We start from the raw sequence: 232,143 nt of genomic DNA on the forward strand, positions 1-232,143 counted from the left end.
ACAGAGCCTTAAGGAAAACCTACAAAACAAATATCAAGCGTGTAATTTTCACGTCACCGTCGTTGTTGTAATTAAGTCTGACACTCGGGAACTGCTTGTTTTTATCCCCAAATCTTCCTTAGCAGCAATGTCTACAAATAAAAGGAGAAAGCTTCCGACGACCGCAATCACGCTCCAAAGCTCATTATATGGAATTCATGCTGTCATTTACACTCGGCGCCCATTCCACCTCTACAGTAACACCAACTCTCATTCTCTTCAAGCCGCAGCTTTGTTTTCTGACCCAGAAAATTTGTTTAATTACTCAGAGCTCCCGAGGGCTGAGCACGGTGACTAATTAACTATGAAATGCCGTTACTGTGCTCGTTGGCCTCCTCTTGCACGCTTACCGTTGTGCTAATTAGGCGTTCGCCTCCCTTTGTAAAGATGTTTTCTTTTTTAAACTGATACAGGGTGGTCTGTTCGTGAGAGCTCTCTGCTCATAAGAACATCGCAGAACATATCTGGTTTGGTAAAATACAAGTAACCACCTGCGCTGTATTGGAAAATAAATGCGTCCCTAGCAGAGTAGGATCACTGCGGCTGGAGCGGATGCTACTGCATCGCGATTGTAAATAATAATTAAAAAATATGTTGCTATTTCATTGCTTCAAAGGCACCACTAATTTGAAGAAAGGTGCGGCAGGTGGGTACCGTTTACATTAAGTGTGCGCTGAGTATATATTTTTGGGGGCATGCGGATTTCTTTATTAACTTTTTAAATATAGCGTGAAACGTTCAGGCGTCCATATGAAAGTTGTGGAGCTCCACAAATATTGCCCAAACCAGGCACTTCCAACAAGATAGACTTAGCGTGGCCGTTTTCATTCGGGAAGAACGAAAGCCCGCGGAGCTTAAAAAATACCACGTGACAGCGCGTTCTGTGCGCCCGAATGCGCCGCGATTACAGCGCTCTCAACCGTGCTTTGTAAAAAACGTCGCTCGCTTCGCGCCTTTCGCGCTGCCCACGACAGAGCGTCGCGTTGTGCTTGGTTCCGAGATAAACGCCAGGGGGTTCTGGTGGCAGTTGAAATACAGCGCGGCTCCCGTTTTTGTGGCGATAATTGCACTCTCACACTAGCAGAATGCATGCGGAAGAAAAATGACAAGCTCATAAGTTCGAATTCGGGAGCAAGACCCCAACAAGCAAACACGCATTATAACAAGCTTGATAACGTCGTGGGAATTACGCTGGTTGTCACAAAAGGAAGAATAGCAAACTGACACAAAAGGTTGTTTTTAGCTTTCTGTCCATTCCTTGTCGGCAGAGAATTTGTAATTTCATATTACTTACGTGCCTTTTCCACGCCGTACAAAAGCTTCACACAAATGGCTCTTTTCATGGATAACGTTTGTAGATATTTATTCGCTGTGATGTCTGTCTAAAGAATGTGTTCAAACAAGTCGCCCTCTGCCATAATGCAGTATGGGCACCTTTTCAGCACGTCCAATGTAGATTTTTGATGACGCAAGACGGTATCTCGCTGCAGGCCTCAGCATGAAATCTCTGCCTTTAGCGCTTCTGGCGTAGTTGTAGGTTTGCAGTACACTCAGTCTTTCACATGTACCCACAACAAGTCAAGAGGTATCAAGTCTGGTGACCTTGCCGGCCATGCCACTGTCCATGCCGCGCGAGCCACTGGCGTTTGAAGGCTTCGTCAAGCCAGCCTCGGGCAAGGCTGCTGCTATGAGCTGGTGCACCGTCGTGCTTATACCAAGTTCGCTTTAAAAACGCAAGAGGAAGATCACAAAGAAAATCTTCCACTGGGCCTTCCAAGATGTCGTTCACGTACCGCTGAGCAGTGAGCATGTGGTCAAAAAATATGGGGCCAATTATTCTTCCGTCAAAGATACCGCACCACACACTGAATGACCATTGGTATTTGTGTCTGGTCTGTGCCACCCAATGCGGGTTCGTATCGCTCCAGTTCTGCGCATTATGGATGTTGAGTTGAGAATTTCCGGAGAAGGTTGCCGCATCTGCCCACAGCAATTTGTCAACAAAATCCGGTACTTCGTCACTGTTCAAAAGGATACAATTTGAGAAATCCAGCCGCCATCGAAAGTCTCTTTCTTGCAGCTTTTGATGCAGTTGGAGGTGATACGGGTTAATTTCAGCCTTCCTAAGACCTCTTGACACTGGACTTTGAAATGCCGACCTCACCACTCACATCACGCACGCTGGAATGAGGGTTTGCAGTCATGAAAGCCAAAATGTCTCCTTCAGCCTTTTCAGTGATGGTCCCCTTTCTGTGCCGCGTCGTCTTGAAGCTACCCGTTTCTTTCAGCGTCAAGTAACTCCTCGTAATTGTGTTCGCGCTAGGTCTTCCCCCACATCGCCAATTTCGGTATACCTTGTAAGCTTTCCTCTTGTCGCCCCGTCCCGCTCCCATGGCTAAGACAATGGTCGCCTTCTGCTCGCTTGAGTACGGCATGCTTTACGCACTGCAAACAAATTCTTCGAAACGGTTGCGCGGCACGACAGTAATATACAGTCGAGCTCACATGCATCTAGCCACTAGCACAGCTTGGAAGAAAAGCGGCGTTGAAACAAATGATACTCTCTCTCGTACAGGTTCCAGATGTATGATGCATGTTTTGTGAGTATTTTTTCTATTCCGCATCAACTTGAACGCTAGAAAAAAAAAATGCTCTTCTCGTCATATTGGAATAAACGGCTGATGATAGCACGTTCCTCGGCGACAGGCGCGAGCGGCTGCTGACGAAGCGCTTTTTCGGAGCGCCGTCGCCAGCCGCTGCCGGTAATGTCAGAGTCGAGCACAGGTGGAAGCTCTTTCTCGTAAGTGAAGGGAAGGCCCGGCGCTGGCGATGTTTTTACAAATCACTCATGAGAGCGCTGTAATCGCGGCACATTCGGGCACACAGAGCGCGCTGTCACGTGGTATTTTTAAAACTTCGCGGGCTTTTGTTTTTCCCGAATAAAAACGGCCACGCTAAGTCAACCTCGTTGTAAGTACCTGTACTTGAAGTAGTAGCTTAGCGCGAATAAAGCCACGGAAACAAGAAAGACGGACAAGGACAAGCGCTCTCACGCTAGCACGCTTGTTTCCGTGGTTTTATTCGCACTAAGCTACTACTTCAAATATGGACGACCAACTAGCCCAACAGTCAACTCTTCTGGAAGTACCTGGCTTGGGCAATATTCGTGAAGCTCCACAACTTTCCTATTGACGCCTGAATGTTTCGAGCTATATTTAAAAAAAAATAATTTATTTATTTCGGCTAATTACTAAAAAAGACGAGCAAAAAAATGGTACTGTAAGTTTAGAGAAACGCTAACAACATCCACGCGATTTCTGTTCTGAAGAACGCATAGGTTTTTCCAAAATCTTGGTCCATGTTAGCTGGGACACCCAGTATATATAAACCATTTGCATACGACCATTTCGGCTGTCCAACATCTAATTCTGTTACGCAAAGTGTGACCTACTGCACCATGTCACCTGAAAATGCTGCTATAAAGGAAAAATTCTGAAAGTTGTTCTACTGTCTCACGGAATCGACAACTAGCTTTCCTAAATCCTCGACTACGCCATTAAATTTATTTCATAATTTCTTCTGTCCGATGTCTAGGTCGCTAGTGCTGAGTGGCATTGCCTCCTAAACGTACACTAGAGCTCTACAGGACGTCCTTAGATGAACAATCGTAGAAAAGAAATATTATTCAGAACATATTGAGGCGAGGGCTCGATTCGCAAGGACTGTATTGTTGCTGCTCGAGATGGTGTTTGGGTCAGGAATTCATCAAGCCCATGGACGAATACGTCCGGCACTAGGGAATGAAGGAAAAGGGGTTTGTTTTACATTAGTTACACCGGCTCCAGATACGGAAGCCCACTTCATGCAGGAGCATATTAAACGTCTGAGTTCACATCAGGACACATCAGCCCCTATCACTGCACGAGAGGTTTCCGCTTTTAATACCGTTGTCTTCCCTAGGCACCCAGACTAAGTAATCTGACGACTGTATCGCGGCCGTCACAATATCCCGCCCATGATATCGTACCGTTCCGCCGAACTCCACCTCCGATGTTGCTAAATATGCCCTCGCACATTTAGCAAGCGCGTAGCAATCTGGGAATCTGAAGTCGAAGTCGTTCCGACGGTAGCATTCAGCGTTGGCCCTTTTCATCATTAGTTCAGGTTGTTAGGTGCTGGCAGAGGGGCATTTTGTTGGCCCGTCAACCGTCGGTGTCAACGCTGCATTCACTTCTGGAAAGGCGCTGATGAATGGGTAGGTTTGCCTCGTGGTAAACGTCTAAGTAAGTACCTTGGTCGTGTTGAGACGTAACAATATGCTACAGTCAAAAGTTTGAAAATATCAACGCTATTGCCAATGCCATATACAAGTCAGGTAAACAATGAAACACATTTAAATAAAGTATAATTACCTCCAACATTAAGTGTACGAGGTGAGCTCAGCGAGACAAGAAGCGTTAGGACTTAAATGTCACCACGAGTCGACTAATATGCAAAAGAAAGTGATAAGCAAAAGGACGCTAGAGGATTGGTGAATACGCGTGATAAAACAGGTATTTCACGGCATGACGGCTCGAGTCGGTCGGTCGGTCGGTCGGTCGGTCGGTCGGTCGGTCGGTCGGTCGGTCGGTCGGTCGGTCGGTCTGTCTGTCTGTCTGTCTGTCTGTCTGTCTGTCTGTCTGTCTGTCTGTCTGTCTGTCTGTCTGTCCGTCCGTCCGTCCGTCCGTCCGTCCGCCCGTCCGTCTTCTAGCTGTCAATTCCTCCTCCTTTCCCACTACACTATTTTCTATTTATGTACCCTGCTAGTAACAGCGCAAAATATAGACAAGGGACGAGACAAGACAAGCCCAAGCTGCTATTCTAGCGAAATACATATCTATTTATGTAGATGCATTTTACTTTCCGGCTTGTGTAATATAATTGTTTAGTTCATGATGTAATTCGAGGTTAAAGAGAAGAATCATTTCGATGTGCTAATAAAGTAACCCTCTACAATACCAAAGAGCGCCACTCTTATTGTCACAATAGACTTGGTTATCCAGAAAGGACGCAAAAACGAAAGACTGATGGTCCGACGTCATCTTGAAGTTCCCGCACAGGCTTGTCGTGACGCCATGGATTTTGACGGCGTCTGCTCGGCACTGGTTCATTTTTTTAAAGGTAAAGGTTGACAGCATTGTATTCTGAAGAAGCAAAAGAATGAACTGTGGAAGTTTCAAGAATTTTTACTAAGCTACCACTGCCCAAATACGAAAAAATGCTTCGAAATTCACTGACGTACCGACACTGGGTCATCCGCGCCGAATGAAAAAAAAATCTAATTGGATTTTGACTTTCTCTTATAATAATGCGCCTATTCCGGCAGAATTAACAAAATGAGTTCTGATATTTTATCAGTCTAAATTGATTTCTTGTTTTGCTTTCGTGTCCCTTTAACTTGACGTTTCGAGTCAGCTGCAAAAGTGTCCAGCATCTGTGCGAACGAATGATAGTTCCTGTGCTGCCATCTGGGGTGCGATCGGAGATGGTTGTTCGGCGCGTTCGTTCGGTTACCGGCGCGCGCGATTGGCCTACTCCGCGCCGACGTCGCCAGCCGCGGGGCGCGGCCGCGTTTTTGGTGACGTCAAAATGACGACGCGCTCCTGTCAATCATCCTCCCACCGAGCTTTTCGTCTGCCATGCGCCGAACCCGACGGGAGCTGGGAAGTTCGGAGCGATCATGCGGCTTCGCATGGCGCGTCTGGTGGATTGGATTGGACCCAACCGGCGGCTGCGGCATGGCACGTTTGGATCCAATCCATAGTTTAATTCGAGAAAATGGCGCTTCCGTTGGGAACTTCGGTTGTTGCGCTGGCGTTTCTAGAGGAAGGAGAAGAGCGGGTGGCGGTGCGAAACGCGTTCGAAGAAATGGCAGAAAGTGAATTCCGGCGTCGTTTTTGTTTCTCGAAACAAATAATTCGTTGGTTGTACAGCGAAATCGACCCCAACATCGGTGCCAGCGAGCCACTGGAATGTTGTCGCTGCCTCTTGAAAAGTGCGCCACTCTTCCAGTCGTTTCTTTTTCTTTTTTCTTCTCGCTGTGCGCGACACCACCTAGGGACGACGCAAAGAAACTAATAGTTATAAACTGCAGCAGTCGCACTTACTTCTATTTCAAAACATGTTTGGGCTTGAGAAGAAAAAATACATTTTTTTAGTTAATGATTTCATTCATTTGGAAGACGAGAAACATATCGTTTTGTAGTATACTGTCTGCAAGCAGACGACAAATGACGGAAGTAAACTTCCGGGGAGGTCACCGCTTCCTGACTGGCTACTCCCTCCGCCCCGTTGTCACAAATTTTGCATACTGCCAATTTGTGACGTTGCAGCAACCGAACAGAACGTGTATCGAGCAAAATATCTCCTATCGCGCCCCCAATGTAACCGCTGCCGGGAAAAGGACTAACATAGTCTCCCGTGGGAAATATTGCGTCACGAGCCGTTTAGTATGCTGAACTGTCGCCGACAGATGTTGACTCGGGCGGACCGCGCATGAAGGGCACCACTGGCGGCAAGGACGTAGCCAGGGAGGAGGAGGAACGGGGGCCATGGCCTGACAGCGGCGCCCGGCGCGTTCTCGTCCCGGCTGCCAGGCTGACGCGTTCGAAATAGAAGGGGCGCAGTTGTCACCGCTCTGGAACTGAGTGGAGGGACGGCACGGAAAGTGGCGCCACTTAACGGCAACCGTCACGGAAATTGGCCGTCGCGTCACTACGCAACCAGTGAACCGCTAACCAGTTTCTTGTATGCTCACAGGAAACCAGAATAATGCTTTCCACACAAGCACGAACACACGCACTCACACGCACACGCAAACCCACACACACACACGCGCGCGCGCACACACACACACGGTTGTTGTGAAGCATCCTCGTTGTGTAGATGTGAATCTGCCGCGGTCATTAGCACTGTTCACTGGTCTCTGCTGTAGAATCGGCACTGAAAGCGGTCGGATCGAAAGCACTTTCGCAGACCTTTAGTATGAGCGTTTTTAGGGTACTTCACGCACTTTCCGGGGTCTGTCTATCTGTCTCTGACCGTTTTCCCGACAACCTGGGTCATTGGGTAGTCTATGCATAGTCCAATGAATAGTGCATCGGGTTGCTGTGCTGACGGAACAGGGCTCGCAACCAACCGTCGGAACAACTTGGGTAACCGGGTATGTGGCGCTGGATATGTGCCGCCGTTCAATGAACCTCTCTGATGCCAAATTGGCAACTGGCAACTATGTGCAACTGGGTAGGTTCGCCACTTCAATGAACTTCCTTGACGCCAACTTGGGGTGACTGGGTACGCGAGGATATCTTCTGTTAACCTCTCTGGTGCCCACTTGGGTCACTGGGCATGTCCCAATGGACATGTACCGTTCTTCAAGGACAAAAAAAAAACCTTCAAAATCCCGCGGTGTTGGACGCAACCGAACCCACGTAATATGTATTTAGACAATCCTCTCTGAATATGCAGTGTGTTTTACTTACACAATACAAGTTTTCTATTTAAAATGTAATGATGAAAGGATAGACAAAACCTGGGGCACTACGCCGACCAAAGTAATTTTAAAAGAAAAGACGATTCGGCTCCCACACGGGAGCCTTGTTCACGGGTAAAAGAAACAAATGTGTTCAAGCAGAAAGGAGTAAGCAAATATATATAGTTATAGTTCGCTTAATAGGCTTAATAGTTCGCTTAAGTATAGGCTTGAACACGTGACGCAGGCAGCGCGCGTGCACTGATGGCGAATTGCCATCACTCCTGTTCAGAGTGTGCGGCGTAGTCTGATTCACGAGCGGCTCAACATAAACGTGTCGAGATAGCCCTTTTTTTTCTGGCAACGACACGTGCCTTCCCCCAGTCGATTGTGTGGCCTCCTGAAGCGGCACGCTCAGCCAAAGCACTGTATTTCACATTTTTTCATTGCTAGCGTCCTAATTGTGCTGTTTAAGACGCCTTTCGAAGTCACCAGTTTCGACAATATGCGCGTAGTCACAATCCGCTCATGGGACAACGTACATGCGATGCGATAACTTTATTTGGAATCCGGCGATTGAGAGGCCCGGGCCTGGGGCCGCCTAGATGGCCACTGGGAGCTGCTGCTCCTGTGTGGCTTCCTTGGCTCGCTGGACGGCCCAAAGTTGGTCTTGGAGTTCTGAGCTGAGCAGCACGGCCGACCACCGCGCCCGTAGATTTTCTGGGGAGACTGCCATTTTATTTTGATATATAACACCTGGTAATTTCTCTTTTTGGTAATTTGTCATTAACACTGACGAGCGATTGTCGTAGTTTCTGGTTTGGAATGGTGTGCCACTTGAATATTGTAAAAACGCAGAGCACGGCTTAGAGCTTCACTTGTGGGCGGGATATATGGTATTCCGGCGCGCTCTTTGACCAGAGGCAGCGCAGGGTAATTGTGGACGTGCCATTTGTCATTGAACAGCACTCAAAAAAGAATTTGGATAACTACAGGCTGATAGTTCCCGCCGTACCACGCTTACGTTGGTTTTCTTCGCGATTTTCTCCGCGTGTCATTGAAGCGTGGACACTACTGCCCTTTTATGAGAAGCAGGTTGCATAGAGCCGAAATGCAAATAGCGTCCTGTGAGAATTAGCTTTCTGAAAACGCCGAATGACAAAGAAGACTCCTTCCTTTCAATCGGCATATCAAGGAACGGGAGCTTGCCGTCGACTTCCTCTTCCATCGCGAACTGGATCGCTGCTTCCATGCTGTTCAGGTGCGAAGTGAACAACTTAACTGCTCCTTTGTGAATGATGCAGAAATGCTGTCCACGTAACTAAAAAATGCCTTGGGAACAGGGCTACACGAAGGGAGCGCTCGACTTTCAAGTGCTTCCATTGTCAAATTAGCGGCGGTTACCGATATAGAAGCACCCACAGCCGGTCCGTGGACCTTTTTATAGAAATTCCTTTGGAACATAAAGTACGTCAATCTTATTTGCGCACCACTTGGAGCGAGGGCTGGAGAACGACAGGCACAAACCCAAACCAGTACCGTAAAGTACGTATTTGACAAACAGAACTGCAACAGCCGAGCTAGGTCCGGTGCATCGATAGGCGATCTTTTTCGTAGAGTTGCATCCGACTCCAGAGCAGTCTTGCATATATCTACGGCCAGTTCCGCTGGCGCACTAGCGAAAAAGCGATTTCGCGTCAAAAGAGACCAAAATGTCGTCGTAATCCAGTACGACGTCACGGACTTTGTTCATTAAGTCGTAGAAGTTGTGGATGTGGGTGGCATGTTGTCCGACAAGGGGCGAAATGACACGATGTAAAAATCCTGATAGCGTGTGGAGGGGAGAAGTGCGTAAAATCCCCAATTGGACGCATGGGGACGCCATGGTTTGTTATGCTTGGGAAGGCCATACAGAGCTGGTGCTGACACATTGTGACAAAGTAATGTAAAATACAGTGACTTGCGTTCAGGGGGACCACGCGCAAGACATCGGTCGAAAGCTTCCGGTAGTCTTTTTGTATCATGGGCGTTGGATCCCGGTCATGTTGAACGTACGTGTTCGTCTCTTCTAATAGGTTCAACATCTTTCGGGAGTAGCCGGCTCTCACCGCAAGCTTGAGGGCGCGCATCCTGAAAGCGGTGCCATCCTCAAAATTTGTTTCAAGTCGGTATCCCTTGAAAACTAAGCGGCTACAATTCGTAATTTGGAATATGTGCCGTTAAATAATTAGTAAAAACCTCAGTTAATAAAATAGCAGAGACAGCTTTCGTCCACTAATATCTCTCCATCTCCTCAAGCGACATCCAGACCAGCGTGTCGCAAGTAGAACGTTTCCGCACCGTGCTCGCGGTCGAGGCTTGCCCCGTCGAGCTAGAGCACTGCTAACCAAGCTGAGGGTTGGCTGCGTTCATGTGCGTGAACGTGTCTACGGTAAAGACGCGTGGACAGTCCGTCGTGTGTGCCTCGCGGTTGCTGTCAGACACTTCACCAAGAAATATTAGAAGTGTCCCGATTTCACTGTGCAGCACACGTCTCTACTGATGGGCCATCATGTCATTGGCCTGCGGAGTCCGACACTTGAAGATTGACTGTCTGTACCCCCGTGATTGTGCGTAGAGCTACTGTATAGGCTACCAAAGATAGCGTATGACTCCCTTTTGGAGCCATGTACAGTAACTCTAGTTGTGTGAAGCTCATCGGGCCCTCTTTTGTTTCAGAAAAAAACTGACTTGGCTTCCCATTTGTAGGTTCTTTTTTTAAATTTCTTCTACTTGTTTAACATTCCTTTAGTAGCACGACGTGTAGTGAGTGGCCGTTCTCTATTTTTTTGTAATTGTATTGCTTTATTCTTTGGAATTTGTTCTTTATTTCCTCTTTCTTTCTCTTCTTCCTATCTTTAATTTCAATGTTCCCATTCCCTCCTTTCTGAAGCGTAGGCAGGCGTTGTGGCCTCTTCCAGTGGCATTTTTCAGCCTGCTCCTTGCTTTCTCTTTCCTATCTTTCAATTGTATATATATAACCATCTAATATCCTAGTCACAAGGTCCATTTTCGATCGCGATCGAGCTTCATTGGGATAAAATTTCACTAACGCGATGGGCTCCCTCCCGTCGCTTGCGCGAAAGAGCCAGTCGCGATTGAGAAATTCGATCCCGATCGCGCGCGATCGCGATCGAAAGTGCACCGTCTGACACTCATATCAAACTCTGTTTTAAACTGCATGTACACGATCATGGATCGTGGACACTTCCGCAGCTCAACCGAGACGTGGTGAACAGTCGTCCATGAGACAATATATATATACAGTTCTCATTCGCTGAATCGACTAACTGAGCTGTGATGCTGGCATGGAAAATGAGTTCGGGAACCGCCTCGGCCTCTTTTTGCAAAATCCGTGTCCACATGCAACAGTATGCTCGTGCGGGCTTTCTCCCACGCTCGCTTCTGCGTAGCCCCACTGTAGAAAATCAAATCCTGGCTGTCCGGCGTGCCCGCGACCGGGCCGGTGGGCTAGACCTGCCGGTCCCGACGTGGGACTAGCCGGGTGCGCGACGAGTTCGCGTCCTCACCGAACCTGCAATAAAGTTATTCACTCACTTCTTCCACGAGGCTATGATGGCTTACGTGGTACACGTCCCGCCAGACATGCGCGTCGGCCTAGCCAAAGCTTGCTTGCTTGTTCCTCACTTGTGGCGCTTACCCACTACGGGGTATTGTCCAAGAAGCCGGCCGTCAAAGGTTTAAGTAAAGGGGAGAGAGAAAAATTTAAACGGAAAATCAAACCGGGATGAAGTATAACGTTTCATGTCAATTAAAAAATAGATTTGCGTGGCAGAGATAGAAATAAAATTTTTTTATTGTATATAAACAGCAAATTTTGTATTTGGGGGGGGGGGGGGGGGGGGTATTAGAATAAATTCGAAGACACAATCAGGGATTTAATGATCTATCCAATTATTGATTTCGAGAATTAATATGATAGCCTTCTTGTGTCACAGAGAGATAGTCGCAAATGGCCACGTAAATGTTCCTGTGGCTAAAGCTCAATGAAGAAGCCCCGAAGGAGAGAATATTTTGAGTAGTTAAAGAAATAGCCAATTTCCGGAATGAAAATTTTAATTTCTTCCTCTGATTTCTAAATCGATGGCATGCTATTAGAATGTGATGAATGTTTTCAGGTGCGTGGCAGGTTTGACACAGAGGGAACGGTGCCAGACCAGACCTGTATAGGAAAAAATTTAATGGTGGGATGCGGTATCATAATTTTGTTATGGAGGTTTCTCATTTTGGTGTGGGACACCATTTACTGTCCCATGGAAGAGACAAATGGTTAAATTCTGACATTTGGCACTAAAGCTGCAATTCTGATCCAGTGCACATTTTCTTCTTTCTCTGCATCATAACAATTAAACGTATGCACAGGTAGAGACCTACTGTTGGTGTTGTTGTTGCATGTCACGTTAGAGTCTTATGAGCGGAGTATGCATGTCGAGTAAAGTGAAAACGAATAAAGTTTGATTTCAAGCATCATTTAAGTCACCAAATCGTCTTCGTCTTCTTCTGCACTACTGAGATATCGGCATGCAACATCTTTTTTTTTTTAATCACGAACATCAATTTGACGGCATCCAATCTGCTGCTAGCTTACACTGTGCGATAGTCTCACTCGCACATGCTTATTTACACCCATACAACACAGCCCCTACCACTTTGACAATAGCAGTAGCAATAGCAGTCCTCCTCACCCCACCCCCTCCCTTCCGCAGAACATTTGCAATCGAATGGTACATGGCCGCCAGATCAGCGGTTCTGGAGCTTGCGTGGTGTATTTCTTTATGTAGTAGTTGTTTACACTTCCATGGCGGCGAATACGCTAATGGCACGAAGTTTGTGACGAAAGCTGAGGACACAGGAATTAAATTATGAGCCCGGTAAGTGATACTGCAGTTACAGCGTCTTCGCACTTCGCTAACTCGCCTGGATGTACTTGCAAGGAAACAGCAGGGAAGCACCGTTGTGTACTAGATTAATAGCGCCATGCGAGAGCTCATAGTCTTAATAACAACAAAAGTTTTTGCATACTTCATTAACATGTTTACATGATTTCACAAATACGCTTTGTTGATGGAGCAGAGTTGAACGTTTGACGATCAGCATTCAAGGCCGCAGGAGTTTCATGCAGCTTAGGGAGTTGAGCGGTTATCATCTGTGGGCGGGCAAATATAGTGATCTTATAGCCTGTATACTTATTGCTAGCTTCAGACTGCTGTTCACAGAAACTGAGATAAATAATTATAAACTTTTTGTTTGTTTATTTCTTTTTCTTCTCGTCATTAGAGCTGGTTAACGTGTTCTATTCCTTAGTACAAAAAAAAGCTGTCTACAGCTCTTCATCTTCTCTGACGAAACAGAAAGCTCTATAACGGTAACAATCGATGAAATATTACATTTTCATACAGAGGAAATAGAAACAAGAGTGTTTCAGATCTTAAGGCACAATAACATTTTTGGATGAATAGAAAAAACTGTGGTGCTCGATTTTCCGAACAATTATCAGAAGCTAACAAAGAAGAAGACTGCATAAGTTGACGCTTATCGACCATCGGTTCCATTTCTATGTGCGCAATATTCGCTCCTTATACGTACTTCCGACAACCATCAGTCCTCGTGCTCAGGTGTCCTTCACTGTTTTTTTTTCCTGCCTTGTCCTTCAGTGCATTTATTTTCATTTTCATTAAAAAATCTTTATATCTCATAGCGCCTTAGCATCTATAAAAGTAAAATGGAGAAGAAGGAAGCAAGTGCTTCGAAAATCTTCATTTGATGCTCCACTTAACCACATCTACTTTCAAACTTGCCGCAACTCTATACAGGCATATGTTCGTCCACCTTCTATGTCTCGATGCGCCCTATTTGTCACTAAATTAAATTAAATTATGAGGTTTTACGTGCAAAAACCCCAATCTGATTATGAAGCACGCCGTAGTGGGGGACTCCGGAAATTTGAATCACCTGCGGTTCTTTAACATGCACCTACACCGAAGTGCACCGGTGTTTTCTCATTTCGCCCCCATCGAAATGCGGCCGCCGTGGCCGGGATTCGATCCCGCGACCTCTTGCTTAGCAACCCAACGCCGTAGCTATTACTCAACCACGGCGGGTCCCCATTTGTCACGTGACTAATCAAAAATCCAATCATCATCAGCTTTCGGCACGGATCGCATGTCCTGCACACCAGCATGCCGACGACGGTGGCGACAACATGGTGAACCGCTACGTATTACATATTTTCAATCTTAATCGGTGCCGGGAGAATGCAAGTCGACGTTGGCCAGATGGCGAATTCGGATGAGCGGTCAGTCTCAAAATTGGAGGTCTCCATGTACGACGGCGACTGATTTTCTGCTTATTTATTTGAAGGTTTATTCACTTATTTACGATTATACTTACCGTTGCCATGGTAACGCTATTTCGCCACGCACGCTCAAGCGCTTCCATTAAACTACAGCTAGCACGTGCATGACGAAGACAGTTACAGAAGCGAGCTTTTCCCGACAAACACTCTTATTGCAAAGAAGTCAACTTTCACAAGCGCTTATGTCTTGACAAGCTGCTTCTTCACACGTGTTGACACATTCGAATCCCCGTCGCGGTTCTCGCGTGCAGGTCTACAAAAAAGAAAAAGAAAAAGAAAGGAAAAAGAAAACGAAATGCGGCTTTCAAACAAGAGGCACGGCGTAACCTCCAATGTAACCTACTACACGACACCCGTCCAAGATACAGCCGCTAGCTGTCAAGAGAACGAACGACCTTGCACAGTGGCATGTGGAGCATTTCTCGGGCCTTAACAACCTTTAGCATACCTCGTTTCTGCAACAGAGTGCACGTGAACACTAGCTCTCGGAAGGAGTCTTTCGAGTGGTATATTTGCGCTATCGCCTCTCGCTAGAACGCAAGCGAACAGGACCGAAGTGTCACCAGCTGACGTAGCCGAAAGGCAACAACGTCAAGTAATGCGCATGAAAGCGTCACGGTTAACAGGCCCTCCCGGTCTTTCGTACGTTTGTATACTTTGTTGCCACCCACCACGAACAACTATAGTAGCAGTAGGTCCTCCCGAGATCAAAGACTCGAAGCAGGGCACGAAGAAACTTGCAAGAGGCAGAGAGAGAAACAAAGAAAAGAAGCGCATTAAAATAATACACCAAAGTATTCTCTCGAGACGGCGAGGCCAGTCTAGACGTCACAGCAGGCAGCCTGTATGGGCGCGCTCTCGATAAACGGGTCCCTCAGCGAGAACGGACAGCGTGTTAGAAGGACGCCGCTCAGCCATTTTCTAATTTTAAACGGGACGTGCCCCTATGCCTGGCTCGGTGGTGCCTTCTTTTTTTCCTTTTTTTCCCTCCTAACCTTTATTTTTAAACACCGTCTTCCTCGTGCCTCTCTTCGCTCAGATGGTTTCTTTTTTTGTTGTGTGTGGTCGTGTAAATTGCTGTCTTCGAAGCCAGATTCGGGTTATGCAGCCATGTTGACAGCTCTCCAAGATTTCTGCCGTCCTGCGTTTTTTTCTACAGCATTTCTTTGTTTGTGTAATAATTCCTTGAGCTTCGTTGGTTTCCCTTATTTTTTTCTTTTTTTTCCCTTTGTTTATTCTTATTTTTGAAGTTCCACGGATCCAGCCATAGTTTCATGCTCAGATCAGCAAGTAGTAGTGACAGTGGGGATGACGGTGGTGGTGATCTCTAAGGCGTTAACTTTAGCATGTCGAATGCTAAAGTTTCGAGTTGCGCTATGATATGGGCACGCAAAGTTGCCAAAATGCTTCTCTTATTTTTCTTCTTCTACTTTTTTGTCGTGTCATATCTATATTTGACAGTGGTGATTTAGTATCTATTCTAGCTTGTCTTTGGCTTTAAGAGCAAGCTTTCAGTTTTTTTTTTTTTCGTGCTCTTTAATAATGTCGCCATCACGAGATTCACGAAGCGACTGTTCTGTTTCTCTTCCCTTTTTTTAGGCGCTGTTTCATAGCGCTGCCATCTCTCTGTCTTTATTACTCTCTTGAAAGTGGAAGGAACCTTCGCGACGTTATAAAATATTTTGCGAAGTGCGTCTTTTCCGCGTCTCTGCTCCCCCCCCCCTCCTTTTTTTTTTTTTTACTTTCAGCCGCGTCCTCCGTGACGCAGGTCACGTCATTATATGGGCTCTGTCTCCAAGAAAATAGAACACGTACACTGCTGGTTGCTTTCCAAGGCTGCTTATGCGAAACAAACGCAAAAAAAGTAAGTCAAGGGAAGAGAGAGAGGTAACCGACTAAATGACGAACAGGAAGGGACTCAAACAAGAGCGTTTCAAAATTAAGCTGCGGAAGGCATCCAACCGGCTTCTGAAGGGGAGTAGGTGTGGGAGAAGTGCCACGGGGCAAAACGCGGGGTTTTGAGAGGGAACGGAGGAGGTTGGAAGGTGGGCGGGGGGTGGAGGTGCCCGGAAAGTTCGTCGCTGAACAAGCCACCATGAGGACGAAAATCTGGCTACTGTACATCAGCCATGGAATCCTCGCGGACAGCCCAGGGTCAACCTCGGTGGAGGCTTGCTTTTAAAAAAAGGACCAGGCAGGACCTCCTCTCTCCCTTCCTTTCCATGTTTCTTTTCCATCGCCGCTTGTCGCGTGTGGGGAAATATTGACGGCAGTGGCCGCGCACAGCCAAGTAGCCTCGCGATCGCGCTAAAGCCGGCGCACGAGTGTTGAAGAGAGCCTTCGAAGAGTCTTTTTTTAAGAGCAGGCTGTTTCAAAAGCGGCAGACGGCGATAGGTTAGGCGAGAGAGAAAAAAAGAGAAGAACAGAGGGGTAAAACAGAAAGAGAAGAGGTACGTTGCTTGTGGGCTCAGTCGCGTCGCCGCTTTCTGGAAGTCCCTGGACATTCGTTCCGAGCCGAACTCCAGCGCGCTTGGAGAGCGGAGCGTTTCTTTCTGTGGACGGCGTCCCCGGAACAACACTAAGCTTCCCGACTACCGGCGCGAATTTCCGCGACTACGAACGACCGAGAGGAGATGGAGAAGCCCGACTGCCTCAAGGATGCCAGGGACTACAGGCGCTACACCGCGGCGCCCAAGAAGAAAACCAAAGACGTGAGCGAGGTGAGTGGACGCGGGCGTTTCTTGCGCCTGGCAGGGCGAGCAGGCTTTCCTTTTTCTTCGTTACTTGCTCGCGCGCGCGAATCAAATGTGGCGCGCTCGTGCGCAGAAAGCGGCGCAGGTGGCCTACGGCTTTCCCGAGGCGATTCGCCAAGAAAGTCTTTTGTTTCCTCCTCTTTCCCGAAACACAATTGAGTGACTTGCGCCACGAAGCGCGGTGGCGCTCTCGCCACGATCTCTATGGTGACTGAGTGCGCTCGCGGGGTAGTAAAAATAAACGGCGCATTTTCTGTTGACTTATCAGCAGAAATGGCGCTATTTTCGCTGCCACTAAAGGAAGGAACGAATTTTAAAGTTAGAAGAAGGAGGAATACATACTAGTCTGCGCGACCGCAGATTTTCGCATATTTTACTGGATCTGCATCTGCATGTTAACGTGGACCCGTATTCACAAAAGTACTTCTAACGCTATAACTGTTCCAAAGATGCCAGTCAATCGCAATGTCAGACATTGTATTATCGAAGGCGGCCAGACAATGGCAAACTCAACTCAGGGGAGAGTGGGTAGGAGTAGGAGGGCTGGAGGAGTGGGACAGGTAAAACATTTTTGACACCGCCAGAGCAACGCAGTTGAGGAAACGCGTTATAAATAGCACCTCTGTACATATAGTTTGGATCGTAATCTCTGGCCGCTTCATTGTGAAGAGCCGATAAAATGAAAACTGCCTTTACGACTGCCAAAAGTAATTAACTGTTTTTTTTATTGTTGTTGTTGTTAGCATTCCGAAGCCAAAACAGAAATATGTATGCACTGATGACAAACAAAAAATTATTCGAAAGGCATTTAAGGACTGGTACTGTGCTCCTAAGCCTCTATTGCATGTGACAAATAATATTGCTCTCTTTTGTGTCCTTGGGAGGAATGAGGTAGCACAATGGAGGAAGGAGTAGAACGCTGTTCCATCGTTTCATAACTGGTCTACATGCTTTTGTCGTTATTTTAATCGCATACCTAGTCTCTATAATTGATCATCTCATCGTGCAAGTTTATAAGTTTCTCCTGTATCATTTTTATAACGCAACTGCTACATGCATAGCACGTATACTGCGGGATCAGCGTACTGCTGAGTATTCGCGGCAATTATAGGTGTGCCAAAGAAGCCTAAATGCTCAAATGACAGCTAGCGCAACCAGTAACAAAACCATTTCCTCGCTCTGTCCTTGTTTGTGCGAGCTTGACCGTGATCTGCTATGCATAACAAACTAGCCCAAAAGTCGGTGCTCTTGGAAAAAGATCGAACTGGAAAGTGACTTAAGAGGAAGCCGCAGAGACTGCTAGCAATTGACTTTCGAGGGCCCTCACGGAGGCTAGAGCAACGGTAGTTTCTGTACGATTGTGCTTGTGCGCTTTCGCGGGAAAACATGTCTTTCTTTAAGGACGCGGTCAAGAGCGCTGATTGCAGCAATATAGTTAATTGTGAAGGTCAAGAAAGGGAGAGGAGAAATATGGACATTCTTTCTTTTCTGCCCATCTCGACTATATGCAATGTCGAGCAAAGACGTCCTAATAAAGCTACCAGAGACAAAAGAAGCGGGGATTAAAGAAAACTCAGTTTGTTGTTTGTATTAAATGACGACCTGCACCCGTGTTATATCCAGCTGACAAATTCTTAGGGTCATGTATATAATGTTGGTGTGACATATTAGGTTCCTTGTGATGATTGTTTGTCTGTCGATCTGTCTGTTTCTTGTTGCATCAAAGCTTCCTGGACGTCCTCGAAGGAAGAGCTCCTGTGTTAATGTAGAGGAATGTCTGACGTAAATTTAGAGTAACTCATGTTGTATGTGTGACAAATGAACTGAGCGATACATACAAAAGTGCAAGTTGCCCAGTTCATCTCACCTCTCCCCTACTAACGAAAATATTTGTGAATTTGGCCCGCGGTTCTTAAGGCACAAAGAAGTATACTTACGAAAAAATAATAAATAAAGGACTGGCGAGGCGCGCATCGTCTGTCCTTTCCAGCTGCTCCGCAAGTTAGACTTTATCACAGATGGGATTGTGTGTCGTACCTGCAAGATGCAGGCGTGAGGCGTGATCACTACAACGAGTACAGCACGTAGGGTCTAAACTCAAAATGAAGTAGGCCAAGTGGGTGCAGGTTCTGCGCGTGCGCAGTAGGCTAGCATTGCGTCCTGTACGGTGATTTCGCTAAAGGACGGGTGGAGACAAGCGCAGTTCACGTCTTAAGAGAATGTTGCCATTTGAATGGGGCTACTGTTGTTCAATCTCTCGAAAGAAAAAGGAATAAAATGAAGTGCGACAAAATACGCACTCCAGTGCAGATAGGTGGGCTTTATATCATGTTGATTTTTTTAATGAGCAGTTATAGCAACGAAACACCTAAGTTCGTCGAAAAATGTATAATAAATAATACAATGATGCGAAAAAAGGAAGAGCAAGGTACCCATGGTCGCAGTGAATAATATCCTGTTTATTCACTGTTTATTCACTGTTTAACAACAGACATCCTGGAGAATAATATGTAGGCCTGGAAAGCAGGACGTAAACTCGTCTCGCGGTGGATTTACTTGCTTCCAGCACCTGTCCTGCGGCGCCAACAGTGTGTGTATGGGTACTCATGTAGCTCTACTCAGGCTACTCAGGCATTATCCCTAAACGGAGAAGAGTAGAAGGAAGAACAGGGAAGAAAAGTGGTAAAGCAATTAGGGTTGAAACGGAATATAGGCAGGGTGGGCGCAAGTGGCTGAATTCCTTGTCCGGCAATGCTTTAAATAAGTGAGCGCTAACGGTCACTATTCTTCCCTGTTTATGCCGCGGCGCTTCATAACTTCGCGACATCGGCAAAAATAAAAATAAAGAAAATAAATAAATAATAAAGCAAGGCGGGTGCAGTGCTCTATCTGTATGCACGCAAACACGCAAATGCGCAGGGAGCTTGGGGAAAGGGTGGCTGTTGACGGGACCTCTCTGGCTGTAGCAATGGACGGTCATCTGAGATGGGGCCAGCAGCGTCTTTCTTTCTTTCTTTCTTTCTTTCTTTCTTTCTTTCTTTCTTTCTTTCTTTCTTTCTTTCTTTCTTTCTTTCTTTCTTTCTTTCTTTCTTTCTTTCTTTCTTTCTTTCCCCCCTCTCTCTGTCCTTCTCTCTTTCTACCTTTCTTTCTCTCTGCTTGTTCGCTCTTCTCTACCATTTCCGCAAACGCCAGGAATTCGTATTTTGGATTGTCGATCTGGCCGTGTCAGTGTCAGTGACCGCTTGTCATGGTTGTGCACCAATGCTCTTGCCAGCATTATTTGCGGATGCTGAATTTTTCCTGCCCATTAAGCACGATGGTTGCACAAAAAAACAAAATTCGTTGAACATCGAGCGCGCGTCTGCATACGTATGTGTGTGCGCGCGCGAATGTCGCGACAAATGTGCATTAAACAAATTAAATTATGGAGTTTTACGCGCCAAAGCCACGACGTGATTATGAGGTATACGCTGTAGGGTTTGGACTCCGGGTGAACATTGAAAACCTAGGTTCTTTAACGTGCACCTAAATCTGCGTACGCGAGTGTTTTTGCATTCTTCCTCCATCGGAATGCGGCCGCGATTGAACCGGCGACCTGCACAGTCACTGGCCTAACGCGACGGGTGCGATAAATAAGCAATAAGTGGCAAATAAATGGTAGCGCATCAGCAGCGATCGAACGTAGGCTGTCTTGAATATATAAAGTACAAGTGCTTAACTAACTGCATTGACCACCCTGGAGGACCTTAGGCATCATTATCCGTCATGGTGCCTTGGTGGTTATGGCACTGCGCAGCCAAGCGCGAGTTAGAGGGTTCGACTCCCGGCCGCGACAGCTGCATTTCCATGGGGTGAAATGAAAAAAAAAAAGCTAGTGTACCTTGCATTGGGTGCATTTTAAAGAACCCGAGGGGCTCAAATTAACCCGGTTTATCCCCCTCTACAGCGTGCCTCATAACTGGATCGTGTTTTTGGCACGTAAAAGCTCGCAATTTCAGTAACCTTAGGCATCGCCATACTGGGTGCTGTTGTGATCGGTCGTTCACCCCGCGACACTCCTCGGTCATGGCTCGCACGATTATGGGGAACGGGCCGACGGCCTGGTCAAAATAGTTCTCGACATGGATGAATTGAACCAGCGCGGGAGTACCTCGTTCCGGAGAGGTTTGACCAATTAGCAATGATACGGCTGTCACCTGTCAGCAGCACAAACTGGCGTGTCCAAGCCGGAGACTCGCTCAGTGCAATGATCAGGCCATCAACTATAAGAGTATTGATCGGAGTCGGCGAAAAGGGGCAACCTACCTCTGGATTGGTGGGACCTGATGTCATCGGCCTCCTGACACCGGATTGGGGGAAGTGACTAAACAATGATCGCGTAAGGCATAAAAGGAGCTACTGACGGCGGGAGTGATCGGAGACTACCACTTCATCATCAAGTTTTCCTGTATTACTTTGCATTTCTTGTACATATGTAAATATATACGTGTTTGTCAAACAATCTGCATGTCGGACCCGACCTCACGTTCACTCAATCCTCCCACGAGGAAAGAAGATCCCATGTCGTCGAACCCGAGTCGCAACAGTGCGTACTGCGTGCTGGACTCCGAAAATGACTGCAATGTGCAGTTAGCGGGGAAATCTTGTACGCTAATATTGTTTCACTTGCAGGTTACAGGGGAAAAAATTAATCGGGTGTTTTTCTCAATTCATAAAACACTTTGTGCAATTAATTAGCAAGACTGAAGCAACCTCAGTCAATAACCCATCCACCCCCCACCCCCCCCCCCCCCCCACCCCCCACTGCTATTTCTCAATCATAACCATGCGACATCCCCGCAAGACAGAGGTTTACGAGAAGATGGAGATTTGAAATGATGAATCGTTACGACAAATGTCTGAGTCAACATTTTGATCAGGGGACACTCAGGAAGACGAGTTCCCTGATAGGGAAACGTTGGCTTCATCCCTGTTTTCGAACACAGCTAATCATGTAACATAAATAGGGATACGCGACCCTACGCCCCATGTTGAAATTTGTCACACTTGGCAGCGTTAGGAAAACACGAGAACTACACTCATATGCACCCTTCATCCCCCCCCCCCCCACTCTTCCTTCTCCCTTAAAAAAATACATGAGTCAACGATGGCTGCTGGCGCTACCTTGAAATTTTAACGCTCGGAAGCCCTGCTGGGAGGCGCAAATAGAACACACGGAAAGGCGTCAAAAGAAAACGACAACAATGCGCTCGTCAGACGTCATAGCTGCACTTTCGAGCTGGCACGCGTGCTCCACGCCACAACAGCAAGTAACTATAATAAAAGCAATGACACGATGGTGAGAAATATATCAATATTTACCGACCAAAACACAATAAATCGAACTTGGAAAATGCGCCCTCGGGGGTAGAGGGGGTTGCAGGTTGAGTGCTGGTGGTTAAGTGGGGGTGTGGCAGTGCCGGTGAAGACGAAACAAAAGTGAAAGAAGCGAAATCAGTAGAAAAAATCGAGGAAAGAAAACGAGGGTCTCAGAGCGGTCTGGGCAGTAAGAGTCGCCAAGTTCAAGTCGCATAATGAAAGCTGGTTGGCAGAGCGCTGCTCTTGGTTTTCTAGCTGTTTGGTAATGCCAGGGAATAGATTTGAACCTGACCTTGGAGTGACGCAGCCTTTCTCCCGGTTGCGTTAAAACGCGCACCGTTTTGGCTTTCTACTCTACCGAATGCGCCCGAAAATTGTACGATGAAACCTCATGACACCTTAGTGAGGTTGAAAACGGGACACTAACTCACTCGGGCTACCAAAGGAATAGCGAATCACCAGTTCGCGTGAGCGGAACCCAGAACTAAACGCATAAGATCCCGGATGTATACTTTGCATGCAACGTACGGCAAAGCATAGCCCACTTACAATCTCTTCTTATTACATCCTGTTCACATTAGAAATCACCACCCGAATGTCCGCACTGGATATATATCAATGACTGTACCTTGCTTCTAGCTGCGACGTGTGTGCTTGGTCCACGGACAATCGCTGCCCGCGCGTCCCGCGCGTCCCACGCAACCAAATCACTTTTAACCGTGCTGACGGACATTGCTCTCAACGAAATACCTTAAGCAGTCTGTATGTCCCGCGTTGCGGTGTATTTTGCGTACGTCGTGTGCCTGTGACGTGCACACTGCGTGCCATCTCCTTTTGTCACCATTGCCATCTGGAACAGCATCCTATATATAGGCGTGCCGAAAGGCGGAGTTCTCCACAATTCAATAAAGAGTTTCTCTCTCTCTCTCTCTCTCTCTCTCTCTCTCTCTCTCTCTCTCTCTCTCTCTATCAATACGCCTACGTTATGATTTAAGCGTAGGCTTGGCGGAACCAACTGATCCCTAAAACAAAGAACACAAAATATGGCGTAGGTCTCCGGAGTTTACGGCGACAGGGAGCGCAGTGGCGTGTCAGTCGAAGCGAGAGCCGTTCGCACGTATTCGCGGTTGTTCTCGCACGGTGCATCACACTCGCGAGAAATCAATGGTATTAGCGAGCTCGCGCTCCCCTCTCTGCTTTCCCACACAGAACAAAACTGGAGAGACAACATACTTCTATTTCTAGCACCGAACGTCAATATTGGTTTTCTTCAAGCCTATAGGGGTGCGTCACCATGGCGATATGAGGACGAAACAAGCGGGAGATTCAGGCATGTCTAACAAATTTTTCGGTCTAGTTATAACGGAGAATGACGCCAGCGTATAAAAGCAGAGTGACGCAAAGATGCTCCAAAGACTGACTCTCTATTTCGAGCTGACCTATCACAAATATGTATATATATATATATATATATATATATATATATATATATATATATATATATATATATATATATATATATATATATATATATATATATATATATATATATATATATATACACACACGTCGTATCAAACACCACAGTCGTCAGACACACCTACATGCAAGATATTAAAAGTCCAAAACACAATACAATAGTAGCACTAGTATGCACGCCCAATGACGTCATAAAGTCCACGCAAACTTTCCGCAAAAACTCAGTGTAAGTAGCGTTCATGACAAACGCTATAAACGCCAATCAATGTAACTTATCAACAACCTGATACATTAAACAGCCGTTCAGTGAAATTTGGGTTTATTTAATAGGTTACGTGTGTTTAGAAATTTCAAAACATTTTGTTACGCGGATTTACTTATTTATTTTATGAATTTATTTTAATGCGGCTATCTCACTTGCCGGCAGTTGATGTCAATAACTTGGATCCACCCCGTGCATCGTACGCTGTGTCTGTCGGTGGAGTCAGTGAACTCTATTTCGCGGAAGTTTCATCGTATTTCGCGAATTCTGCGACATTGCTTACGACAGACAGGGACAATGTAGAACGAACTCAACGGCTGCCTTTTTGGTGCTGTCAAGAAGAAACAATGACCGAACAAGTTTTTCTTCTTGCTATTTCTTTCTTTCATTTAATTTTTTATCCGCGCATTGGGTATGTTAAAACACAAAGACTCACACAGTGATAAACGAGAAGAAAGAGGGTTAACCGAGGGGCCTGATTTTTTATTAGTCATATCATCAGAAGCCAACAAACACTGACACCAAGGACAACATAGGGAAAATTACTTGTGCTTAATAAATGAAATAAGGAAACGATAAATTAATGGGAAATGAAAGTGGATGAAAAAACAACTTGACACAGGTGAGGAATTATCCCACAACCTTCGCCTTTCGCGTGCGATGCTCTACCAATTGAGCTACCACGGCGCCGTTTCCCAATCCATGTTCATGGGTATTTATGTTTTCCTAGTAGAACCCTGGGAGTGTTAGCCAGCGCCATCACTCACAGACCTTGGCGGCGGGCATGGAACGTCCTTTCTGCCGCAGGCGTCACGAGAACGTAATCTTTTTGGGTCAAGGCAACCGGTGCATAAACCCACACATGCTACCTTAAGGCGTCAATGTTGCCGGATTCAAAAGCCTCGTTATGTAATAAACGAGAAGAAAGGCGGTGAACAACACATAAAGTGGATGAAAAAACAACTTGCCGCAGGTGGGGAACGATCCCACAACCTTCGCATAACAAGGGTCCTGAATCCGGCAACATTGGTGCCTTCAGGTAGCATGTGTGGGTTTATTGACCGGTTGCCTTCACCCAAAAAGATCAAGTTCTCGTGAAACCTGCGGCAGAAAGGATGTTCCACGTCCGCCGCTAAGGCCTGTGAGTGGTGGCGCTGGCTAACACTCCCAGGTTTCTACTAGCAAACATGAATATCCAAGAAAGTGGATGGGGGAAACGGCGCCGTGGTAGTTCTATTGGTAGAGCATCGCATGCGAAATACGAAGGTTGTGGGGTCGTTCCCCGCCTGCGGCAAGTTGTTTATTTTTTCATCCTCTTTCATTTCCATTAATTTGCCGTTTCTTTATTCCATACATTAAGCACAAGTAATTTCCCCTATGTTGTCCTTGGTGTCACTGTTTGTGGACTCCTTATGAAAGGACTCAGTGAGGCGCACAAACACACATACGGGAGCACTATTAGACGTCTGCCGATATTTCAGAAGTTCTACAAGACAAGTGATCGGGTATATCTGTTGTGGATGTGTTTGAAATGAACAGGGTTCGAATGATGTACAGCAGCAGCGTGAAGGTTCCAGTCCCTTGAAGTTTGCGCGAAAAACATAGAGAGACGGGCTGCGCTATGGGTGTGTGCGCACACGTTTTTTGCCTCAAATATGGACGTCGTCCTGGATTCACCGGTTGATGGAATTCCCACCGGTATACGCCACCCTGTCCCACGCAGGCGTGTCACCACCTCAAACTTATTGCGCTAACGTAAGAAACCAATTCAGACTAATACGAGCACGGAAGAATGAGACTGAACAGGTGAGGCGCAGCTGTGACCAACTAGCACGGTTTCAAGCATCGCTCTTCACTAGCACCGAGTTGCGCCATGAAAAGAGTGGCGGGGAGAGCTAGATATTTTACTGCCGAGCAGCCCATCATTACTTTATATCGATCACAGCGACCGCTCGTAAATGTTAATGTGTTGAGGAAAAAGCCAGCTAAGGCCCTAGGGAGACATAAAAGACCATGACTTTACCTGGGTATAGTTGAAAAAAATTGACAGTAACTTAAGTACCCTTACGTGATTTGAGTGCGAAAGCATGATGACTTGTATAATTAATTGGTTACGTCCATCATACCTGACGTCATACGTTGTCACGTGTCCTTCACAACTCTACCTTTACCCACCTTAATTCACCTTAATCAACTTTGCTCATAATTTGTATCAACTTTCATCAAACTTAATCCACCTTGCTCTAATTCTTACCACCCTTAATCCACCTTGCTATAATTTGTACCCACCTTAATTCAACTTCCTCTAATTTGTACCGGCCTTGATCCACCTTTCTCTATTTGTATCAAGCTTAATCCACTTTAATTCACCTTCCTTCACTTTACTTCACCTTAATGCACTTTACTCCACGTTACTCTAACCTGCCACCTTGTTCTAACTTGTTCTAACTTTATTTCCCTCGACTTCAATCGAATTCACCTTAATTCACTTCAATTCGCATTAATTATGCATAATTACTAAAAATAAACCTTGTTATACAATTTACTATGTTCTGTATTACTACCGACGTCATACAAGACGCTGATGACGTTACATTGATCTTTTGATACCACTCGTGCCTCACGGGACATATAATGCTTTCGCATTAATAAATCAGCTAGGTCATCAGTCACTGTTCCCCTGAAACAAAACACAGACAAAGCTCCACTGAGGCAAAATAATGCACTCATTTAGCAGTATACCTAATCCACTCATATGTGCGGCCTTGTGCCACTGAGAGAGCCGCCGGTAATTGCGGCCGATCTATTTCCATAGAACGATATATAGGCAGACTGCGGTGCAGTATCGACGTTTCCTGTCCCCAGTAAATGCAGTTAGATTTTCTTATGTCCTTCTTGTTCAGTGTGTATTAAATTCGGTCATGTGTAGCATGTCAGCGACGCAAGACATCTCCTCATACGCTAGCCCCACTGCAACCTTTACCGTGTCTTGCACGCCCTTTTGACCGGGTTGGCATTGACCTTTATGGGCCTCTTCCATGCATTGCTAACGGAAATCGTTGGATAATTGTCGCAGCAGACCATCTAACAAGATACGCCGAAACTGCTGCCCTTGCTTCGGCTGCTGCCTGCTCGCGACGCCACCGCATTCATCTTACGGCACGCCGCACCGCGAGAACTGCTCAGCGTCCGAGGCCGTGTCTTCTTGTCCGAAGTTATTATTAAGCTACGTTTGCGCCACGTGCCGCACTATTCACCGCACCACTACGGCGCATCACCCACAGACTAACGGTCTAACGGAACGATTTAACCGCATTCTTGCTGTCGTGCTCACAATGTACGTTGCGTCCGACCATTCCAATTGGGACGACGTCCTTTCTTTTCTCAGGTACGCATATAATACCACCATTCAGGCTACCACAGGCTTCTCTCCATTTTTTTCTTCTCGATAAACATGAACCATCCCCTATCCTCGACACCGCACTCGCGTATCGCTCGGAGGCCTCTGAATTCACCCCTATTTCAGAAGCTGCTCGCCGTGCTAAAGAGCGCTGGCTCGCTCATTCACGTCCAAGGCGTCCAAAACTATCGTCGCGACCACGATCAGCCTGCACCGCCTTTCGCCGTTGATTCTCACGTCTGGCTTCGGCTGTCATTTCACTCTCCAAGCCTTAGCCCAAAGCTTGCTCCAAAATAACAGCGTCTGTACGGATCGTCGAGTGCACATCGCCTTTGAATTATGTAGTAGAACCGGTGACGTCATCGTCGGACAAGCGCCACCGTGACCGCGAGACGGTTCACGTCAGCCGCCTAAAGCCGTGCTACGACCCCGGCCCTCGTCGTGTCGTCACCTTACGTCACCAGGATGGCGCATCTTTGCCACCGGAGCAATTGTATTGTAGTATGTAGCGCTGTAGGCACTGCCCTCGCTTTAGCACGAGACTCCAGCTTTCGTGTTGATGCCAAGAGATAGGACTGCTCCTACAGATTTTCTTTCGATCGCTTGGACGAGTTTTAATAAGTCACCCTTGCAACTAAAATATTGTTTTTCGTGGCTACCCGGCTCTGAAAACGACAAAAACGCGACAAGGCACTGCAGCTCCTAGCCTGGAACTATTCCGTTCCTATAGAGTTCTGTTGGCCAATATCTTGGGTGATAGCCGGCCCTTCCGGTCCACCAAACTTCCCATTCGCATCTAATAAAGACGGGCAGCAGGCGCGTGCAACACTGTTTAGCCCCCCACACTTGCGCAATCCTAATTCTAAATCTCTCTATTCGGTATTGAACTATGATCGAACAAACGGACAACTCTGAAGACAACTTTTCGCAAGCGAGACTTGTCTCCGTCAGCGTAGCAAGACAACTCCTCTCGTCGAAGTGTTGGCTCCAAAAACTACCACTGTTCAGCCCCTGCTGATAATTTCAAGTCTCCGGAGAGCTCTTCCTGCGTACCTGTGTCTATTCGGTATTACAGCTTGTGTTATGTTCCAAACAGAGCGGGGCGTCCTTAGTAATTTCCTCATTTCGGTAAAGAGCCTCTGCTGCAGCCGACACCGGAAAATTTAGATGACAAGCATCTGTAGATGTGATTCGCATCTAGCCTCAATCTAGCGGGTGCACTGAATTTATTCGCCTGTTTTCATGGCCTGTGCTAGCGGCCGGCCCTGACGCGATTCCAGCGTAAATTTATTTAGCCGCACGCAACCCTCCGCCTGTCACCATCATTTTTATCCAGCAGGAAAATGCATCACAAAGAAAGAGAGAGAGAGAGAGAGAGAGAGAGAGAGAGAGAGAGAAGGTAAAGAAAAAGAATAAGAAAAATCTGGGTTACGAGAAAAGTTTATCTTTTCCCAGGTCATCGTAGCAATTCAGGGAGCATGCGCCCGCTTTCCCCGGCACCGACCGAGAATTTAAGCGCAGGTTTTAGCGACTCTGCAAAAGCCCTATACTCACTTACAGCACGCAAGTCGCTGAACCTCCGCTGTGTTAAATAGAACTGTGACACACTTCCGGCGAGCGCTTTCTTTTGGTTCGTTCTCTGGAGCGCGGTCGCTGTTATTCCTGTGCTATAGCGAGCCAGTCTCGGCGGCGGTGTTGGTGCAGCCCAACGCGTGTCAAAGCTCCTTCCTCGCCTCTGAATCCTCGTAAAGCTGCCGGGCCAACCCTTTATTTCATCAACAGCAATTCTGTGCCACCATTTCACCTTTTCTTGCTGCCCAGTTTTTTTCTTTCTTTTTTTTTCTTTTTACTTTCTTCCCGCTTCCGTCATACCAAAATTTAACCGGTAACGTCGGAATATCATTCTGACGATCAAAGCAGGTTTGCTAGAATAAAACGGAAGCAGAAACCTAAAGCAAAGGAGGATGAATAGAGGTACGAGGTAAACGAAGAGTGCGCTGGGTCAATGTATACGGAGATATTTCTAGCACGTTTGTGTTTTGTATAAAAGTGATCGCAATATTGACTCGGTTCGTGCCGCTATATCGTATGTCGCTTGGCGATTGGATAACGCAAGCAAGAAAAGGAAAGGCAGCGCTTGATCTTCTCGGCGCCCGCTCATCTGCCATACTCGAGCACCAACTCTCCCGACATTTGTTTTTTATATCTTATTTCCGACATAAGCAAGGTCTGACATATTTTTGTTTATTTTTATCGTTACGTCTGTTTTTATGAAGCAGGAAGGTTAGGGGGAGTGGGGGTTGGGGGTGTTGGGGTGGAGTGGAAGTGTTTCAGGCATATCCGAAATGTTCCAGTTATCACTTATCAGCACTCCATTATACACATTCACTCTTTATATACACTGTAGAAAATTGAGCGACGACAAATGTTAACTGGATCACCAATGCAGCAAATTTGAAATTGTGTGGTATACCGTGTCGAAACAACACAGTTGGTTGGTTATGAGAGAAACCGTAATGGAGTGCTCAGGATAGGACGAATTTTGGCTACCTGATGTCCTCTTATGTGCACCCAAACCTCAGTAGACGAGCCTTTTTAAGGGGCATTTTCCCGCCCTCTGATGCCGCGACCGGTAATCGAACCGGCGACCTCGTGCTCAGCGACAGGACGCCATCACCGCTGAACCACTGCGGCCATAGGGGACGCATTTTTCAGAACGATAGTTGTAATTAAGCGCAGCATCTCTCCTAAACGGCTAATAAGTACTTCATTACAGTTCGGCTTTCGTTCCACAATTGGCACACCGGCTCCAAAGTCATCAATTACGTATGCAATAAGCAGAAAAAACAAATCTGTTAATTAGCTAACATCACTCGATCAGCAGTTTCTACTGCAAGTACATTCATCATCTTCGACAAATCTAGGTGATGCGGCAGAACTGCGATATCTACCACAGACGCTCTTTTATAACTCTTTTGAGAATTCCCTCTTCTCTCCCTTTCCCCAAGTGCGTGAGGTAACCAACTGGGGGCGACCATGGTGGACCTCCCTAACTTTTCTTATTTATGATTTATCTCTCTCTGCTTTCATTAAACTACGCAACCTCCCCGCGCATATATATATATATATATATATATATATATATATATATATATATATATATATATATATATATATATATATATATATATATATATATATATATATATATATATATATTACCTCTTCTCCGGTGGGATGAAGCCACAACCTCCGCATTACGGGTGCGTTGCAGTAACAATTGTGCCACGGCGACGGCTATCAATCCGTCCACTGTTTTCGGTATTTATGTGTACTAGGTCTATCCTTGGGAGTATTAGACAGCGCCACTTACGGCCATAGCGAGCGCATGCGGACCATCTGTGTTTGCCCGATGGCGTCACGTGTTACGTGACGCCATTGTATATATATATCTTCTCTGCCATTTTTTTTTTCCCTTGCCTCGACGTGGAACTGAGAGTGGAACCTCGGCGATGATCGCGAGACTGCAGACCTTGCGAACCAACGAAGGACAGCGAAAGACGAGTCTTGAACCTCGAAAGAGAGACAAGAGAGAGCGAACGAACGCTGAAACTGAGGCCAGCGGATATTTAAAGAAAGAAGCGCCTGTCGCTGCTGACGAAGCGGAGACTGTCGCGAATGGTTGCAGCATGTTGCCGCAATCGACTGTCGCGACCTGCGGGCTGCACTGACGCGTCTGCACGCTTCGCTTCTGGCACGCGCACACTTTTACTGCCTTTCTTCTTTTTTTTTTCTGGCTTCTTGTCCCACAGCATACGAGAATGTTCTCCGCTTTATTTATTTATTCACTTACATTGCGTATTGTTCGTTCGGCGCGAACAGGCTGGCGTGGTTTATTATTAAATGGGCGTAACAAACGCCTTTACGTGATGTACGCTTCAGAGGTTTGCGTCCAGAACGCGAAGGTTAGGGTGCTGCAACGTCAACTTTCGTAACTAAGTATAAAACGCGGCAGCTGAACAAATAAAGATGATTCCCAGTAGATAGTAGAATTCTTGCTCAGAATAACTGTGGCTAGTGGCCATCCGTAAATGGAAAAGAAAAGCAACGAATGAGACGTAGTTACTGCCACCATCACCTAACATCCACAAACAAGTGGGAAAATCCTTGTCATTTACGCAGTATGCGTTTACTATTTCTCCCCCTCCCCCCTATCCTCCATCGTAAATATTTCATAAACGCTTGGTTAAAATTGTATCGCGGGAGCTGCTTTTACATCCCTTGAAGTAATGTCATGCTGTTCGCAAAGGTGACCGCCGTTACCAATTAAGAGCAGAACCACCACCAAAGATTTGCTGGTCATTCATTTCTCCAGATGCTCGGCCGCTTTAGTGCAACCAAGCGCTCCGACACTTTGTAGCGAGCTTCAAAAATAGTGTGACATGCGAATACTAAATTATGATACGCCCGGAAATCGCGGCAGATTTGTTCGCCAAATGTGTGGTTAGATTATGCTTATTTGGGAAAACAAGTCGCGTAACGATATAGTTTACCGAACTAATTGCCACCAGTGCCACCTTGTGAATGTTAGCTTTTCACGTCCTTGATTATTACTGTGTGTGCGCGTGCGTGTTTGTGTGTGTGTGAATGCCACATCACTCAGTTTTCCACGTTACCATGGTCCGCAATGTGCTAAATACTTTAGGCCGCCGACACGTTCATTTCGCCACCGTTCTGCAACTCGATTCCTTTGTGAGTGGGCTGGAAGAGGGAAGCCACTTTTCTGGAGTATTTCGCAATTCTAGACGATGTTCTGCCAGAATGCCGATGCTATTTAAAAACAAGATGAAAAAAAAAGAAATAAGGAAGCAGTCTCTCCGTTTCCTCGCAATGTCAGTGCACGCAAAACGTCATTTTTTTTAATGGCACGACTATCGGCACAGTCACGCCAGCGTTGGCGTTTGCAAGCTGCTTCCCGTCAACTGCGTGGGGAAGGTCCGTCCTTGACCCACATGTTATGCCACCGATCTCCCTTGTCTTCTTCGCACGCGTGCGCTGCTCTCGCGGAAAGGATCTTCGGGCCACGACGGGCCGGCGTCCTCCTCCGCGCCGACGTAACGGACAACCCCCCGCTGCGGCCGGTTCCCTCGACTTCGAGGCGGTGTACTGACGGGGGATTGTTTGCTATCTCGGCGCCATTGGCGTTTCGGCCAGGGGGGGGGGGGGGGGGGGGGGGATCCGCGCTTTCCAACGGCCGGCGGCGCGGCGGCTATTCTGGGCGGCGCGCACGGCTGCCAGGCGTCGCCCCCACCGGCCGGATGCGAATCTTCTCGGGAGCTTCTGGAAAGAGGGAGAAGAAATGAGGAGGGAACAAATGGGAGGAAGGAAAGAGAAGGAGAGATAAAGCGGGCGTCCCAGTGCCGGCGAAGCAAAACACCAAGAATCCGGGGCCGCCGTGTTTTGGAGGCAGGCCCGATTGCTGAGACCGCACGAAGAGCGGGATGACGACCGCGGGGCGTCGCGTTACACAGACTCAACGCAGCACAACGGCAAAGCTGCGCGTGTGAAAACGTCGCGCACTGCAGTCGTAGGGGTTTGTATCGAGAAGATATAGTTAGACGTAACCTCGGCTATACAAGGCAACGAGTACCCTCCACGGTAATGTAATAGCTACGGCGCTACGCTGCTCAGCTCGAGGGCATGGGTTCGATCCCGGCCGCAGCGGCCGTATTTCGATGAGGGCAGAAATGCCGAAGCGCTCGTGTTTAGGTGCATGTTAAAGAACCACAGGTGGTCAACGTTCACCCGGAGCCCCCACTACGGCAAGACTTCATAATCAGATCGTGGTTTGGGCCCACGGAACCCCCAATTTTTCTTTATTTCTTTATGAGTAGTGCCGCTGCGTTCCAGTGGAAAAGAACCTTGCCATTAATACAGGCAACCATGATAGGTAGACGTAAGGGTTATAACAAGATGGGCGACCATGGCTGAAACAAACAAAAAAAAAGAACGCGCCATTGTAGCGGATGTCCAGCGCTGCATATTTGCTGCTGTCGCCGTTATGTAATCAGAAGGTCTTATTGTCGCATTTACTCTATATCCGCACGCGCCAACCAGCTTGTTATCCCAAAGAGTTTGTGTCGTGTTGTTGGAGCATCCTAAACACATTTATCGTCGCAGCCGTAAGCTCACAGGTGCGGGCGAGCGAAAGAAAAAAAGAAAGGAAAAAGATAAATAAACGAGGATTTCAGCTGGGTCGTTGCCTGCCGTCTCCATAGTGTTCCGCTGTCACAGTCACGTCAGCCTCACCCGTTCGAACCGTACCGATCTCGCTATAACGACGCGGCGGCAGTTGCCACATCCGCACTACACAGAAACTGCGGTAGGAGCGACGCTGACGATGATGGCGGCGGCCGGAGGACAGTGTCTTCTCGAACGGGGTCAGATCCAGCGCGCCAGTTGCGGGGCACTGGGGAAGTATATATATAATCCGAGCCCGAGCCTAGGCACTTTCGTAACCCGGATTCTTTTCTGGCACCGCCGAGACAGACTGCTGCGCGGAATGAGGAGTGATGATAATAAACAAAAGCAAACGACGCGACGGCGTCTCCCGCGCGGCCAGCTGTCGCGTTGCAACACGGGGGAAATCTGTCGCGCCTGCCGCAGGGGCGCGTGTAAGCGCGTGCCACGGTAACTCGGTAAGGAGAAGCGAAATTTGATCGGTTCCCCGCTAATAGTCACGTAGAGTACATATACGTACACTAGAGGGGCACGTATAGTTGAGTACGAAGGGCCGGACAGACTGGGAAACCTTGCGTGGTCCTTCACGAGGCTCCATTCAAGCCAGCAGCGTGCAGCGGCAAGTCCAAGTAACGACAGCGACTGCCTAGGACACGCGCCTCCTTTCGTCATCCGATCGTTCTCAACTCTGTTGAAGTAAACCCGGTATATTAAGTAAAGCGGAATGTTCACTGTTCATGCGGTAGTCAGCAAATGCGAACGCACGGACGTGGAAGCGGCCCCGTCTGGTTATTCAAGCGCTCCGGATCGGTGCCGAGGACGTCGGTGCACGAATGATTACGAACGCGACAAGTGATCCGCTTGTAACAGACGCGGTTGCTCTTCACTTCACGGTCAAATATTAAGCATCAAAAGTAAACGTTTCCTGCCATGTAGCCACGAGGCGCACTTTATAAACAATATGTAAAGGCCATGTCTTCAAGAAACATCGGTCATCGATTTCTGTACTTTCTATATACAAATAGGTTACTGAGATGAATTGAACTCTGAGTGGAGTGTTAATTGTTCGGTTACAGTGTTCACAAATCGCCCAAGTATACAATTAATAATATCATAAACAGCTTTGTTCTTCGGATAGACATTGGTGCACGCCAGATTATTTATTTTTGTTCTGCGCTGCAAAAACAAGCGCTCAATCACGAGAACATAAATAGGGATTGATATAGTATTAACTTGGAGTCTATTGCACACACCTGGACTTCCTCAATACTACTGAGATTGCCGAATCCCTACCGGAAACAGTCAGTGTCTCGATCTACATCGATGACATCTGCGACTGTGTTTAAGCAGTGATTCACCCGCAGGTTCGTGCAAGGCTACAGAAAGCAGCAACACAGTGGCTATTACCGCACACACGGCCTAACCACCTGTACACAAAAGCGCGATAGTCACTTTTACGCGAAAAACAATGACTGGTTATCCAGTATGCACCAATGGCCAGCCTGTCTCCTACGAGAGGAGTCATCCATTTTTAGGTGTGACTGTTGACCGGGATCTCCCCTGGAGGCCTCATGTTCTGGCCTATGGTCTATTGCTGGCTCATGGCCTATTCTATAGCTCTCCCGTGCTTTCTAAAACTTGCAAGTCCAATCTCTGAGAACTTAAGAGCCTTCCGCGGAGCGCCTCTACAGCCAGAACGGTTATAAAGGCTCGAGACCATCCAATCATGACTCTAGCAGCCGACGAAGCTGCTAGGGATCGCATGAAGGAAGGAACCTGGTTTCTATACCTTTACCGAGGACTGACGCAGCCCAACACTTAAGCAAGCAAGCGCACCGTATAACGTTACAGAAGTGGTAAACACCTGAATTTCCTCATCACCGGTTGCATTCTCTCGACCCATCGATGCAACTGCGGTTGTCACCCGGTCTTTCCCGAAGTGAGGAAACGGTGCTGTGTCGCTTACGCATGGGCGTTGCATTCACCAATACATATTCATTTTTTATTGGAATGGCTGACAGCGGCGAGTGCAATGCCTGCGGTGTCGAGAAGGCTATGGAGCACCTCCTGTGCTACTTTCCGTCTTCTGACAATGAAAGACATGACGTCGGCACATCTCGAAATCAACTAGATGGAAAACAATTCACATTAAACAAGATCTTGGGACCATGGCTTCGCATATCGCCGCTACAAAAGGCAACAAAAGCTCCGCTGTGATTTCTGAAGGCTACCGGACTGAGCGACCGTCTGTGATATAGAGCAGAGAACTGTCACTACGTTGGCGATATCAACAGTGGACTTTCTCTTCTTATCTTAGCATTTCCCTCCCCTCCCCCCTCACTAAGTGCAGGGTAGCCAACCCGGCTCAGTGCTGGTTAACTTCCCTTCCATTTATTTATCCTTTTTACCTCACCCTATATGAAGTACTCTCTTCATATACATATATATAACAAAGCTGAAAAGTGATTAAACCTAGCTCATCATCAGTCAGACAAATTAATACAATGTAAAGTTAAATGCTCAATCATAATTATTTGCTCATTTCCTTTTTCTTATGTCTTTATGTAAGAAAAAATGGGCTGGTTGGAAGGGGTGCGGTGTGTGGGAGGAAGGGTACTATATACTACGAGTGCTTCATTTTCTTTGCGAATATCCCCATCGTTCCGAAGAAGAAACGGGAGGAATTCGTGTTATTGAACAATCGCTATAGCGAGTTCTCAGGCGACCAGTGTCTCAACTCGCCTTTACATTGTTGATCTCCCACGTTCTTGCCGCTCTTCTCTCAAAACGCTGTTAGAACCGACTCACTGAGAAGCCCTCTCAAGAAAATCTCACTATTCACACCGTTCTTGATGGGTTTCTTTTTTTTCTGTTTTCTCGCTCTTCAAGTGTGTTATCTTCGCTGAAGCTTCATAATTCCTATCTGCCGGCCTATCGACGTATATAATAGGACGGAAACAACATAAAAAAAAAACAAGTGTCGTGTGCATAGCAAGCTACTTATTCTGCAGCCGTTAAGCATAGGCGCTGAATATGCACTCAATATTATGCACCTATTTCACTCGATAGACGAAAGAACGGGACATTGAAAAGAGCCCGACACTCGTTCACCTTATCACCTTATCGCTCTCGTGCGTGGTTTGAAGCTGGACGAACGAGCGTTCCACTCCTGTTCCCACGTGTGTAGCCGATGCACATTTCCGACGCGATGATTCACCAAGGCTCACTTTCGTTCTCAGCTAGCCCTATAGATAGCAGGGGTTTAATGGTCTGCAGAGTGAAGTATTCGATATATACAGTCGTTACAGTGGCTAGACAAATTGAGAAATTTTGCAGAAATGATTACCTTAAAGCTTTCTTCACCTTATTTCAGACGTCCTATTACTCATTCAGATACTGCCAACATTTAAGCAGTGCAGAAGTCCCGACACACTCTATCTTTGCAAGCTGTTGGAAGCGTCGAAGTGTAGCGATGCCGCACCGCGATGGATTGTGGGAGAAAAAAATGTAATTTCGAGCACACACTGTCATTATCGTTAAAAGAAACGCATTTGTTTTTGTGATTTTCCTAAACTGTGAAGAGTGCACGAGTTCTCAATCTCTTCTCTCTCTCTTTCTTTCTTTTTTTTGTATGTGTGTCTGTGAGCAATGGCGATGAAAATAAACTCGGAGGTATCCTGCGTTCAGCGACATTTGTTCCATGAGGTGCGCTCGCGCTGATTTGCGATAAAAATGACATACTCCTGGCACCCTTAAGACAGATCAAAACCTCTGCACAACATGCACAACATCAGAAACTGCCAGGATGAATTTCTTAACGGGCCAAAGAAGGAATTCTTAAGAAAGATATATTTGCTGATCTTGAAATCATGCAATATATATATATATATATATATATATATATATATATACATATATATATATATATATATATATATATATATATATATATATATATATATATATATATATATATATATATATATATATATATATATATGTAACATCTCACTGAACTTGACTTCCAGACGCCCCTCGTGCTCTGCTTGGTCGATTTGTTGGTTGAATAACCGCGATCTACGTGTTACGGATTTCGTGTGGTAAAATTGTAACCAGTATCGGTTGGCTTATTACAGGCCACCACCGGGTTCGATGTCCTCAACAGTTTTCACAATTTAGCACACCTTCGATATACACTGCACGTACGATGATTTTTCGATGTATCCGCGCATCACATCTCCGACATCTTTCGTTGCGCCAGCTTCTTTAAAAAAAAACGCTCTTTCTGTACTCAAAATTCAAATTATGGTGTATACCGTCCCAAAGTAGCACACAGGATATGGGAAACGCCGCAGTGGGTGCTCTGGATTAAGTTCGACCACCTGAGTGTTCTTTAACAGGCCTTAAAATCTATAAGTAATCTCAGTACACGATAATATTTGCACATCCGCCCCCATCGGGATGCGGCTTTCCGCTGCGAGAAATCTAACCCATGAGCTCGTGCTCAGCAGCCTAACGCCGTAGCCACTGAGACACCACTACGGGTGCTCTTTCGGCCTACAAATATGCAGTCGTATGTGCACTAAAGCGAAGCTTTCTTCGCCTCTTCGCCCGGTCTCGGAGTTCGGCGTCGTTTCTTCGCGCGATATATTTGCGGATACGTATGTGAGTCACTGTAGGTATGATCATGCCCGAATAGACAAACTTGCTGCTGGCTGGCCCACGGTATAGTCAGCTTGAGTCACCGGCTATGCGCCCATTCTTGGCCACTTCCCCTGGAATGGTTGACCGCCTGTGACACAAGGCGTGTGAAGTTTTAAATGTATTTGGACGTACGTGTCGCGCTTCTCTGTGCGTACACGCCTCTCACGAACGTCCCCTCCCTCGACAAGCACGTCGCGCATCGCCTTCGTCCTCGTGGGCTAGCAGCTACAAAGGCTACGAAGCAGCGCTCGCATCGTCCGCTACACTGCTGCCGCCCCCCACGCTGCCTCACTAACCAAAAGAAACTTCGCGGCATCAGGGAGGGTCAGAAATAGCGCGCCCGAGCGTCTTTGCGTACCCGAGGCCCCACGACCCTGCTTGCATTCATTCGTGCTCCTTTCGCGTTCTTTAGCATTCCCGGCGGTTTGCGTCCCCTAGTCTTAGGTGGAGCAAAACCTAAAGCTATCTATTTAGATTCGGACATTGCGTTAGATGGGCGTGTTTTATTTGCGACAGGGTGCGCAGATGACAATCTGCAGCTCGGAAATGAGCTTCAGTCGTAGCCCCCATGACCAAAGTTAACAATCTCGTGATCTTATAGGCGATCGGCAATTACGGTATAGCAATACATTCTTTTTTTTTCTCTGTCTCTCACCATCTCGCCCCTTACATCACATGATTCTCAATAACTCTGCTTCTTTATCGTGGCTTTTGAACGAGCTGGATGTAGTCCCCATCTGTAGTGTTCCTAGACGCGCACACATAGGAAGTGAAATTTAGTGGAATATTTTGCCCGAATGTAGTCCTATATACGGGCAAACACCTGATATCTGGGCAACTTGGGTTACGAACAGGGGCTGTTCGCAGATTTTGGCACTTCGATTCTCGTTGGTGGCGTGTGCAATATTGTCACCAGCAGCAAGACCTACAGCCTTTAAAGTGTGCCAGGACCAGTTGTAATCGCTGAGCACATGACAATAGATACCACGAAACACTGCTTTAATTCATACACAACCAGGGCATTACAGACTACATATGATGCACACCAAACATTATACTTAAGGCAAGTAATCATTGCAATAAAAAACTGAAAGTGTATCCGTTAGACAAGCCGAATCACGTTCGACACTGAAATTGCCAGAGTTCTGAACGCCGCCTCCACATAGTCTTTTAACGTCCTATATCCAGTCCTGGAAAACATTTCCGCATCTGCGGCTCTCCTGCGAGCGCATAGTCATCGCTGCTTGTTGGATTCCACCGAAATCAAAAATCCGCAACGGGGTTTTACGAAGTATGGAACAGGATGACGAGCGTATGCCCTCACACAATCAAATGAGCTGTGAGTGAGTTCTGATGTTCAGACACAGTCGCTGTCAAAAGTTTCAAAGCCACCGGCCACACTGGACCTGTTGTCGGTCCAGGCACTACAGCCAGTGTGGAGCTTTCGCTGGTCCAAAACTGCGGACACGAAATCAACTATTTTTCTTGAGCCTCCTGGCCACATATTTTAACACTTAAAGATGGGCTTGAAAAAAAAAATTAGAAGCATGCACACCGCCAATAACTTGGTAATTTAGAGACCTAACGAGAAACCAAAAGTAGAGTGTTTAGGCTCATCCTGCTTAGCTTGTGACTCTACATCTCACCTTTGCAGAGGTGATTGATTTAATTTTGTTTTTTTCAGTTTCGCCTTTCCCTTATCATTACCTGTTTTGACCTGTCCCTGTTTGAGAACTGCACATAGCTTCCTCTCACTTAGCACTCGGAGCCCAGTTCGCGAGTTGACGAAGGCGAAAGCTCAACCACGAGCAGTGCCGATATGTTGGGAAGTTAATGGCATGACGGCATGCGTAGCAAGAACACATCCATCGCTAAAAAAGAATGGAGGAGGTAAAGTTCAACGAACGAACCAGTTTTGAAGTAAACAAAAAAAGTGATTTCAGTAGTTTCAAGGTGGCTCTAAGGGCATCGTACAGAAGTGTCGACCAGTGGTTCTGACAACTGGTGCGTTCGGCGTCGGGACAACGCGAGATAACGGTCGCTTTCCGCGCACTCATTCAAGGTGGTGGAGAGGGAGACAGACATCTAGAGCAGCAGCACTCAAACTGAGCGTGTGTTCCGACCTTTAGCGAGAGCAGGGCACGCGCCCCTAGCGCAGCAATATGGCGGCCAGAGAGAGAAGGCGACGTCGTGGAGGAGGGTAAGATACACACACCGCGAGCGTGCCGCGTAGGGCGCGCTCTCTGTTGCCGAAGGGGGGCGGGGTTGGAGGGGGGGAGGGGGGTTGGAAACCGAAGCGGAGGGCGCGTGGACAGCGGCGGGTAAGGAAAGGATGAGGGGTGAGGGCGATAGCTCCTCGCTAGAGCGCGGCCCCGGCGTACCAGAAGGGGGTTTTCGCTGGCCCTACGTAGCTGGCTCCCGAGTTCGACTCCGACGCCGCGAGACGCGAAGTAACGAAGAGGTGGTGACGAGACGACCGAACGACCTCAACCAACAACCAAACTCCGTGTCATCATCGGCCCGTGTGTACGCGAAACCGTCGCGACAAGTGCGGTAAAAAAAAAACCCCGATCCCGAGAAGCAGCAGAAACCATGAGTTACCAGAAGGGAGGCGTCCTGAGCGTCAGCCTACGGCGAGACTTTAGCGCCACGCCGTGGGGATTCCGACTTCAGGGCGGCTTCGACCTCAACGCCCCTCTCACCATCCAGAGGGTGAGTCGAGTCGCGAGACTGGTATACCACTCTTCCTGCGCGCCATGAGTCTTGTTTCGTAACCACACGGGAGCCGTGTCACCTTCGAGGAGTCAAACGCTGAGATGACTTCTCGACCAAGGCTGAGCCTTGCGGACGAGAAAGGAAGGGGAAAAAATAGTTATGCGGTTCTCTTGGGGCGCGAGTACTTGGAGGTCACGATCAAGTCGTTGACAGAGAGTCAGGAGAAGAAGAAGTGACAGCGCTTGCCAAGAGCAGAAAGCCCTTCCTTTAGTCACTGCAAGTAGCCCCAGAAGGTAGAGAAGCCACTGTGAAGTTTAGCTACAAGCAAAACGTAAAAATGGAATCACGGTATCTAACCATTTAAAAAAGAAATCCCGGTAACATATCGCTTATCCACTTTACTGAGCTGAAACGTCCCTGCGTTATTTTTCTTGTTGGATAAATGCTAGTAATGTTAAGAAACGATGACTGCAATCTTGTGTTGCTTCTCGATTGGTCCTACCCTTTCCAGATAAATTATTTCAAAGTAGTTTTATACGAGCGTAAACACCTTGCAGGACAAAAACAAGGTACTATTGCCATGGTAGCTGCGATAAAGACATTCATATCGCAAAACATATATTTGTTTGTTTGGGTTTGTCAGTCTGTAGGCAATGCCAAGGACTAACAAATGGCAGCGAACTCCTTACCACTATGATATAGCAAGATCAGATCAATCAGCATGGAATCAAGATAGCTTGGCTTGCTACTCCAAGACGATAAGAGTTGTGTTATGTTCTCGAAAACATGCACAACCTGTAGGCTGAAATTGTGTCGCAAAGGGGATGTAAACAAAAGAAGAAAAAAAGCAAGTTGTCCTGCATGTTGACGTCGAAAGCTAAGTACGGCGCTTGACTGCAAACAACTTTAGTTATCTGAGCCAAAAATTAAGGGTTTAACTTGCCTAGTTTCTGAAACGCGAGCAAAACGTACATTCGTAGAGCTCAGTAGCTGCTCTGGTTAACGTTTCTTGCACAATTAAATTAGAATAAACGAGCTGTCGTTTCGAAGGTTGGCACATTCGTTCTAAGAGAAATAATTATTACATTATTTTACTAAATATTACATTAGTTTATTATTAAAAAGGGAACCGAGGGAAAGAAAGAAAAACACGAGAAAGTGTTACACGGTAGTATGGGAGGCAATACAAAAAGATCACGGAAAGGATTTAAATGTACCGAAGCGAAATGATGCCCCCAAGTAAACAAAGTTAAGCGGGCATTGCAGCGACCCAAAGCTCTCAAAATCACAAAACATTAGTCTGGCATGCGTCAAGTTACGAACAGAAAAATAAATATAAAGAACTGAGAGACGGTGTCGCTTCAGTTACCGCTGCTGGGGATATCGATGAGCCTTGCAGAAAAACACGTGGCTTTATTTCCTTTGCCACTGGAGCCTGAATAATGCGTTCTGCAAACTCCCTATGTTTATACAGCTCCCCTCTTTTCTTCTACGAGCCACTTATTTTATTTGACGCGGCTCACGAATAAAATTAAAAAACGTTAAACATTAGACACTGCTTCTATGGTGAAACGCCTTAAATCTGTGTTGAACTCACCAGGGACACATTTCCAAGTATTTTTTCTCCTCTGATGGACACTAAAAAAAAAAAAGACAAAGATGACATTGGCGTAACTCGTCGTAAAATCTTGGCTGATACAAAAACTTATCGTCGTACACATGCGAGAAAGTTTTCCTTTTTTTTTTTCACGGGCGTTATATACGTCATCAAATACGAAGTGACAGATATGAGAGAGAGAGAGATAGAGAGAGAGAGATATGAAGGGGATCAAAGATAGGAAGGTCATCCAGACGAACGTTCAGTTTGCTACCCTACACTTGAGGGTAAGCGAAAGGAAGAATAGAAAGAGCAGAAGAAGGAGAGAGTGAGCAATGCACGTACACATGTTATGTAACAACATCAATAAGAATGTGTTGGCATTTGTTTTTTCTTTCTTTCAACTGGCTTGTTTTTTCTTTCGATATTGTGGCGCTTTACACTGCGGTCACGTTAAGGAAGTTAATATTATGGTGCACGATAAGTCACGTAAACCAGCTTCACTGATTGATACGTTAGCCCTGTAAGCTGCTCAGTCTGGAATTGCTATGAATAAAAAAAGAAAAGAAACAGATATTTTGTAGCTGGAAGAATTCTCAATATTATACACATGAAACGCTGCGGTTGTTCAATTAACTGCAAAATGTTTTCACATTTCACCGTGCGCTACTTTGCATAGTATAGCATTCATTCCATTCGGGTGAATAACGGCTTCAGATATCGGTGTTACGCCACGCTCAGTAGACTATACCATCTGAGTACAAGAAATGACATAACGTTCTCTTCTACTCAGAATGCGCGTGCATATCGTAGAAAACACTTGCACTTGCTTTCCGCCATGGATTCATTTTTAAAAGGAATATATCATCAACGTCATAGCATGCTTGTCTTGTTACCTGCATCTGTGGTATAGCTTATAAAAAAAAATAAACAGGCCGCTTTAAGGCGCGAGAGCCTGCGTTGCACTGTTCTGTTTAACAGTACAAACAACTGAAATGTTTCTCACCCATTCAGTTACGCTAAGTTTTAGACATCAAGGTACTTTGTAGAGTCAGTTCACCATAGCCGTCTTGTTTTTTTTTATATTTTTATTACTGGTCATTTGTACATTTATACATATAATGTTCAGCGCACTATTCTAACCAACCGGATTAACAGGTGACGCTTTCCATAAAAACTGGGAAACAGACCCAAAAGCACCCGCCATCTTCTTTGGACGAGTCCTGGGAGGACAGTCAGCGAATATATATATATATATATATCTATATATATATATATATATATATATATATATATATATATATATATATATATATATATATGCAGTAACCGACAACTCCAACTAGAGAGATGATTCTGCAGCAATTTTGTCGTTTCCATCCGAAATTATGCGGCGTGGCAACTCGCAGTAGAACTTAGAAAAAAGAAAGAAAATGGCCCAACAACATGCGTAAACAGACGTTGCGCGCCCTTATCAATTCGCTTATCAGTGTTCGTAGCGGTGTAAAAGAGAATGTTCTATACATAGCACCCAGCCACCTGTGTTCGCTTATCTCTTCACAGCTGTCACACGTTACGGAAGAGTAGAGGGTAGTATACGGTCGGCCTTAATCGACGCAACAATGCCCGCGAAATGCAACTCCAAAGTCTCTCCCATATGCGATGCGCGTATTCTGTGGGCGCAAAGAAATCATTTCTCGTAGAGCACTTCGCACGAGCAGTTGAAGCTTCGACGAAAACTTGTCACTCTTGTCAGCACCAGCGTTTCGAAGTGAAGCTGCTACTTGTCAGATTTGCAGCATCGCATATTTCCCTGGAGCGTGGCTTCCGTAATAATTGGAGTAATCTGTCTGTGTTGGAAACCTCCAACTGCGCTGACATCGCTAACTCGCAGACCGCGTTTAGTTTAAAAGAATGCGCGACCGCGGGGCCACACGGTGTCCACGTAGCGACCTGCGCTTGTCGCAACTAACTTTTATGCATGGATTGTGTTCCACTGCAATCTTGGTTCATGCCCATCTCTACAAATTCCAGCGTTCCTGCTATACAACCCCCCCCCCCCCCTAACCTCTGCGAACCATGCCACTCATTCATGTGGGAACGAAAGTTCGTGTTAAATTCGATAAATGTGCATGGGAACAGAAGAGAAAAATAAACCAGCGGTAAGTAAATAGCGTTAAGATGTTTCTGAGCTGATTAACCAAGTTGATCATACACATTGCAGCCTAAGCGGAAACAGCACAAAAAAAAGCCAAGTACGGAAACACGGTGCCTGTCCCGTGCTCCTCGTTCCTGTCCTTTCCATTTTTCTTTTGTGTGGGTGTGTGTTTGCTGACACAGCCTATATTAGTATAGAGTAACGGAGAGACCAGAAGGAGCAAGTGGCAGTTAAGACGGCTGACGTAGACGGACTATAACTGTCTGGCTCAAGGCATAAACCCGAACGGATCATTCAGCAGCATTAAAGGCTGTCATTCCTTGTCATTAGGGTGCACAAGGCAATAAGGAAGGAATACGTGTTTCGATAGCGTTTTGCCTGAGAAACACTTGTACGGAGAATGCTTTTTCTTTCGGAAGAATTCGCATCTTATTTCACTGTCACTGCAAATTCCAAATAAAGTGCCAAACCACCTGCAGAAATCAAATACTACCACCAACACTTCAAGTGAGAGGCAGCTGAGCTCTATGAGCTAATTTCTAGTCACAGTTATGGCTCTTCCTTCTTTCTTCTTTTTTTCAATTGAAAAATAGAAGTGCCATACTTCGTCGCCCAAGTGTGTGGCGTTTCAGTTCAGTAGTATTCAAGTCTTTGTTGATTACTTATTTCAGCTGTGTAAAATTTAAGCAGGTTCTTAATATTGTTCAAAAATGTGTGCGTTCGAGTGTTTTGAGGTATAAGTGTTGCACTCATCAGCACATTAATGCCTTGCTTTGCAAAAAATAACCTTACGTGAATTATTCAACGCGCTCTTGTTGATGACCACACGCATCTCATCGCTGCAGCGAGTCAGCTCAATCGTGACCAGTTAAGCTGACTCGAGCAGCAGCTCTTCTGCACCTGGCGTGTTGCTAACAGTGCGCTCTGCAATGCACTAGTGCTTGCTTAATGTTTGGGCAATTGGGTGAACCTCAACACCTCACGCCGACCGCTCCAGGCACTCTGAAAAAGCGAAGAAAATTATTTTAAAATAGGGGCTGGGGTTTAATGCATCAAAGACCCCATATATTGTGAGGCGCGTCGTAGTGGGAGACATCGGGTTAATTTCGATACCGTTGAATTCTTTAACGTGCGCGCGAGCATTCTTCCCGTCGAAATGCCGTCGCCGCAGTCGGAATCGAGCCCGCGACCTCCGGCTCGGCAGCGCAACGTCATAGCCGACGAGCTACCACGCGCGGTCGTTAGCTCATAAATTGCCCGCGCTGCGTACTGCTGCGTTCGAGACTTTATAATTACGTGCTGCCGAATTTAGCCGATAATCAGCGAATCGATTTGAACATGAAAGGCTACCTCACCGCGGACTCACGGTTGGGTGTCCGCCTCGGCTGCGGGAGGTCGCGGAATCAAAACCGCGCTGCCGCCGACCAGTTACGGAAACGGGCACATGAGCGCCCCGTGCCCGCCATTCGGATTCTTTAGGGGTGAACTGTCCAAGGAGCCCGCGCCTCGCAAATCCCGTCGGACACCTTCGAGCACAACAAAACCCCGAAAGTTTACGGCCATGTTTTACACGCCGAACCTGCTGGGTATGCAAAGCCGCGCGTAAGCCGGCGTTCTTCCAACTCGCCAAGACGTCACGCCCACATAGCGGCTGGAATGAGCCGGGCTAACCGCGCGCATCCTTGAACGAAGAAGCCTCAGCAAAGATAAAGACAGAAGCAGCTAGAAATGGTCGCCGAAGCAACCAAAATACCCTCCCGGGTGTCGCAGCTACAGGGAGAACAAGGGCAACCCATTGATCCCGAGTCGACTCTGGCGTCTCGGCGGGACACGGGTTCGGCCGCGATGCCGTCCGCTGTCGCGCCGCGTCCCGTATTCGTCACCAGACGGAAGGGCGACACGCCTCGGGAGCGATGCGGCCCAGAGAGCGCGCATGGCAAATGCTAATGTCAAGGAAGCCGAGGAACTGGCGCACGGCAGAAAGGATAGCATTGTGCTGAGAGGAGAGCTTGGAGTAACGTGATAGCGAACAGAGGAAACAAGAGGTGAGGCAGTGAGTGAAAGAGAAAAGATTGCGAATATTCGTACATCGCGCTGCGCAAATCTGCTTTCGTGAAGGGAGACAACTGGACGACGTGTAACCGTCGCCAGAGTGAACGTTTTGTCAAAAGCTCGTCGTCTCATTGCGTAGAAACCGGCCCGACGTCGGCGAGAGACGTCTGGATTAAACACGCGACGACCATCTCCGCTATTAGAGAAGCGCGGCCTCGGAAGCACACACGAAGTCTTTCGTACAGTGGTGCATGTACGGTCGCCTAATGTATGAACGCCGTGGCGGAAAGGGAGCTCCGCGTCGGTGACGGACGTGCTTCACGTTTCAGAAACAGAAAGTCAGACACAAATGTAGAGCTGTTCGAATTATCGGTGAGAATTATGAACGACGCCGTGAACGACATGTACAGTGCAGTTCCCTGCGTCGTCATCGTTCTCACCACAACAAAGACACAAATTCAACTGTACGTCTTAGACCCAAGAACTATAAATGTGCCCACAATTAGATTTTTTTCTTTAATTAATAACGAACAGAATAAAAAAAGACCATCACAACTATAGGACTTTGCACTTGGCACGATCAATCGTATCATAATCTCATCGTGTGTGTTAACACACTGATTTTCAAAGGCCATGCGATACACGAACCTGGTCCAGCGAGTGTTCGGCGGTAGAATCGTGAGCTTCCCTCGCTACTTCAAGCAAACAGCGCGCATATACGTAGTATATATAACGCCTGCACTCAAGCACAAAACAGAAAATCAAAGGTGTTTGCTCGTAACAAGCATTTCCTCGCTTTTGTTGGCTTACAACCGAGCTCTGAATAGCTGGAAATCGCAAAGCCTAACGACGTCGTAAATGTAGTGCACGATACCAAGCGTGTAATGTTTACTTGATGGCGGTTACGGCACTCGTATAGAGGACTGGCTCGGCCTTTCCTATTAGATGCGACGAGCAACAATAACAGTCCTAGTCATGCCCGCGTATCGTGGTGAGAGACCACACAGGCTCGTGAGCTATTTGCAGTAAAGTCACGCTTCTCCGCTTATACGAAAAGCTCAAGCCAGTAAGTTTGCGCGCTCTCGTTCAGGAAGAGGGCTGCCGCCTACGATATCACCGATACAGTCTTATTTCTTAGAATGAAGACCTGCGTTTTTTTTTTTCTAGCGCAGACACGATATAAACCCTACCTTAAGCATTTGCAGATTTATATGACCTCACTGATGAAATACAGCGCGACGCAGGAGAACCAAACAGAAGAGACAACACACAGACGCTTAAATATCAGCTGAAATTTGATTTAATTTTTTTTTATTCCGTGAGCACAAATAATTCTAAAGCGCATATAGAGAGTTGAGTGCGAGACAACAGTGGTGTTTACAGCCGAACGAAATCTTTTATGTGCCCCAGAAGGAAGGCTATATTCGTTCTTCTTATAAGGTCGTAACCGGGTCTTGAATTCATGGTTGCCTGTTTCGCAAGATATAACCCCGCAATCGTTCACAAGCGCTGAATGATTTTCCCTTCTGCATGCAGAGCCACATCAAGAATCCATCAATGGTTCCTTTATTGCATCAAGAAGGGCATATGTGGGGCGCTTCTTGGTGCAACTACGATATTGCATGCTCGCAGTGAGAAAACTACTTTAATACCAGTGTACCTTGTATGTATAACAAAGGCGTTAGACTGATTTCATAAACAAAGTATAGACGAGGGAGCAGAAGCAACTAGCACTTTAGGTTGTTTGTTTTTTGTGTGAAGTATGCTCAATCAAAATTATCCTGTTTTTATATTACCCGATGCTTTATTTATATGGTTGCTTCTTTCATTTGTCCATGTTGTGTGTATATATAATTTCATTCATCTTCTGTGTGGTCAGACTCCCTCATGGGTATGAGCCGTGTTTTGAGGCCACAACAACAACATTATCATCATTACCAAGACGCCTTGAAGTAATTAGACTGCAACGCGTGCTATGAAAATAGGACGAAGCTTCCAAATTAGCGTTAGCGGTGAAGGTCCGTGGCATATATCGGAAGTACATTCATACAGAACGTAGGCGCAGTATGTTTATGGTTCCCAACAGAACAGATGAACGACGGAGTTAAAGAAGTCACCTGATGCGCGAGTCACTAGGTCGATGGCGGAATAGGAAGTGACAGACTGGTCAATAGATTCGGCAAAATTTCGTACAAGGGCACGTTTTCAGCGGCAAGGAAAACCGGCGTGCGGTTCAGAACCAGCTTTTGGCAGATAGTTCCCTTTGAAGTGTTCCAGGCTGATTCAAACGAGCCAGTACGCGAGGCTGTAGTCACGTACCCGGTGTAGTGAGCGGCGCGACTTGCGTGCGATGCACTCCATTGGTGAGCATTATCCGAGTTGTCTTCAGTGATCCCCTCGATACTGCGTTCATTAATTGTATACTATCAACTTCGTATGCCCAGCGGCGAGCGTTATTTGTTTTATATCAAGGCTATAGAATAAAGGATTCGAGCTTCAAATGCTCGTAAACGCATACATTATTGCTTCGCCCATCGGTTGTGCGCTCACGTCGACTCTTCACAGACCTGCCCTCATAGCGGTCAACTGCAGGCACATTATACTGCGAACCTTTGTTTGTGCGTAAGACGTCGAGTGCCCAGTGCGTGTGCTGGAGATGCGAACGCATGTTCTAATACCCGCGTCAATAAATAACTTCCCACCGATCCAACCAAGCTAGAGCGCTCTAACGTGTCCAGCGCTCGTTGACTCTTGCCCAGGCTTACCACCACTCGTTTGACACGCAGGATAAGACACGAATGCGCGAGCTTTCAGCGGAAGAGCCGGGGGAAAAAAATAAAGGGGGTGGGGGGAAACTCGGCCGGCTGATCCAAAATAAGCACCTCTCCAGATGCCCTCGCTGATATGTCCCTCCCCGTGCCACACTCTCGAGCGCGTCGCTGCCTAAAGTTAGGCTGTTCCGGTTTTCTCATTCGTGGATCTTCATACGCATCGTTGGGCTTCCGTCGCTAAATTTAACGTCGGCTGCTACACGATCTCTGCTCCGGAACTGTATGCGCGCTCATTGAAATACTATTTTATGAAATTCAAACAATGAGCTGTCAAACAGCTCATGATGCAGCCCATCCCATGCGCAAATTTTGTTTCGCAATTTTATCCTATAATAAGACTATACATAAAAGATTCGCACTTTGTTTGCAACGGGGCTGTTGATTACGTTCTATAGACAATGTACGAGATGCCACCTTGAGTGTGTTCAAAGCCCAGCGCAAGTGTTCTTTTTTTTCTTTTCAAGCACGTATACTGCATTCTACAGGAAATAGCAGTGGGAGTTGTCAGAATGAGTATGCTACCTGTGGCTGGGCAATTTTCCTAGGCACTGTTAATTTTCTTGAGAAATATAAGAATTTGTTGCGCAATAATTATAAAAGGAGTAGAAAAAGTTTTTTTTTGTGTGTGTGTGTGTGGGATTGTAAAGTAGCTATATTTCTTGTTCGGTAAACTCAGAGCGTGGTTTAAGCAAAGTACATAAACGCGGTCATAACAAATTTCGGAGGACGCTTAAGCTTCGCCTTTAAGAGTGGCATGCGATAGCATTCAAAGATTCCTGACTGCTTCTCATGCTTCCCGGCAACCGCAGCTTATGTAACCGTAACTTTCACCGGGAAACGCTGGCGGCGAACGCTATGCACGAAGGCGAGCTTTCTGGTAGAAACGCGGCCTCCTGCGTGGGCCGATCTTCTGTTATTGTTTCATACTTGTAAAATTTCAGTCCGAGAAGATTTAACATAAGAGGCTTGCGCTGTCGGTGTTTTATTTCATGACATTTGTTCGTGGTCTGTCATTCTCAAAATTCCGAGGAATAACTTTGTAAAGAATGTAAGACAAGATATGAGCAACTTTAGTGATAGAACAACTTTAGTGCCGTATAGAATATATACTGAAATTTTCGCTCACAGGATGCCCGGCGCCGACGCTGGACGCTGACACCGGATTTTCTGCGACACGGGGGCCCTTAACGCTATCGCGTTAAAAGCTGTTGACGTTTGCATCATACTTAAAGGTGTAGTTCGCAGTGTAGCAAGCTATATAATAACTACAGGCCAGACTAACACTAGCTGTCACAGGACTGTCGTGCTAAAAAGCAAATGTTTGCCTCGTGACCAAATAGAAGCAGAAATCGCTGCTTCCCCAGCTTGTTACTCTCTACCGCTCTGTTTTTTTTTTCTTTACGGATTTTGTTTCATTTTTGTTTAAGCACTTCTCGTTTATAAGACTTTCTCATCGAGCGACAGGCGTGGTTGTCTTTCTCATACATTGCAGCAAGCCAGGGACACAACGGATAGAAGTTTATCACATTTCAGAAGGCCTTAACAAAACAAATTTCAAGTTTTCGTTGAACGCCCTCTCGCGCTTTAAACCATCGCACCTCATGCAGATCCGTACACAAATGTACTTTAGGCTTGCATTATTATTGACAAAGTCAAGTAGTGCGCTGTCGCGCGAAAGAAAAGAAAAATAGTCACGATTTCTGGGCGCTCTCCCGCCTCCTGTCCCCTGCACTCTATGCTCTTTTTCTTTTTGTTTACGTATTTCTTTTTCGTTCCGATTCATCGGACAGCATTAGTGGAACCCCTAAAATAAACTGCTGCAGGCCAGCGGAAACAAACGTTCGGATTATTCAAGCAAAGCCGATATCCGAAGCCGTCCGCGGAGCTTTCTCAAGCCGTCCCTTGAGCCGTCCAGATTCGCGCGCTGCCACCGTGCTTCCACCGCTGTCAAGTGTAACAGGATCCCGCTCGGAGTTGAAAGCCGGGCCGTGAAGCCCACCGCACCGGAAGGCAAGCAACAGCAGCGAGCGTTGGGTGCTTTCCAGCTTTCGGGAGAGACCGACGTGCGCCCCGATCGTCCTACTTTCTTTCGCTGCTCTCGGTTATGCCTTAGCCCGGCCGCTTCCTTGACTTTGCCCGAGGCCAGCGTGTCTTGGCACCGACTGCGACGGATAAGAATGTCACGTTCAAGAGCGCGCCGACTCGCCCGAGAATGCGCACCAAAAGGCCGCGTCTGAGTCAGCGCAGTGCCGCGTGGGAGCGGTTACAACATTGCGGAGACTGCGCTTGCACAACAATTCCGTAGTTCTCTACGACAATACACTGAATATGATCGTTTTCTAGGCGTTATGCGACTGTGAACCTTTAAATGTGGCATTTTTAAAGTGCTAGCACGGAGCGTGAAAGGTCGGGCAGCTTACGCGAAAGCGCTAGGTTGCTCGGCGTTTCGTTATTTTGGCTTAATCGTAGGAAACAAACTCACTCACTGTCTATACAGTCACAATCAATGAATTTTGCCAAAGTCGAGAAAAACTGCCTCGCGTACTGCATGCAACGCAGCTCGAGCTATCCGCGTTGATGTTAAAATTACTGCCCCTTCGAACATGGCCCCAGTTTTCACCCATGCGCATCCTCAAGCACAGAGTTCTCGTTTCGTTCCCAGAGACAAATGAAAAAAAAAAGGAATGCGGGGAGAATCACCTGAAGAACAACTGGTTAACTACCTTTTTCCGGGGGCAGGGAAAGGACGTTAATGAAATAGGGTTACTTGCCTAACTCTCTATCCTCCTCCTAATTTCCTCATTCTGCTCTCTTGAGAGAATGCAGTGCACAGTGTGGAGGTAAGCAACCGAGAAAATGGGAGAGAACGTTCAATCCAGGCATGTGACACCTCCTAGATCTTGATAACATTGGGGCTGTACCTAATGCACGTCATATAGTGGAACTTCTTTTGTTCAGGTTACACACGCGGTATGAGAGAAAGAGATGAGGAATAAAGGTTGGACAGGCGGAACAGAGCAGAGGGCTCAGCCCGCGCAACCGTATTCGCTTTCTCGCGGGACGCGAATTCACGCGGGGCGTAGCCACGGTGAGTAAAGCCGGCACGCAGGCGCTGCACACACGTCTTGCTGCCGCTCCGCGCGCGCGACGAGCACGGCTATTTTGAGGTGGGACCACGCTCGCGCGCGTGCGCGCGCGCGCTTGGCCCTGCTTTCGTTTCAATGCCGGCCCGGCCGACCCAAATAGAAGCCCGCGTAACTCGAGACACCTCCCTCACCACACCCCTCTCGCTGAAAACCCCTGGCCCAGCGAATACTCGGACCCCCACCAGCACTAGACGCAAGGGCAGCTCCAAGCCATCTCAGTTTCGCTGATGCAACTAGCTATCTTCCACTCTTCCCCATTCTCGCTGAGGCCCCGTATAGAGGGCAAGGTTTCGAGGGTGTTGTGTATATAGGCCACACCTACAGTATACGAGGGGGGTGCAACCGCTGTGCGCCTCCACTGGAGCGCTGGCGGGAGCCTGTGGCTACTGTTGGTATTGGGCCACTGCAGGTGCATGGCCCGACACGTCAGAGGCGTGCGTGCACGCGCGCGTGCGCATGCGCGTACACGAATATCGTTTCGATTAAGTGTACTCACCCAGAACGGAAGTAACTAAGGGTTTCAAGGAATTTTGGACGCTATCATTCCTCAGTGAGAAACTACACAACATACAATAGCTCGATATGTGGGCAGTTGCGCGAGGGCAAAGGCGACGAAAAGCAAGGGCAAGCTGCGAGCTTCACTGTTTTCTAACAACGTTTGTCAATAAGCGTGAGAATGGCTCCAGCGTTCTGAAGCATTGCGGTGCAGGTGCCTAGATTTGCTTACTGCTGGTGGCTGAGGGTGGCTTTTTTAATAGTTAAATTGTTGAGTCCATGCTCCAATCACCGAATTGAAGCTGGCCAGTGCTGCAAGCGTATTCATTTAGCAGGAATCTTGAGACAAGCACGTTTCGCGATCTTAGACATATAATGGCACCCCGAAGTATATTGGAGCTTCACACAGTTTTTCAACGCAGTCCGTAAGAAATCCGTTTGGAGAAAACTATTGGCGGAAAACCAGTCTGCACATTATGGCGGCAGATACCTCAAAACTGCATCTTGGCTCAGTATTTTTCGTAGGTGGACATGGCAACAGCTCCGACCGGTTTCAATCCCCGAATGGAATCATGCATCCTAAAGTGATTAACTAAACGTTGGATAGCGAAATTTTGTAAATTGGGTACATAGTGTGTATGACTCAAAATGTTATAGCCGCGGCCATCGAATAATATATTGTAAAAAAAATTACTTATATAATGTCTAATGCATCATCCTTAGGAATTTAATATCCACAGCGGATTTTCTCTTCTTTTCTTTGTGTTTCCCTCCCATTTCCCTTCCCCCAGTGCAGGATAGTCAACCGGGTTCAGTCTTGGTTATCCTCCCTGCCTTTCATTTATCATTCTCTCTCTCTCTCTCTCTGTGTGTGTGTGTGTGTATCATATCTGCTTTAACACGCGGTACATATTCTTGATCAATAAAAAAAGAGCCTTGAACTTGTAGTACAAGTTCCGTTTTTTTGGAAACGTCTTTATTGTGTTTTTAACGAATACTTCCGCTCCATACTATTAATCCTCCCCCAGGTGGTAGGGGCGCCACGGAAGAGTGAGAGTTCCCTGCTGTTGTCCTCATATTTGTGGGGCTATCTTCTCCGCTCGATATCCCATAAGGATACCCTCAAGGGAATGGAAATACTGGATCCAACATAGATGCAATGCGATAACAAATTTACAGCCACGACAATTATTACCGAACCGCGAACATAGGAGAGAATGAAGGGTAGTAAGTGTTGTTGCGGTAGACCTGAGTATTTATTGCCTCGATTCTGGACGTATAATGGAAAATCATTAGCCAGAATAATCGCGGAAACCGAGGGAGACAATTCTATGTGAGTAACAACCGTATGAAGCCAACCATTGCCTTCATGTGTCTGTTACTAAAATAAAATTGACTCCCTCGGTTCCCGCAAGATGTCTTATAAGCCCTAACTTCCCTGAGTTGCTTTATGGCTGCAGGTTTGTGAAATCTTTTTTGTGTGCTTGAGTGACGACCTGATTTTGTAAGCGTTTTTACGCGTTGTATCCTTTTGTCATTTCCTTATTTGACCGCTGAACGTCCAACACTGTATAAACGAAATAAATGTAAAACGCCACCATCCGTCTCTTGGGCGATTACGTACATCATATAATCAAGAACCATTGGCTCCAGCACGAGAAGCGTCTAATTCATTGTCAAATCGAAGAACAGCAGTATACGCAGCTCAGAAGTGTTAGCGACGTCTCGAGGCACCGTTGTTCACGATTCTAAGTTCTGTACTAAGGCCCATACTCTTATGACAAAGAAGGAAAAAAAAAGAATAAAAAAGAAAGAAAAAAGAACAGGACGGGACAAACAGACAAGCCAGTGCTTTTATTTTCTTTGTTCTATATTTACCGAAGTTCTTTCGAGACGGTGTCACCCTTGACGCTGAGGCATCAAAGTTCCACCACACGCACTGTGCGACACTCGCTGCGGCGCTTAAGCGAGTTCATGAACTCAAATGTTCCTAACTGGCGTCAACAAAACTGGACAAAGTACAACAACTCGATGTGCTCAGCTGAAAAGCTCACTCAGGAGGGATTTTCTTTTAACCCGGCGGAGTCATCGAACAAGAAGTGCACGATAGATGGACGACGCAGGGACAACGTGTTTGCCACTCTCTTCGTATACGAGACTCAACAGGCTCGAAATAGCGCGAAGCCGTCGCGCCTCTGTTTTTGACATACCCGTGTCTAAACCAACATGACTCAAGGAAAAAGGAAAGATTAATAAGACGAACACGGCGTCGAGAGACATGCGTAGAAAAACGTATAAACGGCCATGGGAGCATCGCTCAATATGCGTGACGGCTTCGCCCCCCGCCCCCCCCCCCCTTTTTTTGGCACTTCTATAGCTGCGGGCCTGTCAGCGCAGAGTAGCTGTGCACCATGACTGTAACATCAACAACATTTTTGAGACGGATTCCCTTTTCTCTACGCAGTGGCGTAGCAACAGGGGGGGGGGGGGGGGGGGCCGGGGGCCGTGGGCCCCGGGTGCAAGGGGCCAGTGAGGGGGGGGGGGAGTGTCATATACGTCTGAAAACACCCCTCTTTTCGCCGGCTACACCCGGGGGGGGGGGGGGGGTGACAGAAGACCTATGGGCCCTGGTTGCCAGACAACCTAGCTACGCCACTGTCTCTACGTCTTCACCTTCTCGACCATTCTGTTTGTGCGCTTGTTTGCTTGTTTTTTTTTTCTTCTTTTGAAGTCATTAACCTTAACTGAATACCACATAGAACACCATCCCGTGTGTGTCACTGAAGCTAAGATGCTTATGTTGGGAAATGATTCAAATTTAAAAATTATATCTTGAACATTAAAACTGTATGCTGTCAGAACTCTAAAATATTCCATTTGCACCGAAATCCAGTTTTCAATTATCTGCCCCAAGGCACACCCGCTGCTGTCCATGACGAAGAGAGGGAGACGAGAACTCACACGGTAGTGCGTTTCAGTCTTCATAAAGTTAGTCTATCTGCTATGTGCAAATAATTTGAAGCATTTAGACCTATACCCTGCCTCACTTTCGCTCCTGCTCAGTGAGATGTTCGACGAGTATTTCAAGCTCAACACGTCCAAGAAAACATCGAGTTTTACGAAACGCGCCTCCGTTGTCTGTGATTTCGATACTTTTCTGCCACCGAACTTCCAGTCGCCTCTTACTAATTTCTATAGCAGACATGTTTACTTTCCCCCTGCTATCGCTGAACCTAAGGGCTTCAAGGAGGCCAGAGGAGCCTAAACCAACCGCTGGGTAGATATCTTCACATTCCAATAAAACATGTTCCATCATTACCGTAGCTTTACCGCAGTATGCTTCGTCCTTGTTGAACCTCGCTGTATAAGTACGCGTTAATCTTGCTTCGAAAAGTAAAGAGTTTCCCTTTGCGTTATCATAAAATGTTTCCCGATTTCATTTATTTTTTCCTCTTAAGTAGTTACACACGGCATGTTTCTTTTCCATTGCCGCCATCTATGAGATTATCTCAGCCTCTCTAACTTTGCATTTGACGTTCTTTGCTGTCATGTTGCTTACTATACCGATCGCATATTTGCTGGTAAGCTTACTAGTTCTTTTCCTCTCCTCTGGATCAATGTAACAGTACGCCCTCACAAGCATTGATAGTGATAGCGAAGTATTATATAATTGCAAGAAGTTCGTAGTTCTATCAGACGCTTACATTGCAGTAAACATTCTCTTAATAATTAGATTAACAAGCATGGTGTTACGTGCGCTCAATCAGACATGAGCAGATCCCACTCGTTGACCGCGAGCACACGATGTCACAACGCTGGCGTGATGAAGGGCGCCTACAGCGGGGAGTAAACGTTCCGTGTTGCTGCTCGCTTCATCGCGTCTCTAAAACTTGGGTTATGCAACCTCCAACACTGGGCGCGTGGGAAGACAGCGACGAAGAAGCCACCAGCTATCTCGGCTCGCCCTTAAGCTTCGCACCCACTGCAGATTACCTTGAAAATACGGCACACGGGCCGCGTATGCTCTGTAAGAGTTGTAGGAGGATCTCACCACTGGCAACCACTTATACGGGTTGTGATCGGGGTTGTAGGGAGGGACTTGACTCTTCGTTGGGGACTAGAAGTACAGGATTTATTTACATATTTACATTAAAACAAGAGATACATTCGACAGTCTAGCGTGACACCCAAATGGAGCATGCAAGACTAAGCATGCAGCACAGCAGAACACAGCTCCAAGCACACAACTTCTCGAGCACGAGCACACTCTAGCAGCCGACAAACTGCTGCTTAAAAAGCTTCTGTCCTCCCTAGATCCCTAGGAGAGGGAAAACTGCTGTCCAACCTTCGTCCAATCGGACCGTCCACAGTCGTTGGGGCGCATTCGAATCGCCTTTGAGAGGGAGGGCTCACACACTCACATACGCACTTTGGATTCCCAGAGTCCGAGTTGAGCGGGTCCTCGTAGCCAGATGGTCACGCCCGATCCCAGCCGGCGGCGCCTCTTAATTCCAGAGCTGACTTTCTCCGGTAGTCGCCACGAGTGTCAGCAGACTGTGACGAATCCTGGGGCCCGAGGAAAAACGTATCGCAAAGCACCCTTTTATTAGAGAAGCTCTTCTTGTTGTAAATAGACCATGAAGGCCACGGCAAATCAACCAACTATACACGGTCCGCCAAATGTGGCCAGCCCTGCTGCCGTTGCCGACTCTCCAAAGAAGGCGCATGGTGGATAAATAATAATATTCGGGGTTTTACGTGCCAAAACCACTTTCTGATTATGAGGCACGCCGTAGTGGAGGACTCCGGAAATTTTGACCACCTGGGGTTCTTTAACGTGCACCTAAATCTAAGCACACGGGTGTTTTCGCATTTCGCCCCCATCGAAATGCGGCCGCCGTGGCCGGGATTCGATCCCGCGACCTCGTGCTCAGCAGCCCAACACCATAGCCACTGAGCAACCGCGGCGGGTGGGTGGTGGATAAACATTGCTGTAGTCTCCAGTTTCTGAAGGAAGTTCATGGTCGGTTAGCGCTGTCCTCTTCACCGGTTATCTGAAGGGCGCCACCACCGCGGGTCGATCGAAGCACCTGCAGCGGGCTGAGATAGCTTTGCAAAGCAGTATCCCTGCATGCCGATCGTAACAACTCCTCCATGGCCCGGAAAATCTCGACTGGCCAGTGCTGACAACCGCTGAGCAGGAAGAGAACGGCTGGCGAGCAAGAATATGGCTTTGCTCTCTGCAACGCCTGCGCACTTGGAATGCCTTCAACCATCTCACAACAACCGGCACAGAAGAGTCGATCCCGGCAACACAATACCACTCAGCGTGCAAACACCCGGAATCAGCTGTTAACCCACCAGGCTTCTTATCAAAATTTCAATGCAAGCTGCTCACCTGGAAACCCCAAGTTTGGCCCCAAAATTTTTTTGCAGCCAAAGCGAGCGTTCCCGTTCCCCATGAGTTCGACCAAACCTGACCGTCGCGCTGCACAAGAGTAAGGTTTTACGCAAAACTAAACCGAAGGCTGTCAACCACCAATACCCGAACATAACTTAACCAGCCTAACTTCACGAACAGCCTGTTCTTACCCTATCGCAGTGGCGTACTTATCGCACGTAGAGCAGTACCCCTGCAGGCCGATCGTAACAGCTCTCAGCCGCGCGGTCAGACATGCGCCGCCACAGCCGGCCTAGAAGAGGAGACGCGCCTTTGATCACGTGGCCATAAACCATGGGCGCGCGAAGAGACAGCTCGCAGGAAGTGACCTTCATCTCAGCTCACCCTTCCCCGCTTTCCCTCACACCTGCAGCACATGGCGCGCGGAAAGATCATACGGAACATCACTGCGCGGTGAAAATTTGCCTGGACTGTCCGTATAATTGTTTCAGCAATAAAGAATCTGAACCCGCATATTACGAGTTCATTTTTCTATTTAGTCATGTGCGTTGCGGTATAGCTATGCATTTCTGTTGCTGAGCACGGGGTCGCGGGATTGAATACAGGCGATGGCGGGCGCATGCCGGTAAGGCAGAACGCAAAGGTGCACCCATCATATCCCACTCTGCAGCTTCGAATATAGAATTTCTTAATTTCTCGGGTTTCACGTGTCAAAATCACCATCTGAGTATGAGGCACATTTTATTGGGGGACTCCGCCTTAACTTTGACCACCTGGGGGATTTAACGCGCACCTAAATTTATAGGTACACGAGCGTTTTTGCATTTAGCGCCCATCGAAATGGGGCCGCCACAGCCGGGATCGAAGTCGCTACCTTGAGCTCAGAAGAGAAACGCGATAGCCACTTATCTACCGCGCCGGGTCATAGCTACGAGACGCTTAACCTGATCAATTAATTGTAATTATTTTTTTTCCTTAAGACAACAGAACTGCGGAACATAGAAACATACGCAGTAGGTTCCAGCGATAACAAAAAAAAGAAGCATGCCACAAAATTTATTATCAAGCTTGCACGGCGCTCGTGCACATAATCTTGACAGGGTCGTTTGGCCGGAGTGACCAAGAGCATGATGGGCATCAAAAATCGAAGTTGAGCGTCGCGAGTCCCCTTCAGTCCTTCGGTGACCCCGAGCTCGTGTTCTCGTTTCTCACTGCATGCGCCCCCCTCGCAGGTGTTTCTTGGAAGCCCTTCCGAGGGTGAGCTGCACCGCGGTGACCTGGTGCTCAAGATCGGCGACCGCGACACGTCCCGCATGACCCACAACGAGGCGACCGAACTTATCCGAAACAGCGGCAACAACCTCAACCTGATCGTGCAGAGGTGAGCACTGGCGTTCGCCCGGGCTGCCCGTGAATCGTTATCAGGCTCGGAAGCCCGGGCCGCTTCTCATATTTACGCATGCTGTAAGGATTGGGGGCTCAATCCCACCGTTCGTAACCAGTAGTCAAGATTGGCGTCTGGCATGAAATAGAAGGTAGCTGGCCCATACCGGCGTCCAACTTATCCGCGCTGAGGACGTTGTTGAAGGGAAGGACTGCTTCTCATCGAGAACGAGGAATATGGGTTTATTTACAGTATCTACATCAGGACGTTGCAGTTCATCAGTCTAGCATGACTGCGAGAGAAAGTACACTGAGCAGCCGCACAACAACGGTTTTTAAACACTCGATCCCAAGGTGAGGGAAACGTTCGACCAGGCACCGTAGGCGAGACGACCAGACACCGTAGGCGGGAGGGCTTACACACACACATTTCCGCACAGGTTCACGGTCCCCAACGGAGGTCAGATGGTCTTCGCAGAACTCGGGGCTTACTTCAATAAAGGCGCGTTTTATTCCACGATCTGACTCCCGCAGCGCGCCCGCCGGTTGCCCATTGTCTTGCGTCTTGAACGGCGCGTGGGAAGGGGCCTCGAACTACGTTCCCTCGGGGACTCCCTCGTTCACAGCACACCAGGTTGGCGGTGGCGGGTTCAGGCACAAAGCCTGCTTCGTCGCACTCATCTTGGCTCCAGCGACGGAGAGTCGAGGACGCGCGTATTGTTCTCCACACACAGTCGACTTAGTGACGCCGTGGCTAGAGGTTTGCGGTGGCGTTCCAGGAAGAGTTAATGCCCGCTGTCGCAAGTGGCTGGCAAAATTTGCACGTCAGCGAGCCATTCTTAACAACGCCTCCATGGCCCGGAAAATCTCGACTGTCCAGCGCTGACAACCGCTGGGCAGGAAGAGAACGGCTGGTTGTCAGGGGGTGATGCCTTGGCTCGCAGCGACCACTTGTGTAATGATGTCACCGCCCCAAAACATCCAACAAGGACAGGCAACTGCAAAACGAACCCCACAACACGGCTCTGCACCGAGATGACCTACCTTGGAACTCACTTTAGACCCGCTAGGCTTCAAAGAAAGCTTAAGTGTAGAAACAAAAAATGCTGCAATTCGCTATGCCAATTTTTGAAGCAATTTCGTGCTGACAAATTCAGTAATCATGGAGGGAATCCTGCTAAATGAGAGGAGATCTTCTTGGCTTAACAAAATTAACACTAGTAACCCTAAAATTTAGGCGGGACCCTTAAACGCAGAATTCAAATTAGCCTGCTCAAACCATCCGCATTGCTATGCAACTTTCCCTTCTTATATCTAACGGAGAAGTTGTACTCTTTGAAAGTGAGATTCCATCGGAGCAAGCGGCCATTTTTGTGTGACATTTGATTGAGCCACGTCAGAGGACAGTGGTCGGTCTCGAAGATGAACTTCGCTCCGTACAAGTAACACAACAACATCTGGGTGGCCCAAACTAAACAAGCGCATTCCTTCTCTGATGCGCTGTAGGCTTCCTCTCTTACATTTAGTTTACGGCTGCCATGGAGGATAGGATGCTCTTCGTTATCGTCGCCGACCTAAGTACCACGCCCATACCTCTGTCGCTTGCGTCGCATTGAACTATGAATTCCTTTGTGTAGTCTGGCGCGCGAAGCACAGGACGAGAAAGCAATAGCGTTTTCAAACTTTGGAAAGCGTTCTCTTTGTCCTTATCCCAGTGTACGCTACTCGGTGCTCCTTTTCGGAGGGCGTCCGTTAATGGAGCGAGTAATTCAGAATGTACCGTTGATAGTACCCCACAAGTCCCAAAAATGAACGAAGGTCTGTTTTCATGCGCGGCTGAGAAAATTCCCCAATCGTAGCTATTTTCAGCTCGGCCGGCCGTCTCGTGCTTTGGCCGACAACATGGCCCAGATAAGTAACCTGCGAACACCGAAATCTACACTTTTCCGCTTTCATCGTTAAGCCGGCTTCCCTCAACCGTGAGAACACCTGTTTGAGGTGCGATACGTGTAGTTCCCAGCTGTCCGAAAAAATTGCTACATCATCAAGATATGGCAAGGCGAACTCCTGCAAGTCTTTTAGGACAACATACATTAACTTAGAGAAGCTAAACCGCGCGTTCTGCAGCCCGAAGCTGAGTGCGAAAGGGTGAAAAGTGCCTATAGGTGAGATGAATGCGGCGTAGCGGCTGGCACTTTCTGAAAGGAAGGGGAACTTGCCAGTACCCCACTACGAGATCTATAGTTGAAATGTATTTAGCAGCGCTAACTCTTTCAATTCGTTCCTCAATGTTGGGTATCGGGTACAGCTGATCCCTAGTAATGGCATTTAACTTCCTGTAGTCAACACACGGACGAGGGTCCTTGTTAGGGGTTTCTACCAGTATTAGCGGTGACGTGTAGTCACTCTCAGCGGGCTCAATAACTCCCCAACTCTAGCATGCACCGTATCTCTGCCTCCATAATCTCTCTCTGTCTTGGAGACACCCTGTAAGGCCTTTAAGGCTTTGATCTTACGGGTTCGGTTGATGTCAGCTTTATTTCATGAATTATTAGTTCGGTTATACCTGGCCGATCACTGAATCTGTCGAGATATTCCCCTAACACCCCTTTTAGCTCATCTAGCTGCTCGGGTCTTAGAGCGTGCGAGCTTACCGAATGTTTTACTACTTCTAGGCCGATTTCAGAGTTGGAGGTCGTCCTATACTCCTTAAACTTGGTACTAGTGCCATCCTGCTCTTTGATGGTATAGTTAACGACTCTGCTCCGCTCTATATACGGCTTCATCAAATTGCAGTGATAAATCCTCATCTCCTTCCTGCGACCGGGCATTTTCAGAGCATAGTTAGTATCTGAAAGTTTGTGCAACACTTTAACGGGCCCGTCCCAGTGAACTTCAAGCTTGTTCTCTCTTGAAGGTTTGAGGATCATTACCTGGTCTCCGGCGTTAAACGTACGAACCCTCGCATCCTTGTCGTAATAGAATTTGGCGGTCTTTTGAGCTAGTCCCATGTTCTTTTCGACTAGTTCTTGGGTTGCGCTTAGCCGTTCCAACAGATTTAGCACGTATTCAACCACTGTTGGACTGTCCCCTCTTTCCTCCCACATCTCTCTTAACATTCTCAGTGGAGAACGGAGTGTCCTCCCATACACTAGTTCTGCTGGCGAGAACCCTGTCGCTTCATGTGGAACCGTTCGCAAAGCAAACAAAGTTGCCGGCAGACAGTTCTCCCAGTCCTCCTTATGCTCGTAACAGAGCGCACGCAAAACTCGCTTAAGCACCGAATGCCACCTCTCTACACTGTTTGACTGAGGCTGATAGACAGAACTGTGTAATAACTTTACCCCGCACTTTTGCAAGAATGTGGAAGTCAGTGCGCTCGTGAATACTGACCCTTGGTCTGCCTGAATTTCGGCTGGAAACCCAACTCGTGCAAACACTGTCAAAAGCGCGTCTACTATACTTCGGTGGAGTTGAGCTCTTTCAAAGGGATTGCTTCTGGAAACTTTGTAGCCGTACACAGCATGGTAAACAAGTACCTGTAGCCCGATTTTGTTTTTGGAAGAGGCCCTACCGTGTCTATTACAAGTCGTCTGAAAGGCTCTATTATTAAGGGCACTACCTTCAGTGGAGCTTTCCATGTCTCTCCTGGTTTACCAGAACGCTGGCAGGCGTCGCATGATCTTACAAAGTTTTCTACGTCTTTGAAACAGCCAGGCCAGTAGTATTCCATAAGCAATCTTTCCTGTGATTTGTTTATGCCTAGGTGGCCGGACCACCCATTTCCATAACAGAGACTCAAAAGGTCCTCCCTGTATTTAGTAGGTAGGACTAACTGATGTGAAATCCTACCCTTTCGATCTCTGTAGTGCCGATACAACAATCCTCCTCTCTCATGTATCGTCACGTTGCGCCTAGCAATGCCTTCTTTAGCTGTGTCATGTAATTTAGCTTAGCTCTCATCATTATTTTGCTCAGCTGCCATTGACTGTCTATCCACGCGTAAGAGTTGATCAAAGTTCTTTGAGGCCGGTGATAATAACGACCCTGTCTCGCCTGCGAGTGCATCAGCGGGCTCATCCAGCAGGGGTGAACTTTGGCACCCTGGCGATACGCTCTCATTGAGCTGGTCAGCTGGCAGGCTTTCCTCAACTGCGCTTTTGTCCCGCGGGCCTAGCTCGAATTTAGGTATTGTAGTTATCCCCTTTTCTGCTTCCGCTGGAGCAGCTTGTGCATTGTCAGCCGAAAGCGACGCGATCTTACGAGCTTGGCCTCGCGTCGATGCCTGTACTACTCCCTCTCCCAGTTTAAGCCCTTTGTCACGCAGTAACTGATTCGAACGATTCGAAAAGATGTAAGGGTACTGCAGTGACAAAAATTTGGAAACTGCAGCCTCAGTCTCTAGCTCCCCGAATGGTCCACTGATTTTGACTTTGGCCAGACAGACACACGCTGTGTTCTTCTACAACCTGTTTTATCCATGCTACTTTTCCGGTGAAGTCATCTACCGTCACATAAGACGGATGGACAATGTCCATCGTGGCGGCACTGTCTCTTAGCACTCGGCATGGTTTGCCATTACCTTGCAGGTCGTGAAGATATGGGCTTAAAAGTTCCATATTCTCGTCTTTTTCCTCTACGTAGGAAAAAACTGCACTGGGTTTCCCGCAGTTTGCAGCTGTATGTCCCAGTTTGTGGCATTTATAACAGCGGATTGGTCGAAAAAATTCGAATTTTCTTTTCTGCTCTTTTTGTACAGTTTCCCCGTTAGTTTTCTCCTCGCTCTTTTCTGCGGGCTTTTCCTCCACTTCTACAGGCTTCGATCGTCTAGTCTGCGAACCCTTTTTGAACGGAAATGGTTTCTGCGGTCCATTTCGACCGTCCCAATTACCGTCCTCGGCGTTCAACTTTCTACGCGTTGCGTACTCTTCAGCTAATTCAGCCACCCTTTCCACAGTGTTTACATTTTCTCTGTCTTGCACCCACAGTTTCACAGCTTGGGGGATGGTTTTGTAGCTCAAGACACATGCATTCAATGATCATGTCTCTGCTGTCGTACGCTTCCGTGCTTTTCAGCCACTCGACTAGGTTGGCCTTGAAGCCGTATGCAAACTCCGGATACCCCTCGCTATCTTTCTTGCCTGTGCTTCTAAACCTTTGCCGAAAAGCTTCGGCTGAAAGGCAGTATTTCTTCACAAGACTGGCCTTGACCTTCGCATAATCATATGCATCTTCCACACTGAGTCTGGCGATTACCTCTGCAGCCTCACACGGCAACATAGACAGCAACCGCTGTGGCCATGAACTCGGACTGAAGTTCATCTTCTCGCAAGTCCTTTCAAAATTGCTTAGGAACAAGCCTATGGCGGTCCCGACCTCAAATGGCTTTAATAGCCTGTTCATGCGGTATGATTCTGCTTCACTTGATCGTCCCAGGACCCCTTCACTTCCTTGAGACAACTCCAAACGTTTGCTTTCAAGTTCAAGTTGCATTTTTCTTAACTCGCGATCTTTATCTCGTTCCTCTCTCTCTCTCTCTGTCCCGTTCTTCTCTCTCTCTCTGTCCAGTTTCTCTCTTTTTTCTCAGAAGTTCCAACCCCATTTCAACTTTTTCTTCACTAGCCTATTCGGAAATTAGCTCGAATAATTCCGCTTTTAGCATTTCCTTGCGTACGTCTAGGCCCAGTTCCTCACCAACAATCAACAATTCGTCTCTCAGCAATGTCCTAAACTCCATGATTGCTGCTTTACTGCCTTGATCCTACTCGCTAAATATAGCTAGGAAAACACAACCTAGCTGACACTCAACAATCTAGCTTCCCGAATGTTCTAAACAGAACAACCACAAAAAAAACTTGCCACAGGTGGGGAACGATCCCACGGTTGTGGGATCGTTCCCTACCTGCGGCAAGTTGTTTTTTCATCCACTTTCATTTCCATTTATTTATAGTTTCTTTATTTCATTTATTAAGCACGAGTAATTTCCCCTATGTTGTCCTTGGTGTCAATATTTGTTGGCTTCTTATGATGTGGTCTATGCTAGAACGACGATGACATTTGCACTCCGGCGAAGAAACATTAAAACATGATTAACTTGGGCAATCATGAACTCGGTAAAACGTCACACATATTCCACGTAACGTAAGCTGCTACGAGGAAAGTTCTGAGGAAAGTGGGCCGGTCCTGGAGATAATGCAGTCTAACATGGTGCCTCAAAGCGCGGGCTGTTACAAGAAAATTCGTTTGTGTTCTGTGGTTTTACGCGCCAAAACCACGATTTGATTGCGAGGCACGCCGTAGTGGGGAACTCTGGATTAATTTTAGCCAGCAGAGGATCTTTAACGTGCCTCCCAATGCACGGGACACGCGTGTCTTTGAATTTCGCCCCCCTCGAAACGCGGCCGCCCGGCCGGGATTTGATCCCGCGACCTTGTGCTTCGCAGCGCAACACCGTAGCCGCTAAGCCACCGCGGCGGGTAATTGTCACACGGGAAGAATATGAGAAAGTGGCACGAGGCGCACGCTCCGATTGTTTAAAAGAACTCGCTGTCTTTGGAACGAGAAAAGTATGCGGGCGAACGTGACCTAATGCAATAAATAAAGAAAAGAGCGATCGCGGCCTAATCGTTGGAGCATCAGGCTGATGTGCTCAATAGCAGAGGTTCGATTCCAGCCCCGTTACGCACTAATTTCTTTTTATTAAGTGATGCGACGGAAGAGCCTATCTACCTAGCTGCCTACCTGTCTACATACTTTTCGCAAAGTGCCAAGAATGAGGCAAAGAATGATTTGCATTGAAAAAAAAAAACAAGTTAGGGCTCGCACGCAAGGTGCGACGGAAGCACGCGATGCAGGAGAAAAAGAACGCGCTCCTTCCCTGCTATCCACTGACTGGGCGTACGAACGCGCCGCCATCCCGCAGGCGTTGCCCAGCAGTGGTGGAATGCCTGCTTTCGGAACTTGGCATTAAAATCAACTCAAACGCACGAGTTCATTTTTCGCAATGACACATCTGTGACGCTCCCCGAGCGCCTGGCGTAAGCCAACCGGAAGTGTGATCACCCGAATGCACGTGTGCGTGAGCCGCCTGTCCTTCCGCGTCAGAGCTTCGTTTGCTCAGTCCTGAGCGCAGAAATAGTGCGAGCGCGCCTGGTGGCTTCCGCTCCAGGGACAGGTTATCCTGGAACAGAGTATAAAGAACTTGATTGTTCTCTCAGGCGTTGTTCTTTTTTTTTTTTCGCAAGAAAGTAGGCGATCCCAATTTGGCGCTGAAAAGAGCTGCTGCCACAACTCATGATTCACGGCGTCAAGCAAGCTTCACTAAAGCTTTCCCCAAGAAGAAATGCTCACGTGGCAGACCTTTCTTTGGAAAGCTCACCGGATAATACTCCGGGCGATCCATTCGTATAGGAAACTGCTACTTTACTGGCCGGCCACTGCTGAAAAAGTTTTTTTTTTTTTTTTGCCTCGATAAGTTTGGACTGAGGTCGTTCTTACGAACCGTTCTTGCTTGAAAACGGCTTTGTGAATGCGGGCCTACATTCACATGTCATTTCTTATGCAAGAGCAGTTCAAGATTGCTCGACGTGCACGATTTGTATATACCCAGTAATGAATGCAGGCGCATACGTGCTCAACTAATGGCTCATTTAAAATTGAAACACGAAAATTAAGCTCACAAAAGAGGCGCGTTTCAGTGAAACGGCATCAACGATGTTCCGCGTGAAACGTTCAGCGAAATCGCTGCGAGAAAATATAGCGCGAAAGAAGACTCCTTATTTGTCGCGGTGTCACGTCGCAATCATCCATAAGCCAGGACAGCAAGCGCTGACTTGAGGGGGTTCACGCGGCAAGAGCCGGACACAGTGCATCGCAGTAGAAGATCCCGTTCGGTCGAAAGAACATCTGCGAATACGATAATAAACGTGCTTTCGACGATACGAACAGTCAGAAATATACGTTGGCGTGAAGCGTCGATGCCGGCTTTATTCTCTGACAAGTTAAACGCAACGACTGCGGCTCGCCCGCATTTTCACGTCCTCGCTGCATTGTTGTACACGGCCGTATACGGTCAAACACGAATCTGTTCGCGATGCAGGCCTAATTGTGCTTCCCTGTGTCGCACCTCCTTTCTCTTGCCCCGCGTGCGCAGGAGTCCCGGGCCGCACTCGCCGGCCTCGACACCGACGACGCCCAAGGCTCCCGGCATGATGTCCGGCGGCCACCCTCTGTCCGGTGCCACGTACCGGCCCGCGGGCCCGCCGGCCTATGTGTCGCCGCAGAGCCCCGGCATCACCATCACGACGCAAAACGTGACGGTGCCGGCGCAGGGGCCCTACCAGGACGGCCAGTACCAGTACGAGCTGCGCCAGGGCTTCCTGGTGCCCGAGCCACTTGTCGAAAACAAGATCGACGCACTGAAGGAACAGGCCAAGATTACCAATCAGGTACGCGCGGGCGGCGCCACTGTCCTATGCATGCGTGCGCAGGAAGTTCATTACGATTACATGGCCTTGTAGATGCGAGATATGTACGATCAAATGTTCAAGACTCAATGTTCTTTAAATGAATATCGTCTGAAAAAACTTTACACAGCACTGGGTGCGTTTGTCAGAAATAGTTCAGCTTGGAGCGGCATGCCAGGCGCCATGCACTGCCATGCATCTTCACTTTTCGTTGGGTTTCAGTCAAGTTTCAACTCCACCAGATCCCAACCAATGCTCACCGAATGCACGTTCGAATACAAGCCGGAAGACACATGCAGGCGGTCCGGCGAAACGTCGACATGCTCACAAGGGTGTGGGGTATACGGTTGGTAGTTAAAGTTGAGCGGTTCCCTTCCCTCGCAACTTTATAGAGGCTGTCCGGGATCCGCGAATTTCGGCGAGGAAATGTGATTCACTGGTGGGCAATCGGTACGTGATCAGCATTCAAAGGAAACCTGAAGTGAAAAGCGGTGCTTCGTTACCCAAACGATGCTCAAGTTGGAGTAGCGATGTAACATAGCGCCTCCGAGATGTGTCTGAGAGGATGCGTGCCGAAGGGAGGGATCTAAGCTCAGGCGCCTCTTTTCATTTGCAGGTTTACTCACTCTGGCTCCGAGCTCAGCGACCGTGTTTACGCTGCATTAAAGTTAAAAGGCGGAGACAAGGCGAGGAGCGAAAGTAAACTATATATCGTTCTTTAAAGCCAAGGGTGAATGGCACGCAGAATGTTCCCAGATTAGCTCGCCGTTAAACGTAACATTTTGTTTTCTTTTGTTCGCCGAGTTCACTGACATATCGCTATAAAGAATTTAAAAAGCGAGAAAAGGGGCACGTCGTAAACTCCGCGGCGAGAGATGTGGCCGCTGCCCACGTTGCCAAGACCAACAGCGCCTAGCTGCGAGACACGCCCCAGCTGCTTTCTATGGAAGCATCGCCATTCGCAAGAGCCGCGTCTGTTCTTTCCGTTTTATCCAGGCGTCCCGAGAAGCCTCGTAAGAAAGGCGCCGACATCGATTCGCTTAGTCCGTTGGCTTTGCTGACGATGTTTTCAAGAAAAATGCGCAGCAATCACCCAATTTATTTTATTAAACATACGTCGGGCTAGTTTCGCTCGTTTTCGCTCCGAACCAGATCGGTGGAGTTATCTTAAGTTAGCCAGCTGAAGTTAGGGTATAGGTTAAGTTTTAAGTTAGCGTTCCTTACCATACGAGTAAAATTAGTCAACCAGGTATGACAGGTATGTCTGGTGTTGTTCAGGTCCAACAAGAATGTCCATCAGGTACTGAGTCCTCTAAGTGTCGGTGTTGACGCCGCACCGCGCCGGAGATAGGTCAGCGGCTGTACCGGCGGCCTGTCGCGCTATACACCACTGAGCTATACCGCGGCGGGCCGTTGCGTGTGTGTGTAGTCACATGATAACGAACCGTTCCTCTGGTAGCAACGTATAACGCACACCACAGAACCGAGCGCTCACGGCTCCCATCGTCGCGCAAGTTCATCTCTTGAGCTTTGTGCGGTACTCGGGACAAACAGTAGAGCAACGGCGTCAGCGCATGTGCTGTGTTTGCGCTATCGTTCGTCCTCTAAAAGCGCTGCTCGAACCTCGAGGTGTACAAATATGCACGAACTTGCTCTGTTCTCGATCGTAAAGCGTTACGCGAGTCTCCCTTCGCACTGCCTACACGGTGCGCCATGATTACTGCCACACACTTTGATGGATAATTGTACCTCCTATTTGTTGAGCATTTCTCCAAATCGTTTCTCCAAACATTTTTACAGCGAAGCTGTCTATGGTTACCCTCCGGGAAAGTCGTGGCGGCGAGCAGAAAACGTCTTGCGGCAAAGCCAACTTTCTCGAGAGTGCTATGTAGCTCTCAATCTAATGTAGGTATGCTGGAAAAAAAATCATACTGAAATTGGTCGCTAAGACGACCCTATCTTTATGCCGAGTTTAATTTACTAGTCGTAATTACTTCACACTGAAGTTGTAAAGGTTACAGAATTTTCATTTGCTGTCAATACATAGGCGTCTACGCGAGGGAAACGGAAAGCCCCATGTTGGTCCGCTAGAATAAAACCCTAGTCCTTCCAAGTTTCATTCAGCTATTTGCCTACGAAGTATTCTCAATCGCACATTACAAACAAACGTGTTTTGTTTCGTGCACTCCTTCGGACTGCACAACGGTCAACGCATATCGTCGCTTGCGTCGAGGCTCGGTTTAACGGCCACCTGCGTCTAAACGGCGCTCCGTCACAGCTGCGTCGACAACATCTGCGTCTAAAGTGGCGGCGTAAAAAGGGCCATTCGCGGTTTATCACAGCGACCACCTTCATCTTGTCGCGCAAGTGACAAGATAAAGGTAAAATAAAACGAAAGGAGACAGGACATCAAATGATTGTGTATTTCTTTTTATTTCGCATAGATGACATATACAGGGTGTCCCACGTAACTTAAGCCAAACATTAAAAAGATGCGAATGCCACGTAGCTGTACAGAACCAAGGTAATGCTATTTGCCGTCGCTTGGAGAGACTCAGATTACTTTTTTTTCATTCTACCTAACTGCATAATTAATCCTAATTATTTATTCAACTTCTCAAATATTATGCGTCAACGAGAAAAGTGTAGAGCAACATGAAAAAGTGAAAAACTTTTGCTACAGCTTGCTGTTGCTCAATAGGTGCTACATAAAAGTGTTTTTTCCGAGCGTGAAAGAAGCCCGCAAATACACGCAGAGTGCCTTGGGCAGGCAGTCGCGCGGCAATTTCGCGTGCATTTGCGGGCTTCTTTCACGCTCGGAAAAAAACACTTTTATGTAGCACGTACTGAGCAACAGAAAGCCGTATCGGAAGTTTTTTATGTCACTCTACAATTTTCTCAATGACACTTTTCCTCTCATTTAAATATTTGAGAAGTTGATTAATTAATTAGGACTAAGCATTTATTTAGGTAGGATGAAAAAAATTAATCTGAATACCGCCAAGCGACGGCAAACAACATTACCTTGGTTCTGTCCAGCTACGCGGCTTTCGCATGTTTTTAAACTCTGGCTAAAGTTAGCTGGGCACCCTGTACATAATTATACGTATAGTTACATACCAACAAAACTCTATACCAACATAATTTATACCACCATAACAGCTCCGCTGGTCAACCACCTTCACAGAGTGGAATGGCTCCTCAATTTTTTCAATCTTTCTTCCGTATTATGACCGTGTTCCATGCTGGTTTGTTTATTTTTGCAAAGTGGTACGCCCTATAAACCACATCGACCCGCAATCTTGTCACTGAGCGATGCCGGACACTCTCGTTTCAAGGCCGTCTTGTAAATGATTATCAAGGCCCCCTCCCCCACCCCCCTTCCTTTTTAAGCTACAGAGGAGACACTGACTGACGGAAGTGCAGAGAAAAGAAAGATGGGGAAAACGCCGGCTGCTGTTAACACGGGCCCCGATCGGGGAACACTTGGCAACTCTGTTCACCGGTGGAAAAAATTTCGTGGTAGAGGTCCGTCACAACACTCAGAACTCTCGTGTGCCTGCTTCGAAGTCGGAGCTTGCTCGTGTAGCCAGTTAGACAGTTTTTCGAAACTCTCATATCCGGCGTCTGTCACGGTTTGAGCTAAAGCAACCACCACTGGCCGCATTCCTCTTGTTTTTGTGCCAAAAGGCTCAAAGATCGACACTGACGAATACCTTAACTCGCGGCCGGCAGTGATCACGGCCGGCAGTTCACCGCTGACGCCGTGGAATAGTTACTACACTTTTGTGGAACTCAATAGCGCCATTCCACGCCTTACCATCCGCAAACTAACTGTCTAACCGAGCGCACCAATCGTACCCTCGTATACATGCTTGCAATGTATGTCTCAGCGGATCATTAGAACTGGGATTCCGTATTACCGCTCATTACGTATGCCTTCAACACAACGAAACATGAAGTCATAGAATACGCACCTTTCTTTCTCTCTACGCTCGCCATCCTCAAAGTTTTCTCGACACCATACTTACTTTTTCACCTAACGAAGGTGCTTCTGTCGCGCAGATATTGCGTCGTGCCGAAGAAACACGTCGACTTGCACGGCTCAGAACCCTATCGTCGCACGTTCATGCGAAGGCTCACTACGACGCACATCTGCCCGTCAGATTCGCCACCGGTGACTTCGTGTGGCTGTGGACACCGGTTCGGAAAAGAGGACTTTGTCAAAAGCTTCTCCCCAAGTATTCATAATTCTCAAATGCTTGAGTGAAGCGACATATGTCATCGCTAAAGTGACGGCTGATAACCGCCGTTCACGCAAGAAGCAAGTTGTGCACGTCGCACAATTTAAACGCGCACTCTGACTCGGTCGGTGAGCTTCGTCTGCCCCGCAGGAGTGTGGAAGCGGAAGAAGAAGCGGCGCGATGTTTTTGGATGATCAGCTGTTTTGGACTGTCCCATGTAATTCTCTACCCTTTTCACTGTAAATAATTCCATTGTACATCCGTCAGAATATTCTAAAGCCGCATTCACTGTCCTGGTCCTAGTCCCGCTTCAGCGAGCAGTCTTGCACTTTGCAGCAGGACGGCGCCCCGACACAGCAATCGGAGCGTAAATCAACGCCACAACAGTGGTGTCACGCTCTCAAACCTGACTTCATTCCAACTGAAGAGTGGTCGGCGAGATACCGTCGCTTAAACCCAATGGACTTGCACGTGTTGGTAAATGCCCTACAAGCGATTTCCTGAGATCTTTTCATTATCAACCAAATTTTAGCCATGAAATGTGTGGCAGTATTTGCGGTGCGCCCTGTATGCCACGCACCATTGTCATCATTCATTATGATTTGTTTAACCCTTATAATGCCCCTTAAGGAGGGGGGGGGAGGCAGAGGTCGTAAGGATATAGTCACAAGAGTATCAAAGAGAAAATAAGTCCAAATAAAAGTTTAAAGAAGAGAAAACAAATGGAACGAACTATGTAATATCGGGTACAAACATACTAAATGAGGTGAGCATTCGAAGTGGTCACTAACCAACTGTATAAACTTTTCGCGACTGCTGTCATTAATGCTATCGGGTAGTTTGTTCCAGTTATCTACAGCAGCAGGCAGAAATGACTTATAAAGAGTGTTTGTTTTGCAATGTACGCGCCATATACTGAAAGAATTCAGGATGTCTACCAAGTTGTCATATCCGAATTCCCTGAGTTTTCCACGTTTTCCCTGAGTGCCTTTGCAAAATTCCATGAGTGACACAGAATCTTGTTTTATGTCAAGACGGGCTGACACCATGTCGTCCGATGTAGCACTCTCAAAGAGTAAGCATGTTAAAAATTAAAAAAAATGACTTAATTCAGTTTGAATAGCAAGGAGTAGTGTTCATTTTATTCAAAAAGAAACAGAAGGGAGGGGTAAGTAAAATGCACAGCGAATAACATATTTTCGAAAAAATGGTAAGGCCCATTGCAAATCGAGCCGAACGTTTTCAAATAGGAATAAAAAGAGATGCATACAGAAGCAAATATTTTCGTATCTAAGCCATTTATGTCAACTGATAGCAAGCTCATTGGTATGAGGCCCGAACTTTGTCGCAAGTGAGAGTCTCTCTCAGCAGCAAGAAAGTCAACCTCAACTGTCCTGACATACTCTCAGCCCGCGCACAATGCCTCAGTGTTGCGTTTCACTGCTTTAAAGAGTTTATATTGGTTTGAATGAGGCAGACCTGCATCTCTGCACTTTTTGAGCTCGAGCTCCTTCAAAGAAGCGGCGGCACGCTTCCCTTCCCCGTTCATTCCTCACTGCGTCGATCCTTTCTGTTCTCGTCCTCCTTCCGCCACGCGTTCGCCCCACGGACCAGTGAAGCATCCTCTTAGTCAGTTGTGCAGTAAACGTCCAATTTTTCGGACACCCTAGAGGCCGCGAAAACGTCCGAAAAATCAGGCAGTCCGAAAAAATGAATGCATGTCTCTTACTGCCCTTAGGGGCTCAAATCGCAGCAGGCACGTTCGAAAAAGCTCTGAAGGCTTGCCAGTCTTATTAGGCATATCAGTGCTCGTACTGTGACAGGAGACGGCGAGTGTACGCGTGTATAATTAAGGAGTATATGCTGTCCCGTGACAAGTGTCCTCTTCCCACACTAAGTTTCACCGCAATACTTCGCATGTGCTTCACCGTTTAACAGCGCTGTATTGAGGTGAAGCTAACTTTCAACAAACCGGCATTTTGCAATTTGTGTTTTCCGAGCTTCGAAGTCAATCGCGAAGGTTACAAAGGCGGAGTCGGTGTCATTGCTGACGGCGGCGAATTCTTTCAATGAAAACACACGGCACCGAACGACAAGAAGCTTAAAAGCGATCGTCGAAGCAGTTTGGCCCAGCGTTGCCGCGGTGGTGGCTACGGCTGCCAGCGGATTTGCGTGCCAGAGCGCTGGTTCTAGGCGGCTGCGCTGGTTCTAGGCGGCGAGATAACAAAAATGGCGGCGTTGGTGGCTTGTACTAACGCCGTTTCGGACCTGCGGTCACGGCAAAAAGTCCGGGAAATGGGATGACGAAAGGTTCTTGCGTTCGAAATTGCATACGTTCTTATACATTGACTCTATTGAGTACATGGTGGTGCCGCGAAGACGTCCAAATTATCGGGCATGTCCGAAAAATCGGGCGCCCGGAAAATCGGTAGTCGGCTGTACACTGGCAACTGCTCCAGCCGACGACACAGCATCAAAGAAAATTCGTTACGATTCCTCTCTGTTATTTGAGCCAGCATTAGCGCGGCTTTCGTTCTCTTTCAATTAAATTACAGCTAATTTTCCCTGATAGGAGCACGAATTCCCTGAGTTTTCTCTGAGTATTTCCAGACTATTCAACATCCCTGAGCATTCCCAGTTTTCCCGGTTGGTAGACACCCTGGTCAATTAAAGAGCCACCGGGATGTGAGTGTTGGAGAGAAGACAATTACGTAAGTCAGGAAAATGGTAATACGCATAGTGACCCAATCAAACTCGACTAATCCGGCGACAGTGTCAGCCAGAGGGAAAGCAGTGAGGTCGAGGAATGATTCATCGGCAGTAACACGCGCGAGCCATCGAATCTCTCAAAATGCTTGAAAAGTTATAGCGACAAACCAACGCATCTCCGGGCAAAAATATTTTCGCTGAACTAAACCGTGTGCCCGGATTCGCTTTAGCCTTCTGCGATTCACCAGCGCCGCACATACATAGTGATGACGCAAAAGAATGGCGCCTTATTTCGCATGGACCTACTCCCCGACTCAGAAGCCGGCTTATATTCATAGCAGCTCTTCGAGCGCGACTTTGCCTTTCAAGTTCAGATGGAACCGCTGAAGCCAGCACGCCCCACGTGCCTGGAGAAACAATAATGAGCACATCTGCCCCGCTCTATACGACGACCGCGTAGCGCTCTACTCGTACTTGCGCCTTATAAAGGACGCAATTACTCCGCCACGCGGAAGGAAGGATTTTAGAGCAGAGAAGCTCTTTTGACTATAGATTTACAAGAACGTAAAGGAGGCTTCGCTGCACAATTAAGCGCTTATGTAACGCAGCACGTTCCAATTTCGGATCGGTAAATAAGCACGAGACTCGTGGTCTCCTGCTGTGCCTTCGCGCCGTGGCCTTGATGACCTCGCGCGCTTGTGTGTGTATACGCAAATTCTTGCTTCAACAGCACTGCGCGGACGAGTGCGGGGCCAATGCGCGGCACACAGCTGAAATGCAATTGGCGTACTGTGCTTACTGCGATAACAGGAGGATTTCACATTATTAAATTATGTGCTTTTACGTGCCGAAACCGCGATATTATTATGAGGCACGCAGTAGTGGGGGCCTCCGGAATAATTTGGACCACTTCAGGTTCTTTAGCGTGCGCCTGAATCTAAGTACGCGCTTGTTTTCGCATTTCGCCCCCATCGAAATGCGGCCGCCGTGCCGCGACATCGTGCTTAGCAGCCCAACACTAAGCAAGTTCCACAGCGGGTGATTTCACATTATCGTGCACGGCATTACGAGTGGATTGCCGGATGCAGTGTGCAACGATATGAAACAACAAGAATAGAGTATTGGGCGAATTGGAACAAGTTTATGATGTACAGCGCGAAAAGGACAGACAAGGAAAAGTAGGGACTACACAGATTTCAAAACAAGGTGTCACGTTTTCTTGTTCATCGCAGCAGCAAACAGTAATGAACACAAAAAAGACTACCATTCCACTCTGTGAAGATGCAATGGCAGCGAAAGCTGACGACAGTCAAAGCTTTCAAACCAATGCAAAAGTGCTTTCGCTGCCATTCCATCTTCACAGAGTGGAATGGTTGTCATTTGTTCGTTCAGCATCGCAGGAACGTTCTTTGTCGGTGGTCGCTTCGCGCCGGCGCCGTTTACATTCCCGTTGCTGTTCCCTTCGGCGCTCCTCGTACGCATGTTGTTCTTCGGGTGTGCGAACTATACGTGTCCATTCCATCGATAACGCAGCTGTTTTAAGCCCCACTACCTCTCCTGCTTATATACTTTTTGACGTCACGCTATTTTTCACGGCGAGCATTCTAAACTGTTCCGCATTTTGACATCTGCGCCGCCGGACTGCACCCGTACGTGATCACACACAAAGCAAACAATGAAACTCATTGTGTATGGGTTTGTTAGAGATCGCTAAGTCCATCTCTGCTGCCGGACGCCGAAAAAACTACGGAAAGTTAGAAGTTAGTCATGTACAGCTTTCGCTGTAGAAAAAAATTATTACGGGGTTTTTACGTGTCAAAACGACGATCTGATTATGGGGCACGTCGCAGTGGGGGACTCCGGAAACATTGACAACCTAGGTTTCTTTAACGTGCACCTAAATCCAAGTAGACTGGTGTTTTCGCATTTCGCCCCCATCGAAACGAGGCCACCGTGGCCGGGATTCTATCCCGCAACCTCGTGCTTAGCAGCCCAACACAATAGCCAATAAGCAATCGCGGCGGGTAAAAAAAAATAAAAAAATAAAAAGAAATTGTGCACGTGTGTGTTTCTGAGAAGCGCAGAAAAATCATGACATTTCAAAGTTTGATCTGCTTAAAGCAGAAGCATAAATAAACGCAGCACTCTGTCGCCAAAATAGAGCCATCCATTCGTTCTAACGTGAAAGACTTGGTTGTCAAGTTTCCCGAAGGCTGATCCCGTACTCTTTGAGCGACGCAAGAACATCCGCGCCAGCCTGTTTCGACGTTCTAATCAGATAATGCTCCGACTTACATCAGCGTGTGAAAGGAAACGCAAAACTGACGATTTCATTGGCGATCGCTGTTTCCCGTCTTCCGCATGAGAGGACAGACCAGTCTGTATGTATGTAGCGCAGTAGTCACGAAAATTGGCAACTTTGCCACCACACATGCAGGCCAAGTGCAAATATTACAATGAGGTTTTTAGTGCGATCTGAAAGGAACGCCTACCACAGTTCAATGCCGACAAAACCAATCGGAAGGCAGATGAAGTCGGGGAAGTTCTGGCCACTCATCCCCCGACAAGATCTTCCTCGGCGATATAGGCCACTGTGAGCACAGCACAAAGCGTAATCAAATGGAAGAATGTGCCTCAGCAGCGAACCATGGTGCACGTAAACTGGGCACGAGAGCAAGAAGTTGCGGCTTTACTGCAAAGACACGTGTTTCCGGCGTTCACGGAACCACGCAAAATAGTCCACTGCCAGAAAAAAAGGTAGTAAAGTGGGCGGAGAAAAAAAGAAGAGGGGGGGGGGGGGAGTTCTCAGTGAAAGACACTGGACCCATCGTTTTTTGCCAGGACGAACAGATTCCTCCTCCTGGATCCGTTGGGAGCGACCAACCGACCGAGCAGAAGAGTGCAGCTTTCTCGACAGCTGCTGCTGCTGCTGGGGTTGAAATTTACGGTATCGTCGTTTTTGTATAGCTGAAGGCAAGTCGCGGGGCGCCGCCCAGGGCAATGAAGAAGCACTAGGGCGCGCGCCTTCAAACGACCTCAACCTGCAACGACACACAAACAGTGTGTGCCAGTGCTAAAGTTAGAGAGGGAACCCGTCGGCACCGCGGGCGAGAGAGCGCGAGTCCGGAGGCGATAGCTGGCTGCTTCAAGGACTGGATAGACGCCAGCAGAAAGACCTGAGCGGCTGGCCCTGTTTTGCGAGGCGGCTGCGGAGCACTAAGCCGCTGGGGAGACCACGGTCCGTGATCCGGAGAGCGTGTGTGCTACTTACACCCTCCGCTCCCGGTGCTTAGGAGCGCGAGCGGGCGCATGCGCTCAAGGAAGGAGCCAGTCTCGAAGAACTCCAGAGCGCCTGCAGGCTCTAAACAAAACCTAACCAGCAGAGCTGCGCCGCCTGTTTGGCAGCGAGCGCTGTTTACCAGGATGCGTCCCAGACGATGAAAGAAAAACGCGACTGGACGTGAGCGAATATGAAGGTCTGGGCGAAAAAAAAATATGAACAAGCGGAAAGATTTAAAGTGCACGTGGCAGTCGAGACAGCGAGTAGCACTGTCCTAGATGGAAACTCGGGGATGAGGAGCAATGTCTGGCGTCTGTCCTGTTATAGGGAGGAAGAAAATGTCAGAGGCATTGCCAAGTTATGAGGTATGTGTTGAGTGCATGATTGCAGCGAGAGGCGTCCGAAATGGATGACAAAGAATGGAGTAGGCGGGGACCGTTTTGGACCTGGGTTAAAGCGCCAGTTGTGCTCCACGGTGGCCTTAATGCGAAGCGGGATGTAAAGAACTTAACTTGGAAAGCAAGAAATAAAGGAAGGCTGCGCTTTCATTAGCCGGCCCGTAAAATAGTGTTTTATGCTATACCATATATATGGCGCCACGCCTGTTTCAGTGGCTGGAAGCTGCTGACGCTAGCCTATCGTGATGCCACAAAAGCCGTTATAAAGAGAAAAGAGAAAAATATGACAAGCTTTCTTGGCCTATGCCAAAACCAACGAAGTATTTTAAAGAGAATGTCTTTCTTGGTGAGTTACTCCCACTTTTTCCGTATCGGGTGTGTTTCCATAGCTTCCTTCGCGGGTCTATCCCGAATACAGTGCAGTCTAAAGAGGCGCGCCGATCTTGAAAATTGATCTGGTACCGCTGCTCCCGGTGGCATCGGTACCAGGGATACCACCGCGCTTTACTATCTCGCGGTTCTGGTAGCACGGGCTGCGGTACGGTGGTATCGATACCGGTGGTACCAAGGTGCAGTATCACCAAAGAGTAATGGTACCGGTGGTGGTACAGGTGGTGGTACCGGTGGTAAGGGGAGCGTTCTCGCATTCTTTCCTCATGGCAGCTAGCGCTTTGAGACGCTGTCACTTGAGGCGCTGCAGGTCTCACAATGAATTCAATGGTTCGCGCACCCAACCATCACACCCAACTCGCTCAGGAATACACTGTCTTTAATCGACGTCAACTAGAGGTTGAATTGCCTTCCAACTTTTTTTATTAATGCAGGTAACACAGACCATTAATTTAAAGGGAAGAAAGGCATTGCATTATGTTTCTATAGCGAACCTTGGTGAATCCCTCCTCGTGGGTGCGTGCCATATGTTAAACGGCAACAACAAAAACTGTTTGTCTGCAAAAATAAATAAATAAATAAATAAATAAATAAATAAATCGGAGGACACCTAAACACTTCTTACGAGTCGTGAATGCGAAAGCATTAATGTCCAATTGAACGTCGCTGAGTTGTCCTTCGTGTTATGAACTCCTCGCAGGCGAGCGAGCACGTTGAGACGCTTGGCCAACGCTTCCTAGATAGCACAACGCCGGTGCACTTCGATGTGTGACGTCATGCTACCATGACTGACTGCCATAAAATCTATTGCGGATGCTCCCGAGTAAGCCGCGATTATTTTGACGTCATCGCTTTCGTCACGCCGGGCTTGGCAATGGAAATTTTAGTCCATGTCATAAAGCACAGTGCACAGGCCTGTTATCTAGGAGGCGTTGGTTTAGCCCAGTGGGCACAAAACACTTAGCTTCTGAGCGTGTGGTGGTAGGTTCGAAGCTCACTCCCACTAGCGTTCTTTCTTTCGAATTTATTGTTTTTTACACATTAATTTCTTTATAGCGATTACCGAGGCGAAGTTAGAACGCAGGCGAGAGCTCACGCGGACAAGGAACGCGAGGATAACACAGGCTTCAGAGAGTGAGGGTGAACACCCGGCGCGGCAGCAGGTGTTCCTTTTCGCCCGCTCTGCTCCCTCGAGGGGCGCACATGATGTGGCGTCGCAGCCAACGAGAATTTAGGTGCCATTTCGCTGATACAGACGCCGGCTTTTTCGCGCAATGGGCCAGTTGATGCTTTCGCATCAATAAATAAATGAAGAAATGGAAGTATATTGTCCCAAACGCGAAAAAAATGCCTCGTATGTAGCTAACGTTCGCGGATTTATCCGCAGTGTCCAAGAGAGAGAGAGAGAGAAGACGACGACGACGAAGAAAGCACTAACATTGACTCCGCTGACACCTACCCAACTGTGGACACGTGCCATGTCTAAGGCTCATCATCATCAGAAGGGTGCACGAACGCACTATACACGATGGATATATCGTCCATAAAACTAAGATGTACGAAGCCAAACAAGAATAAAATAGAGTTTGAAATATGGAGTACTATTAAACTGTCCATTCAGCTCTCTCGGCTCATGTCAGTGAGAGAGCAAGAGAGCATAGAAACACAGCATATTGATCTGGTCGAAACAAGCAGTATGCGGAGGTAAATGTGTATGCATCTATGTATAACGGTGCACAGGGAAAACCAGTCCGATGCACAAACCGAAGGCAGTGATAAGCTGATATTTAATAAGAAGAAGGAAATAAATAGTGCATAGGCTTAGAAAATGTCGCAGGCTGCTGTTGATGGTGGAACAAGCGTCATGTGTGATAAAATGAGATCATGTTCACGATGACGAAAACAGGGGCTTGTTTGATCAATCCCAGCGGTCGCCGTCCTTCCAACGTTAAGTCAGTCGTTGAGGCGAGTTCGAGAAAATTAATCAACGGTTGAGTGTAGGTCGGTTGGTTCCCGATCATGGCTGCGAAGTTGCGCTGTATAGTTGTAGCAAGACACCATCAAGTGTACTTGTTTACAACCAAAAGGAGCTGGAAGGCTTCGCTTGGTTCCAAGCCTCCCGAAACCTTTTGAAGGTCAACCTATAAACTTTCTGATGGTGACTAAAACAGTTGTTAATTTACACATCAACTTGTGTGTATTATCTTGTCTTCCTCGAGTGTGCCTTATTATAACTTTATGCAGCGCAACTTCGCATCCATGATTGTGAAAGTTAGCCCCGACACAAGAACTGTTTTTATCGGCTATCACTCCCTGCCTTTGTTTTCTGCACCTTCTCTTTCCCATATTAGCAGTCCGTCGTATCCAAAACATCGGCTCGAAATCACATTCGCAACCACGAACGTACTTGTTCATTATGTACTACAGATATGATCTATAGCGCCACCGCCTTTCAGTAAAACAGAACTATTGTTTACAGTTAGTTCAGACTGACATTTTAGCAATATTTCTGCATTACGTTAGACAGTTTCCTAGCCAGCATTGGCAGACACCTACTGTCGGAGGAAGCTATTCTCGGCCCATGGCCTGACACTGCAATTTCAATGCGTGCCACAAAAGTATTGTTGAAGTTCCTGCAGGACACCAAGCTCGACGAGCGGCTCTAGCGAGGCCACTGTCTCATGTACATAAGCACTCACCACTTCCCTTATCATCATCATCCATCCCAATACTTTCACTCCCCTTCCCTCTTCCCCAGTGCAGAGTAGCAGACTAGAGCGCACTAGCTCAGGTCGACCTCTCTGTCTTTCCTATCAATAAATTCTATTCATTCATTCATTCTGCATTCCTCGTTATTACTATGTCATAATTTCTCTCCCTTTCTTTTACTTCGCGCATTCCCACAGACCTACAGGACTACACCCCTGATCACACCGTCCGCGAAGCCGCGGCGTGATGTGACCATCGGATCGTACCTGCGGCACGTGAAAGAGCCCTACTTCACCACCATGAAGATGCCCGTCGACAGCCTGAACAACCCTGAAGCAATTGCCAAGGTATCACAAACGCTTTCTGAGGCATCACTTGTGCATAGCTCGCCTGTATGATGCGTGCCCGTGGCACCGCGGTGTGCAAAATATGAAACGACTGCAGCGTTCTCCTGAATAGCAAAACTCCCATAAGCCGCAGACTTTCGATGGAGGCCTAATGCCTGAGAGAGAGAGAGAGAGAGAGAGAGAGAGAGAGAGAGAGAGAGAGAGAGAGAGAATGTCTATCTGTCGAGGTATCAGTGCGTGTCAATGGTCCGACGAAATCCGCAGCCTTATAGCATTTCATAGTAATAGTTCTTGGTCCGGCTTGCGGACGAAAACTTGTCAGTTATAAGTTGTGCCTCCATAAAGCTTACGCCGCAGCTCCTCAATAATTCCTGCCCCCGCACAAATCAGCGGTGGCGGCTCGTGAAGAAAGGGAACTGCGAAACATGTGCTGGAACCAACACACATTCAGTGCACTGGGCAGTCCGGTATTACAGCGACTTGGCAAAAAAAGCAAACGGTTGCTCGATTGATTAGCGCGGTTTAATGTCTCAAAGCAGCACTGGGGCCACTAAAGACACCGTATAGTGGAAGGTTTCGGATTAACCTTGACCAGCTGGGGGTCTTTAACGTGCACCTAAATCTAAGTACACGAGCGTTTCTGTATTTCACCCCCGTCGGAATGCGGCCGCCGCGGCTCGGAATTGAGCCCGCGACCTCGTGGTTAATAGCAGAACAGCAGAACACCATATATCCACTTAGCCACAGCGGCAGGTAAGCCGTTCATTATCTTTTTTTCAGTGATAATTTTTTTCTCTTTTGCTTATTGCACAGAATGCGCGCATGACAGAATATGCACAAAATGTGAGACTTGTCGCGTGCATGCGCGCTCCGCAGGCTCGTTCGCGGCCCCTATCACTCCTTCGGCAGCAGTGAATGAAGAGAAAGATTGCCTTTACCGATTTTCTAGAACATATCGACAGAGAGAAACCGTGATCTAAAATAAAATGAACATTGTTGAAATGAGTCAGTTACGAAATGTGGGGATTATGTAGCGAGATCTCCTGAGGTAATCGTGGTGGGCCAGATAGAAGGACGATAGAAAGATAGAAGATAAATAGAACTATGCTTAGGAAACTTGCTTGTCCGAACACTGGTAATCGAAGATATCGCGAGGCCAGGGATAAAACGGGACAAAGGTCTGATGGCGGAGCGGCTCAACTCTTTCGAGTACTGGAGACACGGGGAGGCACACAGGGTGAGGCGAGGAAGGAGATAAATAGGAGATACTGCTGGGGCACGATGTCAAGGCCGTTGGGAGCGTGTATGCCAAGTCGGGATTGAGCTACAAAGGCGGGGCTCACTTAAAAATAGGAAAGCAGATTGGGCCGACGGGTTTGCGAAGTAACGGTATCCGAAAAGTGCGTTTCGAAGGATATATCCTTGCAATGTTCTCGGATGCACTGTCGCCACGATCATTGGTATTGATATGTGCACGATCATCGCGAGGCAGCACACCGCGTTAGGAAGGGGGGGGGGGGGGGGGAGGGACTAACTCTCTTCTCTCTCCTGTAATGCAAGAGGCCAGGCGGTATTCTGTTTAGAGTTTAGAACACATCTTTGAAAATTCACGGACGCTTTTTGCCCTGTTGGTAGCCCTGACGGCGTTAACCCACAGTGATGTTGAAAAGACCAAAATTCTCATATAATGTCGAAGTTCAGCGACAAGCAGAACAAGCAGAAATCTTAATCATTTCTGCTTGTCGGATTAAACTGCTGGACAGTAAGAACACTTGCAGCTCCCTGAGCAATACGAGCTAGCTACGTTGAGGACGTATACTGGTTGTTCACATTCTGACACAGTTACATACTATTCAGCCTCTGAAGCATTCAGAGACCTCGGTAAGTATGGCGAAACATTGCGCGACGTGGGCTTAATTTTCTTATCAGTGAGGTATCATCAGAAGCGCCTGTGCTTTTTATATTTCAGAGCAACCCTCTATTAAAAAATAATAACTAAAACGGGTCGATCCACGCACACGTCATTCTCGTGTACTATATTAAAGAAACATGCTTGTAAATCACGCACGCATACAAAACGTGTCTGTTTGAAGCAACCGAACATTATGCCTACACTTCCAGATGCGCTTCACGAGTCTGTAATTGACCGTCCCAACAAGCGTTCAATCTTTAAGGCTCAATGTGCAGTATCAGACGGTGCGGTATCAGACATGCACTGACTCGCACAAGGCTGGTAGGTTACTTTTTAGGGACATTCCATGCGCTTTTTCGGCAAAAGAGTTAGGACGGTTTATTAGTGCATAGAGCTAATCTGTCGACATAGCTTAATTAATTATTTATTCTAAATGCCCCACTTAAGAAGACATATCAGCGCGTAATTAACAGTTCATTACACTATCAGCTGCCTGCCAATAATTGCACCATTGTATTTCGGCGACTATACGGCCGGAAAAACGGGCTACTATAGCTGCAGTGACTGCTGTGCTAGATGCAATGCAGCTGCTGTGTAAGCTGATGCAGCTATACTTGTAACAGCTGCAGTCTTCCGAAACCGAGTTTGGATACAAGCGGAGCCCGCTTCCCCGGCGTGAGAGATAAGACGCGGAGCTGCAGCCGCTCACACAGCGTCGCTGACGCACGCATACCTCGCTGCGCGCATACTTCCAGAAGGTGCAGGAGACGGTGAACCAGGTGGCATCCGGCAGCAACTCGCCGTGCTTCGGCCTGCCGGCCTCGGTGGCCACCAGCGGAGGCAGCGGCGGGCGCGTCACACCAGGCGCTGACGGGCCCAAGGTCGTGCACAACGTGTACAACTCGCCCATCCATCTCTACTCGACGCAGAACGTGGCCGACACGCTGGCCGCGCAGACGGGCTTCAAGCTCGGCCAGGGTCAGGGCAATCTCCAGCCGTAAGTATTCAAGCAGGGCAACGCGAGCGCGTCCTCTGGTGAGAAAAAACAACCGTGCGCATCAGAGCGAAGGACAACACAAACAACTCGGCCTGTGTTTGCAGTGAAGTTCGTGTGCTGGAGTGGTAGATTAAAAATAAAAGGAGACTCAAAAAAGGGGGAGAGGGAGGCACAGGCCAATCATAACAACGAGAACGTGGCATTGACAAAGGCGGATGGCCGATCGCGAATTTCTTACGAACGGAAGAATTTTTTTAATGCGTCCCCCGTCAATTAAGGTAGAAGGCAAGGACTACGTACGACTCGGATTCACACAATTCTACGCACAAGTGTATCAGGACTGAACGGCATTCGCATATCAGCCATTCGAAAGCGGTCTTACGTAAGAGCTGTCTAGTGAATACGGCCCCGGACGAGACAGTCACCTCGAACTTGGGCCGGTATAATGTGACTATTCGCTCGCTTCTGTTTCTTTCTTATCATCCACTGCTCCTACGACAGGCCGCTCCTGGCGACAACATAAGACGAGCCCCCTCGGACCACTGACGAAGCGCGAATAGAATTGGAATGTAATCGTTACACATACCCCGGTCTTGCGTATACTTGACGGCGAGACGTGGCCGGCCGTATTCTAAGCGCCGCTGGACGAACCTCAAACAAGCAAAAATTGACCGATCCCAAGTCAAAGGTGGCGCAGCATATCTGTAGAGCGCATGCGGTTAATCATTCCATTGTGATACTTAAAAAAAAAATCGCTAACTTCGGTCGTGCGCTCGAGTTGTAAGCCGAGTTTACGGGCATACATGTTAGCAATGTACCCTTCGCACCATAAAAGTGTTCGCTAGAAGAGGTGCCAGCCAATCGTCATATATCGAACGGCTTAAAGCGGCGAGAGTGCTGGTCAGTGTCTACAGCAGGCAATACAAACGAGAAGTTTAGTGAATCTGGCGCGTGGATCTTTATAGTCAGGCACACACGATTGGGGGTCTACGGTCTGCAGCGGCCTGCATTCATCTACGCTGTACAAAGCGCGTTATAAAGGTGGCCGCGCTGCAGCCACCAACGCGCATGACTGCATGTACGCGCGCGCGTGCTCAATCGGCGATGTACAGTTGTTTCAAAGCCATGGCAAACCACCTGAGTTCGCGCCTTCTGCCGCTGTGTATTGTTCAAGTACCCTCCTTCGGCGAGTCAACCACGGTGTGTGCGGAACGCCAGCCTTTCTTTTCTGCGCAAACAACCGACGATTTCCGCGGACCCCCATAGTTCGAAATTCGCAGAACATTTGGGCCATCCATGCGGCCACAGAAAGCAGGAACGATGCAGCAGTGATGTGCCGGCTGATCAAGTAGAACCGATTTCCTCGCCTAAATTTCATTTATTTGGCTGAGCGACTAGAAATTCTCGCGATTCATCAGTGCCTGTGTTGCAGCTCACAGCCGCTATTAGAAGTGTGTTCATGCCCAGGATTTCTGCCCATCTTTGAAGAGCTTATTCAAGCACACTGGAGCTGGATATTTCGAGGCGTCAAAACAAGACGCGCGGCCACGTCTTCGCTATTGAAGCTTACATTGAGGAAGCTGGTCCTTGATACTTTCCTTCTTATTTGTTCGGTTTGTTTCTAAGTGTCGGAAGTTACACAGCTGAAACCGTACGGTTCAAATGCAACAGAACAAGCTCATTCAAGCAGTTCGCATATAAATACGCCGATAAATTTACAAGTCAAGTCAGTCACCAGACCAGGTAGCCTTTTTATTCCTTTGGTGAGTATACTAATCGGGATGGCGGCAATAAATTACAACGTGCCTTAATGTACAGGCGTCACAAATTTAGCAACTATTACAAAAGAATATTTCGAATGCCCCTAATGAGTGTTCTTGCCATGTTGTACGTTCATGCTATATGATTGTACAAACACTGCATTATGCATGGCTTCTGTTGTGCTGCATTGGATGCGCTTGATAGACGATTGCGTAGAAACGGGCAGTACGTGCTCTCTCTGTAGTAGATGAGCGCACAAGCGGTTTTAGCCAACTGAAACTGCAATCAGCATTAGGTCACTGGGCAACTTTAATTGCATTTCGCGAACTTGTTAAAACGCAATTTAAAAAAGGACACGTGCGGGCGAGCATGGAGCGAGCGTGTTCGCCGGACGGTGGTGCGGGCAAGTCACGTCACTTGTGGGCATCTGCTAGGCGTGACGCAGATGCGCTGCTCGACAATTTACTTTCGATTTGCAGGGTGAAACTGGCCGGAATTCATCACGTTGTAGGAATGAGCAGCGCGATTTTTTTTTTTGCAAGTCTGGAAGCGCTCATGAATTCTTCGAATGGAAGCATAGCTTCCTGGACCATTAAGGCTTCAAATTTTTCATTGGAATCGGTCGTCCGTCTCATTATAGGGTAAAGACGTAATTAAACAAATTTTCATCCGTTTACCTATTACCTCAAGTCTTTATCTTAAAATGTATGCCGCTGTGGTAAAAGCAATACCGAGTAAATCGCAATTAACATACCTTCTCAATTTTTAAGGAATGTCGAGCGCATTTTCTGAAACACTCCGTACATATACTGAAGAACTTGGAGAGATTGGAGAGGTTACCGTGCACAGGAGCCGAACGTCCAAGCAACGTTCGCGGTTAACATGTATAATTTATTCCCAAGGTCACTGAAATTCTGTTCCAGTTGGCTTCGCTTGTGACGCGCTTAATAGCAATGATTATTCTGTTGTAGAGAACGACTGCCATTTGTCTGCGCCTCTGTACGTCTTTTTGCCTGAGCATTTTGCGTATCGTCTGTACAGCTTCGAGCTTGCACGGCGTGCAAAAGTTTTTTTTTTTTTTAACGTGATGGTTGTTGTAAAATGTATCAAAAGTGCATGCGAAACGCAAACAGAAACCCATCTCCCGACCGGAGAAGATGACCACAAATTCATATCCGGAAATTTATCATCCCAAATTGCGCGCCAAGATCAGCAAGCGTGTCCGCAGGTGTACGTCAGACACAGTGCTGTATAGTTTGTCATGCAACTCATACCTGTGTTAGTTTGTAACACAGGTATGACTAACACAGGTATACAACACATTAATTGTAGGTCAGTTTCCCTAACTGTGTGTCGCGAGCCCCAGCGGGGCTGTGACAGGTTCAGCGAGGTCACAAAATGGCTAAAGAATTTGAACAGAGGGGCGGAAATGCACTATACGTAGTAGACAACTATTTAAAGAGAGATGCCATTCAATAACCCTCAGTTCCTACAACGTCACTCATTAACGTCACTTGTGAGACCAATGATACCGTAAAACACAGACCTCGGATACAAAAGCGAGTATTTTAAGCAATAAGCATAGAGCTCCCAATTTTTCGTCATTATTAACTTAGTTCATGCATGTTGTCTCATGCTTTGCGCGATAAAGGCTGCGACTTCAGGAAAGAGCGGGAACATAGTGAAAAGACCTAAAAATAAAGGGAGGAGAAGTGGCGGGGGGGTGGGGGTTTAAAGCCTTGCGGCTTCACAAGAGTCACTGTTATATTTTGTTGTGAATTTTATCATTTTATCGCAACACAGTGAATTAGGGTAACGGCGCTTGAGCAACGGTATGTGCGGGAGTTCCACGCATGAACACGTGCTGTATGAATGACATACAAACATAAAAAAAGCGGATAGAGCAATGAATGATTCCTCACATTTACTGAAGTGCGGATGCAATTTTAGGAGTGATTAAATGCAAAGAGCACGGTTATTCATGGTTTACTAGCCGATGTGCTGCGATTACACGGAGGCAGTAAGTACAGTAGGGCCTCATCCACACGTTTCGAGAAAAAAAAAACGCGACAAAAATCGTACTAACCGGGAAAACGTACGATCCGATGTATCTAAAATAACTTGACAGACTCAACTATTGCTGACTTCTACGTAATGCGAAGCGTCGCGAAGATCGTTGCGGCACGAGACGCCGACGCGTGTCGAGCTGGTGGTGCTCCGGTGGCCCGAGACGCGTTTTGTTGTTTTCCTATTGCGTGGGGTTTAAGAAAGGCGTCGGGAAACCGAAACGAAATCGAGCTGGTGGGCGACGCCGGATGCCGCCGAAGCGGGACGTGATGCCCACATCGCGCCTTCTGCAGCAGGGAACGGCGGAGCGTTTGGATTATCGCCTACTAAAAGCCTGCAGTACGCTGCAAATGACACTACGCACCACGCGCTGTAAAACAGATAGGTGAAGATGCTTATCGCAATAGGTTTTGCGGCGATAGCTGTGAATGCGGCGTGCGACGACCCGAGCGGAGATTTGCTGGTACCGGAATGAGAAACTGTGCGCGCCGTCGCTTTCACGTGAGACGAGCGGCTATACAGGGTGTCCCAGCTAACTTTAGGCAGCGTTTAAATATGTGCGCCAAGTAGCTGGACAGAACCAAGGTAATGTTGTTTGCCGTCGCTTGGAGATAATCAATATTGTTTTCATTCCGCCTAATTGGATAATTAGTTTTAATTATTCAACTACTAAACTATTATAATTAGATTAAAAGTGTCAATTAGAAAATTGTAGGACATGAAAAACTCCCGATACAGCTTTCTGTTGCTCAGTAAGTGCTACATAAAAGTGCTTTTCCGAGCGTGAAAGAAGCCCGCGAATACACGCAAAGTGCCTCGAGCGGCCAGTCGCGCGGCAATTTTGCGTGTATTCGCGGGCTTCTTTCACGCTCGGAAAAGCATTTTTATGTAGCACGTATTGAACAACTGAAAGCTATATCGGAAGTTTTTCATGTCACTCTCAAATTTTCTCATTGACATTTTTCATCTAAGTATAATACTTCAGAAGTTCATTAACTACGGCTAATGAACAAATTTGCCGGAATGAAAAAAATAACTTGAGCACCTCCAAGCGACGGCAAGCAACATTACCTTGGTTCTGTCCAGCTACGTGGCATTTGCATGTTTCAACTCTGGCTAAAGTTAGCTGGGACACCCTGTATACTGCTCTCGATCGTACGCGCCTCGCGCCTTTTCTTGTTTACATCGGATAAAGCGGCCAGAAAACGTATCATACGATCGCAGCTTGGCAGCATACTGAACGTCGGTGCCGAAAAATCGTGTTTTCCGGGAACGTATGAACCAGTAAAAATTGAGCGCAACTCTAGTGGGTCATTTTTTGTGTTGTCGATTGCGAACGTTGGCGCCAGGAAAACGTACGTAACGGGAACGCATCAACTAAGTTCTACTTTAGTAACAGGTCCTTGGAAGAGACCTTCCCATGTTCGATTTTTGCATTTTTGCGCATTTCGTGTGCGTGAAATGTCGCACTGTCTTAGGTCTCTGCCCGTTTCTGACCAACAGGCAAACTAGCCTTGCCAGTCTTCTGAAGGAAGCGATATTAACTGCAAGCACACTGATCAGGTCTGTACTGGTTTCGGTGCAGTCTTGTCTGCAATCTTTCATCATGCTTGCATTTAAAATGTGTCCTTTTTGCAAGTTTCGGCACGCCCATTGACGCCCATAAGCGTTATGTCTGCCTGTTTGTACAAAAAAAAAAAAGAATAAACGCCAGCATTCTCTTAAGCTAAGCGTTTATGGGGCATTGGTCGCCTCGCTCAACGCCTTCTAGGACTAAAAAATAATATTAAGTAATAAAACAAAAGTACTTGTGCTACTACGCCTCGGTAATACGGAGCCCGCTCCGAGCGCTCATTAGAAGTTCAGAGAGAAATAATTAAGTGTTCTACTCATACAGGATGCGTTCACTGTGCACTATGAAAACACGAGAGGCACTTGTATTCGAGCAAACGGCCAGTGCACAGCTTATGACAAGCAACGCAATCTGGTCATACGCAATTAAAAAAATAACTAATCGTTTCCCGTAACCTCTTATGGGTAATGAATTAGTCCGGCGTGTGGCCGTATGAGAACATACTAAGTATTACTACGAGCAGATGGCGTGAGGCACAAAATAGATTGAAAGGGTCCACGTTTGCCCGTTCGCAACAAGCTGTTGCATAACTCCCAATGTAGGTCGATATGGACTGCGAAGGTTAGTTAAGCTTAATAACAGCTTGTTGAGAACGTATTCAAATCTATTAGGCGCACACGCGCCGCTGCGACGACGCTCGGATGATGTTGTTGCTCCCTACTGCGTCTTCACTGCATCAAGGCACGCTAGGCAATGAAGACGTAAGGCGAAGGATGGTTGAGCGCACAAATTTAGTAGTAATTAGCTAAGAAATGGGCGCCTCAACGTAGCCGATCGTTCGTCCGTTCGCAACGATTATCAACTGTACCACCTCGCCGAGGTTTGTGACGTCAGAGGCGCGCTGCTCGGAGTCGGCGGGATTTTCAGGGATGCTCTGAACGTGCGGCAAAGACGGGAAAGGGTTCCGCGCAGCGAGTACACTCCATCCAGACTGCATGCACACGGGACAGTAGCTTTCGGTCGGCGGAAACCTGTACTGGGAGGCGGACTTTGGGTGCGATTATGTCCCTGTATGTGCTCCCTGCACGTTAAGGGCAGCAACAGCGGCACTACGTGCAATGCAAAGCGAGGTCCAGCGCGGAGGCGGACGCGTGCTCTTCGAAAACGCCGCAGCAGTCGGAGAAGCAGGAAAGAAATGGCACAGCTGCAGAAGCACGAAAAGAAGCGGCAGGCAGTTATGAGCCAGACAATCGGCAACGTGTTGTTTGTTTGAAGGACATGAGAGGAAGCGTTACCTAAGGGATAAGTATGACCTCTCTATTCAAATACGCGTGAAACGCAGAAACGCTCTTGCACAACTGCTGTGCCAATTTGAATGAAATTTGTTGCATCTGGGAGAGGAAGCGTCTACCGACTGTAGGAAGCAGAAATTTTATTTAGGGGATGAATTTTTATGCGAAGCATATTACGAGGGCTCAACCCAGCTCCTCAGGCGCGGCGGTGTCGCCTTGAATACCACGTGACACGGTGACGTCACGACAGAGGAGAAGTGGCTTTGGCTCAACTCTTGCAAGATGGGCTGGGTGGGAATCGAACCAGGGTCTCCGGAGTGTGAGACGGAGACGCTACCACTGAGCCACGAGTACGATGCTTCAAAGCGGTACAAAAGCGCCTCTAGTGAATGCGGTGTTGCCTTAGAAACGAGCTGTTTCTAAGGCTCAGGCGTGCGTCGCTTGCTCAGGCGCACATTTCGTTGCCGCGCCGAACGCTGCGTTGCTCGACGCTCACCGCGTCCAATGCGGGGCGTCCAAGGCGAAGCAGAGTAGCGCATGAGTTGTTTCTTCGTCTAGCCGAACCAAATATAGCCAAGCAACAGCAGTTCACCAAGCTAAACAGTGGTTCAACAACTAAAATAAAGGCTAGTATGCTTCGCATCCTGGGCTTAACCTTACCTAAGCCACAGCCATTTTTTTTACAAAAAACTGGCAAAAATCGAGAACTTCCAAGAAACATTGAAGCGCGAAGTTTACAAATCCGCAACTCTGAACCAAAACCGGATATAGTAGATCTGTAAGCATATGCTACAGAATTTGAAGCGGACAAACGTGACAAATTAGCTAAAATTGCAGCGCAAATTTAATAACTACATTACTTGCGAGGGTATTCCAAAAGTCGTATTCGCAAATTAGTGTTATCCAAGACGACCTGAAAACTACCGTGGACGTCTCGAAAAGATCCTAGCATCCCACATCTTAACAAAACCGTCCGGTAGATTTCCCAGCAGCGTCCTAGTTGACAAGGTCCGAAAAACAAGTCATCACGGACATCATACTTCGATGTGGAATCAGCATGCGAAACATTTTCTGCGGACGTGCATCAGGAGACAGCCTGCCATATGGCTGTTTCCTGGACGGGTGCTCCCTTTCATTAATATTTTAGGTTATCCTACCACGGAGATGTCAAGGACATCAAACCTGAGCCCTTTTCCGGCCTACACATTAATAGACAGCCTCCTAGAGGTTCGCTCTTTCAGCCTCTGAGAAACATTTCTGATATGTTTAAATTATAACCTAAAGCTACATAATCTCCAGCTCACGAAATGCACAGTTTGTGCATTTTCGGACAGCACTGACGTTGAAAACTTCATCTAATTAAGTATCCCACCTGTGCCAGACGGAAAGGCTTGAGGAAGTAAACTGCCCACTGCACTCCCATGCGCGCGTGCCCACATGGAAGCGTGGGCGCGCAATATATCTGCTCTCTATACCAGAAAACATTTTTTTTTCCCCCCCCGAGACTGAAAGAGCGAGCCTCTAGGAGGCCGCCGATTGATGTGTCGGCGGAAAAAAGGGTTTGGGTGTGATGTCCTTGAGACGTCTCTAGTAGGATAACCTAAATATTACGTAAAGAGGGCGCCTGTCCGGGAAACAGCCATTTGGCAGGCTGTCATCTGATGCAAGTTGGCAGAAACTATTTGGCATACAGAGTCCATATCCCAATCATGCCCGTGATGGTGCGTTTTTCAGACCTTGCCGACTAGCGTCACTTGGAAATCTACTGGACGTCTTCATTTGGATGTGGGACGTGTGGATCTTTTTGGGATGTCCATGGGACTTTTCGTCCCATCTGGGGGTACATCCTTAGGATATTGCCAACGTCCAAACATGCATATCCATTAGACATCCCTAGGATTATGCCTGTGTGTGTGTCAACTGAGTTGCACTTTATGGCGCTTAAAATCAACGAAGTAGGCGTTTAATGGAAGCGGGATGCATTACTTTAGGCAAAAGCTATTTTCCCTTTCCGGACGACGGTGCAGTGAACTTGCGCACAATGGGAGCATGAGCATTAAGCATGCCATGGATGCCAAAGGAAAAGGAACTCTTGCCACAATACATGACTCGCAACGTCGCCCCCATGGTCATACTGATACACAACAGTGCCCAACATCCAGCCGATTCGAATTGGAAGATCTGTTGCATCAGCCATTCAGCGCATGCAACTTTAAGCACACACTACAGTTCTGAATATTGTGCATGGCTGTGCAGCTTGACGGTGTTCAGCTATAGTGGCTGCTACTGTAGTGAAGTACATGCTGTGCGACATCCCTGTGTTGCATCTTATGGGCTGCACTTTGTGACAATCCACATATGCTAACCAAAAAAAAAAAAGAAGATTAACAAGTGGTCGGCAGCAATCAAAGAACCATTGTGCTTTTTGATTACCCATGACCATCAGAGTAAGTTTTGATCAATAAAGAGTTTGTCCTCTTAGTAAGAAATTTGTCCCGGCAAATTAATTGCGAGTGCACACTGTTGCTAAGAGATGCTACCATAAGCAGAAAGCTGTTTTGGAAACATCACACAGCGCAGCCGCACGCACTGTTGCCTAGATGCTGGTATACGGTTAATTGACGGTCATCAAGCAAATAAATACAGAAACTACATACTAAATAAATGCATATTTTAACCAGACAGCTGTAGGACATTCAGTCAACAGTTGCGGGAGCATCGCCAGGGACACAACAGGAAACGTCCTACTACACCCCCTTTCCCGTGAAATTTCTGTGTACCACGACACATAAATTGACATGTAACACTCCTCTCACCTCCCCCCCCTTAAAAAAAATATTCCTGGTTACGCCAACGAACAGTTGCATCATAGAAAGCATTGACGAAATGCGACTGAAAAGGTTTGCTAGAAAGTTCCGTCGTGTCAAACGAAACGATTAATGAGCAATAGAGAAAAAAAAAATTTTCCAAACATTGCACAATGGGAAACTTAAGGCACTATGCCACGCATTCTTAATCGGCAATTTTTCATTGCATCACAATATAGTTCCTATCTGCCTTAGTAATAGCAAATTAATAATTCCAAAAATCTTGGTGACCAAGAAATTAGCCGTCTGCCAAAGAGTCACGTAGAGTGTATGGGTAGAAGCAGTGCTTGCTGTCTAGCATGGACCCGTTTCACATTTACAGTCAACTGTCAGCGAGCATCACACCAAGCGGGCAACAAAGCAGACACTAACTCTGCACGCCAAACGCATTTGGTGCTCTCGATGTCCCTTTCGCCACCGAGTAAGCTCCACTAGAGCATCCCACGCATTTTTAGGCCTCATTAAGAAACAGCACTACAGCCAAGTCACCTAGGCTGTTGTGCTTCAATTTTTGTCCCACTAAAGCTCGAACTAAGGCACGCACAGTTTTTGTCAAACTTGGAAGCCACAGCACAAGGGACAATATCTACGGCTGGACCTTCCAGAAATGGCTCCCATTGTAGCACTCCTGATGTGCTGAAGCTAACTAAAGCAAGAAAAACCTCTGCAAAGCTCTGGCACACAGAGGGTTCTACATGGGCCATACAGTTCCAGGTCACGCGTGCAGCGACTTCGAAATTTTGGCAAAGCATGTGCATTCGTAAATGCGAGACGGGTCCAGCACGCCTGCCTGCCATGCCTGCTGCGCCGCTGGGCGTCCCGAACAACTAACCAATCGTAAAGTATTTTTATCGACCTGTCCTTCCTGGGCCACAAACATCACTAGATCGGGAAACGCCAGCCCTCAGCAGCAGCAGCAGCACTCACCGCGAAGCGTGGGCAGTGCCGGCAGCAGCGGCGGTGCGATAAGGCCTGGCACCAAGCTGAGTAGCGCGGCTGACATCACCATGTCACCCACCTACCAGATGATCCACGGTGAGGAGTGGCGCGACATCCGCAAGAGCGACCTCCAGGAGCACCGGCCCGTCCAGAACCAGCTGTATGCTGTGCAGCCAGATTACGGCAACGCCATCAATGCGTTCGGTGCGCCAAAGGGACGCATCCAGCAGTCCAACAGCTTCAAGACTATCATGTCCACTGTCATGACACCAAAGCTGCTCTAGAGCCACTACTTTTGATGTATGCCCCTGCACACGAACTCATGTTTACAGTACCACACAAGGGTAGAGCAGGCCATTCCGGTTGTGCTTAAACCCCCACACCCTTCAAGAGAGATGCGCGAGCGTTCACAAACATGAGTTCGTCTACAAACCTCCCTTATAGCTGACAGGGGTGTCTCTAATCTCTACGTATGCAGAAAGAAGCTTACGAGGCGACTTTCAAGATCACAAGGTTACAATGCACACGAGGTCCAGAGGCAACAAGGCACAAGTGCTTACACAGTTTCCTCCAGCCAGAGAAAGGCAATTTGCAATAATTATGTGCCGGTGTCTTTCACCGAATCATGCAGCTAAAGCCATTTGTGCCTGCTGGTTGCAGCCTCGTGATTCAAGGTGCCAAAAGCAACACTTGTGATCTGTGATCCCTAAGCCAACCTTAACTTACAGCTTGGCAAGAGAGCTAGTGCACACTATGAAGAATTAGTGTGGCTCTGGAAATCCTCAATGCCATAAAACATAACACCAATACTGGAAGGCAAACATAAATGCAGTGTTATCATAACTGCCACAATTTTCTAAATATTGTTTATTTGTGATGAAACAGTTATGAAAATAATGGCATGTAAACTGTGTGGCAAATACTAGAGGTTTGTCATATAGTTTGGATTGTCAAAGTAGCGAGCATGCAGCTCTTTTTATCTGTGAACATAGAGCCGATCGGTTGCTTTCAAGGAAGAAAAGTTGATTTGTCAACCAGTTTCAGTCCAACAAATAAAATGGTTTGTGCTGCCAAAAAAGTGCACCCAAGCTTGTAGAGATTCGGCGTATGTTGTGTAATCTTGCGCACAATGTGCAATCTGTAATAATGCATACTTACATATGTGATGTTCGAGAATCAAGTCAATCTAAAACAGACAAGCTAAAACCTTCAAAGGGTGACTGACCACCTATCAGCTGCGTTGACCATCACTTGTATCTTGCTCTCAGACATTGTGCTTGTTGGTGACTGTGGATGCTAGTGTTTCCTGCTTTGGAAGGAGTGCCATATAAGAGTTCAATGCTTTTGTGTTGCGCTGGGTGTTTGATAGTTGGGTAGTTGACTAAGATACGCCTTTTCATTTCTTATAATATATTGTTTCTTTTTTGTTTTTGAGTGAGACGTCTCTTCCAGAGTGCCTTATACACCACACATTGCTAAGTGCCTTTGCAGTAAGGCATATTATAGCAGGTTCAATTTTTTAAACTGCATTTTATTCTGCTTACAAGTTTTCTTTGTTTCCCGCAAATGTCATCCAACAAGTTGTGCTGTCATCCAACGCTATTGTTGGCAAATATTCATATGAAAGGCCTTCTCAAATGCAAACTGATATTGCCAGTTTCACATTGACAAACTACCCATCAGCAGAAACAGTTGAACAAAATCCCTCAGTGCATACTAAGGCACATATACAGAATACAAGAAGAGTGTGATACCAATGCTGCTATGGCTTGACATGCTACTTTTACTTCTAATAAACTATTTATAAGGCATGGAACTGTCATGTAGTAGCTTAATTACACACAGCAACGGAATGTTCAGCTGTACGCAGGTTTATTTGTCACTGTACAGTAACTTATTGAAATAAATCTCCTACAAACCAACATTTGCTGTTCTTTTACTGAAGTGAATGGCTTGTGATTACCATGCATCCACATGTTGTTTTCATCTACCCACTCAATGAAGTAATACATTCCCACCAAATATGATTTATTTCTCACTAGAATAAAGAGCATTCTTTAGCTATGGTGCATAACACTGCCAACACATCTATGAGCTACCATGACTGAGTCAGTGCAAAGAATGGCTGCAAAATACTAAAGCCTTGTGGGACCACTTTTTTGGAGGAGTGTGTATGGTGAAGAGACTCAAGGTGAGAGACTGAATGCAGCCGATTAATTACAGTTGCTACATCACGCAGCAGCCACTTGGTGCAACTGTTCAGGCCTGAAGATCACCGGATACAGTGCAAGAGGGTATCAAGCCGATGCTGCTCAGCCTGAATCACAATTGTAAATCACATAAAAATGCCAAGGTCAAATAAAGTTGCATAATCATAGCAGATACAGAAACCGTGACAGCAAACAAAATACCTTAGCAACAAGCAAAAAAGGTCGTCTGACTGTGCCGCAAGCTTTTCCATTTGGAACGAGGACGGCTTCAAACAAAGAAGCCAAAGGAGCTTTCTTCTTCACAACCTGACTCGCAGGGTATATCTGATTAAAACTGACGTGTCACCAACAACTATTTTGCTTTTCTGAGAGGCATCATACACAGCAACAAGACAAAGCAATGCACCAATGTGGTACATAATTTTCCATGCTAGCAAGGGATCACTCTGTCACAAAAATCAGAAAATTATCTCAGAAGAATACCTACATCAGGTAACTTAGGGAAAAAAGATAACCGCCAGTACTTGTACTACCCACAAAATTACACAGACAGGAAAAGCTTATACAATTCAAAACGTAGACATATACAATCATACCCAAGCACAGAACCAGAAGGCACAAGCAGTAGTTAACAACATGCTATATGATTGCAGCTAGGATATTACTGATTCATAAAGAAAAACCTAAAGGCAAGGCAAACTTCTCCACAAGTTGAATGAACTAATTTTCTTGCAGCATGCTGAGCTGCAGCAAACAATACACTGAAGTCATAACCAACGAAATGGAGTATTATGATGCAGAACACTGTATTTGCATTTATTAGCACATCCCTCTTGCACAAATATGCTTTGAACGCACGTCAAGGAGTTTCCATTTTATTTTAACTTTGCTATCAATGTTCAACCTGAACTGAAGAAATATGGTGCTTCAAAAGAAAAAGACACTCGGAGAGATATCACTAAGGAGACCATAATTATCTCACTGTATTACAAGAGTCCAAACACCACATATAAAGGTCCATGGTTCAAAATTGCTGACCTGCCAGAGCAAACGACTCAAAATATTTCTACACTCATAAATACGAGTATACAAGAACTTGAGCAAGGAAAATGTGACCTTGCCTCAAAATGTAATTGGGAATAAATTACACATTAACTATTCTAATGTGCAGATGTAAATGCAAGTCTCAGTATGAACCGTAGTACTAGGTATCACTTGAGTGGCATCTACACAACCAAACTCAATTGTTACAAAACACCAGTGATCAGTCACAAAAGGAAAAAAGACAAATATGCGAGCACTTCAAGAAAAGAACAATTTGCTATTAGCATCCACCACTTAAGAGCCTTGTATGCAATGCCCAATTACGTTGCAGACAAGCACTGACAGTGTCATTCTAAATGCAAGATGGCACATATTTTTTACTTGCAACATTTCTGACAGAGAGGGCTCATGTGCCATACATGATAATGCGAACAAAATGTTTAAAGCTTACATGCTAAACAAATTACACTGAAAGCCTCACAATAACTTGTAAAGAAAGTGGCCCACAGGAAGCATAGATACTCTAAAAAATTGTGTTTAGAAGCACATAAAAGTATGGAACAAGCATTTCATAAAGGTATGGTTGCTTATAATGTTTGCTTCCTTGTATCAGTATTGATAATAAAAACCAAAACAGCGCTTTCACCAGGTTCAGAACAGCACATAACATATATGAAGAGTCATGATGAAGGGAACATGGTATCAGACCTCATTTGTACTCCTGGTTGATGGTCCGGCCAATGATAAGTCGGCGAATTTCACTAGTTCCTGCGCCAATTTCGAAGAGCTTGGCATCGCGAAGTAGCCGGCCAGTCGGGTAGTCATTGATGTAGCCATTTCCGCCTATAAACAAATCATCAGATAGAGAACACAATACTTTCCACAAAATGCAACACTAAAGCGAATTAGATCATATAACAATGGGAGAGTCAGTTTATGAGGTGCATGTACCATCAATCCAGGGATAACTTTAGGTGCCACTGCAGCTATTATAAAAAAGTTCCTTATAGAACATTTTCCAGTTTGGCTTGGGTCACATGATCTGGCTGCATTCTTAATGCCTTGCAGAAAATCCTCCCGAATACACAAGTGTACAAGTGCATGACATACAACTGCAGCTTGTGTGTGCTAAAGTTTGCCATGACCACCCAGATTTTATGGGATCCATATACACTTCATTAACAATAATTTACCTTTAGGCTGACAGGCAACATGTCATTCTTAGATCACAGTGACTTTTTGCGACTATGTTGTTGCTGATTTCACCTGCTTCAGTAACTATTCTAAATAATCTTGCTCGAAGCAAGAAACCCTCCAGTATATAGCATATGGTAGGCCAGCCTAGTGGTGCCACAAAGGGCGACACAGATACTACCACAATTTGCATCTTGTATGCATTTTTGTCATCTGGTGCCACCCAATCCTTCAACACCTTTAAATGCTTTTCACAAACTGAACCTACTTTTTGTAAAAATTGGCACAACATTCATACAACCGTAAAATATGCTCAAGTTTGTAAATGTTATGAAAAATTTGGGAGTTTAGGAAGGTAGGTCTGAAGCCTGAAGTCAGTTTCATGCCTTTGTCAATTGCATAACTGCAAACCGAAAAATTCATCTTATGCCCCCCCTCCTTTCTTTAAATAGTGCTGACATAAAAAAATTCACCGATGATTACTGTCATGCCTACGGCATGTCGCGACCAAACAGCAGACTGAGACCCGCCAATTGACAGATGCAGGGGCAAAGAACCTCCACGTTCATTACTGCATTGCTTACATACTGGCAGCTCCTGGTAAGACACATACATGTGCTGCATTGCCACGATTGCGCAGATCCGTGTGTGCACAAGTCAGAGTGACACCGCATCCTCCTTTTTTTTTTACACAATAAACACAGCACAGGAAAAGACGAAAAAGAAAACAAATGAAATACAGTCCGGGTTAAGAAGCTCAAATACAGAAAGGGCAAGTTACAAAGTTTGCAAGTGAAAAGGTTTGAAAGTGTTAGTGACTAAGTTTGACAACAGCTACTTTGAAAATCGCACAGTGGTCACAGGTTAACTAAAGCCACGACGTTCCAGCTTCTTTACTTCGTGCCCGTAACGAGTGACATAATTCCCATGTGTACCCTATTCACTGGTGTGGTCGAAGCTGTAGTAGAAGAGGTAATTAGAGGTTCCTTCCTGGAAGTTTCCTCAGACACCCTTTTTCCTCCCATGCTCTTCAGTTTCGAATGTTCGTGGAACATCAGGATACCATACGAGGAATCGTAGCATTCTTCTGGCTCCGATCTATAGTGGACCAATGCTCACCGGTTCCTTTCATGCTATATTCACAAGTCTGTTCTGACGATGTAAGATTCCAGCTAAGAGGCCAATCTTAAAATGGTAGCCCCGACCCAACTGTTTTTTTTCCACACTCGATTTCCAGCTTGCAATTCTTATAGCGGCCTAGCCGCGCGATGGCTGTCGAAGTAACGCCGCTGCTTCCCTCTAACTTCCTCATATCTCTTGACGAGGTCTTTCAAGTTGCTCATTTCTGAAGGTCTCAACCAGGTGGGGTGCTGCAGTAGCGTTGAGCACAAGCGTCTGTTCATGAGCAGCTTGGCTGGGCTTTTCCCCAAGAGACCCAGGGTGTTCCTGTATTCTAAATGTGCCAAGTACGGATCTGCTGACTTCTCTAGTAATCTCTTGATTGTTTGAACTGCACATTCCACTGCTCCGTTGGACTGCAGATACCTTGGGCTTGAAGTAACATGTGCGAAGCCATAGTCTTGTGCGAAATCCTTGAATTCAGCAGATGCAAATTGACTGACGTTATCAGTCACCAATGTTTCAGTTATGTCATGCCTGGTGAAATAACTTTTTAGCTGGACTATAACAGCAGCAGAATTGGTTTACAGCAACAATTTGACCTCCGGAAAGTACGAAAAGCAGTTTACGCCTACAAGATAATGCCTCTGGTTGGAATAAAATAAGTCTGCTCCTAGTTTCTGCCAGGGCTAGGAAGGAGATTCGGATGGTACCACTGGTTCTGCTCTTTGTATTCTCAGCTTAGCACACTCTAGGTAACTATTCACTACAGTGAACAACTCTGAATTAACCTCAGGCCACCAAACAGATTCGCTAGCTTGAACGCAACATCTTACGACCCCTTGATGACCTTCATGCAATGCTACCAACACTTCAACTCTCATCTCTTGTGGAATGACTATGCAAGGTCCCTACATAAGCACCCCTTCACATTCTTTAAGGTTTGCTTGGCGAGGCCAAAAAGGCTTCAGCCAACTCTTGACGTTTGCAAACCATGGCCAATCATAACAGCAGTAGAACAAAAGCTGTTGACATGAGACATCACGTTGTTGTGCCAGCCGGAGCTTGTCTAGATGTACTGAAGACTTAATTTCCCCGATGCAAGCTGCCACAAAACTTAAAACTTCATCGGGCAACAACTGGCCCTGTACCAGACTGATTTCCTTACAAGGCGCTCAAGAAAGGGCATCAGCCGTGAGAATTTGCTTCCCGGGACATAGACAATGGTGAAGGAAAACCGCATAAGCCTCATATGGAACCTTTAAATCTTTGGTGGTAAGACATCTATAGGAGATTTCCAGAGAAACGTAGTGAGCGGCCTGTGATCTACCTCACAATGGAAGCCCTCTTAAGCCATCTAGCCCTCTTAGGTAACATTCCAGGTGTTTGGTCGCCCACGTCAGAGCCAGCGTTTCTTTTTCAATTTGCGCGTACCTCTGCTCAGTGGGCATTAAAGCCCACAATATAAAAGCAACAGCTTACTTCTACTCCTCTGGCTGCACTTGGAGCAACCCATCCCCGGTGCCGAATGAAGGCGCATCAGCCAATAAGACCGTGGGAAGCGCGTGATCAAACTTCGCAACACACCTAGCTGACGATACCAGTCGTTTCAAACAAGCAAACACTTTTTTTTTCCTGTGGTCGGACCCCATGTCACTCTTTATACTTCACAAGCGGTTCACGGAACGGCGCAGATAGCTCAGCTAGACTAGGTATAAACCTCACCAAATAATTCATCATGCCCAAAAACCTGCGCACGTTTGGTACCGCTGATAGTACAACCATCTCTTTGATTGTTTGCACTTTTCCAGGGTCTGGTATGATGCCAAAAAAATTTACCTGGCTTTTTTTTTAAGGAGTGCTCACACAAAAAAATTCACTGACGATTATGATGCTCCCAATGCGAAATTTGAGTACAGCTCTATACGTGTTTTCCTTTCGCGATATATTGGCTGGTGCAGACAGTCTGTCTCATGCGGCACATTGCAAATGACGCTATGTGTAGCGCAAGTGTCTCGCTAATCTGGAGATCGTGAGAGCCAGTGCATGGGTGATGTGTGGGCGTGATTCACAGCAGCCACCGCCGACAGACCTCCCAGACGATGTGTGCTACTCTGGCACCATCTTGTAGCCATCATCACCGCAATATGCTTTTCTTCTCACCCTTTTACCATATCCTCCTCCTCTGCATTCCTTCCCACGTCTTTCATACCCTGCTGCACTCTGCATTCACTTTCATCTTTCACTGTGCTTGTTCGCTCAGTCACACCAACTCTCATTTCAGGAATGGGCACCTAAGAGCTGCGCTCTAAAAATTTGGACGTTGTTTTTTCTGTTGTAATAAGTAGGCAATGAGCCAGTAATCACGGCACCGGACATTGCTTCAACGTGCAGTGGATAATTACAGTAGAACTATGTTCATATGTTTTGGAAATAAACACAAGAACAAACATAATAACCGGGAAAACATACAATCCAAACTCAACAAAAAGTTTGGTGGAGTCAACAGTAGTTGACATCTAAGTAATGTGAAGCACTGTGCGAATCGTTGCGGTACGAGACGCCCACGCACGTCGAGCTGGATGGGCTTCAGGAGCCCAAAACATGCCTTATCGTTTTTGCAGCTTTGGCAAGCTTGCGTTAGCGCTTGAATTCAGCCTGTTAGAAGCTTCCTCAAGTGGGGCATACACTCAGAAAACTGAGTGTATGCCGGTGCTTTCACATGCTTCAGGCAGGCGAGTACTGTGGAGAGGCTGTCGTGGCCGGCGCCTGCTTATCTTGATCACGATTGCGTGTGCCTAGCACGCGACCGGAAAACGTATCATACGACCACAGTTTGGCCTGAAGTGTACTGAACATAGGTGCCAAAATGTTGTGTTTTCTGGGAAAGCATGAACCGGTAAAAAAAGAAGCACGAGTGCATTGAGTCATTTTTCTGCACTCTATCGGAAAACATTGGCGCCAGGAAATCATACGAAATGGGATCATAAATGAAGTTCAACTGTATTCAAAGCCTTGTTTCACACTCCAAAATTTTGTGCTAGAACTCCTTTCACTTTGAGATTGCATAGAAAAAGATTCAAGTGGTCAGCGTGATCTTTTAAACAGATTTAAGAGCAAGCATCATAATGACATTGGTTCTTATTACTGTATTTTCAAGAATACAATGTGACCACAAGGATAATGTGAAGGGAAATTTTGAGGAGTCGGAAATTAAAACAGCACAACGATTAAAACATTAACTAACTATATGTGCAATACAACCACAGCAGAAGAGGCCTAAATAGTGTCCTTAAAACACCATCGTTACAACAACATCCAATCATCAACAAGCTACATACATGTTGCTATTGACAGCGCTGAGGTGTGTGCGCCTTTCTCCTTATTTGAAAAGCAACAGGCTGCCTGACCATGAAAACATTGTTGGGCACTCATCAAAAGTGCTCCCCTCACAGAATAGGACAAAGCAACTCACCTAAGCACTGAATGGCCTCTAGAGCCACTTGTGTTGCTTTCTCTGCACAGTATAGGATGACCCCTGCACAATCCTGCACATTTTTACAAGAGAAGGGGCATTTCAACCACTCAGGTTCAACACAGGTATCAAGTACTACAAACAATGCACAGCGAGCAAGGTTTGTTCAGAGTTTGCTGATGCTTACTACTGCAGTAACCTGATGCAAATACATGCACACTGTATTTACACCAATTTTAAATCAATGTTTGCCAGTGTCATTTGATTCCTCTGACACATGGATACCTTGGCCCAGGTACTGATGGTGAACAATGGTTCTAGGCCATGTTCACCACTGACACTTGGATATAAGTGGCCATATACCACACAGAGAACAAAAAAAAAAAAAAAATTTCTGATATTGACGAAGCAGTGCACTTGAAATAGTGACACGTGTACTTGTTTCTCGGGTGACCATGCTTCATCGTCTAACAAATGTTATCGCTCAGTGCAGGACGCGCCTGCATGTGTCGGAAGTTTCCAGAATGTTATCGATGGTTCTACCCGCTGTCTGTTGTCACCAAACCTTGTGTAATCTGATTGCATGAATGCGCGATGCGAATGGTGTAGAACTTTCCGGAAGACACGTGAGCACCAGCGATTACTTTGGAACCTTTGATGACTGATGCATAAAAGCCGACACGCTTGACCCGCTGATCAGATTTTCAACAACTGCTGACTGTGTTTGCCACTATCGTTGTTATTCGAGTGTAGCCTGTTGTTTGAGGGCACAGGTTCGACCAATAAAATGTTAGTTTCATCATTCACATTTTTGCTGTCTTTTTCACCTTCACCACTACGCGACATTTGGCGGAGGAGTTTTGCGTTCATGTACCAGATGCCTAACAAAGCCACGACCCAAGCCTGCATGCGGAAGACAACATTAACGTCGCCAAGAACCAGTGAGATAGCCACAGGTTGCAAGGACTGCCCCCGGAGCACCGACTTTTGCCTCAGATGACCAGGAAGATCACCGCCAAGTAAACCTTAATGGCAGCCCAGGGAGCCACCGGCCTGGGCTGTTGTACTGGCAAATTGAAGTCAACGAAAGGGATGCGAAAAGACCACCTTCATCACGTTAGGCAGCCTCTATGAGTTGAAAGTCATGCCATTCGGACTGTGCTCAGTGCCTGCACTGTTTCAGCGCGTGATGGACATGGTTTTAGCAGGATTGAAGTGGCAGACCTGTCTTGTCTACTTGGATGATGTCGTCATCTTTGCCAAAAATTTCGATGATCATCTTAGGCGGCTTGCAACAGTACTAGAGGCCATCAAGTCATCAGGGCTCACTTTGAAGCCAGAAAAGAGCCGCTTTGCTTACAATGAGCTTCTGTTCCTGGGCCACGTCATCAGCAAATCTGGAGCCCACCCCGACCCGCAGAAGACAGCTGCCATCGCAAAGTTCCAGCAGCCTATCGACAAGAAGGCAGTGCGTAGATTCCTTGGCATGTGCAGACGCTTTGTCAAGGACTTTTCTCGTATCACTGAAATGCTGACACATCTAACTAAACGTGATGTCGAGTTCAAGTGAGAAACGCCACAGGCCGACACATTTTAAGAACTTAAACAATGCATGCAGTCGTCACCGGTACTTGTGCAGTTCTAAGAGGACGCTGATACAGAAATCGACACTGACTGCAGCAGCCTAGGCCTCAGTGCCACCTTAGTCCAGAGTAAAGACGGTCTTGAACGGGTGATAGCTTACAATAGCTGGTCGCTGCGAAAAGTGGAATTCTATGACCAAAAAGGAATGCCTCGCCATCATTTGGGCTACCGCAAAATTCTGCCCTAACCTATATGTCAAGCCATTCAAAATCATCAGCGACCATCACGCACTGCGTTGGCTAGAGAACTTAAAGGACCCTTCAGGACGCCTGACATGGTGGAGCCTCAGACTGCAAGAATATGACATCACTGTAATCTACAAGTCGGGCCAAAAACACTCCGATTCTGACTGCCTGTTTCGCGCTCCCGTGGACCAGCCGCCCCAAGATGACCAAGACAAAGACACCTTTTTAGGTACAATAAGTGCAGACGACTTTGCCAAACAGCAGCGAGCAGACCCAGAGCACAGAAGCATTGCCGAGTACTTGCAAGGCAAGACTGACATTGTCCCAAGGGCATTTAGGCGCATATTAGGTTCATTTTTCTTTCGAAACAACGTCCTGGTAATGAACTTTTCGCCAGCCCTTTTCGCCAACTACCTTCTTGTCGTGCCCGCAGCACTCCAATCAGAAGTCTTGCACACCCCAAATGATGATAAGATAGCCGGACACCTCGAGTTTTCCCGTACGCTCACAAGAATACAAGAGAAGTACTATTGGCAGCATGTGACTGCCGACGTTGCCCATTATGTCAAGATGTGTCTAGACTGCCAGTAACGCAACACACCACCGACAAGGCCGGAAGGATTACTACAGCCAATCGAGCCTCCCTGCAGACTGTTTCAGCCGATCAAGATGGATTTGCTAGAGCCCTTTCTAACTTTAACATCTGGAAACAAGTGGATCGTCGTGGCCACAGACTATGTTACCCGCTACACTGAAATGAAAGCTCTGCCTAAAGGTAGTGCGGCCAAAGTAGCCAAATTTTTCATTGAGAACATCCTGCTACGACGTGGTGCACCAGAAGACCTCATTACTTACAGAGGAACGGCTTTTACTGCTGAGCTTACTGAAGCCATCCTGCACTATAACCAGACAAGTCCCCGGAAAGCCACTGCCTACCACCCACAGACGAATGGCCTAACGAAACGACTGAACAAGAAGCTCGTCGACATGTTAGCGATGTAGTGTACGTTGAACACAAGACGTGATATGCCGTGCTTCCGTATGTCACCTTTGCTTACAGCATGGCAGTGGAAGAAGCAACACAGATCATGCCGTTCAAGCTCGTTTAGGGCAGGAACCCTACAACAACTCTCGATGCCATGCTGCCGCACGTCAGTGATGAAGAGAATCTTGACGTCGCTGCCTATCTCTAGCCCGACAGCTCACCCCCCTGTGGATAAAGAACCAGCAGAGGACCGACAGTCTACACTACAATCTACGACACTATGTGGAATATGAGCCTCGGGACCGTGTTTGGGTTTGGACCCCGATACGCCAACAAGGACTTAGCGAAAAGCTTTTACGCCACTATTTCAGGCCTTACAAGATCATCCGACGCATTGGTGCCCTGGATTATGAGGTTGTGCCAGATAGCACTTCGCAATCACAGCGCCGCCACTCACAACCTGAAATAGTCCATGTTGTGCAACTTAAGCCATTCTACCAGTGGTAACGAACTTTGGGACTGTATAGCTGAACTTTGGACTGTTGCTTTATACTTTGTTTCTTTGTTGTTTTGTTACTTTTTCTTTATTAAGTGTACTTTTGTTTTGTGCACTCCTTTTATGTTTGCAGCATCGGGACAATGCTTTTTGAGAGGGGGGTATTGGCATGTGCACTTGTTTATCGAGTGACCGTGTTTCATCGTCTAACAAATGTTATCGCTCAACGCAGGACGCGCCTGCATGCATCGGAAGTTTCCGGAATATTATCGATGGTTCTATCCGCTGTCTCTTGTCACTCAACTTTCTGTAATCTGGTTGCAGGTATGCGCGATGCAAATGGGGTAGAACTTTCTGGAAGACATGCAGGCACCAGTGATTACTCTGGATCCTTCGATGTCTGATGTATAAAAGCAAACGCGCTTGACCCGCTGATCAGATTTTCGCCGATTGCCGACTGTGTTCGCCGCTATGGTTGCTCAAGTGTAGCTTGCTTTTTGAGGGCACAGGTTCGTCCAATAAAATGTTAGTCTCGTCATTCACATTTTTGCTGCCTTCTTCACCGTCACTACTATGTGACAATAGACACGTTCACACACACACATGAAAAAAGAGGTCACTGCACCTGTGTATGTCCTTTTTTTTACGTGTGCATGAACATCTCTATTTCAAGTGTGCTGCTTTATCAATATGTTCTTATCAACTAGTCCATCAGTATCTATTAAGGTATCTCAGGTTTAAAATTTTGTCACTTTAGACAGATAGATGTCAAAAACCATTTTCCTTGCTGATAACACTAGCATTACAGAACTTGAAGCTATTACGCAGTTTTGATGGTTCTTTCCAAAGTAACACAGCTTCGGTAGCATGTGCCATTGTATGTGGCATACAATAGCAAAATATACTACATATTGTGAGGATCAAGATGCTCTCCTGTGACTCATCCCCAGCTTGTACATGATTCATTTGACAAGATCAATTTCCGGGAACCGCAGCCACCCCGGGGCAACATGGTGGACACGGCTAGTTCACCGGAGCTACCATATTTACTCGCTTAATTCTCACACTCGAATAATGCTCTCACCCCACACATCAGCCATCAAAAATAAGTTTTTTTTTTCCTCGATTAATCATTGTACCTCCAAAAACTTCAGCAGCAGATGTCATCTGCTCGTTCCGGCCACTAATGATGATATACGATGATAATTTATTGGCATTCCCTTTGAAACGGGGTGGTGACAAATAGTCACCTAGCCTGCTTGATTTAATCAGGTATGCTATACATGTTTTTCATTCAAGCATTTTTGTATACATCTCTTTAATCTCTTTTTTTTTTTTTGCCCTCAATTCTTCTTTATCTACCTTGTACTGCTACCTATGCTGGTACATGATTCGGTTGTATCAATCTCTTCCCTGCTTTTTTAAAACCAATACTCTAAACGTCTCTTGTTTATCTCGACTGCTGACCGGTTGATGCTTCCATCCACTTTAAATCCAAGCGCTTGTGGAAGGTGTATGTATGAATCTCTTTGCATTCTATTAGGATGTGCACAGTGGTCCCCGGATTTTTTCTGCCGCATACAAATGCCTCATCTAACTGCAAATATTTGCTGGCGTATGTTTTTGTCCTTCGGCAACCAGCTCGAGCTTCAAATAGCGAGGCACTTCCCTTCATGTTATTGTACAAATTTTCCAAGTTTATTTTTTCTCATTCTTGTAAATTTCCACGGTCTTTTTCATTTCCATTCCTTGCATCCAATTCGCTGTCCCTGTTTCGCTCACTTTCTGATTCCTTCTGGTTGTCTACCTACACTTTCAATTACCCTGCACTTAGTTGCCAACTTTATCGACGTCTTCTTCCATTCTGTATCCATGTATGACAGCTGCATGATAGTGTATGACAGCCCAGTACCATCTCTTAAGCATCATGCCCATTATGAACGCATGCAGCTCTAATACAATCCAAGCCAAGCCACAAGTGGCGAGGTGTCCACCATTTCATGAAATTTTGACAGCATGTGAGTAGCTGACATAGGCATCGTTTTTGTTCATGTCGCTTCGCCATGGGTCGATATGGAAGCTACATGGCTGGTTTCAAGTTGCAACTGATTGAGTAAGCTCTTGAAACGGGCAATAGGGCCACAAGCAGGCACTTCGGGGTCAACGAGTTTTGTGTCGGCTACTGGCGACGGCAGCACGAAATGGTAAAAGCCACCAACAAGACGCGCCGGGCCTTCCATGGTCCAAAGGCTGGAAAATATGTGTCTATGGGCTTCTATGACTTTGTAGTGGCTGGCACGAGAACCCCAGTACACAGCCATCTTTTTTTTTATATATATAATAAACACCTTGTACATTCTTGCGGTAAATCTCCCCCAAATAATTATTGCACCCCTGAACCTTGCATCGATTTTCCACAAAAAAAGTGCAAGGATTATGCGAGTAAATATGGTACTTTCTTTCACAAGCCACGCTTCTCCCTCCCGGAGTCTAGTCACATGCGCAAGTACGTATCACCAGGATGTGCCCTTATTGACGTCTCTCCTTGAGAAGTGTATGGGTAACAGGAGCACAGAATGCTTACCGTGGGAAGTCATTGTGACCAGAAAATCTTTGCAAGTTTGCAAGTGACAACAGAAAGAGAAAAAAAGAAGGACAGAGAAAAGAAGCAGCAAACTGGCACCCATGCTCACATGGACCATGAGAGCTAGCATCCCAACATTCACTATCATTGGCCAGCATGTACAGCAGTACTGGATAAGGGCACATGTCAAGGGTAGAATGCATGAATGCACTGCTGCACTCAATCACACTAAAATGCTGTAGCTTCCAAAAATAGAAAATCTAGTGGAAGAGTATTCACTAAGGAGTGCCTGGTAACACCTGAAGTGCACAACTAACTTTTGCTATGTGAGCAGTTTAGGGCCCCTTAATCAATACAGCTACTTAAGAAGCAATCAATCATTGAAACCAACAAAAGAAGATGGAAGTGAAGCATACTTGCAGTACGAGGTGTCACACTGAAGCAAAAAATTATAATGATAATAAAAAAATGAAATAAATGATAAATCTTTCTCTATATGCACATAAAACACTTTCACACAATTCTCAGGCCGTAAACAATTAAACAACTGCGACATGCACTACCACGTTGCAGATAACGAAGTCTAAGCTGCAAGCTGACCACAGAGCTTACTTTGGCATAGCACTAGTCTGGCTACAGTCTACGCTCGTTACAACAGACCCGCGTACAACATATTTTCAGATGTGACGGATTTCAACCTTAGTTTGCGCTACCTATTTTATAAATGCAATTAAGTTCGCTTTTAATGGATCGCGCTGTAACGGACTATCGGCTACAGGGGACGAAGATAACAGCAATGTCTGTCAAAATCGGGCGTATAAAATGGACTTTTGCCGTGCCGAGTCACAGGCTGACAACTGACTTGCAAGGGTAAGCCGATGATTGTGGCTCAATATCACGCGCACGAGGGAGAAAGGCGGGGCACAAGTGCTGTTTTTCACACGCGATGCACGAGGGGGGAGGAGGCAAGGGAGAGGGGTTCTACTTCAGCGGCTGCTGCTTATGGCGTAGCCGCCATATCTTGAAAGCGATCTGCAATGTGGACTAAGTGCGCGGGCGCTGTATCTTAAAAGCACTCTGTAATGTGGATAAAGTGTACGCCCGCGCACTTTGTCTCATCTTCAAAGCGATCTGCAATGCGGCCAAAGTGCACATACCGATAGCTTTGTATGCGTTGTGCTTTCAACATTTAGTTCGCGTTGCGGTGAGAGACAACGCGATGGTCAATTCACTCACTGATGCTGCCGTGCTTCCTCACTCGAACGTTTTGATGACTTTCCACGATCATCGAGCAAGAATAAAACTATTATCCCTACTTTGCATAGCTGCCTACTAATTTGCTATCGCAATGACTGTTACGCCTTTCAGGCTAAACTGCGACATTTTTTTGCTTGTTAATTACTTTGGACGTTCTTTACTCACTCTTTGCATTAACGTTATTACACATCGCGACCAAAGTTTCAGAAGTGAGACGTTTCAGATATTACGGCCTTCAGATAAAACGGACATATACTGCTGGATTATCAGAGTCCGTTGTAACGAAAGTTGACTGTATGCTCCACCATATGTACGAAAATGCAAGTTGTACCCCAGTAGGATTCACCAAACATGCAAACAAATAAACAACACAGCTGTGTGCTCTGCAAGTGCAATAGAAACACTGTCCACCTCACCTTGGACAGGACGTGCCCCTGATCCACAGCCCTGGCTGTACTGTACAGGTATGAGCGACAAGCGTTGAGTGTTGTGTACATGTCAGCTATCTTGCCTTGCAGGAGCTGGAATATGGATTAAGATGCCATGAGCAAATAAATATGTGGGTTTTACCATTGCAAAACTGCACAAATGGTTATGAGGGATGGTATTTAAAGCAGTATATTTAAAGGAGTTATTGCAAATGAACGGAGATGCAATTCTTATATGTGCAAGGGCCGCACTTCTTTTTCACAATTCTGACAAGGTGCAGCCCTAACACGGGACCGAACCTTTTGGTCAAAATGGTGCCGCCGCAGCCAGCGACTTGCGCACAACCCGCATTCCCGGCATTATTATTGCATCAGAGGTCAATGCTCAGTTCTCGCCATCCAGTAGCAGTACGCAGAAGTACACAGCACACGCAAATTCGCTGATGTGTGCGCATGGCATCAGGGCACTGAATGCATAGAGTTAATATGATCATTTCTAGAGGAAAACCTCCTCACAGTGCCCACACATTGAAATCGGCAACCGCAAGGGTACTGCCATGTTGCTACCCAGTGTAGGCAGGCAGGCGTAAACGCTGTGATTCGATTCAGATGAGACGCACAATGCGGTGCAATCTACACTATCTCGAGTCTCCTTCAGTATGGTGGTGCCATTTAGTTCAGGCACGTGCAAACACATGTTTTCAGGCACCGTAAATTTTTCATCTAAATTTTGTAAAAAGTAATCTTATCTTTCCGAAAAATATACAGAATGAACTTTATACGTTGCCCATGTGTACGTGCTACGCGTGACTGCTTTTGCATAATAGTTTGAATAACCTTAGCGCTACAAAAACAAGTCGTAGCAACATGGCAGCACCTTTGCGGTTACCAAATTCGTACAGTTTTTCCTCTAGAGTTACTATACTAACTCTATGACCAAACATGTTTATGTTAGCCTGCGCATGTGACATCATGCTTGTTAATTCAGTTAGTAAGTGAACGTTTACACATTTATGCAGCAAGTAAAACTACTAGTATTCTTATTTCATACAGATGTCTACTAATTTGCCATTGCAATCAATGAATTTGCATTTTGGGTGAAACTGCGACTTTTTTAGACTATACAGAAGTTTTAAAAATCACTTATGGCAGATAAGACTATTCCAACCCTTGAACTGGATTGCTCAATGAGGCGGACATTACTTGCACAGTAAATCTAAATGCATAATTAACTAGTTAACATTTATGAATTATGTTAACAAATTACTTTAAGAGCCCATATTGTAATTTACTAATTGTAGACAGTGATATTGCAAGGCACGTGCACTTGGAACAAATTCTGAAGATAGCACCAGTTTCAAAGTATGCACCGTCAAACTTCTAAAAATGCACCGTTCCAGTTGCTTAACAAAAGACCGTCTTATGCATTGAAGCCCAAAAATAACTGCAACACCAATGTATCTCATCGGACACTATGAAAACAAACATCTCGAGATGCATGGCCACCATCAGAATTCGCTCAAAATGAATGATCCCCTTGAGGATTCACCGGCTACAATTTGTAAGTTGCAATATGTGCCAATTGAAGGTTTTCACAGAATGAGTAGTACATGTGAGCAGATAAAACATCGAAAATGATAGAGTAAGGAAATCACTGACCAAGAAAAATTCTGAAAAAACTTAGCTAAGATAGTTTAGCTTTTTCTCTTTTCTTTTTGCCATAGGATTACAGTCGAACCCACTTATAACAATATTCAAGTTCCACAAAAATTCCACTGTTATAACTGATAATTGTTATAACCGGGTTGCATGAAAAAATCTAAATTGGGGGATAACAGAGCTGATGTAAGAAAACTATAATGGCGGAGAGGCCAGTGCCCCTCCCCACCACCTTCCTCCACCCCGCTGCTGATTGTGTTCACTCGTTTAACTGCTTCCTGGGCACTCCGATCATGTGTAATAAGCCACGGCTGTCGGCGTTAAAGAATAGCATTGCTATAACAACTGCAAAGAGGGGTCATAGGTGGCAAGCAATATGCGAGCACCGCCAAGGCATCGCTTCAATATTGCGAGAAGGTTTCCGCGGAAGCCCGTCAGCTTAAAAAATCCAGAAGAAACGCTGAGGCAAGATTGCCACATGCATCTCGCCATGTACTTCTCACTGGCTTGCACGAGAAAACCTTGTATGCGTTATGCGAAGCTTGCCGACATCCTTCTCCAAGGCAACCAGGTGCTCCACGTAGTGCAGCGGAAGGTTCCTCATGAAAACGAAGCCCCGGAGGGACTGAATAATCTGATGGGCCTCCTGTGAGGACAACGTTGAGGCAGCCTGCCCTTCTGCGTCATTACTGCCGTCTTCGCCGTCACTATCTGATGCAAGCACGTCCGCAATGATCGCCTCATCGGTTAGAAGCACTTACCGTAAAAACTTGCTTATAATACGAGGTTCTTTCCTATTATTAGCATCCCAAATTTTCGCATCGTACTGTATGTGGATCCGAACGAAAATTTCAGTTAGAAATTTGGACTAGAAGTTTTGGTTTCGTTATTGCTGTGTGGCTACGGCTTGGTTTCGTTATTGCTGTGTGACTACAGCATCGTTTCTTTATTGTTGAGTGCGCACCTTGGCAGCACACGTGCAAACCACACTTCGCGAAGTGCATCTCTTTTATTCTGCATTGAAGGACCAAGATGTTCGGACCACGAAAACAGTACTCAGCTGCTTTTAAGAGAAAGGTTACTTTAGCCGCACAGGACATCGGCAACAGTGCGGCCGGGAGGCAGTTTGGCGTCGACGAGGGAAGCATTCGCGGATGGCGTCAACAGAAGGAAGCCCTTTTCGCGTGCAGCGGAACACGAAGAAGCTTTTGCAGCTCGAAGAGTGGGACATTCCTGAAAATCGAACTCGCCCTGACGGAGTTGGTATGCCAACAGTGAGCCGCGTGTCTAGCTGTGAGCGTCTAGCTGTAGCTGTGAGCGCTCCTTAGCTTGCAAGCTAAGGAGCTTGCAAGAGAAAAAGGGCTACCGAGCTCTGCCTTCGAAACGAGCAAGTACTGGATTTATCGCTACATGTGACGTGCTGGTTTTTCCTAATGCCACTGAACTTTAATTTCGCAAAAGCTGCCCGAATTGTTCGAAGAACTGCTTGTGGCTTTCCAGCGCCACATTATTTCGCTGCACAAGTCCAAGAACTTCCAGCTAGGGCAAATCGGCAATGCTGACCAAACGCCGGTTTATCTGGACATGTTATCACCCCTCACCATGCACAAAAAGGGCTCTAAACAAGTTTATGCTTGGTCCACTGGCAATGAGAAAATGCCAGTTACCGTCATGTTGTCGTGCTTGGCAGACGGACGCAAGTTTCCACCCTATGTCATCTTCAAGCGCAAGACAGTGCCTAAAGGTGAGGAGCTGCCAAAAAAATGTGGTTGTGAGATGCCATGAGAAAGGCTGGATGAACAAGAATCTTGTGCTCGACTGGATAAAGTCCGTCTGGTGTAGGTGGCCCTGCGCACTGTTGTCGTTCCCGTCCATCCTTGTGCTGGATGCATTTCGTTGCCATTCGGCCGACTCAGTGAAGGGGCTGTTGCGTGAATCCAGCACTGAACTCGTTGTTATCCCGGGTGGGATGACGTCTCAGCTGCAGCCTTTAGACGTTTGCGTGAACAAGCCTTTCAAGGACGTGGTCAAGCGGTGTTACGCAGATTGGATACGCTCAGATGAGCCTGCAGTGACACCGACCGGGTCACTGAAGCTGAAGCGGGCTTTGCCAGCCACGCTATGCAAGTGGATTGTGGACGCATGGGACAGCATACCAGAGGACGTTGTGCATTGCGCATTCAAGAAGTGCGGCATCTCGAACGCTCTTGATGGCACAGAGGATGAGTATCTCTGGGAAGATATGTCCGACAAAGAACTATCCAAAGAGAGCGCAGCTGAGGAAGACAGTGATTAAAGTGCGGAGTGCAATTTAAATAAATGTTTTTGAGTTTTCCCAACTTGTATAATACGCGGACAAAACTTTTTTTTTTCCATTTCGCATCCCAAAAAGTTCACCTCGTACTATATGCGGGTTCGTATTATTAGCGGGTTTTTATGGTAGTTTCCAAATCTAGAGACCTGCGCTTTCTTTTCACTGGCAACGTCGTGCATTGCCGATGATTAGCAGGAGGATAAGCCATCTTCCGTTTTGGCGGCAAGTCAAACAAGACTGAGGGACAGCATGGCCAGGAATGATTTCGACGCAACCAATAAAGACGAACGCGAGCGATTAAGCTGTTTGCAAAACTGCCCTGAATGAGGAGTCAGTGAGCAACATGCGAGCAATCTGCGAGCAGTGCAGTTGGCGCAGCCCATTTGTGTTTCGGAGGGTGAGGCGGCATAGAGCTATGGGCACAGCCCATTCATGTTCGGAGGGGTGGAAGGGCGACAGGAGAGAGGCGCGCGGAGATGGCTGGAAAATCAGCGCACGGCGGCTGTTGGAGCAGTGGCCCATCTTCCAGCGGCTCGAATTCCTTGTTTTCTTTTCTTACTTCAAGAATTTTGCATTTCACTACCTTTAGACTTGGTCACATAGCAGCCAGACTTGATCGTTATAACCAATAATACACCATCAGGGCATTGTAGAAAGCAAGTTATTTCCCCATGAAAACATACAAAAGTTGACGGTGCAGCAGCTTCTCACTGTTATAACCGGTATATTGTTAAAACCGGTATTGTCATAAGTGGGTTCGACTGCACACCATTTAGGCTTCTCTCTCTTCAAATAAAGGCTCCAGTGTACTCGCTGCGGTAATTTGTGGCTATGGCATTGTGCTGCTGAGATTGAAGTCGCAGGTTTGATACTGGCCACCGCAGCTGTATCTAGTCGAAAAAAAAAAAAAAAAGAAAACATTTGTGTACTTCAATTTAGGTGCACTTAGAGCCCCAGGTGGTCAAAGTGAATACAGACTCCCCCTACTAAGGTGTGCTTCATAATCAGATTGTGGTTTTGGCATGTAAAAGCCCAGGATTTACTTTTTTAAAGGCTTCAGTATAAATACGTACTTTTGCTGCCTTTACTCATCGTGCTCTGCACTACGCCATACAAAGGCTAGAAGCTTAATCACCTTCCCACTTATATTTACTTACAATGTCATCACTATATATAGAAGGCACGAAAGACAGATACATTGGCCTATAAAACCACACTGTTATGCAATTACAACTGCACTGTTTCATTTTGTTGTGTGCCAATATGGCAGAAATGTACAACCCACCTGAAAAGTTCCAATTGGCTGACCAAATTGCTTGCGGGTGTGGACATAGTCAAAGGCAACATCGCAGCATGCCTGCATTATGCTGGTCCCAAAAAGAAAGCCAAAAAAATATAACCACTCCACTAATGGCAACCAGAGTGTCACATTTCTGGCTTCAATCACATTTATAGGTACTGCTTACAGTATGTGCCAACGGCCAACAAGCAGAAGTGGATGCAATTGTGATTAAAGCAATTTATGGGCAGGCTCGATTCTTGTCAGCATTTTCACCTCACATAGCAGTCAAGTGCACTGACAAGGCTGGGCAACAGAACTACTGAGATAGCAAGGGATCACATTCAACATCATGTCAAACGATAAAATATCACCAAATGTTACCTTCAATATGGCTACGGCATCCAATGTGCACTATAGAAAGCCTACAAAAGCCTACAAGGCTACAGCTCACATTGTGTTCAAGTAAGTTTCACATATATAAACTTCAAATGTGTGACGGCCTGGAGCATAGGAATGAGTGAGACGAATAAGAAAAACCAAGAAGCTTGATTTTTTCCTTTCTTCCTTTTTTTATTTTCTTTTTGTTATTATCGAAGCGAAGGTGTCTTTTTGCACCTTATCTTCCTACAGACAGACTGAAAATTCTCTGCTCAGACCAACAAGATGGGGCAAACTTTCGAGATTGCAGGTTTGAATAATAATAATAATAATAATAATAATAATAATAATAATAATAATAATAATAATAATAATAATAATGTGAAAGTGAACGAAAAGACACACATATTACATTCTTGAAAATAAGGTTGTGAAAACACAAAACCAAAACAAATGTAAATTTTATGCTATTTAAAACCAAGAGACAAGCATCCGTGTATTTATTTAAAATGATGAATGAAGCATTCTTGTACCTTTCCTGCCTCGATTCTCTTCTTGCCCCAGGTTTGTAATGGTTTCAATAAATGCATTGTTCTTTTAAGTACTTGCTAAACAGAAACTGATTCATTTTAAGCTCAGAAAGCATGTAGTAAATGTTCTGTGTACATGTAAACCTGCGCAAGAGCCATGCAGCGCTGCTCTTTCTACTTTTGTCCCTTAACACAAACTTAAAAAGCAAACGACGCACATTGTTGTAGAAGGCACAGGGTTATTTTTCCCTTGTAATCCGGCTTGTGCTGTAGCATTTTCATCACAAGAGCTTTACCAAGCCAGTCATTAAGATACAAAAGTCTTACTTATAATGAGAATTATGCATTTTAGAAGCCAGATTTTTTGAGCGGCACTATTTGTTCAGTCACGGAGGCAATTGGCTACCGTGCTTTGGTCATCTGGCCGTCTTCTAAAGTTGTACCCTAATATAGTCCAAAATAACAAGAGCGTCCCATAGAGGGAATAAATTGTGCACCTTCTCTCGAAAATAAATCTGGCACTTCTGTACACACCTTTTGGTGGGAGCACAACTCTTTCAAAGCACGCCCTTAGCCTGCAAATTTATTTCCAGGAAACCTAGTTTCAGAACAAGCAGAATATCAAACTTCAAAAAAAAAGGCAAAACAAAAACCAAGTTCAACACTGCTCTGAAGCAACCTCCCTCCCAGCTCTGTTCGTAGATTACAGGTTAGGAAATCTGACCCTGTTATTCAAAGCAAGCCAGCTGACGTCAGTACACCTCACACAGTTTAGCAATTCCCTGGAATACGACGTTGTATTAACATGCCAAAATGTGGCTCACCCAACTGGTCCAGCAGCCAGAACCAAGCGCTCGAAATCCAGGCCACTCATCAGGACATACATGCCCTTATTCAGCTCACCAACCAGGTTCTTAGCTGAGACCACATTTTGAAGAAAGAAAGAAAAGATAAGGAAAAGACAGAATTGAGACATCACAGAAATGATACAAAATAGTGAGTGAAAGTCGTCAAGTGCCTAAATGTTAGTGCAGCTGACCAGGAGCTATGGGGCTGAGCATTGAGCAAAATATAGCTCCATCACTCAATTTACACGCACAATCATATGCATAATATCTTCCAAAGTTATTGCCTATATTTAATAAAACCAGTAATAATTTTATTTTACACTAAGTTATGGAAAATTTATTTAGTGTAGCAGCCACTTTTAGGATGTTCTATTTCATATTCATGTCACATAATTTCACTTGGCAGGACAGCAGTACATGCTTGGTGACAAGGTATTGATGTCAATACCAAAATAAAATGTAGCACTACAGCACATTACAAAAATTCATTTGGTATAGCCTCAACCACTTTTAGGATCTTAAAAACAATCTTGCTCAGTTCCTCAGAGCAGCATAGACATCAGTCCAAACTCTGGTGATAAGGCATTCATGCAAATAGTACTGAGAAAACTGCAGCATTGCAGTATACCTGGTGGGGTTTTTTTAATGTTAACATCAATGATTTTTTTTTTATCGCCTGTGGCATTTAGCACAAAACTTATTGAGCTGGTATATTTGAAGAGGTGTGCATTAGATACACTGAAAATCAGTATGCATAACTGCCTAATTAACAAATTGCACTAATTAATTGTTGAACCAGTTACTTTAGTGCACATAATGCAGTACATGAATTGAAGCCAATGATTTCACAAGGCGTATCCACTTGTAACAAACTTTGCAACTAGCACCAATATTGAGATAAGCACAGCTAAACTTATAAAAATGCACTGTTGTCCCACTTACTCTTTCAACAAAACAACCGTTTATGCACTGAAGCTCAAAAGTTACTTGAGCACCAACGCACTTTGTCGCAAACTTTGGGAACAAATATCTCGAAGCTTGTACAGTTCTTAGAATTCGTTCCACCTAGATATGATTTAAAATCCACTGACTACAATTTCTGAATGAATTCTGGGGCTTTATGTGCCAAAACCACGATTTGATTTAATTATGAGGTACGCCATAGTGGGGGACTCTGGATTCATTTTGACCACCAGGGAATCTTTAATGTGTTCCCAATGCATGGGACACGGGCGTTTTTGCATTTTGCCCCATCGAAATGCAGCTGCCGTGGCCAGGATTTGATTCCTCAACCTCGTGCTTAGCAGTGCAACACCATTGCCACTATGCCATTGCAGCGGGTGGCTACAATTTTTAAACTGTAATATATGGCATAATTATTAAAAATATAATTAGCAAATTTTTTTAAATTATACAAATATTCATTTTCGTGTGCAAATAATGTATGCCACTGACAGTAACCTAGATCAAGAAGTAGAACTGTGCTACGTGTCCTAGGTGATTTTTAAAAATTATGGTAACAATAAAATAAAACACCCCATATATTACGTAAGCTGGCGGTTTGCTGCTCATATGAAGCAGTATCTGGTTCTCATTCCCAGTTCCCCACTGTGGCATTTCAGTGTTGTTATAACGCTGGCAGGCCCAACAGACACCTTTTCATGCTGTTTGCTTGTGGCACTAACACTTTTACTTCTTGCTTTAACTGCTAAGTGGAAACAAAATAGAGTGCACAGACAAATGAAAAAAAAAATCGAATAGAGCAAGAACATTGAAAAGGTGTATGGTAGGGAGGAAGAAAGCGAAGGAGAAGGCTAAATAGGATGTCAGAAGCAGTATATTGCAGCATTCTTTAGGTAGTGTACCAAATGTATAGAAGAACCTCATTCATACGTTTTGGAAAAAAGAAAACGTAAGAAGAAACATACTAACCAGGAAAAACATATGATCCAAAGTAGCTAAAGAACTTTGACAAACTCAACTATTGTTGACATGTTACGTAAAGCGGAGCGTTGTGCAGATTATTGTGGCACAAGACACCCAGGTGCTTCCAGCTGGAGGTGCTCATGCCGCCTGAGACATGTATTGTTGTTTTTCTATTGTGTGGTGTTTTAAGAGGGCAACGGGAAACCAAGACGAAATCGAGCTGATGGGCAACACCAGATGCCATGGAAGGGATGCCCCTATCAGGGACCGGCGGCATGTTTGGATTATCGCCTACTAAAAGTGTGCAGTATGCTAGCAATGGCACTACACTGTAAACGAAAATAAACCTACATGGGAGTTTTTAACAGGTGATGTACCCTAAGAACTCCTCATCCTTAAATATTTACTCCGATGTATGGGAGCAATACAATGGCATTCTCTCGTTTCACTCCATTGGTTAGCTGCCGGAGTGAAATCTTGTTCAAAATCTTGTGAAAACTCCGCACAGGGAGTTTTAAAAAAACTCACCCCAATGAAACAGGTTGGTCACATGGCACTTCCCATGAGGCTATGCACCACGCCAGCGACCAGCCACGTTCGGCGGAGTCGGCAGTGCTCATGGCTGACGGTTTGTTTACATCTGTGAAGTGGTGTTCCGTGCCACCTTTTCGTTGATGTTTTTCGTGTATTTCATCCCAGAAAGTGTTATAGGTGTGCCTGAAGCTCAGTGTATCTCAGTTTCATGCACGTTAGCTGTGATCACTTTGCTGACAACGATGAATGCAAGAGCAACGTTTTCAAGTACTGAAAAAGGCTTAGGTATACCTTGAAGCTGCTTGTTTACTCATGATGTCAGTTCAGGTTTCTGACTGTGCTTTCGTGTTGTGTAACCTTGGCTTGCGTTCTTCAGTACGTGAAATGCGACATTAATGTCCTTGTGAGTGTATGCTCACAACATCTGGTGAAATGTTTCAAAGGACTGCATAGCAATGGTGACAGTAGCCAATGTTCAAACGACAACGTCCGTACTAGTCGCACATGAATGACATATTCCAAGTTTGTTGCAGTGTCGTGCTGCCAGTGAGAAAGACCAGAGTGCACGCAACTGTTCTTCAGTATCTGTGTATGGATATCCTCACTCAAGAAAAATGGTAGGATGTAAGTAAGTGCCATAAATAAAGATTCTTACTGAGCAATGTGAATATAATTGTTATCGCGCATTTCTGTTTTGGTCACGTCGTGGCCTCCGATGTGCATTAATGGTATGCTCTATCCCAGACACTTATTTAGGAGCATAAATTTGTCCAATGCATTTGTCCAATGTAGAAGATAATTATATATATATATCAATATGCCGATGATACGATTCTTGTATCCTGTGCAACTAATTACTCTGATGCAATCAGCTCCTTACAGAATGAGGCAACTAAAGCTATAGACTGTTTTGTGGCTAACTTAATAAGCATCAACCCTTCTAAAATGCAACTTGTCTGTTTCCATAACTCCATGAAAAAAAATCCTGCCTACGACATCATTATTCTTACACCCATCTGACTGTTATGAATGCACATGCCAACCTGTTAAAAATGCATCTTCTGTTAAGTATCTTGGGTTGCTTTTTGACTGTGATCTTTTATGGAACTCGCAATTATCCCACCTTTGTAAAAGGCTGCGTGCGGTCTCCTGTGTATTATACAATATGCGATGTCTTAAGCCAATCTCCGTTTGCAAAATTATTGTCCATGCTTTAGTCTACAGTGTGCTACGTCATGGCTTGACTGTGTATGGCCACTGTACTCTTAGGTGGAGCTCAAGAATTAATTCAATTTTATGTTGACTGCTGTCAACAGTGGCATACGATTTGTGTCCAAAGCAAGATGCAGACATCTTTAGGTTGTTGAATTTGCCAAACTTCACTTCCCTGATTGTCAAAAGTGTTGCAATTAAACACTTCTGGAATAATTATTTTAAAACACGACATACGCCTGTCCGCTCCTTAAGACCGAAGGAACCCTATGTCATCCCTAAGACTGCGACAAAGTACGGAAGGAGAACGTGGCAATACTATGTTCCAGCCATATTTAATAAATTGCCAACGCCTGTGTTAGAAGCAAACACAAGACTTGGGATTAAGAAACTACTTAGAATTTTTGATGTATAAAGTAACATTTTCTATAACTATTCAATATTTTGCTCCGACCCGCTATTAGCTAACTCCGCTATTAACCCTGTGCAATTTTCTGTGACCTGACTGTCAGGCACTGCCAGTCAAGCCCTCTGAGGCTTTGGTAGGCCTGCTATCTGTACTTTGTTTTCCTTTATGTACAATAAAATTTGTATTGCATTGTATTGTATTGTGTTGTAACTACTGGGTCAGAGTGTGAGGATTTGTTCGACAGATCAGTGATGTACAGTCGAACCCCGCTACAACGAACGTCGCTTCAACGAAATTTTCGCTTCAACGAAATATTTCCAATTCCCCGTCAGCTCGCTATACAAAGTAATGGAACAAATTTCTCATCACAACGAACCATTTTTGGGGCGCGTTTCCGCTTCAACGAAATTTTTGCTATGCGAAGCTCGATTTAAAAATATATCTTACAATAAAACAAGCATATCGCCGCCCATCTATGTACTTCCATAGGCCCACACTGCTTTGTTTCGCTAAACATTCGCTGGACCAAACTAATCCACTCACTGAAACGCACATGATCACCGCCATAGCTTGGTGTTGATGACTATCGGGCTGGCTGCCTTGCGACAAGGCGCGGGGGCAAGCTCCCGTTTTCTTCCAATCCAATTCAGAGCCGCAACCAATCCGTTGCCAAAGGACGCAGCAGCCTGGCAACAGCAGCGCGTTTGCCCTAGTTTTTTTCACTCGTGCTTGTGCTGCTAGTGCGCTGTAATGAATGCGAGCATGGCGACTTCATCTAGAAAGCGGAAGTTCCTCTCGCTTGAAGAGAAGGCACGGATTATCAGCGCGGCATCCAGTGGCAGGAAAAAGGGAGATGTTGCAGCGGACTTCGGCATCTCACAGAGCACGCTGTCAACGATCTTGAAGTCGAAAGACGCGATAGCGCAAGCTCTTTCTTCGGGGACATCCGCGAAGCGGAAAAAGCTGACGCAAGCGGCTCATGAGGACCTTGAGAAGGCTCTGTACACGTGGTTCCTCGACGTGCGCGCAAAGAAGATGCCGGTCAGCGCAAACATGTTGCAGCAAAAGGCACTTGGCTATGCCTGTATGCTGGGCATCAATGATTTCAAAGCCAGCTCAGGGTGGCTGACCCGTTTTAAGGCCAGGCATGAAATCGTCGCTAAAGTGCTGTGTGGGGAGTTGGCCTCATCAGACGCCGACGCTGCATCTGCTTGGGCATCAGCTGCTGTGCCGGAATTAATGGAGAAATATGCCACATCAGACATATACAATGCCGATGAAACGGGACTTTTCTTCGAGCTCCTCCCCTCCAAGACGCTTCACATGAAGGGCCAGCCATGCAGCGGAGGGAAGCATAGCAAAAAGCGTGTGACTGTGCTCCTGTGCTGCAACATGGACGGGTCTGACAAGCGCTGCCCACTGGTGATAGGCAAAAGTGCGAAGCCGCGGTGCTTCAAAGGTGGCAAGAGCCTGCCCGTCAAATATGTTGCCAATAAGAAGTCTTGGATGACACGGGCCGTTTTCAAAGAGTGGCTAACCGCTTTCGACCGTGACATGACGGCAAAGAAACGTAAGGTTTGTTTGCTCATCGACAATTGCTCAGCGCATAACGTTGAAGACGTTCAGCTTCAAAGCGTGGAAGTAAGATTCTTCCCGCCGAATTGCACGGCTTTAATCCAGCCGCTGGATCAAGGTATCATCAATAGCGTTAAAAGCGCTTATCGACAGCGACTGATTCAGCGGCTGGTGTTAAACATCGACACCGGTCGGGCAATCGAAGTGGATTTGTACATGGCTGTACAGATGGTCTCAGCAGCGTGGACGGCAACCAGTCGCAGTATCATCTACAACTGTTTTGTGCACGCCGGCTTTCACTCCGATGCTCAACTGGCAGCGAACTCCACGTCGGACGAGGAAGGCTGCAGTACAATTGCTCCACCCTCCACAGAGGCCAATGCGGCATGGGCAGCCCTTCAGGACTCCGGAGATGTGCCGGCCGATGTTCACATCGGCGACTACATCGCTGTTGACAGTGAAGTGCTAGCTCACGAGGAGCTGAGTGACGAAGCTATAATTGAGGGCGTTCGCCACAACGACGCATCATCGGATGATGACAGCGACGCGGAGGACTTAGCGCCACCACCTGCAATAAAAGTGATGGATGCTTTTGATGTGATCCGCAGATTTTTCGGTGCTCACGATGACGACGTCGCGATGCAACTGTTCACCGAGTGCGAAAGCCGCGCCACTGCACTCGTGGCAAAAAAAAAGAAGCAGAAGAAGCTGACCGACTTCTTTGGAAATAAATGATGTTTTGGGACTATGTGGTCCAACCTGACAGTGTTTTTGGCCTGTTTTCGCCTCAACGAAATTTCGCTTTAACGAAATTTTTCGCGCGCCCCGTCAGTTTCGTTGTAGCGAGGTTCAACTGTAGTGCCATTTCGCAACCGAGAGACATTGTTTGGATGCTGAGGAAGTAGTGCGGTAAAAAAAAAAAATTTATGACTGCGCACTTTTCGGTGTTACATGGGCTGCTGCAGGTCAAGCTCACACCTAATAAATTCTTGCTACACTACCACTATTTTGCACAAAGTCAATTTTGCGATGAAGCACAAGCACATAAATTTTTCTTTCTCACTGTAACGCACTACTTTTTTTTGGCTGCGAATGCCAGCAGGGTGTGAAGTCGCTTCAATATTCCCAGAATGGCATGCTAATTATGAAAAATGCCATTAACTTTGTTTTCTTACCATTTTGAATTAACAGTTTTGTGTTGATTAAGGTCTTCTGTTAACTTCAGAGAAGCAGATCTTATATGAGCGAGCATGTGAGTCGTAATTCTGAAAACAGCATAGCTGCTCGCTACACGGTTTCGAGGCACACAGTATCGTGGCTAGATATGCTCGTTGTGTTGCTTCTTGCTGTGTGTCGCGTGTATGTTGGATGTCTTTCAAAGTTCTGCATTGGGCGTTTCTCAAATGTTTATGTATGTCGTGGTTTATGTGCTTTCATTGGCTTGTTTCATTGAATTTGATGCAGTCTTGCATGTACATTTCAAAATTTGACCAGTAGCCTTTACATATAAAGATCTTCACGTAAACTGATGCGATAGGACTTTTTATACCCCCGTTGCACCTCAAAAAAACTTCATCCAACACAAAGTAAAAAAATAAAAAGACAGAAAGAAAGCTCCCAAGGCTCCATGCAAAAACTCCATCCAGCGTGAAGTAAAACATAAAAAAGACAGAAAAAACTCCCAAGGCTCCACAGGAAAATTCTGCTTGCACGGAGTAAAAATTCTACTCTGATCAGATGGAGTATAATAAACTCCCAACCGGGGGGTCACTAGAGGACAAGTGTTATACTCCCACCCACCTACAAGTTATTTCCGTTTACAGCGTACGCACCACGCACTGTAAAACAGATAGGTCAAGATGCTTATTGCAGTAGGTTTGGCAGCGATTGCTGTGAATGCGGCGTGCGACAATGCGGACAGAGATTTGCTGGTACTGGAATAAGAAACTGTGCCCGCCGTCATTTTCACGTGAGACGGGCGGCTATATACTGGGGCCATATTCTGAAGCGTTCGCCTTCCGCGATAGTCACATTCAATAAATCAAGCAACTGCTTACCTGTGACGTCAACGTGCACTACGAACACGCGCTGTCAAACACTTCCCATCACATGAGAGAGCACACCGTGCGAGCGCAGAGTGGCTCGGGTGGGTTGTTTTCGAGTGTGGTGGCTGCAGCATGGGTTCTGCGCACTGACTACGGTTGGTTATGGCCGCTTTAGGTCAAATAAGTTTAATACATAAGTGTGAAATGTTTTATTTTAAATGAATCAACAAATATCGCCGTGAAACAACGCATGTAAGACGCCACCAAAAAGGCTACTATAAACTACCACCTACCTTATCTCTACTACACTCCACCACCAACCGAACACCAAAAGTTCGCGGAAGGCAAACATTTCAGAATACGGACCCTGTTCTTGATCATGTGCACCTCACGCCTTTTGCTTACATGGAATCTAGTGGCGGGAATACATACACGATCGCAGTCTGCAGCAGGGACGGCGAAGTTCGGTTATCGCCTATTAAAAGCATCCGATGGCACCACGCACTGTGAAAGAGATAGGCGAAGATGCTTATCGCAATATTATTGGCGGTGATAACTGTGAATGCCGCGTGCGACTACATTGGAGAAGATATGCTGGTACCGAATTGAGAAACTGAGTGCATGTCGGCGTATTCCCGTGAGACAAGTGGGGGAGTATTGCGATGAAGCTGCCGCGGTGGGCAGCTATGTACTGTTCTCGATCGCGCATGCCTCACGCATTTTCTTGTTTATACGGAATCTAGCAGCCGGGAAACATATAATATAATCGCAGTTTGGCAACGTAGTGAATGTAGGTGCTGAAAAATTGTGTTTTCTGGGAACGTATGAACCAGTAAAAAATGAGCGTAACTCTATTGGGTCATTTTTTTGTATTCTTGATTACAAACACTGGCACTGGTAAAACTTAAGTAACAGGACCATGTCAACGAGGTTCTACTATATTGCAAAATAGCAAAATTGACATTCCACAAATCCTGTTCTAGGCTGCTGGCACAGCAAATATGCTATGGCTAATGTCAATGGTAAGCAATCCATATGTCCAATAACCGTACTTACACAAACATAACAAGAGCATACCTGCTGATGTTTATCTCCAAATTACACGCCATAGAAAGCACTTTGCATTATGTCAAGAATGCAATTACCACCTTTTAATGATGCAGTCGGATGATGCAGTGCAAGCGATTGCAGAACTTCTTCCCAGTTATGATTTTAGAAGACTATAGCTAGATGACGCACAAGAAAGACACACACCTTGTGCTGTCCTTTTCCTTGTGCTTTGGCTATGCGCTAGTTTTCCAAATCTGAGTTATGCTACACCAACCGGGCCAAGTGATTACCCTACTGAATTCTCCCCCAGTCAAGACCTACATCAACAAGGTAAAGGTCAAGGCCATCTCTCTGTGTAAAAAACATCAACTCACGAAATTGTCCAAAGCCATCAGTGTCTCTAAGCATGCCACTCTATTGGCGTTTTTCAGTGTCAAGACCAATAAGCCACATACGCCTTTTAGGTGTATTATTAGTGAGCGGGATGCCTGGCAGCAAAACCTTAGCTGTTGTTTACTAGGCACCTTAATGCACTTGAGTAGACGATCCACTCACTGCGAAGAACGCGACAGATGTAAACCAGTTTCTCCAAAGCCTGAACACTGATGGTTCTTCCTTCTGATGCCCTTTCCTGTTCTATCATTACATTATATCGTTTCATATCGTTTTATATCATAATAAGATTACAACCTCTCCCATCCTCTGTTTCAAAAGGCGACAAGTTCAGACAGGAGGTTTGAAGGAAACCCAACCTCTCCTTGGCACGAGACAGGAGTCTGCAGATAGAACACTCTTCAGAGCAACCAAAGGAAATGCAGGTTGAAGAAAACCTGTCGGGTGTCTTTAGGTCTGACAAACGAATCTATTACAGTGGTGCGTGTCCATGCAGTCTCAGTGTACAAACACAGACGCATCAGCTTGCGCATATTTGGCCACACAGTGCAGTGCATCACACCCTTCTCAAAGTGTTTTATCACAGCATGATATGTAATTTGTTTACACGATGCATGCGTGCATGGGGGAAAATTGCAGTAAGGTATCGCTCATTACGCTCTGCTAAAAAGTCTTTTCTTTCTTTCTTCAACAGCTTTGCTGTTCTATTTATCAACAACACAAAAAGACCAATGATTACAACAGGGCCAAAACATAACCTGGTAGACACACAAAGGAACAAATTTTCATATATACATATTCAAATGATGAGGATTTATGCAAACCAATCAGACTACCACGAGGTTGTATTGTACATATGAAGAGCTGGAAGTCAAGAGCAAAACTTTACACGTTATTTGCACTTTTGCACAAGAATGCCCCAAAGGAGCTCGTACACACAATTTTCCTTTGGAGCAGCAAAGTAAATAGAAATGCCACAACAAAGTAAATAGAAATGAGGGTCCGTACCAGGGATCTTGCAGTCTTCAAAAACGAGTTCACTTGTTGGAGAGCCCCGCATTCCTAACTTGTCCAGCTTCTGCCCTACACTGAAGCCAGGAGTGTTCTGGGGCAAGGCAAAAGGAAAGATTTTGTTGCTTGCAGCAGAGCGTTTCATATACAGCTTGCACAGTATACAACTCGCAACAACGTAGACCAATCCACTGAGAGAATTCACACATGCAGTTGTTCTCAGAGTGTTTATACTTGAGCAAATATATGAGAATGATGAAAAATTGTGCCAGTATTGATGCAACATGTTTCACTTTGAGCATCATAGTTGACATAATGCCTTCTGCAAAAACTCGGCAAATGCAACAACACACTGGCTTAGCAAATTTACGAACTACTGACATTTTTCACATATGTCTACATTAAAAAAACCATTAGTGAAAAGGGTATCTCTTTTTGCACTGAATTCCCCCTGTCGACAAGACAACAATGCACTCATTACGAGAACCTCGATATTAAAACAAAATCCATTTCCGCACTGTAAATTTCCGAGAAGCTATCTTTCTTCTTTTTTGACAGACTGAAGAGAACCATATGGATTGTGCCTGTTTTCTGCTGCAACTCAGACCTATGCGCAACAGTGACAATGTGATACTGAGGTCCCCATTGCGGGTTATCAGTCCTTTTTCCCGGCATAGTGCTTTCTAACTCTTTTTGTCGGATATTGTGCGGGCACATTATTGAACCAATGTATACACGAATGAACATGAATGTATACATGAATGAGGCTGCTTGCTTTTGGCTACAATCTTTTTGGCTCGGCTCATTCTTGAGGGAGGGGGAGGGGCTGAAGTGCAGTGTAGATGAATCTAGTTAGTCCGCAGCTTCTACAGCAGGCTGATCTACTAGAGCACGTCTTAATTTGTAAGCCACACTGTTCAGGATATATGTACCAAAAGATCACATGCATGCACATGAGAACGGGGCAATGACATTGAGCTGCAATAGTGCAACACAGCAGTGCAAGTAGACTGGAGAATGCATATCATACAAAATCTCCCTTCGTAAATCTCCATTTCACAGCACTGCCTGTAGTAATAATGGCTTAAAATGCTTTAGATGTAGTTCTGTCATCTGTCTCTCGTGAATTAACCCTGAAGAATGTAACGATCAAGTCAAGCAAACCACTCCCCATTGAAATTATCCTACAATGCAATCTATACTGTATTTCATAATGTTGCAGCACTGAAATGACAGCTACAGCTGGTGTCAGATCATTCGGAGAATGACCATGTAGATGGACATGTCATCATGCCACATATTCCTCAGGATCTATGCCTCTTTTGTTCAGGAATGAGTAGAGACCAGAACTTTGGGCACAATGCCTCTTTTTCATTTATGTCCTTATCGTGCTTATTTAAAATACATGTATAAGCATGAACTATGGGTCTAGAAACATTATATAGCGGCATTATAATGCCTCTTTTGATGGTGGTGCCTATATTAAATTTTCAGGGCCTAAAAATGCCTTTTTCTGTGTTTTGCCCCTAGCCTCACTTAGATTGCAACACTGTCATCCCCTGGAGAACTTGGATGAAGGCAGCTGATTATTTAACAGACACTTTGCCGTGTAAGGCTGTTATTAACAGCTTTGCAGCAGACAAGAGTATCGCTCTGAGAAGGGCTCAAAGTCTTCTCCGCAACAATACACTTGAAGTGACCTAGCGTACTCATGTGCTCACTTCATGCTATTGGCCACCAAGAGACAGTTGAATGCTCGGGTGCAACTCTGACCTGGATGAGGAGCTCATTTCGGACATTCAGGAAATGTTTGCCACAATCTGCATTGCACCTGTTGCTGAGAGTAGTAATTGGTTCGAAGCTTCACCCTAGCTCAGATAAAAATCACTGGCTTTCACTACTGAGAGAAGTGTCAAAGGTTCTGACTGGCGAACATTCAATTCCAGAGGCCATCGGGCCATAAAACATCCCGAAGTACAAGTATGTGCCACTAAGTAGAGTGTACGTTCAGTGTGTTCCTTTTCTGCATGCAAACTAATAGACTTAGTAACTAATACAGTCAAACCTCAATAATTTGCACTTGCAGCAAAAAGCTTCGTTAATTTGCAAATTTTGTTAATTCGAGGTTCAAGGTGTCTACCAAGTTATACTACCAAGTATATATATAAGTATAGGTGTCTACCATATATACTACCAAGTATATATGCATAAATATATATATATATATATATATATATATATATATATATATATATATATATATATATATATATATTTGACTTATTTAACTCAAAATTAGCAAGCGTATTACTGAGAATGTTCTTGTAAATCCGTTATAATGTAAATCAGTTGTAAAGCAGCTGCTTGTAATGCTGCTGCATGATGACATTGCAGTAGCAAGAGCAAACGATTTTTCGCTGTTTTTGACATGATTTTTGTAAATTCCCTGCTGCATGCACCGTAACAATATTTGGCTCACATGTTCACAGGAGCCTCTTATACAGACCAGCAACGTTTTCTTACAATATTCAAAAGGTGTTTCGGGCCCCTTTAAATAATAGCTTTAGTGCCTGTTATAGGTGCCGAAAACAGCATTTTTTAGTGCCTAAACACTCGGTCTCTAGTAATGAGCAGAGCCTCAAGTATCAAAGCACACTATGTAGATTACCCTCCATTGCCAGATTACTATGCGACTGAGTACCATCAGTAGGTTTCTTACTTGATTCATGACAATATCACTGAGCTACCAAAATCTCATGACAGTAATATCCATACTGGTTGAAGTAATAAATATACCATAGAACACACTCATAATTGCCTCACCTTTTCAACAATGAATGCACTAATGCCATGCTGGGGCTTATCTGCAAGTGGATTGGTGCGGGCGTAGACAAACACAACATCAGCAATCGCACCATTCGTTATCCAGAACTTAGTGCCATTTAGGATGTAGTGGTCACCTGAAACATAAACCTAAAGGTCAGGCAATGCAGCAAAATTTATACTACATGGAACCACACATATAAAGGATAAAATCTTTCAAGGCCGAGTTTCTTTTCATCTTATTACGTGGTGTGCACACAATGCACAAGGACCTTGCTCAATCGAGACTGTCACATACAATCACTTTACGGTAAAAATGTACAGCACAGACCGCTTATAGCATAAGTCGTCGGAATCACGAATGTATGCACTGTAGGCGGTGCCTCACTATAACCAAACAGTGTTCAAAGGCTGCACATGTGCAAAACATGTACACCATGCAAGCAGCCGCGCGTATCCGAGAATCGAAGAATGCGACCGGGAGTTTTGCATCCGTTTAAACTTAGGAATGTTTAAAGGTTAATTACAAGTACCTGCTGTCTTCCCATTAAGCAGACAAAGTAATAATAATTTTAAAGAAAATGACGGCGACCGAAATCTGAGAAGCAATGCAGTCTCTCATCCGATTTCTTGGACCGATCGGTGTATGCTCTCTGTTTAAGACACAGAGACCGCGGACCAAGTTGCCACCCTTCGGGTGTTCCCCATGCCCTCACTATCGTTATCAAGGTGGCTTATCCACTTTCCATGCGCTGTATAGCCACTGCAATGCACTCCATTGACAAAGCACCAAATTACAACTTCAGTCGCTGATGAGGCACGCTGGTTAGGCCTAGCCTGCGGGGGTGTTGGGCGGCATGCCATCACAGGAAACGAGCTCAGCCTTGATATGTTTGTACCCGTAGACGATTACAGAGAGACTGGACATGCGATCAGGCGCATAGTCTGAATTGACAGCAGCGCATGCACAGCAGAGTTTGGTCTCTTGAGCAGTCAGCCGCAGCAACTATTGCTTACGCCTACAAGGTCTGTATGTGAGCACACTGGTAGGTACAGTGGAAGCTCACAAGTGCACATAAAGCCTAATAGCTCCAAATTAAATTTGTGGAAGGCTGCGTAAACTGAGAGCAGTCAAGCTTGCACGCTGAATATCTGCACATCATGACGAAGTGCATCACGACGAGTGCACAGAAATTGAAGCCGGGTTCAGTGCAGAGCCCATCACTGATAAGCAGCCGAGCAAAAGGTTCCTCCATTGCCTAGGCAACCATAGTGCATGCACATTGTGCTGCTGCCGCATTTTAAGCATGAAATGCTTTTAGCTCCCGTTGTCAGCAACCTTCAAGTGACGTTGAGCCAAAAGCCAGAGCTGTTATCCCGGCCCTCTAACGAGAACATCCGGGCAAGTTGCGAGAATAAAACAAGATCATACAGGCAACCAGTCAAAACTATCAAGGTAAGAAAATGCAGTCTCTGGCCCCCAACCCTTTGTACAGGGACCACATTACATATGCTAGTTACTGCCCCAAGCAAGTTACAAAAAATATATTGCTTCCGAGTTCTTCCTAATGTTTGTTCACAATATCACTCAAGCTGCAAATTCGAGTACACTTAAGTTTTATTTGTCAATTCCAATAACGACATTCAAGAGGCAGATAGAGGGCACCATATACTTCATTCTCATCTTTTGGCACTGAGACAGGGTTGGCTTTGCTCTTTTGAATGCCAGCAGTCCATGAGTTCTGCAGCGCGAGTATTGCGTCACCTCAAGAGATGTCAACACGCTGCATGGTGTCTCCTTCAGATGATTTTCCTCTTCTAGCTGGGTAGTGCACTCTGTCTCCCTGGCATCTTTCACTGCCTGTCATGCCACCTTCAACAAGTTTTCTTCTTCTTGTTTGGCAGTGTCCATATGGACCAGTGCACAGTATGGTCTGGTGTGGTGAGGTGTGCCAATTTGCAAACATGCACTACACCCATTTTATTATTGTGGCTAGTATCATCTCCAACCAATCTGCTTTGCCCGTTGCCATTCCATACTTACATCTACTTTCAATTATGCGAGAGCCAGTAATTTTTCCTTTTTTCCTGTTGATTCATTTGCTCGCTCCTCGTCTCATGCTCCTCCTCCTCCTTCGCATCGCCCTCATTGCTCTCCCCAGCCATCAGCCAGCACATCTTGTTGAGAGGCATGCTCGCTATGGCTCTTGTCAGTGGGATTTTCCTGTGGAAACCACATTATAACCGGTATTTCGTCTCGTGCAGCTGCACTGTAAGCGGTATGCATATGCATGTTCTATGGGAGGGTAAATGGGAGTCAGAAAAGGCCACGTTGTAGCCAGTTCTGGACTATAAACAGTTACATTATAAGTGGCCTAAGCTGTATTTAACTCCTTATTGGACGAACTTGTAGCAAAACATTCAAAGCACAGCAGCAGCGACGAGCACAGTTGTAAGTCGTCAAAATTTGATCTACGGGTCGAAGTGCATCAGCTATTTACGAGAGTCGTTTGATAAGTATGGTAAAAATACAAGAGATGGCGCTACAATTCTGTTTTCTTTTAGGTGGTGCACGAGAAGCACCCTTCATATGACGGCAGAATTTGTTTACGCTGGTACCGACAGTTAGTAAGCTTCTGACAGCTATTGGCACTGAGCTGTGTGGTGATTCCTGCCAAAATAGAAAAAGGTGAATTTCGAACAGTGATCAAACATTTTTATTTAAAACGCTAAATGGCTGCCCAAATTAAAGCCGAGTTGAGCGAAATTCATGGAGACTCTGCACCATTACTGAAGACCATTTACTACAGGATAAATGAATTCAAACGTTGCCAAACTTTGACGCAAGATGAAGCATGTCCTATGTGTCCAGTGAAGGTCACCACGCCAGAAATGGTATCGAAAATTCATGGGATAGCTCTCGGCAGATAGAGTTCACAACATTCTTCATGAGAAACTGCGGATGAAGAAGGTCTGTGTATGTTGGGTGCCACAACTGCTGATGATCAACTAAAGGCACACAAGGGCAGACATCTCGAAGCTGTGTTTATCGATGCTTGATCGCAATCTGCAGGACTTTTGGCATTGATTTGTGAGAGTTGACAAGGCGTGGATACATCATTACACTCCACAGTCTAAACAGCAGTCAAAGCAATGGACTGCTGAAAAGGTGATGGCAACTGTCTTTTGGGACTAAAGAGATATAATCTTTGCAGACTATTTACAAAATGACAAGACGATAACAGGACCATACTATGCAATGCTCCTAGATCAACTGAAGAAAGAAGTGCTCACTAAATGACCTGGGTTAGAACGGAAAAAACTCCCTTTTCACCAAAATAATGCTCCATGCTACAGATCGCTTGTTGCAATGACCAAATTGCACGCATTAGGCTTCGAGGTTGTGCCTCATCCACCTTATTCTCGGAATTTGGCCCCATGCAACTTTTTCCTCTTTCCAAACCTGAGGAATTGGCTGGGTGGAAAGAAATTTTCTTCAGAGGAAGAGGGTATTGTAGCGGTAAATCACTACTTCAAGGGCCTCGAGCCATCCTTTTCTTTCTGAGGGGATTAAAAAATTGGAACACTGCTGGAAGAGGTGTGTGTAGCTGGACGGGAACTACGTTGAAAAATAAAATATTGTTTTTTGCAAACATGGTATCTTTCATTGCTTTTTACCACACTTATCAGATGACCTTCATATTATACATGCCTCGTTGTACATTCCAGCGTAATTGCTGGCACTTGCGTACATTTCAGAGTGTACCCCACTAGTATTCGTGTCATGCACGCAATATTATTAGACAAGATTCTTTCGCTACAGAATCAGTGACAACATTTCAGAAAGTGCATATACATGAAGGCGCGTTTTGTGTCTAGTGATGCAGCAGCAGTTAGTCAGTGAAAAACAGCCACCGGAAAAAGATAAACAACGTATGGTACCTAAAAAACTCGTTAGATATCAATCCATCAAAGACAACATTTATGGTATTTCATTCCCCTCAAACATTATTTGTAGATTCCTTAGTTGTATCACTTAACAATCACATAATTACAAGATCTGGGTCAACCAAATTTCTAGGCATTATCTTACATGAGCACTTAAAATTCTACCGCCATGCCCAATCTCTTGTTCAAAAAAATTTTTTTGGCATTCACGTCATTATCAAATCACGCTCCTTTTTTGAACCAAGTATTCTTTTGTATTTGTATTATGCGTATATTCAGTCATCTTTCATATTGCTTCTCATCATATGGTAATATATACTTCACTCATCTCCACCAACTAGAAGCTTTACAAAAGCAAGCGGTACGACTGATGACATTTCTACCTTTTACGTCTCACTCTGCTCCCATTTTTCGTTCCTTAAACCTTCTCCCCTTGCGCATGTTATTCAATCATAAGCTGTTGCTAATAATGTTCCGCCTCATAAATATGGAGCTAGGTGAACGTATAATGGTTTCCAGCAGGCACGGACACGAGCACAAATAAGTAGAAACGGACAGGACAATGCTGGTCTTACTTGTGCTTACTTACTTACTTGTGCTCGCGTCTGTACCTGCTGGAAACCATTATACGTTCACCATGCACCAACTGGCCCAGCAAACTACTCTACTAAACGGAGCTAGGTATTGAAAGTTTTACCCGTACTGATCTTACTAATAATAATAACACAAGGTTTTCTGCACGTCACAATTTCCTCCTTCCTAAAATTCGAACTAACTATGGGAAATTTACTGTCATGTTTTCAGGCATATCATTGTGGAATTCGATTCCGTCCGATATCAAATCATGTGCATTTCAAGCCTTCAAGTGCAAAGCTAAGGCCTATTATATTAACTCTTTACCACACTCCTAGTATATTTTGTGCGAAATAAACATTATTAAATATATTTGTGTTGTACTGTTGCTAATTTTCTTTTTATATATTTTTATTTATTTTTTTCTGTCCCTGTCAATACTTTACAACAGCATTGCTTGTTCCCCATGCTACCAACACCTAATTCTGTATTAAAACATTGTTTTTTTTTCTTCCCTATGCAGACTTTCTCGCGTTGCATGTTCCACACACTACTACCACACTTTTGTATTCAAAGCTCTGTTTTTTCTTCTTTTTATCCAGTTTTTTTTTTTTCTGACAAACACAACTTTTGTATGATGTAGCCTGCTACAGTCGCCACAACTGCACTAACCCCCATTTGTTTCTTGTTTAGGGGGTCCCCCCGACAGTTTTTACTTCGGGACCTCCGAATGCACAATTATACTTCACCTGTTTGTATTACTGTTTGTAATACTGATGAAAATAAATTCAAATTCAACTTCAATATCAAGATTCAGCTGCATTCAATTTGAGTGCTCTTGTTTGGTATTGTCACACTCCTGCTGAGGAACAATCTTGAAGCAGTAAAAAAAATTATATGACAATTCTGCAACTCCACTTGTTACAAGGTTGGAAAGGAGAAATGGCACAAACGTTTTGCCTCCCTTTTTTTGCTCTGTACAATAGCCACTAACTTCATAATCACGATATGTCACCACAATTCCTCAAACATGCAACAAATAATGAATTATACCATCTTTTAACGTGACAAATTGAAATATCATGCCGGAATTTTTGGCGCAAGGTATGTTTACAAGTAATCTCGGTAAGTAATGAAAATAAGGGGGGTGTCACACGATATCACTGATGTGTGGGTTGGTGCAGAAGTTGAAGCAGCATTGTGCTAGCCTTGCCGAAAGGTTTAAATGATGGGTTAATAGGGGAGAGAAGGTGAGAAGAATGAAGGGCGGTGTGCATTCTAACAGAAGCAACAGCCAAATGCCCACAGTAGGTATGAGCCAAGAGTTCAGAGGTATAATAATAATTACAACAGCAGGGAACCAAGCTTACTATTAGGGGTGTGCGAATAACAAATATCACCAAATCGAATCAAATAGTTAACGTTTGAATAATTCTATTCGCAAACCAAATATATACTATTCGATTTCTACATATACAGTCAACTCTCTATACAACGGACCCTAATAATGTGACAAAAAACGTCCTTTTTTTTGTTGTTGTTTCTTTACAGAGGAAACGGCAGGGCGTAAGCAGCACGTATTTCGTAAAGTGCAAATACCGGGCCGATTAGCCGCCAATATGCACGTAGATTGTGTCGGATACATGGCAATAAACTTATCAAGCGAGACTGAGCGCTTGCCAGACAACATATTTTGTTAGTTAAGCAGTCTTGCAGTGCATTAAAATGATAGAACAAGACTTCAGTCTATTTCTTTTTTGGATACGGGCTGAACTCCATACTTTGCGACGCTGGAACATCAGAAACCACATGTGGAGTTATCTGCATTCTACAACTGCGACTGTGTGTGAGGCACCTCATGGCTTGGCACTTAAAAAATGCTACGTAAAGAACAGTATGCTCAGTTTGAGCACTAGTGATTCAGAAGTAGGGCTTGATCAAGCAGCTTGTATGCCATTGATGAAGGCCAGTGCTTGCATAAAGACGGCGTGGTATGCAATAGCCACTGGTGACATCGTTATAGCTCACTGCAGCAGCGTTGCAAGGTGACAAATTTACAACTTTCCTCAAAATAAAACAACAAAAACAACAATTTTTCTGGTTAACAAATACACGGTTACCAGAAAGGAGCACCCCACTTTGTAGAGTTGGGCCGCCCTAAAGCATGCGCACATCCTCTTTCTAATGAGTAGCTGACACAGTCTGCACAAGACGAAACCACTTCAGTGCATTATTTATACCAATTAAACAAGATGCCTAATCAAAACAAAAGGATTGGTATGGCACGATCTTCTATTTACACTTCCCCTATTCAGTGCAGTAGCCTACATTTTTAATTTGTGCATTGTTTTACTTTTCTGTTCTTATTAATTTACTACATGCACAATGGCAGGTGCATGATGCTTTGCTATCCGTTAACCTTATTGTATCTTTGACATTTATTTAACAAGTTCTACTGCACTACATGTTGGTCTCATTCTTCCACAGAACAAGTCATTATTTCCACTATGCAGTAATTCCTATGCATATGAGTTTGCACCCACTTTTGTGAACAGCTATTCAATATTCGATTAGAAAATATTCGTCCCAAATCACTATTCACTTTGAATTGGCCTTGAACTCAACATACACTATTCATACATGCCTAAGATGTGTGCTTTCTGAGGATTAGTCTGCCAATTAAAGATATGAAGCATGAATAAGCACAGCCAGACTTGCAATAATGGAGACTGAGCCACAGGTAAGGCAAACAATATGTGCTTACCATCCCTCACAGCAGTGAGACTCATAGATGCCACATCAGATCCAGAACCAGCTTCACTCATGGCTAGTGATCCCACATACTCTCCACTTATCAGCTGCAAAGCAAAGCACATCACATGAATTACTGCCCTTAAACATTGAAAACTGCTACACAAGTATATTTAACAAGTTCAATAGAGCCTTAAAGTCTATACAATCAAATCCAGCTTTTGCACTGCCGCATCAGGACAGTGTGAGAAACAAAAGGGCAGGCATTGAGTCACCACAATGACAGGCACACACACTGCAAGAAGAGCTGAAGTGCTTTCATGCGCATTAGTTATTGTAATGAATTTTGTTTTGAATCAAAAGAAGCTACCTGGTTAGAATTTTGTCCCTCCTACAACATCAATTCAACAATCAAGCTAAAAGCTTTGTGAAGAGGCAAGTGCATCAAGGGTCTGAAGCTCAGAACATAAATGAGGCTAGGAGACATAAGGACCAAGGACCAAAAGTTCAAAAAATTTTACCTGCACCAAGCCTATTTTAGTTTTTCATTCAGCCTTGATACAAAATTTTCTGCAGAAATTCTCGCCATTAGATAATGCTGCCTGCAAACATGCTGTCATTGCAACATTGATGATAGTGTAACATAAGAGTGCTCTGCTGTATTTTGCCTGCCCATGTGAATAATACTGATCACATTCTTAAGGAGTGTAGAGCAAGCATCTATCATGAGTCCGCTACAATGATCATCTTGTTCAATTGTATGGACACTCAAAGCACATTCGCACCAGTGGCAGCACCACTGATGTCGTGCTGCCAGGGCAGCAATGGTGTGTGTGCAGCCCGGGCGTTGGCAGTTTGAAAGCCTCCAAAGACATGCAAAGCATTTGGTTGCAAAAATGAAAGAGTCAAGTGGATACACTGTCACAGTCTGCTCAATCAGCTCTGCAGCAGAGCCAGGGCAGCATTCTGCCTTCCACTGCTGGCATGATCATTGTGCACACACACATTTGCATTCCTGCTGAGCAGCTGCTGTGTGCATACCACACAGTGGTGAATACAGTGGCCTGAGGAGAATGGACACTAAATGTAAAGCTAAACCTATCAAATCCTTTCAGTGGGCACTGGCAAATGCCAACGGTTTTCCAGCGGTCTCATCACTTGCGCCATCAAGGTGCGACGCCTGTAACGCCACTGCAGGCGTTCCCCATTATGCCAGCATTGTGAGGCACCTGGTATCTAGCAGGATGCTGCTTCTGCTATGCAGCAGCAGTTGCACTGAATGCTGAGCCGCGCCAACATGTTACCTATGCGTATTGTTAAAACACCATCCAAAGAGCTCAAGCGCAACTCTAAACCTTGCTATCCCAATCAACTGATGGGTGCCCTCGCTCTTCTGGCAGATGACTCCAAAGAAGCCAGCACAAATTTCACAATGGGATGTGTCTATGCAGGGCCTTGCATGAAACAGAGCAATAGAATATGCCATGCTACTTGTATTACAGTGCGAGTGTTCGACTCTACGTCTAGCCCCTGGGTATGTTTCACAGCTTTACACTTCAGGCCTTGCTATTACAAGGAATTAATGAGTGTTATACAAATTTTTAAGTGTCGCATGTCTGCCATCTGTTCGATGCAGCATAGCAAACCGAACTAGAAGGCACTGCCTTCCAACAAATCATGCTGGTACACCTGCAGCGTTCTATATTTGGTTAACCTCAGTGAACAGTAATCGTGACATATTCTTCAGCACCCATTTTCATGCTGTCATTCGGCAATGCCCTGCAGTATAGCTTGTCAGGTTTCACGAATGTAACTGAAAGCAATTATGACCTGCAAGAATTTCTTCCAAAACACTGGCGTAAGCAGCACAACACTGCCAATGCACTCGCATTAACTTCTCGTCTCGGCCATGTTGTTGCAGGCTCCCCATGCCTTCCGCATCATCTTTTCTACAAGTCACCAATGCTTGGCAAAATATTTCCTGTACTTGCTGCTAGATTACAGCACATTCACACTCTAGTCATGCAAAAGGTAGATTGTAAATTTGGCCACACACAAAAACAAAATACCAGTGTTATTAAAAAGACTTCATTTGAAAATTGACGAACCTACAAGAATTAGCAAGCAAAGCAGCCGCCAATTTTTCATTATGGCTTACGGCCATCATAGACTATGAGGCATTTCTGCGTATCCCCTTCAGGCAGCAATTAATTCTGTACATTGAAAATTTAGTTTCGCCTCATTTCTTGCATTTTCAGAATCATGAAAAGCATACAGCTGCAGAATAGATTAAAAACTATTGACTTTCCAGTGAGTTTTGTCAAAGTTACAGAATGTGGACTCCAAGCAAGAACTCTACAAGAACATCAGGTATAAGAACATCAATAACTTCAGATTTGCCATCCTTGGAAAGCACCTATCCAGCCACTTGAAAAATACACCTGATGTTAAGCATTGTGAAAAACAATGGAAGAAGTGAACTTGGTTAGAACACGTTGGCAGGCTAGTTGGTTTGGCATGCACAATTGCACACACAGCACCTGAAGGGGATATTGTAAGCAGAGTAATAAGCAGGACCAGACTAACCTGCCTAACTCAATTCACGATAGCATCAAACTGAGTCATTAACATACTGCAGATCAGGACCCAAACATGTTTATTGGACACCATTCTCATATTAAAGTTGGTTTGTCGATTAGCTATGACATTTACAACAGTTTTAGTGCCTACATTCTTTTCTACCATCTGAGAGCTCAATAGGAATAGCTCCTTCAATGGAAACACTAAACAACCCCACACTCAGATACAGGCATTGTGAGATAGTGGTAACAGAGAAGGGTCTACAATTCAAGAATGCCTGAAATAGTACCAGTGAGAAAGCTAACAGGGTGCGTTACTACAGAAATAACCATTGTATAGACTGCTTTTTCCAGTGTGCCACTATATTGTGTATGCAGTGGCACCAATTACGAGCAGGCTGGTTTCACTGCCTCGCTGGCTTGAGTGAATGCTCCATGTTGTGTAGCACGAGGTGTACTCTCGGCAGCAGTTGCTGGTGGTTGTGTTTGAGCTGGTGCAGTCCACTCAGTATGACATGACATCTTCTACGTTGGAAATGATTCTGCAAGGCTTACTGAAGTGATTTAACTTGACATGGCCAGAATTTCTGCTGCCAGTGAGGAGGACAGAGCACCCAGTTTGACATTTGCACATTTGTTTTAGCCTGTACCATCAGCCTTGGAGATCACATGTCTATTTATAAACATTAATCTCACGAATGTGCCCTTATTGAAACATTCGCACTGTAGTTCGTCTAGGCTGTTGTTTAGCCTGAGCAGTTCAAGAAACGTACAAAACAACCATAACAGCAGGGGTGCTGTTTTGCTGTTTCATAGGGCAAGCATTCAAGCTATTATTTGTACATACATTGCTCGACTACTTCATTAGTCGTGGTTTGCACCCGAATAAAATAGTTTTGGTTGGTAATAACAGCATGCCATACAAGCTGCAAGGGAAAAAAAATTTATGTTGCTCAGACCATTCTCCCAGACGCACCCACCTGGTCAGGGGGAATCGTGTCACCACTAAGAGCTGTCAAATTTTTTTAATGCAGTGTCCATTGGTTATTACTGCTTTACATGGCAAAACATCGATGCTAAAGCACAAGCTTATATATCGTACGTTCATAAAATGAAAAATTGACATCCACCCATACATAGCATGAAGCTATGAAGGAAACACACACAGGTTTCTCAGAAACAAAGCTTCATAGTTCAAGAAGAATGAGTCCCGGTCAAGGATTCACACCCAGGACCAACAGTTTTCTGGAGCAGTCAGTCTGGCATCTGAGCTAAACAGGAGGCTAGAAAATCGCAGCATGAGGGTGAATTAATCAACAATGCTAAGCACAAGGACACTCCACTTTGCAGAATTCCGCAGAACTAATTTGCTGTATCATATGTTGCTTTGCCAATCACAGTGACTGCTAGGTTGAGTCATACCATCGGCCTAATACAGGAAGCCAAATGTATTTCATGTAAATTTCAAATGCATGAGAACGATACTGGTGGCTGACACAAGTATGCTCATGATTGGTGCTTAGATGTTTTGGGTTTGCATTGAGTAAGCCTTTGTTTAGTTTGCATTGAGTTGCATGAGTACAGTTATTTCAGTTGCCACACCAAGCCATACGATGGCGCAGTTTTTTCTATTCATGCTGTAAATATTATAGAATAAACAAATCCATAAACACCACTGCTGTTTGTCGAGTGGGAACCAACAGCTGGAATAGTTTGCAACATCCATTTTCTCACAATATTACCTAGAGAGAAAACTGGCGCTGCGACGCTGTTGTATGCATGGGTATGCAGAAATATGATGGCTCCTGATGAGCATCATTCTTAAAAGCCAGGACAATTTGAAAGCACGCCTGACTAGCACCATTCTGTCTGGCACGATGGTTCATTTTCTATTAAATCAGCACGTCAAAAGCAATTTTTACTTTATTATCACAAAACAATGTGTTTTATTCGATCATGAGGTCTTGTGCTTGGATGTGCAATTACCGTATTTACTCGAATCTAACGCACACTTTTTTCCGATAAAACGGGTCCAGAAATTGTGTACGTGTTAGAATCGAGTACAACCCTAAATCTGCGTTACCATATCGGTATCGGCATTTCAAAATGGCCACCTCGTACGCGCTTCGAGCCTAGCTGCCGTAGCTTTCGCCACGTGCTGTAGTACATGTGCTTAGGCAATGCTTTCTTTGGCCAAGGTTAGTGCACCGTCCGTCTTCCCGTTTTCTGCGTTTGCTCTATCAGCATGGAAGTGCTGACTGCAAAGACATGCCGAGTTCATCACGATGCCATAATTAAAAGGAAAGCGATCACGTGTGCGGAGATGGACGGACATCGGGCCACATCACGGACGTTTGGAGTTCCCGAAACTTGCGTGCAGGACTGGTGCAAACAGGAGATGCGTTCTACACCAGCGGCTGCTATGTACAGCATGGCCGCGTAGCCCCTATCTTGAAAGCGATTTGCGGCAGAGACAACATTCTACGCATCTAGGCGCACCGCGCTAAGTTCTTGTCGCTTAGTTCCCATCGAAGCGAAAGGCCACACAAAGGTCAATTCGCATGCTTCTGCTACCGTACTTCTTCACTCCGGCATTTTGATAAAGAGTTTCCACGGTCATTGAGTCAGATGTGTTCATGTTTACTTGTGTGCGCGTGACACCATGCTTGTTAATTTAGTTAGTAAGAGAATGTTTAAAAGTTTATACAGCCGACAAAACTACTATCCTTACTTTTCGCATAGCTGTCTACTAATTTGCTATCGTAATCAATACTTCGCCTTTCAGGCAACACTGACTTTTTTTTTTATTTATTGCAACTTTAATGCATTGGGAGTAAATCTGTGTTTTCCAAATGAGATAAAGTTGTATTTCTGTAAGAAAGAATGGGATGCACGGTACTGTAAAGGACTTTTCATTCTTTAGGTCATGAAAAATGGGTGCGCGTTACAATCGAGGGCGCGTTATAATCGAGTAAGTACGGTATATGAAACATAACAAGTATCTGCAGTCCACTAAAGTTGGAGGACAGACCACAAGGTACAGGCTTGCATTGCGACAGTTTGTTGTCTGTTCTTGCTTTTCTTTGCTTGATTATGCATTGCAGGCGAGTAAACTTCACTGCAAGATGCAACACAGCTAAATGAAAACCTTTGATGAAGATTTTATTTTAAGAATGCATTATCTGTGCAGCCAAATATGCACGATTTAGGCGAAGCCTCGATCAACACCAGCCAACACAAGCCTCATACACCCATGTATACCGTCATTGCCATGATGGCACAGCACCCGTTAAGAAATTCCCATAGACAGCAGTGCCAGACTTCCCTCTAGGTAATATTGTTACGAAAGGATGAAGGAAGAGAGAGGAAGAAGAAGATCGGAGACGCTGGCTGCTGCGTGTTGGTGGTCAGCCACTTTGTCTACGCTGACTCATCCTGTATATATATTGTAAGTACTTATATACTCCTAACATCCCCGTAACATATTGGTGAGAGGTGTGGGGTACAACGGCTGTAAACGGAGTTCCGCAGTGGACGTCGCATCACCATCCACACCATGAATGACGGTGAGCAGGCGGGATCAACGTGGTTGCCGCCTACAGCGTCACCGTCGCCGGCTACGTTGCTGTCACCTTCGGTTGTCATTGTGCAACCCAAGGATCCTGGAACTTTCTAGGGGACCGATAGCGCTGACGTTGAAGAGTGGGTGGCCATGTATGAACGCATGAGTGGAATCAACAGATGGCACCCTACGCTTATACTAGCTAACGTGTTGTTCTACATAAGAGGAGCTAACTAGCTGGGACCAATGCAAAGATAAATTGACAGAGTTGTTTGGCAAACGAGCCGGCCGTAAAATTGCCGCAAAGCAGGAACTGGCCTCCCGTGCCCAATCCCCCATGGAGTCCAATGTTTCGTAGATCAAGGACGTGCTGGCACTTTGTCGTAAAGCCGATCATGACATGCCAGAATCTGAGAAGGTTGGACACGTGCTTAAGGGCATTGCCGATTACGCGTTTAATCTGCTCCTGTGCTAGAGCTGCTCTACAGTTGACGCAATCATTAAAGAGTGCCGACAATTCGAGCGGGCCAAAAGCCGGCGCATCTTGCAAGCATTCGCCAGACTTCCCAATACTGCCGCAACGTCTACATGTGAAGATCAACCTGCACAGCAGCATGCATCGCCATCAGACGACGTGGTGCGAATCGTTCAACGTGAACTGGATGCGATGGCGCTCGCAGCTTTGTGTTCGCGTAGCCCTGATGCTACCACTTCTTCCGTTCCTCTCATACAAGCCTTCGTTCGCCAGGAACTTGAAAACATTGGTTTACATTCTGTATGTGCTGTCGCCAATCCCAGAGCTAACGAACGCCCTTCTACTATTTTCACTCCACCCCGACGCTTCCCTTCGCGTTATTGCAGCCCGACTGAGTGGAGAACTGTGGACGACCAGCCGATCTGTTTCGCCTGTCGCCGCACTGGTCATGTCGCCCGTTACTGTCGCAACTCGTGGCCCTCCACACCTCTCACGCTGACCAACCTGAGCCGTTTTGATGCAAATGCCTGTAATGTTTCGCCGACCGCCGAGTCTAACAGCGCCGACAACTCTGCTAGGAGCACGTGGTACAGTCGCTCACCTTCGCCATGCGGACACCAGTCTCGTTCACCGCAAACACGTCGCTCATCTTCCCGTTTGCCACAGCCACGTCGCCTTCCGTTCCCTGTGGCTTTTGGCCGCACCCCTTCGGAAAACTAGGAAAGGCAGCCTTCGGAGATGGTGTTGCGCTGCCGACTACTGCAGCAGATCCTCTGTCTGTGCCCACAAGGAGAAGCTTAATTGACCTTAAAATAGACGGTGTACCTGTCCAAGCACTCGTCGACACTGGAGCCCACGTATCTGTGATGAATGCTAACCTACGTAGATGTTTGAAGAAAGTCCTCACCCCAGCAGCTGCCCGAGTGCTTCGTGTGGCCGACGGCGGCGTGCTGGTTGTACTTGGAATGTGTACTGCGCGCATAAGTATAGCCGGCCGCCTTACTTCTATTGTCTTTGCTGTGATCGACAAATGCCCTCACGACGTTATCCTTGGATTGGACTTTTTGTCCACCCATTCTGCTCTCATCGACTGCGCAACCAGCATTCTTCAATTAGAACTGCCTCAACTCACCGATGCTCCGAGTACCGCCTCACCGTGCTTGTGCGCGCTTCAAGATGTGCGTCTGTCACCTGAGGCAGTTACTTACATCACTTTGACCGCTCAGCCACATGTTCCTGATGGTGAATATGTGCTTCGTCCCATCATCGACGTGCTTTTGAACCGGAACGTTGCTCTTCTGTATACGTTGGTCACAGTTACTAATAACAATGTCACTCTACCGCTTCTGAATTTCAGCCTGTGCCCTCAAGTGCTTCTGGCCGGCATGTTCTTCGCCAGCGTTTCTAGTGATTGCGAATTTGACGTTGAGAGTCCGAATGCCGAGAGTGGCTTATTAACGCCAATCGCAGCTGACAGCACTGGTTCCTTAACGGATGACTTCGCGAAAATGATTGCACCAGACCTTACCACTGCATAGGCCACGGACATACGCCTCCTGCTTGAATCGTACAGTGACATCTTTGATTTCAATGACAGGCCTTTAGGCCAAACGTCTGTTGTCCACCACCGTATAAACACTGGAGATACAAATCCTATTCGTCGGCATCCCTATCATGTATCGCATGCTGAATGTCAAGTCATCCAATCAGAAGTGGACAAAATGCTCCGCAAAGGGGTCATAGAGCCATCCACCAGCCCTTGGGCTTCGCCTGTCGTCCTTGTGAAAAAGAAAGATGGTACCTGGCGTTCTTGCGTCAATTATCGCCACTTAAACAAGATCACGCGAAAAGACGTCTACCCACTTCTATGCATCGATGACACCTTGGACTGCTTGCATGGTTAGCTAAATACTTCTCGTCCATCGATCTTCGATCCGGCTATTGGCAGATTTCTGTTGATGAAATGGACCGCGAGAAGACTGCCTTCATCACGCCAGATGATTTATATCAGTTCAAAGTCATGCGCTTTGGCCTATGCAATACTCCTGCGACATTTGAACGTATGATGGACTCTTCTGCGGGGCTACAAATGGACCACCTGTCTTTGTTACCTTGACGACGTTATTGTTTTTTCTCCAATGTTAAGCAGCCACCCTACTCGACTCGCTGCAATTCTTGCGGTCTTCCGAAAAGCCGGCCTTCAACTGAACTCCATCAGTGTTAATTTGGTCGCCGTCAGATTACCATGTTGGGACACCTCGTTGACGCATCCAGTGTAAAACCAGATCCGGAAAAAGTTTGCACCGTACGCAGTTTCCCTGTGCCACATTCTGCTTCTGACGTGCGCTGCTTCGTTGGCCTGTGTTCTTACTTTCACCGTTTCGTCAAAAACTTCGCCGACATTGCTCGGCCTTTGACAGATCTTTTAAAGAGGAACACGGCGTTCTCATGGGGCCCAGAGCAGGCTCACGCATTCGCCGCTCTCATTGGGTTTCTGACCACCCCTCCCATCCTTGCCCACTTTGATCCGTCTGCACCTACCAAAGTCCACATTGACGCAAGCGGCTATGGCATCGGCACTGTTCTTGCCCAACACCAGAATGGTACCGAGTGCATGATCGCTTACGCCAGGTGCCCGCTGTCACCTACCGAGAGAAATTACTCTATCACCGAGCAGGAGTGCTTGGCTTCAGTTTGGTCTGTCGCCAAGTTCCGGCCATATTTGTACGGCCACACGTTTTCGATCATCACAGACCCCCACACATTCTGCTGGCTATCTTCCCTACGAGACCCGACTGGACGGCTTGGTTACTGGGCTTTGCGGCTCCAGGAATTTTCATTTAGCATCCATTAAAAGACTGGACGCCTCCACAAGGACGCTGACTGCCTATCGCGTCACCCCATGGATCCTCCCGATTTCGTTGCACATGATCCGGCGACCTGCGTGATGGCTTTGACTGACATGACCGACATGCATGCTGAACAACATCGCGATGCATCCTTACAGTCCATGATCGCCGAAGTGCAATCTGGCAGCAACGACGGCACGTGCCCCATGTTCGTGCTGCAAGACGGCATCCTCTACCGCTGCAATATCAACCCTGACGGCCCCGAGTTGCTCGTTGTCCTTCCTCATCACCTGCGATCCATCGTTCTCGAACAACTTCACGATGCACCGACAGCGGGACACCTTGGAGTTATGCGTACATACAACTGCGTACGAGGCCAGTTCTTCTGGCCGGGTCTCTACCGCTCTGTGCGTCGTTATGTCGCAACTTGCGAATTGTGTCAGCGCCAGAAGAAACCTCCCCTAGCACCTGTCGGATGACTCCACCCCATTGAAGTTCCCTCTGAACCGTTCTTTCGTGTAGGCCTTGACCTGCTTGGCCCTTTTCCGACAACAAGTAGAGGGAACAAGTGGATCGCCGTCGCTACTGATTACGCGACACGCTACTCAATAACACAGGCGTTGCCGACTAGTTGCGCAACTGACGTCGCTGATTTTCTCCTCCACGACGTCATTCTCCACCACGGTGCACCTCAACAGTTACTTACAGACCGTGGCCGCTCGTTCTTATCTCGAGTTGTCGATGACCTCCTCCGCTCTTGTGCCACTGAGCACAAGCTGTCCACCGCCTACCACCCACAAACGAACGGTCTTATGGAGCGTCTCAACCGAACAATCACATAGATGCTGTCAATGTACGTCTCCAACGATCACCGCGACTGGGACGCCATGCTCACATACGTGACATTCACGTATAGCTCGTCCCGACGTGACATGGCAGGATATTCACCCTTCTATCTCTTGTATGGTCGCAACCCCACACTGCCGTTTGACACCATCCTCCTTTCTGTGCCAAGTGTTGCAACTGAGTACGCTCATGAAGTCATCGATCGCGCTCACATGGCACGTCAAGTCGCCCGATCTCGTCTACTAGCCTCGCAGCATATACAAAAAGAGCGTTACGACCGCTGCCATTGCAATGTTAAGTTCGCACCAGGTGCTTGGGTGCTGCTCTAGTCACCATGTCGTCAGGTTGGCCTCTCCCAGAAGCTTCTGTCTCAGTACATGGGGCCTTATGAAGTCCTCCGCCAAGTTAACGACGTAAACTACGAGGGGAGTATGGTAGCGCGATTCAAAGACGGGACAAGAGAAGACACAAAGGGACACACACAGCGCTGTGTGTGTCCCTTTGTGTCTTCTCTTGTCCCGTCTTTGAATCGCGCTACCATACTCCCCTTGAAGATGCATTACCAACAAGCCCACATTGCAACCCTCGTAAACTACGAGATTTCGCCGCTACACTTTGATGCATCCTCAAGTCAGACGCCTGTTGACATCGTGCATGTTTCGCGGCTGTAGCCATACTTCGCTCGCAATTCTTCGCGTGCCATGTGCCATGACGGCGCTTCGCCACTCAGGGGTCCTGCTACGGAAGGATGAAGGAAGAGAGAGGAAGATGGGAGACACTAGCTGCTGCGTGTTGTTGGTGGTCAGCCATGTTGTCTACGCTGACTCATCCCGTATATATATTGTAAATACAGTCTTTATATACTCCTAACATCCCCGTAAATGGTCAATATTGCGGGAAATTAAATGATTTTCAACCACACAACACACCATAGATGATTATACATGCTGCACGTTTGCGCAGCCAAGGGTTTCTACTTTCTGTAGTTATTGCTGCATCAAAAGAAACACAGTGGTTCCTCCATGATCTCATGTAAACAGACATTGGATAGCTATTTCATTGAATGAGTTAAGACATCTCCAAATCACTCCATTCTACGCGATGGCAACACATTCAAGCAGCACCGCGTTGGCGCCACAAGCCACAAAGGAGGAAGGGCTCGCCCCACTATGGTTGCCAGACCTTTCCTCCTCACTTGATGAAAAGGTTTATATATTGTCACAGGGAATGATCCTGACCTTTGGAAGATACTTCTTTTTATGTTCCTCGGTGCCATTACGATAGATCTGATTGATGCACAGGTTGGAGTGGGCACCATAACTGAGTGCAATAGCAGCACAAGCACGGCTAAGTTCTTCATTGATGATGCAGTGGTCCAAGTAACCTGCACCAAGGCCACCATACTCCACTGCAATGAACAGAGGCAAAGATTATGAAGTGATAACCAGGTAAGTGGTGTGAAACAACTCATTCCTCCAGGCCATATACTGCCAGGACTTTGTATCACTTTAAAAGCAACTTCAGACCTCCCCGTGTAAACAGGTGTAACAAAAAAAGAAATCCACCTCCATTCCACCCTGTGAAAGTGCATGTACAGTGAAGCTCTTGCCAATATTAGACAAGCACAACCACAAGCAACGTACATCGCGGACGCACACACGTGCGCAGAAATGCAGCATACATCCTCATTCTTCTAGGCCCTCCGCCAAGCCTAAGTGCCTTATTGAACTAATTGAATTTTTCAAAGTAACTTGTGTCAGGAAATTCATAAAGTATGACTTACACACAAGCTGCAGACATGATATAGCGTTGGATTGTAATTCGAATATTCATGAGAAAACATAATTCATTTACGCAGAAACTCAAAGACAAGGCTATTTTCCAGCTGCTGTTGGAGGTCTGTATGAGTGGCTGCTGCTGCTAGGTGGAGGTACTGTTTTTGGACAGTGTTTGTCATAATGATGATTACAGCCACAGTACACATTGTGCAAAAGATGCAACAGGCAGAGTGCCCACACATCAAGGACAGGCACATTGTGTGCACATGTACATCATGCACGCATACACATGTGTGGAAGTGCAGCATACAACCTCATTCTTCTAGGCTCTCCACCAAGCACAAATGGCTTATTGAACTAATTGAATTCTCCAATGTAAATTGCATCAGAAACTTTGTAAAGTATGACTTACACAGAAGCTGTAGACATGATAGCTTTGAATTGTAATTTGAATATATGAAAAAACATAATTCTGTTACATGGAAACTCAAAGACAAAGCCCTTTTCCAGCTACAATTTGAGGTCTGTCTGAGTGGCCACGGATGCTAGGTGGTGGTACTGTTTTTGGGCAAGCACAAGCCCACCAAAAGTCCCGACCAACTTACAGCTTACAGCTTAGGCTTACAGCTTTGCTGCAAAATAGGAATTCTGCTTGGGCAGTGTTTTGGTCTTCCAAGTTGTAAGAAAAGAATGAGGTGTAGTGAAGCAGATGCGCCTCTGTGTATGTGCCGACTGAAGAGGAAGACGAAGGACCGTGCCGTGATTGCGAGCGAGCTCCAATCTACGGACAGCCCTTGCAGTTCCTTGAGATACCTAGCATTATTTCCACAACTTTGTGAACAACAATAAACCTTGTCGCATTTGGTGGAGGTTGCTGAGATCCTTCACCTCGTCCTGGAGCTCTGCACTCAAACCCTGCCAACAAGCTCACCCTGCACTATGCATGGTCCCGCCACCTCGTTGCCTGCACCACCAGCTGCCACTCATCTGCGCTGGCATCCCTCATCAACCCGACCCACCCGTTTTCAGTGGGACCGGAGAACACGACGTGGAAGACTGGCTGTCATCTTACGAACGTGTAAGTGCCCATAACAAATGGGATGACCAGTCTAAGCTGACCCACGTAACTTTCTACCTCGCCGACGCAGCCAAACTTTGGTTCTTTAACCACGAATCCGATTTTACAAGCTGGTTCACGTTTAAAACTAGACTTTTTTTGCCAAAGTGTTTGATCGCCCAGCTGTGCATAAGCTATGCGCTGAACAGTGTCTGCACCAGCACGCACAGCAGCCTGGAGAGACATTCTCCAGCTACATCGAGAATGTTCGCGATTTGTGCAAGTGGGTAAATCCAAGCATGTCAGAGGATGACAAGATCAAGCATATCCTCAAGGGCATTGAGGATAGCGCATTCCAGATGTTGCTGGCCAAAAGCCCAACTAGCGTATCCGTCCTCATTAACCTCTGCCAGAGCTTTGACGAGCTGCGCCGCCAACATTCCACCACCCGCCAGAACATTCAGCATGCCGATTCCGTCTCTAGCATCGCAGTTTCTACCGACGTGACCAATTCGACCCTCCCGCAACATATCAAAGATTTTATTCGTGAAGAGGTGGCCAGGCAGCTCTCGCTAGTGCCTCACAGCGACGCACCTACGGCAGCTTTGCCTCTAACGCTGCAGCAAGCCATCCAGACTCAGATATCTGAAGCACTTCCTACAGCTCCTACAACCCCCCCACCCAATTCTATGAGTGTGCCGCTGTCCCAAACCAACTTTGCCACTCACCCTACGTCGCTGCCGCTCAATTATGCAGCCGTGGTTGCATGGCCACCTGCGCCGACAGCTTCCTTTTCATAGCCCATGCACGCGGCTTCATTTCCAGTTGCCCGACTGTCACCACAATTTTTTCGTCTTATCGTGACGTGGTGCACTCAAGACAACAGGCCTATCTGCTTCGCAGGCGGCATTGCTGGCCATGTGGCGTGCTTATGTCGCCGCCGCGCCCCAACTACATGCACCACCTTTGACACGGCCAGCTACGCACCACAATACACCGCCACGCCTCCATTTTCACCGCATCGTCTTGACAGTGATCACCGGTCGGAAACTCAGCGTTCCCCTTCCCCCCGGTGGCATTCGATTTCGCCCCTGCGTTGTCGAGATGCCACTGAAGAGGGAAACTGACTGGTGCAGTTCGTGAGGCAAGAACTGCAAATACATCAACGTTCTCAAGACCTCAATCTTCGCCGCAAAATGTTATTACCGTTTTTGTAGAGGGAGTACCCGCAGTGGCACTAGTCGATACTGGAGCAGCCGTTTCCGTCATTCACGAGAACCTTCGTCACAAGCTACGAAAAGCGATTACAACTCGCTCTGGCCTGGTGCTCGCCACTGCCAGCGCACAGCGAATTCACCCTTCAGCTGTATGCACGGCCTGTGTCATCATCGACGACATTCTGTATATAATCGAATGTTTTGTGCTACCATCGTGCTCTCACGACCTCATCCTTGGTTGGGATTTCCTGTCACGTCATCATGCTGTCATTGACTGTTCAAGTGCAGAAATTTCGCTTTTACCACTATGTGAATCACTGCTGACCAGCTCTCATCACTTTGCCAACAAACTCACTGTTGAGGCTGACACAACCATACCCCCTGAGTCGTCGATGGCTGTTGTCCTGTCGTCTGGTGCCGCATCCGACGCCACTGTAGTGTTCACGCCGTCCGATGTGTTTGCTCAGTGCAAGGGCATTGTTCTTGCATTTGCCGTACTCACTATAACGTCTGGGTCAACTGTGATGCTGGTCACCACCTACTACCAGTACCCGATCAGCCTACTGCATGGAGAAACCGTAGGATACTTCCAGGCGGACGACTACGTTGACGATCTCGATGTTCCTACCGGCTCCCTCCGTTACGTTGATGCCATCGCTTCGGTCTCAGACTTACCACCTTCAGTGGGTTTTTGACAACGCCATCGACTCTGCTCTTTCCCCATCTCATCGCCACCAACCTCTCGCTCTCTTTCACAAGTTTCACTCTTCTTTCAAATGTCATCAGACGTCATTGGGCGGTGCCACCGGTATTTCTCACACCATCGACACCGGTTCCCACTCCCCCTTGCGACAATGCCCGTATCGTGTCTCCACCGAAGAGCGCCGAATCATCACGGAGCAAGTGGACGACATGCTCAAACGTACAGTCATCCAACCCTCTCAAAGTCCTTCGTCTTCACCTGTCGTATTAATAAGAAAAAAAGATGGCTCCATTAGCTTTTGTGGCGACTACACATGCCTAAACAAGATAACGAGAAAAGACGTTTATCCACTGCCTTGGATCGATAACGCTCTAGACTGTTTACAAGGCGCAGAATATTTCAGTTCCTTGGATCTATGCTCCGGGTACTGGCAAGTTCCAATGGACGAACCTAACCGTCCAAAAACTGCATTCGTTACACCCGATGGCCTCTACGAGTTTAACATAATGCCCTTCGGGTTGTGCAACGTGCCTGCTACTTTTTAGCGTATGATCGACACCATCCTTCGCGGCCACAAATGGAAGACCTGTTTATGTTACCTCAACGACATCGTCATCTTCTCAACTAATTTTCCGACACACCTCGCTCGCCTGCATGACATTCTGACCTGCGCATCTGCCGGCCTACAGCTTAACCTCAAAAAGTGCCGTTTTGCTGCGAGCATGCTAACCATCATGGGTCACATTATCTCAAAAGACGGAGTCCTCCCGGACCCAGACAAGCTCCGCGCCGTTGCAGACTTCCCAAAGCCTACGTCTATCAAAACCCTGAGAAGTTTTGTTGGCTTATGTTCCTATTTTCATCACTTCGTACGCAATTTCACATCCATCATGGTGCCCTTGACAAGTTTACTTTCCGCCAGTAATGGCATAGCAGCGTGGTCCCCCGAATGTAATGCAGCATTTCAGCAGTTGCACCACTTGTTGACCTCACCACCGATTCTTCGCCACTACGACCCTGATGCTCCCACGGAAGTTCATACTGATGCCAGCGGAGTTGGCCTTGGCGCAGTCTTAGCACAACGGAAAGCTGGCTATGATGAATACGTCGTCGCTTATGCGAGCCGTACTCTAAAGAAAGCAGAAATAAATTACTCCGTCACAAAAAAGGTGTGCCTAGCGATCATCTGGGCACTAAGCAAGTTTCACCCATACCTTTACGGCTGTTCTTTCGCCGTGGTTACTGACCACCATGCCCTTTGTTGGCTTTCTTCCTTCAAAGCCCCGTTGGGACGCTTGGGACGCAAGCACTCTGACGCTGATACGCTCTCTCGCGCCCCACTGACTCCTGATTTGGTGTCTTTGTCAGCTTCCTCATCCACCCTGTCACCGTTAACCATCACTGATATGCTCACAGAGCAGCGCAAGGACCCAACACTTGTAATGTTACTTGACTACCTTGCCGCTCCGTCTGATGTACCTTCGACATAAGCACTGCATCGCCAAGCAACCTACCTTTCAGTAGTACTACATGCCTGACGGTCAGAAATGGCTCCTTGCTATAGACCAGAACACGCTAGTCTCGCACCCAGACTAACCGAACGCATACTCTCGCACCCGGGTTGCCCGGTCGACCGGCGCCGTTTTGTACTGGGCTGCCAAAGTGTGTTCGCCGGCGACCAGTAGACATGGCAAGCGCCAGCTCTAGGGCTCTAAAGTGCGGAAATGTGCCCGTTCAACACGGATCCAAAGTAGAAGAAGTCATCTGGGCATCACTGCGTCGTGTTTGGATGCCAAAACAACCAGCGGAAAAGGAGCAGGTTGCTTATCGCTGTTTGCGAAGAGCACAACACACGTAGGGAATCGTGCCGGTGCGGTGTTTTCAGCCTGCGCCGATTTCCATCCGCAACGAAGAATGCCAAGCTGCGCCACCGGTGGATAGCTGCAGTGAATAGGAAGAACTACCAACCCAGTGAAAATGCACGAGTGAGTATTCGATCTGCGTATATTTTGGTGCCACGTTCAACTTTGCGCCCTACAAACGTAATACGTGTAACACGCAGGTTTGCTCCGAGGACTTTCTGGGCAACAAGCCTACAGAGCAGAATCCCGCGCCGGTGCTTCGCCTTGGCTATAACAAAAAGGCAAGCCTTTTCGTGTTTTCATTCAGGCAGAGCTCCCGACGCTTAAGCGGAACAGTTGAGTTTGCGGTTAGCGATACTTGCAGCTGGTGCACGGAATGACCATTAAGCGTGAACGACAAGTTGTAGGCCTTGCTGGTGAGCGTTATTGCTAATGAAAGTAAACCGAAGTCTGCTCGTCACATAGCATGCGTCCACAAAAACGTAAACGACGACTACTCGTCGCCGAAGGTGTTCTTGCAGCGCACCTAGCTTTACGAGCTGGTGTTGCAGGTGTCATTCGTAACGAATTCATTTGAGCCTCCTGAGCTCTAAACTGCGTGCGGGCTGTTATGCGGGGCAAAGCGCAAAATATTTCCGTTCAAATGGCGAGGAAAATAAGGTGCTTAATTATTCTTGTATTTTGTTACAAAATTTTGATCGTTCTCACTAGTTTTTTTTTACTGTTTTCTTTTCTAAGGGAGCGCCAACAATCCGATGGCCTCGCACAAGCGAAACAGGTCTGGTACCAGGTAGCTGCAGTTGGTGGGGCTAATTTCTAGGAATGCAGGTGCAGTTGTTGTCTTGTACCAAAGGGGTCCTGATGATGCAGCTTTAAGTAGGGATGGTAATTTTACGTGCCCTGTTATGGTTTGTGCAACTGTACAACACCTGCATCTGTCATGCTCGCCCTGTTATACGGGCTTTGACTGCACATGTAGTTGAACATTATAACTACTGTAGTAACTCATTTTCCAATGAGTGCAGGTTTAGCATCATATGCTGCTTGTTCGAGTGCTGTAGGCTTTTGTTCTGAATGTTGTACTCTTAAGTGGTTGCACGATACAATTGGCCTGGTGTATTTTCTATTTCATTTTGAGAGGACTTTATATCTTCGCAACAGTGATGGCATGGGAAAGAACTACAGCCCTTCTTACTATAACATCTATTTTGTTTTCAATGTGCAGGTGGTGAAGGGCAGGCGTCTGCTAACCAGGCAGTCAAACGACCTCGCCAGTTGGTTGCCAAACGCGGCCAACCCAGTAGAGACCATGACAAACAAGACCAAACTGAAAATGCAGATGACAGTGTTCTGCGTGCTTTAATAATATATGGCACCAACACAGTGCTGTAAATTCCTTCACAGGTTACGTGCCAAAAAACTCACACGTGTTCTAGCATATACCGCGCGGTTTGTACAAACGTAATAGCGTACCTACCCGATGCATTCGCTTCTGCAGTCTGCACAGCACTCAGTGTGGCCATTGCGGACTTGCATGAGGTCTTGAAGTTTGATTGAATCCAGACAGCGAAAATGACAGGTTAGAAAAAACGCGAAACACGCCTTCCGCCCAGCTAAAAAGCCCAAGTTTCGCTTTCGCGCCGGGTCGCATCTCCCGGCGTGGCAGCCCAGGCCTGCTACTTCGCGGCGCTTGGGATAGATGGCGCGACCGGCGCTCATCAATATGGCGGCGCCCTTTGAATTCACGGTGTTCTGGTGTATAGCTCGTCATATGCATTCTGACATCTGCGCATCTTTTCACGCTGATCCTCTAAGCGCTCATGTCGGCGTCCTCAAAACTTACACAAGGTTGCAAGAGCACTATTATTGGCAAGGCAAGTACAAGTTTGTGCAAAAGTACATTCAGCCTTGTACTACATGCCAACAAGGCAAGACACCTACCCAGCGTGTCACAGGACCGTTGCAGCCGCTACCAAGCCTGTCTCGCCCGTTCAACCGTGTCAACATCTACCTCTACAGCCCGCTTCCATGCAGCGGGTGTGGAAATCAGTGGTTTATTGTCGGCGTAGATCAACTTACTCGCTACGCTGAGACTGCAGCTCTGCCAGCAGCGACCGCCCATGACGTTGGTTTTTTTCATCCTTCACAATTTTGTTCTTCGCCACGGTGCTCCCCGAGAACTACTGAGTGATAGGGGCCATGTCTTCCTGTCAGAGGGCATCCAAGCTCTCCTCGCCGTAAATCACCGTAAATCGCCATAATTCACCGTAAATCGACCGCGTACCATCCCCAAACCAACGGTCTGACCGAGCAGTTCAATCGCACACTCGGTGACATGTTGCGGATGTATATTTCATCCGACCACTCCAACTGGGGCACCGTACTCCCCTTTGTTACGTTCGCATACAACACCGCGATGCAAGCGACCACCGGCTTTTCCCCCTTTTTCCTTGTGTATGGCCGTGAGCCTTCGTGCCCATTGGACACCATACTGCCATACCAACCTGACGCTACAGAGTATACTCTGCTTTCTGAAGTCGCCAAATATGCTGAAGATTGCCGTCAGCTGGCACATGCCCTGACTAGTGAGACTCAAAAACATCAAAAGACAAGACATGACTGTACTCATCAACCACTGCACTACTTTGCTCCTGGTTCGCTTGTGTGGCTTTGGATACCAGCCCACATTCCTGGTCTTTCTTCCAAACTCCTGAAGCGTTATCCCGGTCCATACCGTATCATTGAGACCACTTCCCCGGTCAACTACATCGTCGAGCCGCTCACAGTGTCGCCAGACCTGCGTCGTTGTGGGCGAGAGACAGTACATGTCAACCGCCTGAAACCATATTACGACCTGCTCATCTTCTCTGCGCCCTGAGTCGCCAGGATGGCTACGCTTCGCTCCCGGGGCATTGTAATGAAGCAGACGCACCCCTGTATGTGCCGAGTGCAGAGGAAGACGAAGGACCGTGCCATGATCGCGAGCGAACTTCGTTATACAGACAGCCCTTGCAGTGCCTTGAGATACCTAGCATTAATTCCACAATGTTGTGAACGACAATAAACCTCGTCGCAGAGGAAATATATACATTCATTGTTTTTTTTAACAGTAAGCCTCAACCAGAGCCTAGTCAGTGAAATGTTACAAGACAACTAAGGCTTAGTGTGATCTCATGAATTGTGCACATGAAACATGGAGTAACATCTGCTATTTCCGAGGCAAATTTCAAATGATGAATAGCTTGAAGAGCATAGTTTCACACTGGTGTCACATGGGCACTTTAAATCACAGTCGAGCCCGAACACGATCAATTCTGACTAAAAGTGCCAGCGTGACTATCATATTACCTTTAAGTTAACACCGGCAATGTCTATGAAGTGACAGACACTTGTTCTGAGTTGACAAACTGCTGTCAGAAACATATAGGCAACAAACATTGTACAGTGAAGTTGACTTTCTAGTGCTAAACATGATTATTCCTGAACTAAGCACTTAAATGTTCAAAAATATGCTGTATCATACATGCACTAATAGTCACAAATATTTAACTATTGTAAATATTGAAATTTTCCAAATTTTCTCAGCTTTTTTTCAATGCTCAAAAGGCTAACTTTAAATGTGCTCTTTACTAAAATGTGCACTTTGACTAGCTTTTCATTAAGTACATTTGCTGCAAACGAGCGAATTTCTGTACCGATCAGAATGGTAATAGAAGTGTGAACTTCGAAGCCTATGACAACTATAGCCAAAGAGAAACAAAGACTAGATAATCAACAGGAACAATCAAACAGCCTGCATTGTAAACATTCTGTGTTACAGTGGACTTGGCAAGTGAGCAGGCAAGATATTAAGGTATGATCCCACTCTTTAAACACCAAGGTTCTTCCAAAATGACATCTCTTATTTTTATTTTAATGATAATCCATGCACTCTATCAATTGCAAGAAGAATTATTATTCTACCTTGTGCCGTACAAAAGTTGCATTATAGTTTGTAGCCTTCACTGTGCTGTGTGAAACCAAAAGTTCAAGGTATCAGTTTTGCATTTCATAAATTTGATTGTTTTACATTAGTGAAATGTCAATTTACTATTATTTTTTGCTCACATCAATAATATATCTTCACACGCACAATATTCTGGTATAAATTAGATCTAAATTCTCAGAAGGAGCACACAACAACCTTACGCGTTTGCCTACATGCATTCTGTCTAGTACCGATGTTAGTTTGAGCAGTGCCTTGCTTTTTTCACTATGCATTTTTTTTATTCACTTTAAAAGTAAAATCACTTTTGTCCAGAAACCTGACAACACAGTTCTTGAATGGCTTGAGACAACTGTGGCAAGACCACAAAAAACAATGCACAGACAACATTAATTTAGCACTTCAGCGCAACAGAAACATAACGAGAGTTCGAATAAAGTACAAATTTGTGGCCTTTTGAAAGAGGATGAACCAATTGGGCTTGGAAAAATTTTATCCAAGTTACAAAGATGCAAAATGGTGAACTTCAGCTAGAGTACAGATACCAGTAATACTACAGTTAAGATTTTTTTTCAAGTCCTGATGACTTCATTATTTTAAGTATATGTCATTTGTATACTCGTACTACTGTTGCTCACTATGCTCTTGGGCTAAGCACAAAGCCATACATTATTTTGCATTTAGCTCCAATGTAATTCAAACTGTGCTTAGTCATGTACTGGCAGAACTGCAAAACTTTCCTGAATACAAACTTGAAATGAATAAAATATTTTTCACAACCTCAAGAAATACATCACACCACATTCTTTTGCAAATGCGTGCATTCATGAATGAATATATGCATACATTTGATTATGTTGAGTTCAAGCAAGTGTTTAGAAAGTTACATTGAGAAAACTCTGTAGCTTAAAAACGCATAGCCAGAGAAGCGCTACGGCATGTAAAACATACCTGGGACGGTCACACCCATGAAACCCATGTCACCAAGCTTTTTCCAAAATTCCTGAAATTATAGAGAGGCACTGATCAACTACCCATAGTTGCATAAAATAGGTGAGTAAAATGGCCACAGCTTCAGCTCTCACATGTATTCAAGTTACAGCCACGCTACGAGCATACCTAGCCAAATGGCCGCAGACCAGACTAAAGATACCCTACAATATAAATTGTGCAAGTACGTAATCTTCATTTAATGTTTATGAAGTATGGTTTCCATGTGCTTTAAGGCAGGTTACAAGACAAGAGCTAACCTTAAAGGGCCCCTCACCAGGCTCCACAGCAAAATTTGTTTATATGCTGGAAGTTGTTACATGTCCTCTAGGGAGCGTTCTGCCGAAAAAATTTTTCAAATAAGCTCATTAATAGCCGAGAGTGAAATGTTTCAGTACTGCGAACCCATAATTTCAGGAGGCGAGATCTATTGTCAAGCGAGACACTCTCTCCACTTGCCCTGTCTAGCCACCACAAGCGAAATTCCTTCCCTGCGTTCTCCTATACCAGACCTCGAGGATCGCGTGATGCATACATCACAGGCACCGCCTTCATTTCTTTTTTTTCTCCTCACTTTTCCGCAGCGCAGCGCACTTCTACTGACGGCATCACACACAAGGTGTTGTGATTGTCTCGTTTCGCGCAGCGCACGATTATGCGCGCTGTGCACGAGAACACCTGACTAGCAGTATAAGTCAGTGCACACAAATACTGAGGCAGACGCAAGCGGATCACAGAGCATGATCCCGCCCTGGAACACGGTAGAAAATGACATAATTTCGGTGTCTGCGCACACGACTGCACAACGAAGGAACAAGCAGACGAAACGTAAGTACAGCTCTCTTTCTGCAGTGCGAAGTAAAACAAAAACATGCAGACATTCGCTTTGTGTGTTTTATTATTTCTCTAAGCTTTACAGGGTGTCTACCAAGTTGGCATTTCAAAATTCCCTGAGTTTTCCAGGTTGAAAAAGCCACCAGGGGGCCGAGTGGAGCGGACGCGCTTCGCATGGGCTGCTGCTTTTATCGTGAGTTATTGCGGTTAACCTTAACCAACCTTCACGATTTTGTGCCACTGAACTCAACAAGGCAATCGGCATCGAAAGTCGCCAGAATTACCACGGTGAGTGGATTTGTTTACTTTGACGCACCGAGCAACGAGCACCTCGGCATATTCGAACACCGTTCTCCGAACGCCGCACGCGCCCCAGGAGCGGGCCCGCGTGGCCTCGCGAGCACCGAGAATGGCAGGGGAAACGAACGGCAGTGCTCACGAAATGGACATAGAGAACAATAGACAAGACTCCACAGCGGTCCAGAGCAACATGGAATTCGATGAGAACAGCGGCAAGACGCTGAGTCAAGCTGGCCCATGGTTCCAAGCAATCAAGGCAAGAAAAAACAAGAAGGCGCCGAACGAGGACCGCATACAAGAGAGAGGAAAGCAAGAAAACCCCCAGAACCAGCAAGGAGGACTGAGCGCGAGGAGCAACCCGAGAGTAGAAGCAAGCATGCAAGCCACCAGCAACCACCAACGGCAGCAAGATCAGGGAAGCCGAACCAACGGCAAGCCACCGCCGCGACGCGTGACGCCGCCGCTGCCAGAGAACGATTACAAGGTGGTATACCGACCAAGAACCGGCATGAAACTGTCAAGCTGGCCGGACGAGAAGATCACCGAAGGACTTGCAAGGGCAAGTGGTTCCCCTTTCAAAGAATTTTGCGCGAACGTAACCATCCAAACGCAGTGGAAGCAGAACCTGATAATTGCCAGCACCGCAGACGAGGACTACGCACTGAAACTCGGTTCCATCAACGGCATCGAACTTGGGGCGGCTACATACGAGATGACGCCGTACATCAAACCGCTCCCAGGAACAGTACGTGGAGTCGTGCACGGCATCACTGCGTGTACGACGGAGAAACGACTTGCGGAACTGCTGGCAGCCAACAACTGTGGCATCCTGCATGCGAGGATGCTCGGCAAATCCACCTCAGCAGTTATCACCTTCGAAGGTCCGCACATCCCTTTCTATGTGAAGGTGGCCGGCTCGTACACACGTTGCCGCCCATACCGCAGATCGGTACAGTATTGCAAGGCCTGCGGAGAAATCGGCCACCAGCAGGACGTATGCCCCAACCCAGACAAACACATTTGCAACAGGTGCGGGGTGCAGAACCCACAAACAGATCATGATTGCCAGTTGCAGTGCAAACTATGTGGGCTACCTCACGAGACGGCAAGCAAGGAGTGCGAGAAAAGGCTCAAGCCAAGACCCCCACCCCTGTACGTGAGGGAGAGAAGTAAATCAAGAGGGAGACAAGGGAGACAAGTTCAAGCTCCTCGGAACATCGAACAAGTAAGCCACAGCAAGAACAGCAGAAGATCAGCTGGGCGGAAGTGATAGCCAGTTCCAAGTCGACAAACGACCAATTTCCCTCACTGCCGACACAAGAGCGAAATTCAAGATACGAGGAAACCATCGCCTCCCTCAGAAGGCAAAACGCCGACCTGATGAAGCGGAATGAAGTGCTCATGAAGCGTCTAGAAGAGCAAGAAGGACGTCAGGAGGAACGGGACAAAAGAGCTCAGGCCAGGGAACAAGCCCTGGAGAGGAAGCTCCAACATCTCATTGAGCAATTGCAAAAACAGCAGACACCGACCATAACGCCAACGCCGCCGAGGGAACATACTCCCCCGATAGAGGACCTAGAATCGGGAATAGAGTACAAGGTGAACAAGGCCCGAACCGAAGACAAGACCGAACTGAGAAATGAATTCCGAGCCGAACTGGCTCAGGCCGTCGACACCATAAGCAAGTCTGTGGCAGCCACCGTCCAAGCAGCCTTACAAACGCTCCGCCATGAGATCAACCAGATGGGCAACGAGCTCAACCAACGCATCTCCATCCTAGAAAGGGAAAAAGAGCAGGCAAGGAAAAAGCCAAAATACCCCATCAGAGAAGCCCAGATGAACGAGACTCTGGGAAGCCAAGATGGCGAATAAAATAGCAAAGAAGAAAGAAGCGACCGAAACCCTCAAAATTTGGCAGTGGAATTGCAGAGGAATAAATCGGAAACGGCAAAATTTACTTCACCTATGCACCCTACACCAACCTGACGTCATCGCGTTACAGGAAACAGAGACAAATAATATTACGATGCGTGGCTACAAAACGCACATTGCCCAAGGAAGGACCAGGACCGCCGTCCTCATCAAGAAGCACTACACGACGCAGCAGCACGAAATCAACCACAGAATCGAGCACACTCTGATTGAGCTGGTTCCTCCCAAGAAAACCCTGCAGAGCCTCTACATCCTGAATGTATACAGTCCTCCGCGCGACACGCTAAAGGACTTGGACAAGTTACTGAGAGAAGTGAAGAAAGTCACCGACGGTCAGAAACTTCTCGTGGTGGGCGACTTTAACGCTCCACACGTGGCTTGGGGCTACCGATCAACCAACAAGAAGGGTATGGACGTGCACAACGCGGCACAACACCACCAGCTGACGTTGTGGACCGATCCTCTAATACCAACTAGAATCGGCAACAGTGTCTCCAGAGACACCAGCCCAGACCTGACCTTCTCCACTGGCTTCAGGCAAGTCGAGTGGTCGAGACTGGATGAGACTCTGGGCAGCGACCATCATATCATCCAGACCGAAATCATGCACCACAAAACCCCTGTGAGATTAGGTCAAGCCAAAATTACAGACTGGCCTGCTTTCCGCAAAGATGAACACCCCAGCAGCCTAGAGAACATCGAGTAGTGGACCAAGAACGTGATGGACTTGGTTACCAAGTACACAAAGACCATCCAACTCACTGCGGACAATCCCGAAGTCGACCCACACCTACTTCACCTCTGGGAGGCCAGGCGAGGACTTTTGAAGAGATGGAAGAAGCAGAAGAGAAACCGCAAACTCAAGATCCGCATTGCCGCAATCTCGCGGCAGGCGGAGGAGTATGCTGAAAAACTCGGACGTCAGAACTGGAATCAAGTGTGCGACCAGTTACAGGGAACCCTCAGCAACCGAAAGACCTGGGCCATTTTAAAGACCTTTCTGGCGAAGACGGAATCAAAAACTGTCACGGGGCAACACATACAAAGACTTATACACAACTTCCAGGGAACCGAAGAAGAAGCGCTCGAAGCCATCACTGCGAAATACATCGGAGACGAGCAACAACGGAAGACGCAGCCAGTCATTCACCCGGAGTACGAGGGGGAACCCAATCCGGATTTAGACCAACCTTTCACCAAGTCGGAGATCGTGGCAGCCATAAGAAATCTCACAAGGAACACGACGCCCGGCAGGGATAAAATTAACAACAAGACCCTCCGTAACCTGGACGACGGGGCGACGGAGAGTTTGCTAAAGTATATCAATGAAAGCTGGGAGACGGGCAGTATACCGGCTTCCTGGAAGCACGCGGACGTAATGATGATCCCGAAACCCGGCAAGCCCATCAACCTACAGAACCTGCGTCCGATCTCTCTTACGTCATGCGCGGGAAAACTCTTCGAGCACATGGTCCACAATCGTCTCTCGCCCTACCTGGAAGAAGGTGGGCACCTGCCGAACACTATGTTCGGTTTCCGGCCTAACCTCTCCACCCAGGACATTCTACTTCAGCTTAAAGAAGAAGTCATCGACGGCCTCAGCACATGCCACAAGAGTGCCATCCTGGCACTCGACGTGAAGGGAGCCTTCGACAACGTCTCACACGAAGCAGTGCTGAACAGCCTACAACATACCAACTGCGGACGGCGGACATACAACTACGTCCGGGACTTCCTGACGGGTAGAACGGCGACCATAGGCCTGGGGAATCTCAGGACCAAGAAGTTCCCAGTACCGCAGAAAGGAACCCCCCAGGGGTCGGTGATCTCCCCGTTGCTGTTCAATATAGCGATGAGGGGATTGCCGAACCTCTTGGAGAACATCAGGGGTATCCGTCACGCAATATATGCAGACGACCTGACCATGTGGACGTGCACGGGATCGGCGGGCGAACAACAAGACGCCCTGCAGGAAGCCATCGACAGGACCGAGCATTATCTACACCACTGCGGTCTTTCATGCGCGCCGGAAAAGTCGGAGCTCCTGATCCTCAAAAAGAGGACAAGAGGGCGGCCTCCGCAGGACACACCTGACCCAACGTTGACACTAAATGGAGTCAACATACCCAAGGTGGACACACTTCGTATTCTGGGCCTCACTTTCCAGAAGGACGGTGCCGGTCTCGCCGCCATTAAAAAACTGCAAGCGACAGTTATCCAAGTCGCGCACTTGGTGCGAAGAGTGACAAACAAAAAGCACGGCCTGAAAGAGCAGGACACAATCAGATTAATACAAGCCCTGATAATCAGCAGAGTCACTTACGGCACCCCGTACCTGGGTCTCAAGAACAGCGAGAGAGACAAATTGAACACCCTAATACGAAAAACCTACAAGCTGGCACTGGGGCTTCCACCGACGACGTCGACGGAGAAGCTGCTCAGCCTGGGCATACACAATACTTGGGAGGAACTTGTAGAGGCCCACAAGACCAGCCAGATAGAGCGACTCAAGCTCACCAGCACGGGTAGGGACATGCTAATAAGACTGGGCTACCCAGTCGAATATGAGTCTACAAAACAGCGGGTTCCTCTACCCCTGAGGGAGAAGATCACGGTGGCCAGCATCCCGAGAAACATGCACCCTGAATACCACAGAGAAAGGAGGCGAGCGAGAGTGAAAGCTCTACGTAAGGCCTACGAAGGACCAAAACAAGGAGAAGTCCGATACACCGACGCGGCAAAGTACAAGAACAGAGCGGCCCACGCTATCAGCGTGATCAACGGCCAAGGACAAGAGGTAGCTGCGGCCTCGGTAAACACTACAGACATCGACTGCGCGGAAGAAACGGCGATAGCCCTGGCGGCCACTACGGGCCAGCGAGAGGAAGATCTACTCACAATCATCACCGACTCGCAAACAGCATGTAGAAATTACCAAAAAGGCCGCATTTCCAAACAAGCCCTGAGCATCCTCGAAAAACGAGACAATTTTCCTGAACTGTACATTGTCTGGGCCCCGGGACACGAGTCCCTGGCGGGTAATGTAGCGGCTAATGCCGCTGCCCGAGATCACATTCTCCGGGCTATCCCACCAGGTTCACGAGCGCCGGTAGACCAACAAGATAGCGTCCCGAAAAGATACGCCGATATCCTGAGCCACTACAGGCTGAGTAGGAGGATCTATCCGCCCCCGCATCCCCAGCTGACAAGAGAAGAGGCGGTGATGTTCCGAAAACTACAGACCGGCACATTCCCGCACGGCACCCTGCTACACGCGATGTACCCTACGAGCTATACCCACAAATACGCTTTCTGCTCTAGGCCCAATACCCTCTACCACATGGTATGGGAATGTCAGCAAAACCCATCGACACCGCCCATCACCGGACCAACCGTCGAGCAGTGGGAGGCCCAGCTGACAAGCTCGAGCCCTGAAGACCAGCATCGCCTGGTGAGCAGGGCCAAGTTATCAGCTCAGGCCCACGGCATCCTGGACTAGGGAAGCCGCCCACCTCGGACGATTTTACCGTCGGCTCATTTCTACTAATAAAGTTTATTCCTCCTCCTTTCCAGGTTTTCCCTGAGTACCGTTGCAAAATTCCTTGAGTGACACAGAACTTCATTTTATATCAAGACAGGTTAACACTACGTCACCCGATGCTGTCACACTCTGGTAAGCATGTTCCAAATAATTATTTAATCCAGTAAAACTTTGAGTTGGCCAAGTTGGTTCATGGCTATTCAAAAGGCGCAGCACGACTGGGATGGAGACAGAGAAACACAAACCACAACACAAGCACTGGCTGCTTCGACATGCCAGTCCAGAGTGGTCTCATCTTGCATCAAGCACAAGGTTGTCCCACTAAAGTCCAAGCCATCTTTCGTGTTCTTCAGCTGTCCTGGGGACATTGTGAGCGAGTTTACAAGATCTTTGAGTCACAGGTGGCGCTTGTGTTGTGGTTTGTGTTTCTCTGTCTTCGTCCCACTCGTGCTGTGCCTTTTGAATAGACTAAATCCAGTTTGAAAGTAAGTTGTAGTGCTTATATTATCCAAAAAGAAAACAGAAGGGAAGGGTTAGTAAAAAGCACAGGAAATATATGTTTAAAAAATGGTAAAACCCATTGCAAATCAAGTCGCACATTCTCTATATACAAATAAAACGGAAATGCATACAGAAGCAAATATTTTCGAATATGAGCTATTTCTATCAACTGATAGCAAGCTCATTGGTATGAAGCCCAAATTTTGTCACAAATGAGATTCTCTCTCAATAGCTGGTAAGTCAACCTCAACTGTCTTGATATCCTCTCAGCCTGTGCACAACACCTCAGTGTTGCATTTCACTGCTTTAAAGAGTTTATTTTGGTTTGGATAAGGGACACCTGCATCTCAGCATCAGCCAACACTTTGTTTTTTGAGCTCAAGCTCCTTCAAAGAAGTGGCGGCATGCTTCCTATCCCGTTCATTCCTCAATGCATAGGTCCTTTCTGTTCTCATCTTCCTTCCACCACGCGTTTGCCCCACGAACCATTTGAAGCATCCTCTTAGTGAGATTTAAACTCAACGTCCTATATTTCGAACTCCCTAGGGGCCGCGAAGACGTCAAAAAAAATTAATGCATGTTTTTTACTGCCTTTAAGGGCTCAAATCGCCACAGACACATTCGAAAAGGCCTGCCAGTACACTTATTAGGCATATCGGTGCTCGTACTACGACAGAAGATGACGGGTGGACGCGTGTATAATTAAAGAATACATACTGCGTGAATAAAAACACGAACGGCGCAACACAGGACGAGCGAGTAAACAGGACAGAGCGCTGACTAGCCACCAAATGCTTTATTTGCAGAAACAACATATAAAGACATCATGAATGTGACAAAGAACATAGAAAGGAGGATAAGAAAGATAACTGTCAGCCAAGAAGATAATCAAGTTCTTTTGTTGAGAGCGTGAGGGACGCAGAACTGTCGCACGCGTTGCCACTTTTGAATATGCAAAATGCTTCAAAGATTTCCAGCGCATGCTTTTCACTATATCTGCCAATTATTTCGCACTTCTTAAAGATCGGGGTGCAACCACACGTGTTACAGTGGGCAGCTAGATGACTGTATGGGTTTCCTTTTAGTGAAGCGGCATGCTCGCGCGGGCAATCATTAATGCACCTCCCCGCTTTGCCCGATATAGCAATGTTTACAATCAAGCGGGATTTTATAGACCTGCATTGTACAGTATCCTCCCTATTGACTATTTTGCACAACTCGCTCAGTTTATTAGGGGCAATGCACACCACCCTCACTCCTGCTTTGGCCGCAATTTTCATAATGTTATGGGAAACACAGTGTACATAAGGAATGATGGCAAGCCTAGATTCATGCTTTCTTCACACCTCCCTGACTGCTAATAACTCAAGTGAATAGAACACCTTTTTAGAATCTATGAAGGCAATAGACAGGGGTTGGTTATATTCAGCAGACTTCTCAATAACCTGATTAATGAAATTAATGTTATCAAAAGGTGAATACATATTTCTAAATCAAGGCTGTTTCCCGAGTTGACTTAATTCAAGCGTAGCATCCATTCCGTTTGAAATTGGCTTAGTGAATATGTAGTGGCCCGATAAGGACAGCAAGTTATTCTTCCAAACCTCTGGTACATTCGAGGCCATGAGACATTAGGCTTTTGAAGTATAGAATAGCTCCATCATCTTTAGCCGGATCCCCCATTATTGCAGATTCTCCTACCAATTTTCCCCTGGACATACATTAGTGAACCAAAAGATATGATATTTCGAATTTGGGTCCTATTAACTAAACTGCTCAGAATGTTGGTGCTGCATTATGCCCGATCGCTAGCTGAGAGCAATAGTTTCTTGAACAAGCACTGCCATCTTACTTTATTCATATCACATAGCCCACCCACAGTGCATGTAATTTGCGTATTCCAAGAATGAAGGAAACTGTATATATCAACCAGTATATGAAAATAATTGTGCGCTGGTGAGAAAAATTCTAGTGATAATTGAAGAGGTTAGTCGAGCAAAAGGCTTAGCATGCTACTACAGGTTTACTATGTATTAAGAGATCAAAGAAAAAGTAAAAAAGGCACACCACCCACTAGCACAAAAACTCTGAATGGGCCAGCAGTGAGCATCATGAAATGAACCAAGCTGTAAGTCAAGCTTCATGGCACGCAAGATAACAAAATTTTATCCATCTCTGTTCCTTTTGGCTGCAACACATAGATGGATAACATTTTGGAAAATGCAGCTGATAGCAGCTGCATGAAACTTTCAAACACTTGCTTTAGAAATGTTTCGCTACTGCTGCTGTTTATTCACAAGCATTTAACTTTGCAAACAGATTTACCATAGTGGCCTGTCCCTTTTTTTTGCTAAGTTTGACCATGGTGGCATTTGTAGTTATGCCAGGGCAGTGAGCTAAATTTTTCTTCCCTCATAAAACTGTCTTATAACGTTCCAGAGCACTTCTAAACATAATTTATTGCAAAGGCCACAATTAAGCCACACACTTTAAACTTTGCGAACACATATCCTATAACGTGCCCTTTATTTTTGCAAAATATTATTATCTATTATTATATATTAACAATAAATAATATAAATAATAAAATAATAAATATAATAAATAATAAAATATACTATTTTTGCCAGGATAGCGAGCCAAATTTTGCACTGGTCATAATGCTCTGGAGCACTTTCACACATAATTTATTACAAACACCAAAATTAGCCCATACACTTCGAACTTTGCCAACACATTACCTATAATGTTCCCTTTAATTTTGCCAAATATAAAAATGGTGCCCTGCTTAGTTCACTGAGGAATGCCAAGAATCAAACTGTGAACCTCGTATGACACATGAAATTAGGAAAAGAAATGAAGGTATGGCAATTTTTTGCAACGCTTTTAAATGAGCCAGGAACGGAAAAGTTTCACCACAAATTACACTTATTCCACTTGTTTTCGCTGAATTTGAAGTTGGTGTCTTGTACAGTTATTTTATGACTGTGAGAAACATTGCAGGTACTGGCAGTATGACACCATGGAACACTTGAATAGGTAACTTTCTGGAAAGACTGCAATTGACCTACACAGACAAGACATTTATTGTTTGTCAATCAGAACATACCTACTTCAATAAAATATAAACAATGTGCCTCGCATAGTTCATCAGGAGGACCGGGAAAAAGTAACTGCATGACTCATATAATGCATAAATATTGGGAGAAAATGAGTATTCAGTAATTATCTTCAGACCAATAAACTGATGGAAACAACTGAAACTTTCAATACACATCAGCAATGGAGTGGTTGTCATTTCCTGAAAATGTGCAATTTCTGCAGTTTCCAGTCCTCCCAGGGGTGCGGAGAAACTGTGTAAGCGTTTCATACAGCACTTCTAAATATGCAGAAAACAATGGCTTAGCAACTTTTATTTCACCCCCAGTAAATGCACACGCTTCAAAATTTGCCATGACACTGCTTCTAACATTCCCCAAGTTTCCTCAAAATATAAATTCCGTGAGTGATTTGGTTCAAAATATAAATTTTGCTATTTAGTTCTCTAAAAAAATTTTAAAGCCTGGCTTATATTGTCTTCAGTGCTTCTGGACCCATTAGCTGCTTTGCTGAAAAAGAAAAACCATAACAGGGCATTTACATAAAGTGAATAATGTGGAGGTGCTAGCTAGGTGCACTCATCAAAAACAGCATGTGTGGCCGCTATCATGATTTCCGCTTACCTTGCAAATAATGTTGTTCTTTTTTTTTGTTTTTTTAGATTTCTATCCTTTCACACGTGGCAGTACAGTCGATGATCCAGGGTACAGACAAGTACTTCATTAGGCAAAAGCTTTATACTAGCAGTACACTCTCGGAGAGAAGCAAAATACAAGAAACAGCACTAAAAGAAAACAATAAAATTCAAACAGCGCGAAACGACAGGACCAGAATGAGGAGGAGACAAACACGGCGCTGAACTTACAACTGTTTTATTTGAAGTAAGAAGTCAACATTTATACGTACAAAACTGGGCACGCATGCGCCCGGTCATACATCGATGATCAGATACAAACTCCGGACAGCCAACATTCGTACGCGTTGTACCTGCCTTGCAATCTACCCTTTATGCAGCGATGCCATTTCTTTCGCAAAACATCTTTAATCTTGTCGGCAAAAGAAACGGCATTGCTGCATGAAAGGTAGATTGCAAGGCAGGTACAACGCGTACAAATGTTGGCTGTCCGGAGTTTGTATCTGATCATCGATGTATGACCGGGCGCATGCGTGCCCAGTTTTGTACGTATAAATGTTGACTTATTACTTCAAATAAAACAGTCGTAAGTTCAGCGCCGTGTGTGTCTCCTCCTCATTCTGGTCCTGTCGTTTCGCGCTGTTTGAATTTTATTGTTACCATGCAACACCAACTCGCCCAATCCGCTGCTCTTCTAAAAGAAAATCTGAGGAAAAAGCAACACTTATGGAACACGCACACCTCTTGTATGACGTAATTTCAGAATTTCACTTAGTGGGTTGCCCTATGAAACAAAGCTACCACAGCCACCTGCAGTGACAACTATTTTATTTTTATTCTTTCTAATTTTTTAGCCTGTACTCTGGACACCCACATACATTCACTTTTGTCATACATACCCGAAAACCTGGAAAATGATTGTTCTTGTCGATGTCTTTTGCATGTGGTGCAAGCTCTTTCTGGGCAAAGTTGAATGCTGCTTCCCGGAGCTGCAATGAGAAAAATTAAATTGTTGGTGAGCAGTTTAAGATTGGCAGAGACTTTTGACACAGTCAAGGCAGAGAACTATCGGCTACTATAGAACACCCAAACTCAGCAGTCACTGCCAGCTTTATTGATGCTTTTATGTGCTTAGATAAACACAAAGTGTAATTAAAAAGCAAACTTTGTAATAAATTTCAATATTATTTCATTATTCACAATGGTGCCAAACGGCTAATCTGTCACTTTTTGCAGTTCAGTGTTGCTAATAGTGCACTTTGAACAGTCATCAGCAGTGCTATAGAAGCCTGTTGGAAGAGCTATATGAAAGGCATTCCCCAATCATTTGCTAACGCAAGACCATGCTAGCAAGTTGAAACACCGACTAGTGAATAGTGAATAGTTTTGTCCTCTGCAATACTTCCATTCACCAACTGTTGGAAACAAAATGCAACTGCTGATCCTGCAGTCTTGACATGTGTTTATGAGCCAGTAGCAAAACACGTCTATCGCAGATAAATCAAGGGAGTTTTTTGCCTGTAAAATCCTCAGGGCTGAAATTCTCTGCCATAAGGCGGCTTCATAGGTGGCATGGTTATCTGACTAAGCTAGCTTCGATGCTCAGTTGTTATAGTCAGAAGTTCGAATCCTCGAGGTGTGTTTCATTTTTCTCTCTATCTCTTTTATTATTATTATTCTTGTTTAATTTGAAGGTGGCAATCTTGAATTCACCTCTTCCAGTACTCAACTCCAGGCTTGGAGTGGCGCCTGACACTGTCAAAAACGCCGAGAACTAGTGAGGCTATACTGATCCAATTAGGAAGGCCCACTAAGCTTCAACAAAGACACTCTCTCACAGAACAGGAATTGGCCTCCGTGCTGCAGCATTCGGCCACTACCTCCCTCATGACTCCTACATTAACCCATGGCCCTCTGTCCCCAGCAGCTGTGAAGCACCTGACCAAGGCGGCGGTCAGACCTGTAACGCAGCAGAGGGTGCTAAGAATCTCTGGACCCAGACAGGCCACCAATGGAAACTGACCCTGGCAACCTTTAACACCCAAACTCTCTCGAGTGAGGTTAGCTTAGCAGGACTTTTTGAGGAACTATGAGGCATTGTTTGGGACAACATTGGCCTTAGTGAGGTTAGAAGAGCTGGTGAGGCTTATACAGTGGTGAATAACGGCCATGTCTTCTGCTATAGAAAACTCCCAGATAAGAAGCAATACAGGGTAGGATTCTTCATCTTTAAGGACATAGTGGGCAACACTGACGAATTCTTGAGCATTAATGAGAGGGTAGCAGTAGTCATAACAAATCCAAATAGCAGGTATAGAATAAAGGTGGTACAAGCCTACACTCCAACCTCCAGACATGATAATGATGAAGTAGATCAGCTTTGTGAAAATGTGGAATTAGCGATGAGAAAAGTGCAGACTCAGTATACTGTAGTAATTGGCAACTTCAATGGAAAAGTGGGGGAAAAGCAGGCTGGTGAACAAGCAATTGGAAGTTACAGCATCAATTCTAGAAACACTAGAGGTGAGATGGTTACGAGGGTTGATCCAGAAATAAGGTTCTCATCAATTTTAGAAATATACAACATTGTTTATCCTCAGAAAAATTTACATCATTGGAAAGATAAAACTTTGCTCTATTTTTGTACATAATCACCATCTTTTTCTACGCATTTTTGTAGACAGTGCTCCAATTTCTGTATCCCAATGTTGTAGAACTCCAACCCGTTGAGGAAGCGTTTCACCTCTTCTTTTACTTTATCATCGCTCCGGAAGCACTGGCCACTCAAATGTTCCTTTAACTTGGGGAACAAGTGATAATCACTAGGCACGAGGTCGGGACTGTACGGTGGGCAGGGTATGTCAGTCCACCCAAAGTTTGTCAACAGTTTCTGGGTGTGACGGGAGACGTGACGTCGGGCATTGTCATGAAGCAGTGTTACACCGGCTGCCGGTCGTCCTCACTGATGGCTCTGGATAGCTCACTTGAGTTTTCCTAAGTGTTTCACAATAACTGTCTGAGTTTATTGTTGTCCCACATTCCATGAAATCAATCAGCAGTATCCCCTTACAATCCCAAAGAACACTCGCCATGACTTTGCCAGCAGAAGGAGTTTGAACTTCCTTGCGACTGGTGACTCTGGGCAACACCAGTGTTTGGATTTTTGTTTTGGGAGTGAAATGAAACACCCACATTTTGTCTCCTGTAACAATGGAGTCCAGCAATCCTTCCTTATCTCCTTGACACTTTTGAAGAAACTGGCGAGCACAGTCAAGGCATTTCCCCTTGTGGTCTGATGTCAATAGCTGCGGTACCCATCAAGCACAACACTTGTGATACCCCAATTTTTCAGTCAAAGCTATTTCTACTGTACCGTAAGAACTCCCAGGAATCTGAGAAACAAGGTCACAGACAGTGATCCTCCTGTTTTGAAACACTTCTTGTTGGACTATCTTGATAACTGCCTCCGAAACTGATCGTCTTCCACTCCGTTCTTCATCGTGCACTTCCTTCCGACCGACACTAAACTCCCTGCACCACTTTCGGACGTGTTGAACAGACATACACTTGTCGCCATACACCTCTGTCAACTGACGATGAATATCCCCGGGTGGGGTCCCTTTGGCATGCAAAAAAAACAAATTAAGGAACGAATCTCGCACTTGGCGGAATCAACAATGGGGAACCTCCATATTGGACGGCTGCTGAGCCAAGAATGAGCGGCACAGCGAAGTGCGGCTGGGGGAATCCAGAGTGGTGGAACAGCCGCACGCAGCAGTGTTGCCGGATTTTGCCTCGCACCTTCCGATGTGGCTGGAGCTCTTTGGGAACCTTATTTCTGGATCAACCCTCGTAGAATTTGCAGGAAAGGAATAAGCCCCGTATAATTAATACTGTCTTCAGGAAGCGTAGCAACAGAAAGTGGACATGGAAAAACCCTAATGGAGAAACAAGAAATGAAATCGATTTCATACTTTCTGCCGATCCCAGCATAGTGCAGGATGTAGAAGTGTTAGGTATGGTAAAGTGCAGTGATCATAAGTCAGTGAGGTCTAGGATTTACCTCAATATGAAGAGAGAAACAGTAAAACTAGTCAAGAAGAAACAGGCCAACCTAGACGCAGTAAGGGTAAAAGCAGACCAATTCAAGCTGGGGCTTGCAAATATGCAGCCTTAGAAAAGCAAGATGAAGATGCCATAGGAGTAATGAGCGAAACTGTAACTAGGCTGGCTTCAGAAGCAGCAATTGAAGAGAGAGGTAACGCACCAAGGTAACCTGTAGGTAAGCTGTCCCAAGCAATGAAGGACCTAATAGAGAAACAACAAAGAATTAAAGTGTCTAACTCAAGAGATAAGATAGAATTTGGGGAATTGTCAAAATTGACAAACAAGGGGAAAATAAAAGATATTCAAAATTATAACGTAACAAAGACTGAGGAAGCAGTAAAAAATGGACGCAGCATGAAATCAATTAAAAGAAAACTTGGCATAGGACAAGCCAAGATGTATGCAGTGAAAGATAAGCAGGGTAATATCATCAGCAATTTTGAAGATATAGTAAAGGCAGTGGAATAATTCTACAATGACCTGTACAATACCCAGGGCAGCCAGAATACCTCCACTGAAAGTAGTAATGAACAGGCTACACAGGTTCCTTCTATAACGATGCATTCCTTCTATGTGATGAAGTTAGCAGGGCCTTAAAAGACATGAAATGAGAAAAATCAGCAGAACATGAATCAAAAATGGAGGAGACATCATGCTGGAAAAGCTTGCGGCCCTTTATACGGAATGTCTCATGACTTCAAGGGTCCGAGAGAACTGGAAGAATGCCAACATTATACTAATCTACAAAAAGGGAGATGTTAAATAATTGAAAAATTATAGGCCCGTTAGCTTGCTTCCAGTATTGTATAAAATATTCACCAAGACTTCAGTCAACCAAGGTAACAGGCTGGCTTCAGGAAGGGATACTGTACAATGGATCACACCCATGTTTTCAAACAGGTAATCAAGAAATCTGCAGAGTACAATCAGCCTCTATATACTGCTTTCATAGATTACAAAAAGGAATTTGATTCAGTAGAGATACCAGCAGTCATAGAAGCATTATGTAATGAAAGAGTACAGGAGGCTTACGTAAATATTGTCACGTGGTGGTGACATTGAAGAACACAGTAGCAATACTGTGAAAGACAAAACAAACTTTTATTGGGCGAACCTGTGCCCACAAAAACAGGCTACACTTATAGCACAACGATAGCGGCGAACACGGTCGGCGATCGTTGAAAATCTGATCAGCGGGTCAAGCGCGTCCACTTTTATACATCAGTCGTCGAATGTTCTAGAGTAATCGCTGGGACCCACGTGTCTTCCACAAAGTTCTACACTATTCGCGTCGCGCACACATGCGATCAGATTACAAAAGGTTCGGTCACACACAGCGGGTGGAAGCATCGATAACATTCTAGAAGCTTTCGATACATGCAGGCGCATTCTGCGCTGTACGATAACATTTGTTAGGCGGTGAAACATGTCACCCGATAAAGACAAATAAGTATGCGTGTCAATATCTTGGAAGATATCTACAAAGATTCTACAGCTACCTTAATTCTACACAAGTACAAAAATACCTATAAAGAAAGGGGTCAGACAAGTTGAGACAATCTCTCCAATGCTATTCACTGCATGCTTGGAAGAAGTATTGAAGCTATTAAACTGCGACAGCTTAGGAGTAAGGATCAATGGCAAATATCTCAGCAACCTTCGGTTCGTAGATGGCATTGTCCTGTTCAGCAACAGTGGGGACGAATCATAACAAATGAGTGAGGACCTCAACAGAGAAAGTGTAAGAGTGGGGTTGAAGATTAATATGCAGAAAACAAAGGAAATGATCAATGGCATGGCAAGGGAACAAGAGTTCAGGATTGCCAGTCTGCCTGTAGAGACTGCGAAGGAACACCTTTACCTAGGTCTATTACTCACAGGAGACCCTGATCATGAGAGGGAAATTACAGATGAATAAAAATGGGTTGGAACGCATAGGGCAGACTTTATCAGATCCCGACTGGAAGCTTACCATTATCATTAAAAAGAAACGTGTACAATCAGTGTATTCTACCGGTGCTAATATATGGGGTAGAAACTTGGAGACTTACAAAAAAGCTCGAAAACAAGTTAAGGGCCGTACACATAGCAATGGAACGAAGAATGATAGGCGTAACGTTAAGAGACAGGAAGAGAGTGATGCGAATCGGAGAGCAAATGGGGATAGCTGATACTATAATTGACATTGAGAAAAAGAAATGGAGCTGGGCAGGTTATGTAATGCGTAGGTTAGATAACTGGTGAACTATTAGGGTTACAGAATGGGTGCCAAGAGATGGGAAATGCAGTCGAGGACGGCAAAGGACTAGGCGAGGTGATGAAATTAAGAAAGCTGCAGGTGCAAGTTGGAATCGGTTGGTGTAGGACAGGCATAATTGGAGATCGCAGGGAGAGGCCTTCATCCTGCAGTGGACTTAAAATAGGCTGATGCTGATAATGATGAAATCCTACAGTATAATGACATACATGATGAGATGCTCAATAATCAAACCTCTCAAATAAGAAAGCACCTTGCCAAATGAGCACTGGGGAGCTTTGGAAAACAATTTAATATAATTTATTGATAGTGAGAACTGAACATCATGTCAGGTTTACGCTGAATACCACTAGCTAACCAGAAATTACCTTTTGAGTTAACAAGCTTTCATGCCATAAGATTTGCCAGTTGAATGCCCCACAGCAAGAGGTCAGGAAGAAATACTAAAATGTAGGCATGGTGATGTAATATTAGTCGCAGTAGTCAGCTACCCATTTATGACCAGAAGTAAGTTAAAAAGAAACTGCACTTTCCCCAAAAATCACAAGTGCAAAACATCTCTCTACCACAAAGGTTAACTAACATAAGGCCTTGAAAACTCTGTTTTTGATGACGGCATAAAATCGGAAGCATTTGGAACATGTACAAAGGCAGAGCACCCCAGAGCAATTGAAACCAATAATCATGTTTAGTGAGGCCGCATAATTTATTTCCACTTCAAGACAGACAAGAAAGTGTCCTTAGCAGTCCCATTTAATTGAAGCAATGCATAGGACAAAGTATACTATCCTAATTTATTCAAATCAGACTGCACAAGGAAATGACTGCAAAGCAAGTTATACATTACCTATTCAACACACAATGCTACAATTAGCCACATTGCATGAACAATGAGCAACAAGGAGCAAAAAAGGAAAAGAAAATGCTACAGACACAAGAGCTGCTGCTTGGGAGTGATGGTTGCAACATGAAACAGCATACAAAGGAACAAAGATTGAATAACCTCTGTCTCTGTCATGGTGGCAAAGGCCAGTGACTGTTCTCTAGTGTAGACAAGTCTAAAGCCACTGGAGCATTCTCAAAGCATTGCTAGCAACAAAACTCAAGGTAGCGGTGGGGCAGTGATGGCTGTTTGTCTGTATGTCTTCCAAGCCAACTGACGGGATTTGCCGAAAGAATTTCACTTTAATACTTGTCGTTTGCAAGTTTAACACTTGTGGCACCCTACAACAGTAAAATCCTGGCATTTTTCAAAAATAAGAATCCACGAAAGATTGAAAGTAATGAATGAATATATGGGGTTTTACGTGCCAAAACCACGATATGATTATGAGACACGCCGTAGTGGGGGACTCCGGAAATTTTGACCACCTGGGGTTCTTTAACATGCACCTAAATCTAAGTACACAGGTGTTTTCGCATTTCGCCCCCATCGAAATACGGCCGCCGTGGCCGGGATTTGATCCCGCGACCTCGTGCTCAGCAGCCTAACACCATAGCCACTGAGCAACCGCGACAGGTGAAAGATTGAAAGTAACTACCATATTTTAAAAATATAAGTACCTCCAATTTTCTTATGGCAGGAGTGCCAAAAGAATGTTTTGAATACGAGTGCAGCAGCCCCTATTGATTCTGAACATTATCTGTCAATTTTCAAGCTTAACGTCATGCCCAAGCCTTTTGACATGTGAAGAAGTGCAAACAAGCTCGATGGAAAGACCATTTGAAGCCTTATGCCCATCACTTTTTGTTGCATCGCTCACTGCACAGTCCTCAGCTTTTTCTCTAGCATCCTTGTTATCCTCCAGCCTTCAGCCTCATAGGTTAATGGTGACAGAATGCAGTGACTTTTCAGGAATAATGGTAAGCTGTTGGCCATGCCTTGGAAGTGCCTGCCACACATGTTGCAACCTTACCTTTAATTCTCTGAAAATTCCCTTCTCATGATTCGGGTGTTCTCCTGCGACTAGTTAACCTAAAAAAATTTTGCACTCTAGCACAGCTCCAAGATGCTGACTACCAATCATAAACTTTGGTTCCCTTGCCAGCCTACTGAACATTACCTTAGTCCTTTGCATGTTAATCTGCAAACCCACCATTACTAGGAAGTGTAGGTTACAGTCTTTAGTTATTTCTTGCTAGTCATCTACAGTATTGCTGAACAGGCCAACGTCAACTACAAACTGAAGTGTGCTGAGATATTCCTCGTTGATTTGCACACATACTCATTTCTAATGTAGCATCTTTAGTTAAGGGTGCGTGAATTTTCCACACTTTCGAAAAGTGAATCGAATAACGTCCCATTCGATTCAGTTCTCGAATCAAATAGTCAGTATTTGATTAGGTTGATTAGGTTCACAATGAAAAAGTCACTATCTGAAAATCCCAAAATTTTTCAAGTACTTTACTTCCTATTCAATTCAGTTCTCAAATCAAATAGTCAGTATTTGATCAGGTTGAGTAGGTTCACAATGAAATAGTCACTATCTGAAAATCCCAAAATTTTTCAAGTACTTTACGTAGTGAACTGTACACAATTAAACATGAAATTGAAGCGAAAATGCAGTAAATTTTATCTCGTCCACAGTAGACATAATGTACTAGAGCATGCTGCGTCGCTCAAACAGCAAGACTTTTCCGGCTTTACATGATCGAAAAAAAAATGTTTAGACACTGCATTCGGCTGTGAGTATTGCTTGGTACTATTTATAGATGCAGCATCTCTGTCCTCTGATTGGAATAAATCAGAATGTTTCATTTTAACATACTTTATAAACTAGTGGCACCATCACAACCATTCAAACGAGAGAAAAAATTTTTTTTTACTCTGCCACCACTGCAGACAGCACGAATGTGTTATTTGGTCGTGAGGATATGCAGATACTTAGTGGCCCACAAGGTTACTTTCATCAACTTTATGTGATACTGCATGACTGCGTATGCCCTGAGCCTGCAAAAGACCTGCTTAGTTGTTCACTCCCTTTGCATTCTTAAAGCATGCTTTATAATGCAGTGTAATAACAGAATATTTCAAGTGTTGTGAATACCAGGATGTAAAAGCTATTTAATAGTAATGGTGAGAAGGTTGCACATCATTTGTTAACTATTAGAAAAATATTTAACATTCGACTTGATTCACTTCTGGCACAGTTCAATTCATATTCAATTAGATTCACTTTTGACAATACTTGATTTCTGTACAATTCATTCTCAAAAACTGCTACTCGCACACCCCTAAAACTTCACTACTTCTTCCAAGCATGCAGTGAACAGCGTTGGAGAGATTGCAACACCCATTTTAATCAGCATTTTTCACTTTCCTTATGAGGAAATATGGTAGCTGTGGAATCCCTTTAGATATTTCTTAAGGTAGTCAAGCATGCTTCAACTCCTTCATTATGTAATGCCTTCATGACGTCTCACATCTCTACTAAATGTGGCAATGGTGAGCAGTAATTTACGTAGCTGTCCATAAATACTTTGTATATTTGAGATGACTATGGAGAGTTTGATTTTGGGTTTCTCTATAAGAAAGTTATGTTTCATTCATATTTTACAATAGCATTTTACTTTATTCAAACCTAGACCCACTTCCCAGCACTGTCTACTATCAACCTTTAAGAAAGTAAGCATGATGGAAATGGCTTGACAAATCGGTACACAAGAACGAAGAAGGGACACCTTCATTCTTGTATGCTGTTTCATGCACTACTTCCATCATGCTTAGTGTAGACCAACTAGCCCAATTTTCCATCCTATTAAACTTTAAGAAAGTGATTACTAGTATTCTACCCCCATTGGAATGTGCGCATCGTGGCCAAGGACCGAGCCCACTGTTGCGGATTAGAATAGTGCTTAGGCCAGGAATCCACCTAGCATAGGGATGAGTACGTCCGGTAGTAGAAATGAAGGAAAAAGGGTCTATTCTATCTTATTTACACTGGCTCCAGATACGGAAGCCCTCTCAATGTAGGAGCGTATTAACATCTGAGTTCACATCAGGACCATGTCAGCCACCTCCACACCAAAAATCACCGTACTTGAAACAGTTGTCTTATCTAGGAGACTAAACTAGGGAATCTGATGACTATATCTCGGTCAATCACAAACATCACACCATTCTGCTGGACTTCTCCTCCTATGCTGCACCTTCGCTCCCGCATATGGTGCAAGCATGTAGCAATCTGGGAACCTGAGATCGATGTGGTTCCCACGGTAGCCTGCTACATTGACCCCTTCCTCAATTAGTACAGCTTGTCAGGGTCAGGTTCAGGTAGAGTGATCTTCACGGTAATTAGCCCCTCCATGGAGGTCAGCAGATGCTGTCGCCCTAAAGCGAGCTCCTTTGTTTGCACATCACAGTCTATGTCGGGCCCGCCCCATCGTCATTTGGGTGTGAGCTGATGAAAGGATGGCCTCGTGGGAAATGTCCAAGGAATGCCAATCGCTGTATTGAAACGTAACACCAGAATTGCGTAATCTAAGACAGAACACTGCCACTGAGCCACTCTGGCAGCTGAAGTAGATTTCTCAAGTGTCATTAGTTATAACCGTCAGCATACCCTACTAGCACTACAGTAATCGTTCTAATGAACTGCTGCGACACTCTCTCACTCCTTATGAGGAATTACCGTCCTTCAGTAAGCCAAAATGTTAAAAGTAGATTGGTTCAACAAGCCACTTTAGTAAATGAGAATGTTGGCAAATCTTTTTTATCTAATAAAATGCATTAAAATGTCACCAAATAAGTAATACGATTTCTGCTGTACAATCTGCATTTTTATATGAAATGACATGTGGTGCCATGTTTCTGTCCGAGTCACAGCCAAAGTAGCCAAATCAACTGATTTAACAAGTGGTTCACGAGTGATTATATTAGAAGTCCTTCAAAGAGGCAAATTTATTATCACGCGCACATAAATACTCTGAAAGGTTGGCAAAGTCTGTCAGAGAGGGAAGTTTCATTCTGAAAGAATCAAAAGAGCAGGAAGGGTAGTGTCATACTATAGAATGCAGTAATTTTTTTAAATATCTGCATTATAAACCACCCAGCTGATGAGTAAATGGTGGATAAGATGTGCTGTATTGTCAGCAACATGCATTCTTCAATGGGCATCTTTGATCTGTTGTCCCCGACTGCCTAGGGCAGTCCAAGAAGCTGCGCACGCCAACACACACTGGCTGGAAACAGCACCTCGTGTAGTTCAGGACAACAAATCAAGGGTACCTGCTTAAAACAAAATCAGTAATCTGCTCATGATGAGCTAAACAATGAGTAGCCTTTGCAAAGCTGTCTACATCTATCAAAAAAGAAAGTTCTAATATTATTGTTCTTATATTATTATACCAGCAATTATATCGACGCTCCAAGCAAACTTTCACAATAGCATTTGATTTGCGCCTTGGGGCTCTACATATATTTAGGTATATGTATCCTATATGCTTATCCATGCCGTATATGTGAGTTATATTGCTAAATGATTCAGTCGCTAAAGTTGTTCATACCAGGTCTTACGTTCTTGACTAAATTATTTCTCAGAATTTTGAGAATGGCAGCCCACAAACAAAGTCATGACACATAACATTCACAGCACATGTCTTTATCTTAAATCTTCTCCAACTATTAAATATTACAAGTGCAAAACAATATCTGTGGTCACACCTGAATGTAATGCAATTTCACTGCTGCAGCCCTTCACGGGCAGCATATTGGTGCCTGTGATGTCATTACAGGCCCTACACGGCGTGTTACAGCTTTTAAAAGTGCCAGAAATTTTGGCACACCCGCGTATTTAATGTCGGCGTTTGTCAGGCCTGAAAATAGTTAGATCACCGTCTGAGAAGTTCAAGCACAATGCTAAACCTTGCCTTCGCAGTAGGTCCTTCATCCTTTGGGCAAAACTGCCAATTTTTCCATATAAACTAAACAAGCTTGTGATATGAATGCTAGACAAAGCCAGGCAAAGAATGTTTTCAAGCCAACAGTTTGTTAACGTCCCAACTAGGCTGTTTTATTGTGACTGATGAATGTTCACCAGGCAGTGTGCAGTTCCTTTATGAAGGTTCCATTATGAAGGTTTCATTATGATTTCAAATTTAATGAAGCACCTATTCATTTTGTGTCCAGCAGCTAAGTTAATGATAAAGAAAATTCTGTTTGGAAATGATGCAATAAAACACACCAACGTCCCTATCATTCATCTCAGCAACGTGGAAATAATGCCGCGCCGCTTGTTCTGGGCATTATAGATATGACAGGCGCCGAGTTGCGCCTTCGTCCTTGCTTCGCCACAAGCACGACCACGAGAACGAAAGGTGAGAAATGCTTCCTATCGTTAGCTCCCAAGCCGTTGCACTTCAAAAAAATTTTAGGAGGGAAGGAGGACCGAGAGAGAGAAGGTAACACGTGAAACTCGTTAGCCAATCGGCGCACGGGACAGGGATGATACTATCGAGCCATACTCGCGTGATAACCTTAAAATCTCGCCAGCGCGTTATTTTCTTCAGAACGTACTATGATTTTCTCTTTTGAGTTAAACGTGAAATACGTCAAATGATGAACAGTCATACCTTATGTCGCTTTCCCCTGCTCAAACTACTGCTGGTAACAGCAGAAAGAGAAAAAAAAAACATATACAAGAATTTCTGAGACCAGCGGGCACACTTTTTTTTTTTTTTTGTCCAGTAATCCTTGCTCGAACAGGCACCGCAATTTAAGAGCACGGAATACAAGATCAAATAAATTAATAAAATATAACATGCAGCAGGAGATCTCAAATACGAGCATCAAACGTGGACCGGTAGATGTGACATCCAGAATTCGTGTCAGCTCACATACGAACTAAAATACCATATGGAACGAATAATTGTTCCTTTAGTGAAGCGATTATTACCTGGAGTTGAATAGCCGGTTAGTGAGCTCCCACAAAATGTACTACTTCCTCTAGACCAGATGGGTATCGAATAGGACGGGAAGAAAAACAAGAAGCCCTGAAAAAAACTAACACAAAACAATCATACCTCTTTTTGTTCGGGGCTTAGGCCATACATAACATCTTGTACTGGATAGTAAGCGCAATTTCTTATCGACAGCCTGCATGGCAGTCCTCTTGTCGATTTTCCTAGACGAAGAAGCGAGCACCACATACCCCTGGCAGCAGACATTTTTGAATAGTGGCTGTTGCCGGACGAAATCCACCGCGCCTCTAGAGTAAGCGGTGCGGCGAAAGAATCGCGCGCAGTGGCACACACATATATAATTTAAGTTGTATCTTGCCACACAACGATAAACGTCATCTGTCTTGGCCGCATTTCCTTTCTTTTAAGAGTGTGCCGACAGGAAAGTGGCGGGCGCGGCGTTTTCAAGAACACTCTTAAGACGGTTGCACCCTTTGGGGTGTATATTTGTCCCACAACAATAATCGTCATCTGCCTTGCTTGCGTTTCCTTTCCTGAAAACTCGGCACTCGCTACTTTCCTGTCGAGAATGCTGCGTCACACTGATAACGCGCATGCCGTTCGTGACTGGGAAGTACCGGGCTCGCTGCGTTAAAGAAAGGAAGCGCGGGCAACACGGATGACGATTATTGTTGTAGGACAAGATACGCCCCAAAGGGTGTAAATTTTTCTAAGAGTGCTCTTAAAACGGTTGCACCCTTTGGGGTGTATAGTTGTCCCACAACAATAATCGTCATCTGCCCAGCTTGCGTTTCCTTTCTTGAAAACTCGGCGCTCGCTACTTTCCTGTCGAGAATGCTGCGTCACACTGATAACGCGCGTGCCGTTCGTGACTGGGAAGTACCGGGCTCGCAGCGTTAAAGAAAGGAAACGCGGGCAAGGCAGATGACGATTATCGTTGTGGGACCAGATAAGCCCCAAAGGGTGTAAATTTTTCTAAGAGTGAAGAGTGAAAGGAAACGCAAGCAAGGCAAATGACGATTATCGTTGTGTGGTATATATACACCCCAAAGGCTGTAAACTATTTTAGAGTGCACTTTAGAACGGTTGTAGCGGGTGCAACGCCGCGCCCGCTGCTTTCCTGTCGGGAATGCTATGTCATGCTGATAACGCGCATGCCGTTCGTTACTGCAAAGTACCGTGCTCGCCGCGTTAAAGAAAGGAAATGCGGACAAGACAGATGACGATTATCGTTGTGTGGCAAAAGGGTGTAATTTTGCTTAAGAGTGCACAACGATAATCATCTGTCTTGCTTACGTTTCCTTCATTGAAAACGCTGCGCTCGTTACTTTCCTGTCGAGAATGATATGTCACGCTGATAACGCGCATGCCGTTCATGACTTATAAGTACCGGGCTCGCAGCGTTAAAAACAAAAGGAAACGCTGGCATGACAGATGACGATTATAGTTCTGTGGCAGCTCACAATAAATATATTATTTTTAAACCTCTCAACAAACTAAGTGACTTCGAACTCACCCTAAACTTTTAAGGAATGGCGCTGCAGCGCGTTGCACCTGAAAATTTTTCGGGGTTTAGTTCGAAGAAACAATGTCTTCGAACATGCACGTTAATAAGTTCACGATTGAATTGGGCAAACCGCTTGGTTGCTTCTACAGACTGAAGGAATTAATTCCAATCACACTAAAGAATGCAATATATTATGCTAATCTTTCCTCGCGTCTTTCATATTGCACTTTAGTTTGGCGTACTACAACGACCACCAACTATAACAAACTGGGGCGGCTACAAAAGAAGGTACTAAGAATCTTTGAGAACTTTAATGGACACCCGAGCCTATTAACCACTGGTCCCCTATTCATTAAACATAATATGTTTAAAGGGTCTAAGTTATACGATTATAAACTATCTCTCTATATGTATAAAAAAAAAAAACTTCCAAACGATACAAAACATTCCCCGTATGACTACAGCATACGTAACAGGCTAATACCAGTGCCGCGTACACGTACAAATTACGGTAGATCTAGGCTGTATTACTGCATACCAACACTATACAACCTCTTAAAAACTCACATTAATTTCAGTGCAACACTCGGCACGTTTAAATCGGAGTTGCGTAATTACCTGATAAAGCAATGAACTTTTTCTCTTTTCTTCTCCTGGCTGTTACATTTCCTGCAGTATTGGTGCATTCTGTGGTAGTGTCCACCGTGTATGCTGTATCTGTATCAAGCAATTAATTTCTTGTTCATAATGACTGTATGTATTTACAATTGTTCGAATTTGTGAAATCCACTGCCTGTTGCTCTCTGTAGGTCCTCAGGTCCCGTCAAGCTGTCTGCGACAGCTTTTTGACTGGGGGCCCCCAACTAGTGTGTTAAAAATAAAGTGGATTCTGATTCTGATATCGCACCTTTACAAAAGAAAGCAAAGTGAGCACAAGAAGCGCGAAGGGTCCACAATGGAGCTTGCGTCCACCAACGCTTGGGCGTGGCTTCGTTATCATATTCTAAAACTCTCCAGTATGGTGGTGGAGGCGCGGATTAACCAGCATACTTTTGACAAAGGCTGTACAACTTATGAACTAGAAACTGTGCTAACAATTACTATGATGATGCTCAGCTACTTGGCCCGCTGGACTATATCGCACCTTTAAAAAAGAAAGCAAAGTGAGCACAAAAGAGCGTGAAGGGTCCACAATGGAGCTTGTGTACACCAACGCGTGGGTGTGGCTTCGGCATCATACTCTAAAACTCTTCTGTATGGTGGTGGTGGGGCGGATTAACCTGCATACTTTTGACAAAGGCTGTACATTTTGTGAACTAGAAAATGTACTAACCTTTACTATAATGAGGAGGAGAAACATTTATTTAAAAAAAAAAGAAAGGACAAGCAGGTGTCTTTCTGCTTGTGCGGGAGGCGCCCTTAGTCCAGGGCTCCTGCGGTTCTTGCTGTCTCCCGGGCCCGCCGCACCAGTTGCTGCTGGTTACGAGGGTCCGAACTAGTCAGCACGGCCTCCCACTGCTCGGGTGTGGGGTTGGGTATTTGCGGCGCCGCCTTCACGTTGGGGCACGCCCATGTGGTGTGATATAGGGAGGCGTAATCGTTACAAAGGGGACATTTGTATGAATATAGTGTAGGGTGTATTGCGTGTAGTCTGCTTAATGGGGGTATGTATCGGTTTGTAGTTGTCGCCATGTTAAGACGTTTTCACGTGAGAGGGTCTTGTGTGGAGGTACGTATTGTCGTCTGTTAAATATGTGGTGTTGTAGTATGGCGTTGTATTGTAAAGGTACGGGCTCCATAGATACGGCCGTATCCCTCTCTTGTGGCCTCTCTTGTCTCTTGTATCCCTCTCTTGTCAGAGTGCGCACGCTGTTACGGTTGGCGTCTAGCACGCCGTACAAAAAGGATTCTCGCCCATCATGCCTCTTCGAAACGAAGTGTGACTTCCTAATTCGCCATGGTTGTCTCGAGTGTATGCCGGTCTGGCGGAAGCCCCACAGTGTTTACAGACCCCTTTTGTGTGTGTGCGACTTTAGAGGGGCCCTTTCCTCGAACTGTCAAGCTCTACAGGAGAACTTCCGCGAACCAGCAAAGTGCAAGAGAGAAGGATAAGCGTCTACGATTCCAGGACCTGAGGCTTGGTATATACGGAGGCGGGACGCTCTTTCCTTGCTGCAGGCTTGGTATCTACGGAGGAGGAACGCCCATCCACAAACCAGACTCTGTGCCTGTCACGTGACGTCGACGGGAGCAAAATCCCTCCCACCAGGCACGTACCCAGGATTTTTTTTCGGGGGGGGCCCACCACCTCCACCATCATCATCATCATCGTCGTCGTCATCATCATCATCAGCCTGTTTTATGTCCACTGCAGGGCGAAGGCCTTTCCCTGCGATCTCCAATTACCCCTGTCCTGCCGCCAACCGATTCCAACTAGCACCGGCGAATTTCCTAATTTCATCGCACCATATATAGTTTTCTGCCGTCTTCTACTGTGCTTGCCTTCTCTTAGTACCCATTCTGTAGCCCTAATGGTCCAACGGTTATCTAACCGGCGCATTACATGACCTGCCCAGCTACATTTTTTCCTCTTGATGTCAATTAGAATATCGTCTATACCCGTTCGCTCTCTGATCCAAACCGCTCTCTTTCTCTCTCTTAACGTTATGCCTAGCAATCTTCGTTCGATCGCTCTTAGCGCGGTTCTTAACTTGATCTCATGTCTCTGCCCCATATGTCAGCACTGGCATAATGCACTGAGTGCACACCTTATTTTTCAATAATAATGGTAAGCTTCCAGTCAGGAGCTGGCAATGTCTGCCGTATGCGATCCAACCTATTTTTATTCTTCTGTGAATTTCCTTCTCATGATCAGGGTTCCCTGTGATTAATTGACCTACGTAAACGAACTCCTTCACAGTCTCTAGTGGCCGACTGGTGATCCTGATGTCTTGTTGCTTTGCCCGACTATTTATCATTATCTTCACCTTCTGCATATTAATATTCAACCCCACTCTTACGCTATCTCAGTTATGGTCTCCAATCATTTGTTGTAACTCGTCTGCATTGTTCTTGAATAGAACAATGTCATCGGCAAACCGAAGGTTGCTGAGATATTTGCCGTCGATCTTTACTCCTAAGCCTTCCCAGTTTAATAGCTTGAATTCTTCTAAACACGCAGTGAACAGCTTTGGAGAAATTGTGTCTCCCTGTCTAACCCCTTTCTCTATAGGTATCTCCGGGCTTTTCTTGTGCAGAATTAAGGTAGCTGTAGAACCTCTGTAGATATTCTTACGCGAAGGACGAGTCAGTAAGACGAGAAACTATTTACAGATTACATTTACAACAACGGTTGCAGCGCTGAACGGTTAGATTCACAGCACGAGCCCAGTTCGTTCTTCCTCCTCTTTTCTGGAGGGATGGCGCCCACGCGCCTCGTTCAAACAAATAAATACCACACGCATGTAGCAATATTTTCCAAGCTTTTTACGCGAGCGTTCTGTACTCCTTGATTACGTAGTGCCTCTATGACTGCTGGTATCTCTACTGAATCAAATGCCTTTTCCTAATCTATATAAGCCACGTATAGAGGCTTATTGTACTCTGCGGATTTCGCGATAACCTGAGTGATGACATGGATGTGATCCATTGTAAAGTATCTCTTCCTGAAGCCAGCCTGTTCCCTTGGTTGACAAAATCCAGTGTTGCCCTTATTCTATTGGCGATTATTTTGGTAAATATTTTATATAATACTGGGAGCAAGCTAATGGTCCTATAATTTTTCAATTCTTTAACGTCTCCTTTTTTGTGGATTAGTATAATGTCTGCATTCTTCCAGTTTTCTGGGACCCTTGCACTCGATAGACACTTCGTATAAAGAGGCGCCAGTTTTCCAAGCATTATGTCTCCTCCATCTTTGATTAAATCGACTATTATTCCACCTTCTCCTCCCGCTCTTCATCGTTTCATTTCTTGCAGGGCCCTTCTGACCTCATCGCTAGTTATAGGAGAGTTTCTGTGTCCTGTTCATTACTGTTTCTAAGTGAGGTATCGTGTCTCCTCTGAGTACTGTATACAGGTCAGCTTAGAATTTTTCCGCTGCTTTTACTATATCTTCGAGATTGCTGATCATATTATCTTTTACTGTATACATCATGGTTTCTCCCAAGCCAGGTTCCTTTCTTACTGATTTCAGGCTGCGTTCATTTTTTACAGCTTCTTCAATCTTTCTCATGTTATAGTTTCGAATATCAGTTATTTTCGCCTTGTTGATCAGTTTTGACAGTTCCGCGAATTGCGTAACGCTGTGCGGCCGCCAGTCCCACACAACCGCGTAGAGCGCAGGACTCTGCGATTCTAGATGTACTGCGCTCACCGCGAAAGGTGTGATAAACACCCACACAAGCACAGCAGAGAAGTGACTACGTGAGGTGGTTCGACCGATAACTGTAGAAGCGTCATTCAAAACAAGTAATTGTTCTCCACTTCCGGCAGCGTTTTCTCTACTTCCTTTTTAAATAAAAAGATGTTGATCCATAAATATTCTCATAAACGACGGTTTACTTTTTTATTATTCGATTTTCCTTGGAGTTTGGCTGTTGCCTTGGCTCTGTCCCTTAGTAGATCGCTTAATTTCTCAACTCCTTGTGATTTTTGTTTCCAGTTGCCGATTTTGCTCGAAAAGTGCTATACAATTAGGGAAAAACAGACGAGGTAACGGGCGAAAGTCATCTTGCTTATGGCTTTAAGGGTTATTGCAGGGTTTCATGATGGACGCACTTTCACATTATTTTATTTCCCACCTTATCTAACCCGTATCACGTGTATATGGTTGCGGGCATCTGCCAGCCTCGCGGCGAGCCGTAACTCAAGGAAATAATGAAGCAAAGGGAAAAGTTAAACGCAATTGGCGTTTTCTCCAGCCGCAACTCGTTCCACGAGAGTACAGACCAGCTCAGTAACAGCCGCACCCCTTTCCTGGTCCCAGGATCAGCCTAAACAAAGAAGGTTCAACTAGCAAATGCAACAGATATGCGCGTGACGTTTGAATAGATGGTGACAACTGGACGCATCTCGAGTTAATCGCACGGGTGCGGAATCTATGAGAAAACTGTCCTTCACATTACAAGAGATGCCGATAACTACCGCCATCTAAAAGGAGTGAAAAAGGCAGCATAATGCTGACCGATTAATAGCTGCCAAGTCTCAACATTGATCTGGCGGCGCTTAAGGAAGGTGTGAGGAGTGGTGGCGTGAGTGGGGAGGGGGGGGGGGGGTATGCAACTTGATTTCGGGGGGGGCCCGGGCCCCCCCGGGCCCCCCCCCTGGGTACGTGCCTGCCTCCCACGATTTGAGCCTATTTAAGGGGCTCCGAAATGTACTTTTAACACTTCATTCTCTTATCATCTTTCACCAACCTTTGAATAAACTATGCAAGTTTCGCACTAGAAATCGTCTCGTCCTTGCCTGGTCGCCATGGCCTACCGGATGCCTGCAGCCCGTCGAGAACGCGACGCTACCCAATAGTAACGTCGTTCGAGCTTCGATAAACAGGCGTCGCTACAACTCGGCAGCAGTGCGATACGCTACCCTGGAGTACGCAACAACGCTGATTTCCACGGAGGGACTCGTGTCCGGGAGTCCACACTATTTCAACGTTCGGGGATTGGGAGGCTTGTTTGAGGAGTCGGTGGGCTATTGAAGATATCCTGCCTCTCGCGTAGCTACGCCAAGCTGCCTGGGAGTCAGTAATAATTGTGACGTACTCGTTGGTCAGACTAGAGGTGACGACCAACGCGATGGCTGTCTCCTCCGCTACGAGGGCGCTGGCAGTGCGGACCGTCATCGAGACCACCTCTTGAAGGTTATGGTCGACAATGCTCTCCGTTATGGCTGCTTTTCGGTGGTACTGCGCGGCATCCGTGTATAGTGTGGTGGGGAGACTGCCATATTTTGTCTGTAGAGTTTTTGCGCGAGCTTGGCGACGATCGCCATGATGTTCCGGGTGCATGCTTCGGGGGATGGGGGCTACCTTGATGTGCTTCCGGAAGTGGGGGGGGGGGGGGGTCAGATGGATTACTTGTTCGTGGCCTTTGCCGGGTGTGGGGTAGCCTAGGCGCGCTAGGACTGTTCTTCCTGATGGTGTAAGGGCTAGGCGTTCTCCTTGGCTTGTGAGGTGGGCGTCTATAATTTCTCTTATAGTATTATGGACTCCTAGGTTTCAAGCTTGAGTGTCGCTGTTCCCGGTGGTAGGCCGAGCGCTCGCTTGTAGGCTTTCCGAAGAAGTACGTCTAATTGATCTATCTCCTTGGGAGTGAGGGGTAAGTACGGGGCAGCGTAGACAATGCGGCTAATTATCAGGGCTTGGACGAGCTGTATTATGTCGTCTTCTTTCAGTCCGTATTGTTTGGTGGTGACGCGGCTGACTATTCGCATGATTTGGAAAGTGGTCTGCTTGAGACGTTGGATGGTGTATGCGCCTTCGCCGTCCTGTTGTATGTGGAGGCCGAGAATGCGGACGCGGTTTAAATTTTAGTGTGGGTATTTCTTTGTCGTCGAGGGTAAGTGTAATGTGAGATATTTCATTGAGCTTTCTCCGTGATTTCTGTCGAACGACTAATAGTTCTGACTTCTCGGGGGAGCACCGGAGACCACTTGTTTTTGCATATTGCTGGACGACGTCGGTCGCTTGTTGAAGGGCATCTTGTTTCTCTCCTTCGGAACCAGTGGTGATACAGATAGTGATGTCATCGGCGTATATTGCATGTTTGATTCCTGGTATTGAGCTGAGTTTGTCAGGTAATTTCATTATAGCAATGTTGAAAAGGGTGGGTGATAGAACAGCACCTTGTGGGGTTCCTTTGTTGCGGGTAGGTAACGTCGGGGTTCTGAGGCAGCCGATGCCTATTGTGGCCGTGCGGTTGCTTAGAAATGCGTGTGAGTAATTGTAAGTATTACGACCACAATTCGGGAGACTTAGGTTTGTAGGGATGGTATGGTGAGCCACATTGTCGAAAGCGCCTTTGAGATCGAGTGCTAGAATCGCTCCTGTGTTGTGTGGTGAGATGTGTTCAAGGACTTGTTCCTTCAGCTGAAGAAGGATGTCGTGAGTAGAAAGGTGGTGCCGGAATCCGAACACTGTTTCGGGAAAGAGGTCGCTGAATTCTAGGTAAGGTTGAAGTCGGTTCAGAATGACATGTTCCAGAAGCTTGCCTAGGCATTAAGTCAATGAGATTGGTCTCATATTTTCTAAGCTGGAGAGTTTGCCTGGCTTCGGAATGAGTATGATGTCCGCGTCCTTCCAGTCCACTGATAGCGTACCCACTTCCCAGTAATGATTAAAGAGGTCAGTAAGAGATTGAATGGTGCCATCATCCAGATTGCGCTGGAGCTTGTTATTTATTTTGTCTTTGCTGGGGTGGTGTTTCGTGTGAGTGCACAGAGTGCTTGTCGCAGCTCAGAAATAGTGATCGGCTTGTCGAGGTTGTAATTGTCACTCCCGTTGTACGTTGGAGGTTGTCCTTGTGCGGGTTTGAAATCGCCTATGTATCGCGCCCGCAACTCCTCCAGGATTTCGTCCTCAGAACCCGGATGGTTGTGGAGGATACATTGGATTGTTTGCCGGCTAATTGCCTTGCTTTGTGGGGGGTCAAGAAGATGGCGTAGCAGCGACCATGTTTTGGCCGTGCTAAGATTGCCCTGCAACTTGTTGCATAGTTGTCGCCAGTTGTGACGGGTGAGCTCCCCAACATAAAATTCCGGGGTTGCCGTGAGTTTCGCTATACGTAGTTTCAGTTTGCGATTATGCTTTTGACGTTCCATCTCCTAATAACAAGGCCTCGAGGTCCCATGCAGAGGCTTCCCAGAGGTGAAGAAGGTGCGGGTGTACGGCCGGTATGTCTGTGGTGAGTGTGATCTGCTTTGAATGTCTGTGTACGTCTTGTTGGAGCTCTCGTACCCACTGCTCGAGATCCGTAATACCCGTTGAGGAGTCCTCCGCTCGCTCTTTGCGAAAAGCTGTCCAATCTGTGAGCGTTGTCTTTTTTATCGGGTGGCGTATATGCGTAACGTTCAATGTGGTGGAAAGTATGCAGTGGTCACTGCCCAGAGTTTCCTCCGTGTTGTGCCAGGTAGCTTGTTGTATCCCTTTAGTGAGGGTGAGGTCAGGGCATGTATCTCGGGAGACGCTGTTTCCTAGACGTGTAGGGTATGCGGGGTCTGTGAGGACTGTGGGACGGCACTGCTGTATCGTGTACTGGAGTGCAGTGCCTTTTGGTGTGGCTGTCGTGTAGCCCCAGGTCTGGTGAGCCGCGTTGAAGTCGCCTACGATCAGCAGACTTCTATTTTTGGCTATGCCAGTCGCTTTAGTGATCAAGTAGTCGGACTTGGCCTGCTTCTGCTTGGGTGGGCTGTATATATTCAGTATGAGAAGGCTCTTTCGGCCTCGCTGGAGCGGCAGGATCTCAATTAGGTTATGATCGACGTTGTGTTGTGTGGTTGTGAGCGTTTAGCTTCTTGGCACGCAAGAAACGCTGGACTATACAGCACAAAAGAAAGCAAAGCAAAAGAGCGCGAAGGGTCCACAATGGAGCTTGCGTCCACCAGCGCTTGCATGGGTGTGGCTTCGGTATCATACTCTAAAGCTCGCCAGAATGGTGGTAGAGACGCGGGTTAACTTGCATACTTTTGACAAAGGCTGTAAATTTATGAACTAGAAAATGTACTAACAATTACTATGATGACGCTCAGCTTCTTGCCACGCTGGACTTTATCGCACCTTTACAAAAGAAATCAAAGCGAGTACAAAAGAGCGTGAAAGTCCCACAATGGAGCTTGCGTCCACCAACGTTTGGTTGTGCCTTCGGTATCCTATTCTAAAGACCTTTATTATGATGGTGGAGGCGTGGAGTAACCTGTATACTTTTGACAAAGGCTGTACATTTATTTGCTATAAAATGTACTAACCATTACTATAATGTCGTTCAGCTACTTGGCACGCTGGAAACTCTGGACGATACCGCACAAAAGAAAGCAAAGCGAGCACAAAAGGGCGCAAAGGGTCCACAATTGAGCTTGCGTTCACCAAAGCTTGCGTGTGGCATCGGTACTCTATTTTGAAACTCTCTATTATGGTCGTGGAGGCGCGGAGTAACCTGCATACTTCTGTCAAAGGCTGTACATTTCATGAGCGAGAAAATTTACAAACCATTACTATAGTGACACTCAGACTCGAAAACATATGCAGGGTGTTTCACGTAACTTGTGCCAAGGATTTTAAAAAGTGGTTAGCCGCAGCTGAACGAAACGAAACGGCCTATGGTTCGCTGTCAAGTGGCGCTCCTTGGAGGATAGGCGGAAAGTTTTCATTCTTGCGGGAGGGGCGCTAGGGCCCGACTAGTTTACCGAACCCCATATATATATATATATATATATATATATATATATATATATATATATATATATATATATATATATATATATATATATATATATATATATATATATATATACACACACCAGCAGAAAGGGGGTTAACCGAGGGGCCGATTTTTATTAGGCATATCATAAGCCAACAAACACACCAAGACACCATAGGGGAAATTACTTAATTGTGCTTAATAATTGAAATAAGGAAACGATAAATGAATGAAATGAAAGTGGATGAAAAAACAACTTGCCGCAAGTTGGGATTGTTCCCCAGCTGCGGCAAGTTGTTTTTTCACCCACTTTAATTTCCATTAATTTATCGTTTCTTTACTTCATTTATTAAACACGAGCAACTTCCCCTATGTTGTCCTTGATGTCGGTGTTTCTTGGCTTCCTGTGATATGACTATATATATATATATATATATATATATATGTGTGTGTGTGTGTGTGTGTGTGTGTGTGTGTGTGTGTGTGTGTGTGTGTGTGTGTGTGTGTGTGTGTGTGTGTGTGTGTGTGTGTGTGTAAACTCCCTCACCAGAGCAGGATTGGCCACCCTGGTGCAGTACTTGGCCACAACCTCCTATATGAATACAACCATCAAACCCCGGCCCTCAGTCCCCAGCAGCTGCGAAGGTTTGATCGCCACGGCGGTGCTCAGACCTGTGACGCAGCAGAGGGTGCTAAGAATCCCTGGTTCCAGACAGGCCGCCATTGGAATCTGAACCTGGAAACGTTTAACGCTAGAACGTTATCTAGTGAGGTGAGTATAGCAGTGCTATTGGAGGAGTTAGAGGGCAGTAAATGGGATATAATAGGGCTCAGTGAAGTTAGGAGGACAAAAGAAGAATATACAGTGCTAAAATGCAGGCACGTCCTCTGCTACCGGGGCTTAACGGAGAGACGAGAACTAGGAGTCGGATTCCTGATTAATAAGGATATAGCAGGTAACATAGAGGAATTCTATAGCATTAACGAGAGGGTGGCAGGTCTTGTTGTGAAACTTAATAAGAGGTACAAAGTGAAGGACGTACAGGTATACGCCCCTACATCCAGTCATGATGACCAGGAAGTCGAAAGCTTCTATGAAGACGTGGAATCGGCGATAGGTAGAGTGAAAGCAAAATACGCTATACTGATGGGCGACTTCAATGCCAGGGCAGGCAAGAGATAAAACTTTATTGTGTCCTTGATGGGGTTAAGGGGTGGCGGGGGTCGGGAGGCTAACCCCCAATCCCCCCCTTCCTCAGACGGCGGCCAGCTCTTGCTTCCTGGCGGCGTCTTCGGCCATCCGACAAGAAGGCAAGAAGCAGGCTGGGGAGAAGTCAGTGGGGGAATATGGCATAGGCTCTGGGAATAGCAGGGAAGAGTTATTCGAAGAGTTTGCGGAACAGAATAATATGCGGATAATGAATACCTTCTTCCGCAAGCGGAATAGCCGAAAGTCGACGTGGAGGAGCTCGAATGACGAGACTAGAAATGAAATAGACTTTATACTCTGCGCTAACCCTGGCATCATACAAGCTGCGGACGTGCTCGGCAAAGTGCGCTGCAGTGACCATAGAATGGTAAGAGCTCGAATTAGGCTAGACTTGAGGAGGGAACGGAAGAAACTGGTACATAAGAAGCCGATCAATGAGTGAGCGGTAAGAGGGAAAATAGAGGAATTCCGGATCAAGCTATGGAACAGGTATTCGGCTTTAACTCAAGAAGAGGACCTTAGTGTTGAAGATATGAACGTTAATATTATGAGCATCATTAAAGAGGGTGCAACAGAAGTCGGTGGTAACTCCGTTAGACAGGATCTACCAGTAAGCTATCGCAGGACACGAAAGATCTGATCAAGAAACGCCAATGTGTCAAAGCCTCTAACCCTACAGTTAGAATAGCACTGGCAGAATTTTCCAAGTTAATCAACAAGCGTAAGAGAGCTGACATAAGGAAGTATAATATGGATAAAATTGAACATACTCTCAGGAACGGAGAAAGCCTAAAAGCAGTGACGCAGAAACTAGGAATAGGCAAGAATCAGATGTATGCGTTAAGAGACAAAGCCGGCAATATCATAACTAATATGGATGAGAGAGTTGAAGTGGCTGGGTAGTTCTATAGAGATTTGTACAGTACCAGTGGCACCCACGACGATAATGGAAGAGAGAATAGTCTAGATGAATTTGAAATCCCACAAGTAACGCCGGAAGAAGTAAAGAAAGCCTTGGGAGCTATGCAAAGGGATAAGACAGCGGGGGAGGATCAGGTAACAGCAGATTTGTTGAAGGATGGTGGGCAGATTGTTCTAGAGAAACTGGCCACTCTGTATACGCAATCCCTTATGACTTCGAGCGTACCGGAATCATGGAAGAACGCTAACATAATCCTAATACATAAGAAAGGGAACGCCAAAGACTTGGAAAAATTATAGACCGATCAGCTTACTGTCCGTTGCCTATAAAGTATTTACTAAGGTAATCGCAAATAGAATCAGGAAAACCTTAGACTTTTGTCAACCAAAGGACCAGGCAGGATTCTGTAAAGGCTACTCAACAATAGATCATATTCACACTATCAATCAGGTGATAGAGAAATGTGCGGAATATAACCAACCCTTATATATAGCTTTCATTGATTACGAGAAAGCGTTCGATTCAGTCGAAACCTCAGCAGTCATGGAGGCATTGCGGAATCATGGTGTAGACGAGCCGTGTGTAAAAATACTGAAAGATATCTATAGCGGCTCCACAGCCACCGTAGTCCTCCATAAAGAAAGCAACAAAATCCCAATAAAGAAAGGCGTCAGGCAGGGAGATACGATCTCTCCAATGCTATTCACAGCGTGTTTACGGGTGGTATTGAGACCTGGATTAGGAAGAATTGGGGATAAGAGTTAATGGAGAATACCTTATTAACTTGAGATTCGCTGATGATATTGCCTTGCTTAGTAACTCAGGGGACCAATTGCAAGGCATACTCACTGACCTGGAGAGGCAAAGCAGAAGGGTGTGTCTAAAAATTAATCTGCAGAAAGCTAAAGTAATGTTTAACAGTCTCGGAAGAGAACAGCAATTTACAATAGGTAGCGAGGCACTGGCAGTGGTAAGGGAATACATCTACTTAGGGCAGGTAGTGACAGCGAATCCGGATCATGAGACGGAAATAATCAGAAAAATAAGAATGGGCTGGGGTGCGTTTGGCAGGCATTCTCAGATCATGAACAGCAGATTGCCGTTATCCCTCAAGAGAAAAGTGTGTAATAGCTGTGTCTTACCAGGACTCACCTGCGGGGCAGAAACCTGGAGGCTTACGGAAAGGGTTCTACTTAAATTGAGGACGACGCAACGAGCTATGGAAAGAAGAATGATAGGTGTAACATTAAGGGATAAGAAAAGAGCAGATTGGGTGAGGGAACAAACGCGAGTTAATGACATCTTAGTTGAAATCAAGAAAAAGGAATGGGCATGGGCAGGACACGTAATGAGGAGGGAAGATAACCGATGGTCATTAAGAGTTACGGAATGGATTCCAAGGGAAGGGAAGCGTAGCAGAGGGGCGGCAGAAAGGTAGGTGGGCGGATGAGATTAAGAAGAGTTTACAGAGACAATATGGCCCCAATTAGTACATGACCGGGGTAGTTGGATAAGTATGGGAGAGGCCTTTGCCCTGCAGTGGGCGTAACCAGGCTGATGATATATATATATATATATATATATATATATATATATATATATATATATATATATATATATATATATATATATATATCTTGGACTTGAAGAAACTTCGTGTGAGCTCGAAGCATTGGTCACTGAAGCGACGGCCGTATAAGGGAATTAACAAGACCTCGTAGTAGGAAACAGTTCATTTTCACAGCTTGAGTCCTTTCGTACCACAAGGAATCTGACATCTCTCGGTGGTGTAATCTTCCTTCGTACAATTGCCGTGTACTTCGCTATCACTAATACTGCTTCGCCTTTCCGGCTAAAGTGCAGCCTCTCTCCCTCTCTCATTTTTTTTTCTTTTCCTATGAGTCCGAGTATAAGCGCTGCTACGCATGACTGCTGTTGATTCCGATTTCGAGTGAACCCGGCTTGGCCTCAATTCGGTTACTGAGTGAATTATATAGAGTGCTCCAACTATCATGCACCATACAAGACTTGAAAAAAGAGCCAGTTGCGTTACCCGAATAAAACCTAGTGCATATTGTTTCCAGTGCAGAGGAGTAGCCTCCAGCAATTATTTCGTTACTCAGATTTAATTCGGTAATTGCAATTAATTATCTAACCAAGATGTACTCTCCTAATAATAAAAGTGTCAGTGAGGCATTTGTAGGCACCCCCAAATGACATCTAACTGTGGTGTTTTCAGTGACATACTAATTGCGTACAATTATTTTCCGACTGGTAAAGAAGCCCCACGAAATACGAAAAATACCACGTGACTGCGCTTGCACCCGTATCATAAAGCTTGTTATATTGCTGAAATAGAAGGAGGTTGTCAATCAACAATTATTTCTTAAGGCATGGGCAGCCTATGCCTAGAAAATGAATATGTTCTGTATGTTCACCTCGCTTCTAATTGCTTTGCGTGAATTCTTGACCCTGGAAAGAAAACCTGCATACTTCACTGACCCCTTCTGCGGAGTCTTTTATCAAAGGCGTGTGAGATTCACGCGAATGCTTTGTGTCTCAGTATTGTTTCTCTTTCCAGTAAGCAATGCTAACGGCTCATGAAAAAAGAAAGAAAGAAACTGTTCTAACATTGTCCAACGTTTATTAGGGATGGAAACATCGTCACTAGCATGCACAGGTCTTAAATATATACAGGCTCTCCCAATCAAATATCATGCACCAAGATTTAAAATAAAGCAATGAATTACTCGAAGAAAACCTAGTACATATTGTTTCCAGTGCAGGGGAGTTAGCCACCAGGAATTGTTTTGTTACTGAGATTTAATTACAATTAAGTGTCTAACTCAAGAAATACCGTTCTAATTATATAAGTGTCAGTGAAGCATTTGTAGGCACCCCCAAATGACATCTAACTGCTGTGTTTTCAGCGACGTACGAATTGCGTGCAATTTTTTTCTGGATGGTAAAGAAACCCCACGAAATATGAAAAATAGCACTTGATTGCGCTCCCACCCGCATCATAAAGCAGCGCTAGCGGGCATGTCACCTGGTAATGTTTTTTTTTTCTGTATTTCGCGGGCATCTGCAGTAAGCGGGAAAAACACTGATACTTAAAAGCCGCTCTACAACTTTGTCATTGGAAATCTTTGCCTAACGTCGTTGGTTCCAGAGCATGGTAAATTAATATTGACTGATTCTGCAATTAAGCACAATACAAAAACTATTGTGACTTACTCCATGGTATAGTGAGCAACATGCATTTGGTCGCATCATCTTAGAGTGGATTGGCATATTTTTAAACTCTGGCTAAAGTTAGCTGGGACACCCTGTATATTTGCGGCCTTTCTCTTGGTGCCATCCTCAGCTCCCAAGGCAAGGATCATGTTTACCTTCTGCTCATTAGAGGAAGCCATGGTGACTGGGACGAAACAAAACGCACCTTTAGACCTTTGCACTGACGTTGTCAATTCGCTTTTGTGGTGACAGTTTTTGTGGCAAAAAAGAAGCAAAGAACCATCCGTGCACTTTAACTACGCTAAGACAACAGCAATCACATCTTGTTTACAACTAACACCAAACGTGACGTGTTACTTCGGCCGGAGTACGGCAGATAAGGCACTAGCTCGATCACGATGTTTTTCTTTATTTCTTTTATTTCGTTCTAATCATGGTGTTTAACTTTTCAAACATGGTGTTGGGCTGCTAAGCACGATGTCGCGGGATCGAATCCTGACCATGGCGGCCGCATTTCGATGGGGGCGAAATGCGAAAACACCCGTGTACTTAGATTTAGGTGCACGTTAAAGAACCCCAGGTGGTCGAAATTTCCGGAGTCCTCCACTACGGCGTGCCTCATAATGAGAAAGTGGATTTGGCACGTAAAACCCAATAATTTAATTTAATTGATATTTTTCAAGAACACATACGAGACTCAATCTTAGCGACACCTGTACTCCGCTTAATATGCATCCAAAATTTCATGAGGAAAGAAGACGGGCAAGAGCAAGAGCACTCCACAAGAAATTATCTGCAAACCATAACACAAGATTCACGTATGCGGTTAAGTATCCAAGGATACCTGCTTTCGCAGTAACCGTAATTAATACCAAAGGCGAAGAAAAGGCCGCTGCGACGACGGCCGAAGAGGTGGCAATAGCATTGGCCATCTCCACATGTACCGAAAATGCCGTAATACTGAGCGACTCGCAATCCGTGTGTCATAATTTCCGAAAAGGTATGATATCCACCAAAGCTCTGAAAATCGTGCAAGAAATATCGAAACGCACGTAAGTTCCCGAGACCTACGTCGTCTGGATCGCTGGCCACGAGTCACTGACGGGAAACGAAGCGGCACATGCCGCAGCCCGAGATCATATAGCCGGGCTTTCCTGCCAGAGGGGTTCCGAAAGGCGACAAGGTCCGAGGATATCCCCCCAAAATATTGGGGATACTCTGCAGCATTACAAATTTGAAAGAAGGGTATACCCCTTACCGCACCTCAGTCTAACCAGAGAAGAGACAGTTGCTCTGCGGCGTCTCCAAACAAACTCCTATGTACACGGCATTATAATGCATAGAATGCACCCGACACAATTCTCATAGCTTTGCCCATCCTGCGGGTCGCCGGACACCCGTTGTCATATGGTGGTGGGATGTCCTAATCTTGCTGGGTGAAGAAAGAACTCTTTCTCCCTGATTCGCATAATTAAACGTTTGTTCTCTCTCTCTCTCTCTCTTTCTGGAAAAAATTGCACGCAATTAGTACGTCACTGAAAATACCGCAGTTAGATGTCCCTTGGATGTGCCTACAAATGCCTCATTGAAACTTTGATAAATAGGATAGCATGTCTCGAGTTTAATAATTAATTACAATTACCTAATTAAGTCTCAGTAACTAAACAATTACGGGCAGCTACTCCACTGTACTGCAAACAATATGCACTAGGTTTTCTTCGAGTAACGCATTGCTCTTTTTAAAATCTTGGTGCAGGATAATTAATTGGGACAGCGTGCATATATATTTAAGACCTCTACATGTTAGTGACGATGTTTCCATCCCTAATAAATGATGAAAAATATTAGAAGTTTTTTATATATATAAATGAGTCGTTAGCGTTGCTTACTGGAAAGAGAAGCAATACTGAGGCACATATCATTCATGTGCATTTCACACACCATTGATAAAATAATCTGCCGAAAGGGTCACTGAAGTCTGCAGGTTTTTTTTTTCTCCAGGATCAAGAAAGCACGCAAAGCAATTTGAAGCGAGGGGAACATACAACAACATATTCATTCTTAAGTCATAGGCTATCCATACCTTTAGAATTAATTGTTAATTGGCTATCTCCTCTTTCAAAAATATAATAAACTGTGTCCTGTATATATGTTTCAATATATTTAGTATGTGCATGGTGTTTACAGTGGAAATTTAAAGCAATGTTGAAGTGAGAAAATACGGATGAGGCAGCCGCCGCTAGTGCTTCTAATGCGCGTGTCCCTCTATTGTCAGGGGGACACGCAAAGATTTGCAGAAATAAAGCGAAAGTATGAATTAAAAGCCGTGCATGTCCGCACCAACGATGATGCAGAAAGCTACTAACTGCAATAAAATATGAAGTTTTTTTTTTAAGTGAAAAGAAACCCCAAATGATGCGGGTGACACAACTCTGGTAATGACACTTTAGGTGTGGGGGAGAGGGGGTTGGCTTCGGCATCGCAGGGGGGAGGGAGGGGGCTGGGGCCCCGGAGCCCCCTCTCCCTCTCCCTTCGTAGTCGGCGCCTATGCCTTACAGTATTTTTATATGCCGCTTAATTAGTTCATTAACTAAGATGAATTATGCAAAATTGTTAAGATTCACTTTTTGGACAAGTGCGTTTCGTTGTGTTCTAGAGGGGGTTCAGAAACGACAGATCCAATTTTTTCGTAGCAACGTACGTACATGCTGCGTGGCGATTTTTGTCGGCGTTTAAAGAAAGCCCGCGAATATGAAATAAAACAGCGTGACTGCGCTCTTGCGCTGTCGTATTGCAGCGCCCTCAACCATGCGTCGAGCCTATCGCTTATCAGGGACGACGGTGCTTCCTTTCCGTGTGCCACCGTAAAAGATGCTGACGCACTGCGAAGCCAATGCCTACACTCTTAAGCTAAATTATACTGTTTTGTCACACAATGATAGACGTCATCTGTCTTGTCCGCATTTCCTTTCTTTAACGCGGCGAGCCCGGTGCTTTCCAGTGACGAACGGCATGCGCGTTATCAGCATGACATAGCATTCCCGACAGGAAAGTAGCGGGCGCGGCGTTTTCAAGACAGGAAACGCAAGCAAGGCAGATGACAATTATCGTTGTGTGGCATAAATTTTTGGATGCAACTTTGCCGAAGAGTGTACAGAGCCGCGGCCGCTCACTTCGCCAAGGTCCGAGCGCACGGTTCTTTCGCACGAAGCGCGATTGAGCGCGCTGCAATACGATAGCGCATGAGGGCAGCCACCGGGTTTTATTTCGTATTTTGCGGGCTTTCTTTAAACGCAAAAAATAGAAAAAATCACCACGCAGCATGTCATCATCATCATCATCAGCCTGGTTACGCCCACTGCAGGGCAAAGGCCTCTCCCATACTTCTCCAACTACCCCGGTCATGTACTAATTGCGGCCATGTTGTCCCTGCAAACTTAATCTCATCCGCCCACCTAACTTTCTGCCGCCCCCTGCTACGCTTCCCTTCCCTTGGAATCCAGTCCGTAACCCTTAATGACCATCGGTTATCTTCCCTCCTCATTACGTGTCTGGCCCATGCCCATTTCCTTTTCTTGATTTCAACTAAGATGTCATTTACCCGTGTTTGTTCCCTCACCCAATCTGCTCTTTTCTTATCCCCTAACGTTACACCCATCATTCTTCTTTCCATAGCTCGTTGCGTCGTCCTCAATTTCAGCAGAACCCTTTTCTTAAGCCTCCAGGTTTCTGCCCCATACGTGATGTATGTTGCCACAAAAAATTGTATCGGTCATTTCTGAACCCCCTCTACAACACAACGAAACGCACTTGGCCTAAAGTCAATCTTAAAAATTTTGCATAATTCATCTTAGTTAATTAACTAATTAAGCAGAATATGAAAATACCTTAAGGAGCGCCACATGACAGCAAACCATATGCCGTTGGTTTCATTTAGCTGCGGCTCACCACTTCTTTTAAAATCTTTGGCACAAGTTACGTGAAACACCCTGTAGATAGTAACCGCTGTAACGTATATCCACTTCATCACGATCAGCAGTGTATAAGCACCGCTTTCGTGTGGCTTTTATTCTAAACTATACATAGAAAATAATATAAGTACTAAAATAAAATAAAAAACTTAGAACACATTTCAGGATTTTTTTCGTTATGTTCATTACACCATGCATTTACAATCCACCATGCATGTTCATGCTAAGAAAATGGAACTGTGGTAACTACGCCGCGTCGAAAGAAACCACCACAGTATAGAACAACGCATCGCACAATACACAACAGACTACTACGCAGCATGCCTATGTGTGTGCGTGTGTGTGCGTGTGCCTGTGTGTGCTGCCGAAATTATGGCCATAGCCTATAGTTTCTGCAGTACCGTTCATACCGGTGAACGTCTATTTATATATTTGAACAGAAAGTTATGTATAAGTTCTTATAACCTGCAGTAAGACGTACATGTACGCCACCAGCTAAGTAGCACACAACCGTTAATCCAACACTCAGGTCTCTCCTCAGGTCAGGAATCCGCAAGAATTAACCTTTCCTCCTCCTTATTCCAACATAATGAAATAAGCTACAATTCTTCCCATGCAAGAACACCATCGCGCAGAGACCACGGGCAAAGCCTTACCTGAAGCTTGTTGAAACAGACGTTCGGGCGAGTTGGTAAGTCATTTTAAACAGAACAGCGCGTATTTAGATGCGTATTTAGCGTATTTAGTCCCTCCTTGTCCCTGTATAAATACGCGCTGTTCTGTTTAAAGAGACTTACCTGACGCTCCCTGAAAACTGGCATAATATCGACCGCCACTCTCAACAATATCATTTAACTTTGAGTTTCAAGTGACGGATCGCTAGAACGAAGCATGGCAAGTGAAGGAGTGAGCTTATACGCGACTTCAGAGCTCGACGGCTAAAATGCGCTTGTACAAGTTGATTTACTTCACATCTGTGGAGCGTATGAGGCTGTCTGAATTTGAGTGAAAAATATCAACTCTATCAAAGCCAACGTGCTGCATTCAGCCTCCATCGCATGACGTACTGACAAAAGACATGCGCTACAGTTAAATGTCAGGCGCGGATCCTGGTTTTTTACAACGAAGCTGTTATCCTATAGTTGGTCGTGATTTTTCGCAGCGCGTCCTTACGAAAGAAAATCTTCAGCGATTAAAAAAAAAGAAGACTTCAGCGATGAAAAGAAAACTGTATACATTCTTTGGTACCACGCGTACAACATACATCACATCGTTCGTTTCAATAAAGAACTAGCACAAAACAAGCATCCAAACCACATCATTGATGATAAAGGGCTTCTGACAACAATGCGAAGCACGTAGCGCTCCCCGCATATACGTTTCCCGGTAGAAATTGCTGCAGACGTGGGGAGTGACGTCACAAGCCTGTGTTACATAAAGTAACCAGCCTAACTACTGGTTTCATTGTTGTTGCAGCACCACTATGGGTAGGCAACGCAGAGTAAGGACTCCTGTGGAGCAGCGTAAATACGAGGAGTGGCAAACGGAACAGAAACGTCAATACGACAAGCGGCGGCGTGCTGCCAAAGTTACCATTACTACCATTACTTTAAAGCAATAAAGCATTCCATACTCCTTTAGCAATTGGAGTGATGGTTTTTAACAGCTTCATTGGACATCCACTTTCGCAGGGTAGGGATGGCGAGTCAATTTGTTCAGCAGGATTATTGACGATGATAACTGTACGGATGCTTACGATCAATAATAATAATAATAATAATAATAATAATAATAATAATAATAATAATAATAATAATAATAATAATAAATGTTTATAAGCGCCCAGGAACAGCTACGTACTGGTGCACTTAAAAAGTAATACGCACGACAAAATGTACAGAGAACCCGCCGCGGTTGCTTAGTGGCTATGGTGTTGGGCTGCCAAGCACGAGGTCGCGGGATCGAATCCCGGCCACGGCGGCCGCATTTCGATGGGGGCGAAATGCGAAAGCACCCGTGTACTTAGATTTAGTTGCACGTTAAGGAACCGCAGGTGGTCCAAATTTTCGGAGTCCCCCACTACGGCGTGTCTCATAATCATATCGTGGTTTTGGCACGTAAAACCCCATAATTTAAAACGTACAAAGACAAATGTTGGAGACAAAACAACGTGAGATAGAAAAACAAATAGGAAAACAGAAAACAAGGAGGCCGCCGTGAAATGGAGTTAATCGTACAGCATTATTATCTACATATATACAAAATACATGAAATGAACTCTGAAATATATATGTCAACACAGACACAACGCTTCTTACACGTTTTCTGCAGTCGAGCCGTAGGAGTCTCTATGCAACAAGAAATGCGGAAAGCTGTCATTCTCATTCGCTCCTGAGGCATAAGCATACGTACCATATCAAGTTATTCTGGACGTGTTCAATAAGGTCCCAATTAGATTTGCACGTCCGCTCCAAACTGCAGAAGTATACTCTAGTAGTGCATGGACGACACAGTAGAATACAATTTCAGAAAGGCAACATGCGAGTGCAAGTCATGCGATACACGAAAACAACACCAAGAGCGCGAAGGGCTCGTTTCGCACATTTAGCGTTTGAAGAGAAGCTCAGCATTTTGTCGATGCACACAGCAAGAGCTTTAACGTCATCGACCCTCGGTTATGGCGCATCTCGAAGGGTGTTTGAAAATCGTGCATGGTGTATATTACGTGTGTAACTCAATGCCATACTTTTGGAAGCATGTAAGAGTACCTTATTGCCTCTGCACCAGTTTGAGAGTGGGAAAATGTCTTTTTGGTGGTCAATATAGTCGTGAACACTGCTGGCAGTTTTAAATAGCTCTAAGTCCTCAGCATACAGACGGAATAAAGAGTGTTGGATTGCTGACGAAATGTTATTTATGAACAGTAGGAAGAGGGTCAATTAAGAAGGGATCCTTGAGGCAGTACGCTACTTACCTCATAGCTAACAGAGCTATGGCCATTAATGCCAACGAAGCGTGATCTATTGCATAGGTAGTTACATGCCAGGGCAGTGATGGAAGAAGGCATGTCCATTGCGTGAGCTTTGTAATGATAAGCTCATGACAAACTGCACCAAATGCTTTACTTAGGTAAAAGTAAAGAGTGTCTAATTGGCACCTACTATGTACCACATCAGAAGCATAGGTCATAATAGTAACCAAGTTCCTTGTTGGAGCGCGCCCTGATACAAAGCCATACTGTTCATCTATTAATCTATTCTTAGCACTAACTGAAAGCAGGGAATACAGTACAGATTCAAACACTCTTGACGCAGCGCAGAGGCTAGATAAACACCAGTAGTTAGTAACTCCACTTCTAGCACCCGATTTGTGTACGGGCACTAGCCGTGCTGCCTTCCAAGTGCTAGGGAACGTACACTAGACCTAAGGGAAGTATTCAAGATGCGTGTAAGAACAGAGCCTTTGATACCATTTTCCCCGGTAAAGCCTCAGGGAGTGACGGACTCTGTATATTTAAGGACGCCATTTTGGAAATAAAGCCATTCTCACACTTGGCTCGTCGGTACCTGACATGGTGACAGAAGTGGGCGTTTTTTCGCGCCACAATGGCTAGCCTCAAGCCGCCGGACCCCTTCGACTTCACCAACCCGAGTGACTGGCCCGCTTGGATAGAGGAATTCGAAGACTACAGCTACGCGTCGGGCCTCCAGGAAAAGGATGGCGAAGTACAAGTAAGAAAACTGCTGTACACCATGGGTCGGAAGGCGTGCGAAATTCTACGGTCCCTAAACGTTATGCAACATGAGCTCGAAAGTTTTCACGCCGTCACACAGAAGTTTCAAGCGAACTTCGTTCATACAAAGAACGTGGCTTATGAAAGTGCACCTTTCAGCCGGCGCAAACAAGAGATAAGCGAAATGGTAGACGAGTTTGTCACCACACGAGCTTGCAAGCCGTTGCGAATTCAGCATAAGTGCATATGGTTCGTGACAGGTTTGTAGTTGGCCTCCAGGATCAGTCTTTGTCAGAAGCTCTTCAAATGGACCTGAAGCTTACCTTTGGCATCTGCAGTAGCCAGGGCTAGGGCTGGCGAGACTGTAAAGAAACAACAAAGCGAGCTGAAAGATCAAGTAGAACCGGCAGTTGTCGACACGCTCCAAAACAGAAGAAAGGCGAGGCGAGCCGATCTCCAGCCTAAATTACCGGTTGCCAGACGCAAGTCGTGCGAATAATGTGGCGGAGAATTCCATGTTCGTTCCGCATACCCTGCCAAGAATGCACCTTGTCGTTTTTGTCATCGCAAGGGACACTTTGACAGCGCCTGCCGGGTGAAGCAGCGGAATGCAGCGAAGCTCGACGAGTTGACTCAAGGCGAAAACGAAACTTTTCTGGGAGCGGCGCAAGAATCGGTGAAAAGTACGGAAACTGCTTACTTCGTCGAAGCCAGCATCAAGGGCTATCGCGCCCGAGCGAAGGTAAACACAGGTGCCGAGGTTGCGGTGGTCAGTGACTCATTTCCAGGTCTGCCGACTGAACTGGAACCGACATGCGACCTATGTGGTCCGAACAACGATGCGCTGCGTACGCGTATACGCTCGGGAAATTGCAGGCTGATTTCTCATGGAAGGGAAACTCGTCACTATAGACGATATATGTCATCGCAAACCTCCGTACTCCTCTACTCAGATTGCCTGCAGTTCGTGCCCTCGAGGTGGTCCGCTTTATCGACACGCTGACCACTGAATCCTACAGGAGGAAATGCCAGTGGCGTAGCAATAGGGGGGGCCGGGGGGCCTTGGGCCCCGGGTGCAAGGGGCCTGTGGAGGGGGGAGGGGTGTCATATACGTCTGAAGACACCCCTCTTTCCGCCGGCTACACCCGTGGGGGCGGGGTGACAGAAGACCTATGGGCCCCGGGTGCCAGACGATCTAGCTACGCCACTGGGAAATGCCAAAAGATTTTCGCTGGAATCGGCAGCCCAAGGGGCTCCCTTTTGGCATAACTTTGGCTCCGGAAATATTTCAAAGAAAGTTTTCCCAAATCCTGGATGGCCTTCCAGGGGTAGTGAACTACGTCGTCGATATCTTGGTTCATGGGACCGGCAAGAAAACGCACGACGAACGGCTGGCTCAAGTCCTTCAACGACTGCAGGTAGCAGGAGCTACACTAAGCAACAAGAAGTTAAAGTTTGCTATGGACAAACTTTCCTTGCTGGTGTTGCGATGGTCAGCACGTCCCAAGTTCCGTGAGGTCAATCTCAGCGCTGACTACCACTGTTGCGAAGTCGGGGGTCCGTGCGATCAACGAAGTTTCCATTGGTGGCGCCGTGCCAGGTGCCGGGAGAAAGGGTTCCGAGCAACGTTTTAAGAAAATGAAGAAAAAGGAATATATTCAAAAAGGTTACGTGATTTAGAATACAAAACGGCTCCAACTATCGGAGCACACTCAGGTAGCGTCTTGGCATGTCCGAGTCACAATGTTTCCGAGTGTCCTCTGTCAGCCATCCGGATCCGCTTTTTATGCCTGCGTCGTCATTGTTCCTGGTTTCCACCAATCCTGCGTCAGGAGAGCCATTCCGGCGTCCGTGTGCTGGTTCTAGGTGGCGTTGGCAGGTTGCCTCTTTTAAAGTTACTGTATATGCTACCAAAGGTAGCTACCTTTGGTAGCATATACAGTAACTCTAGCCCCTTTCGGTGCGCCTGGTCGGAAACGCACGCCCCTCCCGGGGCATCAAGAAGGAAAGTCGGAGGGACGCACGCTGACTCCGATCCCCGGCGTGGTCATGCCGATTGGGCTGTTGACAGGCGTGCAATGTCGTAGCCTTGCACCGACCTTCACTCCGGTGTGGACAGGCCAATTTGGGCTGCTGACAGGTGTGATGAATGGAGGCGTGACGACTGCATGTCGCAGGTGCAATATATATCTTCCCCGCTCTGTAGGGCCGCCGGGCACAACACTGGGCATGGTGCTGGGTTTCCAGCAGAACTTTTTGTTGGGCTAGTAGGTGCATGTTACTGATGTACTAAAGCGCCAAACGGACGACACAAGAAGAGACACGGACGATTGCTTACTAACAACTGATGCTTTATTGTCAGAAACACACAATATATACGCGAATCTGGCAGCGCAACTCACACATTTTTCCCCTTTCTTTTCAATATATGCCTGAACAGCTAAATACAGCTCCTTGTGTGGGATAGAATAGAAAAGATCTTTAACATCGACCGAGAGAAAGCGAGAAAAACCGAGAAAGCGGATGGGGTACACCTCGATTCGAGGGCTTCTTTCACGCTAGGAAAAATACTTTTATGTAGCACGTATCGAGAAACAGAAAGCTGTATCGGGAGTTTTTCATGTTGCTCTACGATTTTCTCATTTGCAGTTTTCATCTAGTTATACTATTTGGGAAGTTAATTAATTAAAACTAAATATGTAATTAGGCGGAATGCAATATGAGTATCTCCAAGCAACGGCAACCAACATTACCTTGGTTCTGTCCAGCCATGTGGCATTTGCATATTTTTTAACCTTGGTGCATGATAGTTGGGACACCCTGTATAGTGTCTTGATGCGCTCTCTCGTCGGCATTCGCATAGCATAAGCGCGCCACACAGGCTGCAGTATACATGCATAGGTATTTGTCGACGTTCAAGACATTACTCCACCCTCATTTGATACCCGCATATCTGAGTATTTTAACTCACGGTGTATTTCGTATGACGTGACCGTACACCATTCGGACAAGAAAAACATATTTCTTTCTCGACTGTAAGTCTTTCACATATCGTGTTTTCTTCCAAATTTAGGCACCGTTCCCCGATTTGATCATTAAATGTGGCGCCTTTATTTATTATTATTATTATTATTATTATTATTATTATTTACTGCAATACATATGAGCCGTATAGCGCTTCCAGCCTTGCAGCAATGAATTTACAGCCCTTCGAGACTCCGCCCAGCTCGCGATCTATACAGCAGAAAGAGCCTCAAAGAAACGGGAAAACGTTCCTGGTGACAGCGAGGCCACCGAATTGCACTCCAGAGCATGGTTTCCAGGATGACGAATTCGAGACAGTCATACGCCGCACGGCCAAAAGGTTTCGTAAGGTGTCATCCGGATCGCGTGTGTCTGCCATGAAGCCCGGGGGCTATACTTGATTTCAGTATAGTCTGACATATGTACAGCACACTATATAAAATGGACACATAGCATAAATGGTCGGGCGCTATACTTGCCCGTCCTATCGTCTTCTCCAGGCTATGTGTTCATTTTCTATCATAAAAATAAAGTGCGGCATGCAATCTCGCTCGTGTTCCGGGGGATATTCGCCGCGCTATGTGCGTGTCCATCCTGTACAGGCAAACTTCATCCCTGTTTTTATAAAGCATTGCGCCGCATTAAATTAAGGATGTGAGGGCTTCAAAACAGAAAGAACCTCTTTGCCACTGACGTTATCGACAAGAGCGCGTTTGGGCACTCTGCGCGAACAACTGCGCAACACCTCAGTCGAACAGGGAAGACACAGGATAGCGCTTGCACTGCGTTTTCCCTGTTGTCCTCGTTGCGTTGCTGGTCGCAATGCGCGGATCAGAGTCCGACGTTTTATGCCTGAGGACGGTGTCACCAGAGCCAGTGTTATCTATTACATTGATGGATATATACATCAGACGCGGACTTCCCGATACTTACAGGGTCTGTCCTGAAAGTAATGTCAGTGAATTTACTATGACGCGACTGTACGTCGGAGCGCGGTCTAACCGGTTGAAACTGGTAGTGGGGGAACCCAGCTAAGCAGCGCTCCGTCGCTCAGTGTGCTCCGAGCATCGGAAAGTGTAGGACGGGCCTGTCCGTGGGAGTTATTTTTTATTCTTGTGCAAGTGAAAATGCAGCGCTCGTTAGAACAAATATTTGCGATCAAGTTTTGCGTGAAGCTTGGCATGACCGCTGCGGAAACTGTTACTATACTCAAGCCTGCTTACAAAGAACATGCCCTGTCAGATCGGCAAGTGCTTCGATGGCACAAGGCCTTTTTGGAAGGCCGGGACAATGTCGACGACGAGGACCGCGCCGGACGGCCATCCACGACCACCACGGCTGACAATGTGACGCGAGGGAGGGAACTGTTGAACACAGACCGACGATTAAGTGTTCGTTTAATGGCCGACATGTTCCGAAAGCTCAAGTTCATGAAATCGTTAAAACGATATCGGCATGCGGAAGATGTGCGCAAAGATGATTTCAAAAGTGCGCACTGACGACCCAAAGTCACGCCGCGTTGAAACGTGCCAAGAAAACCTCGACATGTGCAAACGTGATCGAAAAATTTTGGACAACGTCATTACAGGTGACGAGACTTGGGTATTTGAATATGACCCGGAGACCAAAAGGCAATCATCGGAGTGGCACACGCACTCGTCCCCTCGCCAGAAGAAAGCCAGGATGAGCAAATCACAGTTCAAGATTATGCTCATCATTTTTTTTTGACATCCATGGATTGGTTCATTGCTATAGTTTGTAGAACCTGGAACCACTGTGAACTGCAAATTTTATGTGGAAGTCCTCAAAACACTGAAACGCAGGGCTCAACGCATCCGGCCGGACATCGCAGACAACTGAAAGTTGCACCACGGTAATGCGCCGGCCCACAGTGCCTTCGTAGTCACCGACTACCTAGTTAAAGCAGGGGTGCCAATGATCCCCCAGCCCCCGTACAGCCTGGACAAGGCTCCCCCCCCCCGCCTTTTTTTCTGTTTCCACGCCTCAAAACACCTCCAAAAGGCAGGCATTTTGGAACAGTAGACGGGATCAAAGCAGCTTGCACCGCAGCATTAAAGGCCATTCCGGAGGAGGACTGCCACAACGCATTCGAGAGGTGGAAGTTGTGGGCAGCACCCGCCTCCATTTCCTCCCGCGTATCCGCGGCGTCCCGTTCGCACGTGGCGACGGGTCGGGCCATTGGTCGGGCCGGCGTAGACAAGGGAGAGAGGCACTACGCGCCCTCCCTTTCTCCGTCGTTTTGATGACGCGCGTACCCCTCTTCCCCTACGCGTCTCACGGGAAAGGGAAACATATTCGGTGGGCGAGGAGGGCTTCCCCTCGCAAAAAGGTAAAAAGGCATAAAAGCGCGCCACCGGGAAAGACTCGCTCTCTTGGGACGCCGATACCTAGGACCGCCTGGAGGACAGCACCTGCCGCATCCCGTGAGTGATCTCGTTTGTCTGACCCACCCAGACAATGAGGCAAGCCTATTTACTACTATTACTGAGAGGACGTCCCTCTTCGAGTGTCCGCTATTGCTAATAGCAATAAACGGTGTTACCGTTGGCACCGCTGGTTGCCTTATTCGTCCGAACCCGGCGTAGCCGCGATTCCCGGGCTACGGGTTGGGAGTACCACAAAGCGACTGCGTGGGGCTAGATCCGGAGCTCGCCTTCAGCCTTAGCCGCACGCAGAGTGGAACCCCCACAAAGTCGCGCTGGGGCCTATGTATCGACGCAAAAGGAGAGTATTTTGAAGATTTTTGTACACTTGTAACGATAAATTCAATAAATGATTTTTAATGGCCTTACTGACATTACTTTCAGGATAGACCCTCTATAAAGCCTGCTACCGAAGGTGCATGGCACAGTGCATATCAGTGCCCACCGGACGCGCGTTGTGTGAATGGCGCGTTTCTGTGAGCAAACCATTGATATCTATTTTAGGGGGGGGGGGGGGGGACACGAGCAGAGACGTCGAGCACAGCGAGGGTGGCTTGTAAGCACACATGGATAGCAGTGATAATAGGATAGATTCTTTTGAAGTTGGGATCGTGCTTCGTCGCAGTTGCAAGCGTGAGGAGCGAATATACAACGTGACGGATATTCTTTGGCCGTTTAAGTTCCCAGCATCCTTTGAGAGCTGCCGGCTCAAATACACCTGCATGGTCATGCAGCTGCTAGCATGGGCTGCCACAGTATATGATCGAGCGCTTTTGTTCCACGAAGTAGAGCCGGTCACTCAACTCGAGCTTCAGCAATTGTCACTGACAATCGTTGCCCAACATGTCAGGCAAGGCAAGGACACTTTGCTGTTCCGGCCATTTCCTTTAGTTTTGATGGCGGACAAGATGCGCTCCTGTTGATGTAATCCAAGGTGTCGCAAGCTCCGATCGTCTGAACATCAGCAAGCCAAATGCGCCGCTGCCGTCATGCCATTGTTCGCGTGCTAAAACTGAATCATTTCTCGATATCTGGCCCTGTCGACATCTCCTTATTCCATAACTCCATAGTCCCTAGTAGATCGACAAGCGATCCACATTTTATTAACGCCTCCGCTTCCCCCCCCCCTCCCCCATCATCGTCATCATCATTTTTTCTCTCCCCAGTGCAGGCTACCAAACAGGATATTATACATTTTCCTCTATTCTTTTCCCCATCTCTGGAAAGCAGCGTTTTATGGTAAACGCAAGCGTATGAACAAATGTGCATTTCACGGGCACAGTGTACATTTATTCCTGTATAAAAGCAACGATTGCAGCGATTGTGGCATGGCTGCATGCGATAGCACGACAGCGATGATGGCAGTGGCTTGGCAACGAGGAGGACGTCGAATTGGCCAGACAGTTGGTCACTGTATTGCAACGCTCATTCATTTAGCGTTACACGACAGGGGCAGTATAATTACGGGTGTGTCAACGGCATTGTGCTCAAACTCGGTTCCCTATATATCATTACGGCTTTTCGTAAGAACTGCGCAGATCATGCCGAGCACGGCGCGTTCTGCGCAAATGCGATCTCTGCCTTCGTCAGCATAACGAATGATGTGCTGTTCCCATCGTTGTTCTTTCGCGACCATGACGAACACTCCTTTGTATGTCCCTGATGGTCTTGTCGGAAACGAGGCGGCTCATGCCAGTGCCCGAGTATTTACAGTCCGGGCTCAGGCATTACATGTGTCGGACCTCGTCACGGAGGAGGCGACGTTTACAGCGCGAGATCGGCTTATTGCCTACCACGACATCTGCACACATTACCGATTAGACCGTTTAACCTTTCTGCCGCTCATGGGCAAATCCCCGCGCAGGTGTGAAGTTCTGTGGCGACAGCCGCAAACTCGCACCTTTCCCTCCCCTTACCTCCTCCACCGCATTCATCCCTCCATTTACCTTTCTCCCTCTTGCAAATTCTGCGTCTCTCCCAAAGCAGACCTAAATCACATCATGCGTGAATAACCGAGGTTAGTGACACTATCTTCATAAGATTCCATTGAAGTTTCCACACTAATAAATAAATTAGATCGTGATATAGCCGCGTGTGTAGATGAAATTTATTCGACTGTAGTCATCACTGAAATTAGTGAAGTACTAGCTTACGAAGTAATTCAGCTTTATCTGCTGAAGATTTTCTGGGAGAACTAAAATATCGAGTTACGTCGATACACGAAGGTGTGGATCAAGGACAGCTTTATAATTACATATAGATATCTAATTTAACAGTGCTTTCTAAAAACTTCTTATTTATTTATTTATTTATTTATTTATTTATTTATTTATTTATTTATTATACCCTCCGGTCCAAACGGCACTACAAAAGGAGGTGGTTAACAGTCAGTACGAAGAACGTACAAACAAAAAGGACAGACAAAAATAGTATACACGAAACAACATTGTTATATGATGTTAGCCAAGCAATTCAAGTTTTCATCGTCAACTGTGGTGACAATGTACACAGGAAGGGAATTCCACTCTTTGGATGTTCGTGGTAACAATGACTGGAAGAAAACATTAGTCCTGCATGTTGAAAGTCCAACCTTGTGACGATGGTCTAGTCGAGATGACACATAATGGGGAGGGATTTATGACAGATTAATACAACTTTTCAATGCACACAGGATAATTTCTAAGAGCCAATACAGGATAATTTCCAAGAGCCAATACGGCTTTCGGTTATCAAATGAATATATTCACCGAACAGGCTACTATGTATATTAAAGATAATATGGCAAATATGGAACATAAGAAGTATGCGCTGGGCTTATTTTTAGGTCTGGAGAAGGTCTTCGATTCTATTGACCATAAAATACCAATAAGAAAATTTGAAAAGTACGGAATATACAGGGTGTTCCAGTACGTTTGCTTGAAAGCTATTTGTGTAATCAGCGACTGCAGTGTACTGCGCATTTAGGACTTTTCGTCGAGCGTTCTAGAGCTTCAACAAGACGACCCTAAAGGCTCCAAATTCGGTCCATTATTATCACTGATTTAGTAAATGATATAGTTATTATTAACCCCAACTGAACAATAATGTACGCTGACGACACAAATCTGTTTTTTATCTAACAAAACCTGAACGAATTACACCACACTGTGGATAGGTACCTCACTTCATTCGCACGGTGGCTTAAACAGAATAAGTTACAGCTAAACGCGGCGAAAACAACTACATTATCTTCAGGTCGCGCAATAGACACACATACAGCAAGCCAAGCATGAACCATAACGGCACGAAACTGCAAAAAGTAAGAGCGGTGTTTCATGAAAAAGTGAGTTGGAATGCACGGTATTATTCAATAGTGCAGATAGTTATCTAAAAGTGTTAGAATTATATCGAAAAGCCAAGTTGATTCCGCTATGGTTGAAGCAGCAAATATACAACTCCCCTTTTTTTATTCTAAACTTTGCTAGAAAGCTCTAGTATGGGGGACGATGATCCAAAGCTAATTCTAACGAGAAAAAAAGTGCTTTGACCATACTGCAACCACCAAGAACATTATGCAAATTGAAGGGCAGTTTCATTATTTCAAGAATATTATATGCCTCGTGCTGATCATATTTATTTACATAAAAGTATTACAGCGCAGGTATAATGAAAAGCTGGAAATAGTACACTTGCTTACCAATCAATTTATATAATAAATAAAGCTGAACAAAAACTCAACTTCAGTTGCCAAAAAAAAAGCTTTCAAGAAACAAGCAAAAGAAATATTAATACAGAAAAAATATATTTTGTAGGCTAGAACACGAAGTCGTCTTTAAGCACAGCACTCACCCAGAATATTACGCAACACAGTAAATATCTAACAGTATTTATATAAGGTAATATGATGCCGTATCCAATTAGGCCTGCTATCTTCAGTTTCCGTGTGTGACATTACGCCTTACGTTGCTGTCGTTAAGCTATGGGATTTGTATGCATTGTATTCAGTATACCAATTCCATATTCCTTTTGTCTCATGTTATTTTCTGTTTGCTCAGAGTGTTCTTTTTTTTCGCTATAATAGCATTTTTCGATTGTCCTAGGTTGTCTACGCAATATCATATCTCCAATATCTGTTTGCATGCGAGATTTTAGGTGCTCTGCAAACAGTGTTCTTGTACTGCGTTTATTATTGACATCGTATTTTGTATATATATGTGTGGCTGTGCGAACTGCTTTCAATGGTGTTGGGACCTATGTCAGGCTTTTTGCTTTTATAGTGCCAACGTCCTTTTGATTTGACAAGGAAATAATAAATGATATGAAATTAGAAATGAGAAAAAGAAAGTACTCGTAACCATTCCCTGCGGTTACCGCGGCGTATCTGGCTTCCTGCTTCACGTCCGAAACCGCGCCTACACGGCACACGTGTTGAGCTTGTCGCAAGAGCGCGACGTAAATATTGGTTGAGCTCGCGAGTAACTGAGACGCAGTGCCTGGCTTTCCTCGCCGTACTCATTCACGGGTTCCATGTGCCCCATCTCTTTGATGCCCCCCTGGCCACTGTTACGTCACCTGTCTCGCACCTGCTCGCGTGGGACACGACCGCTTCGTGCGTGGTCTGCTATATCTCCCGTGCACGTGGATGATAGTTCTGGCTTATTTGTTATCGCACTTCTGGCCCGTCCTCAATAGAGCGCCCGTTGGATCCTCCAATCATACTGGATTTTATTGCGATAGCAATTATATGGACACTCCAGGCGCATTTCTGTCGTCGCCGTCACCATGGCGTTCCGAATAAAGTCCAAGGGCGATGAGTGAGTGAGTAAAGACTTTATTGGGAAAACAAGGTATTGACGGGTGACCTTGTGGTTAGGCAACCACGAGCCCTTGGGCCTGGGCGGCTTCTTCAGCTATCTTGATGACTTTGGCCTGCAGGTCAGGGTCGGAGCTGAGGAACACGGCCTCCCACTGCTCATTATTACTTCGTGATTCGTAAGGGCGATAAAATCTTCGCATCGCCCCCGTATGCTGTGTGTGCGAGTGAAAGCGTGCGAGGGTGAGCCGGCGATGGTGAAAGCCATCTGCGACGAGGACAGAGTCCCCCGCGCGCGATATCACGGCATAGTTCGCGTTGAAGGTCAATTCGCTCGCTGCTGCTGCCGCGCTTTCTCACTCGAGAGTTTTGACAGCGAGTTTCCGCGGTCACCGAGTGAGATGTGTTCATGGTTGCTTGTGCGTGCATGGCACCATGGATATGCTTGTTGTTAATTTAGTTAATATGCGTATGTTTACAAGTGGGCTGATAAAATTACTGTCCTTACTTCATATGGCTGTCCACTAATTTGCCATCGCAATCGATGCGTCGCCTTTCGGGCGAAACTGCGACTTTTTTGTCTGTGACGTCAACGGTTCAAGCTAGAATAGCAGCATCGGCGCCTCGAATCTTCAGTGGGCGTAGGGACAGCAGCTCATGCACGATGTTCAACTGTTGCCTGTTTTTCATGCAGCTATGCTATCTTGAAAACGCACGTTCTTTTCGTTCTGATGACCGCTTTCTGCGCCTGCACCATCACAGCTTTGTTTTTGTGTCTTCATATGCTCAACTTATGCATTGTGTGAATAGTCTATTCTTAAGCGGGGACGTTGAATTGAACCCTGGCCCTAGGTACAACACATAAGGTTCCAGACCAGCCTACCCGATTAGACGGTAATTCTACCTCTGACGAAACTCATGACAATAACGATGATGAGTCCTTAGTTGCTGAAATGTTCAATAAACTGCTTTCAGGGCAGGAATAAATGGCTATTGATATCTTTGCTCTTCGTCAGACCGTCGATTCCCGGTTTCAAGAATTGAAATTTGGAGTTGCTTTCCCCGAATCCTTGTCACCTAATACAAGTACCTTTGATGCCGCTGTGGATTTGCGATCTGATGTGTCATCGTTTACTCAGAAAGTAGATTCTCTGATGGCAAAGGCGGCCGCTTTAGAAACAACTTCCTCGAGTAATGAAGTCAAGATGACTGCCCTGGTTATTAAGATGACTGTTCTTGAATCCTTTTCTGTCCCTTAAATCCGGTGATGTTATTATTATTCCTGCTGAGCCTTCCAATGTATTCTTGTCCTCAAGTAACACGGTTAACAAAATTGTTGATAAGAATGATGATCTTGAAAACCGCTTGTGTAGAAATAATATTATATTGTTCGGACTTCCTGAACAGCCTGAATAAAGCAATAGTTTACTGTTAAGCAGCATGCTGCCTTTTTCGCAGACAAACTGCACATCAGTTGTCCCAAAATTGAAAGGTGCCATAGAATTGGACGACTCCAGCAGGGTCGTACACGTCCAATCATTGTTAAGTTGCTCGACTTTCGCGATAAGATGGAAGTATTAAAGAATGGTCACAAACTTAAGAACTCAGGCATGCGCATTGGATAATATTTTTCCGCACGCGTGCGATCCTTACGCAGGAAATTGTGGGATGGCACTGCCTCTCAGAGGAAAAATGGTAGCGCTGTGCGTATAAGGTTTGATCACGTGTGTTCATCGACAACATCCGCTGTGACTGGGATCAGAGAACTAATGCCCTTATTACGGCTTCAACTCGTTCTTCTTGTATACTTCCCCCAAATCCGCTTCTAATGGTAGACAGTGACGCCAGAAAGTGTTTCACGATAAGCTTAAAATTATGGACGCGAATGCCAGAAACCTAGTTAATAAGTTTCCTGACTTTGTCTCTTTGACCACTTCTAATTCTCTTAACATTATCGGAGTTACCGAGACATAGTTACACTGTGATATTTTTGATGCTGAAGTTAGTCGATCTGGCTCTACCGTAGTGCGTTGCGATAGAACACGCAAAAGAGGCGGTTACGTACCTCATTTATAGCGGTCTGATCTTACCTTTTCGATTTTTTGTTGTCATAATGAAGTAGAATCTGTATGACATAATATATCAGTCGGCAAGTGTTGTGTCGTTATGGGTGCAATATATCGCCGTCCGGAGTCCAATGTTGAGCAACTGTATTCTTTAGGAGCATTTCCTCATCAATTATGCGTGACATGATCTATCTTAGTTCTGCTGGGCGATTTTAATGCACCATGTATTTCGTGGCAATCTCAGTCAGTCTCCGGCTACGATTCTTTAACATGTAAACAGACAGACAGACAAAGAACTTTAATAGCAAGGTCCTGAGACGCTTTGCCCTAGGGCAGAGCTGCGGGCCGCTCCCACGTGGGGACTGGTAGGCCGAGCCTAACCGCCGCATCGTGGGCTCTCTGGACAGCCCAAGTTTGATGTGCATATTCTGAGCTCCGGATGGCAGAGCTCCATTCTTGTTCTGTGATGCGATTGGGTCCCTGTAACGAGGGGCATCGCCAGAGCATGTGTTCGAGATTGCTAACAGCCCCACAGTCGGGGCAAGTAGAGCTGAAAGCCTCTGGAGTGATCATGTGGAAAAGGGCCAGGTTCGGGTAGCACTGCGTCTGAAGCATGCGTAAAGTGGACGCCAGAGGTCTAGCCAGTTTGCAGTGAGGGGGAGGATAAGTCCTCCTACCCAGGTGATAGTGCATAGTAATTTCGCTGAAAGTAGTGAGAGCGTCCCGAAACTCGAGAACCCCAGAGTCTGAGCTCAATCTTGCTCCCGCGCGGTGGGTTAGTGCGCGCGCTTGGGAGTGGGCAATGTCATTAAGATTGGGAAACGAGTCAAGCTGGGGGTCGAGGTGAGCCGGAAACCACGTGATGGTGTGCGGAGAGATTATCTTGTTCTTGAGAATCTTGTGAGCCTCCTCAGCGATGGATCCTGAAGCGAAAGCCCTGACCGCCGATCTCGAATCAGTGAAGATTTGTGATCTGCTGTTGTCTAGGAGTGCTATAGCAACTGCGACCTGCTCCGCTCTGGTTGGTGTTGAGCACTTCAGGGAAGCCGCATTCACTATCTGTCCGTTGTGATCAACGAGGGCAATGGCGAAGTTAGACGACAGTCCATATTGGGCTGCGTCGACAAAACATGCCGAGTAAGGATCGTCTTTGGTACGCTTGAGGAGGGCGAGGGCTCTTGCCCTGCGTCTGCCTACGTTGTGTCGAGGATGAACATTACGGGGAAACGGTGCAACTCGTATGTTGTTCCTTTGATTTTCTGATAGTTCATATTTCCGCTCTTCCATGAGGATAGGGTTGATCCCAAGAACTGCCAGGATCTTCTTTCCAGCCGGGGTACAGGATAGACGGGCCAATTGGGCTGACTCCTGGGCCTCGATTATCTCGTCCAATGTGTTGTGCACTCCTAGTTGCATAAGGAGGTCCGTGCTCGCCCGTAACGGAATGCCTAGTACTTTTTTTATACTTTTTCTGATGAGAGTGTTTAATCGTTTTTTTCTCGGACTTTTACCAGTTGTGCATGGCGGCCACATAAACTATATGACTCATGAGGAAGGCGTGGAACAACCGGAGGAGGTTGTCTTCCTTTAAGCCTCCACGCCTATTCGAGACTCTGTTGATGAGTCTCATCATGTTCTCAGTCTTGGCTGTCAGCTTGTTGAGCGTAGTATTATTACTGCCATTCGATTCGATGAACATGCCAAGGACCCGAATGGTGTCTACTCTGGGGATGGTACAGCCGCTTTTAGTGTGGAGTTTGATGTTTATTTCAGACAACGGTTTCCATCCTCTAGGTTTGGGGCCTCTCCTGACTGGCCTGTAGAGGAGGAGCTCAGACTTGCTCGGGGAGCATCTAAGCCCCGTATTTTCCAGGTACATCTCTGTTTGATCTACAGCCTCCTGTAAGCCTAATTCAACAGCTCCCTCGCTTCCTCCGGTGCACCAGATTGTGATGTCATCAGCGTAGAGCGTATGATTGATCCCTTCTATGTTGGAGAGTCTTTGCGATAATTTCGTCATGGCGATGTTAAAAAGCAGTGGTGAGACTACCGCTCCTTGTGGCGTGCCTCTGGGGCCCAAACTGAAATTGTCGGACTTGAGGTCACCGATTTTGAGCGTGGCCTTGCGATCCCGTAGGAACGAGCTGATGTATCTGTGAAAGGCGTCTCCCAAATTGAGCTCTGAGATGGAGTTCAGAATGTGAGCATGGGATACATTATCAAAGGCTTTCTCTAGGTCTAAGCCTAGGATGCCTCTTATATCTCTTGTGGTGTTGTCAATGATTTGACATTTGATGAGTTTCATGACATCTTGCGTTGACAGGGCCGGACGAAAGCCGATCATGTTGTACGGAAACAATCCTTGTTTCTCGATGTGCTTAGAAATTCGATTGTGTATGACATGTTCCGCTACTTTCCCCACGCAGGACGTGAGGGAAATGGGTCTGAGGTTTGAGAGACTCGGGGGTCTACCAGGCTTTGGAATGAGGATGACCGAGGCCATTTTCCAGGACTCCGGGACAACCCCTCGTTCCCATATTCCATTAATCTCCTCTGTCAACCATTCTATAGAGCAGTCGTCCAGGTTTCGGAGGGCGCGGTTGGGGATGCCATCAGGACCAGGGGCAGACCTGCCATTTAGATGCTGGAGAGCTTCCCTTACCTCGCATGCCTTGAAGGGGTTATCTAGCTCGGGGCAAGATGAGCCTTTGTAGGGGGGATAGTCTTCGTCACTCGAGTTGCCCAGTGGCAGATACTTGCGAGCTAATCTGTCGAGTACGGTCTGCAATGTCTCTGATTGTGATGCCTGGTGTAGAACCTTCGCTATCACTTGTCTTTGGTTTGACTTGGTATTGGTATCATCCAGCAGATGCTTGAGTAGGTTCCATTTAGCTCCAACTCTCATCTGGCCATCCACAGAATTGCAGACCTCATCCCACTGTTGTCTGCTCAAGGTTTGGCAGTGATCTTCTATAGTTCTGTTGAGCTCCGCGATCTTTTTTCGAAGCCTTCGGTTGAGTTTCTGCCCTTTCCATCGTTTCAAAAGTGACGTCTTAGTTTCTAGAAGATGAGCGAGGCGGCTGTCCATCCTGTCCACCTCCAGTTCAGTCTGGATTTTCTTTGTCGCCGCGCTGATGTCCTCCTTTAACTGTTCAGCCCACTGCTCAAGGCTAAGTGCTGATTCATGCGTTTGTGCTCGCTCTTCCCGAATCTTGCGAAAGTAATCCCAATCTGTAATAATGAACTCTTTGAGGTCCCCGCTTTTCACGTTGACGCAGGTGGCCAGGATGTTGTGATCACTGCCAAGGTCAACTTGGAGGTTGGACCAAGATGCCGATTCCACATTACGTATGAAAAAGAGATCGGGTGTGGTATCCCTAGAGCAGGAGTTGCCAATCCTGGTCGGAAAAGCCGGATCTGTTATAAGCGTGAGGTGATTATTGACTGTAGTTTGCCATAGGTCAACGCCCTTGCGGTTAGCTTGTTGGTACCCCCATGCTGGATGCGGAGCGTTGAAGTCTCCGGCCACCAGGAGTGGAAATGTCTTGGCCTTGCTTGTAGCCCTGTTAATAATTGCCGCGAATCTTTGCCTGAGGTCTTTGGGTGTACTGTATATGTTAAGTATAAAGATACTTGTCTTGAATGGTCCGCTGGGGATTATTTCAACAAGCGAGTGTTCAACCTTATTGGATTGCAGATTCAGATCGTGGGCTATGAACGCACATTTGTTCGAGACTAATGTGCTTATTCCCCTCTTCCCATCAGCATATTGGGTATGCGATTTATAGCCTGGAAGGGTGACCTTATCCGTGAGCGTTTCTTGTAATAATATTACATGTGGCTTTTCCGAGTGGGTCCGAATGAACTGTTGGAGGACGTTCCTTTTACGATGGAATCCCCTACAGTTCCACTGCCAGATGTTAATTACTTTGTGATGTGCCGCCATGGTGGGACGTAGTAGATAGCTTGTATTATAAAATGCTGCGGAGCGCAGCCGCTGCCGGCCTTTCAGTGTCGGTGTCATTCACTTTTTCCAACGGTGTAACTGAAGCCATTGTAGAAACGTGGCGTTCCAGATTATCGCATCTGATTCCTAGTGCTTTGACCGCCTCCGCAAGTTTGTCAATAACAATTTGGACTTTTTCGAGGGATTCATCAATTTTATCTACCGTTTTTTCCAATTTTCGAACGCTGGCGCTCTTGTCTGAGGCATGAACTGCCAGCGCCCTCTTTTTGGGTAAACCATTGGCAGTCGGTTCCGCTACGGGCGTTTCTACAGCAGAGGCCTGACTGGGTTGAACTGACTCTCGCTTGCTGGCTTGCTTGCTGGCAGTCGGTTCCGCTACGGGGATCTCCATGGGCGTTTCTACTGCAGGGGCCTGACTGGGTTGAACTGACTCTCGCTTGCTGGCTTTCTTTAGCTCTGCAATTTCTGCTTTGAGCTGCTCCATTGCGTATTTTTATTTTATTTTTATTTCCTTCTCGTGTGACTTAAAACAAATCGATTTAGGTGCACGTTAAAGAACCCCAGGTGGTCACTACGGCGTGCCTCATAATCAGAAAGTGGTTTTGGCACGTAAAACTCGATAATTTAATTTTTTAAAACAAATCGTCGCGGATAATAAGAGACGCTCCTCAAATATAGGCCTTGTATTTTTTTAGCGGAAGCCTTATTGAAAACGGCTATACGTGTGACGTTGCGGATGGAATTGCTGACCACAAAACTGCATAATTTTTAATTAATGTTTCTGTTCCTAAAACTAAGTTTGTTCGTCGCACTTTTTATGACTTCGTGCGAGCTGATGACCAGTCTATTGGTAATTTTCTTTTTCTGATTCTTTTGCTGATTTTGAGCGTCGCAGTGTCTATGATGATGGGAATAATTTAGTAAAGTTTTCTAACGCTACCGTATGCACATGTGTCAGCCGTTTTTTTTTTTTTTTTTACTTAAAACCAAGAAAAAGAACGCTGATGTGCCATGGATAACTAGCGATATCCTTCACCTTTATCGCCGCCTTGTTAGACTATAAGGCGACAATCACGCACTGTAGCAACGCTTTGTAGTCACACGGTTTCGAACTTCAACTAATAACTACAGCAGCCAGATATTTCTTTTACGCTACCACTTTACCTAGTTCGTTAACATCACATGTTTAAAAAATTAGGGGTCTGATTTCACCTGGAAAAGCAACACCTCTGTCCTTCATAATGAGTGATGTCTCCACTAACGATCCCCGTGTCATTGCAACTGCTTTTAACTCGTATTTTCACTCATTTTTATGTAAAGATGACTTCGAAATCCCTCCTTTCAGCTCAGATTCACGGCTTCTAATTAATGACTTAATTGTATCTTTGCCAGGTGTCTTAAATATGATTTTAAATTGAAATGTTAAAAAGGGTTTCAATTCTGATAACATTCATAATTCCTTTCTCATACAGTATGCGTTCTGGTTCTCATGGCTGTTAACATATACGGCTGTGCGTGATGTGCTGCATATGCTTCACGAATACCATAACAGCAATTCCCTGAAAGAAACGTATTGTGGTTAAGATCGAGAGACAAGCCATTACAAGCGATGGAATGTTTCATAGTATAGCCTGCACAGGCGCCTTTGTCGACTACATGGGACACCCTTCCCGTAACCGATATATATATTACGACCAAGCGTGGCGCCAGTCAGAAGACGGTTTGATGTGTGTAGGTGGAATCGGTCTCGACAGACATCTTGTTTATGCATCGTTGTCGCTCTTGTAAATATTGTAAATGCATCTTTATATGTGACTTCTGCAACGTAAAAATATATATAAATGAGATGCGAAATGCAGGGAGGTTAACCGGAAGATAGATATCCAGTTTGCTACCCTGCACTGGGGAAGTGATAAGGGGAGGCAGAACGATAAAGAAAGAATACACAGGCATAGAAAGAGAGGGATATTAAAACACACACACACAGACAAAGTAACAAACATCGTCTGATATCCTCTCTACGTCGTGGACCACAAGACCAACTTGTGCTGGAAATAAGGCAGCGATATCACCGCCATCAGAAAAAGGACATGACATCACTTTTCAGTGGTTCCGAGGCCACTGCAGCATCATGGGCAAATAAAAGGCCGATGAAACTGCTAGGAGGGCTCACAAAACGCTGGGAAGGAACCCATCCCGCTATCAAGAACTGATGCAGCAACAAAGCTTCGCATACTTGCGCGTGATGCCACACCATCTATGTGGGACACGCCAGTTTTCCGACATACTCCGGATGGATCCGGCAACGTCTGGATCCATCCCTCCGACTACGCATTCCGTCTGGACTATCCCGAATTGAGGCAACTGTTCTCTGCCGACTACGGCTAGGAGTATCTTTTACGAATGCATTTGCTTGCCGCATCGGAATGGCTGACAGTGCTTCCTGTGACAGTTGCGGTAACGCGGAAACAATCGAACACATCCCCTGTCATTGTCCCCACTACAACTCCCAGCGGCGTTGGCACGCCTCGACGACCGGCCGCTTTCCGAGTTGGAGTGCTGGCTGATGCGGTCTTCATACCAGAAGGCGACGAAAGCGCTACTGAAGTTCCTCCGGTCAGGCGACCTGTTTGAACGACTGTGACATTCCTGAGTTCCCGCAACTGAAGCAACTTACTGTCGTTATGGCGTTATGGCAAGCCACGCATTGTTCACGAAACCCATCCGTTTACTACAACTTCGAATTAAAAGCATGAAGCAGCTCTTTACCGCGTCAACTGCAATGCTTAAAGTATACTCAAGGCACTAGAGCGCAGCTTATAGGCTGCCTTGAAGAGGAAAATCCGTGTATTTTCTGCATCACGATGTCTCGAACTGCCTTAATTTAATTATACAAACTGATAACTATTAACTTACACATCATATTAACATACTCGCATCATACAGAAGGCAGCATAAGTCTCATATGAATTCACTTCATTTTTAACCTCTTCCGGTGAATGATATATCTTCAACGTGTCCCATACAACTAATGAATGAGACTTCGGCTTTTGCTGGCTCCAGCCATACGGTATAAAAGGCGTACTTCGCTCAAAAAGTTCGGCCGAGCAGCTGCGTCAGTTTCGCCAAACAGATCCGTCATATCTATTCCTTAAGCAACAAGCACCTGTAAATTAGTGTACTGAGTTTAAGGTGTAGCACTGAAAACGAGATAAATATTGGTTCTTGCCTTTTCGCGTGCTTCTACCAGCTGAAAGCCTCCATTATTTTTACTTAAAATTACCGCCGCTAGGGTATTAACCGGCGAAGAATAGCCTGATATTGAGAAGCAGTTCAAAAGGCAAATGGTGTCGGCAGAATCTAGACTGCAGTGTTATAGTTCACTCCTCGTGCTGCTGCCGAAAGTTTCCATGAAGAAATGTGAAAATTCGATATTTTGCCATGAACTATTCGTCGTGAGCAAACAAGTTTTAGCGCATTAAAATCAAAGCAAATGTTGCAGAAGTCATATGCAGGGTGTCCCAACTATCTTGTGACAAGATTTAAGAATATGTAATTGCCACGTAGCTGGGCAGAATTAAGGTAATGTTGTTTGCTGTCGCTTGGAGATATTCAAATTATTTCTTAAATTCCACCTAATTATACAATTGGTCTTAATTAAGTAGTCAACTTCTCAGATATTATAATTAGACAAAAAGTGTCAATGAGAAAATTGTAGAACAACATGAAAAACTACCGATACAGCTTTATGTTGCTCAATACGTGCTACATAAAAGTGTTTTTCCCAGCGTGAAAGAAGTTCACAAATTCACGCAAAATTGCCGCCGGACTGGTCGCGCGAGGCACTTCGCTTGTATTTGCGGGCTTCTTTCTCGCTCGGAAAAACACATTTATGTAGCCCGTATCGAACTACAAATAGCTGTAGCGGGAGTTTTTCATGTTGCTCTACAATTTTCTTATTGACACTTTTCATGTAATTATAATATTTGAGAATTTGATTAATTAATTAAGACTAATTATGTAATTAGGTGGAACGAGAAAAAATAATCTGAGTATCTCCAAGAAACAGCAAATAACATTACCTTGGTTCTGTCCAGCTACGTGGTATTTGCATGCATTTAAATCTTGGTGGCCATTCGGGATATGTCGTTGTCCTATCCCGAATAGCCCCTAGCCATGAAAAAGAAACCTGCTAAGAGTAACTACTTAAGAGGAAAAAACGAAATCAGGAAAGAAACACTTTATGATAACAAAAAGGTAAGCTCACTACTTTTCGAAGCGAGATCGGGATGTCTTATAACACGTTTCTATAAAGCCTGATATAAAAAGGAAGAAGAAGCATGTGCTTGCTGCGGTAAATCAAGGGAACGATGGAGCATGTTTTCTTAGTATGTGAAAATATGTGTACAGCGGTCGATTTAGGCACCTCTGGCCTCCTTGAATCCCTTGGGTTCTGCGAGAGCAAGGGAAAAGTAAACATGCCCACAGTAGAGATTAGTAAGTGGCGATTGGAAGATTGGCGGAAGAAAAGTAGGAAAGCGACAAACAAGAGAGGCGTGCTAAGTTAATTAAATTATGGGGTTTTACTTGCCAAAACCACTTTCTGATTATGAGGCACGCCGTAGTGGGGGACTCCGAAAATTTGCACCACCTGGGGTTTTTTAACGTGCACCTGGGTACACGGGTGTTTTCGCATTTCGCCCCCATCGAAATGCGGCCGCCGTGGCCGGGGTTCGATCCTGCGACCTCGTGCTTAGCAGCCCAACACCATAGCCACTAATAAGCAACCACGGCGGATGGCGTGCAAAAACAAAGTTCACAATAGGGGTTTAGAAAGATTGGGTATGGGAATTAATCGTGTTCTTTTTTTCTACTTTTACTTTTTTATATTTTAAACATAAATAGGGCATTAGGCAATATAATAACAAGAGCTTGGTGGGGCAACCCACAGTCCCGTTCCAAAGGGGACGCTCACAGCATCCACAGCGTCGAGCTCATAACCTTTCATCTTTCAATAAAGTGATTCCTTCCTTCCTTCCTTCCTTTTCCATGGCTGCCACTCATGAGATTATCTCAGCCTCTCTGACTTTCCGCTTGACGTTCTTTATTGCCATGTTGTTCCCCATACAGGTCGCACACTTGCTGGTAAGCTTCCTAGTTTTCTTCCTCTCCTGTGAATCACTGTTTTTCCTGTACAAATAGCTCAACACTCTCCCAGCCCATTTAATTACTTTCTTCCATATTCCTCAGTCCAGGCACGTACTCAGGATATTTTTCGGGGGGGGGGGGGTACCTTTACTAGTACAAAGGTGAATAACGCCCACCATTCCCCATAAAGACCCGTAAACTCGCAAAAACGAAATGAAATACGGTGAATCTCACAGGTACGCCTGTGAGATGCACCTCTCCTTTACTTGGCAAACAAGGAACCGCATCAAATGGACTTGCGCAGGAAAGAAGAGCTGGAAGAACACTGCCAAGAACAAGTAAACAAGCGGAAATGTAAAATAAAGATTTCTATAATAGTATACAACTTAAAAAAAAAACAGCAGTTGGCAACCAAGGCACACGGATCGCGTGGGGTTGTGTTACTCCTCCAGTCAATCACAGAAGCAAACAAAATCGTCGTCTTGTGCCCTTTTCAAAATGGCGTCGTAATTGACACCTCCGCAGCGTCTGCTGTTCTTGAAGAGTGTTTTTCATCGACGGAAGAAATGAGGTGTGCAACGGACATATACAAAGTGTATGGAGCCGGAACATTTAACTCTTCGAAAGTCTACCTGCCGTGGTTGCTTAGCGGCTATGGTGTTGGGCTTGCTAAGCACGAGGTAGCAGGATCGTATCCCGGCAACGGCAGCCGCATTCTCGATGGGGGCGAAATGCGAAAACACCCGTGTACTCAGATTTAGGTGCACGTTAAAGAACCCCAGTTGGTCCAAATTTCTAGACGGCGTGCCCTCATAATCCACGGCGTGCCCTCATAATCTGATAGTGGTCTTGGCATGTAAAACTGCATAATTAATTAATTAAATCTTCAAATGTCTGCGGTACAGTTCAT

The 232,143-nt window shown here is 45.9% G+C and overlaps 2 protein-coding genes across 3 annotated transcripts; one reads left to right on the forward strand and one right to left on the reverse strand.

Annotated features, from left to right (window-relative positions):
- The first annotated feature begins 16,196 nt into the window (after positions 1–16,196).
- Positions 16,197–97,812, forward strand: LOC135901075 (PDZ and LIM domain protein 3-like). 2 transcript variants are annotated; one of them, XM_065430749.1, is made up of 6 exons: positions 16,197–16,684; positions 59,788–59,936; positions 68,091–68,385; positions 82,331–82,480; positions 85,148–85,389; positions 95,836–97,812. In XM_065430749.1, exons 1-6 carry the CDS (start codon positions 16,598–16,600, stop codon positions 96,170–96,172), a joined length of 1,260 nt encoding a protein of 419 aa, XP_065286821.1. In that variant the 5' UTR covers positions 16,197–16,597; the 3' UTR covers positions 96,173–97,812. The 2 variants fall into 2 exon arrangements, with proteins under 2 accessions (XP_065286821.1, XP_065286820.1); XM_065430748.1 differs by lacking the exon at positions 16,197–16,684 and adding an exon at positions 40,524–40,872.
- Positions 97,744–186,070, reverse strand: LOC135901076 (isovaleryl-CoA dehydrogenase, mitochondrial). The gene is made up of 12 exons (XM_065430750.1): positions 185,899–186,070; positions 173,414–173,503; positions 161,635–161,686; positions 151,320–151,489; positions 139,784–139,877; positions 132,499–132,635; positions 129,673–129,769; positions 119,497–119,590; positions 117,768–117,849; positions 112,498–112,602; positions 104,931–105,003; positions 97,744–99,985 (listed from the first exon to the last, which is right to left on the reverse strand). The coding sequence occupies exons 1-12, from the start codon at positions 186,040–186,042 to the stop codon at positions 99,852–99,854; spliced, it is 1,272 nt and encodes a 423-aa protein (XP_065286822.1). The 5' UTR covers positions 186,043–186,070; the 3' UTR covers positions 97,744–99,851.
- Positions 186,071–232,143: the final 46,073 nt, after the last annotated feature.

Source organism: Dermacentor albipictus, chromosome 1 (genome assembly GCF_038994185.2).
Source record: "Dermacentor albipictus isolate Rhodes 1998 colony chromosome 1, USDA_Dalb.pri_finalv2, whole genome shotgun sequence".
In the NCBI taxonomy this organism is placed as follows: Eukaryota; Metazoa; Arthropoda; class Arachnida; order Ixodida; family Ixodidae; genus Dermacentor; species Dermacentor albipictus.

Bases quoted from the DNA above. Each gene is read 5' to 3' on its own strand.
- LOC135901075 (XM_065430748.1), top strand. From the start codon at position 40,753: ATGAGTTACCAGAAGGGAGGCGTCCTGAGCGTCAGCCTACGGCGAGAC. The intron at 40,873-59,787 runs GTGAGTCGAGTC...CCCCCCTCGCAG, and splicing joins CCCCTCTCACCATCCAGAGG to GTGTTTCTTGGAAGCCCTTC. The intron at 68,386-82,330 runs GTACGCGCGGGC...GCATTCCCACAG, and splicing joins AGGCCAAGATTACCAATCAG to ACCTACAGGACTACACCCCT.
- LOC135901076 (XM_065430750.1), bottom strand. From the start codon at position 186,042: ATGTCTGCTGCCAGGGGTATGTGGTGCTCGCTTCTTCGTCTAGGAAAA. The intron at 161,687-173,413 runs GTATGTATGACA...CTATAATTTCAG, and splicing joins ATCATTTTCCAGGTTTTCGG to GAATTTTGGAAAAAGCTTGG. The intron at 119,591-129,672 runs GTACGGACCCTC...ATGTGGTCTCAG, and splicing joins TGAAGACTGCAAGATCCCTG to CTAAGAACCTGGTTGGTGAG.